Source organism: Aythya ferina (genome assembly GCF_964211825.1).
Source record: "Aythya ferina genome assembly, chromosome: 1".
NCBI classification, from domain to species: Eukaryota; Metazoa; Chordata; class Aves; order Anseriformes; family Anatidae; genus Aythya; species Aythya ferina.
In genome coordinates this window covers 152,134,738-152,383,623 of record NC_140296.1, presented here as the reverse complement: position 1 = coordinate 152,383,623, position 248,886 = coordinate 152,134,738, and the positions used below count along the sequence as shown (strand labels likewise).

General features: G+C 46.7%; 13 protein-coding genes and 2 long non-coding RNA genes across 40 annotated transcripts; 7 read left to right on the top strand and 8 right to left on the bottom strand.

The window, feature by feature from the left end:
• Positions 1–31,652: 31,652 nt before the first annotated feature.
• Positions 31,653–49,087, bottom strand: CYTH4 (cytohesin 4). Its single transcript, XM_084505714.1, has 13 exons — positions 48,937–49,087; positions 43,812–43,894; positions 41,407–41,504; positions 41,091–41,157; positions 38,628–38,746; positions 38,157–38,237; positions 37,424–37,536; positions 36,699–36,847; positions 34,679–34,790; positions 34,133–34,209; positions 33,685–33,756; positions 33,097–33,251; positions 31,653–32,777 (listed from the first exon to the last, which is right to left on the bottom strand). Exons 1-13 carry the CDS (start codon positions 48,953–48,955, stop codon positions 32,705–32,707), a joined length of 1,218 nt encoding a protein of 405 aa, XP_084361840.1. The 5' UTR covers positions 48,956–49,087; the 3' UTR covers positions 31,653–32,704.
• A 9,415-nt stretch (positions 49,088–58,502) lies between these two features.
• Positions 58,503–67,932, top strand: RAC2 (Rac family small GTPase 2). Its single transcript, XM_084505696.1, has 7 exons — positions 58,503–58,770; positions 61,707–61,778; positions 63,386–63,503; positions 64,956–65,018; positions 65,571–65,730; positions 66,831–66,965; positions 67,684–67,932. Exons 1-6 carry the CDS (start codon positions 58,736–58,738, stop codon positions 66,959–66,961), a joined length of 579 nt encoding a protein of 192 aa, XP_084361822.1. The 5' UTR covers positions 58,503–58,735; the 3' UTR covers positions 66,962–66,965; positions 67,684–67,932.
• A 510-nt stretch (positions 67,933–68,442) lies between these two features.
• Positions 68,443–75,664, top strand: SSTR3 (somatostatin receptor 3). Of its 2 annotated transcripts, none has more exons than XM_084505676.1 (4): positions 68,443–68,604; positions 68,712–69,036; positions 72,868–73,072; positions 73,796–75,664. In XM_084505676.1, the coding sequence occupies exon 4, from the start codon at positions 73,851–73,853 to the stop codon at positions 75,054–75,056; it is 1,206 nt and encodes a 401-aa protein (XP_084361802.1). In that variant the 5' UTR covers positions 68,443–68,604; positions 68,712–69,036; positions 72,868–73,072; positions 73,796–73,850; the 3' UTR covers positions 75,057–75,664. The 2 variants fall into 2 exon arrangements, with proteins under 2 accessions (XP_084361802.1, XP_084361801.1); XM_084505675.1 differs by having other exon boundaries at positions 68,712–69,043.
• Positions 71,971–77,722, bottom strand: LOC311429618. The gene is made up of 3 exons (XR_014688298.1): positions 77,466–77,722; positions 76,939–77,018; positions 71,971–72,705 (listed from the first exon to the last, which is right to left on the bottom strand). It is a non-coding gene; the product is annotated as an uncharacterized lncRNA (long non-coding RNA).
• A 3,846-nt stretch (positions 77,723–81,568) lies between these two features.
• On the top strand, positions 81,569–99,967 carry C1QTNF6 (C1q and TNF related 6). 2 transcript variants are annotated; one of them, XM_084505657.1, is made up of 4 exons: positions 81,569–81,645; positions 85,334–85,571; positions 86,686–87,131; positions 99,819–99,967. In XM_084505657.1, the coding sequence occupies exons 2-4, from the start codon at positions 85,340–85,342 to the stop codon at positions 99,834–99,836; spliced, it is 696 nt and encodes a 231-aa protein (XP_084361783.1). In that variant the 5' UTR covers positions 81,569–81,645; positions 85,334–85,339; the 3' UTR covers positions 99,837–99,967. The 2 variants fall into 2 exon arrangements, with proteins under 2 accessions (XP_084361783.1, XP_084361782.1); XM_084505656.1 differs by lacking the exon at positions 99,819–99,967 and having other exon boundaries at positions 86,686–89,784.
• A 2,244-nt stretch (positions 99,968–102,211) lies between these two features.
• IL2RB (interleukin 2 receptor subunit beta) lies at positions 102,212–117,050 on the top strand. 2 transcript variants are annotated; one of them, XM_084505635.1, is made up of 10 exons: positions 102,212–102,508; positions 103,757–103,854; positions 104,182–104,308; positions 105,904–106,009; positions 107,295–107,403; positions 108,399–108,547; positions 108,957–109,128; positions 110,623–110,719; positions 112,488–112,572; positions 114,046–117,050. In XM_084505635.1, the coding sequence occupies exons 2-10, from the start codon at positions 103,773–103,775 to the stop codon at positions 114,871–114,873; spliced, it is 1,755 nt and encodes a 584-aa protein (XP_084361761.1). In that variant the 5' UTR covers positions 102,212–102,508; positions 103,757–103,772; the 3' UTR covers positions 114,874–117,050. The 2 variants fall into 2 exon arrangements, with proteins under 2 accessions (XP_084361761.1, XP_084361760.1); XM_084505634.1 differs by lacking the exon at positions 102,212–102,508 and adding an exon at positions 102,519–102,950.
• Positions 117,051–119,100: 2,050 nt separating this feature from the next.
• TMPRSS6 (transmembrane serine protease 6) lies at positions 119,101–138,079 on the top strand. 3 transcript variants are annotated; one of them, XM_084512806.1, is made up of 19 exons: positions 119,101–119,264; positions 119,356–119,753; positions 121,202–121,367; positions 121,549–121,691; positions 121,885–121,952; positions 123,077–123,261; positions 126,041–126,082; positions 127,048–127,252; positions 127,636–127,772; positions 128,095–128,207; positions 128,705–128,814; positions 130,075–130,220; positions 131,061–131,159; positions 132,390–132,503; positions 132,787–132,903; positions 133,638–133,806; positions 134,512–134,783; positions 135,286–135,422; positions 136,113–138,079. In XM_084512806.1, exons 3-19 carry the CDS (start codon positions 121,202–121,204, stop codon positions 136,269–136,271), a joined length of 2,382 nt encoding a protein of 793 aa, XP_084368932.1. In that variant the 5' UTR covers positions 119,101–119,264; positions 119,356–119,753; the 3' UTR covers positions 136,272–138,079. The 3 variants fall into 3 exon arrangements, with proteins under 3 accessions (XP_084368932.1, XP_084368931.1, XP_084368933.1); XM_084512805.1 differs by having other exon boundaries at positions 119,101–119,753; XM_084512807.1 differs by lacking the exons at positions 119,101–119,264; positions 119,356–119,753 and adding an exon at positions 119,800–119,855.
• On the bottom strand, positions 137,633–145,577 carry KCTD17 (potassium channel tetramerization domain containing 17). 6 transcript variants are annotated; one of them, XM_084512835.1, is made up of 8 exons: positions 145,062–145,519; positions 144,030–144,138; positions 142,173–142,264; positions 141,199–141,294; positions 140,724–140,849; positions 139,857–139,935; positions 139,344–139,611; positions 137,633–138,356 (listed from the first exon to the last, which is right to left on the bottom strand). In XM_084512835.1, exons 1-8 carry the CDS (start codon positions 145,266–145,268, stop codon positions 138,335–138,337), a joined length of 999 nt encoding a protein of 332 aa, XP_084368961.1. In that variant the 5' UTR covers positions 145,269–145,519; the 3' UTR covers positions 137,633–138,334. The 6 variants fall into 6 exon arrangements, 4 of the variants coding, with proteins under 4 accessions (XP_084368961.1, XP_084368960.1, XP_084368963.1 ...); XR_014690829.1 differs by lacking the exon at positions 139,344–139,611 and having other exon boundaries at positions 139,790–139,935; positions 145,062–145,516; XM_084512834.1 differs by lacking the exon at positions 139,857–139,935 and having other exon boundaries at positions 145,062–145,518.
• A 5,800-nt stretch (positions 145,578–151,377) lies between these two features.
• Positions 151,378–155,558, bottom strand: MPST (mercaptopyruvate sulfurtransferase). 3 transcript variants are annotated; one of them, XM_084512773.1, is made up of 4 exons: positions 155,496–155,558; positions 155,158–155,311; positions 152,980–153,632; positions 151,378–152,377 (listed from the first exon to the last, which is right to left on the bottom strand). In XM_084512773.1, exons 3-4 carry the CDS (start codon positions 153,572–153,574, stop codon positions 152,079–152,081), a joined length of 894 nt encoding a protein of 297 aa, XP_084368899.1. In that variant the 5' UTR covers positions 153,575–153,632; positions 155,158–155,311; positions 155,496–155,558; the 3' UTR covers positions 151,378–152,078. The 3 variants fall into 3 exon arrangements, with proteins under 3 accessions (XP_084368899.1, XP_084368897.1, XP_084368898.1); XM_084512771.1 differs by lacking the exons at positions 155,158–155,311; positions 155,496–155,558 and adding an exon at positions 154,079–154,185; XM_084512772.1 differs by lacking the exons at positions 155,158–155,311; positions 155,496–155,558 and adding an exon at positions 153,985–154,085.
• Positions 154,197–161,657, top strand: TST (thiosulfate sulfurtransferase). Its single transcript, XM_084512794.1, has 2 exons — positions 154,197–155,040; positions 161,184–161,657. Exons 1-2 carry the CDS (start codon positions 154,455–154,457, stop codon positions 161,480–161,482), a joined length of 885 nt encoding a protein of 294 aa, XP_084368920.1. The 5' UTR covers positions 154,197–154,454; the 3' UTR covers positions 161,483–161,657.
• Positions 161,658–162,311: 654 nt separating this feature from the next.
• CIMIP4 (ciliary microtubule inner protein 4) lies at positions 162,312–169,781 on the top strand (the record flags this gene model as incomplete). Its single annotated transcript, XM_084503302.1, has 6 exons — positions 162,312–162,320; positions 164,113–164,188; positions 165,309–165,421; positions 165,924–166,071; positions 167,722–167,832; positions 168,045–169,781. 6 exons carry the CDS (start codon positions 162,312–162,314, stop codon positions 168,128–168,130), a joined length of 543 nt encoding a protein of 180 aa, XP_084359428.1. The 3' UTR covers positions 168,131–169,781.
• A 3,177-nt stretch (positions 169,782–172,958) lies between these two features.
• Positions 172,959–187,857, bottom strand: LOC311426081 (cytokine receptor common subunit beta-like; the record flags this gene model as incomplete). The annotated part of the gene is given in 18 exon segments (XM_084502240.1): positions 172,959–173,222; positions 173,225–173,234; positions 173,236–173,295; positions 173,297–173,662; positions 175,164–175,261; positions 177,680–177,809; positions 178,086–178,176; positions 179,031–179,184; positions 179,281–179,414; positions 181,392–181,446; positions 181,578–181,809; positions 181,911–182,049; positions 182,330–182,495; positions 183,047–183,192; positions 184,002–184,174; positions 185,599–185,728; positions 187,053–187,238; positions 187,744–187,857. Coding segments are annotated over 17 exon segments (2,355 nt in total). The 5' UTR covers positions 187,060–187,238; positions 187,744–187,857.
• An 8,562-nt stretch (positions 187,858–196,419) lies between these two features.
• On the bottom strand, positions 196,420–213,470 carry LOC311427287 (cytokine receptor common subunit beta-like). Of its 14 annotated transcripts, none has more exons than XM_084504573.1 (16): positions 213,377–213,470; positions 213,177–213,291; positions 212,563–212,752; positions 212,116–212,211; positions 211,498–211,627; positions 209,331–209,512; positions 208,873–209,018; positions 205,061–205,226; positions 204,177–204,315; positions 203,915–204,075; positions 202,927–203,072; positions 202,652–202,823; positions 201,515–201,605; positions 200,173–200,242; positions 199,053–199,153; positions 196,420–198,799 (listed from the first exon to the last, which is right to left on the bottom strand). In XM_084504573.1, exons 3-16 carry the CDS (start codon positions 212,573–212,575, stop codon positions 197,557–197,559), a joined length of 2,856 nt encoding a protein of 951 aa, XP_084360699.1. In that variant the 5' UTR covers positions 212,576–212,752; positions 213,177–213,291; positions 213,377–213,470; the 3' UTR covers positions 196,420–197,556. The 14 variants fall into 14 exon arrangements, with proteins under 14 accessions (XP_084360699.1, XP_084360712.1, XP_084360706.1 ...); XM_084504586.1 differs by having other exon boundaries at positions 212,116–212,268; positions 213,368–213,430; XM_084504580.1 differs by having other exon boundaries at positions 213,177–213,261; positions 213,368–213,427.
• A 2,653-nt stretch (positions 213,471–216,123) lies between these two features.
• NCF4 (neutrophil cytosolic factor 4) lies at positions 216,124–226,943 on the bottom strand. Its single transcript, XM_084505516.1, has 10 exons — positions 226,187–226,943; positions 224,361–224,445; positions 222,864–223,017; positions 222,505–222,575; positions 221,548–221,675; positions 220,502–220,559; positions 218,794–218,892; positions 217,906–218,036; positions 217,750–217,815; positions 216,124–216,989 (listed from the first exon to the last, which is right to left on the bottom strand). The coding sequence occupies exons 1-10, from the start codon at positions 226,216–226,218 to the stop codon at positions 216,761–216,763; spliced, it is 1,053 nt and encodes a 350-aa protein (XP_084361642.1). The 5' UTR covers positions 226,219–226,943; the 3' UTR covers positions 216,124–216,760.
• Positions 226,944–228,795: 1,852 nt separating this feature from the next.
• LOC311428989 lies at positions 228,796–233,535 on the bottom strand. Its single transcript, XR_014687983.1, has 3 exons — positions 233,172–233,535; positions 230,202–230,278; positions 228,796–228,848 (listed from the first exon to the last, which is right to left on the bottom strand). It is a non-coding gene; the product is annotated as an uncharacterized lncRNA (long non-coding RNA).
• Between the last annotated feature and the right edge of the window lie 15,351 nt (positions 233,536–248,886).

Below are 248,886 nucleotides of genomic sequence, written 5' to 3'. Positions count from 1 at the left end.
CTTCTGAACCAAGATTGGTCTTAAGCCAGGAAAGTTCCTGTGGGATTGATCCTGGGAGATGAAGATCTATGATAGATGTGCTAACGACTTTGCAGTCAGCTTCTCATCCTTTCTTGAGCAGATGGTAGGTGTGCTCTGTACTACTTGCCTATGGGACACAGTGCTGAATATCTGAATAAGCCTCCAGGTGTGTTCTCATGGCTGCCCAAAACCTTAAAGCTGACAAAAATATGCAGAGGTATATAAGTGGCAAAAGGAATGCTTGGGAAAATGTGAGCTGAATGTGGAATGTGCTTTGGTGATAATGGATGTGGAAAAGGCTGAGATACTGAATGCCTTTTTCACCTTAGTCTTTACTAGCAAGACTGGCCTTCAGAAATGCCAGACCCTGGAGACCAGGGGGACAATATGGAGCAAGGAAGACATAACTCTAGTGTAAGAGGATCAGGTTAGAGAATATTGAAGCAAACTGAACACTTATAAGTCCACGGGCCCCAATGGGATGCACACAGGAGAGCAAAAGGAGCTGGCTGATGTAATTTTGAGGTCACTCCTGATAGCCTTTAAACAATCACAGCAACTGAGAGAAGTGCCTAGGGACTGGAAGAAAGCAAACATTACTCCTATCCTCAAGAAGGGCAAAAAGGAGGACCCAGGGAACTACGGGTCAGTCAGCCTGCCCTCAGTCCCTGGGAAGGTGATGGAGCAGCTAATCCCAGGAAGCATTTTCAGGCACATGAGGGACAAGAAGTGCCACTAAGATGAAGAGACAGGAGATTCTTTCCTATTAAGAGAGGCTGAGAGAGCTGGGACTGTTCAGCCTGGAGAAGTGTGTTTAAATTGAAGGGAACTAAGAAAGAGGATGGAGCCAAGCTCTTCTCGGTGGTGTCCAGTGCCAGGACAAGGGGCAATGGGTGCAAACCAGAACATAGGAGGTTCTGTCACTTAGAAAAGCTCTACTGTTAAAATATAAATGCTTATTTTCACAGAGACCTGGCTGTAAAAACAATAACATATCCCTACACTGACTGGTGAGCTGGAAGGAAAAGGAAGCAGATTAAGGAATTGTTTTGATGATCCATTTGCATATGGGTACCCATTGTGATAATCCACACCTGCAATAAGGAGGAAGAGGGTTATCTCTTCTATCAGGTAGCTGAGTTGCAGTTTGACATGGTCTTTCAGAGCTGCTCTTTAGGTTAACCTGGCATTCAGGCTGATGCATATGAACCTGGCACATGTTGTGAGCATTGCTTTCTGGTAGGTAATACAGCCAAACAGACCCGAATCTAAAGCAAAACCCTCATGCACCGGCAAATGAGGGCATGTCTGGTGAATCCTAGGAACTGAGACATGTTTCTTGCTAAGCCATAAGAGTTTGTAAGGGGAGGGAACTGAGCCCTAAACAAATGAACTAGTAGTAATACATCAAAACAAATGGTACAGACTAGCAGGGAGTGAGATACTGTGAACAGAGGGAATAAGACACAGCTTTGTTCCTTCAGACTCCGACCAATGCCAGAAAGAAGATGAGGCAGTAGAAAAAGAGGTGCATGCAAGCATGGGTGTGAGGGAGAAAGACAGCGTGTGTGAGACACTGTGAAGGAGCAGGATCCTATACAATGTGTGAGAGACACATATCCTATATCTTTTGTGTTTGTGTTAGAGCTGCGTGCGTGACAGACAGACTGTGTGAGAGAGCCCAAGACAGCTACAGCATGCATGTGAGGGGGAGCATGAGAGGCAGACAGAAGGAGGGAGGTGAGCTGAAGTGCTGCTTGCAGGAGCTTCCTCTGCAGGGCCAAATGGCCAGCACAGCACAGCCAGGTCCTGCCGCTGGCAGATCCAGCCTTGTTTCACCACAAACTCCTGGTGTTTGGGAGATGGGAGCATCATGTTCCTTCCCAGCACCTGCTGGGCTGGAGCACATCATCTGTCCTGCTCCTGTTGCCTCTGCAGAGATGATTGCCTGCCATCCTTTTGGGTCTGTTCTTTTCCCCAGTCAGATTGCACTGCTGATAAGGATGGGGTTAGGAATTATCGCACGTGGTATTCAAGATGTTGAGGGCCAGTCTTTCAGTGCTAAGCTCAGAAATCTGTCCCACCTTGAAAAATCATCCTTACATTCTCTTTTGCATGAGGCATCCCAGACCCTATGGGACCAGAGCAGGCAGAAAGCAGGGTAGAAGGGGGAAATGAAAGGAAGGAAGAATTGCCCCTAAAGCCTCTGAGCATACCAACTGTCTGCCTTGGACCACCCACTGATGTGGAGGGAGAAAACCTTTTTGGGGAGAAGCCGGAGACAAATGGCAGGCATTTGATTCAGCCTGTGGAGTGAGTTAGTGGTGTGTTGGCAGCTGTGTTCACCTTCCCAGCCCAGTGCTTCCCCAGTGTATATGATGCAAAGATAGAAGTTCTCAAGGACTCAGAGGTGATATAGAGAGTGAAGATGATGGACAGAGGTCACACTCAGGGCATGGCTCTGGTCCTTCTTTCTCTGCCAGTGCTGACAGCTCATGGAGGTTTAAGGATTCAAGTCTGGTGCTCAGGGACTCGTTCATTTTGGTCAGGGCTCAGCAACAGATCCCTCCCAAACCCTGCAAGGGCAAGGGAAACTTAAGTGTGGTGACAAAACAATGGTTTCTGCTGTGCTCATGCACTGGGAAATGCAGCTCAGCTCAGTGCCAGCTGGAGGAACAGCAGCACAAGCCAGGTGGTGGGAGCAACCCTCCACATTTGAGTGGTTGTCCTCAGAAGAGAATTAAAAATGAAGGAAAGGCATCCCAGCAAGGCTCTGTAGATGGCAGACAGCACCTTTGCTGCAAGCCCCAGGGATCTGAAGGGTGAGATTCTGGCTTCCAGGTCCATTTTTAGTGCCCTGCGTTATCTGAAACATTTGCTCAGGACTGGCAAATGCCACACAAGACAAGTGGGAGATATTCTGGAGGAGAAACCGAAGCCAGGTAGGTGACCTTGCACCGAACACCAGTTTAGGGGCCTCTGACTCACTCCTTGACTGACATCATTTCTGCTAACCCTTTAAACCAGGGCCAGCATCAGCACTGCAGATTTGCAGAGGCACCATGTGACATCATCCCCAAAAGCTCTTCAGAGCCTGGCTGATGTCATCACTGCAAAGTCCTGGTGCAGGGCTGACGAGCCCGTTCTTTCCTGGGGACAGAACAGGTCTTTCCAACACTTTTTTTTAGCTGGTCACAAATTCACACGTGTCTTATCACTGCGCAGCAGTAGCACAAGGTGAAAACATCATGTGGCTTTTGGGTCTGGTTGGGAACATGGTTTGTGAGCTGTATCTTTGATTTGAGACCGTGACAACACATGCGAAGGCTCTGATTTGTGCAAGGAGTGTCTCCTGTGTTGCCACATTTCTGTGATATGTCTTAGGCACATGAGCAGGCCATACCCAGCCTATGGGCTTTAGAAAAAAAAATAAATAAAGAGAGGTCATGTGTGCCACCCCGAAAGGGTGGCTGAAAGACAGACCATCAGTGTGAGCTTTCTAAGGAAAAGAAAGACAACATCATACATTCAATCTGCAGTATGAGATTCCAAGAAGCAACTTTTAATAAAAGGCAGCCACATCACCCATGCAAGCCTCCAGAGACGCTGCATGATGTCACTGACTTGCAGTCAATTGCAAGGTCAGAGCTAGAGACCAAAGACTGGTGATCCACTTGAGCGCAGCGTAATGCCCAGCTGACCACTCTGAATAACGATGATGGCACTAATGAACACTTGTTATGATTACTGAATCAGAGCTAGCTGGGGAATTCGAGCTCCTGCCTTCTCGCTGTACTGCAGGGCAAGTGTCTGAATGCAGCTACCAGCAGGAGTGCCTCGGGAGAGAGATATGGTCCTAGATAAATGCCTGATTCTATGCCTTCCAGAAATCATTGATTTATGTAAGATCCACGTCGCTGTACTTCGCACACAGAGAGTCAGATGTCCCTGGGATACACCTCTTCCATCCAAATATGCATGTTGCTGCTGTCCATGGGGTGAAGGAGTCTTTCCTCATCACTGCTGCCACAAGAAAGGAACAGTATCATTACCTGTCAGGCTGGGCTGTGGGTTAATTCAGCTGGGCTGAGATTTTGATTAACTTGTAGGGATATGCAGAAGTGTCCCTGGAGCAAAAGCTGTACCCAAACAAAAAAATCAGGCAAGCTATCCGTATTCAGCTCCACATAGCATGCATGTGAGCACAGAGAGGTAAGGTGCTCCTCTCACTGCCCCCATGCTCTCCCTGGGGTGCTTGCTGCAGTAGCTTGCCCTTTACAGCATCTCCTCTCCTTCAGAGCCAAAACCTGAGTCGTGATCTTGAGTGTTCCCACTGTGCACTCACTCTCTGGTGCCCTGCTCCACTACTTCTCCCTCTGCCCAGTGCCTGCTCCCTGGTCACATTCCCGTGCCCGTGACCTCCGTCGGTATTACCCGTCCATCCCCATCAGCCTCCGAGCACAGAGACAACAAGCTGACAGGCACGAGCCAGCCCTGATGGGAGAGAGAAGATAGTTCCCACCACTCTCTCATCAAGAGGCCCCTCTCAAACCGCCCTAATGAGATTCTCCTTGCGGCCCCTGTCAACTCTGCCTTTCTTTGCTGGCTCCTCTGACAGATGGATGTCAGTTCGGGGAGAGCTGTTTGATGTTCTTCATCTTAATGAAACTGATCCTTGGGCAGGCGCTGTCTCCTCTGCCTCTAGGTACCTGTGGTCTAGCGGTGTCAGGCTACTCCGTGCTTTGTCATACTGGCTCCTAATTAGTGGCTGGCTCCCGCTGCCACTGAAGTCAACAGGGAAAACATCCCTCTGGCTCCAGTGGAGCAGGAGGTGGCAGATAGGAAAGTCGGTGCACAGAGAAATGGCAAGGGTCTGTCTGATCTTCCCATCCCTTCCAAATATTACAGTCATCTCCTTTTTTTCCTCTTTGCTCATCCAAAATACAGGGATGGATACGTAGGCAGCTCTGTGTCTGCTCCCTGGCTGCTGCTGACCTGTTGTGCATACACTGTGCTGCGGGGGAGAAAGAAAGAGCAGGGCTCCCCCCGGCCACTGACCTGGGGCTAGCTAAGAGCAGAGGAGAGATGAAAGTAGGGGATAGACAAACAGAATGGGAAGGAGTGCCGAAGGAGGACAAGGGCAGGTGGAGGACAGACACAAGTACCAAGATGCTGCCTTTATGCTCCAGGAAGGAGTCAGTTCCCTGTCTTTAGAAACCCTTGGGCAGAGCTCGCACTTTGATATTTCTCAGACCCTGCCAGCAGCACAGATTTTTGTTTGGTAAACAATTCCTTGCTGGATTCAGCTGAAATCTTGGTCTGTTATTATTAGTATATGTTGTTACACAAATATGGGGAAATCTAGATGACCCGAGATATACAGGTGGTCAAGATAAATATTGATAAATCATCACTGGCACCAGCAGCTCTCAGTTCCTCGTTGGTTGCACACTTTTTGGATGTATCTGTGTGGCCTGCTGCAGGATAAGATGCCTCCATCCCAGACAGACCCAGCACAATCTGCAATCCCACTGCTGGGAGGTGTGTGGTAAGGTGAGCAGATGTACATTATAGGGTCCCTGCTCTAGACTTACGCCCAGAGACTGTGCTGCTTCTTTTTCAGTGAAGTTGTTGGCTGAAGTTCAAGCTCCTGTACGTTGTTTTCTGCTAAGGAGACAAATTAATTATGGATCTAGAAAGTTCTCTGGGGACAGCCTCTGCTTCCCAAGGAAGTAGAAACTGCTCCTTTGATGAGCCAAAATTTAGGAGTCAATTTCTTTGCTTAGAACTCCAAGTTGATGCTAGCCACTCTGATGCCCCCAAAAAATTTCTTCAGGCTGTTCTTAGTGCCTTTTCACTTGATGTTTTTCTTTTCTTCTTTTTATCAGGCTGCAATTTCCACTGTTTGAATACTTTCTCATTCTCTTCTTTCACATACATCTTTGTTTTGGGCAGTGATGTATGCCTGTGTGTAGGTGATGGCCACCATTGCCTCATAGAGGAGGTTAATAGCATCCTGGAGCTACCTGAAACAACGACAGCATCTAAATCCACATGATTAAAGGACGTTCAATCAGATCGTAGCAGAACTTATTCAAAATCCAGTCAGATCATCCATCTTTATCCATAAGCAAATGCAGGCTCCTTAGCAATCCTTAAACCTGCAACATCATTTTTATTCATCCCTGGCAGGCGTGCACAGCCCTGTCCTGGATTCCACCTGCCTTTCCAGTAGGGATGCACCTTTGTTTGTATACAGGCTTCTTATTGCCAAACTTTTCACAGCCAGTTTTCCTTTTTTTTTGCTTTAGAGAAGCACATATACTTTTAAATATACTTCTCAAGAGCTCAGCATTGTTCCCTCTTCATCTGACACAAGGAATTGGTGCTTTAAAGGAGAGCAGCCATTGAGAGACCTGGAAGCGAAGTATAAAGCTTGGCACAAGCCGTGCAGAAGGGAAGGGTAAAGATTACAAAATAACATCCATAGCTGCTGTTTGGAGAGGTGGAGCAGAGCAGGAGAGGGGAGGCAGAAGGAAATGGTTATGCTTGAAGCTGAGGGCTGCTGGCCCCTCTCAGGAGGGCTCTGCTTGGCTGGGCAGCTTATTAACTGAAATGGAGAGAAAATAGGGAATATTCAGGACAGAGCAGCAGATAGAGGGGCAAAGGAAGGCCTGATTGATGAGGGAAGATTAAACACTAAATATGTTTAGCTCTACTAAGTGATGACTAAGAGGATGTGTGATAACCATCCTTCCCAACTGAGAGACGTGAATAATCATGTGCAAGTGTGTGTATATGTGTGTGTGTGCATGCGAATGCTTAAGGACAGTGATAAGGACAGGGCATTGCTTAAGAGAGAGACTGCACTGGCTACTTTGCCCCTGTGCAGGCTCCAGACAAGCAAAATCACCCCACAGCATGAAAGGAGAGACCAGTCCTGCTGGGAACCAGAGGAGATGGGAGGGGGGGGATTGGGTTAGGTGGGAGATGGGATGGAAAGGAGGATGAAGAAATCTCTTTGTTCTGTCTCCAGCTACAGTGCTCTCCTTTGTCACTCTGCCCCTCTGTTTTTCATGTTGTCTTTTACTCTTTTGGGTTTAGTTGCTCTGCCTCATTTAGTCTCCAAATACCAGTCTCTTTGTCCTGCTACCCACCCTTCCCTGCGTATCTTGTCTTCATTCTTGGTTGCTTTGTTCACGATCTCTTCTCTCTGTTTCATATGTCCCTCTTCTCCTTGCTTTTCCCTTCTCTTGCCTCTCTCTCTCTCTCTCTCTCAGCAGGTAGATCTGCATCTGTGATTGAAGGTTCATTTTCCTTTCATTGTGTGGGTGACAAATTCTGACTTGGATAATCACTTATGAAAAATCAAGAGAGAAACAAACAGCTCCAGTGGCACAGAAACTGGCTGTGATGTGCATGTGTGGAGAGGTGGGAGAGGACAAGGGGTGGGAGGGTACTGGGCAGGGTGGGAAGATGTTTCGGTTCTCAGGATGGGAGGTGGGGGTCAAGGATGCCGAACAGATTTGGGGCAAATAGGAAATCTCTTCCTTGGCAGCTTTGGCCCAAGTAAGCAGAGTGGATTGTGTTTTCTGAGCTCTGGCTTCCCAGAGAAAAACTGGGTTTCAGTCTTCAAAATAAGAGTGAAGTAAGCTAAACTGGTAGAGCTATGTAGAAGTTTGACCACACTGAGGTGCAGGGCTGGCTCTACATGTATTTATCCATATTTCTAGCTCTAACTTGAACCCCACAGAGTGCTTAGGCAAAACCCCACTCTGTGTGCTGCTGTTACACCATGTTACAGCAAGCATTTGGACGGGTCCCTCTCCATCCAAGCTGTGTGACTGTAGGCATGTTAAGGCACAACCAGGCAGGTTCATTCCTTCCCCAGAGCTCCAGCAATCCCTCAGCACTTGTGTGAGTGATTCTGATGTGGACAGTATGTGCCTTGTTCCTGTTCATAGGGCTTTGGCGAGGTTGACTGCCCACAGAGAGCATCTCTATGTAGTAGTATGATCCTTTCTTCTACCTGGCAGGAGCTGAGTCAGTGCTGCTCACACAAAGTGGGAAACCTTCGTGTCTCCTGGCATGGTGGTGCTCAAAAAGGCAGAGTCATGGTGACGGCACAGGCACTCTCTGATGCTCCCCGCTCCCCAGGGACAACTGGTGTCAGACAGAGGATCCAGGCTTGATGGTATGCCACAGGGAGCCTCAGCACTATCAAATGGAAATACTTGCTTCGCTACACACAAAGCTGATGTGGATTCACTGGAAAGCAACACAGTTCTCGGTGTGGATAGACCTGCTGCAATAAAGTGCTCTTGTTTCTCCCACAGTGCCTCCCTTTTGCTTTAAGACTCTGGGATTTTCAAAGTCAGGGTTTCACCATCTTGTTGGTGAGCAAGGACAGTCAGGATTGGGATATTAGGAGACCATGGCAGATCCAGATGAAGAGAGGCCACTAATCCACTCATCTATCTTTCTACACAGTCCTTAGAGACTCCAACCTGCAGGCCCCAATGTCAGGGCAACACCTCTACCCTCAGAACTGATATCTCTGTCTTAGAAGGCATTCCCCCGTGCTCTGAAGGAAACTTTCTTCCTGGAACATTGGGAAATGAGGTGACTGTGGGATGTGGGCTGGTGGGTGTGTGGAGCTGTGTCTGGCCAGGGCACTTGGGCAAGCAGAGAACAGAATTCAACAATATACATGGGCATGAGCAAGGCACAACGGCAAAAAGTTAGGGGAGCTAGAGACCTGCAAGGGAGACTACAGCACCTTTGACTTAAGAGCTCATGCCCTTGAATCCTCTCATTTCATCTCACCTTAACCTTCTTGGCTACAGCTGCTTGACCAGGCATCTCCAGCCCTCTCGGACCAGATGGGTGGAAGGAGCAACTGTGTTATTAAGGGATGCATGTGTGCGTTAGCACCTGGGGCTGTAACAGCCCCATGTTCAATGGGTTCCTCCTCAATGGAGCCCAAGGGAGAAATGCCAATAAACAAACCAGATCCTGTAGGAGGCAGAGGCTGGGGTAGGGGATGGTGGGCAAAGGAGGGCTGTCTGATTGGTGTGTGTAACAGAGATGTCCAGACAGTGATCAGTGAGGAAGAGAGAGTGGGAGAGGATAAAAGGTGAGCGAGAAACTGCAAAACTGGCTGTGTGTCTTTGTTCATTCTCTTTATTGCTTTGTTAGAAACAAACTAATGACTTGGTGCCCCCTCTCCCTACCCACCCCACTGGCTGCCTAGTCCCCAGCTCTAGTGGGACAAAGCTACTGAGGGTGCCCAGGAAGGTGCCAGATGGGCTGCCCTGGCTGTATTGCCTTCTTTCACTCCTCCAGCCTCCCTTTTTCACTCACCAATATGGCATCGATCTGTCTCGGTGAGAATTCCCATTTATATTTCAGCCTTGCCTGCGACACCGTCCCCAGGCCCCTGCAGCTCTGACGCGTGCTTGCCCGCTCTGCTTTGCTCAGCCCCTCCTTCCCCTCCTCCTCCTCCTCCTCAGCCCCTGCCTTGCCTCTCACACAGTCCTCCCCTTCTCCCCCGACTGTCTCTGCATGCCGCCGTCTGCCGTCTGCTCGCTCAGCCACTCCATCTTCCCCTGACGTGGCTCGGCCCCTCTCCCTCTGCTCCCAATTAGCAGGGCTGCCAGGTTTAGCGGGGCCGCTGGCGCTGGGGGCCTTTGAGTTTTGCAAGCCTCTTGCAGGAATGGCAGCTCGTGCAACCTCCTGTTGCAGTGGCTCACCCTCCGCACCCAAAACCATCCTCCAGTGGTGTCTGTCTGTCCTTCCACTCCGTCAGTGAGCTCCTGTTGCGACTGGGGAATGTTGCTCAGGGATTCAAATGAGGCTGGGAAGCAGGTGCTGCCCTCAATGGAAAAGAAAATATAGTACAGAGAGAGAGGGAGGAGAAGATGAAAGGAGCAGGGAGATGGGAGCCAAATGTTCTTGCTGCTGTCAGGGAAAACGATCTTGGTCCTGGAAAGGGCTGGGATCCTCCCATCCTGCCTCTCTCTTCACCGGGATCAGAGCAGTGAATGGAACAGGCAGGCAGAGCCCTGAGATAAAGGAGATAAAGGGGATGTGCCATCTGAGTGCAGGGCTGATGACACACGGCCAAAGGGGAAGGGGTGGCACTGACTGGGAAGGGCGCAGAGATCCCCCAAGCCACAGCACATGGGGAGCAAGGGAAGGCACCTCTGACACACACCGGCTGTCCCTCCCTGGTAGCATTGCCACCCCACAGCACACAGAGAGCCAGCAGCCCTGCCCTGTCCCTTCTCACACCGAGGCACTGCTCCCACCCCTCTCTGCACTGCAGGAGTGAGGAACCATCTGAGGAGCCCCTGGGCAAGGCAGATGATGCATCAGGAGACTGCAGGAGTCCCTTGCTGCCTGCAGAACAGATGGGGCTCTTGCTGGCATAAGGGAGGGTGACAACAGAGCAAAAGGGAGGACACGGGGGCCCAAAACCTTCAGACAGCCTGCAGGAACTATGCATGTCAGTGTCTTCTTTCTGGCTCTGCCTCTACCTGCTGTCCCATCCTCAAAGCAGCCACTGAAGCAGAGGAGATTGGAGGCTGCAGCATTTCTAAGTCACTCTCTCTTTCTCCTGTCCCAAAGCATGATGCTCCCTCCCTCTCCCACGGCCAGGCTCAGCACGGCAGCCCTGCTCATCCGCACAGCCAGCATTTAGAAAATGCCACAGCTGAAATTATCCTGTCCTCGGGTCCCTCCGCGGGAGGGCTGATGTCACTGTGCCTGCCAGCAGCCAAGCAGAGAAGCCAAGCAGCCATCCTCCCCGGGCACTCCTTCCTCCTTCTTCCCTGCTCCAGCCCTCCTCCCTCTGCCATTCACATCTAGCACAGCTCCTTGCTCTATTCAGCCTTCCTGCTGCGAGCTCTCGAGGAGCCTTACAAGTCCCCCGTTGCTGCTATTCTTCCAGATCTCCCTTGAAGCACCTGCAGGACAATTCAACGTTTCCCTCCCTCTCCACCCCACATTAAGACACCCTCATGGCTGCACGCTGGGGGCTGTGCAGGGCAGCAGTTCTGGGAGCTACGTGTTAGAGAGGCTGAACTCTCTAACACAGATGCAGAGTTCACCCTGCATCCTCACCCCAACTCCCTGGCACTTCAGCAAGGAGCGTGTCTGAGAAATGCAGAGAGAATTAGTGAGATTAAAGTTGGAGAGTAGGTGACTGTCATACCTGGTGTCTCATACTGGGGCACTGGATTGGGTAGGATTTCTCCAGCTCAGTCCTCAATTAAAGCTTGCTCTGGCTGCAATCCCTGTGTTCTTGCTGCCTGTCTGGGCTGGGACCCTTTGGGTGCCCCCAAAAGCCTGTATCCCTAACCACCATGGAGGAGGCATACTTAATGCTCTTGGTAATTAATGAGTCCTGCACCTGCAGGAACAGCGATGCAAAGAACAGAAGGGGTTTCCTTGAGGAACATCAAGAGAAGAAGTGCAGTGGGAGCAAACTGGGAAAAATGTAGCAGAGGGATCTGAAAGGGGTGAAAATGTAGGTAAAGAGGAAGGCAGACACTGAGGAGCAGTGGCACAGCAAGGTTCTGGGAGTGAAAGGAGCAGAGGATGAGGCAAGGGGTAAGAGTGGAAGAGAAAGGGCCAAAATAACAACACAAGTGAGGCAACTCCAAGGCCTCACACTTGGTGCTGTGCAGGCACAGGTGACAGAACATAGTCTGCATGCCAAAGTGTCTGATCCCAGAATGGAAGTTAAAAAAAATGGATTTTCATGGTATTGTGGGATGTTCTGCCATCATTTTGCACTTAGATTTGGGGAAGGAAACACCACCAAGCCAGTCAGATACCTCCAGCAACTCTTCTCCCTTAGATCAGTGAACAAGACTGAGAAGGGATGAACACAGGGATTCAAAGAAAGCTTCTGAGAAAGTCTTAGCCTGCTCCCAGCAATTCAACCTCCAGCACTGGGTGGTCCTTTCCCTTCTCTTGTCCTCCCCTGCTTGAAGAGTTTCCAAGCCGAGCGTTGCTGCTTCCAGGTCTCCCCGAGGAGCATCTCTGAATGTTGCAGGCAGTAACCCGGAGAGCAGTTACTTTCTGATTAAAGAGATGAGGCTCCATTAGTGGAGAGAGGGAGCAGAATGTGAACGAGAGAGGGAGCCTGCCATTGGCAGAGTCCCCAGCCAGTGCTTTAGGCTGTCCCCATTTTTGGTGCCATTCATCAATTTAACCCAATAATGTGCTGTGGTTTTAAGTGACTCCAGCACTAGAAACTCTGACAGGCATGAGATTTATGGGGTGATGTGCAACAAAGCTGCTCTCTCTGCCAAGTCACGCATTGTGCTCTTTTCCTGTCTTTCTTTCCCAGCCTTTGTGGAGCTGGCAAGCTGGGGCCTCACCAGCTCCTCCAACTGGAGGAGACAGGAGAAAAGACCAGCATTCCTGCACAGGACTGAAGGAAAAGAAAGATCCTGCATGAAAAATGATCAATATGGGACATAAGGGGGTCAGAAAGACATGAAGCAGACTTAGGATGGTTTTCAGGAGAAATCCAGAGCATTTAGGCTTTCTATCCCTGCTCTCAAGCCCCCCTCCCTGTTACCTCTACCTATCCACAAGAATGGGCTTTACGCTGAGGTATTGTAGCCCCTTTGGATCTCTTCAGTAGGCTCAGATCTATTATTTTCTCCTCCTTTATTCATAATATGAGGCTCACCAGTGCTGTCAGGAGCCTATTGGGAAGCAGAGACCAAGATTTTTTTTATTATTTTTTTTTGTGATAACTGGCAAACTGCCCAGCTCTGGGGCTCCCAGAGTGGCTAAGGCCAGGGGTGCTGAACAAAGTGCAGCAACAGCAGGGGAATTGCTGCAGTCCCTCTCAGATTTCTCAGCCAAGTGGCAACCCAAGGAGCACTCCAAACCATGACAGAGGCTCTCGCTTTGACAGCATCCTGAGTGGGTGCTCAGTGGGGCCATGAGGCTTGTGAAAAGACAAGAGGGATGTGATGGAGGTGGGGAGGAAGAATAGAAGTAATGGAAGGGAAGAAGGGTCCTGGGAAAAGAAGCAAGCATGAGAGGAGTATTTTGTATCAGTAGGGCATGAACCAGAAAGTGTGCACTTCTTGAGTGCTTTGCTTCCCTGATGCTCTTCTACTCATGCACTTTGTGCTTATCCCCTTAGATCCCATTGCTGTTGGATTTAGCAGCGGCCCTATTAGCCTCATGCTAGGTAACCAGTTTGTGGTGAAGATAAGAAGAGAGAAGCCCTCAACCACCTCTGGCAGAGCAGCTGTCACAGTGCATTGGCTTCCAGCCCCTTGCCAGCTGCCCCCAGCACCGTCTGTCCGTGCGAGTTAAGGGCCTTCTCCTGAGCTGCTGAGAACTGCCACAGCTCGCCTGTATCATTCACAGCATCCATGAGCACAGAGCTGCTGTCCGGACATCATATGCCCTGCAGGTCCCTGGGCACTCAGCTGGTACGGAAGAAAAGCAGCGTGTATTTGCACGCACACACACTAAGTGTGCAATGGCAGCCTGGCCCAGCGCCTTGCAGGCACAAACCCAAGCTGCCAGCTGGTTTTCAAGACACTTGCACTGAGGAAATGGGTACACAGGGTGGGTAAACGTGTGCACACACACACACACACACGCTGTACACACACAGGCTGCACACGTGGGCGATGAGGTCTGTATGTGTAGGTGCACGTGGCACAAAGCAGTGTATGCACACACAGTGCACAAGCATGTGTAGGCACATCACAAAGTGTCTCCCTTACCCTTCTTATCCTCAGGCTGGAAATAGAATTTGTTCTCTGTTGTATGACCCTGCATCACCCCACTACCACATCATGGATTTTGTCCCCCATTCACTCAACTTTATGAAATGACTGAAACTGATTTGGTCTTCTCACACCAAAACCTCCTGTCACCTGCACATGGCTTCTCCATTTACCTTATGTTCTCCTCCAACCCTGTCCTCTCGCCCTCAGCTAGGTATAAATCCATGGATGCCAAGGCCCAGCTCCCCAGACCTGTAGTGGGATTGCTCACCCTGTGTCGAACAAGTCTTGCTCCTGAATTCCTCTAAAAGGGCCAGAAATCCTTGTACACTCCACTCCTCCCCAACCAATCTCCCACATTTCTTCATGGGGCCTGGCTGCTTCTCTTTGCTTTGAAGGCATCATTAGCATTACAAGAAGGGCTGTCACTTCACACCAGCCAGGTGAAAAACAAAATCACTGCAATTAGGAATTTATTAGAAAAAGTACCCATAGAGTGATGGGGAAGCAGTGGGATGTCCTTACCACCCTGCCTTCCTTTCCTTCCCTCTCTTCTCCTTCCCTCCCTCTTCTTCTGTTTGTTTCTCTGCCCTCCTTTCATTTCCTTCAAAATCTGTTTGCCTCCCTGCCATGGCACTACCTGCACATTACCTGGGTCCTGTACAGCTCTGTGGATGAATGCTGCTGTCAGATCCAGCCTCCCCCAGCTCCACACACGCAGGCTCCTGCTTCCTCCCCATCCCCTGCTAAACAGAGCTGTCAGGAGACCATTTATCCATAATGGCCCTCTGTGAGAAATAAGGAGAAGGAAACGAAAATGAAGATGGTCCCGATGAGGTAGAAATACCAGCTCTATACCACGGTGGGTGATGGCTGTTGGTTGTAGAGGCATGACAGTAAGAGTGGATGAAACACAGGGAAGGCCCAAGGGTTGATATGCTGTACTAATTCTTGGCTTCCTTTGCCAGGGAATCCTTTTCCCACTCTGGGTTGGTCCAGATGCATTACAGCATGGGGAATCTGTTGCCCCACTGGGATTTCGCAGTTGTTCCTGCACAACAAGCAGTAGCACAACTGCTCACACGATTTCACAGTGGTGATAAAGCTGGCGCTCATGCCCTCCTCCCCTGGAAGGGCCCATTGGGACAAAGGAAACAATCTTTTAGGCTGAATTTGAGCTTTAGTGCTCCAGAACACTTCTGGCAGCAGCTGTGGCTGCTGCTCTGCAATGCAGCCTTGTCCTGTACTGAGCCCACGTGCACTGGGACCACATCATCTGCACCTACCTGATGTGGCAGGGCAGGAAGGCAGAGCCATGGCACGCTACAGACAGGGTTCCCTGGCTTCACAAATACAGGAGGAGAATAGCAGGGTATGCTGCAACCTGTGTTTTATCCCAGTCTGGATGAAGCCTGTGCAGGAGCACAGCTGAGTCTCGCAGAGGAAGAAGCCTGGAGCCTGCAGCAAAGGCTGGTGATGCACGAAGAACATGTTTGCAGATGGAAGGGGTCCTATTCCTGCCTTCACACTAAACCTTTATGTCCTGTAAGCTGGACACACCACAAGTGACTTTATTTAGTGCAAGTGGGGCTGTGAGTATGATCCCCTAAGTATAACTATAACAAAGAGCTAGGCATGACCTAGCAAAATTACGTGGGAGCACAACTTCTCTCTAGGGTTAACAGACCCTCCTTTCTGTCCTTCACACTCCTCAGCCCCCCTTCACCTACCAGCAGAGACCAGCTCTCTTTTCAACATCTCCATCCCTTCCTTGCACAGCTCCCTGCCTTCTCACCCTCCCTGGCTGCCCAGACCATGTTTTTCACATGAAGCAAGCTGTGCTCTGGCACCCTCCCCTCCCTGCTGCCCTGCCCTGGATAGCCATTCATTACAGGCTGAGGACACCGGCCCCCAGAGCACAGGAGTGCTTCCTCCTCCTGAAATATTGACACAACCCTTTGCCTTTCCATGCCCATTAACTCCCCTCTCCCTGCGTCTCCTCATGCTGGCTGTTTGTCAATCCTCTCTTCATCTGGCCTTCCTTTTCAGAAATTCTTTTTCATCTCTCGGAAGCTTTTTATTTTTCCTTTTCTTCCCGGGGAGGGGAGCTGGGCGAGATGGCGTGCAGGGAGGAGGGCACTGCCCCAGCCTCTGCTAGAAATACAAAGGCAGATTGTGCATTGCACGGCTCTTAATTGGCTGCATTCTGGCATTTCAGGGCCCGTCCTTGCTGACAAAACAGAGAAGAGCAGTTCCATTGCAGCAGAAAACATTGCAAGGAAAGAGATTCCTGTTCAGTGAGGGAGAGGCAAGGTTGGACACAATTTGTCCAGAGTGACTCCAACCAAAGTGAGCCCCCCTCTCCTCCTGCTGCACTGGAGCCAGATGTTTGCCTTCCTGGGGCTTTCCCCTCCACCCCGTGCATCTGATGAGGCTCCCAGCAGGCATCGTCATTAAATGTCAATGCAGGATGAAGATGAGAGCTGTTAATTGGCTTGCTTGTTGTATAAACAGCCTGGCGGGGCTGTTTGGGCAGTGCATCTTGAGTGCCCAGCAGTAGATTTTGGGCAAAGGTTTTTGGGGAGCGGGTCTGCGAGGCCCTATGTGAGATACATCACTAGAGGGAGTCAAAGACCTGCCTTGTGCTGCAGCTCGGTGCAACCCAGGAGCCTCCAGTGAGGGACAGGACTGCTCAATTGCTGGTGTAGGGTGCATGGTACCCCCATGGTGGGTACAGAGCTGTGGTGATAAGGCTCCCCTCACTCACATGGATCCCATTTGGTCTGCTATCCCGAATTCCAGCCAGGAATTCACTGTAGGAGAGAAGAAGAGGTGAAATACCTTCAGTTCTTTCACCCTTCCCTTTCACCCTACCTGGTGGGTACTCTATCCATGACCTCAGACCTGGCAGCCCCTCCATCCACCACGCCACTTCCCCAAACGTTTGAGCAAACACTTTTCAAGGAGGTAGGAAACAAAACACTTTTTTTTGAGTCAGCTGAAACAGAAAAATGACCATCGTGAGGTGTGAGGAGTGCTCGCCAGCTGAGGACAAGGAGGAGACACTCTGTGGGGTATGGTCTCCCGAGGAACGTGAAATACGCCAAGGTGGGAGAGGGATTTGTGGGGGTGGAAGGGGATGCCTCAGGAAGAGTTAGCAGTGATCTGTGGAAGAAAAGAAAAAAAAAAAAAGGTTCAAAAAAGCAAGTGGGACTTCACGCCTCGTAGGACCGAGGCTGGGGTGTTTATATCAGCTCAACTCGCCTGGATTTTTATTCCGGCGGTGAACGTGTTCTGAAAACAAACAGAGCATCGAGGAGGAAACTTGTGGAGCGAATGTGACTGCTTTTTTGGTTGCTAAGCCATCTGTTCTGCTCCGGCAGCTCGCGGAGGGCCCTGCCACCCCTTCTGTGTCTGCACGCGCGTGTTTCTGCGTGGGCGCCTGGCGCTGGCTGGCGTGGCGAGAGGGAGTAGCGGGGCGGAGGGGGGGATGGATGGATGTACGCTGGGGAAGCCGGTCGTTTGGAGCAAATTTGCTTGGGGAAGGGAGGAGGGAAGTTGGCTGTGGCAGTGTGTGCAAACAGAAGCGGCGGAGGGCAAGGCTGGGAGGGTGTCTGTGGGGCTGTGCTTTTCTGTGGGGTGTGTGCATGCGTGTTGGGAGCTAGGATTGCAGGATTGGGGTGTGGGTGTGATCAGTGCAAAGCACCACATCCCCACAGCTCTGCAGACGTCTGTCTGTGCACACCAAGGAGGAGTACTGCTGTGGAGAGCTGTCCTCACACCCTTTCATGCCCCAGTCTCATCCGTCCTTGCCAGACGAGGCAGGTTTCCATAGCAGCTGACAACATCCCTGTCTCACCTCTCAGGGGAACAGGCCACAGCAGCTAAAAAAAAAGATAGGTTGTAGGGAAGAAACTACAGGGAACACAGCTGGAATTCGTGTGGTAGCCTTCTGAGGCTGGTGGTGGTCACCTCAGAGCTCAGAGCATCCAGGTACTGTTCAGAGGGAGAGCTGCCAGTGTCATTTTGCTGAACATCATTCCTGTCTACTCAAAGCAGCATAATTTAGGGAACAGACTTGAATGGTACCAGTAAGAGGGATAGTACTACTCTGTGCAACAGCTGGTGTACTCTGACAAAATGGTGGTCCGTTCTGGGGATAATATTACCCTTTTTTTAAGCATCCTTTTCTTAGGACAGGATGTTAGATCCACATCCTTTTCTTAGGTGGATGTTAGATCCACCCCTAAATAATCACAATCCCACCCCCCTTCAGATTTGTGCTACTGGAGGGAAAACACAAATATCTGTAGTGTCTAGTAATGATACATCAGTGCTCAAATCTGGGCTACCATTCACCTCAGTGGTCAGAGATGGAAAAATGTGAGTGAAAACCTTCAGAAGCAAGGTGTTTGGCCAGGAGTCCATGCAGGACAGCAGGCAATTGGGCGCAATCAAAAGCAGCCAGGGTAACAACAGCATCAGGAGCATCTCCCACAACCCTTGTTGCAATGGTCCCTAAGTAAATAATTGGGGACACAAAGGAACTGACCCCAAAGTAAATAACTTGGGGACACAAAGGACTGACCACCAAGTCCTGCTTTCAGCTTGGAGATACCTTTGGACAGCTGCATCACAAACATCTGGGCAGGGAACTGCAGCCCACGTGGCAAACAGAGCTGGCAGTGGGTCAGAGGCGACCCTCATTAGAAAGTTATCAGTGTTTTTCATTTTCATGTATCAGAACGGAGGAAGGAGACCCTTGAGAGAGCATTTGTACCAGCTGTGAGCTGCGTCAGTCTTGGGAATGCAGGCAGAAAAATAGGAGATTGCACAAATCAATACTGTTAATGGGGAGACTTATTGACTTCAGCACCTGAGATAGGGACGTAAAAATAGATTTAGGAGAAAGCAGTGGGAAAAGAAAATAAGTGGGTTCTGCCGAGAAAAAGAGAAGAGAGAAAAGCAAAAGAGGAAGAGTTTGGAAGAAGGAAAGCCATGAGAAATGAAGGGAGGCAAAGCATGTGTGTGTGATGGGTACTTTGTTTAAATGGAAATGTGTAATCTCCCCATGTATAGGCAGTGTTTGAGAGAACCTGATAGGGATTTATTAGAAAATAAAAATGGCCTAATTGAAAGTGAGTGGAGACAATTTGTATTTATAATAAGAGAAATCATCAAATAATAGAATTGTTTAAAATCTATTAGTTTGCTCCACACAGTGAGAAGAAAGTGTTGATTATCTTGCTATAGAACATATTAACAGGAGAGCCCAGCCTGCTGGTCCCCTATGCAGATTAAAGACATAATTTCTTGAAGCAATTTATTTTCCGGTGGGAAGAAGAGGGGAAAAAATGGAAAAATATGATAAAAGGTGCAATCAAGGCTTGGATTCTTAATTTGAAGACCTGCCTCTTATCTGCCTTCCTTCAGTCATTAGAAAAAATTATTCATTCCTTGGTTGGGTTTAAAGGTGCAGGAACAGACAGGGAGGCTGGGGAAAGAGAAGATATCGTAAAGAGTTCTGCTGCTCGTCTCTTGAGGTTTAAGTTATTGACAGCAGTTGCTTCAAATCCGAGGCAAATCAACAACAGGTTGTGAGGGGCAGCAGCAGATAGATCTTGCAGCTCGGCGTGGAGGTGCAGTCTATCTAATCCTTCATGAGGACAAGAGGAACGTGTTGCAAAACTGGAGATTAATTTGGTGCTGAATAATTCATTCATTCATTCAGTTTATGTCTCTGTTAATCTGATCCTTATAAACCACAGCGAGGTGAGAAAGAAATGTCTCTAGTATTCACACTTAGAGTCCCTTACAATCAATGGGAATTTAGACGACTAAATAGAAACTTGGCAATTAACGATATGTTTGGATCTGGAGATGGCCATTGGAATATGATTTCTCTGGCATGCCCACTGAAAAGGTCCTGCAGGTTGGTGTTTATTCCTGTTCTACATTTTTCTCAAAGAAAGGTCTAGATCCCGTCTTGCATATTTTCTGCTGACTTCATTGTGAACCACCTAAATCCATCCGCTATAGTCACAGGGATTTGACAGGGCTCCTCAACACTTCCAGCCTACTCCATCCTCGTGTCATCTGCTTCCACTCTTCTTATTTTTGTAACCAGACATCTCTCACCCCACAGACAAAACTTCGATCTCAAAACTGAACCAGAATTGAGAAACTGAATTAAGGTTACAGAGGAAAGAGAGAACAGAGTTGCAATTGTGGTGGGACTGGCACTGGATGTCCAAAAGAGAGTTACAGCAGCCAAGAGATCCATGCTAAGAGCACTTCTGTGGTCTTGGCCACAGTAGAGGTTCTCCTTCTCAGCCTGTTTTCTGAAGTAGCTTTAGTTTTTGTCTTAAGAGACAGCCTAGATGTGCCACGGAATTGGTTCTGTAATGGGCCTGCCAAAGTATTGTGTGCCTAATTGACACATCTTTGTGAGATAATGACTATTTTTGTATTTCCTTTGGATATATATTTACATAGTAATACCTTTCTAAGAGGCGTTTTCTGATTGTGAATTTTTGTAAATCCTGATGTCCATAATTCAAGCTTTCAGTCAATTTTTTCCTTTTCTGCACCCATGATGTTTTCACTGTTTTTGGCATACCTTTTGTCACTAACACTTGTTGATTTATGTCCTTCCTTTCAGTTTCATTCTTTTACCTTTGCTCAGCATACAGACAATGTGATAAGGTCACTTTGCAGTGAAGAAACTTATTTTTCCTTTCATGATGCTTCAAGGGACATTTTCCTCAATATATCCTTTTATGATCTATCCCAGGCAGAGAGTGTGTCCCCACCTTCTAGAAAACACAAACAGTTCTTTTCCCACTTTATAGCTTAGCCAAAAACCTTCAAAAGTCATAAGTATCTTTCAAATATGGGTCACTCAAGCATATCCATGTGGATCCTACCTCTGATTCATCACCTTTAACTAAGTTTGTTAATGGGACTTGTTGCTATCACAAGCCCTGCTCATGTAGTATTTTATTGCACCCCAATCTGTGAGATTGCTCTTTTTTGGTTCCTGAAAAAATTGCTCTTTTTTTTTTTTTTTTTTTTTTTTTTTTGTGGAACAGTCCTGCTTTTGTTGGTTCCTGACAACTAGCATGCATCTCTTTCCAGCCATTACAAATGCATGTTTGCCACTTTTACCTGTCCAGTGAGGACAGAATCACCTGAAATTGCGAGCATACAAGAGGAAAGAAAACTGCATGACCAGAAACACATTGATACTTGGTTTACTGCAGATGGGTATTTATTAGAAAAACAAACATACATGAGTATGCAACACAGTACTCCCTCCAAATCCTTTTTCCATTATGAAGCACATGCCCACAGACATGTTCCCCAGCACTTCCCCAGCGAGGTGACGTGATGCCTGTAGTGTACTGTGCAGTGGGTGCAGTGCAGCGTACCCCTGACCAGCTCCCTCAAGTACCATCATGGCCCCTCTACCCACCCAGCAGCCCTCACCCCCTCACATCTCACCTCACCTTCCTTCCCTCAAGTGGCACCTGTAGTTTAATAGCCCTTCAACTCTTGTGACTGGGTGCTGCATTTCTTGGCCTTGTTTCCCAAGTTAGAAGTCCTCATGTTGATTAGTGTGACTGACCAGACTTGGTTCCCATCACTGCCTCACTTTCTTACCATCCCTTATTGCATTAGAAAAGGTCCTTGACCAGATACCTTTAAAGCAGCAAACACTCTACTTCTACATACCCTTACACTTCCCTTTTCTCTCAAGCTCTGCAGGTAGGAAGGGAAAAGAAGAGGGAACTTGATAGCAAAACCATATCAAAATGGCTGTGGGCAAAGGCACATGGGTCTGCAGCAGCTTGGCTCCCAGCCTTTGTGATTTCTTGGTTATGTACATGCATTGGTGCTCATGGTTACCCAGACAAAAGGGGAACCCAGACATAATCTTTCCTCCTGCCTCTGATGTTCAACATCATCTCCCCAGAACAAATTGCACTGCTCCCAAAATCGCTCCTTTTTTTTTTTTAAACAGCCCTTTGGGGTTACATCTAACCTCTACACTTCCAGGACAGTCTGGGCACTATTCTCAGACTGTCTACACTGCAATTGCTAGCCCACTCCCCTGCATGGCTGTGGCTTGTGCAAATCAGCAATCTACTACGTGAGGTTCATGCCTAGTTTGAGGGAAAGCCCATGCCAAGGGTCATTTATAAGGCACTTCAGTTCTGCTAGAGGGGAGGAGAGTTTAACCACGTAATCATGAGCTGTTTCAGGGCACTTTGATTCAGCAATAAGCACAGTGAGCCTACAGCACTTTGACCAACACTTAGAGGATCAGCTCCATGTTCTGACCTGGTCACAAACATCCAGAACAAATCCTTCATGCTCTATCTCTGTTCACCCCTTACAGAGGAGCCAACCAACCTGCTTTTGGGTGTTCAGTAGTGCAAACTAGTGGAGAGATGGCAAGGATGGCTTTGACAACACCTCAAGACCAAATCTTGGCAGGGGATTCCACTGACCTCTGCAATGCAGCCAGGAGACAACACCAGAGTGTATTTCCTTTGTTCTTTGCTCCACTTCTTGCTTCACATATGTTTCTTGGAGGCAGAAGAAGGTAAGCCTTGCCCTCTGTCCTTTGCTAGGCACATGTGTGGGTGTGGGGCTGTGTGCGTGGTGTGGACAGACTTTCCTCAAGAGGCAAAAATGCTTGGAAAGGAGCTGAGAGAAAGATGTCAGTGACAGATTTGTTGAGGGGTGGGGGGCTGAAGAAAACCTGAAATAACTGGGAACAGCAGCCAGGCTGGGCTGGGGAGACAGAAGAAGGGATGGTAGGGACTGGGGCTAGGGATCAGGCAGAGAGCAGTCCGTGTATCTCAGTTAATGCTCTCTGGCAGAGTAGCAATGCTAATGGATATTAAAAGTGTCAGCTTCAAGATTTAGCAAAATGGTACCTCTCCTGATGCATCTCATCCTGGCACACAGAGCCCAAAGCAGAGAGGGAATTAGGGCCAGCAGACTGTTCGTGCTGAGTACGGGGCTACTTTCCTCTTGTCAGGGAGCTTGTTCCCATGACTCCACGTCTCACCGTGACAGTCGTGTGCAGTGCTGTGTGCTAACAACATGCCTGTTTCTAGCTGGGAAGCCATGTGCTAACGCTCACGCACATCTGCTCTCCTCCTCTGTGCCCAGTGGTTACCCTTGAGAGGGAAAAAATGGGAGACAGGTCCATCCCTCGAGGGGGAAGAGGAAAGTTGGGTATGGAGCCATCTTCCCATGCCCCATGGAGTGGAGTGAGGTGGAGATGTGGCAGGGGTGGTTGGTTGCTGGCTGGAGCCCTGTGGGTTGGATTTTTCCACCTCAATCTGATCTGCCCTTCCCTTGTGCCTGTGATGTTTTTGGTTTTTTGTTTGTTTGTTTGTTTGTGGTTTTTTTTTGGCACAATAATGGTGACAACTGATTTCTGGTTTGGGTGCTGGGTGACACAACTTGGGTGCCATACCCAGACTTCATGTCAAAGTAAAACCCAACTGAGTTTTGTCCTACTGCTAAGCAGCCACAGCCTGGCTCAACAGAGCTGGACTCCATCTCCCTCTCCAGTTTTTCTTGGCCACGTTATGATTTGATCCATCTTTTCACCGAGTGGCTGGCTGCTTCACTGCCAGCCCTGCAGACGGATGGTCTTGTTACCCAGCCAGCTAGGGAGCACTGCCCCTGGGGCTCTGGCTACTCAAGTTGTCAGCGACCCAAGACATGTGGTTTCCCTTGCAAACTCACTCACAACTGAAGAGCAAACCTTTAAGCACCTCCCTGGCTTTCTCTGGGCTGGAAAGGAGCAGCGTACACAGAAATGCCTTATGCCTTCCTTGTGCTAATGCCCACTGTGCCGGAGGTGCCCACTTAAATTACACTCCAAATTACTAAATTACTGACACTGACAAATATTCCCTTACTTTAACCTGTCTCACTTCCAGTCAGTCTTATATTTTGGGTTGTGGGGTCTGGAGAGGCAGGGAGGCTGGCTCTGACTCTGTGTCAAGGTGAGGTTACGGGGACTTCTGGGGCATGCATCTTGATGTAGATAACCCAGATAATGTGGCAGGATGGTTCCCCAGTGGCAGCCAGCCAGTTCCGTCTCTCCTACGCTCCCTGCCTACCCCCTCATGGTAGTGAAGGGGAAGCAAGGCTGGCCAGGACACAGCCCACCCAGCACAATCCCCCTAGGTATGGAGTAGTCATGGAAAGAGGGAGTGGGCAAAACCTTAAAAGAACGAAAATGCAAGGAAGAAATAGAAAATGTTATTTCCAGTAGCCCCAACAAGAATAACATTGACATTGACGTTGACATTGACGTTGACATCGACATTGACATTGACATTGCATGCAAGTTCTGCGCTGCTACAGCAATAACTTCACCCCAAAAAGCTTCTGGTTCAGTAGATGAGGCAGCCCGTGAAGAACTGAAAGGGTTACTGCAGTATAATATCCCATTTTACAGAGGCAACATAATAAAAATGAAAAGATGAAATAGGTAATATCTGGCAACATTGGAGGCCTGAGGCTCAGCTTCCAGGGAGCAAATTCATCGCCTTAAAATTCAAGATGCAGTCTTGGCCTTCAGGTACTTAAGGGGTAAGGGTATGAAAAATCTTCCTTGTTTTCAAGTGTTTCTGAAGGAGTTCTTGTATGCTAGTTCCTCCTGGGAGTCAAAACCTCTCTTGAAGACAGCCTGGTGTCTTCTTGCCTCTAGTCTATGATCCGATGAGCGGACGATCACTGGTCAGGCTAAAATGATCAGGCAACGAGGGAGCCTACAGCAACATCTCTAAATAAACACGAACACAGACTGCCCTGGTGCATCTCCCTGTGGACCTGCCTGCTTTCTTCTCACTTATTCATTCATTTTTCATTCATTTATCCTCTTCTCCAGTCCTTATTTTGCCTGTGCTCCTTCCTCCTTCCTATCCCGGATTTCCATGTCTAAACAGGTTCCCCAGCCCTTGAACACCTCCCCAGAGGCCACGACAGTGCCTGAGGTGAAGAATCCCTGATCCCAAACACACCAGAGAGTAAGACAAGAACAGATTTACTAATCAGGCTTCTCCCCAGATGCTCAAGCCCTGCCACCACCTCTTGTCTCCCTGATGCATAGGGATGATATGTGCTGGACCTGCTCCTTGCTCAGACAGAAACCTCAGAACTGGTCACCACTGATGGGAGGCTGGCCTCCTGAATAAGGTGAGAGCAAACAGCTTTGCAATGTGAATTGAGGGTTCCTTCTCACATCCATCCCTGTATCTAATCTAGTTTTCTTCTCTCTAGGCATTATAGCCTGAAATGGGGGCGAGATAGGGGCTCTGCAACAGTAGGAAAACAGCTTTGCCAAGTGTCTATCCCCCAAAAGGCATTTGACCTCCTCACCTCCTCCAGGGCAAGAGATTTAGCAAATTGAAGTCTCTCAAATGGTTTGCAGAGGAAAAGCACATCCAGTAGAGCAAATCCCAGCTTTCTGATTACAAACTGGCTTTTTATTTATTTATTTTTTTAGATAACTCTTAATGCACGCGTCCCTTCCAAATGCACCTGCACAGCCCTGCACTGCTCTGACCACAAACTACAAACCCAGTTCAGACCCAGTGCCTGTCTTCTCACAGCCCCAGTCCCTCTGTACCCTCTCTCCCCATATCAGATGCCCATCCACACCCTCCTCATTCTGAACCCTTCCCTTCCCCAAGCCATTCGCAGCTCTTCCCCTCCAGCATCCCTGCTCCCAGTCTTCCTTCACAGCCTTCCTTCACGTTCATTTTCAAATTTTCAAAAAATCTCAAATTTGTCATTTGACTTGTCTCTTCCCAAGCCTTCTACTCACATATTTCTGACCCACCTCCTCAGAAACCCACTTTCTTGTTTCTTCTCCCTCGGGAGCAATTCTGCCCTTTCTCCTCCACTACTGATGTATTGTCACTTATAAATAATGCTTATCACATCCTAAAAGGAGCAGAGGAAGAAGCCAACATATCTACGGGACTTGGTGGCCACAAGGGGAAAGCCCCCCTTTCTATTCTGCTGTAAAATATTTTACCAAAGCCTTATGAGTACCACTACAGGTAGGGGAAGAGCAACTGGAGCAAGAAGGACATACTGAAAGCATGTCTGATGAGGCGAGATGCTGAGCTGGTTTGAGCATTCTGGTCGCAGCAGCATGCAAAATCCCATTATGGCTTTAGTATGGTGAGTTTAATACACTGAACCCTTCATTGCTTCAGCTGCCCCTGCCAGGCATCTCTGAAATTCGTACCAACAGGTTTTCAATCTTTTAGCAATCCCCAGCTCACAGAAGCAGCCTGCCTGCACTGGGGAGGGGAGAGGATATATGCAGCAGCTCCCAAACCTGACTACAGGACAGAGGGTTTGCTAGGGGTTATCTAACCAGGCTGGATGACTTAGAATCTCCTAACAGCATTGTGAACTATTTCTAGCACATTCTGAGTTGTTGGTCTTTTTTTTTTATTTTTTCTTAATTAAAAAGAAAATAAAAGAAAAAATATTTTTCTGTATGTTATTACAAAGGACTGAGCAGAGCTGCAACTGGCACAGAGATATTTTGATCAGGTGCTGGGAACACAGGAGAGCAAGCATTTAAGGGAAGAAAAGTCTAAGAACACACTTTACAACAGGAGTTGAGGCATCTAATGGAAGGATTGCGTGGAAACAATGCAGATTCTCACTGTTTTGCTCTAAGCATCATGATACTTAACATAAAGCCCCATCACCTGGAGCTGGGGGAATCAAATGACATTTTCAATTCTCACATCAAATACAAAAAAAATAAAAATAAAGGAAGGAAAGAAGCAAGTTGCTTTCTCTTCTCCAGAGGGGCAAAATAGCCTCAAAATGTAAAACAAAGCAAGGGTCCCTTGGATATTCAAATGAGTTTGTTTTTTTTTTTTTTTTTTCCAGCCCAGTTTTATGTTTGAAGAGCGTGGTGATATTTTGGTCTAGTTTAGGGTAGAGAAGCCCTTTTCCACTGCCTCCCTTGATCTTCCTCCAGTCCCTTGGTATATGAAGCACACTATCCCCTGCTGAACGCCTTGTGGAGAGGAGGCCAAGCAGTACATTAGCTCCAGGATATTGAAATCACAGCTCCACAGCACAGTCCAGGGCTGCAGCAAGGAAAACAATAGCCAGATACTTGCAGAACAGAGCCCCCTTACAGGATGATAATGGCTTCAGGCTTGCAAGCCCTCCCTTCCGTTCCTCCCCTGATACCTTGCTGTTTATTCTGGGTCTATTATTGGCTCTCATTTTGTATTTTCCCAATCCTGTATAAGCTCAAGCACAATCACATGAAAGGAAAGGGATGTCTCTGGTGCAAATTCAGAGGGTTTTCTCCCACCCTGCTATCAAAATCACAGGATCTTATCCATGCAGAAAGTGCAAACGTGGCCCTCGCTGTGCAGCGCTGCCTCTGTCCTCTCTCTCCTGAGGGCCATTCCTGGGAACCCTGGGGGAATTTGGGATGTTTTTCCCAGTCAGAAGGCAGCAGGCAGCAGACAAATCACTGTTATCTGCGCCTCTTCCTTCTCAGGGAGGGCCGTGTGTCTTTTTCATTTAGGTAATAACAGGCTTTTGGCAGAGCCTCCAGCACAAACCCAAGCTGCAGGTGAGCAGCAGGAGCTGGAGAGCTTGGCTCAGGTTTTAGCAACTGTCTTTGCACGGATAATAGGGGGTTTTCCCCAGAGCTCTGCCAAGGCAGGCTCTGAGCTCCCAGAGCAGAGCCTGGCCAGGAAGCAGGGAGAGCAGGAGGAGCAGCACTGCTGGTCAGGAGAGAGGAAAGGGAGGTTGGTGAAGGTGGGAGAGCAGCGGCACCTTTATGGAGAGGACCCAGCTGAAGGAGGCACCGTGGGGAGAAGTCAGAGGCAGAAGTGAGGTGGAAGGATCAGAGCAGGGAGAAAGTCATTCTGAGGGATGCTGGGAAAGAGCAAAACTGAGAAATATCAAAAATCTGATGATGGCAGAAAGTCCAAAAAGTAGCATTTCCCAAGGACTCAAAATACTGGCTATCTGTATATTTTAGGCCACGGTGGGTGAAGGGTCAAAGACAAGCTCCAGGAATGTCCTGACTGTTATGTGACTTTTCAAACAGGTGCGAAAATTTATATTTTTCTCCTTTTTTATTTTCGCTCCTGTGTTGCATTAGAAAATAAATGAGCACATGTGCACACACCCACACCTACACAGGCAGAACAAGCTCAGGCTCAGTCATAGGTTAAGTTTGCTAATTTATCAGTGAATTTCAAGGTGCCTTTCCCCAGATAGAAAATTTTTACAAAGATATATATATATTTTTTCTTCTTAAAAAAGGTTTGAATAAAATTTTGAAGTGGTTCCTGTGCCTGCTACCCTTGGTTATACCTTTTGGACCTTTTGCATCTGTGAACCCCAAAGTAGGCTTTGATTTAGCTGTGAATGTGACTCTGGTCTGATGGGGTTTTGCTGTCAGTCAAGTCAGGAGCTTGCTGACTAGCAATAAATATTCATAGAACTGATTAGACATTAATTACACAAATCACCACCTCTTCAGCCATCCCCAGGAACCTTGCTTCCACCCACCATGGTTAAAGGAGCAGCAGAAAATGTTTTCCTTGTGTAGGTGCCCTAAGGTCAGCCTAGGAGCTCAGAAGGAAGGACTGCTACATGTCTCACCTTGCAGTGTGGCTTAACACAGCCACCGCAGTCCTTCCCCAAATTCTGCTCCAGGTTGTGTTCCCATCCCCCCATCCCACTGCACACAACCTCCCTGCAGTTAGCCCAACAGCATCAAGCACAAACTGATGTCTGTACACAGGCTCACACACACAGAAATATGATAACCTGGGACAGGCCACATTCATCTTCATCGCAGGGAGGCAGCGGGATTGGAAATGGCACGAAGAGATGAGAGCGCTGCGCACCCCTGTCTCAGGCACTTAGAGGAGAGCCGCTGCAGATGTGATAGCGGTGACAGTCCAAGAAATCTTGGACAGGTCTTGACCCTGATTTGCCTCCAGCCCCCCAGGCTGGCCCCCTGTCAGGAGGGAGGCAGAAATGAGGCAGAGCAAGGCCCAGCGGAAAGGTTGTGGTGCTGTCATCGAGAGCCATGCTGCTCTATGCCTTTGTGCTCTGCACCTTCTGTGTGAAATGCATATTCAAGCAAAGTTTTAGGAGGGAGGAAGAACAGCAGTGTGTTACCTTATTCCTCAGGTAACCAGTGGCATTACCACCACCAATCGTAAAGGATGGGGGACGGGAAGAACTGCTCCTGTTGCCCTCCATAAATCTGACTGCATCATTCAAATACAGCAATGATGTGCCTCTTTCCATACAAATGACTGATCCCAGAGGGTATAAGTCTGGCTGCCATCCCCCTGATGCTCTTGTAAGAGCCTTTTCTTTCTCCAGGTTTGTGGTATGAGCTGGAAGACCTGTCAATCCGTCTTGGTTGCAACCTCTGCATTGCTGCAGCAGGATGAGGTGTGGGGCTCACACGGCGTATCACAGCCACAGAGGGAACTGAAAGGCTGCAGTTCTACTCCAAAGCCCCTTTTTAGCTAGCAGAAAAGAGCCACTGGATTTTTCCCTTCATGTTAAAGGGTGTGTGACACACAGCTGAGCAGCTCCAGGCCAGCCAGGAGTGGTCAGTATGCCAGATGGATGCTCCAGCTCTGCCACTGCCCACCACCCCAGCCACCTCTCCTGCAGACCCTTGCTGTCCAACAGGCCTCTGTTTGCTCGTGAGCTCTTATCAGCAAGGGCAATCATCCCTTGGGAAAAGACAGGTTCGACCCATAAGCTTTGATGTGCTCTCAGTCCTGAATTCAGCCCAGTCTGCCTTCCACACTCCACCTCTGAAATGTTTTCTCTACCCTTTGCTAGATATAAGCAGTGCTGAATGAGTCTGCTGGCTCCCTCACAGCTGCTCCATCTCTGCTGCTTGCAAGCAATTTCTAGAAAGCCTTTTTAAAATGTATTAGCCTTCCAAAAAGGAGCTGATAAACAGGGACGGGAGGAAGGGAAGAAGGGGGAGGAGGCAGGATGCAGTGATGTGGTCTAGTCCACACATCCATGATATTCTCTTCCCAGGCCTTTTGTGAAAACAGACGTTTATTATGAAAACAAATTGGTGTGCACAGGAGTCCTTGGGCACACAGAGAGTAAACACCAGTCTTTCTGCACGCATGTCTGTGTGACCCACATGTGCTGCCTATGAGCAGAAAAAGGAACACATCAACCAGATAGCAATCTGACAGGTTTAGTACCTGAAGGTGTGTGTGTGTGTTTGTGTGTACGCACTTGTGTGTAGTGCCCTCTGAGAAGGAAATCTGTGATGGTGTCCAGCAGCAACTCATTGCCCGGTGGTGCTATTCCAGTTATACAAGTTGTTCCCATCACGGGTTTGCAACAGCTCCAAGCATGGCTGCCAAGGCACACTGATACAAGTGGATTGCCAAATTTTATAGATCTGGCCTGAGGCACCCTGGCCAATTTTTGTCGTTTTGCTCACTCCTCATGCAGACACATTGGTATTCAGCTGGCATGAGGTATGGGAGAGCACTCGGCGAGCGTATATGTTGCATTGCTGGTGGCCAACACCAAGTACCACTGTGTTCACTCAAACTTATGGCCTCTGTTTCTCTACCTCAGCCTCTGAAGAGAGGAAACACGGTCCATTTTCACCTCACCCTTGTGGTTATTTTGATGGGTGGAAGTGACACAACTGACCTCCTCCGTGTTCTGTTTTGCTTCTCACATGTTATCCTCCCTCACCCCATTAAAAATAATTACCCTTTGCAGTGTGGGCATCTGGGGGAAGGAGGGACAGGAAGGGGCACAGGCAACCTGAAGAGAATTGCAGGAATTTGGGAAAAGGAATTGCTTGGGAAGTTTCTGCTGTCAAAGGAACCAGGTAAGCTCTCGGAAGAGCTTAGCCTGGATTCCCTCTCCCAAAACCAGACTGTGGGCAGAAGAGCTACATTTGGGTGCCTTTTGGCACACAGAGCACACAGAGAGCCTGAGAGGCACTAAAATAGACATTTCTCACCCAAATCCTAGGCTCTGGGGCATCCTGTACATTTCTTTTCTACTTGCTGGAGACGTCGCCAGCATGAGGGGCCAGATTCTGACTTCTCCGCCCACCTCTGGATGTGACCTTTCCTCCTGCATTGCACCCAGAGCAAGAGCGGATGTGTGTGTGCAGATGTACTGCATGGCAGTGGGCAAAAAACTCACTCCGTATCACGTCAGTGACAAAGAGATTCAGCGCGGGAGACATTTGCAGGCGCGAGCAGAAGAAAACCTTCACGTTCCTTCTCCAGGGTGCGCGCGTGCTTCAACTCCGAGACACACTCCCTGCCTCCCGAAATTAATTCAACGTTCCTGTGGCTCGGGCAAAAATAACTGGAATGAATAATCAGGCGGTGCAGGCCCTGCTGCGGATTTCCTGGTGGATAGAGCCCTCTGCAGGAAGAGAAAAGGCAGAGACCTGAGGCCCGGCATTTACCAGGAGAGCCCTAAAATATAAGGGATAAAATAGCAGTAGCTTATCGAGGCCTTTAACCCCGCAAGTGTAATTTCCCATAGCGGCTTTCTAGCACTTGCATCCATGCCATTCCCAGCTCGCAGAGTGTTTCCATTCCCCTTTTTCACCTTTCCTCCTGTCCCGTTTATTTCTCCCAAGAGCTGCCCGCCTGTGCCAGCGCTCAGCCCTCCTGCATCTTGGGTGCACTGCAGAGCTGCGGCGGTGCTCGGGCTGCTTTGCTGCACACAGGAACACGACATGTCTTATCTCACATCCTCTGCTTTTATCATGAAAACGATCGCGCTGCCCTGAGGTTTCGGCTTGTTTCAGACACTTTTATTTCTTCACACAAGAGACAAAAGCACCAGGCGCCAGGTGAAACCAGTCTGTGAAGGTGGGAATGCCTCTGTGCGTGCTTGCCTCTGTGTGTGTGGTGTGTACGCACCTCTGATTTGTCATGCCTGCTGGCTGCAGACCTTTCAGATGCACGGTCTGGGCCTCTGGGGTGGTGCCAGGAAGCAAAGTTTGCTGAGAAGCCATCAGCCAGGAGGAGAGCTAGTGTTTGGGGTTCTTCCCTAGGGGGACCCGTGGTGGTCCCTGAGTATTAAAATAGAGAGACAAAGACCCAGAGCTGCTTCCCTGGCCCAGCAGCCTCTGTGCACTCAGTGCACACCTTATCTCCCCATCTAACAACAATTACTTCCTAAAACCTGTGTCTCAGCTGCAGAGCAGGGGCTTTCCAGGATTACAGCCCTCATGGCTATAAAAAGAGGCAAGGAGGGCTCTCTTCTGAACAGAGGGTTTCTTATCTTCCCTTGTCCTCTGATTTCATTCTGGAGTTCCTAACTATCAGTGGCACCTTCACTATAATCACTGCATTTCTGTTCAAGGAAGAGAAACCAATGGAGCTTTTCTACTCTGCAACTGGCTGGACCATGCTTTGCTGGCCTGAGAGCACCCACATGGTTCCTCAGAAAAATAACCAGGCCTCATCTGATAGCTGGAGGGGTTGCCTGTGGGCTGGAGACGTGCTGGAGACATTCTCTTCTCCCCTCAAATCCTGTCCTTCATGCCTGGAGCTATACGGAAGAACCCAAAGGCTAGACACTGTGGAGCCTTTGTGTTATGACATGGGAAATGCTCTGCCCACAGCTCTGACAGTCCTCAGCGGGTTGCACCCAGTGCCTCTGCCTTCAGGCTGGAAAAGGAAGAAGCAAATCTGCAACGTTGTCCTGTCAGTCATCTTCCTACCATGTGGGAGGCAGAGGGAGCCAGTACTTCTGAATTTCTTCACTGGAAGTGCCCCGCATGAGAGGGAGGCTGCCCAACAAATACATTTTCCTGCTGCCAGTGACCAGGTCAGGGCTCAGTTTTTGTTGGCAATCTTCTTCTTTCGGGCAGAGACCAGATCATAGAAAGGATCCTGTGTTATGCTGGTCCTGGAAACAGGAGGAAATGAGAGCAACAGCAAGAGATTTAATGCTGGAGGATAGCACAGGCAACCTACCTGAACCTGGCCAGAGAGCTCACCAAAAAGTAGGACCAGAAATTTGCAAGTAGGGGAGAATTTAGCTACGGTTAGAGATTCTCCATAAGAGGACTCAAAACCCCTCAACATCAAGCAGTTGTTAGGCTGCAAATGTTTCTCCCCACTCTCTTTTTTTAGGCTGAATTCCCTGGTAGCCAAATAAATTGTGTGGCTGTTTGTCCCAGGGCTGGACAAAGACAGGCTCGGGCTTCCACTTCTGGTCTCCTCACCTTATTGCCTCAATCCACTCATCACGTTCTGCTGGTGTGGCTGCTGAGATCTTGTAGGACTGATGCTTGCCTTCAACCACCTTCCCATCTCCATCTGTTTTGCAGGCTTTGATCTTCTGCCCTTTGCAGTTGGGATTGAAGAGCTCGAAGCAGTTCTGTCAGAAAGGGAACAGAATTGCAGGAGAGGACAAGGGGAAGCAAGGAAGCCTTGCTGCTTTCAGCCATGGGTGACAGGGTCAGAGAGCTTTCAAAAGGGACGAGAGCATTCTGTCTTTGAAATGCAATAGTCTCACTTTCCCTGCCCCAAGAATCCCCTTATGTTAGATCTCCAAACCATGCCTCTGAGGTAAACACATGCATCCTATGAAGGGCTGGACACTAAAACAGCTTTCATGGAGAGGTGGAGTATCAACAGAGAAAAATAACAAGCCCCTTCCTGGGCACGTCCCCTTACCCCACAGCACTATCCACCTCCCCAGAGCCAGAGCATGCCCCCAGCCACCTGGCCTTCCCCAGTGCATGCACCCTCTCTTCCCACTGACCACCCAAGAGCCTGCTTTGGCAGAGTACCAAGCAGTGGAGACTTACTGGCTTTTTGGGGTCATCCACCTTCCGGACTGATAGGTTCTCCAGGGGGATAATGCCCAGAGGCTCTTTGTCCTGCAGGCAAGGAAACATGAATTAACACCCAACACGTTCCCCACATCTCTGCCACTATACACAGCCTCTCTGATTCCCCAGACATGTGTGTCTTTGTGGAGGTGACAAGAGCACAGTGTGCCTAGGAAGGCCCCAGGTATTTATGCTATGGGGAGCTTAGTTAACAGGGGATCACAGCAAAGCTTCAGTGTCCAGCCTCTCCCATCATCCAGTCCAGAGCAAACGAAACAGGGTGGGAGAGAAGGGAGGTTTGAGCTCAGTCTGGGAGCATGGGGTTGAAGGGCAGAGTTGCCCCCTACACTCTGCTCTTCCCTGGCCCCTCGGGAGCTTGTAACCACCCAGGACACCATTTCCCAACCCGGAGTTAAGCCTTTACCGTGGTGTATTCAAAGTAGTACAGGCAGTTATCGGTCAGAATGAACCAGCGGCGCTTCCAGGTTTTCACACGTCCTCCTAAAGGCAGTGAGGTTCAAAAGCCATTAGTCCCACGCTTTTCCATCCTCCTCCCAACCCTGCTCTATACACACACACACACACACAGAGGCAGCCTGTCCCAGCTCTCCCCGTAGATCAGCCCCAAGGGGGAAACCATGGTGCCGAGGTGATGCCATATGGAGGATACACATAACAAACAGGGAGCCAATTTTGCTGTGATGGGGCCGGGAAAGGGAAGGGATGAGGGATATCTTTCTGGGTCCACTTTTGGAGCAGAAAGACCCTGTAGGAGAGGGGCTGGGAGGAGAGAGCAGGCTCAGCAGCAGATTTCAACAGCAGGTGTCAGCCTCACCCTACCGCAGCAGTGGAAGGACAGTGGAGATGCTGGGTTTTGGGATGCTGAGTGGGCTCCTGAGGGAGATTTGTGATGGGAGGCACAAGGGCAGGGAACTCAGAGGAGCTACAGGAAGCCTGTCCCGTCCCTTACCTAGTTTCAGGAGCCATCCCTCGCGGCTAGGGTTGAAGAAAGTATGTGTCAGATCATTCCCATCATCTTCTGGTATGGAGAATGGCTCGTTCTTTATGCTCTCAAACAGATTCTGCCCCGGAGCATTGGAGGGAGGGAAAGAGAGAAAGAAAGAAAGACACACTTCTGACAAAGCTTGTACACAACCATCCCAGGCCCATCACTCTACACAGGGGCAGGTGGGTGAAGGGGGAGGAGAGTACTGGGGGACGGTGAGTAATGGGGATACAACAGCCCTCAATGTACACCTCAGAGGGCCTCAAAGGTGATTGCAAATTTTCTGCATCTTGTGTCAAAAAAAAACAAAAAACAAACAAACAAACAAAAAACAAACAAAAAAAAACATAGACCCATTTTGGAAACTAGAAAACCGCGTACCTGTATCAAAAACAGGCTGCAGTGACTGACCTCAGCATGTCATGCGAGGACTGCTGTCGGTGGCAACGAGGTAATACTGAGGAAGTGTAGGGGTGGGAGGTGGGTGACACAGACTGCAGCCCCATTTGGGCTCTGGGTTGGTGGTGCACCATCCAATGATCAAATGCTCTGCCGAGAGCTTATGTGCAGAGACCAACACGCGTATCTGCGTGACCGCAAGGAGACATATTTCGCAGAACCATGGCATTTGGCATTGATGATTACACAAAATGTGACTTTCATAACAGCAGAATGACAGAGAGGCAGGTTGCTAGCTTTCAAAGGGTACAAAGATGTTGCTCACATCGTTGGCATTTGTCATCACTTATTACCCAAGTCATGAAAAAAATTAAAACTACAGCTCCCCCAGATTGCATGAAATAAATGACATCCTGGAGAAAAACCTAAAGCCTTTATCCCACGGGGATGCTACTCAACAAATCTGAAGATGGGGTGTAGGCAGCCTCCCTGATGCAAAGCACAAGTTATTCCGCCCAGGTTGGCTGAGTGAAACCAGACAAATGTCATAAGCCTGCTGAGTTCCACCTTGCCTCAAAGGGCAGGTCCTGTGCCTGCACAGTCCCTGGAAACTGGTAGCTCCAGCTTTTCTAATAGGTGCTTCTCCTGTCTCTGTCTCCCCTTCCGCATCTTCATGCTCTGTGATCAGAAATGCTGTGGACTTGCTAAGAGCTTTATAGATGCTGGAAGAGACCCTGACACTCAGCTGGGGCTTGTTGGTGCTACTTGCACGAAGATATACCCTGCTGTGAGAGAATTCAGGCCCCGACTGGTGGGAATACTGGAGAAAGCTGCAGGTATTCATTTAGGTATGAACAAGGGGAAGGGATACATACTCTGGGCTACTTTAACGTTGCCACACAAGCACACATCCTCAAGAAACAGACAATTCCTAGGAAGCTAGGGCTTTCTAAGCTGGCTAAAGCAGATGGGTGTCCAGCTAGCTCTCAAAAAGGCGGGTGCCCCGTTCAGACAGCCCCAGACCTACACAGCACACAGACACCCGCTGCTCTGCCCCCGACTTCCTCCCACAAAGGTGGTGTTGCACTCCCTGGGCTGCTCACAGACGTCTTTTATAGGTTGTCTTTGTCTCGCACTCCCTGAGCACTTGCCTGCACACCACATGCACTGGGTGTATATTTAGGCCATCTCTTACACACTTGCTCTGTCTTTGTGTGTGTTTCTCTCAGTATGTCCTCCTCTGGCTCACAGTTACAATATCTGTTCCTCTCACACAGACACACTTAAAAACACAAACTTGCTTAAACCCATACTGCTATTCACTGAATGTCTCCAGCCCTGTCTCTTTTGTTCCATGTCCTCACGAACAAGCATGTGTACAGCCTCTCTCCAAAGATGTTTCCATGTTTTCCAGATTTGTTTTTGTACCTATTGCCCTTTTTCCTTGAGCAGCCCTCCCCCTTACAGTGCAGAAGGTCAACAGACCTGCATTACACTGAGACCTCTGGACCTTTGATTCTCAGTGTACCCCAAGCCAGAGAGAAAACAGGACTGATGGAATATGGGAGGCCAGAGCGTTTCTTACCTTTAAGAGATCTTCTGGCAGGTCTGCTCCATTGTCAATGCCTCGGTTGATGGATACAAATCTTTCAAAGGGAGGTTTATCTTTCACATTGGGATTGTGCAGACTAGTGTTAAGCATGATGATAGAGAAGGAGAGTATATAACAGGTATCTGTCAATGAGAAAGGAAAAAGAGGACTGATGGCTTTTATCTTAGATGGCAAATCAATCCCCCCTCTAACAGGTAGCCTGGTTTCCTGTTTCTGGTGAACAGCCTCATCCCCTCAGCTGTAGGAGGAATAGAGAGGTTTCTCCTATGCTAGGAGAAGGACAGAGAGGGCTAGTGGAGAGCTGATCTATGATGGCAAGCTGGATAGATCTGGTCAGGTAACAGCTCTGCTAGCTGGAAAGTTTCTATAGACACGTCTGTATGTGCTATCCTTGTTGTGATGAGGTGCACTTCACATGGGGCTGGGAGCACTCCCAAGCTGCGAGCACTTCTCAAGCCTAATCCCTGTTGGGATGGGATGGAGCACAGTAGCAAAATGAGGACTGAAGACCCTCAGCCTACCGAAAAGCTTCACAGGAACTGGTCTGCCTCCTTTAACTTAAGATAAGAGAATATGAAAGACGGCATCTACACTTCCAAGTGATGCTCTCTGTGCATTGTGAATGCACAGAATGAAGGCTCCTCTCTCTAGGAAACAGTGGATCTCAGCTTTACAAGCCTTCTTCTCCCCATACCTACCTGTGGACTGGAATACTCCTGGGTTACACTTGCAGTACCAGTTGGCAAAGGCCTCCATCATGCGATCAATCTTCTGTGCTTCCCCAGGCAGACGGAAGCTCCATAGGAACTGTCTGTCAGGAGTAGCATGTCAGAGGGTTAGATGGTCTGCAAGGGACTTTTATCCCTTCCCTCAGCCCATGAGACACCACAAAAATACAGGAAGGCATCCCATCACACCACAGAAACAACACAGCACAGGAAGAAGGAGATCTGTTTCTCTCTCTACATATTCCTTGGGTTCACCAGCCTTAAACTCCCTAAAAGGAGGAAGCTGAACTGAACATACTGTAAACATCCTTTTCCCTAGGGAGTGCTCTGCTAGCCTGTAAGAGAATGAGTTGCTCTAAGACAGAATTCCCTTTGTCACTGGCATAATGGTCACTGTGGACTGATATATTTCCTGGTACAAAAAATAATAATCCCCCCATCCATTGAAGCTACAAATGACCCACCTCGCTTTACCCATCTTCTCTGTAAATGGCTAGAACCTTCTACAGGCCATGAAAGAGGTCTTCCAAGGAAAGTTATGTTAACACCTCACAGGGAAACAGGCTTAGAACCAACACACAAAGTAGGGCCTTGGGAAAGCCCCATCTCATCCCAGTGTGGCTTTCATCACCTTCCTGTGTGGTAAGACCCAGTGGGTGAGCAGGTTCCTGCTCCATCTGCTACGTCCTACATGTTCACTCACCTTAGCGCCTGCACCAGGTTGAGGTTGGCAAACTGGTGACATGCCACAAAAGCTTGGAGGATCTGAATGTTTGTGGGGTCCCTGCGAGAGGACAGAGGGAAAAGATTAGAAGAGAGCTTTGGCCTTGCTCAGTTTTGATGCCCTGTGGTGTGACGACATGCACCTGGCTCCCTCCCAGCTTCCCCATCCCCTCTACCCAACAAGGAGCCAAGATGCATGGGCACCAGTCTTGTCTGGGAAGACTGACTCCAGTACAGATGGAAGGACAGGTAGCCCACACAGCCAGCCTTAGCCACACTCCAAAGGACATCCTCCAAGGTGTCCTGGCCACCCAGCTCACTATGGTGTGAGATCACGGTTGGTCTCAGCACCTGCCTGTGGTCTCCCAGGGGTCATCTAAAAGGGTGGCTGAGAGGGGCCAGGCAGGACAGAGCCTCCAATGGACCTCCTCATCTTGGCTGGGTAGCTCACCTCCCACCCAGGTAATCCCCAATGGCTGTCTTGTTCAGGCCTTCACCCTTGTGGAGGAATTTGGCGATCTCCTGCAGGTCTGAGGACAATAGCTGTTGCTCAATCAGGTACTGGATCCCCTGGGGGAGGAGAAGCAAGACAGCAAAGTCAAACAGATTTTTGGGCTGGCACAAAAGTAGGACTTCAATATCCTGATATCAGCCTTCACTAGTTTTGATGATTTTGTCTCCTCTGCTAGTCCCCAGCCCCTCCATGAGAGGCCATCTCCCCACCCTTATTCCATCCATCTTTGTCTACTGCAGTGGGTCAGTCTCACACCCAGCTCATCTATAGACTTGGAGAAATATTTCACTGAATGGGAAACTAAAGCAAACAAAAAAGGGCAGTGTAGGCCAAAAGTCCAAAGAGTCAGGTAGATTTAAGGCACTCAAAACTGTTCATTTTAATATTTTCAATCAAAGTATCTTAGTGTTCTGTCCCTAATTGCCATTTTTTTTCCAAATTAACTTAAAAAAAAAAAAAATGTTTGCTTGAAAATAAGAAGACCTAATCAAAAAAATTATTTAAAGAAAAATGTGGGCTTGAGACTTTTTTTTTCTCTCCATAGTTTTCTTGTAGGCCACAGAACAGAAGTCTGTAATCTCTTAAGCTCCATCTTCCCAAACCAGTAAGGATGGATTGTGTTTTTTTAAAAAAACATACAGAGTCTGAGCTGGGCTGTGCAAACCAGCCAACATTCTATTTTAGAGAGAATTTCATGATTTTCAAAGTTACAGAAAGTTGAGGTTTGGTTCAGATTCATAACAGTATCTAAGAACACTGCAATTCTCCAGACCACACTGCAGCTCTCCTCACAAAATGCAATAAAAGAATGAAAATTGTTTTAGATCCATCAAAATGTTCTACTTCAACAGAATCAATTCACTTTGCCTTGTAATATATAAAAAAAAACTATTTCTATAATGCCCCAAAGAAAAAGCAGTTTCAAAAGAAGAAATTGAAATGTTTGGGAGATTTCTCCACACTATTTTCCTTTCTCTTTCCCCAGATGAAATTTCAGTTAGATCAATTTAATTTTGCAAATTATTGCAGTGACGGTGGAACTCCGTTTTCCAGAAGAAAATATTTCTCCCAGAAGATTTTGTTCAGCCATATTCCTGACGCTTACCTCCCCTAGACTCAGGAACTTGCCCTGAGTGCTTGGAGATAGGAACTCATTTCATCAGCATTGCCTGGATGAAATACAGCCTTGGCAGGAAGGGGCAAAGACAGTTCCCTGCATTGCAAGACTTATCAACCTAAAGTATGTAGAAAAGGGGGAGCAATAAACAGAGATCTGGGTGTGCTTATTCTAAATTAAAAACAATTTGGACACATAGTATAGGAGTTTGACCAGGCTGACCAGCATTGAACTAATAACACTAAAATGGTTTGGAGTCAGAATTAGTTTGGGCATTTCTGCACAGCATGGCACAGTGATATAGAGATGGACACCTCTGGGGCCTCAAACCAAGGTCAGACAGAAAGACAGAAAGGAAGCCTGCTCTCACGTGAGCTGGAAGTACCATTATCAGTCCTTTAAAACAGCTCCTGCTGGCAGAGGGGCGTCCAGGGATTGACATGCACTCCAGCTGCAGTGTGGGCTGGGGAAAGCATCTTGAGGGTCTCAGCAGAGAAGGAGGCATGTAAAGTTGACACTCAGACCAGCAGCTGTCCAAGCTGCTAGCTGTGGTTAGCTGCTGATGAGCGGTTGTTCAGTGCAGTTTGTGGTTTTCTTTACAGAGCTCAAAAACTGGTCCACCAGTGAGGTGGAAGGAAGACAAAACTGTCTTTCTCACATCTTCTCTACTTAGTAATGCTTTGTAGAGCTTTCTGCAGAGGGCTGAAGGCTGTGGGGTCTAGACCCCACTGGTGAGAGTCTCAGAAAGTGGAGGATTTAGACTCACTCAATGGTCCAACTAGCACTAATGAAACCAAAACTAATTCCAAACCAACAGAGGCAGGTTGGCCACTTCTGTTCTGAATGAAACAAGGAACCTGACACATTCTTAAAACTTCCCACCTTCTCCTTACCTCATCATCCTCCATCACATTACGGGCAATTCTTAGCCTTACACAAGGCAAGAAGAGCTGGGCTGAGGAATAGTTAGGTCTCTTGATACACTGACAATGTTAAACCATCCTCCCTTTATTTCTTTTAGCTTTGGTTTGCATCTGATAGGATGCCCTCTGTGGGGAGTGCCCTACATGATGTGGGGAGGCAACACAGCTTGATCTTATCAAAATACTTTATTCAGGGATAGGAAGGAAGGTGCTACTGACTGGAGCCTTAGCAAGGTAGGAAACCAGCCCCACACTCTCTGGACATAGTTCCTTTGATATGGGCAGCTGCAAATGGACCAGCAGCCATGAGGACCTCTTCCTCACAGCTTTCTCCTCATAGCTGGAATGAGCAAATCCTACCTTTTCAGGGTCCATGTTGAATTTCTTCCGACCCAGGGACAGAAGTTTATCCCTCTGTGACAGTTTGCTGCAAACACAAAGAAGGGAAGTCAAACTTAGAATACAGGTGTTTCACTTAGGACCCTCACAAGACAACTCAGATATCTCAAGGTAAGATGTCTAATTGTCCAGAAAGAAAGAGAAATCTCAGAGGAGAATAGCATTCCTGTTATCATTCCTGTCCTTTTTGTGATCCAGATCCCATTGGTGCTTTTGTTTTCTCAACATCAAGAGGGAGACTTTATAAACAAAGGAATACCCATCTTGTTCCACTTGCCTGGTCTGCTCCCCAGCGTTATGGTCTGTCTCTTGCCTCTCTTCATTTTGGAAGCATTCAATCTCTGCAAACACTTGGGCGATCTGTTCCTTCAACTTCTGCAAAAGAAATATCAGGAGAGTGAAGGTGATTGAGGGAAAAGCAACAGATGCAAGGAGCATGTCTTACTTCTTCCCTCAGCTATAGGAGAAGGCCAGGTCAGCTTGTCAGAACCAGGAAAGGATGTCTGTGAAACATGCACAGCTTTGATGTGACCTTGCCCATTCAGAAGGGATTCCAGCTGAAAAAAAAAATAATAATGGGATGGAGGGGCAGAGGGTATTCCCATGTCTGCTGTCATTCGGGGCTGGAAAATCAAGCTTAGCCAGCATGGATCAGTCTGAGAATTCACCCCAGTGCTGACTTCAATTCTTCAAACAATATTTGATGTGACTCCTTACACCATGCACATTTACTTCTAGTTTTTGCTTTGCATAGCCTAATGACACATCCAGGATAGGGGAAGTGGAACCAGTAACTGGGAGGTCAGTGTGGACCAGAAATGGCCACGTTGTGAAACAGAGTTTTTAATGCTTCTATCACTCAATACCAATGAGCTGATACCTGTCTTGAGATGGAGAAAGAAAAGTGGAGGACAAAAAGAAGGAACCACTGCCAAATTTTAAGAGTCAGGTTGCAGAATCCAGTTTCCTTTAGGTTTGTGACAGGCCATAGCCTTCTTGGCTGGATATTCTGTGTTACCAAGGAAACCACGATCACGGCATCTCCTTGTTTCCCTTCTGTAATTTGGGTCCCCCTCAGAGCCACAGTGCATCACAGCTCTCTTCCAGGAATCACTCAAACTATTCTTTTTGCAAAGCAGAATAGACAAGGAAAGAAGGGTTGTTATATGACAAATTTTGCCTCAACTAGGAGTGAGGAGACAGTGGTGGTGTGCACCCAGCAAAGAAACTGAAGTTCTCCAATATCCTATGATTCAAAAGATCTTCTGGACTTCAGTTTTGCTCTGACCCTTCATTTTGTTTTGCTTCGTCAGTCTGCCAGAGCTGGGCGTGTTCCTTAATAAGCATTAGATATTGCACAACTGTCACAAATACGTGATCTTAGCTCATGAATTTCAAATGATTATCAGTGTTGTTATTTTCTTCTCTATCGTCTCTTGGCAGTGTAGCAGGCAAGATCACGCCCATCCTCTTTCCTCCTCTTTCTCCCCCACCAGACAACAAGCTCCCCTCCCCAGTCTTTGTGTTAAAGGGTATTGCTAAATAGATTCTGAAGAAATCCAGATGGGAAAAGATTTCTATTCCTAGGGACCTGTTCACCTGAACTCGTCTTTCTCCACTGGACAATGCACACTGGCTAATGGCTTCAGGATTTAGAATATGGGTCAGTGTAGCCTAGCATCTTTTCTCTGCCCACAGTGGGTAAAAAATGTAGTGTTCCTGCTCAAATATCATGCTTCCTACAGTGCCCATTGCCCATCCTGAAATCCAAAGAGATAAAAAACAAGCACAGGCAAACCACATGCACACATATTCATAGTCTGTTTTGCAAGAGGAGGCAAGACACCATTCTGATTTTGCAGCAGAAATGCTAAGTCTGGAAGCCTGAGAAGTGATAGGTAGTTTGGCTTAACCCTTTACTCTATTCAAAGAAATACTGCACTCATTCTCCAGGTATCCTGACATCTTCATGCTGTGCATGCAAACTCAGTGCAAGATGAGAGCACACATTCCATGGTGATGGAGGCAGAAAAGCAGCAGTTGCACAGCCCAATGCATGACTGTGATGTGGTATTACTGACTGATTTTGAATCTGTCACTTTCAGACTGTTTAGGAGTCAGTGAAGAAATGTTTAGGTCTGCTAAAAGAAAAGAAGAAAAGCAAATTCAACCATGGAAGCTTGTGTGGAAGGTTCTTCCATCACACCTGTCAAAAGAGACTGCGTCCTTCAAGGAGGACTTGTTAAAGGTCCATGAATGGAACAAAAGTTTGAAAAACACAGAGGGATACAGCAGGTAACTCAGACTGATATGTCATTATAAGGTAATCGATAATTTTAAATAATCATAAATGCTGAGCCAAATCTCTGCCAATATGACCTAGTAAAATCACACTAATTTCCTTAACCCTAAGTATGCAATCCCAGTTCATCCCAAACATGTTAATGAACTGATCACTCTTTCTCAAAAAACTCATTATGGTAGCTGACAACAGTATCACAGGTTGGAAGAATGCTGGTGATAAACATGTCAGGGCAGCCCGCAGCTCAGAATTCAGCTTGGATCATGCCAAAGCAAGTGCTCAGGAGCACTTCTTCATGACCTGAACTGTTATGTGTAGAGATTCCTTGGTGAAGAGTTTTGAGAAGGTTAGGCAGACAGGAGGAATAGGATGGTCCTTACCTTAATGTCCTCTAAGAGCTCCTCTCTGTGCTGCTTTATTGTCTCTATTTCAGCCTCTTCAGCCTCGTTCAGGTCAGATGACCCTGAAAGAGCAAACCGTTGCCTGTGAAAATAGTACTGAGGCCAACATAATCACAGGAAAAGCCATCTCAGTTTCTCAGTGCCTATCCTCTCCAAGGGTCATGTCACAGCAGCTCTGATTTCCATGCTCCAGCATGTATGTTCCCTGCTGTTGCAGCCACTGTGCCTGAGCTTTGCCTTGCAAAAGTTTCTCAGTCCAGAGCCAGCAGCACAGCCCCATACACCCCGCCTAGTAGCCAGCATCTCTGCTGGTAGACCTCTAACTCTCCAACAACCCACCCACGCAACCAGTTTTAGTCATTGCAAGCACAATGAAGAGGTCTTACCAAATGCTCTTTGGTGGTTTTTGTGTCAGTCACCCTTATGTACAAGGCCTTTTGGTTCAAGCAACCTATGACCCAAATACTCCATCTAACTCCAAGCCTCCCATGAAGAGACACTTGCTTCATTGATTGATCCACCACAGCGAGAGACAAAAAATGGGTTGAGAAAGAGAATCAAGGTTTTTCAAGTCTGAGGGCAGGATCTGGGGAATGAAAGCCTTACTGAAGAAGAAGCATCTGTGGGAGGCTGTTAATCTGCTTTCCTCCCCACTGTGGACTACAGACAATACAGAAATACGAACAGGCTTCCTTGCAATGTACAGGAAGTCAAACAGATAACAACAGAGCCCACAAAATGATTCATAAAAGACCTAGAAGAATTGGGGTGACAGTACTGCTGCTAAATATAATCCTGCTGAAGCACAGCCTCTCCAGCAAGGAGAAAGACGAGGTGGCAGCGCAGAGAGGCAAAGCAGATGGTAAGCCCCAGGAAAATACAGGGGGCTCACACAAGGCTGAGGGCACTGGAGCTGCTGGGAGCTCACTGCAGAACTTGCAGCCAGAATCCTTGCTGCGTCTGAGCACTGAGAGAGAGATTCCCCAGCAAGTCAGGGCAACTTAATGGATGCCCTGCTCCACTGTTTCATAAGCCAAAATCCCCTGGGCCTCCTGTCTTCCTGGAAAAAGAGGAAGTGGAACCAGCTGCCTTGGAAATTCTCTTAGTGTGGCTCTCACATGCAAAACAACTGCTATAAATATGAGTAGGGAAAAAGGGGAAGGAACCAGCCAAGAGAGACAAAAGGAAAAGAGGACAAAGGCAGTCATCTTGGAGTCCATATCTTTCTTTCCTGCCATGGACACAACAGCTCAGAATGACCTGCCTTGTGATCTTTCCCCCATCCTCCTGGCTGGTTGGGTTTCCATGAGCTAAATCACACAAAAGTGTGCTCTCACCTTTCTCAGGCTGCAGCCTCTCCCAATCCCTCCTGCAGCCGCTTTCAAGCATTGCATTCCCAGGGGAGAGGCTGCGGCACTGCTTGGGCAAGCAGACAGCATGAAACCAGGGGTGGCAAAGGCTCACGTCCCCTCCCAGCTCTGTGGGCAGCTCTCATGAAGAGCTGAAAGAAGCTGTCCGCTGCTGAGGATGGTCAAGAGAGGAGGAAAACCCATGTCACTCGGTAGCTCGCAGCACAGCAGCGGCTTTGCTGCTCATCAGGCACGTCGCTGACTTCCCCTTGAACGCCAGTCCTGCCTGTGAGCAGTGCCTGGGTCTTTCAGTTTACTTTGGGTCTGGAGTCTGCAGGATATGAAGCCAGCCTCTCAGTCTCCTCAGCTTTATTTCCCTCACCCCTGTAGGGTCCGGTAATTATGGAATTATTTGTCACGTTCTCGCTCAGACACTTTGTCACGTATTTCTTTCCAATGAACCACTGCAGCAGGACTTACCTGAGGAACCTCTCCTTCCCCCACCCCGTGCACAAAGTCTGTGGTGTGGCTGGTTGCTTTGCTTCAGTTGTTCCCTGTCTGCTGAAGCAGCCCAAAGCATCTCAAAGAGACCTGAGGCTCCCAGAGGGCACCGTCTCACCCAAACGACCCCCACCGAGACCGTAAATAACTCTGTCCCCCTTCTTCCCGAACCCCTGAAAACCCCAAGGGATTTACCTGTCCGGTGTGTCAAAATGAGAGCCGTGTGGGAAAGGCTGTGCGTGGGGAGGGTGGATGAGAAGAAGCATGTGAGTCACGAAGAAGGGGAGGGAATCAAGAGATAAGACGGGGTGAAATAGGAAGGAAAACGATGCCTGGAGCAAAATTTGAGAGTGATTTACACAGAGTTGCACAGAGGGTGCTTGTAAGGTTTCCTAAACAGCTTAAGTCTCTGATTTCCTCAGAAAATAATTATGAGGTCAGCTCCTGCACGTTACTGTGCTTCCCTAACAGAAGGCCTAATGCTCTGCTGAAGGCTATTTTGAGGCTGTTCATCAACTGTACCATATGCATTGGGGTCTACAATTAGGGGAAGTGAATGCAAAAGGCTCATTTGGGGAACTGTCCACAGAAAGGCACAGAAAGCAGCAGAGGCAGCTGGGCAAGCAGCAGATGAGTGACTAGGAGCAGACTGCCTTGCCTCTCCTTCCTTCTCCACTTTCAGAATGAGCCACATCAGCAGGAGAGGGAGGCTCTGAGTCAACCACTGCCTGGCTTACTCCAGCCCCTTGCAATGGCACAGGGAATTCAGCCCTGCACCTTGGGGGCTGGGGAACGGCTTTCAGAGCTGTCAAAGCCCTCACGACCACCAAGTTCCACTTCCCTCTAGGGCTAGATCAGGACACAGATGAAGCATAGCCCTTGTCAGGCTTCTCTGCACAAGGGAAATTTCACACTGATGAAGAACACCCACAAGTTTCAGGGGAATGCTGCCACCATGAAGTCTGTAAGTCCACGCACAACACGCAAACAATGTTGATGCTGGTTGGCATCCTCTCCAGAGAGGATTTGAAGTTGCTGCTTGGAATTTGTTTTCAGAGAGCGAATGTTGAAAGGAATGCACATGAGCACGGCACTTGTGGGACTTACACCTTGAGGCTGAGGTCTTGAAGACCTGCCAGTTCTTCACGAATTGTGCAGGCTTGTATTCTTGGTGCTGTTTCTCAAAAAAGAGCACAGACTTCAATTCCTGTTGTGGAGACTTATGGCCTCAGCCTCCCCATCTGGAGGGCAGGTTGAAGTTACCCAAAAGTCTGGGTGACCAGCAAAGAGAAGAACAAAGAATTAATTTCCCATAGCCATGGGCTGTGCAGAGCTGCCTACGTGCTAAGCCTCCAGTCCCAGGCAAAAGTATATGAATGGAGAATGTGGGATTTAGAGAATAGTAGTGGGAAGTGAGCACCCAGGAGAGCTGGAAGGATGGACTGCAGAAACAGCAGCAGATGGTTATCAAGAAAGACTGTGTCTGTAGCACCGTTACAGATCATCCATGTGCTACCCACCCACAGCAGAGGTTCAGCTGGCCCATTTGCATGGTAAGGCCCATAAGCACACTCCAAGTGTGGCTGCTGAAGGGTTTGGGAACACCTACCCACAGCAACACACAAGCAGAGCATCCTGGTGGGCACCTCCCGCGTGGGTGAGGCTGTCTGGTGGAAGAATTTCACCTCAATTCTTTATTTATTCACGTATTTATTTTTATTAATACAGCTTCTGTGTCATCTCCTGTGCAGACCACCACCTACACTGGTGCCAGGTCAGTAGCAGGAAGCTCTCCAGCTCCTCAGTCTGCTCCCACCCAATCTGTCTCCCTCTTGCAGCTACTCCACAGTTCTCCACCAGCTGCTGCCAGAAGAAATTCAAAATGGACCTCACAGAGATAGAATTTGCACAGTCCAGGGGGGAGAAGTGTGAAGAAATGCAGAACCCCACTGCACTACTGCAGCATGCAAATTTAAGACAAATAGCTTGGTAATTCACACCTTGGGTGAATGACTGTGGCATCATCTGATCTGAGGGCCTCCGTTTCTGCAGAAAGCACACCCCAAAAGAAGAAGCAAAACATAAGGTATCCCACTTCTTCCTGCCTGGTTTGTCTTGCAGCAACTTTGTCCACCATGGCTTTCAGGTGGTGAGGGCCAGGTGATCCAAAGATCCCTGCTTTCACCGACATGAATAGCCAGATGCTGACAAGAGCTCTGCCAGAAATTGGTCCTACCAATTTCCCTGCCAAGCAAGCCTGGTACACAGTTTGATCATGCTGGTTTTCTTTTGACTAAGGAGCTAAAAGGTGCAGAAGAGTTGTTCAAAGTGGGCACTGCTTTTTTTCCCCTTCATTCTCTGTTCCACTTCCTACACACAAGAGCTGGCTAGGACAGAAGGTCAGGCACATCAAAGCCATTCCGTGGTGATCCCTTTACTTCCTGGCCCTTGTTCAGCCTCTGTCCTTCCCACTCTCAGAATACGGATGCATAGAGCTTCAGGAGGAGGCTGAAAATGTTCAGTCCAGTAGTATCCCTTTCTCTGCTGAATCCCTACCACTTTATCCACCATCTGCCGAACTAGGAAATAAAACCCAAGATCTCTCTCAGTTCCTCAGAGGTGGCTTACCTTCCCCACCCACGCCTGCTTTTTTAGATTATTTCAGGACAAGGCAAGCCCACCTGCAGGTCACTTTCAGGTGTTAGAACCCGAATATAGTCACTAACCTTTGACAAACATAAGCAAGAGAGGCTACCAGTGCCAAAAGACCAGCGAGCTTGTTGCACTGGGACACCCAATTGCATGAGACACTCTGCAAATGCAAGCCAGCCTCTGCAGGCTGTAGGGAAACACCACAAAGGAGCTTGCAAGCCATGCCAAAGTTGCATGGAGAGAAGCCAAAGCTTATAGGTGCTCATCCCAAGTGTTGCATGAACCCTTGATATCCCCGAGTCAGCTCAGCTTAGGATCACCAGCACAGTAGGCACTCTGAGCACAAGAGACATTCGGGTCAGTGGGAACATTTCTCCAGATCTGGAAGGAGTTTCCTCACAAAAGAGCAAGAAAAAGCAAAACCTGCTGCTCCAGGCTGCCAAGCAAGTAACGGTACCACCAGGGATCTTCCACCATCCCTTTCCTCCTGCCACCAGCAGCAGCATTCACTTTCACTGCTGGGATTTCACGGTGTGCTCTGCCCCGTCAAACTGGGTGCACAGCCCTCACAGAAAACAAGACAAAAGGTGGTCAAGGCTTACCAGCAGGAGAAAAGTCCATCCTGAAGAGCCCAACGTGTTTTCCACAAAGGTGTGTTCCTCCTTGCCTTCTGCTTGCTCAGATGCTTCACAGAACTGAAACGACTTGGAGCCAGTGACCAAAATTGCAGCAGCTTTAGGGGGGGCGGGTTGCCCTCTGACTCCTCCCTTCCCCTCCTCGTCCATCCGACCACATCTCATGAGCTTGTATCAGTGAAGGAAGCTGTGTGTGCACATTGCTCTGACCTAGCAGAGGCTCCTTGGCTACTTCTGCAATGCAAATCCACAAATATGCAATGCAAATCCACCCCAGCAGCTTTTGGGGAGAACATCTGAGCCCGCATTTGTGTTTGAAGGAACTGAAATGAGCAGTGACGGTACCTTGGGATTTTGTCTGGGATCCTCCAGCAAGAGAGGAGGATAAAAGGAAGTTCCTGATTCAGAAAACCCATCTGATTCAGGAAGTGGTTTCATTTTAAAGGAAAGATTCTTCCTGCATTAATTCTGCAGCGGGTTGTGGGTGGGTGAATGCTCCAGAACTGGAGGATGGTTGATGGAGGCTGGGGAGAAAAGCATCTTTTTCTTCTTTTCCCTCCCTCACCCCCCACTATGTGATGTGTACTGTAGGTCTTGCTCCTTTCTTCCACTAACAAACTGAACTGAGAAGGAAAGTCCTCTCTCAGGTTTAGTGATACTCCTGCTGATGGAAAAGCTGGGTTAAAATGTTTTTAGAGGGAACCTGTGGTTCTCCTCCTCGGTGAGACAGGAGAGATGCTCCATCCCCCCAGTCCCTCCCACACATACACGTACACACAGTTCCAGAAAGCTGTGATCCCCTCACTTCCCCTTGAGTTAGTTGTATTTGGTTTCCATGTACACTGTCATTCTTGCTTTCTGTGGTAGATCTCTGACACTGGCAATGTGGGGAAAAAAAAAAAAAAAAAAAAAAAAGGGGGAAGTGTGCAACAGAGCGCCGTGCCAGAGCCAGAAGAATTGATGAATAAATAGGTCAAGGTAAAAATCAAACCAGATGTAATGTCCAGGCAGGACTCTTGCTTCCTCTAGCAGGACTGAAGCTGTTGAGGGACAGCTCCTGTCCATGCATGAATATTTACCTCTGAAGGACTCACATCCTTAGCACCCACAGCTGTTGCTGTACTCACAGCAGGCCTTGAGCAGGACGGCAAAGGAAAAGTGCTCTAATGAACCTCCAAACAAAATAGGAGATATCCCAGCCTTGAAGGCATTGTGTCAAGAGGTGGCAGAAATTCAGGATGGCTCCACACAGGCAGCTGGAGGCGAAGCTACAAATAACCTGTGAGTGTTAGGAAGGGTTAGTGGCAAGCATTCACCACTTACTTTCCATGTTCAGGGTGAATAGTTTTAGAGAAGAATCTAGAAGCTAATTTGGGAGGGATAAAAGGAAGAAGAGAGAAAGCTTTATTATGCAAACTGATTTCAAATCATCATACCCACATCTGCCCTGACCATCAGCATGCACAACTTCTGGTCTTAATGTTTATCGGAAGCCTGCCTTTGGGTGACAGCTTGACAAGAGCCCACCCTGGAGATTTGTTATCTGTCTTGGGATTTTGGGCCACATCAAAAGAGAATTCACTAGCACACAGTTCGTGTAGCGGGGATGGATTCAGCATATCACCTCCAATACCATCATCATTGTTTTCCATTAAAAAAAAAAAAAAAAGATGTTTCAGCAGATGTTTCAGCTGACATCAAGCAGACTTACCAGCTTAAGGCACTTCTTTGGAAGACCTGATTTGCCTGCCTGAAGGGTAGATTATATATAGAGAGACAGCTTGATCAGAGCTGTTCCTATACGTGTGTCTCTAGGCAGGTCAAACCACAAACACCCTGCAAACACTAAAATGTATGTCTCTGTACACTGCAGAAATACTCCTAGCCACTCCAACAGAGACCAATGCAAAGCCTGTGCCCGTGTCTCTAATCCATATGTGCTTCATCTCTTAACTCCTTCATGCTTCTTTCTTCCCACATCTTTGCCTGTCTCCTGTTTGCAATCCCTGACTGCCCTATTTTGGGACCTTACCAACTAATTCTGGGCTCCACAATACAAAAAGGTTGTTAAAGTACCCAGAAGAGTCCAGAGGAGGGCAACAAAGCTTGTAAAAGGGCTGGAAGACATGTTCTGTGAGGAAATGCTGAGGGCGCTTGGTTTGTCTGGTTTCGAGAAGAGGAGGCTGAGAGGTGACCTCATTACCCTCTGCAACTTCCTAAAGAGGGAAAATGGAGAGGGAGGTACCCATCTCTTCTGGTCACCAACAACAGAACACAACAGAATGACATAAAGCTGCAGTGGGAGAGGTTCAGACTGGATATTAGGAAAAAAATACTTACCTTGCAGGTGATCAAATGCTAGAACAGGCTTCCTAGCAAGGTGGTTGATGCCCCATGCCTGACAGTGTTCAAGAGGCTTTTGGATAATGCCCTTAATACTATGTTTTAACTTTTGGTTAGCCCTGAAGTGGTCAGGCAGTTGGACTTGGTAATCTTTGAAGGTTCCTTCCAATGGAACTATCCTATCCTATCCTATCCTATCCTATCCTATCCTATCCTATCCTATCCTATCCTATCCTATCCTATCAATTTAGTTCAATGCTGACCTCCACTATTTGCATTTGGCTAATTCTGGTAGTTTTATTTTTAACAGTGGTTGTCTTTGATACACTTTCACTTATATCAGCTAGAGGAGTCTGAATAGAGCATATACCATTATAAAACTACATAATTTTATTCCACGTACTAATGAAACACCTGCAAGATATGTTCCTAATGAGGGAGCACAAGAAGTGAGACAGGATCATGTAACTAAACTAAGCCTAGAGCATCTCCCATTCTTCCCAAAGTACAGGGTAATTATATCTCCCCCTCCATGCCCTTATTCCCTCACCCATTCACATGGCACACAAACCGATATGGTTCCAGGCTTACCCTGCAGCAAACATTCGGCTCTTCTCTTTAGGAATCCAAGACCCAAATGATAAGTTAACAAGCTTGAGCACACCAGACAGACAATATAGATTTGTGGTGAACGCAGGTAGTTAGTAACACTAATGCAGCCAGCAATGCATCTGGAAATGCCCTTAAGTATGTAACACATCTTCTGTGCTCATGGCAAGAAAATACCATGAAAGAGCTACAACACAAGTCTTTCATTATTTCAAGTGAAAAAAGAGTGGGCAGACAAAGGAAAAAACAAAGAGAGAAAGAGCGAGAGAGATGAAGAAGGGAGGAAGGAAGCAAGTAAGTAAACAAACAAGCAAGCAAGCATGTGATAAAACTTAGTTTTACCCCAGGGTTATAGAAACATCAAATGGATCCTAGGGGAGATGAGAGTTAAATGTTTTACTGTGTGGTCAGAGCTATGCCATAGCCAGTGGCTCAGAGCACATGGGTTCTCCCACTGGTGTTGTCAGTTAAGGTCAGCATAGATACAGCCTGGCTCACATACAGACTAAGCAAGGAAAATTTGACATGCAGCAAAAATCAGCTTATGCTGGAAAATACTTATATTCAGGGTATCAGCTCTTACATTGGGCACTGATTCTGGCATATTTCTCCTAGAGAAATCTAGAATGTATGTGGCCTGTACATTTGAAGAAAACCACTACAATGACTACTGCCACATCTGCAAAAAGAGTAGCCCAGATCACATCGAGGGCATGTCTCATTAAGTAATGCACTTCCTGGAAAAACAGGAGACTAGAGGAAGAACCAACGAACATTTTCCAGGCAGCAGAGATTATTTTAATAAGGCAAAGAATAGAGATGGGACTGGTGAGTCCTTGCTCAAAGACAGGCCTGATCCAGAGGTACAAAGTTTTCTTAGCCAAGCAAGAAGAGGTGTCAATGAGGGAACAAGAAGATTGGGAGGCAAGGGTGGTATTGTGGGGCCTAGTTAGTATCAAGGTAAGTTAAGGGGACTGGGACAGGTCAGATATTTCTTGGGTTGGGTTGAGATTTGGCCATTTTTGTCCTCTTTTCACACCTACCAGCCCACATGAGAAGCAGTTCTCCAGAGCTGCTGAGAACAGGAAGAAGAAGAGACAAGTCCCTGGAAATTAGCACTTTTGATAGCAGATTGGGGCTAGATCCAGTAATTGCTACTGCCACTGCACATCCTTTCCAGCCGTGGTTATATCAGACTGGAGCTGTGCAGGCAAGAGGGGAGAGAGTTTGTAATGGGGCATTCCAGCTTGACCAGCAGTTCTCATCTCATTAAGCCTGGTACATTAGGCAGACTATTGATGTAAACTTAAAATAATTATGTAATACAAATAATTCCTACTGCTTTCAAGGAGATAAAAAGAGTGACAATGCCAATGCTGAATATTTTTCTGTGCTGATGATGTCAACTATTACAACAACCATGCACAGATGGGCAAAATACAGGTTTGCACAACTTCAGTAGCCTCTTCCAGAGGTGATCCAAGGTAAAGCAGCACTATAGCAAAGACAAAAACACAGTTTTTCATATACCAAATAGAATAATTGCAAGAAGCAACACAGACTGACAGCCAAAGCAATAACTCAGGGTGGAAATGTGAAGGCAGAAAGTAAAGTTACTGGTGCAGAGTACCTGAAATAGGCTGTTCTCAAATGCTTTTACTAGTTCAACAAACCAGAATTAATTTATTTTTGAGTTAGAAAGATGGTGATTATAAAAGGCCATAGGGGGGGAAAGAAAAGGGAAAAATATGTTATAAAGATTACAGGATGTTTGCTTGGTGTCTGATAAACTTGAGTGATGAGCCAGAAGTATTTTTTTCTTGTATTCAGATATGCAGCAATATTAAGGCTTTATGCCTTTGCAGAAATGTAGAAATCAAGTGGAAGATTTTATTTTGGTAGTTCAGGAAATATTAGTCCTGTTAAAGAATAGCTATAGACCTCCTTAATACTCTGAACAGCTCTTTTCACTTCCCTCATGCAGCCTTCCTAGAAGATACTGCAGCTTACCATGAAAAGACATATTAGATCTGGCTTTACAAAACAGTTTATCTAACAACTGATAAAGCATGAAGACTGCTAGCACGCAAGAGATCTAAGTCAAGCACTTGACACTAAATTAGAATTTACACCTCTACTCTAGTCCCTGTTACCTCCCCACAACAAAAGACAGGTGAAAAATTACGTTGAACCATGTGAGCAACTAGTGAGAAAAGATGCTCGGTCAGATATTGATTTATATTTATCAGCATTAAGTAACAGTGGTATCAGTGATATGGAGGCTGTCACCAGCTGAAAACAAAGTGTCTGTAAGAATGGAAACTGATATCAGAATCACCAGGGACATGCAAAAGTACAGAGAAGGAGATAAGGCCAAGCCATAAAAAATTCAGTGTGATTTAGGAGTTTGTGAACAACTTCTTAAGTGAGGGAAGTGCAAGTACAAATCAGCCCTCAGAAGGACTTTGATCCTCAAAGGTCTTCTGCTTACCCAAACACATAATGGAGAAGAGGTGAAGGAATTGAACCCCTCTCACTGCTCCAGACAAGAGGATGGCAGTGGACCAACTATGTTGCCCCAAACCAATGAAGCTGAAAGTGATCACAGCCAGAAGACAGACCAGCCACCATGATTAAATGTTTGGACCAGTTGTTCCTCAGCTCCAGTAGGGCTGGTCTTCATGAAAGTCCACAAACATGACAGGTCCAAGACTAAATAAACACCATTTTCAAGTTGAGTTACTTCTGAGCTTGAGTTACTTTTGAGTTATGTCCTAAATGTAGGCAGTTTGTGTTCAGTGCGACTGGATTGCAAACTTCATTTTTTTTATTAACTTTTGGTTGACGGGGTAAATTTAGGATAGAGGACCTCTGGTATGGCCATATTAGAAAGAACATTATGGCCTGAGATGCATCGCCCTGTTCCACTTACAATCTCAGCACTGAATTCAGGGCAGGCTCTCAAAGAAGCATGGCAGTTAGTGAGAAACCGCAGCAGTGAGAGGAGAGGGGGGCAGCAAAAGGGAGGGGTGGGAGCTTTGGAGAAGAATAGAAGCAAAGAAAGAACTAAAAGCAGGAGACAGATGGTATGAAGCTGTGTGAATGGGGAAGTGGGAAGAAGCAAAAGGGGAATACAGTAAGAGGGACAGTTTGCAGCTCAGCCAGGCTGAATCAAGCTTATGTCTTCCTTGGTGGAGGCCCAGCACACACAGAAAACATCTCTTGTCCACACAGAATTGCCTGAGCAATAGGTCATATAAAATAATTATATCAGGGCCCAGGGTAATAAGGATACCTTCTGAGGCCATGGCCCTTGTCTGCAAAGAAATGAGACCCATATTCCCCCCAGGAAACGATTTTCCTGCCACTCCTTTTGTGTTGAAGCACAAGCCTCCTGCTTGGCTTCTGCCCTCTTGTGCAGGGTTGTGAAGCTCAAACAGCTCTGAAAGAGGCCCCTGATCCTTGTCGTGTCCTCACCGAGAGAACAGAACACCACAGAAAAAGGGGGAGAGGTGGGGTGACCCAAATTCCTCTTTGCTTTGCATTTTTCTGGGGGTAAAGAGCTAATGTTATGCATCTCCCTTGCCCACCATCCCACATAGGTGCTGTGCAAACCCAGAGCCCTGGAAGTGTCTCAGAGCAGAACCATCCCACTGAGCAATTCTTTGCCATAATGCCTTCCTCAAACTCAGCAAAGGGAACAAGAAACCCCAGAGGGGTGCCTACTTTCCCTCGGCCCCGCTGCACATGCAGAAGGAAACTCATGTCAAGAGCACCTCTTGGTGGTGTGAGAGCACATCAAAGCAGCAGCAGCAGCAGCTCTGTATGTGCTCACTTAAGGGTTACAGGGCTATTTCCTGCAGTTTCCTTCCCTCTCCTTCAGCATACACAATTGAGAGGCTTTAATGTAGCAGGTACTATTTGTTCTCAGAGCTGTTAGAAGGCATATTATTTGAATGTAATAACCCATTTTTAATAATTTAAATATGATAGAAAGAAAACCCTTAAAAACCTTTACATAAAACTCTATTGTTCCTCTATGTAGCTATTGGCAGAGGAGAAATGCATTTAGATTCAGAGCACAGATATCTGACTTGGAAGAAAACTGACTATCCATAGCAGTAACAGGCAATTGTCTTTCAAAAGTAATTTGCTCGGGAAGGGGATGGAGATACAACATTTTACCTGGACTTTCACTGCTCATTTTTGGCCACACAGAACTACAGTGGCCATGAAATGGGGCTCACCTGGATGTGAGTATCAGCAGTCCCTCCTCCTTGACTGCTTTTAACTCTTCTTCTTCTTACCCTCTCCATTGCACACTGCCAGTCCCACAGACCCCTGTGCAGGACTGCAAGGACAAAAGCACACACTGGCAGTTAGCGGGTCATCATCACTCTCACTCTGTCCTTGGTAGCACCCAATATATTTTCCAGCTCTTTCCATCTCTTTTCTTTTTAGCCCCCATCCTTCCCAACCCAACTGTCCACGCTCTGTTCTTCCCACCCTACACCTACCAAGGTACCTTGGGGTTATTTGAAACCTTCAGAGAAAAGCTCAGTTGTAAACAGAAATGTTCTTCTGCATAAGGTGATTCCAAATGCAGTTTCAAAAATGCACAGAAAATAATTCACTTTCTGTCCCAGGCTATCTGCCCAACCTAGAGCTCACTGAATACCTAGGGTCCCCAGCTCCCAGGACCCTCAGGATCCCAGAAACCTCAGTTTTCACCCAGACATCTGCCACAGAGAGCTCCCAGTGTGTCCAGTTGTCTGGGAAGCAAATTGCCATCAGATGTCCCAAAACTTTCTAACTGAGACGTGGCACAGCTTTCCAAACCTTTTTGACAAATGGACTGATGTCAAGCTCAGATTTTTTCTTGGATAACTCTGCCCCTCGTGCCAACAAACTGCCCATGGGTTGCACTTCACATTTTGATGGTTTTGCAGGCTGGCTACAGTCCTCTTTCTACAGCCTGCAGACCTACCTTGACACTTGCTGGGCAAGGATGTGGGGTTAGGATGGGAAACACTACTAGCTCTACTAGCAGTGCTTGATTTGAGAATTCCTGTTCCAATTCCAGCTGTAAATATTGGGTATTTTTTTCATCCACCAGTATCATTCTTTATAACCAGGTGTACCTGCCTTCTAATCTGACAGAGTCCCTATCTCCTGGCCCACTATATTTCTTCACCTGCCTGCTCTTTCCAGCTCTTACTGTTAGTTTCCTGACAGCAACCTTTGTGACTCTCTTCTGTCCTTCTCTGACCTGTATTCCCCTCATTTCCACAGCCTGTTCTTGCTCTTGCAAAGGAGTCAGTGGGTTTCCTTTCCCCCCCTTCCCTACCACCCACAGAGGGAACACCTAGTACAGCTGGTAGTTTTGTGCTTCTGAAATAGCCGCAAGACCTGGAAACTTTCCACGGTTGAATGTTTTTGGGTAGCGGCCAGCACTGTGTGACGGATGGGAGAGCTGTCCTCCTGAGCGGGTCAGTTCCAACAGCCTCCCGTGGCTGCTGCAGCACAGAGGTCACCAACCTTTGAAAAAGCACTTTCCCTCGGCATCCCTTCCTTCGGGAACATCCCAACTTAATGCCCCCTGTTCTTGGTCTAACTGACCTCCTGACAAAATTGGAAATTCTAATTAATTCTGTGTCACCACATCCCTTCTTCCCTAAAGTGCATCTCCTGCCCATCCACTCATCAGTTTGTGGGGCACAGAGACGTATAGACACGTGCTCTTTTCCAGGCTTAGCATTGCAAGGCAGAAGGAAGGAGAAGCTCACAGACCCTCATTTTGAGGGGCAAAAGGAAGGAGTAGAGCCTCCTAGAATGCTCAGAGCCACCTTTCTGCTCCATGTCTCTTCTTTCTTCAGGCTTTGCCTCTCCTTATTGCTTAGCTTTAAACTCTTTTACCTTCTGAGCACAAGATGAAGGAGGTCTAGCAGCAGTTTTCATTGGCTACTTTTGCACGGAGGTTGCAGGAAGGGTGGGTAGGGAGAAATTGGCTTGCATGAACTTCTCTGTTCCACCAGTCTTGGCTTTTATAGTAGCAGCAGAAGAGAGAATATTCAGTTCATCCTCTGATGTGTTTGCTCCACTTCATGGTAAACACGTAGACAGAGCCAATACTTCTTTGTACTAGCAATCTGGGGGCAGGTGGGGAGGTGCGACAGGACCTTATTGCCACCAGTGTGGTGGGACAGGGCAGCTGTGGGGTGGCTGCTGCTTCATAGAGGCCACTTCAGTTCCTTGTTCAGCTTTTGCAGAAAATATTATTCCTTGTGACGTTTTGTCGTTGACACGGATTCTGGGAAGACATGAAAAATCTTCATTGCCCCAGCTCTTCATTCCTCCCCAGGTCCCACTGAAGACATCCTTGCCTGTTTACACCTCCTCCAAAGTTTGGATGATGAAGGAGGGAGGGGGAAGTCCACCCTCCAGCCTCTCACCCCTCTCTAAGCTTTGTTCATCTCCCGTATAAAAGCAGTTTGGTGCCCCCAGCCGTCCGCTGGGATGGGGCAGGAAGGGAGTGGGTTGAGACACACGGGGTGAAAAAAAAGACAGCAATAATCTCCCAAACCACAAAGTCAAGCACGCCCCGCCTTCAGCTAACGGCCTGGGCTCAGGGCGGCGGTGGGAGGGGAGGAGGGACCAGAGGGCGATTGAGTAAAGTTCCCTCTTCCATTTCCTCCCTCCCTGCAACCTGCCACTCGCCTCAGCTCAAGGTCTGATAACTCACATTTGCCCGCTGTTTGCCTTGGCCTGACTTTCCTTTGCCCCAGGCACTGTCCTCCGCCACGGGCCCAGGGACATGCAAGCCATCAAGTGTGTCGTGGTGGGAGATGGGTACGTACCCCCTTCTTTTTCTGTGGGTGCGGGGAGGGAGGGGTGGTGGCAAGGGGTGAGGAAGAAGGTCACTGCTTGGGGAGACTTCCCCAGGCTTGCTGCTGACCTCTGGCAGCCTCGCGTTGCCTTTCTCGCTCTCTGTGTCTTCACCAGGGTGAGGAACTTACCTCTGGGGAGGCTGGGGGAGGGTGGAGGAGAGGGCATTTTGAAGGGCATCTGCAAACAGGCATGGAAAGTGGGGCTGTCCTTCACCGGCTTGGCAGATCTGGCCCGCACACAGGAGGTGGTGGCGTCGCTGCCAGGCTCAACCTGTAGGCAGGAGTCAGGTTGAAAACCCGAGAGGTGCAAGTGCCCTCCTGCAGGGAAATGGCTCCTTGAAAGCCATCTGCTCACTGGGGCTGAGAGAGGACAGGGCACTGCGGTCCTGATCCTGGTGTATGCATGTTCAGACACCTTGTCTCCGCCTCAGGGTGTCGGGGAGAACATTTGCAAGGGGTTTCTGTGGGCACCAGGAGGAGGAGGTGCTCGCACTGAGGTGGGCACAGGTATGTACCCCTTTGGGAGGGGGAGGCAGCCTGGCCTGGCCTTCGCAGCACTTTGGCAGCTCTGCCCACATCCTGTGTGCTTTGGAAATGGCTCGATCTAGGGGGACGAAAAGGGAGGTGTGGGGGACCACGTCTACGGTCCCCCTGCCCTGTGGGATGAGGGGGTGAGGGGAGCAGAGCCCAGCAGGTGGGCAGGACGTTTGGCACGGAGTCGGTTAATTCATTTCCCAGCTAGGAGCTGGCCGGACTGTTATCTGGGGCAGCTATCAGGTAACAGATGAAAAGACATTTGCAGCAGCCCTGCTCCCCACAGTCACTTCCTCCTTCAAAACTACCCTGGGGAGGAAGAAGTCTTTAAACATAACAATAAATGTCAGACATATTTTCAGGGGCTGGGGGAAGGGAGAAGGAAGGAGACAGCCCCTCAGAAACATCGTTACCTCTCAGCAAAGTCCCCTGAAAGCTGCAAGCTAGAGCTGGATGAATAACGCCACCAGGCATTTAACCATTGCCTTGTTAACCCCCAGCTTCCTCTTCACCCATTGCCACAACGCTTGTAACCACCCCTCAAGGCACCGTTCCCTCATAACAAGGCTAACCCCACTACGTGTCCTGCTCTCAGACCCTCTCACTTCAACCCCTCCTAAATCTGTCATCTGCCCCATCATTTTGTTTATCTGCATGCTGCACCTCTCCACCCTCCATCTTGCGACACAGAAGTCCAGACATCCCCCTTCACTCTGAGGTCTCATTTCACCTCCCTTCACCTCCCTCCCAGCCACCTCCCTGTCACCCTGCCATAGACCAACCTTACTGACTACAGGACCTTAACTAAAACCCCTCATGTTCTCCCATGGGTGTTCTGGCCCCATAGGCCTCTCCATCACATACCATCGACCTCCTAGTGCTCCATGAATTCAGTCCCAGGAACCTGCAGGTGTCCAGATCACTAACCCCACATGTCTCTTTGCCATAACCTTCACCCTTTCACTGACTTCATATTCCTCTCAGTTGAATCAGACTAATTCAGAACTGTTCACCCTTCCATCACTAACTCATACCCCACAACCCCATAGATCTCCTGAGCCATTCCCCACACACTTTCAGGAGGCCTCCATGGCACTCCTTCAATAACAAGAGGGAAGCAGGGGAGCTGGGGAAAGAGGGAACTCGGAGAGGAGGAGCTCAGAAAGGGAGGTGGCAGAGGGAGGAAAAAAGAGTCAGAGCATGCTGAAGAGCTCGGTTTCCTCCTCAGCTGCTCCACAGTGCAGCGACTGGGGCAGGTGCCTTGTGACCAGGGTGAAGATGCCAAGTGTGCATGTCAAGGGCACAGTAAAATGCAGGGCCACAGCTCTGCAATGGGAGACCTCACAGTTACAGCTGAGGAGGCTGGAGCATGGGTCCATGGCCAGCAGGAGTGCCTCCACCAGAAGGACTTGGGCTCTTCCCCCAGAAAAGGCATCTCCTTGATCCTGCAACTGTGGTTGTAGGCTGAGGACAGAGGTTGCTCTTCCCACTTCTACTTTGCACATGCTGAAACTGAAGCCTGGCCAGGCTTTCCCAGGCCACACAGACCTGAGAAATGATAGCTGAGCAGAAAAAGGATTCTCTGTCCCATACCTGCCCTGGCTGCTTTATCTTCTTGGAATTTCTCTCTACTTTTTTTTTTTTTTTTTTTGCCTCACCACAGGCTTCGCCTTGCCCATGACACCTCCTCCCCTTGCCTGACTGCCCGTTTCCCTTCTCTGTCACATCAGTGCTCTCACCCAGCCTTGGGTTATGCTGCTACCCCATCTTATTTGCTCTCCACCCTGCTGCAGCATGTGGGTGGGGGAGGCTGAGGAGAGAGGAAGCACGAGCTACTTGCGCAGAAACACCACAGGCAGCCTCAGGCAGCCACAAGGAGAGGCACCTTGCTGGCTGCTGGCGGCTTCTGGTGTCGGTGATGTTGCAGCTTGCAGCAGCCCGCGGATGGTACAGATGGGCAAGGCTGCAGACAGACGGACAGCTTAGCTCTGACACTCCTGCACCAAGTCACTACGTGTATATCCTGGCTGTGAGTGTGCAGCACCGTGCACGCACCAGAAAATGGGCTCACCCCCAGCTCGGAGTGGATGCATTTTGGCTGAGTGATCTCTGTACCAAACCATAAAAACAAGCCTTCGTGCTCAAAGACAACAAACAGCTCTGGGTGACATCCTGTCTTCTTTTCTACCAGTTGTCTGTCCTATGGCTACACGTTGTCTGGTTCTGTGAATGTGTTTCTCCTTCCAGGGGTTTCCTAACAGGGCTAACTTTGAGGCATGGAAGGATTTCCCCATCCTCATGTCACCCTAGCAAGACTGATGGCACTACCATTATTCCCTGCTATGTTTTTTCTTTCTCTTCCAGAGCTGTGGGGAAAACCTGCCTCCTTATCAGCTACACCACCAATGCCTTCCCAGGAGAATACATCCCCACTGTGTGAGTGACACATCCACAGTCATGGGGTGGGTGGGAGGTGGGAAAGTGGGATGCAGAAAGCCCGGTTCTGCACTCTGAAGGCAGGGTTGCAGTCTCCAGGCCAGCAGAGGAAGAGCTGCCAAACCAACGAAGGTGCCTCTGCACTGCTGGTCTGTCATTCACAGCACAATGGCCTTATAAAACCCTAGTATAATTGGGGTATTTGGGAAACATAAACCAACTCTACCTGCCTGCTAAGTTTACAAGTAGCAGGTGGAGTCTTGCAAGGCGAACCAGTCAGGCAAGGGGCTACAAAAATGGGACCAGACCCAGGAGAAGATGACTGTCTGGACAGGGGTCTACAAACCTTCCTTGTTTGAGGTAATGTCATTGGAGCAGGCCCTGATAACCCTGGTGGTAAGAGTGCAGGATTCAGATAAATGGCAGAGCAGAAGCACTATGCAATTCAGCGGATGTGTGGATTAGGTAGCAAGCTTAGAGCTGCCTTTGGCTGAGTGGTCAGGTGTATTTGTCTCCCCCCATTACGTGGGGTATGTTTGGAGACACACACCATGCATACTCGTACCATACCACTGGGGTGTGGAGTATGACTACACGCTCCCTGAGGAGGGAGAAAGAGTGTGTCACACTGCCAGTTCAGGTGCAGGAAAACCTCAGAGCCTCACTTTTTTTTCCCAGACCAATTTGTATCAGAAGCTGCAATAATAACTGTGGCAACAAGAACCCATCTCACCTCAATCTGGTTTTTGCAAGGACATCATCCCTTCCTGGCAGGTGGCCATGAAGCGGACGTGTGTTTTGTGGGCCACAGACCATTTATCTTTATGCCTGAGATTTGTGGCTGGAGATGGGGAACAGAGGCCATTTTATGCCCCTAGGCAGTATGGCTTATCTTACAAAGGCAGTGTGTGCCATGAGCACATTCAAAAGGTCTTTGCATTGGTTCCTTCCCATCTGTTTTTCTTTATGAAGCTTATGAAAAGATACACCAAAATGAACAGGAAAGAAAATTTTCTGAGAACCCAGGGCAGAACACCTCTATGGATGTAAAAGCCATTCTTGACAATATGTCTTTGTTCCCAAGCATGCAATCCTGACAGCTGTTCTCAAATATTTCATTTTATGCTTTCAAAGAGGAAGGGAGCACACCTGGGTATATTGACCTCTGCTCCAGCAGAGATGTTGAGGAGTGCAGGGCTTTGGGACAGTTACAGAGACATGTGTTGTTCTTCCCCACTCTCAAGGATAAATCTGTGGTTTAGAGCACAAATGAAAAGCATGGGGACTTGACTAGAGTAGGAATGGTTGTGGGAAGGACATTGAGGAGATAAGCAGGAGAATCACACATTTATTGATCTGCATGCAAGACAAAGAAGGTGAAGCTGCAGCCAGGCACCTGTTGAGGACAGCTGGGTGATGGGGAGGATGTTGATGTTGAGTGGAAATTCTGTCAGATAGAGGTTCACAGGAAACCAGCATCAGCCACGTGAGCTGAGAAGAGGAATCACTACGCTTTGCCCTGGGGTACACACAGTGAATTTTCTGCCCCACTGGAAGAGCTCCCTCTTCTATTTTTTTGAGCCATGGTTTATGCCTCTGCATTTCAGGTTCGATAACTATTCCGCCAATGTGATGGTTGACAGCAAGCCTGTAAATCTGGGGCTATGGGATACTGCTGGACAAGAGGATTATGACAGGCTGAGGCCTCTTTCTTACCCGCAGACGGTGGGTCACATTCCATGCTCCTCCTCCCTTGTTCCTCTTTCAGATATGTTTCCTTTCCCTGCTGAAAAATCAGCATTTGCCATACAGCAGTGACGGGATTGTTCCCTTCTCTCTCTGACCTTTTCTGACAATATTTATGTTGATACACAGTGCCTGGATACCCTAAAGGTAAAAGGCATTTATAGGAGTTTTGAAGCCCTCATCTAAATGTCATTACTGGGTTAACTCAGCAAGAAAACAGATCCTCAAAGATACTTTTGAGTCCACCTGACACCGATTTCAAGGTGGGGTTAGATGCCTTACACACCTCTGGTGTAAAAATGCCCTTCTTATGAAACCCAAGTGTCTCAGGGAATTTTGGAGCTGAGGCAGGAGCTTTCCACATTCCTATGAACCCCTATGCTGGCCTCTGACCTTTACAAGAAATCAGGTGTGTGGACACGTATTTGATCCACTGGAGCCTCAACTAAGCCCAAGCCTCTAACAGAACAAATGGATGGTTCTTATCAGATACCGTGTTCACCGGTTTTTCACCACACTGTCAGAGTGATTTTAGGATTTCAAGGTCACCTCCCCTGAAGTTGTTCCAAGCAGTCTCTTGGCAAGTGCAGAAAGACCCTCCTGCCTCAGGCATTGGTCTGAAGGTTGCCATTGCAACCAAAAGGACTAGGAATTGAGGGCACAGTTTGTTTCAGCTAGGTTCAACCACCTGAAAGTCAGATGCCTGATAGGAGCTGCTTGCCTAGGCTCCTTCTGCAGTCAGTGCATATTTCTCAACATGCATATTTCTCAACAACTTGCTTGCACCCACTATGGGACATGTGCCAAGCACAGGTAGGGTAAAGTCTTCTGAGCCCCTGGTGGCTATAGAAGTATGACAATGTTGGGCCTGACACTCCTGTTTAAGATAGCTGAAGTTGGATAGAAAAAATATAACCCTGAAGGGTTTGCCTTTGGGGTTTGGCTTTGTTTTGTTTTTAATGGAAGTCTAACTTCTGCCATGCACAGGAAAAGTGCTTATGTGGATAACATCCTCTGCCTTATTTGCCTCCTGAATGTGCACTTTTGGAGTTCAATGCAGTTTTTTTCTCAGCAGCAGGCAAAATTATTCTGTCCTGAAAACTATCCGACGTTCTATGAGAAATGAACAGGGCACTGTCAGACCGTTTCCCATGAGGATGAGTGTGCCTACCACAAAAACCCCATCCTTGTAGTTAACATTTTGGCTCTTCTGATAGTGGTGGCTATGGTTACCATGAGTCAGGGGAGCAAATATTCGTCTCTCCTCTAGAGACAATCAGCAGAAGCCTGGACTGTGTCAGATAGTGAGAGATAGCTTTCCCCAACATGACCCTTCTTGGTGCCCACTCAGTTTTGCTGTCCCTTCCCTGCCTTCTGTATAGCAATCCCGTGTGCTCATCCTAACTCTGCATCTTGGTTGTATGCCTACAGGACGTTTTCCTGATCTGCTTTTCCCTTGTCAGCCCAGCATCTTATGAAAACGTCCGTGCTAAGGTGAGATGGTGTATCCTGGTCCTTCAAGGGTTGTGGAGGGTGAGCTTGGTGTTGGTCTTGCAAAAAGAGTGACTGTGGGTGGAAACTGCTAATGAGATGTCTAGACCCAGAGAGGTAATGTCCTTTTTTTTTGTGTCAGCCAGAAAGAATTAAAACATAGTATTTCCTTCCTACAACTTTCAAGTTTCTCCTTGGGTTTCAGGGAGCCATGATTGATGGCAAACAGCTTGTGCTTTTGCCTAGTAGACTATGCTCAGCACCGCCTCTCCTTTCACCCCTCACTATTCCCCTGCTCTGATGTTTCAGTGCCTGAGGGACTCAATTCATGCTTTGAGCTCCATGTGAAAGATTATGCCTGTGGACCTGGAAACAGGCTGGTCTGGGCCAGGGTATAGTGCCCAACACTGGGTGGAAGGGCAGTGGGGAAGAACTAGTGGGGAAGAATCAGCTATCTTGATGGATTTTTTTTTTCAGGCGTGCCTCTTCGTTTCCCCTTGAATGTCTATATGTGTAGTTATCTCTCTCATCTTTGGCATTTTGCTCCCCCGCTAGTGGTTCCCCGAGGTGCGGCACCACTGCCCTAGCACGCCCATTATCCTTGTGGGCACAAAGCTGGATCTTCGTGATGACAAGGACACCATTGAGAAGCTGAAGGAGAAGAAGCTATCCCCCATTACGTATCCTCAGGGTCTTGCCCTGGCCAAGGAAATCGGTATGTGCTTGCAGGCAACATCTTGGGCCTACTGAAAGGAGAGAGGCAAAAGATAAAGGCTTCCCCTTGGCCTAATGTGGCTTCCTTAGAAGTATTTCTGAGGAACATAGGGTGACACATGAAGGGCAAAATGAACTTTGGGAGGCTCAGGAAGGAGGTGGGCTCCTTGACGAAACCTCAAGACCTCAAGCCTCTGTCTTCTGCCCCTCTCTGGATGCCACCCTCCACACACATATAGTACACATACACAAGTGCCTACATACACACTTGCATGCCCTGCTCTCCTTTTACTCTGCTGTTTCTATCTGGGCCAATACTTTTCTGTGAAAGCCGCAGCTGCTCTGTGGGCAGAGGCCTTCCGGAAATAGGCGGAAGACTGAGTTTTCTAACATCTCTCAGGAAGAGCTGCAACTGCAGCTTCCTGTTCCTGCCTCTGATAAGCAGGGTTTATGCATGCAACCCCACACACTACATGTATCTCACCCCATCTCTGGACACCAGCCCCCTTCTGTGTTCTGGGACATGCACCAATGCCTGTGCCTGGTAACCCCTCAGATGCAGCAGGCAGAGAGAGCAGAGAGGGGGAGAAACCCAGCTTAAGGGAGTGTTCAACTGGGAGTTTAGAGGAGAGGGTGGCCAACCAGGATATCATAGCCAGACTCATGCAATGGCTCTGCTTCGACTAGTGGGGAAAAGGCAAGCCCTGGTCTTGTACAGCTGTAAAGCTTTGCCCTGAAGTCACTACTGCTTGAGTGAGTGAAGTGTGTCCTGCCAATGTTTAATGGATTTGGTCACACAAGCCCTGTCTACTCAGTTTGGGCAAGAGCCAAGTGCCTTGCATGAGATCTCTGACAATTCTGGAGCCCAGAGTCCCAAAAAGGAGGTGCTAGGTGGTTTAAGATGCCACTGAGGGTGCTTGATGCCAGGCAGACTGAGTGACACTTGCAGCCTGCGGATGCTTGAGGCCTCATCTCAGTGATCTGTGGTATTCCTCCTCCTCCTGCACGGGTTCTCTTCTGAGTCAGGACACTTCACAGCAAGCTCCCAGACACCCCCAATCTTCTTCCTCCTCATGACAGCACCTGCTTTCCTCCCAACAGACTCCGTGAAATACCTCGAATGCTCGGCATTGACGCAGCGCGGCCTCAAGACGGTGTTTGACGAGGCCATCCGAGCAGTCCTCTGTCCACAGCCCACCCGGACAAAGAAACGAGCATGCAGCCTCCTCTAGGAGAGTAAGTGTGAGAGGGATCTCTGGGGAAGATACCAGTGGCCCTTTGTGTCTCCTGCACCCAAATGGTTAGGACCTGCTGCGTCTGGTGGGATGGGTCACCCTCAGAGAACAAGAGGGAGACAGCAGTCATGCTTTGGGAGAGGACAGGACGTGGTGGAATGGAGAACATGGGCCCCTTATCCACTTCTCCCTTTCTGCCCATGTGCAGGTTTGCCACCATCTCTGGGTGCAGGGAGGCACAGGATTTCCTACCCCTGCCCTCACAGAAAAGGACGGTCTGTCACTTTCTGCCACTGAGGGAACAGCATCCAAACCGCCCTGGGCATGGCCAGCTGTGAGCTATGCAAAGCTACAGCCTTTGCCTATAAATAAGGCAAAAAAAAAAAAAAAAGGCTGTTCCTTATTCATGGGAAATTGCCTAAATGGCCCTTCCTCTTACCAGAGCCTGCTCACCTCAGGGGATGTTCTGTGTGGCTGTGCATTAGCAAGCAGCAGCTGCACCCCCAGGACTCCTTTATTCCTCATATTGTCCCTTCCTGCCCTTCCCCTTCAACTCAAGGAGACAAAACTTTGGCCAGAGCCTGAGGAGAGAGAAGAGTGAGAGCTTTCCAACCAGGGCCTGTCCCTCTTCCTTCTCCTACCACCGCCGGGGCCAAGGGAGGGAGAGCAGGAGAACAGCCGAGCGGGTCTCACAAGGCCTGTCCTTGTATTGTCTGCAGATCCCAGCCCCATCCTGACGCCAGGCTGTGCCTGACACGCAGGAAAGCGATGACTCCACCATCCCGGAGCTGAGTACCTTCCAGCAGTCACTGCGCTTCTCACTTCTGCTGGCTTGAAAGACTGTTGTGGGTCTGTAGCACTGGTTCGACCTTTTGCACAACTGCCCCACGCCCCGGCTGCCCCTTCCCTTCCTCATCCTGAAGTCACAACATAGTGAGTAGGACCCAATAAAAAGACCGTACGTCCTTGCCGTGCCTCTGGTGTGTCACAGCTCAGGGGACAGAGGGACAGCAGTGAGCAACATTTGGAGGCACCCGTTAGCCATAACCCTCCTTTGGAAGGGGATACCCAGGTGGGACCACTCTGAGCTTGGTTCTGGGGAGCCCAGAAATTGCAAACACGGTGTCAGCAGGGTGATCACACCTTGGCTTTTGCCCTTCTCAGGCTCCGCATGTCCACTTGAAAAAGTTTCCTCCTCCCCTAGCAAAGCGTTGCCTCTTCTGCAAGCTTTGGGAGGGAACACCCTTACTCGGACTGCTCTCTGCAGTGGCTGTCCCTGCAGGGTGCTGGGGAAACCCTTCCACCAAAACATTTCTGCACGAACGCTCCTCAGCTGGCGTCATAGGCGGTCATATCGGTACCCACACTTGCTCACGCCGCCAGGCACAGGCAGAGCGAGAACAGGAAGGGGGAGGGAAGGGAAAAAAAAAAAAAAAAAAAAAAAAGAAAAAGAGAGCGCGAGAGAGGAATGAGTCACCAGTCCAGACAAATTGCCTCCGAGTCACTAAAATTAAGCCGGAGAGAGTGGTCCCAGCGGTACGATGGATCTGGCAGCTGTGAGCACCTGCCTTTGCTGATGCATTGCAGGGACTCGAGAGTCAGAAGTGCTACAGGGTGGCTGCCACCGCCACCGCTTGCAGGTGGGAGGAGGGCTCCGGGTGAAATGATTGGCACTGCAAAATCCTGCAGTCCTGGGAGGGCACGGGGAAGCCGTGGAGTTGAGCCAGCTCTCCTCTCCTCGCTGCAGCGCTGCCGCTGAGCTTCCCAGGCTGCGTCCTGCACCGAGGGTTGGTGTGGGTTGTGTCGGCATCAACCTGCCACAGCACAGCCCCCGAAGTACCCTGCTGCTGGGGAAACTTGTGCGAGTGCAATTCATGGCTGGATCTGCCTACAGCAGTTCAGTGATAGGAGACACTATCTGCTGGTACCTGCAAAGCCATCCTGGAGGACATCCTGTGGCAGCGAGTTCCACAAATGACTGCATTGCATGTGAGCTGACAGACGAATTGCCCAAGCCCCACACAGGGGTAATGCAGATTGTGCCAGCATTGCTCCAAAGGAGCACAAATTAAGTCTTGGGTGCAGGCATGTGCCTGTGGGTGGGCAAGGGACAAAAAGCCCTTGAGACTGGGACCCATCCTCCCTAAAACATTGCAAACATCACCCAAACCACTGAATTCCCAGCAAGTTGTTACTCTGCCTCCAGTTTCAAAGCTTTTACCTCTTCAGTGTGTTCAATGCTCTGTCTTCTATCCCATGCATCAATGCAGAGGGAGGAGAGGCTTTCCATATGCATGAAGCAAAATTGGTTAATCTGTGGAGGGGCACGAGCTGAGCTCCCCTTCCAACACAGCTCGAGCAGCTTGCACAACCACCGGTGGAGCTGCCTGAGGCTGAGAACGGGGCAGGACTCCAGGCATTGAGGAAGCAAGCTGGAGAAATAGAAGTTGTGGTCCTGTGACTGTGCGTATGCTAACACGTCCTGCAAAGGTTAGCTGGCATGGGCAGGCCTCTGCTGTTGCGTGGCTGTTTCAAGACACGAGCCCTTGGGCTCTCCGTGTGGTGCGTGGACACGGCCCTGCCATGACAAAGACAACCACTGGGTGCTGCCCATGCCATTTCTTCCCCAGTGAGAGCTCATCTCTGCTGTGGCTCCATAGAGCATGTGGCCAAGACCTCAGCAGAGGTGTCCTGACAGTTTTCTAACCTGCATTCACCTGTTCACCTTCGAGCAACACTGGCTGGACATAAAATCACACCAGCAGTTATGGAAGCCCAGGTTTTAGCCCATGGCTATGTTCTTCTAACAGAGATACTCCCTGCTTGTGCTGAGGCTGGAATTGGCTCTAGGAGCTCAAATGCTCGTAAGAGCAGTGCCAAATGCCAAGAGCTGTGTGACTGCACAGTACAGGGAGTCATCGCTGTAGGCTGCAGGGCAGGGAGGGAGTGAGGAGTATAGGGAAGCACTCAGAGCAGGGAATGGGATGGGGAAATCCTAATTTCCTTCCTGGAGAAGTCCAGTTACAAATGAGCTGAATTTCTTGCCCTGCCCCATTTCTTCTGGGTCCACCCTTTGCAGCACAGATTAAAACAGATGGGAGAGTTTGGGGCTAATTAGTTTTGTGTGTGTGTTTTGTTGTTTTTTTTTTCTTCCCCAAAGGAGGTGTAAAAGACATGAGATTCTGCAGGGAGCCAGGGGAGGGAGAAAGCTGAGACAGACAGCCCCCTATTTGCTCATCTGCCCCCCGCCGGAGATGCTCGAGGGGCAGAGCAGAGGGCAGCAGGATCTGTGTGCTCAACACCACCCCTGCCTCTGAGCATCTTGCCAGCCAGAGGGCTTTGCTGTCAGCCTGCAGCTCCGCGCAGCACCGGTCCCTGCCTGCAAGATGCTGGCAGCAGGGAGCTCCCGGGGAGGGGGGCATTTCCACAGCGCTTTGCACCACCATCACCCCTCACAGAGGAGGTCCTGGCGGAGCTGAATCCCCCCCGCCACGCCACTCTCCCACCACACAGCTGCTCTCTGCATCCCTTTCTTCCCTCATCTCCCCTCCACTCCCCCCGGCTCCCTCCTCCTTCCACCCCGCTCCTCCATCGCTGCCTCCCACCCCCTTCCCTGCGCTCTCCCCTCTCTCCTCTCTTTCCCCTGGTCTCTCTCTCCCCCTTTCCCCTCTCCATCCCGGTCGCTCCCCTCCCTTTCTCCCTCTTCCCATGCCCTATCGCTCATCCTTTCATTCCCATTCTCCTGCTGCTGCTCCTGCGCCTGGCGCCCATTGGTCGCCAGGATCCGTCCCCCAGCAGCTGCCACCCCTCTCCATCTGCCACCCCCAGCCTCCGGGCCCCCTTCTCCTGCAGATGGACAAGGGACCGGGGTCCGCTGAGCCACCAACGTGGGGATGAGGAGTCTGGCATCCCTTCACGGCCACGTCCCCCCCATGAGTGGGTCCTGGGGCTGAGGAGGCGAAGTCCAAGCAGCAGGCAGAGAGGGGCGATGGGCAGGCCCAGGGAGGAGGACGTGCCTCTCTGCTGATGGGACATTTTAGGACTCGCTCCCTCCTGGGACTGCTGTGCTCAGTTGCTTTTAAGAAAGCAAGGGGAAGGGGAAAACTATGACACGGATTCTCCCGGTGGAGCAGAGGAAAGCATGCGTCCCAACGACACGTAAGTACCCGGCGGGCACCCGCTCTTCCCGGCTGTCTCCCACGGGCATGAGTCCACGCAGAAGTTAGCTCCGAGTCCCAAAGAAGCCTGCTGACCCCCCTGCTCTGCCAGCACAGCCTGGCCCACACCGTTTTGCTCAGCCCTGCAGGGAGGCAGCGGCCGTCCTGAGCCGGGATGGGACCACGGGAAACAAGGTGGGCAGGAGGGGAGGGTGGCAAGGGGCTTGCAAGTTGCTGGGCTCAGCGGTCTCTCCCAGCTTTTTGTCCTGTTTTGCAACCAGGTTTTACCATCCCCTGCCTCCTCCCAAACAGTGCAGAAATATAGAAAAAAAAAGATTATTATTTTTTTTTCCCTAAAAATAGCAGTGGCACTAATTCCCTGCCCCTCCTTACCTCTCTGCCCACCCCTGTTCTCCAGCTGTATGGGCCAGGAGCATTACAGCAGCAGCTGTTAGGAGACCCCAAGCCTCTTGCAACAGGTGCTGTTCACATCTCTAGGGACAGACCCCAAGCAGATGCACGCTTTCGGTCTGAAGCCAATTTTCCTCACCACTTTCTACCTACGTGGGTGCTGCCAAAGCAGCCAGCAGCGTGGATCCGACCCAAATGAGGCACTGATGTCCTGTGGTTGTTCTTTAAAACCAGCCAGAATATCTGCTGTGGAGCTTGGGTTGGTAGATGGTACTCGAAAAAGTTAGAGGGGCGCAGACAGACCACGCCTGCTAAAAGACAAAGTTTCTCTACCATAGCTGTTTGAGCAGGAGAATGAGTTTATAGCAAATCTGTGTTTTGTGATGTATGCTTTTGCATTTTTGGTAGGGCTTTTGGACCTCTGAAACTGGCTTTAACGTACTGCTAAACAGCCTGAGCCACCAGCTTTGAGGTCTAGACCCCAGACACTTCCCCACATGCTTTTCACCCCAGCATGAGCGTCCTTATCCGTATTTGACATCCATGGGGCTCTTCTCCAAATGTCTTTACGGAAATTCATGTGCACGAAGGAGGAACATCCACAGGAGTTCCTAATGATGTCCTCACATTTTAGAGGATCATCTTTTTTATGAACACATTGTTCTGGTTTCTGCCACCTTTCACAGGGCTCTTTCTCCCTAGAGCAGCCACTGCCCTCCCCTTTCCAGCAAGAGCTAATGGGCACATGCGTCACTGGAACAGCAGTGGAAAAAACATCAGAGGAAAGATCCTGGAGCTTAGAAACTGAGTATCAAATCATTTCCTACTCTGCTTATTTATTGCATCCACTCATGGTGTGTGGGTCAACCCAGTACTGCAGGACCCCAAGAGATGGTCTTCCATCAAGACAGTGCTTCACAGCCCAAGGCACATGTAAAAAATCCTAAACAATTCCAGTCCTTCAAAGCCCATTGAAGTATAGCATAAAATGTTTATGCAATAGCCAATAGGAATGGGCTTAAGATAGAGTTGCCCAGTTGTCTTTTAGTAGGACATATCAGACGAGGTTATTTCAGCATAAGATTTGGTACATTTGTGGAGTCTGATGGGTTTGCCTATCTGATATTCAAGGGATCCATCCAAAACGCAGGTCTCCCCTGAGGTTCCCAGAAGCTGAATGACATCAACAAAAAAGACAAAAAGCTGTACTATCAAGACATGTGTGAACAATGTTGGGATGCTTTGTAAAATCCTGTCTTTGAGAAAAGTTTCTGGAGTGTTTCTGGCCACCTAAAGGTTGTTAATATTGGGAGTCCTTTCCTTTGAGATCCCCAGGTTTCCTTTCAAGAACAAAGGAGCTTCAGGGCCCTAAGAGATCTGTCGGGATGTGTAAAGGTGAGCCTCAGGGTCCCTGTACTCTTCCACCAAGTCATCATCATTCCCAAGGAGCTGGTGCATCAAGACGGTGACCCTGCCAGTCCAGAAAATTCCGCCAGAGCTGGAGTGATTGGGAAAGCATCACACATCTCCCCTGCATAAGGTATGTCAGGGTGTCTCTGGTCTGGAGTATATGCTGGGCACTGTTACTTGTCTGGAGCCCTGACTATAGACAAAAGGCACGTCCTTCCCTTATCTGTCTCTTCTCTCCCTGCAACTTCTCACCCAGTGTCAGCAGAGAGCTGGTGGAGAGCTGAGAGCTTGTTTGCTCAAAGCTCTCCCTGAGTGAGCTGAGAGTGCTGTTTCCATGCCAAACCCTGATGTGACGGGCAATTGGGCAACCCACATTAGGAGGGCTGGGACACGGCTTTGGTGTTGTGAACAGCTGGGGCAGGCAGAGCCCCTTCCATTAGCAGTGTGTTGCAGGGTGCAGAAGGAGAGAGAGAAAATGACAGAAAGACGAGAGAGAGAAATGGGTTGATCCCTCTTGGAGTACCCAAAATAATCTAGCTCTTTCCTTTACTTTCAAACTAGCATGACACAAAAGAGCGACTCTCCCTGTTCCAAACCTATTGCATGGTTCTTTCCCTGAGGATCTTCCCCTGGAGGAGAAGACCTACTGGCCACTCATGTCCCTGTTTATCTCTCCATGCCCACTGTGCCTCCCAGGTCTGGATGGGATCGTTTTTGTCCCACGTGTTCCCGTGGCTGCCAGCATCCACAAACCCACCTTGACTCCCCACACCCGTTCACATTCAGACTGTTAATTGTTCAGCTGTCGTATCCCCAGTGTAAATACCCTTTCTTCTCCTCTTCTCACCTGCAGGTTGCTGACTGATTCTGCAGGGAGACCTCCCCTTGCCCTCTGCCCTGCCTCTGCTATGGACACTTCTACTTTCAGCCTCCCCACACCGGCAGTGTCAGAGGAGGGGAATGCCTCTGGTAGCTGGGCAGGCTTCACCACCGCCAACAGCTCCACCACCGCCAGCCCCGGTGTGGTTTTCAGCGGTGTCCTCATCCCCTTGGTCTACCTCATTGTCTGCGTGGTGGGGCTGGTCGGGAACTCCCTGGTCATTTACGTGGTCTTGCGGCACTCGGTGAGCGAGTCGGTGACCAACGTCTACATCCTCAACCTGGCCCTAGCCGATGAGCTCTTCATGCTGGGCCTGCCGTTCCTGGCCGCACAAAATGCCCTGTCCTACTGGCCGTTTGGGTCCTTCATGTGCCGCCTGGTGATGGCCGTGGATGCTATCAACCAGTTCACCAGCATCTTCTGCCTGACGGTGATGAGCGTTGACCGCTACCTGGCCGTGGTCCACCCGGGGAAGTCCTCCAAATGGCGGACAGCACGGGTAGCCAAGGCCGTGAGCGCGACCGTGTGGATGCTGTCATCCGTAGTGGTGCTACCCGTGGTGGTCTTCTCAGACGTCCCCTTAGGCATGAGCACATGTCACATCCAGTGGCCAGAACCTGCCTCGGTGTGGAGAGCTGGCTTCATCGTCTATACTGCCACCCTGGGCTTCTTCGGGCCGCTGCTGGTGATTTGTCTCTGCTATCTCCTCATCGTCGTGAAGGTCCGCTCCTCCGGCAGGCGGGTGAGGGCTCTGTCCTCCAAGCACAAGCTTTCAGAGCGCAGAGTGACTCGCATGGTGGTGGCCGTCGTGGCCGTCTTCGTCCTCTGCTGGCTTCCCTTCTACGTCCTCAACATAATCAATGTCGTTTGCCCACTGCCAGAGGAGCCATCCCTCTTCGGTGTCTACTTCCTCGTGGTGGTGCTGCCGTACGCCAACAGCTGTGCCAACCCTATCATCTACGGCTTCCTCTCCTACCGCTTCAAGCAGGGCTTCCGAAGGGCCATCTTCAGGCCATCCCGCCGAGTCCAGAGCCAAGAAGTACCGGCAGGTCCACCAGAGAAGACGGATGATGAAGGGGAAGAGGGGGAGATCAGCAAGATTGCCCAGAACGGCAATGACAGGCAGGAACGCCCGCTATGCAGCGGGGCAGGAGAGAGCAATGAGCAAAAACCACTCCCTGAGCAGCCTGTGGGCTCTGAGAAGAGCAACAAGCTGCACGTCAGTTATTTATGATGAAAGGGACGGTGCAGGGGAAAGAGACATTGAGAGGTGGGATCCCCTTCACCCTCTGTGCTGTTCCACCTCAAATGCAATGGGCAAGGTCAATACAAGGGAATATTAAAGGTCAAGATTATGCTTAAGGATGAAGAGGACTCCATGAGCTTGTGGAAAAAGCTTATGAACACGAGAAGCAGTTTGCCCTGAAGGAAGAACAGGAAGGAAAACTCTCTGCAGCTAAGACCTGCCAGCCATTTGCATGAATGGCTGACCCTTCTCTAGCTCTCCAGCAAGTCTTAGGGACAGCTCCTGCACTGCTCCTGGCTGGAGACCACGCTGACTGCTCAAATCCTGCTCTTTCTTTCCAGGGTTCTCATGGACTCTGGGCAGGCTGATGAGAATTACCTGGGACAGCAAATGGGATGTTTCTTTCCTGAACTCTGCAAACTTCAGGTTTTCCTGGTGACTCTGCACCCTGGTGGATGATGTAAGAAGGGTAGAAAAGAACTTGGCAAGGCATGGGTTGGAAGCAAGGTTTATTACAAACTGAAACACCCTTTCCCTTTTCCTCTTCCTCCGCCTGACTGTAAATAAACAAAAAATCCTTTGGACTTAAAGGCCAACTGAGCAAAGCCACTCTGTGTGTTAAGAGGAGGGGGGAATGCTATAGATTTGGCTCTCCTGGGAATACACAGTGCCTCTGATCTCTGTACGGAGCAATGTTTGACTGGTACAGGAGATCAAAGCATGTATCAGCAGAAAAAGGGAGCAGAGGGGGCTTGGGAGATCTCCAGTGTGTGAGATTTATGGATGCAGAAGTCTGGGAAATACTACAAAGTGATGGTTCTTGTGGGAAATGAGAGCGTATTTGGCTCTGGATGGGGAAGAAATGATGTGTCTGCATGTGCACGAAGGTGGCTGTGTGTGAAAGTATGCAAGTACATATGGCAATGTGAGTGTGTGTGAGTGTGTGACTAGTTGTGTAAGAGTGTGAGAGGACGTGTGTCACTGTGAGTGCTGGGGGAGAGCTTGCTTCTGTGTGTGATGTTGGAGGAAAGCTGTTGGTGGCTCTGAGTGCGCAGGCTGGAGGAGCAGCAACGTACAAAGGTAGGATGAAGGTCTCTCCATTCACTTTGGCTTCACTCCTGCAGGCTCTGCTAAGTGTCTGTCCCAGCACCTTGAACTTCTCCATGAATGTTGTTGCTAAGCTACATTCTCATACCAGTGCCCTTGGTCATGGGCACATCCCTCCACAAATAATTTAGAGGAATGGAAGGGAGGGACCCATCAGGAGGAGACATGCCTCCCTTAGCTCAGGAGATGCTGGAGGAGGCAGTCTGTGGAGGGTCAGTGACAAGAGCTGGCTGGGTGATCAAAAAAGTCTCACAGGTCACTTGAGAGAAGTCATGAGGTGTGAAGGGATGGCTTGGGGCATGGGTGCTGGCTCAGAGGACAAAGCTCTGAACTGGGAAGCAGAACAAGCTGCAGTAGCTGAGGATGGAGTGAACAGAATGACTTTGTGAGGAAGCACGAGACAAGGTCACCCAAAGATTGTGTGGGGAGAAGCGAAGGTCTGGCAGAGGTCAGGGGAACAGAGTGCAGGACACCTGAGTTTGGGAAAGGACTGTAGCAGGGCTTCAGGTGAGGAGGCATGCCTCAGCCAGGCCAGAGAGCAGAGGAAGGGTGGGAAGGGATGGCAAAAATAACCAAGATGAAGACATTTAGCTAAGCCCTCCACCACTGGTACAGCCACCACCTCCCTGACCGACAACACTTGTCCCTGTGACTCCTCCACCCTCTTGTTTCCTCTCTGAGCCCGGGACCCTGGTGCCAAGCCATCCACGCCTGCAGGCTCAGCCTCAGAAGCCAACGCTGAGCCACCAGTGACACCACCCACCTTCTGCTTAGCTCCTCTGGCAAAGTGTGCTTGCTCCCCTAAGTGTGGGCAGTCATATGCTGAGGAGTGTGGCTCAGCTCCTGGGGAAAAAAAAAATAATAATAAAATAAAAGTGCTTGGTAGCCATTTTCTATCCTCTGCTGCATCTTCACATCTCCTCCTCCTTCCATCCATGCACCAGCTCCCCACGCTGTGGGCCCCGGTGAGAAAAGCAGCCAAATTATTCATGGCCGTGGGATACACAATCTGTTGCACTAAAAAGGCCTCGTTTTATTTTTTATTGTTTGGCTTGGGAAGCTCCTGCAGCATCCACTGGATGAAGAGCAATAAATCCTAGCAGAATGAAGACGAGCTGCAGAAGCTCTTGTCTTTATAAGAAGCAACAAAGAGTAGAAAGTCAGAAATGTCTGGCTACCAGGTGGCCAGATAAAAGGACAACACAACACTTTAAGTGGGGGCCTGTGCTCTGCCTCTTGCAGAGAGGAGTAAGGCAAGGGGAATGAGGGGCACAACCAGCACAGAAATACCTGTAGGATAGAAGAGAAATGCTGTCAGCTGGGGAGCACGGCGGTGGTTGATGAGCAGGCACCGAGGAAGGTGTGAAACACGGGATGAGGACCTCACAGGAGGCAGCTGAGCGGGATGGGGGGCAGATATGGGAAGGGTTTCTTTCTCTGGAGCGGCTGCACAGCTGCCTGGGGAGGTGGGGGGAGCTCCCCGGCTGCCAACACTTAGCAGAGATGCTCTCCTTCCCCACCGAACCGAGCTGAGGCTTCGTTTCGCACGCCTTTGCAGGTCCATCTGCTGCAAGTCACCAGTTGAGAAACTCCGCCGACTGCTTGGCTTCTTAAAACACCTACATATCCAGAGAGCTCAAGCACTGCAATGCCTGCACTGATGGGGTATGCCACCGGGACCCCTTTTTGGCACAGGGGATGTGAGCCCACCAGAAAGGCAGCTCTGCAGGGGAGCCAGCTGAGGAAGGGAAAATTGGGGGTCTTTAGTTTGAACAGGAGTTCAAATGAAAAAAAAGATCACAGGTATCATATCATTCTGTCTTTGGTTTCCTTCTCCCCCCTACACCACAGCTTATATTTCAGTGACAAACCGGGGGGGTGGGAAGAGGTGAAATGAGGTAAACCAAGAAGATTAGGGGGAAAAAAGAAAAAAAAAAAAGGTATTTTTGCCTGAAATTCATGAAGAGAAAATGAGCGCTACAAAACTCTGCAAAGTATCGCCATCGATTAAAAGGCATTTGGGAATGATGAAGGTTACCTCCCTGTCTCCCCACACTGCCCTCTCTCCTCGGCTCTTTCTCCCTCCTGGCATGTCCCTGGCTCTTCCTGTGACAATGACACTAAGCCGGGTGCCCTTGTGGTTCTCCTGAGGACAGCACGGCTGGCTCTGGGCAACCCAAAGGCCACAGGGACCATGCGCAGCGGCTCAGTGAAATTCTGGCCGTGTGTCGGGGGGGGATTTGTTCCAGTCAGATGTGGAAATGGATTTTTCTATTCTGGGTGCGGAGGCACGGAGATAAGGGCTCCGGCCCTGCGCCACACAAAGGGTTTTATTCTCATCACGTAGAGATGGGAGCTGCAAGACTAGAAAAGGCCGCAGTGATTTCAGCAGTGTTGTGCAATGTCTCTTCCCAGCGAGTGTTTGATCGCAGGCAGGGTGTGAGAGATGCGGGGAGCCCATCCTGCTGGCTGCCGAGAGCTCGTACGCACATGTCAGAGTGCAGAGGAGCAGATACAGAGAGGCGTATGCACGCGATGCATATGCATAGATGTAAATGAGTGTTTATGTGACGGCGTGGATATGTGCGACCATGTGAATGTGTGTGTGTATATATATATATCCACGTCTGTGGGTGCTTTTAATTCACGCATATCTGCGAGTGCAGGAGAGCATACGTGGCCACCACGAGGATGCACGCACGCCTAGACATGCGTGTAACTCCTGCACGCCTCAGCCCAAGCGTGTACGTGAGAAGACAGCACATCCACACCCCCACAGCCCAGGCAGAGCCTAAAACTGGGCGCTGACAACGTGATGGTGCAAATGAACCCCCCTCACACACACACACACACACCCAAGCACATTTCTGCCATCCCAATATCTGCACAGGGCAGCTTTGGACCCCCTCTGTTTGACCCCTTCTTCTGGAGAGAAGCTGGAAGGGCAGGGAACAGCGGTAGGGGAGGGGGTCCTGCAGCGAGGGGATGTTTTCAGGCTGTTCGTAACGCAGCCCACACTTTAATGTCATTTGAAGCTGTTGTTAGGGAGCCGGTGTATTTGTAATCAGCAGGGTAATGCAGTGGCTCAGCACAGACAAATGCAAAACTGTCCTGGCTGCTTTCTGCGTCACTTGCTGCACAGGACTTGGAAAAACGGGTTGTGGGGAGGGGGATGAAGCAGTTAACCCATTGTCAAAATAGGAGAGCTAGTAGTTAAAAGAGGCAGGGAGATCAAAAAAGGGAAGCCCCCCCCCCCCCGAAAAGAAGATGCTCCTGGCTCTCCTGAGGATGCAACAGAGAACTGAAATGCTTTATCTGCTCGAACGAGTGGAAAATATGCAAATATTTGCTCATGAAAACTTGGTGTTCTTTGCCTTCCCAAGCATAAAATATGCAAACGCCACGCAGCGCACAGCCGGCTCGCTCAGATCTCACACTCAGCACGTCATGCACACACACACACACACATGGCATGTCCATGCAGCCAGCTGTGGCACGTCCCTCTGCACACCACAGACAGGGATGTGTGGGAAAGAGATCTCTGTGCCTTGACTCACTTGCAGCACTGCTGTTTCGTCTCTTCCCTGCAGTGGTCTTTAAGCTAAGCTGGCAGAGGGGACAGGGGGATGTGTGTCAGCACCCAGCCTGCTGCCACCCACCGGGATGCCATCCCCAACCACCTCCTGCTGCACAAAGCACGGTGCTTTGCTGCACAAGTATCCAAAAACACCTGGTGTGGTGGACCAAATGCCTGCAGAATGTGGCAAGAATCTGTTTGACCAGGCTTAGGACCCGCTTCAGGATGGTGGGATCTCTTTGTTTCAGCCCCCCTGGTGCCAGGATGGTTGCAACTGGAAATATCACAAACCCAGGAGTTTCTGTGAGCTCTTAAACAGCAGCTTCCCACCTCTTGACACACAGTGCTTGTTTCTCTGGTGAGAAAGCTCATGGGCACCTCTGGAGAAAATCTTCTTGACCTAACCCACTGTTCACCTTCCAAAGCACTCCTTGTGAAAGATTAGATGCCCCCAGGAGCTAGCTACTGTTAATAGCTGCTCGCTGTCGCCAGGAGAGGGCTAGGAGTGTGTGTAGGACGATGGTTCAACACAAGAGTAGAAGCTCCTGGGTCTAGATCAGAGTGGATGGGGAAAAGAGGAGCCATTGAGGTGGCAAGAGGGGCTCTAAGAAAGGGTCACCTGTGGGGAGAGGGCAGCCTGGATGACATGCATTGAGCTGCAGCACATCTCCAGCTGATGCAGGGTGCCAGCAGGTCCCAGATATCCCGTTCAGATGTGCCTGGCAGGCGTGGCACTGAGATGAGCTGTGGGGGACGAGCACAAGCATCCATCGTTCATGCTCAGTGCTGGAGACTGCCAGCTTCAGCAAGGGTTTTGCTCTAGCTGCAAGCACAGGTGAATGGCTCTTCCAGCTGCTCCACGTGGCGTTTAAGCAGTGCACAGTAAAGAGGAAAAAAAAAAAAAAAGGAAAAAAAAAAAAAAAGGAACTAAAAAAAAAAAAAAAGTAGTAGGTTTGCCAGGCTTTGTTCCATGTGAGAAAAGCCAGGCTGCCACGCTGACAGAGCAGGCCACAGAAGAAATCGCTGCTGGCAGAAGTGCCCTCAAACGCTGCCGCAGGAGGCTGCGTAAAGCCAAGGAACGTGTCATTCCTCGCTGATCCAGGCCCCGCTCGGGCAGCAGCTATGAGTGAAATGCAGCCACGCAGCTGACTCGTAGCAAGCCTGCACATCCTCAGCTGTCCCCCCGCCAGCGGCTTCAAGCAGCGTTGGTGCTCCTGGGTAGCAGGGACTGGCTGCTGCACAAGTCCGCGGGCTGGGAAAGATTTCCCTTCCCACCCCTCTCTGCACTCCAGCCTGGGACGATCAGCCATCCCCAAAAAACAGAGCTGGGATGTGCCAGAGGGCCTGCTGGCACACGGGGTGACTTGGGGCACCCCAAAAGTCACCGCCACCTTTCCATACCCTGTGTGTCCTCCTCCCCATCTGCAGGCGCTGAGGAAGAGCGAGGCCACGAGTGAGGCCAGGGCTGAGCAGTGATGAAGAGGAGAGCCCCAGCCCCGGCTCCTTGGGGCACGTGTGACCTCCCTCCCCGAGGGTGGCGGAGGCAGCAGCCAGGAGCGTGAGCTCTGCTTCCAGAAGGAATCAGCTGAGCAAAGCGCGGGGCGGGTGGAAGGAAGGAGGCAGGGAGCGCGAGCCAAGCCCGACACGGGGCAGCGCGGGGGGGGGGAGGCACTCACCAAGGCCTCTGAGGCGGGATGGAGAGGACGGTAATTACATAAGAGCACTTGGCGAGCATCTGGCTGGAGTCAGCTGGGCCCCGCCAGCCCTCCCTCCCCTCTCCTTCCCTCCCTCCCTTCATCCCTCCCTCCCTCCCTCCCTCCCCAGCACTGCTAACCAGGAGCAGCTGAGGATAACACCAAACCCAGCACAGGACCCCTCCAGAGGGGTGCGGAGGTAAGAGCTCCTCTGCTTCCCCTTCCTGCTTTGCGCTGCTCTGGGAGAGTGGGGGGAGAGGGCTGGGGAAGGGGAAAAGCGCCCTGGTCCAGGAGAAGCAGCCAGGAAGGGGAAGGGAAGGGGCTGCTCCTCTGCCTCGTGGTGTGGACGGATGGACGGTGCCTTCGCAGCAGAGGGAAAGCTTGGGTTTTGCCACACGGGTGGGTTTGTGGTGGATTCCTGCCCGGGTAGCAGGGCAGGGGGTCCACGTGTGCGGGAGGAGCTGAGCTGCACACAGGGGGGTGGGAAGATTGGGGAGACACCAAGGGATTTCCTTCCTTCTGTACCTGGCAGACAGGGTTAATAGGATGCAGGGAGTCGCTGGGGGAGAGCCAGGCTTTATCCCCTCCGCTCTCCTTTGAGGGGAGGGCTTCAGGAGAAGGAAGGAAACGCAGGAGGAGGAAGCAGCTGCTTTTCAGCAGGGATTGCTGTTGTCCAATCTGGCCAGAGCTTCCCTGGGCTGCCTCCAAGGCAGTGTGCAACAAGGGAGAGGGAGGCTTGTTGAGCACGCAGGGTGCCTCCAGGCTTGGGTTACACTTGGAAGTGTGGCTGGCACGGGGACAGCGGATAGAGCTCTCGAAACCCGTCATATGAGCACGCAGCCATGCGAGCCAAGACCTCCTGTAAAAGTGGCTGCACTGGCAAAACGCTGCTGGTACAGCCCATTCCCTTCAGGGATCAGGGTGATATTTCTCTGGGGATGGTGTCTTGGCTGGCACAAGTTGCTGCCCAGCAGGGCAATGCCACCAGAGCAAGTCTTTGTCTGCTCCCGGCTCCCCGAGTGCCCTTGTTAGGCTTGGACAAGACGTGGGGTGCAAGGTCCTGCTCACCACCCACTGCTGCTCTTCCAGAGAGATGAGAAAAAGGCAAAAGCCCAGCCAGCGAGGTCCTCCACGGAGAATATTTGCTCGGTTGTGAGCAGCACCTCACGTGTGTGGATGGAGAGGCAGGAGGGAAATGAGGGCAACTGCTTTCGTGCTGCCTGTTCCCCTAAAAAGGTGGAGGAGGTCAGATACAAGGCAGAGAGCTGCAAGGAGAGGTAATGTCATGCTTGGGAATAAGACCTGGGAGAGTGAGGCACTGCAAGCTTTGATGAACAAGGAGGAAGACTGCCTTCAGTGTCAGAGTCTCCAAGTTTTCTTGCACATGAGAAAATGTGTTGGCTAGCAGCAGTAGTACTGCCAGCTGCGGAAATCCCCAGCAGCAGCGGGCAGAAAATACAACTCATCACACAGCGAGCTGCTCCCGTAAGCTGGCGAGGCTCTATCAGCAAGCAGCATCCCTCTGCCCCTTCCCCTCTCCCCAGCTCTCATTTTCCAGAGGGGGAAACCGAGGCACAGGCAGAGGTGGGAGGCTCGGTGCTGGGAGCTTGCAAGCACGGCAGTGAATTTCTCAGGCCTCCTGCGGCCGCGGCTGGAGGCATGCTGGCTCCGTGTTCATTGAGCTGCAGGCTGACAGGCAGCCCGAGAATATCTCCAGCCCTCCCAGCCCCCTCCCTCCCTTCCCCCCAGCTTGCAGCACATATTTTCCCAGACTTTTCCGCTTGCTTCTCCAGTGGTGCTGGGGTCCTGCCAAGCGCCAGCCACTCTCTGGGAAGCAGGGCCTCCCGTTCCCGAACCGAGCAACTGGGAGAAGGAAAACAAAAACATGAAAAAAAAAATAAAATAAAATAAAAATCCAAGCATGCTTAGGCATGCACAAAACCCTTTTCCACTCAGAAGCCTAGAAGTCTTCTCCAGCTTCCCTTGGAAACTGTGCAGTGCTGACTTGGCACTTCTGGCCCTATTGCTCACCCTCCCTTCTGCCTTCCAAGGATGCACATGTGCACCCGCACGGGGTGTAGGTTCCCAAATCCAGTTTTGCCACAGAACCCCTAAAATCTCCTTCCTCCCCCCAAACGGCCCTCACCCCAGCTCCCAGCGCAGCTCACCCCAAGGGCACAAGAGGATCAGCTCGGCACCAGGCTGGGGGCAAAGACCCTCACCAGGGTTTGCTGCAGAGCCTCAGGTTTGGCTGGTGGCAGCGGGGCTGAGCTTTGGGCCAGCACAGCTCTCCTGTGTGAACTTCTCTGCCCGGGACATGACCGGGGCTTGACACGCGCCCGAGCGCAAGGCTTGGGGCTCTGCCCGGGGAAGGAGGATGACCAGAGAGGGAAAAAGCCAGTGCCTCTCCCATTTGGCAGATAAACCTGCTGGAAATAGAGTGAGAGGCCACGGTGACACCCAGAAAGAAACAGTACAGGAGAGAGTGGAAGATGAAAGGGAAGTCTGGGGATGATGAGTGGGAGAGAGCATGGGCAGCCAGGTGAAGGGCTGGTTCATAGGGCAAGGGGCTAACCCAGGGGGCTGGCAGAGGGGGGATTCCTGCACCATCCCACCACAAGATGCTCAGGATGACACAGTGCCCTGCTGCCTTCCCACCCTTTCCATAAGGCGCAACGCATTCATTCTGCCTGCAACTCACTGACCAGGCTTGGCTCTTTGGAAGAAAAAAAAAAAAAAAAAAAAAAAGCAGAGAGAATTAAAAGCGAAAAGAAACCACCTAGGAAAGAGTTAAGAAGCACTGAAACCTCCTAAGCTGGTTTGCAATGGAGGGCGCCCAGAGCCAGGGAGGAGAAGGGAGGGAGAAGAGAGGGGGGGGAGCAGGTCCAAGCCTGGGCTGTGCACCCTGCCAGTGCTGAGCAGAGCCGCTGCCAAGCCGGCTCCTGGAGCCATGAGCCCTGGGGCCAGCGCTGTGCGGAGAAAAGGCAGCGAGCAAGGGGCTGGGGAGCACAGTGGGGAGCCCTCAGCCTCCAGGGTGAGTGGTGCTGGGGGGCAGAGGCTGGGAGAGGGGGTTTCTGAGCATGTTTGCATGTCTGTCTTTTGCACACTCGCTTCTCTGCAGGCTGCCTGCTCTGCTTTCTGCTGCCTTCCTCCTCTGCAGGGGAGCAGTAGCTCCTCTCTGGACCTGCTGCGAAGGCCTGCGGCTCTGAGGAGTCGGCCAGCCCTTTGGGCAAGGCGCTGGGCTTCAGCTCTCCTCCTGTGATGGAAAGGAAGCGGGGAGCTTGGTGGAGGGCCCTAGGAACACAAAGGGATGGGATTTGGTGGGGATGGGGTTTTGGTGGGGAAGGGAGGGGGCTGGGGTTTAGTTCCCAGCCCACCAGTGAAGGGGTCTCACTGCAGGGACACGTGGATCTGGCTCCAGCTGGGGCACTGGGTTATAACTCCTGTGAATGGCTGATACCTGGCGGCTGGAGGTCTGGAGAGCTTCTTCGCAGCCTTCCCCACAGATTCAGCACCCTACTAAGCCTTTTTCTGAAGGAGCTACGTGGTTTGCCATGTCTCCTTCCTCTATCCCTGCCTGCCTATTGAGTCTTTGAGTGGCTCCAGTGGTTTGCCTTGAGACAGGCTTTGAGGGTGAAACCTTCTTCCACTCTCCATCGGTCTGGGTTGAAAGGCGTGGGGCATCCTCTTGGGCCATGTGGTTGCGACCCAGATTGCAGCCTTGAACCTCCAGGGACATCAAGCATGTAACACCCTCCACGAGACAGTGCCTGTTTGTCCTTCCACTGGCCCCAGCCACCAATATCACCTTCCTGGTGATATCTGCTCCATCCCCCGTGTCCTCCCTTTCTTATGCCTCACTCCAGCCCTTCCTCATGTCTTCCCAGGTCACCATGGACATAATTTACCTGCGCACACCCCTGGCCTTCCTTCTCCTCCCTCTTGTTGTCCTTGGGGCGCCCACTGATGAACCCAGCCTCACAGAACCTGCCCCTGGTGCTTGCAGGCGCTGCTGTGACCCCCTGGACTCTTCCACGGATGCCTCCCCTCACCCTCACAGCCACCGCCACCTGCCCTACCCAATGCCAGAGGTGCGTCCCTATATCAACATCACCATACTGAAGGGTAAGTGCCCATCTTGGTCCCCGGGGTGCCAAGGCCTGCGTGGGGCCAGCTTGTTCCACCCTGCTGTGGCTGGCTTGGCTAGGGGTAAAAGATTTAGAAAAGATTTAGATGTTTTAGATCAGCTCCACCCTCCAGAGCCTTTGCTGTGGGCAAAAGCCTGTTCCCAGCTGGATCCTGCTCCGGTCATTGTTGCTCTGCGGTTCCCCTGGACAGGCTGGGCAGATGTTCTCCCTTCCCTGCCCAGCCTGGAAATAGCTGCAGCCCATCAAAGCTCACAAGAGCGTCCAGGGGCAGATAAAGGCTTGGATTAGAGTGGGGTGTTGCAGCGAAATCTGTGCACCAGCAATTTTGCAAAACCGCATGGAGGAGGGACAGGAGAAAGGGAACAAGGCACAAATTTAGGATGCTGGCACTTTTGGTGGAGGCTGCTCTGACCTCTGTCTTCTCTTTACACACAAAGTAAGTTCTGGTGCCATTCTCTCTACGTATTAATGCCTGCCCAAGCTTGTGACAGGCCATGCATGAACCCCATTACACAGGATGCCCAGATGTTGCTAGTATCCTCGCAGTACCAGTCCTCTAAACTTTACTGTGCCACCCACCAAGATCAGCTTGGATCTTTTCCTTCTAGTCCCACTTCTTGCCCCTCTCTAGTCATACTCTCTGACACATCAATTTATTCTCCTTGTCCAGCCTGCAGCAAAAACAGTGTTCACACTACACAGATAACTGGGTCCTGGGAGATGTGTGTAGGAGGGGCAGTGACTGTCGCATGGGTAAAAGAGTGTGGAGGATGAAGATGAGGTGAAGAGCCCCAGCAGTACTTTGAGCTGTTGTGCTCCATCTTGGGCTGGAGACTCCTAGGGACAGATCCTAATGCCTCCAGCAAGGCCGTATCAGGTGGTTAGTAAGAAAAGAGACCCCAGTCACACCCACAGCTCTGCTGGCTCATTTTCCATAAAGCACAATGATACGGTGACCCTCAGGAGCATTCCTTCTTCTGGCATTGCCCCATCCTTCAGCAGTCCTGTTTCCTCATTGTTTTTTCTCACCGCCACTTCCACCTCTCCCTCTGGTATCACACAGGGGTTGTGTTCTCTGCTTCCTCTTGTAGGAGAGAAAGGAGACCGGGGAGAGCCTGGGATGCCAGGGAAATGGGGCAAAGAAGGGCCCCGAGGAGAGCGAGGTGCCCAGGGCCAGAAAGGCAGCAAAGGACAGATGGGCACAGCAGGGGACTCCTGCAAGCACCAGTACGCTGCGTTCTCCGTTGGTCGCAAGAAAGCCCTGCACAGCAGCGAGGGCTTCCAGGTCTTGATCTTTGACACTGTCTTCGTCAACCTCTACAGCCACTTTGACATGTTCAACGGCAAGTTCTACTGCTCTGTAGCTGGCCTGTACTATTTCAGCCTCAACGTCCACACCTGGAACTTCAAGGAGACCTACATGCACATCATGCACAATGAAGAAGAGGCAGTCATCTTGTATGCCCAACCCAGTGACCGCAGCATCATGCAGAGCCAGAGCCTCATGCTGGAGCTTCAGGAAAACGATGAGGTCTGGGTGAGGCTCTACAAGCGGGAGCGGGAGAATGCCATTTACAGTGACGATGTCGATGTCTACATCACCTTCAATGGGTACCTGGTCAAGCCCAGCCTTGACTAATTGCCTCTCCTCCTTCCCAAGGCCTCTCCGGCCTTCTTCTTCTTCCTCTCTCTCTCTTTACTGCCCGCAACCACTGCAAATCACTTGGAAATGGGCCTGTCAAGTCTCAGGCATCGAGTGTGAAACTTGCCACACTGTCTCCCACCTCACGCTCTCTCGCAGCCAGGCCTGTATCTGTGCATTTAGAGCATGACACTACCATCTCTCACCCCTCACCTTATGACCCCAGCTTAAGTTATTGGCTTGTTCTAAATCTGCCAGTGGGATGTGGCTGGCATTTAGGGTCCTAGAGTTAAAGCTAGGATGGTGCTCCTGGGAACGTGTCCCTCCTTGGGGCTTCCTACCCAAAAAAAAAAACTCCTGTAGAAAGGGCTATAAAGTTCCCACTGCCCAGGTGCACCCTGGCTTCTCTCTGTCCTGACTAGACATGCCAGTTCTGCAGCCTGAAACATGGCCCTAATGTCAGTGCTCACACCTGTAGTGTGTTGAGTAGATTGGGGTCTGCTGGTCTCCTGTAGCACAAGGAAGATATAGGAGTGGTGAGAGAAGATACTGTCTTTCCAAAAAGAAGTCTGTTGGCCTTCCAAAGTATGTCATTGACTTTCTGTAGACGCAGTTTTGGGTCACAGAGCCCTCAGGTTATGGCCCTAGCCTCAGGGCCCTGTGGCCCTTCCCCCATGTAGGCTGGCTGTAAAATGGTGGCCTGGTGGGACAGTCCTCTGCTGTGTCAGCCTTGCTCTTTGAAGAGACAGGGGCCAGACACATCCAGATGCTTCAGAGTCATCTGCCATTGAATCAGGAGAGCCCACAACTCTGTTCCCACTGGGGATCACAAGCACAGAATGAGAGAGAGAGAGAGCCCTCCCAAAACTCCCTCTCAAACCCCTGCTTGGTCTCAGTTCTCCAGCTCTGGGAAGCCAAGCCCAGTCCAGACGGGGTTTTCCCTTCCCAGGTGCAGACTGAGCCCGATTCTGCTCACTTCTGCAGCAGGGGTGCTCCCTTGGCCCTGGCTCCTGCATGTCATTATGTCAGTCCTCCTGAAGGTGGTTCTCTCACATTAGGCGTTGAGGGACTGCCGTTTCAGGGCCTGAGCTGCAGGCTGCAAGACCAACTGCAGTTAAACCATGGTTCCAAACCTGGGTGGGTTGGGACCTCTTTGCCTCTCTGTTGGAAAAGAACTAGAGGCAAAGCAGCGGCGTGAAAGGAGGCGAGACTTCAGCAGCTCATCCCAGTATTAAAAGCCTCCCTGCCACATGTTCTGTGCCCTTTTCTGGCAATCTCATTAGAGCAACTGAGAAAAACATGTGGCTAAAACAAACCCTCACTTGTCAGGTTGGAGCTGTTGCAGTGGGAAAGGATGCCAGCAGTAGGATTTTCTACTACCATTTGTTCTGGCCTCACTCACATCCCGCTGGGGGTGTGATGTTTTTTTTTGGCGGGGGGAGATTGGGTGACGCTGACTCAGCACTTTGGGAAAATCACTTCCATGAGTTTTGATGCTGCCACAAATAGCAGTGCCAAGAGTTGTCTTTTTATTATTATTATTATTTTTTTAGTCTCAGGACAGGACAAGCAGGAGGAATTGTATTTCTCCTCTGCCCATTGCTGATAATGAAGTCTTCTGACTTACGCTTCCATGGCCTTATGGTTAGCCATGGTCTCAGCCTATGGCACCTGTGACTACCAGAGCTCTCCGTTAGGAGATACAAAACAAATTATTATATTAGGACTCAGTCAGGTACACTCAGCCCAGGATGGCAAAGGTACAGGGTCACAGGCTAAATATTAAAAATTAACTTGAGAGAATTGCAGGACATTTTCTCTCTTGCCCTGCTTACTCTACCCTCCCTGCTTTGCTAGGGAAGCTGTGCAGACTGGAATGAGTTTTAGGCACTTTCTGCCCCTGATCCTCCCCACTGCTGTCACTGAGGCAATGTGTATAAAAATGTGGTTTCACTGAGGCAAAGCCAGGTCTTTCCCAGGGAACCACGTGATGACAGGATCATGGGAACGGAAGGAAACCGAGTTTCTTCCTTTCCCTTAGCAGGTCAGTGTGTGAAACTGCTCAGAGACAGGATTCCAGGCAGTGGCGAGGAAGCAACATGCTGGAGGTGATGCTCAGGACTGAATCCCTTTCTCTCTTCCTAAGCCACAGGCTGCAAGCCCAGATATTGTGTATTTAGTGTCCCATGTCTCCCTGAAGAGAAGCCTCTCTAACACTCAATATCTCCAGAAACAAGCTTCTTTCTTCCTCCTTTTCTGTATTTTTTTGTTTGTTTTTGTTTTTTATTTACAGTGATAGGTCTCACGTGCTACCCATGAGCATCCAGATGGTGCCTATAATGCATGTGGTAGAGGAGGGCAGGGGGACCAAAGGGTATGTTTTAACAGGCTTCTTGGTGCTAAACAAGATGGCAATCCCTTGGTGCTAAATCAGATTTCAGGAGTCTTGGGTGCTTTCTGGAAGGTGTAGTAGGCTGAGTTGTAATGTACTGTGGAATTAATGGTGCTTTATGTTACAAAAACAAACTCCAAGAACTTTTTTTTTTTGTGCGTGTATATATATATATATAAATATATATATAAATTCTGTGGTATTAAACTTTTTTCCCTGGTTGTTTTGCACTTAGACCTATTTTTCCTTCCCAGCCTGTTCCTTCTAGCTCTGTGTACGGCTGAATAGTGCAATGAAAAAGATAATAACCTGTAACAAACAGGTACAACCACTAACTCAGCTCTGAAACTTCCCTTGGAAATCCACAGCAATCCCTATCTGTTTACTTAAAGACTTTTGCTACATTGATACTTTCAATTATGACACCTCTCTTCCCTCTCCTGGTAAACTTTTAAGCAAATTCAGGGAAGAATGCTTTGGAAGTTACCAAAAAAAAAAAAAGAAGGCAGCACAAAGTCAGATTGATCTTCAAGTACTTAACCAATTCTGTCGAGGAAGGCTGGGCTAAGGCCAGACTTCTCCTTAGGGGGATCAGGTCCTTTAGATTGTGAAATTTTTGGCAAATCCTTCTATCAAGTACTTAGTAAGCATAAGTGAGTTTTCCCTGTGGTGTTTCTGTTTTCTATGCCAAGAGGTAAAAGCCAGGAAGTGCAGACACGAGGGACATTAAATTGTTGCCTAGGCACTTGTGCTTGCTAAAAACAGGGCAGAGGTAGTTCCAGATTCAAGCTGTGTACATGTTTTGGAAGACCTGGGTGAGACGGCAAGGGCTTGAGGTTCATGTCAGGAATGCAAAGACAAGTGACAATTACACATAAACTTGGGGAAAATGGTGAGCATTGAGGGTCGGTGGGAGTGAAGACTTCAAGGCCTGAGTGGAAGATCTGTGAGGGTTAGAGTCCCAAGAGCAGGGAGGATGCTTATTGGAGGTCTCCATGCAGGTGGAAGAGGTAAGTGGGGTTTTGTTCAGGGTCCTTGGGGTTTGGACTAAGGGGATGAGCACTTGTAATGAGGTGGAGGAATGGACAAGAAAACAAAAGCAGATGCCCATATAGGACCTTTTGTTTTGAGTCTCATTCATCTTCGAATAGCTTCTCCTGTGGTTTGACATGTACCAGACGGTTCATTTGGCAAGGGGTGGAAAACATAACCATGTGCATCCTTACAGGCCTCTTTAGCCCTCTGTCAGGCCCAGAGCTAGGGCTATATATATCTTAGTAAATGCGGTGATCTGTTCTATCTGAGACCAGCCCTCTTCAGGTTTTTTATTTGCTTCTGAGGAAGCAGTTAGAAATATGTCCTCAGGAAGTTCCGGGGCTGTATTTGTGCATGTTTCTGGCCCCTTGAGGTGAGATGCTGGTAGATTGGAGGTGCCTCTGTCACACTTACGAAAGCTGAGGAGTGAAGGAGGAGGGAGGAGCGGAAATGTGTAGCCGTACCTTCTAGAAACGTTTTCTATGGTTTGGTCCTTCAGCCTGTCCACTTGGAGAGGAACGTGCTACCTGATGCCTAGTCTGTTCGGCCCACTCCCTTGGGGCTAAGATGCATGCATCACTGGCAGGGACTTCAGCCAGTGCCACCCATAGCACCATAGATGTCTGGGTGGGGAGCTACCATGGGTGAGGCTCAGCTCAGGCAATGTGGACCCTGCAGTGCTGTTAAACGAAGAGCCCTAGAGCTGGAGACAGCTCTGCTGCCCGGTCAATGTGTACAGCTCACCGTGGAGACCTCCAGTCACCTCATTCACCCCATCACGTGTTTTCTCAAGTTCCTTCAAGGTACGGAATTGAATGATAGACTCTCAGAATTGCTTGGGTTGGAAGGGAACCTGATCACTTTCCCTGATCAGGTTCGACCAGGTTGCTCCAAGTCCCATACATCCTGGCCTTGAACACTTCCAGGAAGGAGGCATGCACGGCTTCTCTGGACAGCCTGCTCCAGTGCCTCACCACCCTCATGGTAAAGAGCGTCTTCCATATATCAAACTTGAGGTGAGGGCTCATGTGAACCTCATGAAGGTATCTGCCAACGGATTGGCCCTTTAAACTGGTTTCCTGCGGGTTTGTGGTCTTGCAGGTACGAAGGGGGAGGGAGGGAGAGAAGGTAAAGTGCAGGAGATAGTGCTATCTCTGGGAGAGGAAGTGTGTGTCAGCGCCAGCTTAGGAGAAACTGGAGGCCCTGTGAGAGTTCCGTGCCCTGTGATAGCTGTGGGAAAGGAGAAGCAGGGCAAGAAAAGGGGTATGAAAGGCTGGGAGGGTGGAATAGGGTTTGTACCGGGGTGGGAGGACAAGAAGGAGACCTTCAGCTTTGCAGCAGGTGCTCACACGGACACAAGTGTGCGTGCCTGCACCCAAAGCACCATGGAGCAGCCATGGAGGAGGTCTCAGGCAGCCCCTCGAGCTTCACCTCAGCTTCCAACCACATGCAGGACCTGCCCCACTTCAGGGCTTTCTCCTCCATTCAGAAGGCTGGGTAACGTGGCAGGTTCCCCCTCCGCTCCAGCCTCCCGAAGCCCCCAGACAACCTGCTTCGTTTGCACCTCAGCCGTGTGGGTGGATTTTCCATGGTGGTAAAATAGGCATCTGCTGGGCCTGGCTAGGCTTCAGAGGCCATCTCGGCGCTGCGCTCTGCTGTCACACCCACACACGTCTACACGCGCACACACCAGCCCCACATGGACATCTCTCGCCTTCCTGCCAGCGGAAACCGTTGCCCTTTGCACGCCTGGCTCGCTCTGAAGATGTTATCAGGAGGTGGGTACGGGGGGCCGAGGTGCCAGGCCTCTTCTGTACAAGCGCAGCTCCTTCGCTTGATGACTTGCCTTCCCCCGCTCTCCCTCTGTGATCTCTCTCCCACAGTTATACCACGGTGAGTGGCAGGCAGAAGGTCCCAGTCAAAGGCTTCTGACAGCTTCTCAACCCACAAACCAGTCCCGTCTCTTGAGCTTGCATTAGTTAACTCACAAATGGCCAGGAAATTATTGCAGAAGAAGCTCATACTTTTCCAAGCCTGTTGGCAATGGCTAAGAATGGCCCTTGGGTCTGAGAATTTAAGGAGCAGAGGGCTCCCCATCTGCCCTGCAAGGCTGGAAATCCAGCCCCGGGTGAGCAGGAGGTAGGGCTTGATTCGCACTAACCTACTTGCACCCATGCCTTCGAGCAGTGATGCTTATCTGCATCAACCTCAAATCTGTTAATGTGCCTCAACCACCAGGGAGCCCAAAACAATGCAAATTGCAGCTCACCTCTGAGGTGTTAGAAGTGACCAAGCCCCACTGGTTGCCACTGGGGACAGCTGCAGTGCTTCAAAGAACACAAGGGAAGGGAGTGCCCAGCAAAAGGAGGGAGGACAACGGGTCTCCTGACCCACTGCCACCCATCCTGCAGGCATCATTTTCACTGACCTGGTCCCCTGCTCTGAAGTTCTGGCCACACACCAGGTGTTTAACAGAGCAGTGTCCTACTGCAAGACTTGGGCAAAGCATCCCAGAAGGAACAGGATGAGAACTTTCTGTTGTTCTGCCCTTTTCCACCTTCCTTTACACATGATCTAACACGGTGATGGGAGGACAAAGAGAAAGAAAATGAGTCATTGGACATACGTAGAAAAATGGGTGCGTGCTTCGTGGGGTGCCTGATGCTCACTGCATTCTCCTGCTGGCCCCACACATGCTTTTATGGGCTCACGGCATTCTCCCATACACACATTTTGTTTTCCACGTGTCCTTGATCCTTCCCCTGAAGTAATGGAATGGAGCAGATCACTAGAAAGGGCTCCCAGGTAACACAGCTCTGTTCCTCCAGCAATTCAGCACATCCTTTGAGACAAGGACCCACAAGATTACCATTCCACACACAGTCCAAAACTCCTCCCAAACCCTTGCTTCACCCCGACTCCCACTTCTCTCCATCTGCTGTGTCGGAGGTGTTGTTTGACTCTTTAGAACATTTATGCAGACTTTGCAGTTGCACCAAGCTTTCAAGGTTATTCCCCTTTTTTCTTTCTTTCTTTCTTTTTTTCTTTCTTTTTTTTTTTTTTTTTCTTTTTTTTCTTTCCAGAATTTCGATTTGTTCATACTTCAGTCTGAAGCACTCCCCTGACCCCAGGACAGGTTTACTCCTCCCCCCCTCTCCGTAAGGTTGCCAGCTGCAGAGGGATAACTGCTGTGCCTTCATTGCAAAGGCTGCACCAGGCAGGGACAGCGGTGTGCTGGGTCAGCACACAGTCTTGACCTGGAGAGTGGCAACATGAACTCTGTGGAAATGCAGAGATGATCACTGCAAAGCCCTCTGTTTGCTGCAGTGTTTGTTGTTTTTTTTTTTTTTTTTTCCACTTTCCTCCCCTCTTTAAGCTCCTGTGCCTGCTCTAATCACCACTGCAAAGAGCTGTGCAGAGAGATTTCTGAGCGCAAAGTGCAGGGGAAGCGGTGGGAGGGTCAGGTGAGGACTGAGAAGGGCAAGAGGAAAAGGTCAGTGACGCAAGCCCAGAGCGATGGCTGTCCCTCAGCTGAGCTGCTCTGCTGTTTGTCCGTGGTGCGCTATTTCTTCTCGGCAACAATTCACACATCTGGGGACCACAGCTCCTTCCACCGCCCACGCTCTTCCTCCCCCCTCACGGGGGCCGAGCAGGGGAGGGGGGGAAGGAGGGAGAGAGCTGCTGCACCAGGCTGCCGGCATCGTTTCCAAGACGGAAGGGGGAAAAAAAACCTCAGAGCGGTCCTTTTTGACCACCAGCTTCCCTCTGGGCATAGAGGATGTCTGATAAAGGAACCTGCACCTTGCAAAGGGGAGCAAGAGAAAGAAAGAGGGGATCCTTTCTGTTGGGGTGCAAGGGAGGGAGGTCAGCAGTGAGGAAATGCACTAACACCCTTCTCCTTCAAATGCAGAAGCAATGGTGCAAGTTTCCCTTGGAATTAAGGTGTCAACCGTGGACACATGAGTAAGGGATGGGACTCTGGTGCCTGTGGACACACGTTGTCCTTGGGCTGTTTCCAGGGTAAGCATTCGAGTGGAGCCAAGAGCTTGGCCCTCTCCGTGTTTCCCACCTTAGCTGCAGCTGTGTACGTGCATTTGTGTGTGTGAATGTGTGCACAGGTGCAGACAGAGGGCATTCCCCCCGAGACCTTCTCCACAGCCCGCTCCCAACTGTGTGGCTCAGCACCCTGACAAAAACAGCCCTCCTAGCCCAGTGCGGGCTGCGAGGGCTGTAATTGCTCTCTCGAGCTGCAGGGAGAGGAAGAATGAAACTACAAACTGCTGCAGTGCTCTGGGCCCTTTTCTGCTTCTTTTGCACAAGGTGCTGGAGCAATGCTCAAAAAGGCCTTTTCCAAAAGAGGAGGAAAGTGACATTCTGGTCTTGCCTTTCTTTCAAGGGACCAAGCCCCAGTTCCCCTGAGGCCTCTATATCCCATTTCCAAATACAGGTGCAGTCAGTGGGATTAATGTGATGACAAGTGGCTCGGGCTTCATGTTTATAGCACTGAATCTGAAGTTTCACACAGAAAGTGCTCTGTGTCACATCTCTCAAGGAACAATTCCAGGCTCCTCAGAAGCCCCAGTGGAAAAAAAAAATAGCCATTTCCACACTGCTTGGCTTTTCTCCAAGTGGTGGTCCCGAAGTGTTCACCAGGATTAGGTTAGCAGTTTTAGTAACCAGACCTTCCTACTCCAGGTCCTTGAGCTAGAAAATGGACTCCATACCCTAAATGTGTGCCTCCATATCCTAAAGCCTTGTCTAGCTGCAGAGTTGCTCTGTTACAGATAGTCCATCCCAGAGGAGGAATCCCTGGGAGGAAAAGTCTTCAGAGAACCAGGGCCAGAGCTAAAACCATGACAGAGGTGGGGTCTCATGAGGGACGAGGAGCTCTTTGTGTTGACCTATTCCACAAAGCAGAACATCCCTAGGGGGAGTGAAGTGCCCTCAAGTCCTTGGGTCAGCTCATGGACATGGATTTCACCTTCCCATTTTATTCTTTCCATTCAGGGACACTGGCTGTGGCAGTTGCCTTTCTTATCACATCTTTTGCCTCCTGAGGTAGAGAATAATGAGGAGAGCGCTCTGGAGCAAAGAAGGTGGAGGAGCAAAATAGGGGTCTGAACTTGGTAAGCCACAGAGCAGGGGGAAAAATGTCTCTCCTGATAAAGCCCAGGGGAGAGACAGGAATGCAATTCAATGTGCAGAACAGTAAGGAGACAAGAAGCTGCCAACAAACAAGTAATTTCTGTTCAGGTGTTTTAATAACATGAAAAATAGTAATTGCCATAGTCACAAGTCAGCAACCTCCAGAAGGGCTTAAAGAGGGGGGGTGAGAGTGTTGGCCTTTGGATGAGTATGACATCATCAAGCATATTTTAAAACAAAATTCAACAATCTAATAAATCCCTTTCCAACAACTGCTCAGATAGAGATGAAGAAAACAAAGAAGCAAGGAGAGCTCTGAGCAGAATGAAGCAGAATGGAGGTGGTTATTGTAATGAATTTTACTATGGAGGAGGAAGTGGAATGTGATTAAATTGAGAGGAGGCCTTGCTAATCAGAGCACCTGAGGGTTTATTCCCTAGAATCTCCTTGCAGTGTCATGTCTTAACTTCAAACAATTTTGACTGTACAATAAATTTCTGAATTCTTCTCAGTGTATTAGGTCTGGAAGATATCATTGCTTAAATAGAGAGAGGTATAACACCTTGACAAGCTGCAAAATAAAGCAGGGCTTTATATTTCCAAGACTGCCCAGGTAACAAGGTAATAATCTTACCCAAGGACAAGAGCAGTCCCTAGTGCTGAATAGTAAACTGGCTAAGGTAGTACTTGTTGATAATCTTGCTTGGGTATAGATTTGGTATTAGGCTGGTTTCTGAATCCAGTGCTACCTTCATAGATCATATAACTTGCACAGATATCCTCTCTTCAATACTGGTCTGTGAGCAAGTTCACAAGGTGCTCTGGCCATGTGTTCTCCGCTTTCAATGCAAGGGGAACCTTCAAGGACTCACACAGGCACATTTTACTACTAGAAGCTAACAATGTCCCTGCAAACCTGGTCAGTGGACACCTGTTTGTGATGCAGGACCTTGTCCTTGCTCTGAGACTCTCAGTTCTTGAAGAAGATGGGAAAATGTCCCTCACATTTCTTTTTCTGATGTGGAAATTGAGACTCAGACAGGATGTGAGAACCGTGTAAATACGTCGGTAATCCCACGGGTATGTCACCTTCCTTCCAGCTTGCGCTGATGAGCTTTCTATCACAGATGTGTCAGTCTAAGAGCATCTGCACATGCAGATACCACAGTTCAGCTACCACTTGTCACACCGCTCTGCTCCAAACACGTGCTCTATTTCCCACACTAAGTCCTTATGCTCAGAAAAGGGCGTAGATACAGGCGTTCTTTCAGGTTCCTCAGCCCAAGAGTACTGAGAGACATGGAGTGCCAGGCCCAGGGTGAGAACCCAGGTCTTAAGTGTGTGTCTCTCTAGGGAGTGACTGTGTGTCCGAGTTGCCTTTGTGGCACCACAGGCAATGGCTCTGCAAATGTGACAGCTAAGCCTGCTCCACACGCACCCATCAGGGAGGCAGGCACACACACCTAAAAGCTCTCTTTGGTCTGCCGCTTGGGTTCCAACCCTTCAGACCAAGGTCCTGACACTGCCTAGCTCCACACCAACCTAGCAAGGAGTCAGGGCTCAGCTCCTGACTGAGAGCATCTCATGATTGCCCTATGTTCACGTTCATGAGTTTGAAGACGTGTGTTGACAGCCAGGCAAGCTAGGAGTGAAAGTGCTTGAAAGTAACATGCTTCCCCTCCCACCCTTGTTTCTCCACCTCTCTGGGCCTGTGACCATCACTGACAGGGAGGGAAAGTGAACACCTCCTCCATCCTCTCCCACCTACAGCCCCAGACTTGTCATGGGTCAGCACTCCTGCAAATATCTCGTCTTCCTACTACTTTTATCTATGTTCTTACACAGCCTGCAGGGCACGAAAATCCCTGCTCCTGAACATTTTGTTCATCTCTGTATATATTTGATGTCTTCTGCTTTTATCAGGCAGATTTATCAGGTTACTCTCTGTGGGACAGAAGTTGGAAGGGGAAGAAACACTGGAATATTGTCTGCTGTGTAGGTGGCCTTAACACTTTCTGGCCAGCACGGTGACCCCGTTGTGGACTGTGATCCCAAAACTTAAATTCTGTTGCTTAAGTGCCTCTCCTCTTTAACACAGTTACAGAGATTAACCTGAGGGCAGCATTTAGCCTATAGCAACAGCATCCCTAGGGATGCTGGAGAAGGAGGAACAAAAAGAGCTCGATGCTTTAATGTCAGCCCAAAGTTGCCATTTTGATACAAAGCAAAGCCTCTTATAGACTGGTAATGTGAAAAAATTCAATAAAGAGATCGCTGATACAATAAACAGCAGTTCCCCGCAGAGCCATTTTAACAGACGTTTTTCGGAGTAGAACCACAATTTAAGGGGAAGATAACGGCAGATGTAATACAATGTTGTAGTTTTGAGAAGCACATGTATATGTATGGCAGGAAATTCAAAGTAAAGGTTATAGTTAAAAGAACATTATTTGGAAAGTACCAAAAATAACCTTAAAAGCGTCTAGAGATGTTCATAATGTATCCTGGCAGAAAGCAAACTTTGGCAGCCATCAGGGCCATCTCTGCCCTCATCTCCTCACCTCCTGCTGGCTCTCAACCCTTCCCACTGCTCAACTCCAGAGGGCCACGGGGACAGGACACTGAGATGGGTCTCCTGAGCCCTCCACTGAGCTCATCCCTGGTGAGTCGGATGGTTTGTAAACCACAGGCAAGGCATCCCAGTTAGCCTGGGACTCCAGCCCCAGCAGAGAGTTGGCAAAGGGAAGGGATTTGTTTAACCTGAACGCAGCTAATGAGTTGATAAATCATGGGATAATTCAATGCCACAACATACTTTTGCCCTTCACAGTTCTTCACTCTGTCTGTACTTAGTGAAAGTGTTCCCCTGTTCACCTTTGCCATCCTGAAGAGACTCTCAGTGGACATGCAACTGAAAATGAGAAGTTTCAGCAGCACCACTCTGCTCTAATGAAAGCAAGAGGGAAGGAAAAAGATCAGCCTGCCCCAGCCTTGAGGGCTAAAAAAAAAAAAATTTACATTACTTCTGACACACTGATCTAACCCAAACAACACCTTTAACCAAACCTCCAACTCCGCACTTTTACCTGCCACTTTAACACTGCGCAGTAGAGTTCACGGGTGAGTTTGCATGCCTCAGTCACCATTATGAGGACAGGAAGGTAATCACAAGAACACCTCGCATGTGTCGCTGACAATGTGGTTTTGCTTGGCTTTTTAACTTAAAAATGGTACCATTCCTGACAATGTCGATGTAAAGGAGATAAAAAGTGCCAAGTTCTCAGTTGCACAATGTCCTGGGCAGTCAAGTCTAAAAAACAGTGTTTTAAAAGCAAGTGTTTTTATGTTTATTAGATGGGGTCTGGATACATATGTGTTACCTTACCCATATGCGAAACCCTGTCTTACTCTACGTAGTTGTTGCTTTAGTATATTCTCAGTGTGTTTCTGACAGAAATTGAACATACTAAAGGCAGTCTGTGTGTTTATGCATGGGTGTTTGACTGTCTGTTAGCTGATCTGTCAGACCATTCCTCCTTCCCCCACAATTTTGAAAAAAATCAATCAATTCCAGTTGCACTTGTCAAAGAGGTATATCCCCTACTGCCGTTAAGAAAAGCTGGCTGGATAGAGGAGAGCTGGCTCTCTTGTATATTGCTCATTGAGAAAGTCTTCAGTGTGTCATTAGTCCTTACTAGATACCCCCAAAATCTGACTAAGAATTGATTGCAGAGATCCAGATTTAGAAAAACATAGCCTTCGATGATTTGGCTGACCAGATCCATACTTGTTTTCACATGTAGCATCTGCCCATCTTCACTACTGACCTGGCACAAGTTAAATTTTACTATTCCACTATTTCAGGTACCATAGTGCACAAACAGCCTCATCTGATTCTTAAACATTAAAATGGGGGAGGAAGAGGCAGGGGGTGGGGGGAGAAGATCGGTGGGATTTTCTTTTCTTGATTAGCTGAGCAATAAAGGGGTGCTTTGTGCTTTCTTTCCCAGAGAGATCACTTATCTTAAGGAAGGTGCAGATTTCTCCATCTGAAGGACAAACGGGAAAAATGATGGTTAATACAAATACTGCATTGCAGCTGCAGAGCTGGCGATACCAAGAAGTTACTCACAGAGCACTTCATTGCTTCATCGGACAATTTCTGCACCAGAGGAAGTTGTGCTCATTTTAAGAGTTCCTGGGAACTGCAGCCTGTGGCCTGGTGATACACCCCAGGAGCTTCTTGTACCAGGATTGGTGTAGAAAAGCCCTTGAAGCCAGGAAACAGTTTCAGGATAAGCCAAGAGCAGGTGCCACACACAAAGTTATAATGCAGTGCTCCTATCAGTGCTCCTACTACTACTATCAACAGAGCCTGTCCTGTCTCCCACTTTCAGCCCAAGCCCCACACACAGACCTCTGCAACAAGTCCCCTTCACCCAACCTTCACAGCTCCCACCAAGAATATATCCATGCCCACAGGGCCCAACAGCTGTCTCCAACACCCTGAGGACATGCAGGGCCATAGGCCATTTCTCTGGGACTGGCAAATATGATCTAAACAGGTGCTGGCAGAAATGCTAAGAGAAGCTCAAGGCCTCAAGACCTCGAGACCCATTTCTTGGCCCTTCTTCAACTCATGGGCCATTACAGCTCCACCCTGGTGGGAACTTCCAAGGTGCAACTGGTACATTGTGATGACCAGGGCAGGTGAACGTACAGCTCATCTTCACCCTTGCTCCTGTTCGACAGGGGCTGGCTGGTCAGATTCCCCATGTTTCCCTCACAGAGGGTGGCCATAACTTGCCGGCCTTCAGATAGCTAGCAAGAACATCCATACAATGCCTCTGAGACTCCTAAACCATGCCAACCATGGTGAGGGGAAAGGTGTTGTGCTCCAGGCCTCTGCCTTTCTAAGTGAGTGCTTGATGCTGGGCTGGAACCTGAACTGCAAGGCTCTGCAAGGAATGGCCTTGACCAGCATTGCACCCTCCTTCAGAGTGGCTCCACACATGGTTTCAAATCACTGTTTTTCTTCGACACCCTCTCTTTTTGAGGTCTGATATCTTCTGAAATCCACTTTCTGGTTTGGACTGCCTGTGACTAAAAGCTCATCCTCCTCCCACACCCTTTTTCCACCACATGAAACCAAGATCCCCTAGCTGTTACAGGAGGCCCCATCCTCTTGCTCTTACAGTCCTCAAAAAGAAACAGCCTGGGGGCTGACATTAGCCCCTTGCAGCTTTTGGTCAACAAGACCTGCTACTGGACCTGAACTTTGGCCTTGAGCTGCTTGCTGTAGGAGAGAAAGGTGAGCAGTACGGAGCATGGTGACCACAATATATAAAAAAGGAGATTCGCCTCTTCCTGCCCCACACCAGTGGCCATCTTTGTACAGCCCAGACCAAACAGGAAATGCAATGTGCTGCTTTTCAGAGCTTTTTGTGTGTATGGAAAAAGAGAGGTGTGTGGGGAGATATGTGTGTGTGCACGCCTGCTTGTGAAATAGGCAACCAGCAGGCTGGGGACTTGAATTTGTGTGTGGGGGTTGCCTGGGGAGGGGAGGGCAAAGGGTGTGGGGGAAGATGCTTGTTGTGAAAGGATCTTCTAATATCAAATGTTACATGGAGAACTGTGAGGAATTGTGTCTGTGAAGGTGAGGGCACACTGACCCTCAGAAGAAGGTGGACATATTTTTTGCACCTTTTCTGGCCTGCTGAACAGACAAACCACGTAAAGCAGGTACTGCAGCTGCTGCAGGGCCGCGCTGCCTGGCCGAACTAGCCGAGATGGTCAGGTCAGAGGGAAGGCTTCTTTCTTCTGTGGGGTGAGCACGGTGTTTGGCCGGGTAAGCACGCTGCGGGACAGCTGTCCCTGTGGTGTCACACCATCTGCAAGTGTGAGGGCTGTGCCTCCAGCTTGCTCAGCCGCAGCGCTGGCCTCTTTCCACTCAAGCTCTGACCCAGGATGGATCCTCTGAAACTGGGGCACCGGTGGGGAGGCTGGTTTCATTCTGGTGTTGCTTAGGTCAATGACTCGAGCTGTTTTTCACAAAGTGGTCCACAGCGTTTCTACTGCGGAGTGACTCCTACTCCAGTTTCAAATTGGTCTGTGCACGTGTGCAGCCCCTGAGAGTGAGCCTGGCTGTCTGAGTATCTGAAAGAGGAAGCTATGGGTCTCTCGACAGTGTCTGGAGAGGACAGGTCCTTCTCTCTCTCTCTCCTTTGCTTCCCAGCAATAGTTACAGACTGGTCCCTAGTATATCTGAGCACTGCAAGCTAACACCTGATCCCTCCACCCTTGTTTCTGCACCTATTGCTTTACCAGCAGGAAGTAGGACGTGGTTTGGGGCTTTTTATTCTCGGCCTTGCTAGCCTTTTCGATACTTCAGGGCTTCGTCTCAGTCTGACAAGGCAAGCAAGCAGCAGCTTCCTGTGCAAAGGTGAGAGGGAGAAGACAGAGAGGTCGAGCACAGACAGGAGGAACAGCCCCACAGAAGACCTGCCCCTCTCCTCTCCTCTCCTGCCAGAACTGCTGGCTGGCGGCTGGACATGCACTGAGCGAAGATCCCCCCCAGCCGCTCTCCCTTATTCCCATTCCCCTCCCGGTTTGGCAGCCAGCACCTTCATCCATCATCGATCCCATTGCCCTGTCCCCGTGGACCCCTTCGCCTGGAGCGCCGGGTGCCTGGAGCTAGAAGGTAAAGGGGGTGATGCCAGCCCTGTCCCGCACGGGGGTGGCTGATCTGAGAAGCGTCTTGGAAGGAGTTTCGGTCTGACAAACTGATTCTTGCCGTTGGGGAGGGCTGAGCATATATTTATCTCTCTGTCTTTCCACAGTCCTCTCAAATCAAACCCCACATCTCACAACCACGTTGGCGCTTTCTCTCTCTTTCTCTCCCCTTTTCTCTATGAATGCGCTGTCGTCCTGTTTTTCTTCCTCTGAACCTAATCTTTTATCACAACGGGAATCAATATCATGCCTCATGCCAGCCCTTTAAAAACCCTCCACTCTCGCTCCCCCGGCAGTCCTCAGCGGGGTTCAGCGGCTCTCTACCTTGGTCTCCCCAGCTCTGCCTGTGCTGCAGGCTCCCTGAGAGGTGAGGATGGTCCCTTCTCCTGCGGGCAGAGGCAGACCTCGAGGTACAGGTGTCCAGGTGGATGGGGAGAGGGGGAGGCTCACTTGAGAAGCCCATAAGCCCTGTGTGTGTAGTACAGCACACAGCTGTATGGGCTTTGTAAGACAAGGGGTTTCTCTGGATGCCAGAGGGGAATGAGGGATGCTGTAGCTACCTAATTGCAAAGCCTGAGTTTTCTGCTATACCTGAAAGCACATGTCCATCCAAGGCAGTGCGGGGTCTACTTGGCAAGGATGGTGTGTGATTTGTGCATTATTTTAATGTTTCATGATATGGTAAAGCTTTGCCTTTCCAGAACTTGGTAAACTTCCCCCTAATTTAATTTTTTTCCCCAGTCCCAAACAAGCCATTGAAAATCTACCTCCTAAACTGACTTTTCTGATAGTTGAAGCCAGAAAGCCCTCTTACACAGCAAGCACCTAGTGATTTCAGCCCTAGGGCTTACCAAAAAAAGCAGCTCTTCGCAACGCCAGCCTCGTGCAGCCACGATAGCACTCTCTACCTGAGTCAGCAAGCAGCCTGAAACAATACACGCGGAGGGCTGTGCACTCACACACATTTCCAGAAGACATTACCTCTGCAAACAGCCTGTCTGTTGCACTGTGGATGGTTTCAGTGCTGAGCAAAGCACCCCAAGGCAGGAGAGCAATGAGGTGCTGAGGGAAAGGCAGAGGAGAAGGAATATGAGTTTCTGAGCTTGGAAGATTGACACCAGTTTTGAGCCCTGGGACACTGGATACCTTGTATGGGATGACAACTTCTTAACTTTCATTGCTGAGCTGTGTTGCGGGGGGGTCTTCTCTCTTTCAGTGTGTCCTCAGTACAGATGAATCCCTACTTGCTGCTCCTGTGCCACCTCTGGCTGCTCAGCCTCACACCTCTCTTGCTGGCATCGGTCTCTACGCAAGGTAAGAAGTGATGCTCTTCACCTGGATAAGCAGAGGGGTATCAGATGGAGTGCCTGGGCTGTGGCGTGTTGTTGTGCAATGTCTGTGTTGTAACATACAACTGGAGGAGGCTGCAATAATTAAAGATCTTTTACAAGCACACCAACCTCCAAGGACATAGAGCAGTTGAAGAAGTGAGCGGTTCTGCCTTTCTTACTTGGAGACAGCTATCCAGATGAGGACTCTGTCTGTAGTTTGGGATGTGGCAGAATTGTCTGGGGTGATTGTTAATGCCAAAAGTCATTGCTAATTCAGCCACGTTGCTGTCCATCTCTTCTCTGCTGGCAGGTACCTCCAGTCTTGCTTGTTGGTATGACTCACGGGCAGCAATCTTTTGCGACTGGACCCCAGGCAGGGACCTTGCCGATGCACCATGCCAGCTGGAGATTTTATCGAAGCTACCATTTTTTGAAAGGTGGGTGACCAGAAAGGTTGAGGAAAGATGATACTTTGAATTAAAAGTGTCCTGGAAAATTTAGCGCTTCACATCAGTGTAGGCTCTCCCTCCCCAGGCCCAGTGTGGTGGAATCACACAGATGAGGGCTTTCCATTTGAAGTCTGTCTGACCCCAGGTGTATGCAGATGCTGGCCACTGCTCAGTGTTTGCCATCTGAGGGTCCCAAACTGCCTAGCACTGCTCATCTTCCAGGTCTGTAGCATTGTCTGTGCTTCATTTTCCAAAAATCCTTCTTCCCTGGTAGCTACCCTCTGGACTGGAGGGTATTTTCATCTGAAAAGGAGGGTGTGTAGAGACAGGGGCAGAGGGAGGTGGGATTGGAATCATACAGAGGCCATCTGCCCATTGCCAGGGTGGACTGGATGTAACAGGAAAGTCGCACGCTGAACGACAGTACATGAAGGAATATATCGTTCCCTTTACCGTAGCCTACCCTAGCCCTTCCACCTCTCCCACTCTGTGATGTTTTCCCCTCCCAAGTATCTCCCAGAGGAGCGGTAGGTGTGTGGCCAGAACCACAGTGGATGCTGGCTGATTCTCTCTGGTCTCGATGTGTGACATCTTGAGTCAAGAGTTACTGGTCTACCCAGGGCGTCCCCGGGTACCTGGTGTAAGAAGAGGCCCAGAGTGGTTCTAGCAGTGGGTGGGTTGCTCCTGACCATCAGCAGAGACGTCACGGGGTAAGATTGGCAGATGTGCTCTGGGGTCTGCTACACGGACCTTGACAGCCAAATATTTCTCTGCCCTATGGGATTGAGTCAAAAAGTTTGGATCTGGAATTTGGGCCGGCTCTGGAACTGTGCCGTTGGTTGACCAGGGCTCTAGGACATCTAGGGTTTGTGTGACCAGTTTATTTTGCTTCCCATTGAAGTAAACCACTCAATGGGAGAACGAATTTTCTTGGTTCCCCCAGAACTCTTTCAACTGTCCCCTAAAGAGGGTAGGGTTACAGCCGTCTTCTCTAGGAACGCTTGAGGCAAAGACACCAGTAAGTCTGGCCTGACCCTGTTGCTGGAGCAGCCAGCTTAATCTGCTGTCCCCTCAGTTCCAACCACATGGACGCTCTCCCACCTCTCAGCTTAGCCTGTCCAGCCACACTTGTCAGAGCAGAAGAGGGGTCATGGCACAGCACTGCCAAGTGTGGGGTACAGTCCTGTCCGGCTGGGATGTGACCTGGTTCAAGAGATACAACTCATTCGGCATCTGCGATGCTACAGGGCTGTCAGTGGCTTGAAAGAGATGTGTAAAACCCTAGAAACAGGCATCTGTCTCCCATATCAACAGGAAGCAGAGGAGGTAGCCAGAGGTTTGGAAACCTCCTATCATCTCTGGCATTGAAAAGCTGGGATGCATTAACTCTCCATGTGCTGGCACATAAAACTTGTCTGAGTGATGTAGTAGGGAGGGAAAGTGGGATTACATCCTAGCTGTAACCTGCTCAGCAAGTAAGGTAGGATGCAGTGTTCTTTGAAAGGCCTTTAGAGTTAGATAAAATCTGACTACATATAAAACAGACTTCCCAGCTCACTGGTGTTCTCCTGCTTAAAATCCAGGTCAGTTTTCTTACCAGAAAAATTCAAGGAACATTGTGAATTACTTAAGGCAGAACACACAACAGAACTGAGGAGATGCATCAAGACCTTCAGCAAAAACAGTAACGTGAGTAATTCATCTATTCATCTAGGATGTCCTGGCTAATGACAAGGTTGGTTTCTCAGTTTGAGGCATATAAAGAATGTGACACCCAAGAGTATTATAAAAAGCCTAGACCTGATCCTTGACTCCAGTTCTGGGCTTGGATTTATTGCATGTTGTCCTGCACTGGGGACTGGCTTCATTGTGAGTGGGGCCGTGTTGTCCTGACACATGCAGAAGAGGTGCAGGACGGACAGATGCGGTGTCCCCCATCACCGTTATCTGAGTTTGGCCATAATCCCTTCCTCTGTGGAAGGATGGCCACGATCATCATCTCTGAGGTCACCTCTGGACCTCATTTTTCCTTGAAGAGGTCATTACCATTTTCCAAATTATTAATTACTGAGGAACCCTGTTAATCGCATCAAACACAAGACGCAAAACAGCACACCAATGAAGCCAATGGTGTTGCAAATCCCCTACTTATTATTCTTTATTTAAATCAAACTTTTTTTTTTTCCAGGCTTATTGGGTACGTCCCTCAGTCATATTCAGGAATTACTGTAGTTCCTGTATTTTCAGGGGGAAAAAAAGAAAAAGAAAAAGAAAAAAGCTAATTCTCCTTATTGGGATAGTCATACCCAGTTCTAACAACAGCCAGGTTTTCTTAGTTTTGTATATTATGTGCAAAGACAAATTGCAGGATTCATAAACAGATTCAAAAACTACGCTGTCAAACTCCTTTCTTTCCAATCAAGCTAATTGACCTATTTCTTATTTAATACTTTGTGATGTACATGGCCCTTTAGAATCATTGTGGAACCATGTTATATCGACTCATTGTAACTCCACTGCATTTCATGAGTAATATTTATATTAATATAATATATATATATATATATTGATAATATAATATATATAGATATTGAGTAATATATCAATATTATCGCAACCTTACAAATGAACATGAAATATTTTAGTCAAAATATTTTGTCTCAATAGATGTCACTTACTGAAAGTACCGTCTTTCCTGCTTAATCAGCACATGCAGGAATCCTATTAAAATAGCATACCAAAATATTTTGTGCCCTGCTTTCCAGTGAACAACAACAAAAAAAAAAACTCCAACCACATCAAGCATAAATCTTTGGTTCCTCTACTCACCACTGAGGCTTATGCCTTTCAACCACAAGTGTCATCCATATTTATTGTCAAGTATTCCTAAACCACTTATGTGCAGGCAATACTTAGAAATATGAATGGTGATTGATGAGGCTTCAGTGTCACTAATGCTAAATTTTCCTTGCAGTCTCAATCCTTCACTACTGCAGACCGTCTTAACATGTCTGTACATTGCCGGCTTGGAGAGAATGGGTCTACACCTGCACGACTGGAAGACTTCAGTCCACTTGCAAACAGTGAGTTATCTTCTGTCTTGAAGTCCCTGAAGCTCCCCCACAAAGTGACACCCAGTTTCTTCTCCCCATCCACAACCATGCAACACCCGTAGCAGATTTCAATCTTACCTCTTTTTGTTGTCCCCTGCTATAATTAGCACGGACGGACCACATTGACTTCTGCGCCATGCACCTCTAATGTGCAGTGTCATGCCAGCCACTTCCTATGCCATCCTGTATCTGGGACACAGCTGAGTGACAGTGCTTTGTCCTAGGAGTTCAGGCTTCAAGCAGGCTACGTCAACTCAGCTGACCTTCTGAAAACTATGTGCTGCAGGAGGAAGGGAAAGTCTTGCTGCTCCATCCCTCCTATGAACTACATGGTTCCTCCCTCCTTTAAGCCAGCTTTGGCAAGCAGTAGTCTGCTGAATTGATTCAACTCACTAATCCAATGGAAAAAAAAATATATATATATATATATATCTGCTTGGGTTATTCTTCTGCTGGATGTTTACCTGGCTTAAGGAGAAATCCAAGGAGCTGCTGGAATGTGAGGCATAAGAAGGCCTGTCTGGAGTCAAGGGTTGAGAAGGTTCACCCCAGACAGTCTATGTAACTCCAGCCCTTGTGGCTGTAGCTTTCTGAAAGTGCAGCTGGGAAGAAGTTGTCACCCAAACCATGATCCTTTCCTGTCCATACACTTGCCTTGCGGATCACCCCTACAAGATAAGATAAGATGTATGGCCAGGTGGGATTGCACTGACTGCTGTGGCCACTCTCACTGGAAGCTCACCAGACAAGCTGCCTTTAATGCAGTCCCAGGCCTTTTGTCACCAGTGACAGTGGGTAGGAAGGAAGAACGGAGAGGGGGAACTCTCTAAGCATCTCACTTGGCCATGGATGGCTGGAGTCTGTGAGCTCAGCCAAGGCCCCAACCCTACCGACATGGGTTTTTCCAGTGGAGCCTTGTTACAGGCAGTGCACTGGTGTCATTCCTGCTCTCTTTCTCTTTCCAGTAAAACTGAGACCTCCAGGAAATCTTCAACTGGTTAACAAAGCTAAAAACAGCTACAACTTATCATGGAGCCTGAATATTTCCTCTCACTACTTGAATGGGGAGCGGCAATACCAAGTGCGGTACCGAACCACAAGTCAGTCCTGGGAGGTGAGTACAGAGTGAGGGCACTGGGATGTGTCACCATTTGAATCCTGGTCTTCCTTATAGAAATCTCCCCTCAGAATGAAAAAAGTTTTAGTGAATCTGGAGAGGGGATTACTTCCTCACCCCTTTTTGTCTGCAGAACCTGCTGCCAGCATTTGGTGATGACATGGAGGCAAACAGGAACCCTGTTTTATTTAGTGCTGTCACAAAAGAAATCTAGACAGCTCCAGGGTAGACCTGAAAGGGATGAGAAGTACAAAATTAAGAAGATTTATCCCTCAGTGTGACAAAACAATGCACAAAATGGAGGGATCTGAGACAGGTCCACTCGGAGAGCTTGGGAAAGATTGATACATGATTCTGTGAGCCACGGCAGGATGTTGATAATGCTCTATTTTTGCCCTTCTTCCAGAAAGCCAAGACCCTCTGCATTAAGCAGGACCAGATGTGGGTGGTATTTGAGGGACTGTCCCCCAACCTGAAATATGAGGCAGCTGTCCGTGCAAAGCCAAGTAACTCAAGTGCCTACAAAGGTGTGTGGAGTGACTGGAGCAAGACAATACTGTGGAAGACAGATGCTGATGGTAAGGATCAGAGTCAGGCAGTCTGACATAGAGGGAAAAGAGGGAACTCAGAGAAAACAAAGCAGAAGGACCAAAGCAGGCTGGGAAGCTGGAGGAAGATGGGTAGGGAGGATTGTGTTAACCGAAGAGCAATAAAAAATAAAAATAAAAATGAAGTCCCTCCTAATCTGTTCGCTCAGGCTGGCTCAACAGGGCTTAAGGACGAAGACCCCCTGACTCCAACAGAGTAAAGGGCAGCAGCCCCTCTGACTTCCAGAGGCCAGGCAAAATCCACAAGGTGTAAATCAGGGCCAGTTCAGTGCGGCCATTGATCAGTGAAATGGAATGAAACCAGAGCCTAGGAAGGAAAGCCTCGGGGAGAATGAAAGAGACTTATATGTGTGTAAGTCACTTCCAAAAAGGACTGATGATATATGCACCAGTCATTACCATGAGCCAGAGCATGGAGGGTACCTGCATCCTTGAAATAATAGTGACCTGAGCGAGTCTCTTCTGTGAATTACGGGCTGTGTGCTCCGTCACATCTTTTCCAGAAAATAAGCAGCTAGAGGTTATTCCCCTTGCATCACCCCCACTCTGCCCCTGCCCGGTCCCTCCCTGTTGTGCCTAGCACTGGTATAAACAGAGGAGCTATGTTTAGAAAGGGCACTGTGTTGCTGTGGCGATCAAATTCTGACAGTGTGTGATGTCAACGAACAGGATACAGCCGCAGCCGGTTGTCACAGCAACCAAGACCCAAAGATAACCAGGGTACCAGAGCCAGAGGAGACAAAGTGATCTTGGTAGCATCCCAAGGACAGGCAAAGACAGGACTCTCTACAACTGTCTCCTTTATCTCTTTCTGCTCCCTTACCCTGCAGGCCCAGACCAAGGGGCACTAGGGATGAAGGGAAATGGGGGTGGCACGCAGAGATGGGCACCAGAACAGCAAGACTAAGCAAAGGTGCCCTGGGGAGATGTGTGAAAGAGACAGATTAACAAAAGTTTAAGATGATTCCAGAAAAGGTTGAAGAGTGCTGGCAGAGCTTTCAGTGAGGAAATTCAGTCTCTTTCTCCTAACTCTACAACCCAAGTACCAAAATCAGCATATGGCAGAAAGCTGTAAACCTCCCTAGCCTCCTAAAACTTTCCTCCACCCGTCCTAATAAAGAGGCTAGTCACTCGACCCCTAACCTTCTCCATCCTTGGCCCTGCTACCCTCTAACCCACCCCATGAACCCCATGACTCTACCTCCCCACTGACTTACGATGCTACTCCAATTCCCCAAGCCCAATTAAGCTGATTTTAGGACTCCCTTTCTTGGCATCCTACACAACAGAGATGAACTCCTTTATCTGTCCTGTGTATCATATTATATTAATTATATTATTATAATTAACAGCATATTATAATAACATGATCAGTTTGAACAGACATGGAAAAGTTGCAGATCCTACCTCCAAAATCCCGGCTAATTTTTCATAGCAACTCCCTCTCTCTCTCTCATCTTGCAGAAACATCCCGTCCAGTTCTGCCAGCTCTTATAGTGAGCACATGTATCTTCGTGATCATTGGGACTGCCTTCCTTATTAACTTACGGACCCTGAAATGGTAAATGAGTGTCAAGTTTTCCTCTTTGTTGCTCTCCTGTATATTGTGCATCTTCTCATAACCTGGTTTATTTTTTATTTGGCATTACTCAGCATACAGAGGGACTCAAATATACAGTTCATAACCCAAGCTTTCAAAGCTGACATTTGTCTGAGTAGATACATCACCACCCAAGATGATGTTAACACTATCATCATATTGTGCCATACTCCTGAGACCCAGTGCCATGGTCTGGCTGGCTTTGAAATAGATGCCTCTGTACTTCTATTGCCCATGGGTTACAGTGGTTTTCCCTGGCAGGGATGCACCAAAATCACCTCTCAAAAAATAGGTTACTGATCTGGGCACTCTCTCAGAGGGGAGGACGAAGCAAGCCTAGGTACCATGACATTCTTAAATACTCCAGCAAGAGCTCAGTGAGGATGGGTAGTATTTGGTGAGGATGGGTAGTATTTGATCTACAGGAAAACTCCTGAGTGAGGAGTACAGTTCTTCTCCTGAAGTGTTTCATCACATGCTGGTAAACATCTATGTGATGCTTTAAAGATCTCTTCTTTTTGACAGCAAACACAGCTTCTAGTCAGGACTGAAAGTATCTCACAAGGTTACCCAGTGCAGTAATACAGAGAGTGACCTGTCAGCATGGTGAGGTTAGAAATGGCTTCAGGTTTTCTCATCTCAGGACAGGGACAGAGAAGCAGGTCACTGGTGTTGGTGGCAGAAGTGTTCTCAGGGAAGAAGGCAGCAGAGGCTGGGATGGCTTCTTTGGAAGGAAAGAAGGAGAAGCATATTAACAGGAGATGGATACTGAGAAAGTCACTGTTTTACCTTGAGTCATAACACAAAGGTGAGGAAGTGCTAGCTACATGGCAAACAGAGAGATAAAAAGGCCTCCTTTCTCCACAGAGGGTAGTTAACCTGTGAGATTGGATGGAAGATAATGCTGAGGTAAGACCCAAGGAAGGATTAGACATGCACGAATAAAAATAGCATCTGCAGCGATGTAAAATAGTTTATATGCAAGAACTAGCAAATTCTTATGCTTCAGGGAGTACACTGATTGCCTCCAGAGGTCAGGAGGGTCTCTCCTCAGAGCATCCCACAGCAAAGCTTCAGCAAAGAGCTGACGGGATCAGCCGACCTCTCTGAGGGACTGAGGAGCAGATGAGATCACTTCATGCTGCCTCAGGATGACAACACACTGGTTCCAGTAAAGCGGAGGTCACTGGGCTGGTGCGTGACATGCTCAGATAGGTTTGCATGTCCAGTAAGTACTAGCTGTACCGCAGAGTATCCTGCTAACAGGAGAGACAGAGGTGACACAGCTTTTCCAGTGGTGGTCCTGATCACACCACGGGGTCCTCTGAGTCTTTGTGGGGGCAGCAAAACCAAAAGGGGGCAGCTCACAGTAGCTGGACCTGGGAAATGAGGGAGAGCTGCCCAGATCTATCATGGAGCAGGGGGAAATGGAGAAAGCTAAGGTGACCACCAAGGTAGGGAAGGTTGTAAACTGTTGGTTGTGCTTCCCCAGGAAAAAGGCTGATTGGAGTGTGTTTTCCAAAATCAGGTTTATCTGGCTTATCTCTGTCGCTCATCTCTTAGCTGCTGCATTTCAGGCCACTCATGCACAAGGAGGGTCCTCAGGCTTGTTTTTACTTTACCTTTCTCCTGCTCCCATGAGCTGCAATGCTCTCTCTTATTCCCATCACAATCCCAGAGTGGTCAGGATCAGGCCCTGCTTCATTTCTCAATCTCCTCTCTTCTCAAGGTTTAAGAAGATTCTGAGGATCCACATCCCAGACCCCAAGAAATTCTTTCCCCCACTCGTCTCTGTTCATGGAGGTGACATTCAGGTATGGGACTGGGGATGGATCCAAGTGGTTATTAGGGAGAAATGAGGGAAAGGAGGGTCCAGCTGTACATGCCTGGGGCAGGCACCAGGTCCTCAGACCTACGTGTGCGCAAGCAACTCATGTGCCTGTAGCACCAGCTGCTGGGTTCTCTGCTCAAGTTTTATTTTTTGACCTAAAACCTGACACTCGGCTGATACATCTCTAATTTCAGAACCGAGAAACGGCAAACCACGCAAACCTCAGCAAACTGCTCCCCTGACAGGAGAACTTGAGCGAATATAAAGGACCTGTGGGAGGGAGCTTGGCCTCTCAGATCCCCTTCCACCCTGTTTCTGTCCCTCCCCACCTGCCCTAGGCTGCCCAGATTTCCTGCTGTGGTCCCCTTCTTCTGGCTGTGAGCCCTACCTCCTCTCCTATTGCTAATTACCATCACTTTGGGTGGCACTTAGCTATTTTCTGTGTTCTTCTTTCTTTTTCCCTTCCTTCTCCACCCCCTCTTTCTCCCTTCCCCAATCTCTCTTTGAGTATGGGCAGCTGCAAGAAGACAATTACCATTCTGTGCAGTATTAAAGGGAGCATCAGATGCAAGACGTGGGAGGTGATCCCAAGGGATATTTTGCTTCGAGAAGGGTGGAGACAAGCTGCAGAGAGTCCAGAGGACAGCAAAGCTTTGGAAAAGCCTTAGTGCAAAAAGCCTTTGAAAGCTAAACCTACAGGGGAAGAGTGTGGGGGAGGAAGGTGCAGTGGGCACCGGAGACACTTCCCTAGTGTAGAAAGAACTACAAAAAAAATGCTTTACTGGCCATAAATGAAAATAAGTAGGATATTATCAAAATCGGTGTATTTTTAAGGATAATGATATGCTGCAGGCTGTAACTTGTGTGGAAATCCAGGCACGAGGGGCTTAGAAGAACAGTTCAGACAAGAAAGCTGCATGCAGTCATGTAGGTGTATTAGACACTGCTTTAGCATGTAGGAATAGATTGCATGAGACCTACCTTTTTCCTTTTCCTTTTCTCTTTTTATTTCCTTTTCCTCTTCATTTTCCTTTTCCGTTTCCTCTTTTTCTTCTTTTCTCTTTTTCTTTCTTCCCTTTCCCCTTCCCCTTTCTTTTCCTTTTCCATTTCCCTTTCCCTTTCCTTTTCTCTTTTGTTTTTTTTTTTTCCTTTTCCTTTTCCTTTTCCTTTTCTTTCAGTTTAATCCTCCATCCTCCATTCCCCACCCAGAAGTCTCATAACATAGTTTTGCAATATCTTCTCTTAATTTTAAAGTGACAGAAGGATATACTCCCTCCGAAACCCTGCAGATGAGACATCATGGATGTGAATCTCCCTCCCACACCTCCTGCAACTCTTGTTTGACCAAAGAAATGGCCACTTAATTGGTGTGGGTGCTCAAGGGGGAGGCCTTTTGTTCCTCACTGTATTATACTTTGGGCATAACAGTCTCTCTCCTATGTTTTTTCCCCATCAGAAATGGCTCTCCTCCCCATTCTCCTCATCTTCGTACTGCGTGAACAGCATAACCCCAGAAATTTCTGTGCTGGAGGTGATGCAGAAGAATGACCAGGAAGCCCAGCTTTTGCTTTCCAAGGGACCCCTGACTCCTGATCCTCCCGCAGAAACCAGTGGGCACTCTGTGTCCAGCTGCTTCACCAACCAAGGCTACTTCTTCTTCCACCTCCCCAACTCCTTTGAGATTGAGCCCTGTCAGGTCTACTTCACGTACGAGCCTTTCACCCAGGAGGGCAGTGGCAGCGAGGACAGCGAGTCTTACCACGCTCTCCCCTCCCCAGACCTCTGCACGCTGGCAGAGGACATGCCCATGTTGTCCCACAACTTCCTTCACTGCTTCAAGGGGATCCAGGGCTTCCAAAACAGTTCCTTTGTGACAGAGACACAAGGTGAAGCCCAGCGGCCCGTGGCTATTTCAGCAGCTTTCCCGTCAAGTGAAAGCACCCCACCGAAACCAGTTCTGAGGCAGGATGAGAAGGTGGTTGACAAAGTTCCTTTACAACCTGCTGAGGCCCTGTGCCAGCTGGACAAAGACTTTCCTGACCCACCAGGCCATCATGACAGCAATACCGCCAGCGTGATGGAGGGGAGTGGGAAGGCAGGCCTTCCAACTGATCCCGCTGCTCCAGCAGCACATGTTACCCCTGCCCTTCCTCAGCCTACATCTCTAAGGCAAGCACAGGATGAGAATCCCTGCAGAACTGCCTTCCCCAACCAGATCCCAAACACCGGTGCCTATCTTTCTCTGAGGGACCTCCAAAGCCAATACAACCATTGCTCTGTCTAGGATCTGCCTGGGGGAAATCTACAGATGGGAAAGGCCTTCTCGGCGTGGAAGGCTAAATGGACATTTTTCCATTCAGAGCATGAATGTAGCTTTCAGTATCAAAGACATTACGACTGTTCTTTGATGAGGCTGAAGAAAAGGATACTGAAGAGGGATGCAAAACCAGAAAAGGAATAGGCCAGACAAGGCATAAATTCATGGATGACTACCATGGTATCACTCGTCCCAAGGATAAAACATCAGTGAAACAGACCACTGCAAATGAGAGGACATTTTGCATGGAAAACTGGGCTAGTGATTAGTAAAGCAATGCATGGAGAATAATAAAGACACCTTAAAGTTGTTAAGTGGCTACCACCTAACAGAGACAAAGAAATGGGATTCTTAGGCATACAGAACAACAAGGACTCACCTTCACCACTGAATCTGTTTCTCTGCTATTACTGGATCTGGTAGCATAGAAGCCCTTTCCCACACTGCTTAGGTGCCATCCCAAATCTCAGTAGCTTTTTTTTTTTTTTTTTTTTTTTTTTTTCTCCCCAGCTCCCTGTAAGAGGCTGTGCTGGCACTTCCATGCTCTGCACCTTGGTGTGATAACAGCACCCAACTTTGAAGCTGAGCGGCCACATATTCCATTTCCCTTGTTCCAGCCTACGAAAGTCTCATGGGCGGGAGAAATGCTCAAAGAGGTGGATATGGGATTTCGTTCAGGCCAGTGAGTGCTGGGGCTGATGACAAAATGAAGACATCTCCTCCTGCCTGACCAAAGGTGTCTTTTTTTTTTTTTTTTTTTTTTTTTTCCTCTATGTCCCCATTTGGGGTTTTAATCAGAGTACATTCTGAACCGCTTGGACCAGCTTTAGACTCAGATCTCTAAGGTTAGCTCAGAGCCAGAACTGTGTCAGCTGTCTAAGCAGTGCAGTGTAAAAAGAAATCCCCATTATTGGGTTAAAAATACTGGGGAAATCCCCTTCCCCCTCCCCTCCCCCCCACTTTTCCCCCTAGGTCTGATGATGGCAGTAAAAAGAATGCACACAATTTCCCATTCTTGCTGCAATATTTTTCATGAAATCGAAAGCCTCTCTGCCCTGCTGGCAAAATACAGTTATTTGACTGTGATAAGCTGATTGCAGAAGAGTTCATCCCACATCCTGTATTAGTGGAAAACATTGCAATGGTGCTGCCCATTCCTTCCATTGCTCAAGGGAAACCATTGCCTATTTAGCGGCAAAGATGTGGTAAATGAGCCTAGAAAAGTAACTCACAAATCAGCACCTTTGCTGAAAAGAAAACTTCAATCCACTCACAAAAAAATAAGGATTGCAAAGACTACTTTTTTTTTTTTTTTTTCTTCTGCATTTGCTGATCTGGGTTCAGAAACAGCAAAACACCACAGAAGAAAAGTAGTAAGACAAAGCAAGGCATGCTGTTCTGCTTCCATCCATTCCTGCATTCAACGTCTGCACTGTCCGTCTGTTCTCTTGCTATATTTCTGGACTATTCAGAAGTGGGAAAATACCAATCCTGTGCTAAAGATCTTTCTTCTAAGAGTTTTTACATCAAAAAAAAACAAGGATATCAAACTTGTTGGTACTTTTGTCATTTCTTTGAGTATCACCCGGAGCTAATTCTTCCTTACCTCTGCCTGTAGAAATGTGGATCTTCTGCTTTCTCCCAGTCCCACTCTGTTACCTGACCTTGCATTGTGCAGCTTGAATGTCATTAGAAATCTCAGCTACGGGGGCACCCACTGCCTTGGATTTCACCTCAAAAGAGTTGCTCAAAGGACTTGAGCTTGCCTGCAGCTGAGAGGGCTGGGGCAGCTATAACCCTCTTCTCATCAGCTTCTTCACCTGCCTCAAGACATCAGCTGCTCCGTTGTCTTCAGAAGACAGCAGGCAAAGAAAGCCTCACAGTGTCCCAAATAAGCAAGCACAAGGCTTGCCCAGCTATTTGCTGTGCTTTGAGACTCTTTGCAGATGAACTTCAAAAAGAGACAATGAATCCCTTGCCCTGATGGGCAAATTGCTATCTTACATAGGCCATGGATCCTAGTTGCACTGATGGCTCTCCTGTCCCTATGTAGATCTCCATAAGCTTCTTAATTATTCTTGCTGCTAAGATGAATATGAATAAAAATAAAACCACCCCTTTTTCCTCTTGGAAAATAAAAGAAATACTACGGAATCTATGGTGTTTTATTGCCCTTTGGGGTGGGGGGAAAGGATCAACAGCTCTTCTAAACAGAGGACTAGGCAAAGCTTTGTTGGGACCAATATACCTTTAGTCCCACTCCGACTCCCTTCCCCAAGGCACTCAGGCACCTAAAAGAGGGGGTAGCTCACTTCCAAGGCTGTCAAGTGCCAGGAAGCAGCCCAGAACAGACGGAGCACCGTGTAGGCAGGTATATTGAGGCCAGGGCACAGAAAGGGGTTGTTTGTAAAAAGATTTGCCTGGAGAACTCCACAGTGAGTATACCACCAGGAGCCTTTTGTAGTGAATGACACATATCCCACTAACTTCAGCAGGTTTGGGGGGCAGCTCCAAAATTCAGGCAAGGAGGACTAAGCTCAAACTGAGGTTTCAGGGGGAGATGGTGGATAGATCCACTGCACAGATGGCTGGGCACTTACACAGCCACGTCCATGTTTAAGAAAGGAGGAAAGATGTGTTAGCTACATAATAAGCACAGCAGGCTTGGGGAAGGGGGGGAGCAGATGGTCTAAAGAGGTGAATCCTTCAGCTGCTGCCATGAGAAGAAGAGAGTTTTGCAGAGATGTGCCGCAGAAATGTCTTTATCATGTTCTGCTCTGCCTGATCCCCAGGAAACAGAATTGGAAGTGATCCTGCTGCAAGCCCCTGAGGACCATCCTGCTGGCTGGGTATTTTTTTCCCCCCCCTGTGAAAAATGCTGACAGCTTTCGAAGTGGCAAGCTGTTAGCACTGCATTAGCAGCCCCGGAGGGTGTGAATGTGTGACACAGAGCGGCAGGAAGCGCTCAACATAAGATGTGGTGATAACCGGACCATTCTTCCAGGAAGACAAGGTCATGTGGTCTCATACGTGAGTAACCCAGGTTATGAATACCCAAGGCATAACACTCAGTGATATGGGGCCCTTTCTCTGCTGGGCACCCCAGGGCTCTTCAGAAATGTCACACAGGGGCGCGTTCCCCTCCACGGCTGATGTGAACACAGTGCTGAGATAAACCACAGAGAGATGACAGTGTCCAGCAGTACCAGAGTCATACCGAAGCTAAACTCGAGTGCTGTGTGGAAGATATTCGAGCTAACCGCCTCATACATGAATCCTCTCCTTATCTTAAGCTGTATACAGCAAATATAGCGGTCACGTATCTCATCTGCCTCTTTCCAAGATGCCTCGTTTACAAATAGGCAACATCATTCTCACCTTCCTTCTTTTCACTATGGGAGGTAAAAAGGGTATTTGCAGCAAAGGAATTCCTCTGAAGTGAGATCTGATCAAGATTTTGGGTCCTTGGTTGATTCAAAAGGCTGCGGTGATAGATGTGGTATGCTTGCTGAGATAGATCAGATTGAAATACTATATATTTTGTTCTGCTGAAAACACCAGGGAAGGAACTTGCCGCTTTCCAGTAAGGATGGATACAAAAAGGTAAAATCTCTGGGAAATACCCTCCGCTGGGTACTGACCCACTGTGGCAAGCCCTCGTAGTGTAAGTCCAGGAAAGCCATATAAGTATACACATATGCCTAAAGATGAAGCTAGTCCTCGGTTATCTAGGGAAATTCTGGCTCAAAGCCATTTCTGAAAATGAAATTTAGTCCCTTCAGTCTCTTAGGCAGTTCTGAAAGCATTTCTTATTGTCACTGCATGCCTCAATTTCTTACATGTACAGCAGTGAGTTAGTCAGTATAACCACATCGACACGTTCCCAGTCAAACGCTGAAGCTTTTCATCTACATTTAACATTTTTCTACTAGAATCCTACTCAAGGTAACTGCAGCAATAACTTTTGGTCTTCTTAGAGTCCCAGATTAAACCTGAAATGGTGATGGAGCTGGGAGCAGCTACTCCCTGCCCAGCTGCCAAAATGAGCCCAAATGAGCTTGTCCCCAGACCAACCCCACTGGCTGGAGCTCAGCCCCAGGTCAAAAGTAGTCCGTGTGTCCTCTCCCCCTGCTTTATTGACAGGATAGCTCTATTTACTTTGTCCTGGCTGGAGCACGGCTGCTTTCTGTGAAAACCAAGGGGCAGTGAGCAGAAGGCAGTGCAGCAAGGCAGGTGGGGAGGACCCGGGGACAGAAGACAGCAGACGCTGCAGGAAGGTGGCACAACCGAGTGTGGGGAGCCCCATGTCAGGAGGGTGAGCAGTGAGGAGCCCAAGAAGACCAGAGGGAGCGTTGCAGGTCAGGACTGACAGACACCGTGATTTGCTTTCATCTGTGTGACCGCTGCTGGATCTGGACCCGCTGTCTAGCTCCATCTTCCCTCCTTCAGGACATCTACGCCTGTCAGCCAGGGGCTGCTCCATCCCTGTGCTGAGGATCTCTGCCTGCTGACACCCAATGGGACCAAGGAGGGTGGCTAAGACATACAACAGTCGCTCAGCAACTCCTCGTCCCCTGGGGAGGACAACATAAGCTGCCTGCGCCAGCCTCCTGGGTTGTTCTCACTACAGCTGGAGGTGCTCCTAGCCTGACTTTTTCCAGGCTCCCCCCTTGCAGATCTTCTCCCCCTGCAAGCCTTCAAAATCTCCATTTCAGGAAAAAAAAAAAAAAAAAGCCAGCCATTGTACGGGGTGTGCTGACCCACCACGGCAGACCGGTGTGGGACAAAGGCCAAGCTGAAGAGACATGGCATCAAATTATTGATCGCTGAGGAGACCTTGAGCTTGGGTAAATAGATATCCTCCTCTCTCTCTCTCTCCCCATGCATGTGTAAGCGGGCTTGCGTGGGGGGTGTGGGCCCGGCCTCACAGGCGGCAGCAGGTTTCAAAGGTAGGTCTGCAGCTCTGGGGGAAACCCCAGTGCCTACAATTAAATCTTCAAAAAAAAAAAGAGGTTCTTCTATTGTTGTTTCCTGCCCTCCTTCCCCCCGCCCCTCGGTTTGCGGTTCTTTGCTTACGCCTGCTGTTTCTGAAAGGATCCTATGGTAGTGGAGAGGTGCTCCTGCCTCTCTGGAAGGGTGCACCAGAGGAAGCAGATGTGACGCCGTTTGTAGGAGTGTTGATGTTCACCGAGCTGTGTTTGATTTTCTGGAGCGAGTCGCTTGGTGCTTATGTTCTGTGAGCACATTGCGGTGCCGCAAGCCAGCCTGGAAGGTTTGGGGCTCAGTAAAAGGTGGGAGAGTAAGGAGGCTGAACAACCCCTGTCCTGTGAATGTCCCAGGGCACCCACGCAGGCTAAAAGGGGTGTGAGGCCAAGCATCTCCTCCTACCTCCACAGCACGTCCCCCAGGCACCACAGGCATGTAGGCAGGGGGCAGGCATTCCCCAGGAGCTCCGTGCCCTCCCACGTGGATGTGCTCACATCCCGTTCCCTCTCCAGCCACACACACAAAGCTTTTGAGGACAGTGGGTGAGATAAGATGGCTCTTTGGGCGATGGCACTTCTTCCTTATCTTCAGCATCTGGGGCTGGCAGAAGGGGCGCAGCCAGAAGAAAGCAAAACAGGCAGCCCGAGGGAGAAGAAAGGTGAGGGAAAACAGAAGATGTCCCCTGGAACAGAGGCGGGTGGAGGGCTGGTTGTGGTTTGCGAGCTCCCCCTGCACTTGCACAGCTGCTGAGTCAGGGTCAGTGTGGGCTTCATCCTGGGACAGGCAATCTGGTGGGAACAGCAGGAGTTTGTTTGCTTTGAGGGGCCGATAGCAAAGTGGCACAGCAGGCAAAGTACAACTGCAGACTCCCAGGCCGGGGCTGCTGCGTGCAACTTCTGTGTGCATTTGAGGGCACTGATTTTATTTTGCATTGATCTCCAGGTCAATAAAATACCAGTTTTAAAAAACATTCCCCAACTGAGAAAACAACAGCATTATCTATGGAGAATTTTCTTATTGTACTCACTTGTGTTTTGGGCAGAAGCAAACGAAACCTGGGGATTGTCTTTGAAAATCTGGAGATGCCCTGGAGGCATAGACAGATAGGACAGCGTCCTGGAAGCCTGTTTTCTACTGAAATAGGATTTTAACTCGCATTTCTACTGAGCAAAGTCTTTGATGGTTAGCCCACAGACCTCTTAGGGCTATAGATCTGGGGAGAGGATCACAGAGCTGACAGCACGCCTCCAGAGATGGATGTAAAAGGCTGCATGAAACCCAGCCTGACCGTGGTGTGCTGTGTCACTAGATGCCCCAGATGGAGGCCGAGGAACAGGAGGAAGATGCCAACTCCCTCTCAAAAGATGGATCAGAGACTAACTCAACTACCTCACGTGACTGCCGCCGCTATGTGCCTCTTGGAATAGTCTTTGTTTTGCTGGCTGGAACTGCTGCAGCAACATGGTATTTCCTAGGTAAAAAATCAACACATTTTTCCCTGTGTAGGAGGTGGATGGGGTAAAGTAAAGGCAATGTCCAGCCCAATGAGTATTTGTGTCTTTGGGCAACATTTACAGATCAAATCTGGGCAAATCTGGGCAAATCCCTCTCTCCTACGTATCAGCAAGGTAATCCATTAGTGTCTTCTGTTGGCAGACTACAGACCATGGCACCTGGAACCATCTGTCCTGCAGTTTTACTCCGGCAGCCTCCAGGTCCTCAATCGCCAATACTTCCCAGACCTTGGGGAAGTGGAGTCCAGAGCCTTCTGGTTGGAGTCAGCTAAACTCCAGAATATGGTGAGGGCAATTCCACGACCAGAGCTGGCCCTGAGGCAGTTCAGTGAGTAGCAGAGCAAGGGGTCAGGTACCCTCATCCAAATGACAGACGTGGTGGGTCTGTACAGCAGGAGGGATGAAGGGTAGGGCTGGCTGTAGGTTCTTTGTCACTGTAACGTTGCACGATAGTTACCAGACAACACTCTTGTTGCAGCTGAAGGATCTCATTCGTGCCACAGAGCTGGGTCGATATTACAACTCGAGCACAGTTTATGCCTTCGGGTGAGTAGCACCCACAGCATTTCTGCTTGTCTGTACGTGAAAGTTTCCAGTCCACGGTACTTTCGTTTCACTGAAATTTGGTCACAACAAACAGCTGCACACCCAACCATGAGCTCTAGGCTAGGCTGGGCAATACGCTTCCAGAACGGCTCCGGTATGACAAAGCTGTGGATATTTTCACATTCAAATTCATCTGAGGTCAACACAAAACCCCCAAACTGAGATTTTTTTCACAGAGACAAAAGTTCAAGCAAGGAAAGAAAAACGATTGGGAAGAACTGAAAAAAAAAAAAAAAAAAAATCTGGCCTTGGCATTCTCAGTAGAAACTAAGCAGCTGGAAATTAATTTCTCTAATTCAAGGAAGTCATTTGTATGGCCTGATTCTAGGCACCAGAAGGCAGAGGCCAGAATGCACCATGCATAAGGTATTTCAGCCAAGAAGCGTGGTCCACCTGGGAACAGGATGAGAGTGGAGTGGGACAGATATGGGACTCAGCTTTGCAGGTCATCACAGTAGTCTGAGAAATCAGGAATAACTTCCAAACTGATGTATACATTTGTTTATTTTTTTTTTCCATGAAAAACTACACCCCTAAATTTGACCTTTCGCTAAGGAAAATTCCATTTTTGCTGTAACTCCATTTTCTACCCGGGAAAGAAAAGTTTCACTTGCAATTCTTCCTCTATTTTTTTACCGAGCAAAGTTTTGCTTCAACACCTCTTCCCCCTCCCCCAGCCATTTTTCTCTGCCAGCTGGTTGAACAGAGCTTTCCCAGCCACAGCCCCCCGCCACTTGAGCCTGCGCAGCATTAATGGCTTGTGGTAAGGTACTGAGTCATAAATCAACCCCTTGTCACCACTGGGAGGTGATACAAAAAAAAGTCTTGAGAGTTTCATCTCAGCCTCTGGTCAGTAGTAACCAAAGGTCACTTCTACCTGAAATGAGACTACTCATTAGGCCAGTCTTGATTAATTATCACACTAGTTTGACCACGTATAATCATCACTGGAGAGTCCACACAGATGTATCTGACTTGTGGCTAAACAACGGGGGATTAATCTGTGGGGTTTGACACTCCTTGTAGAGGAAGACAGGATATTTAATGTGCTATTTCTCTGCTAGGGAGGGGGCTCTGACCTTCTTCTTCTGGTTTACCCTCCAAATCCCTGAGAGTAAGCAGAAGGAGATGACGGCTGAGAGAGTGAACACAATGCTCCACCAAGAGCTCTCCGCCAGCTTCAACATCTCAGGCAGCCTGTCCTACCAGGCAGAGTACAGGGTCAACCCAGACTCGCTGGTTCTGCTGGGTAAGTACCCTCTGCTCAGCTGTGGCCTGAGCCATCAGACGTGGCCCCAGGTTTACAGGGTGCCAAACAAAGATTATGAGAAGTGGCTAGAAGTCATTGCTGAAGGGGATAGGAGAAATCTGAAGAGGACAGGGAAGAAATGAGGATCAAGACGGGCAATTACATGTGTTGCTTCCTCGCAGAGAACAGAAGTTTCAAAAATAGCATCATTCCTTTGAAGGATTAAAGATTCTCGGAGATACAGCTGACTATGACCAACTAGTTAACAACTTCCCATTTCTTCTCCTTCTGCCCTCAGCCTTGGCTTGTGTTAATAACTTACACAGGTCATGGCTTTGACCAGCTCAGCTCAAAATCAGCAAGCAGTTAGGCTTCTTGCTTTCCTTTGGGAGCTTATTCCAGTCTACTCAATTCAGAGAAGAACAAAGTCAACATACTTAAGTCACTGCTAGCCTTACTCCAAAACAAAGCATTGTTGCCACTTCAGTTTTCCTAACATATGATTTTAAGCATTATTTATCAGTTCCCAAAGTAAAGATAACAGCCTGTTTAAAAAGAAGCCCCCATAGAACTGCTCTAAAATAGGTGTTAGATAAAGGACGTGGGGATGTGTCTATATTCAGTGCATCAAAATCCAGTGGAATTTGCATTTAGTCCTTATAATGAAACAGCTTCTCAGCCTGATCTGATCCCTCCTTCAGAGCCGCAAACCACAGAGGTTTTAAACTATGTTGCCTTTACTCTCTCCTGCTAGGACTCACATTTCCAAGTTTCTTCTTCCCGTGAAATGCCACATCTCCAAGTTTTTTCCCCAGACGTTATCTTGCATTTTTCAAAGATGAAACTTATTTTAACATATCCCACCCATATTTTCGTTAACCTTTCCCTGCACGTCACAACTGTTTTGAGTTGGAGGTAATTTTTTTTGGTGTCTCCAAACAAAATCTGATTTCCTTAAAATGATTTCACAGATCATTTTGTGGATATGATCCAGATCTTTGTGTTAAGATCCAGTATGAACCTGCATTAGCACCCCATGAAGAGCTCTCCTCCTGCATTTACCATTAGTCACTTACTTCTGCTTATAATTTGTTTCCAGTGTACTAGACCTTATGTTCAGCCAAATTAAATCAACTTTCTTAAGAAAAATGTCATAACACAATATGCTAAATGCTTCAAAGTCAGCCCATCTTGCATTTTCCATTTATTTATTCACTTCCTAATGTGATCCATAAAAAAATAAAAAATGATGTTACCATTCTTTTAGCTGTTCCCAGTACCCTCTTATTCCCTTTGCATCTGTTTCACTGTTTTATTCATTTCAGGTAGATTTGCATGAGCAGAACATGCTTCTTTCTATTTCGGAGTTAACACACCAGTTGTAGTTTCTCTGGCTCCTTCTGCTTTCTCTCATCCTTCCTGCCTCCTTCTCCAACCAGAAGCAGTCTAGCAGCTGTGGCATAAAAAAAAATTTAAAAATTAAAAAAAAAAAAAAACTATACTTCTGGGCCAGGATGAGCTCACGCCAGTGGCTTAACCTCTGGCTTCATTTGCTCTGTAATAGTGGAGTGAAAAAAATTGCCAGCTAATAGCAAGTCATTAGCACTTCATTGCCTTCTGACAGACTCACTGGCTGACCCGCTGAGCTCTAAATATGAATTATCTCTCTGCAGTCTTCTGTAATGCATGGAGCTGCAGACCACTGGCTAATTCAGGAAGATTTTTCCACCCCCTGGTGCTTTATTTTTACTAACAGGTACACTCACCCCAGGGTACTAGATTCCCATTTTCCCCTGAAGACTTTTAGGATTTCCTTCCTTCTTATTGAAGGAACTCAGTTTTGTTACCTTCACACAAAAGAGAAGTAACCTCAGTTCAGCATACCCCATGTCCTTCCCTACAGCAAAGGAGCTTCTCCAGCTTTGTTCTGGCAGGATCCTCCTTTCCACAACATCTGTTTTTACCATGACAAAGCTGCAGAGCTGTCCCTGCAGAATTGCACGCTCTGCTTCGGGGCCACAACAGAGCAAAGGCCTGCCCTAGGCAAGCCCCCAGCAGCAGCTCTCACACCCAGCTGACCTCACGGCGCCTTTAGTTTTGGCAATTATTCCCAGTAGCACCTCATCTTTGGCTGCTCCCAGTTCAGCTGGGAGGCTGGAGCAAGGCCCAGCTCCTAAAAGCACTGTCCATGGGCTCTACTGTGTGCAGATTTGTAGCCCTTGCTGGTGGCTCTCTCTGCATCTGCCTTACCCAAAGGTGGACTCTGTAGGCTATTTAGTAGCTATCAACCAATTGTCATCAAAGGAGGCCTCCTTTCCCACCTTGATAAGCTCCCATGCTTTTCAGTGAAGGGTTATTTGAACTCAAAGAGCAAGGTGAAGACTCTGGGTTAGGTCTGTGCCCTGTGGTGTGGCTGCCAGGGAAGGGGAATGGCGTCCTGAGGCAATGTCCAGCCCTGGTGGGAAGGGGAAGGTGCCCTTGAGGAGCATTGGGTAATGGGCAAAGGAGAAGATGCAGAGAAGCCTGTGTTGGTCTGGAAGGAATGAATTGAGGCTGTTGGATTTGAAACTGAGGCCAGAGAGGTTTCCCTGTGGGATGGGATGAGAAAAGCATGACTGAAACAGGCCCCTGAGACCAGAAAGATAAGTGCCTGGAGAGTGCCCCACACCAAGATTTTAAGGGGGTCACCTACATAGGAAGGGCGTCGTCACCTGCCATGCTAGCAGTCAGTTACCACCACTTTTTGTTTATCTTCCTTTATATATTTCCTTTCTAACAGAATCCAGTGTGAAAGACATAGTAGTGCTGAAATCCACTCTGGGTAGGCCATCTTTTCTTTTCCTTTTGAGTTTATTACTTTGTGGGAGGGATTTTCACCGGGGACAGGTTTTGTTTGGCTTCCTGGAGCTGCAAATCCTGGGAAGGGGAGAAGAAAGCCATAGCAAGGGAGCAACAACACCACTGCTTAGCAAAAATGCCCATGGCCACATCCAAACTGCGTGAAGCCACTACATGGTGGAGTGCTCTGAGCAGCTCTGGTAGCATACAACTATGCAGAAATACCAGCTCCCAAGAGCAATGCAGCCACCTTTGTAAAGTCTTGGTGTAGTGATGCCACAGTGCCAATTCTGGGCCCCAGAAAACCTATTGAGAGAGGCTGAGGGTTTCCCTCCATCGCTCTGCACTGGATGCGGTATAAGCCATTGTAAGTGTATTATCCTAGTGATGTTTGAAGGTGTTTTTAATAATTTTGGGCAGTGCTGCAAGTGCTGTAGCAATAGATATGCTATTAGAAAGTCACCTTTAAGTTGATTTTTACTCAAAAACCGTGGGCTAGACAGCTGCTGAAGGCTGGAAACCATACAAGGGGGATATAAGGCTGGGAAGAATATGGTGGTGAGAGGAGAAAGAAATTAAAAAGAAAATGAAGCCGATGGAATATAACTGTGTTGTGCTGATGTTTAACTCCTGAGACAGTATGGGCTTAACCAAGAGAGAGAGACCAGTTATTACAGAGATATGGAGGGGGTTTCTTCCACGTGCACCATGTACTTTCACATGAATCTCAGTGACACCAGTAAGACATGACTGGTATCACTGAGATGCGTGTGAAAGTAGACTGAGATCACTGGGATGATTCAGCCTAACCCTGAAATAGGGCTTACACTGGTATCCCAACTGGCAATCCCATATCTTAATTTCCCTTACAGCCACCCCTAAGCCCCATTTTCCCTCAGTTTACATCACCCTGAGGTTTAAATCCTCCTATCTTTCCCCTGCGTTCAGGTTGCTACAGATACAGCTACGTCCAGGAGGACGACATCCTAACGCTGGAGGGCCCTGACTACCTGGCTTCCAGTTGTCTTTGGCACCTCCACGGCCTCAAGGGCTACATGATCAAGCTACACTTGGAGTGGACTCTCCCGGACTGCAGGGACCGCCTGGCTATGTATGATGCAGCTGGGCCCCTGGAGAAACACCTCATCACCTCGTAGGTAGCTCCTGAGCAGGGCGATCACAGTGGGGAACCCAGGCAGGATGGCACACCACCACAGCAGGGGAAGGTGTTAGACTACATCAGAGGAAATTCTCTTTGATGCAAAACCTGCCTCTCACTGATGAGCTGAAGTCACTGATGTGGGATATCACACAGCCAGCCCTGCAGTCTGATAGATTACAGCAGCACGAGCTGTGTCTCTGGTGGCTCTTTATTTGGTTCAGTTGGTGTCTCACAACAGGAATGTTCTTTGGATAACGCAATCCTCCACTGCTTTTTTTATTATTATTTTTTTTTTTTTCTCTTTTTTCATTCCTCTCTTTCATTTGTTTGTGGCTTGCTTCACTCCCACTCCTTTGTTCTCTCTTTCCCCTCAGGATCTACGGCTGCAGCCGGCAGGAGCCTGTGGTGGAAGTCCTTTCATCAGGCCCCGTCATGTCCATCGTGTGGAAGAAAGCCATGTACAGCTACTATGACCCCTTCATCCTCACAGCACAGGCGGTGCCCCTCAAAGGTGAGGAAGGCTGGATTGGGGCAGCCATAAGTACAGGATGGACACAGGTTATCTCCTACAACATCACTGCTAGAGGTCAATTCGGTATAAGATAAAGCAGCAAAATACATTACCATCACCCTTCTGTGGACAAGAAGAGGAAGCTAAAAGTCTTGCCAGGTAGAAATGGTCCCTTGAAGGGGAATGGTGGAACATCCCAGTGACCATTAGCATTAGGTCTTAGAGCCCCTTTTATCCCCTGCTACAACGGGATAAGTACACGGTATCCCCAGGCTGAGGTTGAGCTGAAAGGTGTCGGGGCTTTGAATGTCTGTATTTACAGCCTGCGAAGTGAACATAACCCTGCGGGAAGGCCTGGAGCTGCAGGGGAAGATCAGCACCCCACACTACCCCAGTTACTACTCGCCCAACACGCAGTGCACCTGGCACATGATGGTAAGAGCCAGCTCCCACCGAAGCATCCACCTCCTCCCTGAAGTGCCACCCCTCCCTGGGTGGCACTCCCCGCATTAACGCGGGGCACAGCGCTCGGCCAGCACTCTCAATCAGATCATCATGAGAAGCAAAGAGAGGGTAGAAGCCTGCCTAGCCTCCATTTAATGGGTCTTTCTAAAGCCAAAGCAGTCTCATACTACATGCCAGAGCAGAGATGCCATAACTGAGGCAGAATCTGAAGTCTTGGCTCCAGAGGAGTTCTTCAAAGCAGAACCAGTTTACTTGAAATTACCGTGTTTTAAGACAAGTGGCAGAGCCACCCTGTTTTAAAGCATGGGCCCAGTTTAGATAGTCCTTCCTTCTGGCCTGAAATATGTGAATTAGTACCTCTCCCCTTCACATCTACCCTGTTCATTTCTGTTGCATGGGGTGAGCTGCAGCACTCACCCACTCTGTGGATGCCATCTCCACTCTGCTCTGGACCCCCTCTCCTGCAGGTCCCCTCCCTTGGCTATGGGGTCACCCTGTGGTTCGACGCCTACGCGCTCAGCAGACAGAAGCAAGACCTGCCCTGTACCCAAGGCCAGTGGATAATTCAGAACAGAAGGTGGGTATTGCTGGGGTCCTGGTTTCTGTCTCTCAATTCCCATTCCTGAACTGGGATAAAACCTCTGCATATCCCCTGCTCCGTTTAGCCACCACGTCCGAAGAGGGAAATCCCACTGCCCTACTTAGTGGTCACTGTCAGGGCTGGCACCTCTTGCTTGTCTACTTCTTTTTTAGCCTCTCTCATTCACAGGCTCCCTAGGGAGCACATTTCTTATAAATTTGCTCCGAGATACCAGCCTGCCTTCTCTGTCTTGCTGTTTGCATCAGGCTTCCTAATTTTCTCCTGTGTGTGTAACCTTGGTGTCCTCCCACGTCTCTTGTGTTTGCAAATCTGCCTGTCACCACCTCTGCAATAATATCTGCGTGTGCCGTTGCCTCGCATCCACCTCCGTACAGATCCTCCGCCAAGCTCCAGATCCTCCTGCTTTGACTAGAGCCACTTCCCCCTGCGGGACTTCCCAAAATCAGCCTCCATACATTGCTGGGGCTGCTGCCCACCACCGTCTAGGTGCAGAGGAGACGCAGCTGCCACACTTTTATCTCCTCAAAGCAGGCTCTGAGTTAAGATGGACCCTTTTTTTTCCTCAGAGTTACTGCAAACTTGCTCCCTTCTCTCCAAAACCTCCCCCAGCACATCTCATTAACTTCCTATCCACTGCTCCTGCAGTGGTAATTTATTTTCTTCTGAAAGATCTGAACGAGAAGCTACTGAAAATTATCTTCCCCTGGCTTAGGATTTTCACCTTTTCTCTCCTTACCTTCCTCTCTTGAACTGTCAGAGCCACAGTTTCTACAACATGATTTCTTATGAAAGATAAGAACTGAGTTGTTTTGCATGGCCTGAATTCAGCATTTGCCCTAAAATGGGAAATGTCCAAAGATAGTAGGGTCGCTCTGGAGTAATGAGGGCAGAAATGGGTGAAAATATGTATAGACTGTTTCCATCTCATTCGTAAAGCCTAATTATGCCCTGTTGTCCCCAGTTATTTGGTTTCCCCTCTCTCTGTATCAATTCCCATCACAGCATTCATGTAGACTGGACGTGGGTTAACATCACAGCTTTTTCCCATTGCTCCTGTGTAATCTTATGCCACACTGAAGGCATCTTGCTGTACTGGCTACCCCCTCAACACCCCTCCATACCCAGTCTTTGTGGTCTCTTTCCCACCTTCTCCAGCCCCACAGAATCCCCCTGCCCCACTTTGCTGTCTTCTTCTCCCTCGCCGCCCAGGACATCCCACCTCTGTTTGCTCCTCAGGTTGTGTGGTCTGCGGACCCTGCAAGCCTATGCCGAGAGGATCCCAGTCACGTCCTCTGCCGATATCACCATCACCTTCACCTCGCAGATCTCCTTAACGGGCCCTGGCGTGCAGGCAGCTTACAGCCTGTACAACCTATCTGACCGTACGTCCAGGCCTCCTCCCTGCTCTTTGGTGGGGTGTGGGGGGGTCCCAGATGCCTACCTGCGGCCTCCTGTGTGCTAGGATTGTGTTAGGAGAAACACCAGGCACATCCCATGAGCCTGAGGTGCCAACTGCCCTTCAGACACATGCTTGGACACAACACCACACACACCACTCATATCCCCAAAAGAAGAGGTATTTACATCCAAAGCTGCTTCTGCACAAGTGTTCCTGCCTCCTAGAGCACCCTTGTGCCAAGGCCCAGCTTCAGAAAACTGCCTACAGGCTCACCCCTCAGCACGGACTGGCCTTGGGATTTCAATGGGAGACTATTTCTGACTTGAAGTGACTCTTGTTTCAATCACAAAAGCTCACAGAGAGAGCTGTTTCCTGCTCACCTTGGAACCTGTGCAAGTGAGAGACAGAACCACACACAAATACGCGTATGCACATATGTAAATACGGAGAAACCTTCCCAAGGTTTCTCCAGCTCCCTCCTGCGTGGGTGCTGTAACCCACACTTGTCCCTGAATACGTGCACCTGGCAACACGTTACAACAGCCCCTCCACGGCCCTGACCACGTTTTAATCCCCAAGAACCTACTTCTGTTTCGCTGCAGCGCTCAGGAGTCACAAAACAGAGCTAGGGCAGAGGCAGAGCGTGCCAGGCAGGTGGGTGATCTGGCAAACTTTGGGGACTTTACTGAGTGCCTCCTGCGAACTGCTGCGGCTCGTGTGCGGTCAGGAAGGTGTGCAGCTCCATGCTCCACTTTCAAGCTGCGGTGCTGTGCTGCAAGGTTTCCAGTCACCGGGGACTAACTACGATCTGGTGGTTTCACAGCCTGTCCCGGCGAGTTCCTGTGTTCGGTGAATGGCTTGTGCGTCCCGGCCTGTGACGGGATCAAAGATTGCCCCAATGGGCTGGATGAGAGAAATTGCGGTGAGTGATCTGTTCTCCCCACCGGTCCCTGGTCCTGGCAGGACGCGGCTCCTTGCTCTTCCAAAGGTAGGGAGAGATTGGGGAGGATCCACGTGGCCCCTGCCTCCCCCTCAGGGAGATTAAATCTCTGAATCACAAACGCCTCTTCTCGCTGCCAAGTGGCTTCAGCCTGCTCTGGAAGAGGAGCAGCACTTCTTCCTCTTGTGCACAGTGCAGTCTTCCCTCAAGAACCCCCAAATATCCCTGCACCAAGAGCTCCGGACAGCCTGAAAGAATCCCCTGCCCCAAGAGCTCCGGACAGCCTGAAAGAATCCCCTGCCCATGCTGTCCAAAACCTTGCTTTCCCACCACCCTGCCCTGCCAACCAACCTCAGCCCTGGCCTACAGCCCCCTCTGCTGTCAGAGCACTGTGTCCCCCTCCCTGCCTCCCAGAGCTCCTACAAAACCCCATTCTCGTCGGAAGACCTATCTAGGCTCAGACAAGACATCTGATTCTCCTCTTGTTCAACATCCATCCCCCAGCACCTCCAGCCCCTTTTCTGTAAAGCTGCCTCCCAGCTGGGCAGCCCCCAGCCTGTTCCTGTGCGTGGGGTTGTTCCTTCTCAGGTGCAGGGCTCAGCACTTCCCTTTGCTGAACTTCAGAAAGTTTCAGTCAGCCCATTTCCCCTGCCTGTCCTGCTCACATTGCCTCAGACTTTCATGTGGCTTTAATCATCTGGACGCCTCGCACTAATTACCAAAGCAATTATAGTCATTGCAGTAAGAAAATGCCTGGTCCATCATGTTTGGACACAAACACAGAGCGAAGGGACAGTTCCTGCTATGAAAATGTATAATCAGAAATCAAACTAAGATGGGCAGGCACCTTAGGCTTGTCCCTGTCTTGGGCAGCTACCAGCGATCGTAGACATCAAGGAATCCATCAGGGTTCAGGACTCAGCTATCAGAGCAAGAGAAGCTGCTCTGTAGGGGAAGGTGACCCCTGAGCTGAGGGTGAGAGCAAGGCAGGAGGAACTCTAGCCAGGATGCAATCCTGTAGGATGTAAGCAGGGTAAGCAGAATAGGGTTTGGTGAGGGTAACCAGGGTCAGCACAGAGTCCGGGGAGCACAAGGCAAGTCCATAGTGCTGAGGCAGATCTGAGGTGAAGCTGGCAATTCAAGGCAAGGCAAGGCAGTCACAGCATCCTGTGCATCTAAGTGCTGGCTGCTTCCCCCCACCCCTCCTTGCAGTGTGCCCTGCAAAGTTCCAGTGCCGAGAGGACAGCACCTGCATTGAGTTCAGCCGGGTCTGCAACCAGCAGCGGGACTGTGCCAACGGGACCGATGAGGAGCAGTGCAGTGAAGGTAGGGAGGGTTTGGGGGGGGCTGACAAATGCCTTGCTCTGCTCTCAAACCACGTCTGCTGGTAGCGTGCCTCCCTCCGGTGAGATAAGGGCACCAGCTGGGAGCTGGCCTTCCAGGCCTGCCCACAGCATTTGCTCATTTTGTGCCTTATTCAGGAAATTCTGTCGTGTTTTATGTAGTTCCCCCAAGCTCTGCGTTGCTTTCTTCCCTCTCTCAAAAGACTTCAGGCCGTACCTACAACCTGGCGCCTTTCCTCAGCCCCAGCTTCCCTTCGTCTTCACAGGGGTCCCCTGTGGTCCTTTCACCCACCGCTGTGATGACGGGACCTGCGTGAAGAAACCCAACCCCCGGTGTGACACCATGGCGGACTGCAGGGACCTGTCGGACGAGGAGCGCTGCGGTGAGGAAATGCTCGCTCACCCCTCAGCCAGGCAGGTTCAGGGTGCCACCTAGCTCCAGGTTGTTCTCACCCCTGCCACCCCAATATAAGCATCCTCCCTCCCTCGGCCCACCTTGTCCTGCTCCCCCCAGTGCCATTGCTCCGTCCTGCTCTCCTGGCTGAGCTGTGAAGAGGAGCTGCCTGCTCCCTGACCAGATGCTCCCCGTCTCCTTCAGGCAGAGGCATCAGGCCAGGCAGACACGTCTCACAGGCCAGGTCCTACCCACAGGCTGCCCTTTGGACTGCTGTGCTGGCTTACGTGAAGTGATGCCATCCTACAAAGCTCCAGCCAGGGAAACCACCCGTGGTACTAGCAGGGAAACCACCCGTGGTACTGGCAGGGAGACAATATGTGTTTTGATTGCCCTGCTTGATGTTTCTGGAGTTTCCACGGGCAGCAAAAGGCTGGGGAGGTTTCCCCTGACTGGATGGTAGCTAGCACAGACAGGGCACTGCCCCAAAGGCATCCCCAGGAGGAAGGGCATGGCTGTGCAGGCATCAGTGAGGGAATATGTGCTTGGAGAGGTGCTCCCTAGACCTGTCCTGGAGAATACGTACAGCATCTGGGGAGGGCAAAGGTTTGAGGGAGTAGAGGTCAAACTCTTCAGCCAGTGAAGCAGGAAAGGAAGGGCAGGCACAACATGTTCCCTTCCCCTACTGAAGCACCTGCTGTGTCTCCTCCTCCTCCTCCTCAGACTGCGGGCTGCAAGCCCCTCTCAGCAGGATCGTGGGTGGTGCTAACTCTGTGGAAGGGGAATGGCCCTGGCAGGCCAGCCTGCAGGTTCGGGGGCGCCACATCTGTGGGGGAACGCTCATTGCGGACCGCTGGGTGGTCTCAGCCGCACACTGCTTCCAGGATGAGAGGTAAGTGGAGAGCGGAGCGGGATGGACAGGAGTAAGGAAAGTAAACCAGGGAGCTTTTTGCAGCCAGAGAGGCAATCTCGGGGAAAACAACATGCGTAATGTATGAGGTGGTCAGGACTCTGAGCCTAAAAACATCCTTCTTCTTGCTTCCTCCTCCTCTGGTCCAGGCGGAGGCCCTTTGCCCCTTCCCTTCTGGAGAAAGGGTCTACGCTGGCTGTTCTTTTCTCCTGTGTCACCTCACTAGGCTGTCTCCAGCTTTAAATCCTGCTTCTGTAAAAGGCTGTCATGCTCTCTTAGTTTCTCAGATCTAGGTACCCTTCCCCAAGTCTCCTTCTTGCAGCTCTGCTTCTCCAGTTCAGTCCTTGCTCTCTGCTCTGTCGTAGTCATTTGCACATGTCCAGCTCCACTTATATGTCTAAACTACGCATACCTTTTAGCTTTTCTAAGGAAAATAAAGATAGAAGATCAAGTTGCCTATGTGTATGAGTGCCTGCCCAAAGCTGATCCCCCTGTAAAGGCATGTCAAGGCATCAAAGAAATATCCCAACCAACTTCTTGAAATTAGTAACCAAACCAAAAAAAAACCTTCAAAGGGAGATGATTGTCCATCACGACACCCCTTAAAAGAGCATGACAAAAGCAGCAAGGCTCTTCCCATCCTTCCCTGTTCATGTGATGAGTTATCTTCTCTGCTGCATCCTACAGACTGGCTTCCCCCTCCATCTGGACTGTTTACTTGGGCAAATATTTCCAGAACACCAGCAGCCACACAGAGGTGTCCTTCAAGGTGATCCGTCTCTTCCTCCACCCCTACTACGAGGAGGACAGCCATGATTATGATGTGGCCCTGCTCCAGCTGGACCATCCCGTCATCACCTCGCCCTTCATCCAGCCCATCTGCTTGCCTGCCCCTTCCCACCTCTTTGAGCCCGGCCTTCACTGCTGGATCACTGGCTGGGGAGCCCTTAAGGAAGGAGGTAGGTGCAACATCTTTGCTGGTGTCCCACTGGAGCAGAGCCAAGGTGGAAATAGAGATTCTGGTGTGGGGTAGGTAGAATAGGGTTTTGTTGACTGCAAAGGATCAAGTCTCCTTCACCTCCTTTGTTTTTTGGGCATAGTGTCCAAACCCTGGACACTCCAGGGTTTGCATAGTTTGCCAGATGAGCTTAACCTCTATTTTGATGAGATGCGAATCCAAATGCTGACATTCCAGAAGCTGGAGAATCCTCCTCTTCCTAAAGGCTGAAGTGCCTACCACACATCCTGAAAGGGAAAGGGACTGCAGGGTAACGTTGCTCCTGTCATGCAGGTGAAGCACTTTGATGAAAGTCAGACTGTGATGCCAGCAGACAGCAGAATAGGGATTCAGGTGGCAGCTTTCAGCATGCAGTGAGATGGGCATGGGCTGGGGGATCAGGGTAAACACTGGGAAGTTCCACCATTGCTCACCGGCGCTGCTCTTGGTGCTCTACCCCCCAGGGCACATCAGCAATGTCCTGCAGAAGGTGGACGTGCAGATCATCCAGCAGGACATCTGCAGCGAGGCCTACCACTACATGATTTCTCCAAGGATGCTCTGTGCTGGGTACCACAAGGGCAAGAAAGACGCCTGCCAGGTGACAGAGGGGTTGTGGGAGCAGGGTGGGCTACCACGGGTGTCCCAGGCCTCCCGAATGCACTCCGTAGCCTGAAATAAGGGTGAAAAGACCATAAAATACCTGACTCCTCGATCCTTCCTCTGATCTAAATGGCAAAAACAGCTCCCAGGGCAAATTCTTCACGGCATCTTTGCCTCAGACGGGGTACAAATACACATAAACTTCTCATTCCAGCCCATTCTCCACTCCTTACCTCCCACTCCCAAGTCACATGCCTACATCAGTCTCTTCCCCCCTCGTTCTCATTAGCATCTGTCAAGCACAGTAACCACTCTGTTCCTTCATTACAGTCAATCAATCTCCAGCAATTCCTCTATCTCCCATCCCTCAGGATATCCACTTAAATTCCACCAGCTTCCTTGCTCTCCGTGTATCTGCAAATGCCTCCTGGAGCAGAAGGAGGTAATAGAGCTGCCAGCTTCCTGGGAGTTGCTAAAGGAGAGGAATTGGCGTGATGAAGGAATGCAGCAATGGGTCAGATGTTTGCACAGGAGACAGTTTTTGACATCTGCCTAAGGTTTAAGTGCAGATGTCCCAGACATGAGTTGAGGGGATACATGAATCTGTGTACTCCAGAAGCCAGTGAAAACACCCAGCAGGGTACGCTGGTGGATCACCATCACCCCATTTTTCCTTCCCTTTCTCTAGGGTGATTCTGGAGGTCCACTGGCCTGCGAGGAGCCCAGCGGCAGGTGGTTCCTGGCTGGTTTGGTCAGCTGGGGAATGGGGTGCGCACGTCCAAATTCCTACGGAGTGTACACCAGGATCACCCAAGTGCTGGGCTGGATGAACCAAACCATGAGCTGAGAAAAGTGCATCTCTGCCCTCTGCCCATCAGACCTACGCGCACAACGGCACTCGTTCCTGACCTTGCTCGCTTGCCTCGCAGAGAAAAGAGTTTCTGTGTGGGATGTTGTCAGACCCAGGATGCTCTTCTGAGCAGGGTAAAAAAATAAAAAATTTGACGGTGGGAACTGTAGAGGAAAGCAGGCAGACCCTCTTCCCCCTTCAGCGCTTCCCGAGGGAACATCCCAAGGTGGTTTTGGGCCATCTATCCAAAATTCTTGGGGGGAGGGTCCCAAGCTGATGGTTTCTAAGTGCAGGAATGAGGGGAGCTGAACTTTCCATGAACCATGTGACTCAGCCACAGTCTTATGCTGCAACGAAAATGTGACTGATGTAGTTAGAGATTCCAGTAACTGTGAAATCAATCAGCCTCCCTCTTCCTTCTTACTGCTCATCCTCCTTCCCCCCCTCCCCTCCCATCACTCCTCCTCTTCCATCTCCCTAATTGCTTCTTTTCTTAGCCGGCATGTGCTGCTCAGCTCAGCCAGGCAACTCTTCATGTCTCACTGCCTCCCAGGCACGAGCCCAGCATCACGCCCCGAGCACCAGGAGCACCAAGCTCTGCTGCTGCTCCTGGACCCCTCAGAAGACCCCGGCCCCTCAGTAAAAAACATTAAAGCAGCCTCCTGGCCCCTTCCCTCAGCCCTTCTGAATGCCTGTAATATGAGGGATTGTTCATCTGCTTCCATCTCCTGAAGTAATAAGCCATGAGATGAAGGAGAAGGCGTAAGGGCACAGTGCTTTAGATAGTAACTGCTAGGGGTTTTGTTTTTTGTTTTTTGTTTTTTGTTTTTTTACCAAAGATATGCATATATATATGTGTGTGTGTGCATAAGTATGTATACATATGTGCATATATATAAAAAGTCACTTGGAATTAGAAATACAATTATTTTGGATTTTTTTTTTTTTTTGCTCTAGTTTGCCTTATTCTGTTACAAATTCTTCTGGGGTTTGGATCTTTTTGACCAAACATCAATCCTGGCACTGGCAACTGGTAAAAGTTCCCACAGCCCTGCTCTCCTTCTCAGCTGTGTCCCAGGTACAGGAGGGTCAACCTGCCAGCTAGATAAGTCATCCTCACTTATTGTTGAGATTCAGGGGTGCAGATACCAATAAGTAAACCTACTCTACAGCCCCATCTGCACACAGTGGGGATGCAGCACAGATGCAGCAGGAGATATCTCCGACGCCCAGAAGGCAGGCCCAGCACAAGAAGCTTCTGGTGGCTCCGGTTGATGAATCCGAGCTCCTCTTCTCCATTCCCTACCCCCCTTTCTACCAGCATCAAATTTCTACCACTTGAAATGAGAGGCGGCAAGGAGGAAGAAAGTGTGAGTTTTATTTAGGAGCTACAACCCAGCGTCCTCAGAGACAGCGGTGAAACGAGCACCCTGCTCCTTGAGGCAGGGATGTCCTCATCCTAGAAGACCCTACATCAGGTGCCAGCATGTTCCCCACGGGTACCCGGACACTATGCCTGTCTCCTCTCACCCCTCTGGCACAGGGCTGCTTTGGGGGACAGGGAGCAAGGCACCAGCGAGGTGACACCCAGCACAGGGACAACCCCACAAGCAGTGCAGGTGGCCCAGAAAAAGGCAGTGGCTCCGTATTCACCCTCTGGGCACAAGCCCAGACCAGCTGCCCGCAGCAGGGAATGGGCAAGGAGCGGTCCTGCTGCAGATGCCACCACATCTGGGCCCCAGCCCCAGCCAGGTGTTGTTTGGGAAGGGGAGCAAAGTTCTGCAGTGGCTGATCACTGCTGTCCCCAGCAGGGGCCACTGTGACATTAAGGAAAGACAGTCTGCCAGGCGTGCGAGGGGGCTCCAGCCCCTGCAGCAGCCCAGGCTCTCCTTGGAGCATCTGCCCTACTACAAGGCAGAGGTGAGTTTGTAAAAATCGATGGCTGCATCTGGAGAGTGCAGGGGGGATGGGGGTGCAAGGGGCTGTCGTACAGTACCGTACAAAAATAAAAATATAAACCAGAAATTAAAAGGCTGGAGTGGAGTGTCGGGATCACATCCTCAGGCCTCTGGCTTGTAACAGCTAGGGAATGAGAAAGAGAAACACCAGATCAAAGGCAGAAAAAAGCAATTGAGCATGGAGGGGAGAGCAAGAATGAGGAAAATGGAAAGGGCACATGACAGAGGAAATGAAAACAGAGGGGAAAAAAAGAAATAAGAGGAGTGAAGGTGAGGGGAAAAAGAAGAAGGAAGGAAATTCTCTGTGATTAACATAGACCAACTTTTAAGAGAGTAACACTCAGATCCCACAGCCATGGACAAGGAGGCTCTTGAGCAGAGGGAGTGAGAAATGGCACCCAGCTAACCAGTGCCCTCCATCAGGATGGAAAACGGCACCGAGCACCAGCAGTTCAACAAGAGAGCCAAGTTTATCAGCTAGAGAGAGGACTCCTTTGAAAAGCTCTCTGTGCCCAGGCTCACACACTGCTGGGGAAGCCTGCCTCAGCAGGAGGCAGAGCACAGAGGTGCCTCTCACACACAGCTGCAGGAACATCTGGAGGGGGGACCCACAGCACCCGCTCTGCTTTCACCACCCTCTGTCACTGCGCTGTCACCCTGGCAGAGGCAGTGGGGGAAAAGCCCAGGGAAGTGCCAGGAGGGGAATATCGCAGCCTGCCTCCTGCAAACCGCTCTCTCTCTGGCAAAGGAGCTGCAGGACGGCAGGCAGGAGAAGCGATCTGGCATGCGTGGCAGGCAGCCACATGGCAGGCATCCCCCTGTGGCACCCCTGCCTGCTTTGCATTCGTTCCCAGCCCTCTTGGCTTCTCCCAGCTGCATCCTCCCTCCCTCCTGCTGCCAGAGCCTCCAGTCCAGAGCTGTACAGTCTGCTCGGCCGGTGACGACACGTGAGAATTGGAAAAGCCACCTTAGGAATGATTCAACCTCCCCCTGCTTCTCCTCCTTCCCAAGCTCTACAACCTGGGGCTGTACCCACACGAGGGGAGGGTGTGAGTCACTCATGCAGAGCTCAGACGGGCAGGGTGTGAGAATGCAGATAGGTTTAACGTACCTGCAGAGGAGGAAAAGTGAGGAGTGGAGAAAGACAGGCCCTGAGCAGGGAGTACACAGGCCCTCAGGTTTGGGAGGGGAGGCGGGGAACCTGGGCTGCTGGGGAGAGGCTGTGAGGGGTGAAGAGAGCAGAGGGAGGGATGCTGGAGGCTGGGGAGTGGGGTATGGTGTCCCAGGCAGGTGACAGTGCAGAGATGGGCACGGAGGGGAGCAGGAGGGAGGATCCGGAGGAAGAAAGAGTTTAGTGGACTCCCGAATACATGGACGGTCTGCAAATAAAAATATAACCATGAATAAACCAAACAGTTACAAACACGAAGCAGCAGCCAAGGGAACGGCTCTCCCCTGTGGGCTTTATCTCCAGAGAGACTCCTGCTCCCTGGGAGGACTTCCCCTCCACCCCACACCTGCCCTAGTCCTTCCCTGCTGCTAGCTGCGAGTTCTCACCAGACAGGTGGACGAGTCTACGCTTGGGGGGGTTATTTCTATCATTGTCCTCAAGGATTTGCTGCACCTTTCTCCTCTGCTTCTCCTTCTGCCTCTGCCTCCTCCTCCACCTCCTGCTCTTCCTCCTCCAGGTCCTCCTCTGTGCTCTGCGGCCCAGCATGCAGGACAAAGGGAAGAAAGAGTGGAGACACTTGCAAGATGAGCCGTGGCAGTTCTGACACACAAGGGCATAGAGCTATGGTCACAGTTCTGGGATAAAAAGGGACCATTCCCCACAGACAGGATAGCTCTGGGTCAGGAAGAAAAAAAAAAAAAAAGATTTGTTTTCCTCTGGAGCATTATGTCAGGGCTATCTAACACCCTTATAAATGCTACAGTCCCGCTGCCCAGCAGCTGCCACCAGCCACTAGCACTCCTTCCCACATCCTAGGTGTCTGCAGGATGCCATGCACTGCCACACGTTCCTGTCCTTCCCTCAAAAGCAGAGCAGGCGAACTCCTCAGGCCCTTAGGCTGGGACTCAGCAAAAAGAATAATAAATAAATAAATAAATAAATAAATAAATAAATAAATAAATAAATAAATAAATAAAAGAGAATGCTGTGAAACCTTTCAGGAAATCACAGCCTAATGGCAGCGACACGCAGAGCATGGGCATGAGGAGGCATGAGGGGGATGTCAAAGTAGCATGAGAAATGCCAGGGTCATTTGGTAAAGCCATTTGCCACACGCATCCAGACGCCACCACTCACAGCACACACATTCCTTCTTTTGGGCCACACGCGTAATCCCGTGGTGCTGAACACCGGGAGAAGCCCCTGCACTTCACCACTGAGGTGCCCCACGCTCATGGTGGAGAGAGGAAGGAAGAGGGAGTGAACCAGGGCAAATGGTCTCATAGGGAACAGGAGCAAGGCCCCAGCGAATGGTCTCACCTTGGCTTTGTGGCTAGGCTCGGAGCTCAGGCCGTTGGGGGAGTTGTACAGCTCCTTGGAGACCACACACAGGAACTCGGACTGATCCTCATTGCCATAGCTGTAGGATGAGCCAATGTTCACAAGCTAGAGAAGACGAGAGCAATGATAACAAGCACATGTTGCTGCAAGCTTCCACTTCAGCTGGGGAGCAAGGGAGAAAACCCACCATGCAGCACAGACCATACCCCCAGTAGAAAGGCCTCATAACTGAGGCAGCACAGAGAATAAGGAGTGGAGTCAGACAGGACGCAAAACAGCTTAACCTCACACAGCATCCCCTAAGCTTCTACAGAAGAGGTGAGACAGAAATTGTGACAGCACCATCAGCAACTGACCCAATATTCTCAGACAGAGAAGTCTGCAGACTGCATGGTATCTGTGGTCCTTACTCCAGAAGATAACTGCTTGCCCCTCTCCTCTGCCCTCTCCATACCTGTTCAAAGCGCCATCCATCTGACATAGTGGAAACCATCTGAGTGAGCTCCTCTTCCTGGCACTGCAGCACACGGTAGACATGTTTAGGAGGCACCTGACAGCAAAATCACGGAGAAGCATGTTGAGAGAGGATAAATGCTAAAGGCTGCTGCCCACCTGCAGAAGGAAGTGGAAGCAACCCTCTTTTACAGAGCTGTCCTCCTCCTCACATCCCAGGTTAAAGAGGGAGCTGGAAACCACCGCGATGTGCTATGCTGTACTACACTGTTTTGGGAAGCAAGAATAATGGTATCACTTTTGGAGAAGAGGGACTGAGCTGAGAGTTTCCTGCAGTGTCCTCAGAAGATACTGGGCTCGTTCTGACAGGGAGGTTGCATTTGTCATTACACATGCCACAAATGCCTATGGGGCTTTGCGAGCACAAAGCGATTGCGTTGCTGGAGGCTCACAACCTGAGGCGGACACGATGAATAGTGAGACGTCAGTCAACACTCCCAGAAGACAGTTTTAAAAAGGCTATTGGCCAAGACAGGGTATGATTGCGCCACAGGATTGATTCCTTCTGCCTCGTTTTCTGTGTTTAACTCTTCCACAGACATCCCTCCACCTCCTCCCTCAGATTTTGTAAGTATCCTCACACTCTTCACTGCGATTACACTCTCAGGACTCCCTGCAACTAGCTGGCTTCTTCCAGGAGCTAGAGGAGCTAATTTAGTTTCAGGGACCACACCCAGCTTTACCTCTGGAGCTGTAAAACAAGCCTGTAACTTGTTTATTGCGACTAAATTGGTGTTAGCCAGTCCCCAAGCAAGGTTTTGCTATGCAGAGATTAGCACATAAACTCTTAATTAGTTGCTTCTTTCCTTGCTGCCTCTCCCTAGCCTGCTCTCCCGTTTAACTTGCTTTTCCCTTTCAGCATCTCCCCCTTCACCTACTATCCATTCACCTACTACTTGCCAATTCCTGCTGTACCTGAGTCACTGTGTAGTCCTTCTCCTCCAGTCGATCCTTAATTATTCGGATTAAAGGGCCAATGTTATAGAACTCTGCTTCTTCGAGCACCCCTAAGAAAGAGCGATAGAGAAACAAATAAGAAATCTAACAGCCAGTCTTTTTGGCTGGCTAAAGATCAACTCTTGGGACGCTTCCCAAGGTCATGTCCCTTGAAAGAATTGACACTCCAGCCTCACTCAGGAGTTCAACAAGCTCCTGTTGATTGAAACCTTTACTGCAGAGAATTGAGCGCTGTCTCTCTGCATTGTGCTCCTGCTGCTCACCCCAATTTCTTTGCACTGTCTGCTACGACAGAAACAGGCATTGCCAATGAGGGTTGGTGCCAAGGCCTGGTAATACATTTCCAGGAAAGGAAAGGCTTTCCCTGGGAGTCTGAGATTACTGGCCAAGAATAACTGTAGACTCCAACTTCTTTCAATGACCACTAGTTATCACCTTGTTTAGGCCCTCTTTGGAAGGCAGAGAAACACAGAGACCTTATCAGCAAAAGATCCTAGAAAATCCCATCTTTCCACCCCCCAACCAGTTAGAGTTGCACCCACCTTGCAGCTCCATAAGACTTCAGACAATCTTTGGCTCTCTCACCTGTGCTTCATCTTAAAGCAGGTAAACAGAGAATTGTTTTGTTTTGTTTTCTGCACAGTGCCTGCAGCCATCAGCTCTCCCGAGACTCTCCTGTTTGCTAACAAGCCGTCAGAGAAAGGGAGGTGGGGTCCCAGTGGGTCATTGAGGAGAAGGAGGCTAGGAACCAACATTTACATGACTCCAAACCAATATGCAGACAATGCAGGTGGAGGGATTGATCCTTCTCTGAGCACTGAGACCCTTCAGAGTTACCTCATTCAGCCATGAACCCTCTAATGGGTTAGTTTTATGCCAGTCTGCCTGAGCAGGAACAAAAGGCAACGTTAAGCTGTGAACAGGACTCCTGTTAACACTTCAGATCTGGTGCTAAAAGCTGTGGCTGAACTCTGTCTGACCTGAGGATTACAAGCAGGAAACATCTCTGAATCACGTTGATTACAATTCTGTACCATTGCTTATAAATATTTTCTTTTTGAATTATAACTCATGAAATGATTCTGAAGAAAACATTCCTTGGTAAAAATATGTAAGAGAGAGGGACAAGAAGGCTAATGAACCTGCAGAAACTGTGGTTGGCAAGGGATGGACAGCACAGCCTGCCTTTGAAATTGGCTGCTTGTTAGACCCAAACATCCAAAAAAATAACGAGGCATTGGGGATCATTGGCTCGTAACACCATGACGATGTTACTGAGTTATCCTATTCGACTCCCTGTCAACATTACATGAGGGATTGGTTTGTCTGGCTTGCTCCGCTGGAATTGCTGCAGTCCACAACCCAACAGAGCACTAGCAGCATGCATCACATATCGCTGATGAATGATGGTTTTTATTAGTCAGTAGAAGAGACAAGCCTGGTCTGTTTGGTCTTCTGGGTTTTCGATCCAAATTAGAAACAGGCATTAACAGAAAGCTCAGTCACAAAGCCTGATCAGGAAAGTCTACAAGGAATAGGCAATAAAACAGTTTATTGATGCTGGTAAACCTTGCCTACTTCTGTCTCAGTGACACCTCTCCTCAACTAACAGTCACAAAGCTGCAACACGTGCAGGATGCTCCAAACCCCTTTAGTCAAGGAATTACTGGTATGTTTTCCAAGAGCTGCAGTGAAGACCCGCTTAAGTGCCCCACACCAACCTTCAGAAGGACAACGAGAGAGAAGAAGGCCAAGTCCAGTGCTCTGGCTGCCTCCGCCACATTAAGTGGGAAGTTTCTGAGCTCCAAGACTCACCCTCTTCTGCCATATCTTTATCCAGGACCAGCTTCCCATGACGGAGGAAATTCAGGATGGGTCCAAAGTAAGTGGGGTCCCGGTCTATTAGGTATGCACCAGTCTCATCCTAGCAACAGAGATAGACCATGCGGTGAAAAAATGGATGGTAAATGTGTCACCAACCCTCTAATGCTCCAGACTAGAATTAAATACACAGCCAAGTAAAAATGTTAACTTTTATAAAACTCCTTGGAAACCATGGGCCCTCACTTTAGCTCCTCTCTGGTATGATCAGTTAGAGAGTGCACATAGCAAAGTTCTCCAGCTGAAGCAGACACCACCCCCTTGTGAGATGATCCAAAGCATATGGATCCCAAAGCACATGCACACAGAAGCATTTGCATAGGACAACAGCCAGGCACCGTGCAAAGCCACAGCCGGGCAGGGGGACATCCTGTCCTGCACCCACAGGTGAGGGGGAGAGCAAGTTCACCACAGCACCACAGGGTTTGGGGTAATGAGCCACAGATTTTTAAGTTTTGGTGGATCTCTGACTTTCTAAAGGTTTTATCCCCGTGGAATGAACACCTGCAATTCACTCTCCTGAGATATACAATGGAGAGACCATAGTCACGTCAGCCCTGCTTGGACCTTAACTCCTGCATTATGCTGCCCAGCATATTTATTTCAACATGGACCAACCCAGCTGAGAATGCCAAAAAACCAGACCTCAGGCTCCTCCTGTAGCTGTGTGTGAGGCCTAGTGTGAGGCCTTACAGGGCGCAAGGCTGAGTCAGGCAGGTGCAGCTGGGAGGTAAACCCAGAGGATTGGGGTGATAGAGCAGCAGGGGAGCAGGGCTGGAGCAGAGATGGCCTCGCTTTTTGCCAGGCAGGGAAATGGGGTGCTGTGCTACGGGTAAGGCATTTGGAAAGGGTTACTCCTGCTGCTGTCGGGGTCTGGCTCCATCCCTGCATCCATCCAGCCAGCCCTCCTGCCCTCCCCGTGCTCAGTGCAGGGGCACGGTGCAGGAGGCGACCCAGCTGCCTTACCCGGTCCGACTGCAGCTCCTCGCCCTGGCACAAGCGACAGAGGAAAGATTTCTGCTCCCGGCACAGGGTCTGCCTGGTGGTGAGGAAGACGGTGCCCCCCACATTGAGCCTCACCCACTTGGCCTGGGTGCCAGCTGGGGCTGGGATGTCCCAGCTGCAGCGCAGCCCCACGGCGCCCTGCATTTCTTCCCCGCCTTCCATCCTCATCCTCAACCCCCTCCAGGCACGCAGGGACTGCTGCAGGTACTGCCTGCCGGGGGATGCTGGGATCTGTAGTTTGGCTGCCTCTCCTTCCACTGCAGCCGTGGTTCCCTAGGGGCCAGGATCCTCCCTGGGACCACCAAACAGGGTCCAGAAGGGAGGAAGGATCCTCGGTGCAGGAGGATTTGGCTGCAGCTACTAGAGGTGAGCAAAAGCACAGCCCCGATGCTCCCTGGTTTCCCCCTCTTCCTGGTTTCACCGAGAGGCACGGAGCATTATGCAAAATTCCTCGGCATGTATTTCCATGTCCACCCTCTCCAGCTCGTGAAAAAGGTTCTGGGACCTGTAGTTCACAAGGACGTGCACAAAAGGGTGCTGGGAACTGTAGTTTTCCCAGCCCGCCCTCCCTGCATGAGAGGATGTTGGAAGGAAGGGGGCTGCCATACGTGGCCCCCGCCTTGCAGCCAGCAGTTTGCCTGCCTCCAGCCCTGGGTCTTGCAGGGAAGCTTCCCTGGAGTCGGAGAGAAGAACCTGCCCTCTGGCAGGCAGCAGATTAAGCCCGTCAGCACTGTACTCCACGGCTTTCCCTCCAGGAGATATATTACCCCAGGCTCGCAGCTCGGCGCTGCATCAGTCGCCACACTATTCTTGCTGCAAAATGTGCAGACAGCTGCCTGCTTGCTAACATATGTAGCGACACTTCTGGGAACTCTGTCTTGGATCTGCATGAAGTGCTGGCAGGGGGCAGGAATAATTTTTCTTCTGGCTTGGAGGAGCCGCTGATTCAGCAGATGTCCCCCCACGCTGTCCTAGCAGCACGAACCACACCAGGCAGAGCCCCCTGTCTCCTTCCCCTGTGCTCCCGCCACCCAAAATGCTGTTTGGGCAGCAGAGAGCTTCGGTTTTTACTCAGTTCTGCACAGTTTTACCTCTGCCCCAGGCACGTGTCACCTGCTGAGGCCAGTCCCTCCTCGAGGAGTCCATTCTTGCCTCGGTCACCCCTCCTGCCAGACCGAGCCTGGAGCTCGGCAGCTCATACCCACGGGACTCTGTTCAAATGCAGTCCCTGGCATGGACACAACCTGAGCGAGAGCTCTCTCCAGCAGCTCTGCTTTTCCCACTCCCACCTAAAGACCGCCGGGCTTGCCAGCAGCTCAAGCAAATTGGGGATGGAAAGGAAAGGCTGATGTTTCGCCTGAACGTGGCCCAAAGTCTTCCTTCACCTAAAGCTGCTCTGTGGCTCTTCCTTGCCAGGGCAATGCAGCACTGCAGAGAGACTGTGGTGCCTTATTGACACGTTCTTGCACCTAGATCCTGGGTCTTTTGAGTTGGGACTTTACTAGGGAAGAGAAAGATGACATTTTACTCACATTCCTTCCTTGTCTTTTCTTCCTTCCCTCTTTCCTTTTGCTTAAAAATCACTCACATTTATCCTCATGGCACACGAAAGCAGTGTTACCCTTCCCCCAAACCACGCAGGACCTTCCTGACAAAGACAGTATAACTGTGTGTGTACTTTGCTCCTTGCATGGAGGAGTGCAAAGGGGAGGAAGGGAAGAGAGGGCAACACGGAAAAGGTTTTGAGATTGCTGACCTCCAGCTAATTTAAGCACGGGAACAATTTAGCTGCTGCAGGGTGTAAATTCAAATAACTCTGGATCTCCTTTAATTTATATCAGAAGCTTGGCAGCACTGTAGTGACCATTAATAGGGAAGAGGATGAAAAACTATTTTTTCTCCTACCTGTATGAAGCGTTAAATTAGTCCTGCATTATTAAATTAGTCCCCAGCCCTGAGACCACTCTCCACTGAGCAGAGGACATCAAGGATGCTCAGACTAACACTGGCCTGAGCTGAAGCATCACACAGAGCAGCACACTGTGGGACTGCTGCCTTTCTACTTCTGGCTCTGAGTCAAGCCATGGCACATTCGAGAGCTCTGCCCTGCACCCTAGTGTGTAAGGGGTGCAGGACCCTGCCACTGCTGGCTACAGCTCCAGCAGAGACACAGAGGGAGGACTGTGGCTCCCTGATATGAATGCAGCAGTTGAAGGTGGCAGCCTATAGCCCCTTATCTTCCCCTCCAAGAAATCTGCCCTGCCTTTGTTTTCTCTCTTCTTCTATCAAGGGTTCAACTTGCCTCCCTTTCCTTCAACCCTGTTTCACAGCCCCTCAGCCTCTCTCTCCATTTTAGGTCCAGCCTCTTGGTTTTGATGCCTTCTTCCCTCACCTCCTCCATGCCAATACTGCTTACAGTTCAGGGGCAGCCTGTATTCAGGGCGCACCTTATTTCATCAACTCCAGTCTCCACCCGTGGCCAGCTCTTCAAGGCTTGCTCACCCCAGGAAAATGGGATTAAAGGCAAGTTGGCAAATCTGAAGAAATATCCTGCAAGTAAGAAAAGAGGTCAAAGTACACCACTCCCACTCCCCAGAGACTTGTTTTTTTTTGCAACATACAGCACCAGCTTTACTGGAACCCCCCCAGGTCAGGGAGTTTCCCATAGTAAGTAAAAATCCTCTTTAGGAAGAAGCCAGTCCAAGGTGAGTTACCATCCTGCTTAGCTGGGCTAAATAAGAGCCTGATTTGCACCTCGTCACCAGACGTAGCTCTGAGATGCCCTTGTTAAGGACCATTAAAATTACGCAATCGAACAGGGGAGAAATAAATTTCAATAATAAATGCCTGTTCTTCCTGCTTTGATGATAACTATATATAAAACACTCGCACAGAAACAGCGAGAGAGCAGCAAGCAAGAGCTGCCACAGGACAGCGTGACTGTGTATTGCCACACAGCCCCAGCGATTACCCGGCTGATTAAAGGGACGGGGCTAATTGCACGCACAGACCAGGGCTTGGAAAGCTGGGCAGCCACCTGGTAGATAGGTGGTGGGGCTGAACAAAGGCGGAGGAAATATGGGGAGGGGTAAAGGGCGAGCTCTTTGTTCAGCAGCCAGCAGGCCTGCTGCGTAAAGCTGCAGAAAGCTGCAGACACTGCAGCATTCGGCACGTACATCGCAGCCTGAAGAGCCCAGCTGGGTACACGGCGTGCAGCGTGCCACTGACGTTGCGGAGCTGCTCTTAGGGAGCTGCTGAATTTTGGAGCATCAGTGGGAGCAGGAGTGACCATGTGTTGGCAATGTCACCGCTCCGGCAGGCTGGGAACACATGCCTGTGTGGTCATTTAGTTAATGAACATACAGTGACATGGGGCACTGGAGAAGAAACTGGCTCCTCTCTCTTTTCTACAAGAAGGGAAGGACAAGGTAATGCTCTGATATTTGCCACTAAGCCCACAGTGAACTGGGCAAAGAAAACTCCCTAGATGGGACACGGTGTTGGCAGTAGGACGGCTCCTGTGTAGCCAACCACCACCACACCCCTGCAGGCTGAGGGATGCTCACACTCTTAAAGCTGAGCTGTGCTCTGAAAGAGGAACAGAGTTACCTTACCCGTTGACCAGACTGCTTTCATAAAGCCCCAAACTGCTTTTACTATCTCTAAAATGTAAGTACCAACAAAGCAACGAAGAGTTTACGTGTTGACTCAGGACTCTCAAATTTATATAGAGCTGGAAAAGCTCCAGTCTCAGTTTAGCCACAGGTCAATATGACCTTCCCACATCCGGACTGTTTTTTAGGCTACTTCTCATCCACCATGAGACCTACCCCACTCAAGATGCTATTTCCTAGTGGCAAATTCTCCACAGGAGAGTCGTGAACATCAGCGATTTGCACGCACATCCACTTCTCCCCTTCCTCGTTTGCAGTTCCCATAGGAAACCCACCCACTGAGTCAGAGACATACAGATCTGCAGACCATTTATAGTCCTGGTGCAAGTCCCCTCAGCTGTTCCATATGTCCAGTAGCATCTGTTGTGGCTCAAAATAGGCTTTTGCAGTCTTCAGGCTTTGAAAACATTGTCTCAGTCCCCTCAGTGTTCCCAGTGCTTTGCCTGCAGCGTGTGAACAGATCTCAGCTGAAGGGAAGTAGAACATCAGAAGGCTCTCTCTCGGACAGATTTTTGATACATAACAGGGCATACACCACAAAGACAAAACACCTTGGCATGGGGAAATCAAGGCAAAGCTAAGTGCCTTGTAAAAGACTTGCTGAAAGCTGGGAAACCAAAGAACTGCTGGGAAGATTCTGTGATTCAAAAGGCAGCAGGGAAAAGGGTAGTTGAGTACCGCCAGCCTTAGCACACACAGCACAGAAGGGAAGGGCCCTGCTGGATGCTGTCGAGTCACACAGTAAAAAAAAAAAAAAAAAAACAGAGGGAGAAGGAAGTCTTTTTATTTTGCCATTCCCAGGTGGCTTGCTGGGCTGCACCAGATACCTTCCCCTGACACACGTGACAAAGGAAAGCAGCTCAGCCTCGACAAGAAGCAGAGAGATTCCTACTAACCCCAAGGACTGCTCTGTCCTAAAAAGAAGCAGTGCTTAGGCAGCACTGCAGTGTGCCAGATTCTCTGGGAGGATGAAAGCCCACGCCAGCCCTCCTGCATCCACTGGAAATGATGAATGAAGTCTGAAAGAATGTGTCCATTTTCACTAATAGCTCAATCTTCCTGGAGAAACAGGGCAGGCGCAGCATTCCTATTTGTCCATTTGTAAATATTGACAAAATCTGCCTCACCTCCCCACCACACCCAGGGTGTTAAGCCTCAGCGACCTACCACACATAAGCCTCTCAGCTTGCGTGATGGTGGGAGAAGCGAGAAATCCTGAACTGAAAAGATGTCACAGGTCAGATCCTGTTATAGGATCCCACACCAGCCAACACTGTCTGTACAAATATCTTTAAAGTGTCTTAAAAAGCAAGGCCCTGGTTGCTCACATTGGGAGTCCCCTCCACAGAGGGTTTAGAACCAGCTGCTGATCCCCACCTGGGCTTATCCTTTTATTTTCACACCACCAAACTTCAGCTAAAGAAGCATTTTTTAAGTGCCTTCAGTCACAGACCTCAATCAGATGTCCTACGTGAAACGTCGACTAGTTTCTCCCTTTCTACTGCAGGAAAGGCTTGTTAAAAAATCATCCCACTTGGAATAAAGCAAGATGTTGCTACCAGTCTTTACAACACAGCGATTAGATGGGTGGGGAAAAGTCATAAAGCACGGGACTAGAAAATCTTTCCCTAGCCGGAAGAATAAAATCAATTAAACAGCCAATTACATCAGAAGCTGATCCAGGACGGAAAGCCTCCACAATTTGCAGGGTGTGATACCACCTGTGAAAAGAAGAGCTTTGGGGAAGTTTAATCCCAAAGAGCTAAATGGAAGCTGGCAAAGATAAAGCGTTGTTATTTTACCCAGATCTGTGTCCTGCACTGTCTACTAAAGGGTCACTCAGTTCAGACCCCTGTGCACTTCTGTATGCCAGAATCACAGATGCAGGGAATAAACCCTCTCCAATGGGATAAGATCCAGCCCTTATAGGGGAACCTACGAATCTCTGATAGTAAGCATCCCCTAGAAAGGATGACTGCATCACCCCCTGATGTCCACAGGTACGTGTTGCTGCATGCCCAAGAGCAAAAGCTGTCTCATTAACTTTCTAAGTTACCAGTGAGCCAAAATAGGTGCAGGCATTCTTTTTTTTCCAAAGGAGAAAATCCTGGAGAAAACAAACAGTTGAACATCGGCAGGGATACCTAGGGAGATTTCAGCTCTGAAATAGAGGATGATGGTCTCAGGGAAAAAAATCTTGCCATTTTGGGCTACTCCTCTTTATGTCTCAGTTCCCCTGCTTTTATTTTAAGGTTAAAGGGTAAGTCTCAAGGACAGAATGGGAACACCCATGCAGTCCAATTTTCACCATGTGAACTGACATCCGCTCTTTGAAGAACAGAGCTGACACTGCCTAACACGGAGTTTTAAACCAATAAGCAAACAGGCAAGGACTAAAAGTAGGAACACAGTGAAAAGTCCCAAGAGAGAGGCATGCCATTGTCTTTCGTCAGCTGAAGAGCTCGTTGAAGGTAAGAGAAGTAGTTCTGCTCATGAAAGAAGACTTCTCATTTGAATCATCTAGACAAATTGATCCCATAAAAATCGATTTCCTGGAAAGGACTCGCCCAAGCAACATTCACATAATCTCCATTCAGCAGAAAGACCTTGAAACAAACGTTTATTTAATTCTTTTTACTTCCAGAATCTTTTTGTTTTTGTTTTAAGGGGGGATTTGGTGCCATGGGGGTACAAAATTGGCTAGGCACACATTGCAGTTAAGAGTCCAAGTGCAAGAAGAAATGCAAACTAAATCTCTAAACCCACAAAGTGCCAACCTCAAAGCCATATCTCCTTCATTAAGTGCTATATTTTTTCCTTGGGTTTTGCACCCAAAATAGCCCTAGTGTGCATGGCTGGCTTCTAGGATAGAGGCAGAGTAAGACCATGAGGCACAGTTATACAAGTATGACCATCCTGTGACTAAACATGGTGGAATGTCCTGAGTCATAAGCCTGGCTTGACTCAGTTAACATCTCCACAGTGCCACCAGCACTCTCCCTTCCATCTGACACTGTAAAATGGTCACAGAATCACAGAACAGTTGAAGTTGGAAGGGAACTCTGGAGGTCATCTGTTCCAACCCACCTGCTCATGCATGGTCACCTAGAGCAGGCTGCCCAGGTCGTCTTTATGCTCCTAAGCAGCAGGGGTTGAGGAAGGAGAAGGTGCTGAAGCACCATGTGCCCATACTTGTTACCCAGCACCTTCACCTCATGATACTTGCCCAGGAACATTAAACCCATCTTTTCCAAACTCTGTTTCAAGGCAAATTATCTGTACGACTGGAAGATGAAGCAGCTCATTACATAGTCTTCCCCTTTCCATCAGAAACAATATTTTCAGGATCTGCCCGCATGTACCATTCCACCCAGGCCCCATCATACACGGCGACGTCTGGTTTGCCACAGAGGTATGCCCCCAGAGCCACGTGGCAGGCAGTGACCCCAGAGCCACACGTAGCTACCAGAGGCTTTGAGAGGTCCACTTTCTTCTCTTGGAACAGACTTTTGATCTGCTCAGGGGTCTTCTCTAAGCCAGACTCTGTGAGGAAACTGGTGAAGGGAATGTTCACGGAGCCAGGGATATGACCAGGCTCAATTCCTGAAAGAAAAGCAGTACAGATAGGAATTAACCTCTACTGTCCAGGACGAATCCATCACAAAACCCGTTATCTGTTTCTCTAGGAGGGGTATTTACTGTTTAGCGTATTTTGTTAAAACATATGCATTTATTTCTGTTAAAGCTTGCTTTACTAGATTACTGATTACTCAGGAAGGATGGCTGTAGCCTTCAGGCTATTACATGCACAGAAAATCCTGTTATTAAGTTCTATTCTTCCTCCCAGCTCCCTCCACCAGAGCAACCCACTCTGCAGAGTTGCTCATTGAAGCATTTCCACGGGTTCTTCTGATGGAAGAGAAGCCAGTACATGGAGAGATTAATACACATCTTTGAGGTGTATGAAAGCTACTTACCTCACCCCAGCCCTTCATAAGAAAAAAATACACAGTTTTCCCACCCCTGAGTTTTCAAACAAGCACTAGGCAGTCAGTGGGAGAGGAGAACAGGTGGATATATTGTATTAAGTTCCATCCCATAAAGGGCAACAATATATCCCATCACTACTTCCACAGGAGTCAAACTTACAGACAGGTTACATGTAAGCCCTTGTAACTACCCCAATATCTCAGCAGGCACATTACCATCTCGGGGCTCTGGCTCTATACCCTGGAACCGTCCTGCAGCACGCGCATCCACTACTTGGAAGCGGTGGGAATCCAGGTTATCTAAGATGTCCTCATAGGTTTTCACCATGCCCTTGTCCAAGGTGGCGTGGAACTCAGAGTGAGCTACTGGGTTTTTCCCAGAGCTCAGCGGAAGTCCCTCTCGCAGCCAGTTCTTCAGGCCACCATCTAGTAGGGAAACTGCTTCATGTCCAAAGATCCTGAACATCCACCAAACTCGAGGTGCTGAGAAGAGGCCTTGGTCGCTGCCATCGTATACCACAACATGGGAATCATTCCCTACACCCAGCTTCCCCACATACTCAGCAAAGTCACTGGCTTTAGGCAGCATATGATCGTAAGGTGAAGTACGATCGCTGCACTGGTCAATATCGAAGAAAACAGCACCGGGGATGTGGCGTTCCTCAAATTCCTGCTTTGGGTCACGCTTCATCTTCGGCAAATACCAAGATGCGTCCACGACTTTCAAGGCCTGTCCAGCTTGCTGGGACTTGATGGCTTCTGAAAGCCATTTGGCAGACACTAGAGCACGGTAGAGGAGCTGTTGCGACATCGCTCCTGAATCCTGGCCAAGATTACCTGATCTCCGGGGTTTGCTTCAATCCACCTGTCTGCAAAAGGGAAGAAAGTCAGGAATTAGAGACCAGCCTCACAATAAGTGACCAGACAAAGATGTGTTTTGGAATCAGAGCACTGTACCCACACTGAAATGAGAACTTAAAGCCTCGAGTGAGGGGTTTGCAGTGCTACAGCCCTGAGAATAGGGATTTCATGGAGCTCAGCCTAAACCCTGCACAGAGAGGGGCAGCTATGGCAGAGCTCCACCCTACACCCAGCCACCACAGCCCACCAGCCCTTCCACACCCAGCACTGACAGCAACTCGAGGACAGCAGGACAGCCTTGGGACCCCAAAAAATGAGGATTTGAGCACCGTGCCGCTCCCACACCCCCCTCCAGCCCACCTCCAGCCGAGGCCGCACCCGGCCACCACCGCACGCCCCAGACACCCCCCACCCCATGCAGGGGAAGGGAGGGGAAAGCCAGGGGGCCCCGTACCTCAGTGCCGAGCAGCACCAAGCCTCGGTCCCTTCCAGCCGGGCCCTACACCGCCTCCGGGGCCCTCCCAGCGGGCCGGTCCCGGGCGGTGCCGCCCGCCCCCGCGCCGCCCCTCGCCACCCCGGATCCCCCTTGCTGCGGCGCGGGGCCGCCATTTTGTGTGTGTGTACAGGGTATCGGGGGGGGGGGGGGGCCAGCCCATTTTCGGCTGTCCTTCGGCTTCCCCTCGCTATCAAGGGGGGATTTGGGGATCTCAGCCCCTTCCCCTCCGCCCAGCTCGGCAGCCTGAGGGGCTGGCACCGGCCTGCCCCGCCCGTACGGGCTGATTGGCCGTGTCCCGGCTCCGCCACCGCCTCGGGTCTCTCTGGTTTCCGAGATGGCGGCGCAGGTGCTGGGCAAGGCGCTGGTGTCCTCCAAATGGCTGGCCGAGGCCGTGAAAGCCGGGCGGGTCGGGGCCGGCTTGCGGGTGCTCGACGCCTCCTGGTACCCTCCGCAGGAGCGAAATGCCCGGCAGGAGTTCAGGGAGAGCCACATCCCCGGGGCGTCTTTCTTCGACATCGAGGAGTGCCGGGACAAGTCGTCCCCGTACGACTTCATGCTGCCCAGCGAGGCTGGCTTCGCCGACTACGTGGGGCAGCTGGGGATCGGCAACGACACCCACGTCGTGGTGTATGACGGGGACAAGCTGGGCACTTTCTACGCCCCCCGCGCCTGGTGGATGTTTCGGGTCTTCGGGCACCGCCAGGTGTCGGTGCTCAATGGTGGCTTCAAGAACTGGGTGAAGGAGGGCCACCCCGTGACGGCGGAGGTCAGCCAGCCCACGCCGGCGGTCTTTAAGGCCAAGCTGGACAAGAGCCTGCTGAAGACCTTCGAGGAGATGATGGAGAATGTGGGGTCCAAGCGGTTCCAGGTGGTGGATTCCCGCCCCGAGGGCCGGTTTCGGGGGACTGAGCTGGACCAAGGTAAAGAAGGGGGAACAGCACCCGACCCCTGCGCTGGAGTAGGATGAGTGTTGATAGTCCGAGCATAATAACACCTCGCAGCCAGTGGGCATGCATCAGCCTAACTCATGGATTTACCTTAAGGCATATGCAGCTGAGCAGTCGGATCCCAGCACCCTCATGGGATGCTTTTCGTGTAATTCGTTGTAAAGCTGCAGGAGAAAATAGCAGACAAAGGAGCAGGAACACCTGGAGGTCTGCAGTCTGGCTCCAGGATCCTCTATCCCACATCCTGCAGAATTTAATCAAACAATGCAAACATGGGAGATGAGAGCTTCCAGGGGGTTCTTTAGGGCCCAGTCTAATAGTAACAGGCACATACAAGCAGTATTAGTACAGGCACCTCTCACAGAAGTGAACACACCAGCAAAAGCCGAGGTTGTTTTGCATAGTGCCGTAACCCAAGAAACATTTACCTTTTTGCTCTGGTTCCCAACAAACAGAGAACTTGCTGGTCCTGATCAAAGGTCATTTGCTCTCTGCCGTAAATCTAACAGGCTTAAATAAGGAAAGCCCCAAACCTTTCCCAAACGTTTGTGCTGTCACCCTGTCTCTTCTTGAGAGTAAAAGGAATAAAAATTGATTTAGTTACCTCAGTCCCGTGCTGGATATGCAAGCAACAGAGGTGGGAGAAATACACATGCAGTGGGGACAGCTGGTACGGGAATGTGATTCAAATGAAATTCAAGTTGGTTGCTAAAGGAGGCCCATAGTGTGTAATTTAAGCCTTGGTATATTGCAGAATGTCTTCCCCTCCAAATCAGTATCAGAAATGGCTTTAAAAATCTGGACATTTAAAAACAATATGAAAAACTCAGTAACAGGCTTGTCTTGAGTTATGATCCGCTCCATCAGAGTGGGTGTGCAGCAGGTTTCTGTGGTCCTGGGGCTGTGCTGTGCCTCTGTGTTGCAGGTGCGCTGTTACTCTGCCCTGAACATTTCATTATGTGCGTGCTGCTTCACAGCCATCAAGTGGGACACTGCGCCTCAAGCTCTGAGAAATCAATCCTGAAATAAATTCCCCCTGACAAACCTCAGGACTGTTTGGCTGTAATGGCTTTGTGCACGTGGTTTGCCTATGTGTCTGTGGTGCACCCTAAACACTTGACCTGTGCTTGATGCTGCAGAAGGTGGGAGTGGATGGGAGTGATAGCAGATATTGTTGCAGGGAGAGAGCGGAGTTAGGCTTATCACTCATTCTGTTTCTTCCCCTATTGCAGCCCATCAAAGTGAAGGTGGAATTTTAATCTTAAGACGTGAATAAAGCCCTCCTTGCTGATAGAGCTGATGGATTTCACGTTCTCTTTTCCAAAGTGGAGTTGTCACCGGGTGACAAATACCGCAGCCCCTGACATCATCTTGAAAACAGATTTCTCCTTTGAAATGAGTCAGCATGGAACAGTTTATTTGTGGTGGTCCAGTTTTGCTTCCCACAGCAGATCCAGCAGGGTAAGCACTCCAGCTGCAGCTGCTCGTTCTGCAAGAGCTCGACAGCTTTCTGAGCCAGGCCAGCCAATAGCTGTGCTACAGCCAGTGGTGGGTAAAAGGCAGTGCTTACACCTAAAAGAACAATTTGAAATCAATGCTGATTAATTACAGGGGTCATTCCATCAGGGAGGAGAAACATAGCCTGCAATTTAGAAAAGAAGAATGGTCTTGAGGTTAAGGAACTTAATGTGTTCTCAGGTGATTTCAGTTTAATTATTGCCTCAGCTCTTGACTTCTTAATTAAGTCCATTAATCTCTCCAGTTCCATGAACTCCATCACCAGAAGAGGCTAATTTCAGCTGATGCTTTTGTCTGCTTAGTTTTTCAGCTCCTTATGGTAGGAATTAGCTGCCCCTGCTTTATTTTTATGCAGCAGTCACCTTGGTGGTGACTTAGATCTTGTAATGTTTAATACAAGTCACGATACATACTTCATTTTCAGTTGCTGGTAGATATCTACACACATTGACAGGGTGGAGAAAGGTAGATGTGGTGTCTTCACGCTGGGTCTCAGAGGTCTTAAATACAGGTATGGCTTTGGATGAAAAAGAAGCTCTGATGGTAGTTCTTGGTGTGCATCCCTGACCTGTGCACAGAGTGGGTAAAGTTATCCCTCCAGAGTGCTGTGTCCCTGGAGGAGCTGGCAGCTCAGAACTAGCTTGGCTCATGAGCTGTTTTCAGCAGCAGCCAAACCAGCATATTCACACAGGTGCTGCTGGGTGCAGATCCAGGGAACCAGCCTGAACAGAGGCCATCCAGGGACAGACGATTAAAATAATTGCAAGGTGGTTACCAGTGCTGATTCTCTCTATTTTTCACAAAAAGAAATGAGGAACAGGAATTGTGACTGAACAGAAGTATATAAAAAGAAGAGAAACTTGCCAGACAACAAAATCTGTTCTCTAAAAAAGAAAGTAAACCCTAAACTGCTTAATGAACATCCAGCCATTTTTATTTCTCATTCTCAGACCTTGGGTAGTCCCTGTCTCCCTTACTCCCATCTTCTGAGCTCTTATTTTGACCAGCTCCACACAAAAAGCTTTTGCTCAGCTTGAATGATCAGTAGCAGCGGGAGGGAGAATGAAATGTCGCTGCTCCTTCCTCTAAGTGGAGTCTGCAGCTTGGAGCAGACTGTCTGTATGTTGTCCGTGAAGTAATTCTCAAGGCACAACATAGAGAGTGTGACTTTCAAAGTCTGTTTCATCCCTCAGGAGCTTACAGTCAGAGCTGTCCATCTTTGTGACAAGGTTGACAAACAGAAGATGCCAGGCTGGAGGTCGTGCCAGTTCTTAGAGTTGACTCTTCTGGCCACATACACACGCAGTATTTTGACATTGGTGGCAAAGGCTTATTGATCTGAAAATGAAGATCTGTCAGGCCTGGACGGAGCTTAAAGTGTTCTTCCAATGAGTTCGCAGTAGGTCAGATGAGATCTTTAATGGTCTGCTTGAAGACATACAGTTTTAATGAAAGAGAGAGGGAAAAAAGGCAACAGAGGAGGATTTGGGAGAGAACAGCTATTTGCAGTCAGCAAACTCCAAGACCACAGGGAGTTAAATGTGAACAAGGCACATCTTTTATCTTTTTGCCCTTAAGAAATTCCATTTGGAGCTTTTGTCACAAAGGGAAAGGCTGGAGAAAAGAAACTGTAGTCTTAGCTAGACAAATAGCCAATGAAAAAAAAAAAAAAAAGAGATGTTTAAGCAGAGAACCTAACAGATGTGGGAAAGGGGATTAAACAGTGAAGAAGATAACATATTACAGGTTACAGAGTGTGAGGGAGGATTGCCAGAAGCCCAGCTGAGTGAGACTTGGCAAAGGAAATTAAAACAAATAACAAAAACTGCTGGAGCAAAGTGTAAAAAGCGAACAAGGAGAGCAGGAGTGAATAAGGTCGCTATGCAGTTAGCAGGGGTTCTGGATGAAAGATCGTGTGCAGCCTCCGAATTGCAGCGAGTCAGTGCTGCTGGCTTTTTGTTTTTTCCTGAGGATAAAGTCTTACAGAGTGAGGGGTAGCAACAGGAAGGGGAAAGAGGAGGAAATGATCGTTTCTAAACAGGGAGTGTAACCAAAAGCTATCCATGTGCTCAGATCTGTGAGGCAGAAGATCTCTATCCCAAATACGTGTCAAAAATCAGTCGTGACATTGCAACTCCATGAAGCAAGACATTTACGAAGTAGATCACATCAGAGCATGATTTTATAGGACCGAGACACTAGCAAAGCTTGTGTTTTTAATTTAGGATAGGAGGTACAACATAACCCATGTGGCTTTTGATCTATTAGCATAACATCAATAGATTGGAAGGCTTTCCAAAGACTTCTCAAGAAAAAGTATTTGAATTGAGGGCGATATTGAATTAAATACCTTGATAAACTTGCGCTGCAACTAAGGACTCTGTTTCTTTGACAACAGAATTGATTTGCCAGATAAGAAGAAAGGGAACATTCATGCCTGGATGTTGTGTCTGTTTACTTCCTTCCAGCTATTGGAAGCAGCCACAAAGTAGATTTAATCCATTTGAACTTTGACCCACACTCAGAAGCAACAGAAGAGGATGGCAAGAACCTCAGATGGCAAGATGGCAAGAACTTGACAACAGCAGTTATTAACCTCCTGTTTATCAGTCGAGATGCTAGGAAATGACACTGTTATCTAGTAGACAAGGGAACCTATAAAGCGATTCTTGTAGTAGCTGGGAGTCAAGCTCTGTGATCCTAGGGTCCCTTCCTTGAGTTACAAGGGTGACCGCATGATTCTGGTGTGGAGTATGGCTTTGTGTCATCTGAGGCTCAAGTGGATGTATCTTCTCTTCTTCAGATCCTGCTCTGTCCAGCCTTGCCTTCTAGTGCTGATAAAACTTCCTCAGCCACTCCAGAGCACTTCGTAGGCAGTCCAAGGAGCTGTGGTTGTGCAGTGTCAGCTAGTTCTTTCCGCTCAACACCCACATACATGAGTAAATGCTGTTTCTACAGAATTCACTGTCTTGAGCCCTGGTCTCTCTGACAAACTTCAGAATGTCTGGAGCAAGGAAATCTTGCTCTAGATGAAAGCCAAAATACTCAAATGAGACTGTTCTTTTCCGAGGCTGTTCTCCTAACTAAAGATTCATTTAAGGGTGGTAAGTGTAGAACATGGAGGGATACAAAGCTGTGTATTGTGGACAATCATGACCATGGGGCCTGGAACAGCTAAGAATTGAATCAGCGACCTGGCAAGTTCTTCGAGCAAGAGCTGGCTCCTCTTGTTCAGCCCCCAGGACTTCTTGACCTCAGCAGACTTCCCCAGTGTCCCCCTCCACTCAGGATGAATTAAGAGACAAAGATAATCCATCTCAGACAGAGAGGGATTTTGTGAAGCAGACTAGGGGCAGCTTTGCATGTCACTTTTGCCCAGTTGAGCAAAAATCCCCTCCTTGGCACCCCTCTGACATCCTGTTTTCCCCTCGTGGCATGTCTCATCACGTCATGACATCACTCGGCATGAGCGATGACATTGCAGTATCATCACGACGATGCCAATCTCTGACCAAGTGTTACTTTAATCATTTGGCCCTGACAAAGGCTCCCTGCCCTGATCTTTCCCCATCTCTTGGGATCAGCTACCTTGATGACTGAGGGAATTGGAAAGCTATAAATGAAACATTACCATTTCTGTAACTTTCCCAGGGCTGACTTGTTAGAAATTCAAACCTAGCAAAGAGCCGTTCCCTGAAATGCATTTTCAATGTAATATTTAATATTTCCTGCTCCGATGGGGCTCGATCTAAAGCCTCTCAAAGTCAGTGGAAAAACTCCAGTTGAGTGTAATGGATTTCAATTAAGCCTGTAGTGACAGAGATTGAATTTCAAGGATGTGATGAAAGTCTCATTCATCGTATCTTTATATCTGCTTCTCTCTAGAGACCTTGTTCGTGAGATGTAACTTTCAACTTAGCTGAAGTGGTCAGCTGTACCGGTAGAAAAACAGGACCCATGCTGAGTTTATCCCTGGAGTGGATAAGAAGTGTTACAGAATCTAAATTCTCACTTCCCTGACCCTATTGCCCTGGTGTGGCTGCCTCAGCAGTAATGCGCATGACGTTAAGATCGCTGTACTTTCCCGAAGCGTGATTTTAATGTGGCACAGGAATGAGCTGTGAACAGAAAGCTACTTTCACAAATTTCACCTACAAGCCACAGCTCTTGCTTATGAAAGCTGTCACTACACACTGCTGGCATAGGTGGGTAAGGTCAGAAACACACTGCTATATTTCTCTTCAGACAGATCCCCTTAATGCCTTTGCTAGGATCCGTCCTGTGGTGGCTCTTTGATTCTTGTCACATCCAGGGCTGCCAAAGCCTTCAGACTCCTACCTCCTATTGCTTTCGGGGCGGTAATAGCTTGCTAAAAATCCTGGAAGTTTTGACTTTAGCAAAGTTGAATAATCGTTGTCCTCCTCTTTTTAGCCCCCTGTTGCTTTGCATCATTGTCGTATCCTGAAACAAATGAGTATCCTGGAGAGACTGGGAGTGTCTGCGGCGATGTCTCTGCAGTGTCTCTTTTTGTGGGTATCTTTTATCACCTTAATTAACGTCTCCCTGCTAAAACTTTCTTTTCTTGTTCCCTCTTGCAGGGCTGGAATCTGGTCACATCCCCGGTGCTGTGAACATACCCTTCCAATCATTCCTAACAGAAACTGGCCACGAGAAGAGTGTCGAGGAGATTCAACAGATGTTCCGTGAGAAGAAAGTGGATCTCTCAAAGCCGCTGACGATCACGTGCCGTAAAGGCGTCACGGCGTGTCACATTGCCTTGGCTGCCTACCTGTGCGGCAAGCCTGACGTGTCCATTTATGATGGTTCTTGGTCGGAGTGGTTCCACCGTGCCCCACCTGAGTACAAGGTCTCTGAGATGAAGCGCAACAAGGCCTAGAGGGAGCCTTGTTTCTTGGGCAGCGAGACCCAGCAGCAATCTCCAGCCCAGGCGAGGGGGGAAAGTGGAAATAAAGAAAAATCATGCCGATTTGTATTTTGCCAATTTTTCTAAGAATAATTTTTATCACTTCTTACACTTTCTCACAATGAAATAAAATTTACTTCAAAGATGATGTGTTTATGAACACCTCTAATTATTCTCGGCTTCCTGTGACCTCTTTGTACTGGGTGGGGAAAACAGTTTTGCAGGATGAGGGAGAGTTGCACGCTTCCCTTGGTGAGAGCTCAGGTCCATGGTACGGTGCAACAGATGAGAAGTCTGGAGCTAAAACACAGCACTGGGTGCTGAACACAGGAGGGCCAGGCTTTGGTTCAGCATGAGACCCTCTGCCAGCCAGCCGTCTCCATTTTCTGTTATGGAAAATGGGTGCACCTCTGATGGGGGGTCAATGAGAGAATGTGAAACATTTGCAGATGCTAGAAGATCCCATTCTGCTGAAATACAATCTTGTTGATTATCATTGTGTTATGGAAGTGTCCGAGAACTCATACACATGTGATGAGGACTTACGGGCACAGGCACTTCATGAGATGTGGGCCTTTTACTCTCTTTCCTGTTTCATTTTTTTTTTTTTTCCTTTTTTTGATGAAGGATGACCCTGATCTCTGCCATGTTTCTTCTGGTTCCCATGGTGACTACAGCTCATAGAGGGAGGGATGTTCCCTAGCAACTGTCCCTGCCGTTCAGCCTTCACACCACCTCCGTACCTGGACTTCAGCAGGACCTGTCTGCTTGTAAGAATCACTGTGGCATCGCGTCAGGGGCCATGGAGCAGGTGAGAGAGGTGGTTATGGAAGAGGCTTTGCCCCACGCTAAATCCTGGATCTTTTCTATATGAAAGAAAAAAAAGAGAAAATTTCATTTTAACCCAATTCATTTCATTTTAACCCAAAGGGGCTTCTCAGATCTGGAAAGTCATTAAAATATTCATATATTTTGGAGGTCCGATCAGATGTGGAAGGCATATGAGACCATTACTGATCGCATCTGGTCATACTAATCCGTATACCCATCTCTCCTCCATGGCTGGTTGTCAGGAAAGTCAAGAGTGCTAGGGCTGTAGAAACACTTTGTTGGTGCTGTTTTTCAGAAAGAGGTATCAAGTTTAATCGTTTTTAGCTGTTTGATCAAGATAATGTCATTTCTGGTATGTCATGTGTTGTCCCTTACAGAATTGGCTTAACAAAGGAGTAAGTAGGCATTGTTCTACAGCGTTTGTTACCCAGGAGGATGGTACAAAGATCTTTGAGTCCTTCTTTGTATTAAGATTCAGGCATCTCAGGGTGGAACTTTGGCTGGCTGAAAAGTGAAATGAGCAATAAGCACTAGCAATAACATCAAATCCAATTACAACCTAGAAAGTAGGGACAGTGGCAGGACTTCAGCGTCATTTTGTCCAGCGTGAATTGGGGAAATGAAGGTTGTCATTGAATGGGATTTGGGAAATGAGCACTTTGCCTCTGTACGCAGAAATTCTGCTACAATGAGAGATGGGCATTGAGATGGGAAGGGAGGAGTCCAACAGCGGACTGGAAAGATGGTGTAAAACAAGCTGCTGGCTTAAATCAGCCCTGTTGGTTCTCACGAGCTAACTTTGAAGCTGTAGGCTCCCTGCCCCCTCGGCTGATGTCTGTATTCAATAACCAGCCTTCAGAGCAGAACCTAAGCACATAAATCATAGGCTGAGCTAATGTGACAAATGTAGACGTATTTCTCTATCTGATCCAGATCACATTTGCGTTGCTGCTGGTGCCAGCGGGCTCACAAGTAACACATTCACCAGCACGTGTCGTGGCTTCAGCTGGAACCTGTCACAGGTTTCACTTGGGCTCAGCCTGCAGGGCCGCTTGAGGATGAGGAACAGACCAGCAGCGTGCCCAGCTGAGGGTTACACAGTCCTTCCCTGTGCAGGAAAGGCATGAGCTCCCTCCTAGTGGAGGAGGCAGGTTTCAGAGGCTGTGTATCAGATCACCTCATCAGCCGGAATAGCAAAGTAAACCATGGAAGAGTCTGGGCCAGAATGAGGGAAGAAACCCCTTCCTCAGCCCATCTCCTTCTGCAGAGCTATCTTTGCACGGGTGTTTTCTGGCCTTCCTTTAACACACCGAGGGAAGGAGCTATTGTAATTGCACAGTACATGACAGATCTGACATCTCTGGATGCTTCAGAATAAATTACGATGTTTTCACTGTGGTGTTGTTGGTTTCTTTTTTTTTTTTTTTTTTTCTTTTTTTTCTTCCATTTTGGCTTCTGTCTGCACCACTGCCTGTGAAAACTCTTGCATCTCAGTATTGTCCAGAGGCGCTGGCTGGCCATGTCCTAGTCGGGCTGCCCCATGTGAGCAGTTAGTGTGAAATCCTGCAGGATTTCCGTGCTTTTTTAATCTCAGAAGATCATGAGTTGTAGGACCGACCATCCAGTCAAGCATGGAAAGCTCTGTCACGATCTGGGGAGGTTTATTTGCTTGAGAAAAGTCTATGTCAATAGAAAGATGAGCAGGTGAGCAAGGCCACTGTCCCCTTCATTTGCTTCTCTGGGCCTGACACAGCATTTGTTTCTCTTCCAAGGGGGTGCTAGAGGTCCCACCATCCCCTACACCTGATGTGGCAGAAAGTGACCCTGTGCTGGCCAGCAATACATCAGGTAAGCAGGATGGCAGAGAAGCTGTCCCTCCTTCAGAGCTTGCTTTGCAGTACAGCTTGTGATGCAGTGGGTGGTTCCCTCCCTCCTTCCTGAGAGAGCCGATGGGTTAAAATCCCCTCGGGTGTGTTTTCCCCCCACTGGAGCACCTGTCTCACCACCTCGCTGCACAACTGCAGGGAGCCACCACCAATTCTGTAAACTCACCAGCAAATAGCAGCGAGCCACAGAGGCTCTAAGTGCATCTTCATGAGTGTGACGGTGCTCAGGGGTTGGAGGGGCCACCCACACATAGGAAAACACAGACCTTTGTGTGCATGTTTGACCACAAAATTTTTACTTGCACATTTCTGTGCCTGTTCATGTGGCAGAGGCATGTAAGACTGCTTAGGAACTTTCATCTGGTCCTACAGGAAGCTTGGCATAAAGCTACAGGGTTGTTGTTCTTTACTGCTTTCTTTCCCACTTTGAGACTTTAATTCTTCTTTTGTTGTCTGCCAACAACACAGTGACCTATCAGGTTGTTTCCAGCTCCATTGAAGGTACCACCTATCAATCATCCAGACAGTATCGAAATCATTGAGCTGTTCTTTTTGTCTTTAAGTGAAACCTGAGGAAGAAAAAAAGGAGCATCTTCCAGCAGGCTTATGTCCCAGCAGACAGAGAACATCCCAAAGGAGCTCCAGCAGAGCCTCTTGGAAGACCTGCAAGAGCCCAGCAGCTCAGGGAACAGCAAAGACCTCCACATCTATTAAATGCCGGGCATCCCTTTCTGCAAAGTGTATTCAGATGAAAAGACAGAGCAAACAGAATCTCCATGCCAAAACTCCCCCCGCTCAGTGCCATCATTCAAGAAAACTTGAAGAGGAAAGAGAAGATGGCTCTGCCACCAAAGACCCCAAAGCAGGGCATGAGCCAGCAAGGAGGAACAGCACTAACTGCCTGTGTGCAACACCCAGGCAGAGGGAGTCGGAGGACACCAAACCTATTTCAAGTGCCAAAGAACCAGTAGCAAGCCAGCACCAAATGCCTGGATCTCCCCAGAAGACCACCAAAGCTAGCTGTGAAAAAGCCAGGGAGACCTCCAGCAGATTAAGTGCCAAAGGGTCCTTATCATCACTAGGGCCAGATATGAAAGCAGAGTGGAAGCTGCTTCTGCAGAAGAGAAACAGCTTGATCCATGAAAACAGCAAATATAAATTTTCCAGTGCAGATGAACTTGCCAGCAGTGAAGAGGTATTGGAGGAAGCTGTTTCATGTCTCCTTTGTGGCAGATTGAAGGATATTTTCATGGTGTAGCGGGGGGCTGAATGGGTGGGATATTAGCGGTTTCTAGAAGGCACGTAGAGGGATGGATTTGGGCTTCACAGTACGAGGCAGTGACACATTCCACAGACAGCCTTTCCCATCTCTTTTCAGTTTGATTTTCCATCCCCCTTCCTTTTGTAAGGTTCCTGTAGCTAGGCAGAGTCTAGCTCAGCGAGGCAAAATGTGCAACCTGGACCTAATCCAGGGCACGACACCATCGTCCCTTTCTGATTTGCACCCTTTTTTACCAGTCCCAGTTGTTCTACACAATAGTAATGACTACAGGACCTCCTGGGGGAGACTCAAGGACAGTCCCAGTCCCCAGGGGTTAGTCGTAGCTCAAAGGTCTGTGCAGGGATGGAAATACCAGCAGTTTGCTGCACTTGGAGAGCACTGAATGAGAGTGGTTCCTTCTTGTTCATGTTTTCAGGAACGGCGAGCTCTGTGCAAGGCAGCGCTAATCATAGGACAGAAAAGACTCAGCGACCGCACCGAGATGCTAAAAAACCCCCTGGAGTCTTCGACATTTGCTGATTACAATGAGCTGGGTTTTAACCTGAGGTCAAACATCTTCCAAGGTGAGGGGATGCACGTGCCTGTACCTGACCTTCAAGCTGGTTCTATCTGCGCTGTGCCTGGGCACACAGCAGCCACCTTAGTTTGGATAGAGGTCTGACTGTGGGTTACCCTCACTTCTCTTCTTACTCCTCCATCCACAGTCGCTCCCAGGCTGTGGTGTTCGAGGAGATGAAAGCCAGAGCCTCCCTTCCTACACGTGCTATCCCTTTCTCTTCTCTTCTTTCACTATTTTTTCTGAAACATGAAAAGCAAAGGTGTATCGTGACCCCTATCCTCCATGTGCAGAGCTGTCTAAATAGACACCATTTGGAATTCAGTGTCCCCTGTCATAGCCAGTCCCAAATTACCCCCAGGACCAATACTGGCATTAGAATCATAGAATCATAGAATCATAGAATATCCTGAGTTGGAAGGGACCCTTAAGGATCATCAAGTCCAACTCTCGACACCGCACAGGTCTACCCAAAAGTTCAGACCATGTGCCTAAGTTCACAGTCCAATCTCTTCTTAAATTCAGACAGGCTCGGTGCAGTGACCACTTCCCTGGGGAGCCTGTTCCAGTGTGCAACCACCCTCTCTGTGAAGAACCCCCTCCTGACGTCCAGCCTAAATTTCCCCTGCCTCAGCTTAACCCCGTTCCCGCGGGTCCTGTCACTAGTGTTAATGGAGAAAAGGTCTCCTGCCTCTTGACAACCCCTTACAAGGAAGTTGTAGACTGCGATGAGGTCTCCCCTCAGCCTCCTCTTCTCCAGGCTGAACAGGCCCAGTGACCTCAGCCGTTCCTCGTACGTCTTCCCCTCCAGGCCTTTCACCATCTTCGTAGCCCTCCTCTGGACACTTTCCAACAGTTTCATGTCCTTTTTATACTGTGGTGCCCAGAACTGCACACAGTACTCGAGGTGAGGCCGCACCAGCGCAGAGTAGAGCATTATTTCTCGTTAGAGAACATTAGTAGAGCATTATTTCTCGTTAAGCCATTTAGAGATGCGGGCCTCTCAAATTTCTTCCCAAACCTCTATCAGGCATTGAAGATTGCATTGTCCTGGTCTTTGTCACACAGAAAAGAGGGACATCTTAACCCAGGGAGCTCAAAATCATTATTATCAAGGAGAAGGTACAATAAAAAGGAAGGTGAGGAGAAAAGGATGAGAGATGAAAATAAAGCCCCCCCCAGAATGGCTAGAAGTCAAGAGGGAATAAACAGAAAAGTCCCAGCTGGGAGCTAATTGTAAGTATCATGGCAGAGAAGGAGCTCAAGAAGGCCTGGAGTGGTAAGATGGTGCTTCTTGTGGAGCCGTACTGTTGAGTAGGAGGTTACTCACATGGATGAGGAGATTCAAGGGGGCATCAAGTGAGCACATGAATAAAGGAAGGGCTCTGGGATACAAATAAAGGTGATACCCTTGCTGTACCCTTTACGTATGTCTCATGCTTGGGGATGAAAAGCAGATAAATTGGCAAACGAGCTCCCTCCTGGGTGATGATGAAGCTATTATTCAGCACCTAGCCACACACCTGATCAAAGGTATTGCGGTCAACGCATGACTTTTCCTGTGCCCTTGAAATTGCTGGTGGTGCTCCCTACTTCAGTTCCAGGACTGCAGTAGGGTGTTTTCTGCATGCATTTTCTCATTCCCTCTTCCTTTCAGGTGGCCCACTGGAGACCAGGAGCTTGATGAAAGATTCCTACACCCCCGATGTAATTCAGAAGGCGATCAGGGATCCCAAAAATTGGCATGGAAGGAGGACTGATGAGCTAGGTATGGCATCTGCTGGGAAAAGTATATTGCTGAATTCCTGAGAAAGATGCTGCTTCTGCCAAGGATAACGGATGAATCTGGACAAAGCGGGGGGAGGAGGAGGTGCTACAACTTGGCGTTTTCACAGGAGAGGAGCTCTACAGCTAGAAAAATCCCTGAGGGATAATAGTTTTAGAAGTGAGGCTGATGATTTTCTATGAACTTCTTTACAGGGAAATGGCATCAGAAAAATGCCCTAAATCTCAACTTGCAGAAAGCGTTGGAGGAGAAGTATGGGAAGAAAAAAGGCAAGCTTTAGAAGATGAAGGATAGGAATTGGAGTGCATTCAGCAGGGGATCTTCTTCCTCCGCCATCTAATAAACCTCCGTATAGAGCACCAGCTCATTGCTGTTGTCAACAACAGATTTGTTGCTGGTGCGCTGTTCCCTGCTCAATTAGGGTATCTTTGGGGAGAGCAATGCAAGATAAATCTGAATGCAAGAAAAGAAAAATCACTCTGTTGGTCACTGGTAAGATGGGCCTGCCTGGGGTGTGGAGCACACACCCTTGCTGAGGGTAGAAAGTCATGGTGGTGAGAGGAGGCCATATAAGCACATAACGGGATTCCTGATGTGTTTTTCTCACTGTATATAATGGTCCCTATTGCAGGATCCTGCCTTCCAGCTCCATGAAGTGTACCAGTTTGGTGCAGCAACCATAAAGTACGTGTCTGGGAGCAGCAATGCCCTGAACCTTCCCCCCTGGTCCCAAGCTTTCATAGTTTTAAAAGACTGATGCTTTTCTCAGTGATATGAAGTGTTTGGAGGCAGAATTAGGATTGTTACTCCACCCTTCATTGGTTGGGGGTTAGGTAACAATATGCTGACTTCATAAAAGCAGTGAAGGATGTTAAAATATAACTGGCAGTAATCAAGTGATTATTTTCCACCAGCAATAATTAACCATTCGGAATTCAGATATTGCCAGGCACACGCTCAAGTCTTTCAGCTATGGAGAATGGCCAAATGGCAGCTTGTAGAAATCTCCCTGTAGGTTTTTTCCTTGTGCATCAGTACCAAGAGGCTCCTGCCTGAGCACACACTACTCAACTGCAGCTGAACAGCACGGCCCTGCAGGAACACCCTGTTCTGTTGCTGCTTCCAGCACTGATGACAAACATGTCTCCAGGTACATAATAAGTGCTGTCTTCTGAAACTGTGGCAAATCCTAATCCAGAAAACACGGAGATGAACAAAAATCTACTGATACTGTTTGGCATACTGAAAGCAGGCAGTTCAGGGCACAGTTAGCTAATATATACACCACATAACGTGGGCTGAATCAGCATCAGATTCACGGGTCTCTTTCTAATGTCTGGGCAGACAGACTGCAGAATTATGGTAAAGCTTGAAGCAAATGCCCTTTGCTACCCATGAGAGGCTAATGAAGAGACTAGATCAGAAGGGAAACAAACAGACTGTCAGGTCTTGCACCACTACATCCTGCCACAAACCATGATGTTTTTGCCTTCTGCAGTGAAGAGCTGTAAGGTCATTTTGCACATTTTTTACAAATTAAAATGCTTATAAGCACTTAAATAATACATAGCAGATTGAATTGTATAATAGCCTCAAATGAGTGACAGCCCATTGATGACAAATGAACACATACATGTGCAATCCCCCTTCATCTTCCTTTCTGCTATGCCAAATGACAGAGCACAGCCAGGGGCAAACGCTTTCTGATGGGTGATACATTGAAAGCTGCAGAAATAACTGAGATAGCTTTCAAGGAGATAGCTCAGCTTCTGGAACTGATCAATACCTGAAGTCTCTGAGTGCTGAACAAACTAATTTAGACAGAACCTTGGCTAGGAACACCAACAAGTGGCACTCCATGATGACTTTGAGTATCCAAACATGCATATTTAAAGCCAGCTTTGAAATCTCCAAATAGCATGTCAGATACAGGTAGGCAAGAACTGGGCTGAAATGAGCACAAAATGCAGCTGGAAGTCTCCCTTCTGCTCATTCTTCTCCTCTCAGCTGTTTTTCGCTCCTGTTTGCTTACTTACCTGCCCACACTGAAATGATTCAACTTGATAAATCAGCAGAAATTCAATAAAGAAGAAAAAAGCAAAGTTAACAGGTTAACAAATGTCATTTGTTAAGTAAAAGACCTTGCTACAGGCAAGGCAATGAGTGGTTGGCCCTGCAGATGTTGGGGAAGGGGACTACAAAAGGAGTGAAGAGGAAAATATCCTTTCACTGCTTTTTTCTTTTTTTATGCAGCGAGAAATTAGTTGCTCTCTTCTAAATAGTCTCACTGAACTCAGCACTTCGCAATGAAGGTAGTCTGTATTTAAGTGATTTTGCCTGTTCTTATCATTGGGTGGCAGCTCTGAGCCAATGTTTTATCTAGCACACAAGAATTCAGAAAAGGAAAAAAAAATAGGTTCTTCTCTGGCTTAGATAAATCGTTCACTAAAATAGCTATTTAAGAGCTGTTTCAGTCCTCTATAAACAGGTAATGTGCTTGAAATATAGATAATCGTATGTGGTGGTTTTACCTAGCTGGGCAGCTGAGCTCCACCGCAACTGCTCTCTCACTCCCCCTCCTCAAAGGGAAAAAGGGAGAAAATATGATGAAAACGCCTCAGGGGTTGAGGTGAGGACAGGGAGATCACTCAGCAATTATTGTCACAGGCAAAACAGACTCAGCATAAGGAGATTAATGAAATTTGTTACCTATTACTAACAGGTTAGAGCAGCGAGAAACAGAAGCAAACCAAAAACACCTTCCCCCCATGCACAGTCTTCTATGTCCTCCCCCTGAGCATTGCAGGGGAACAGGGAATGAGGGCTGTGGTCAGTCCTAACACTTTGTCTCCGCTGCTCCCTCACGGTCCCTCTCTGCCCCTGCTCCCCGTGGATTGGCGTGGAATCCCCCTCCCACGGGATTCTGGCACCCCCAGACCCCTGCTCCTGCATGGGCTCCTCTCCACGGGCTGCAGCTCCAGCCCAGGGCCTGCTCCTGTGGGGGCTCTCCATGGGCCGCAGCCTCCTCCAGGCCACATCCACCTGCTCCACCGGGGGCTCCTCCACAGGCTGCAGCGTGGAGATCTGCTCCGTGTGGGACACATGGGCTGCAGGGGGACAGCCTGTTCCACCAGGGGCCTCTCCACAGGCCGCAGGGGAACTGCTGCTGCGTGTCTGGAGCACCTCCTGCCCTCCCGCTGCATGACCTTGGGGACTGCAGGGCTGCTTCTCACTCTACACTATGCTATGGTTCTCACTATACACCATACTATAGCAATTCAATACAGAAGAGACCAATTGCGTCTAAGTTTCTAAAACCCTCTCCTCCTATCTTTTAGTTTTTCCTGCAGTGAAGGATATTTCCTGGATTAGGTTTATGCATCCCTGTAATTGAGAAACAGATTATTGTGCAGGGTATCACTGTTAAGAAAGATTTCCTGTTCTCCAGCCAACCTGTTTTTCTTTTCATTTAGCCCTCTGACTTCTGCCTATTTTGTGCTATCCTGAATGATTCCAATCTCTGATATCTCCACTGCAAGCGATTTTGAACGGCTCACTAAAGAAATGGTAACTGTAAGAACAGGAGATATTGCAAAAACTCTTATCAAAGTCTTCAGCCTGCTATTAAATTCATTCCTTTATGCAGTAAAGCTTGCACTACAATAAAAGTTAAATTCAGAGCTACATCTATCCTGAGGTAAGCCCAAAATTCCTGAAAGAATGGAGTACTTATTGCTGATCCTGCTTATAATGGGATAAAAGGGAAATCCAGCGCTGTTTGAAGTGACTTGAGATCACAACAAAGAGGGTGCAAGCACAGTGACTTCAGTGGATTTCAGTCTTTTGCACTGAGACTGAAATGCAATTGTGTCTGAAAGGTATTTAAAACACTAGTATCCAGTAGGAGAGAATGGTCTTTTGAGCATTAGGAGTTGCCTGTGTTGTTGATACTGGTAGAACAAAAGAGCTATGAAGTAAGAAATTAAAAAAAAATAATAAAATTAAAAAAAAAATAAAAAAATAAAGGTATTTTTCTCAGGGTTGTCTTTGGGGTTTGTTTGCAACTGGCTCCTTTCTGAGTATTTGAAATGCTGAGGTGGCAGTGTGGGGACTGCAGGCAGAACCAAGGTTTCTTGGGCTAAAGCTGCTAAAAGCAGTGACCCAGCATCAGAGGTGGAAGCACAGCACTTGGGAACAGTGAAGAGAGGTTTGAGAGCAACATTTTCCAATGTTTCCTTACACATCAACAATGGACACTCAAATCCATGTAAAATGTGGGAGTGGGCTACATCACCATGACTTTTTCAGGTTATATAGCTGACTTTAGTAAATAGGCCTCCCAGTGCTTATTCTGAGTTGCCATTTCATCCCTTTTAATAACATTCCTTTTCTTTTAAACACTTGAGTTCATTGCTCTTGAGCAGGAAAACTGATTATCCATGCTTATTATGAGCCCAAGCAAAATCACTTTCTTTTCCTATATCCTGAGACGCTTGAGCTGAAATTGATTACCTATTTTTAGAAAGGAGCCCTAGCTAAATCTGGCTTCTTGCCCTGCCAATCATATCTATCAGTGGAATGTGAAGCAAGCCTATATAAATGCAGGTACATGAGAATCATGGCCTGCCCCTTTTACCAAAAGCAGTAATGTAACTAAGAAAGGGGTAGGCTCACCTGGGATCTTTCACCATGTTGGACTATAAGCTGCAGAGAAGTAACATTTGTGGAAAGAAAATGGGATTAAACAATATAATTTTTGAAAACTTTGTCTTAGTTGTCAAATACCCTGCAACTCCAGCAGGCTCTTCTGAATCTCAAAGCTGGCTGCTTTCATTTCTGTAACACCTTCAGTTTTCTGAAGATCTGGATGACCTCGATACTCTGTACATTTTAGTCCTTGCCGCTGATGGATCCTCCACCATGTATAAATTATCTGATACTTAAAATGAATTTCTAACACTTATTTACTACGGGATCTTTCTGACTCATTTGCACCTTCTCGTTAGATTTTAGGCAGGGAACAAGGCAGCAGTTTCCCACAGTGGAAGAAAACTGTCATGGTAGTGCCAAGATTCAGCATGATTGTGTTGTTCTCCAACACAGGCTCTTCAGAAAAATTGGTTCCTTTTCAAGAAATAAGTAAGGACACTTTTGTGGGTTCTTTTGTGGATGGCAAGTGGCAGATGTGTGGAGTCATTGGCTGATGGCAGTAAGAGGCTGTCTGTGGCGATATACTCTGAGGGGCACTGCTGAAGGGATGTGGCACGGGCAAGAGCCTTTGGAGATTTCTGCTTTTCTGGTTTCACATTCGTGCCTTGCCCACCAGCTGGGGGGAGTGTTGAGACTTCTTTCTCATTGTTGAGGTGCTGCATAATTTCCTACTAATCTGGGAGCAGGAAAGGCTGCTGAGGACCTGCTCTTCTTGCCTCCATGGTGTCTGGGAGCAGACTCATGCCCCTGAAGGGACACTGATTTCTCTTGGTTTCCCACCAGGTCCACTTGAAGAATTTGATGCATCTCAGGCTGGGAGGACATCACTGGGCTGTACAAGTATGGACCATTGAAAGCGAAGGAAGTGGTTGCTGTCTGGGAAGCAGTACTTGCATCAGCAGCACTCTTGCACGGAAGCCTGGCCAACAGGCCGGACACTGCTGCACTCTGATTCAGTGGGCTGACAAGGGCAGCTGTTAGAAGTGAGGTTTTATGTGGCACTTCAGAAGTCTGACAGATTTGCGGATCCAGTGTACCATGGGAAATGTTCTCTGTTGCAGACTTAGCTCCATGAAGCTCTGGTGAACTGTTCTTAATCATCCTGTTTTGGTGAAAAGCACAGGATTTAGTTGCTACTGACAGCTGTCTAAATGACAGCTCTCTAATGTGATCTCTGCATACAAACAGGAGCTGCTGTACGGGGGTGCACTGTATTCCAGGAAGGTAGTAGGAATCTTTGGCCACATCTCTTGTATCTTCCTCAGAAGATGCAAGCCTCAGCCTTTCCTGTGCCACAGCAAGACACCAACTATCTGCTGCCAGCTCCAGCTCAATTACAAGTCATGCAAGCAGCAATTAGCTATTGAGAAAGGCTGTGCTTTTAATGTAAGTAAAACAGAGCCAAGGACCATTCTTTGGCCCTCAGGTTAAATGATGTAGGCTGGCTGCATCCACACTGTACAGCCCTGGTTGTCTTGCAGGTCTCCCCCAGTGTCCCTGCAGTCTAAAACACAGCTAAGTTTTGTTGTTGTTGTTGTTTGTTTGTTTGTTTTTTCATTTCAGTGTACACAATGTAATGTGAGTGCTGTGTTACAGCTGTATTCATAGTATGAAACTGAGGATTCATAGTATGAAACTGCAGGGCCTGGGTGCAAAACTTGCTAGAATACTGTTGAGGGACACTGAACCTCATACAGGCATTTCTGTGTTGCCCACTGGGAATGATTACTGCCCTGTGCTATTGCAAACTGTGCCAGGATGTTGCCTTGGAGAGCACTAGTTGGCACAGGCCAAACCATAGCCAGGAGAGTGCTGACAACAAAGCAGTGTGAGCAGTTACAAGACAGAGCTCGATAGTACATCTTGGCCCTGATTTATTTAGCAGTATAGACTCAGGCAGAGTGACTGCTAGCATCAGCATTTATGCAGCTCTAGACCTCTCAGTGATATTTTACAGTTACTTCTTCAAAATAAGGGGCCTCTGTCTCAAGGATCTTACAAGCACTGAATGGGAAGTTAGATTTAGGGAGAAGGCAAGGTAAGATTTCAAAGAAGTAACAAACATAAGCCATCTTCCCCTAACATGACTCACAAAAGTATTTATTAGAAAAAGCTGACCCTCTCTTCTAAGAAGCAGATAGTTACAAAACCCAAGAGCCTGTTTAATTTTTGTCAGCTTCCCCCCGACTTCTGTGAAACCTAGGATAATTCCTTGAACAGAGCACTATGGTCACCTCTCCATCTTTGAAGACCTGGCACAAATTTGTATGGACAATTTGGAGCTATTTCCGATCAGCCTCACACAGGCCAGGACCACTGTAAACAGCTTTTTGTTAATCCTTCACTTTCAAAGTCAGACTTTGCTTCAAGGAGAAGCAAATACGTCATTTCTAGAGGATGAAGAGGTAAGAGAATATGCATATCTGCATATTTCATTGCAATTTCTGTAGATGTTTGGAAGGTGTATGCCAACTTGCAAAATATATAGGTGAAAATTCTTTGTTCTCTCTTTCTCAGCAAGTGAATCTATGCACAGTCTGCTCTTCCCCAAGATTAGTAAGGGACCTTTCAAGAAAGGAGTCAGGAGTGGGCTGCTTACTTACCCATCCAGCATTTGAAGGCAGTTAATCTCCTCCACCCCCTCAGAAGTGTTCTGCCCACTGAAGCCCACCTGGCTGGCTGGCAGTTGGCTGACAGCTTCCTGGGAAAAGCAAAAAAAGAACATGAAAATTTTAACACTTCTGAGGAAAAAGAGATCACTCTAAGGCTGGGAAGAGACAGGCACCATGGGCACAAGCATGCTAGTAGCACATCTGTGATGGACATTTATGATAAGAATGAGTTTCCAGGCACTTATCCCATATAATTAGTTTTAACAGTTTATCAACCCATACCTCAAAAGTAGCCTTTTCAAACTTTTGATGAAACGACCTTGGTGTTCTCATTTTAAGGGCTGTGCTGTTTCCCCATCTAAACAGAGCAGTAACATTGCTACAGGCCATCTGTAATAGATTGACACAGGCTTAAAAGCTGCCAGTCTGAATGTATTCCTGGCACCTTCGTACCTCCTCAATTCGTTTTAACATTTTCTATCAGCTTTTCCCTCCTTCGTTCTTGCTCCAATCTGCAGATCCTCTTCACATTTCAACTTTCATTCTCTAGTCAAAACAAGCTGAGATCTGTTTGTCTCTGATCTTCAAGTCACAAAAGATGGTAATGCAGAAGCAGTCCCACTGCTGTGGTTACAAAGTATGTTCTGTCCTCCAGAAGACTGTTCCTTTACTTCCATGTTGTCTACTCCTGAGCTGTCTTTATGTAGCATAACAGTCAGGGGCTGCTGCACCTACAGGTTCAGAATAACCACAAAGCTGCTGTTTTATGCAGTGCCTACTCTGAATCAGCACCATAAGAGGACACTCTGGGCAGTATCTCACCTGTAGGACTAAAATGACAGTCCTTCTCTGCTGGCTGGCCAGAGAAACAGAATTGCGGGGATGCTTACAAAATTTAAGATAAGGTAATTCACTACAGGGATGGAAACTCTCAAAACCATGAGACAAAGAGCAGATAGCACTTGTGGATGGACAGCTGGGTATGAAATGCATAACAAAGCTACTGTGATGCCCTTTAGCACGTGGGATGGCCTTGTACCAGTGATGATTATTGTGTGGACAGGAAAAGAATTTGATTAAGTCTGCCAATAGCCAAATTAATCAAAAGGAACTTTAGAATGATAAATGATCTGCAAGGGGGGATTTATCAGGGCCTGCAAAACATGCAGCTGTGCATCATGTGAAGAAGTCTGGCCTACCACACTTCCCCTGTATCAGCCGCTGACTGGATGAATGCCTGAGATACACTGCTTGATGACTGAATAAGGGGCAGAGAATGACTGAGTGCCAAAGAGTTAGCTGAAGGCCATGACAGCCCACCATGTGGTCTCAAAAGCAATGCCAAGACCAAGCATTGCACTGAAGGAGAAACTATAAAGTGGGACAGAAGGACTTGAAAGATAGGGGGTGAGACTGATAGAGATGATAGGGGTAGAAAGTAAAAATGTTGTGATTGGAGAGGTAAACGAGAAGTTAATCTTTGTAAAGACCGCTCTTCCCTGGAGATCTGCATCACTGACTTACACTGCAGGGAGTCAGAGATGAGGTAGAAGTCAATTAGCTTAAGCAGAAGATAATACAAAGTGGCAAAAATAGCACGAGCTCTGTCTGTAGAACGGAGATTAGCAGCATTGCCTTGGGGAGATAGAGACATTACAGATGTGAGATCAAATACAAATCCAACGGTTTCAGGGGAGACTCACAGATAGATAAGGCTGTGGAATTGTGATAGTGGGAAACTGAAACATGCAAGAGTCAGCTCCAGGAAGGAACCCAGTCACTATTTTCGTAAAACTTGAAGTGTGTTTCATGCCATGCCTCTTTTGGTGATATCCACCTACTGGGATATCACTTGTTTGGATCACAAGATTTGCATAGGCTTCTCAGATGAAATCAAGAAATGGGCGAGGGAGAGAGATGGAGGAAAATGAAGCCATTTACTTTTAAAAGTGCTCCAAAGATAAGACTGTGTCAACTGCACACTTCTCTTTGCCCTCTCCTTTCCCACATGGAAGAAAATGTCCATGTCCAGGAAGAGTACGATGTGGGAGGAAATACATCTCTCACAGTATGAAGTCAACTTGCAGCAACTGCAGGAGAGTATAGAGGGAGGTAGTCATGCAGTGACTATAGAAGAGGGGCAGGCAACACTGAAAAGAGTCAGGAGACAACCTAACTAGTAACAGAGAAAGGCCAAGTCAATTTAGAGACAACAGATTTCATGTATGAGGAATATGGGAGGCATTTTGGAGGCAGGTGATGATAAGCCTTACCAGATGCATCAGAGGGGAGAGATGGCTTTACTTGTCAATTCTCACACCTTGGCTACCAAAGTGGGAAAATAGGCACAAGATCAAAGGCTGTAGTGAAGGCTTTCATGAGGCTCACCCAGACCCTGTACTCCTCCTGAACAGGATAGCAGCCTGTTCAGTGACAGCCTGGACCCTGGTCTGAAAGCTCCCCCTCAATAAGTTATCCCACTACATCCTTCCCTTCTTTCTACTCACCTTAGAATACCTCCATGTTGTACTTGCAGAGGCACCCTGCAAGGTACAGGTCCCTCTTGCCCCCAGGTAGCTCTGGACCAGCAGACTCTTTCCAGGATTTGGAATCTTTTCCTCCCACAATTTTTTCTGCCTGTAACAACGACAACACAGAGTTTTCAAGATTTGCCTCGCAGCGTGGCTGCAAGAGGAAGGAACTGTGAGCCATACAGCATGCTGCTGTGCTCAGCAAGGCACTGCCAAGGCAGTGCCCACCCAACTCTCATCTGCACACAGACACTCACCAGGCTGCCCATTGCACATCAAGGCTCATCTCTCACAGACCACTTGCACAAGCAATGCCTCACAACCTTATTCCACTCACATGGCTAACACGCTGCTGAATCTTCTCCTCATGATACAAACCTACCTGAGGAAATACTTATAGCTGTAATATGCAACTATTAGCAAAATGACGGTGAGAGCTGTCAGCATCACTGGTAGAAGCGCTGGTGATTGAACTGAAAGAGAAAAAAGAGAAATCGGGAGGCATCAACAAAGGGGCTGCTTCCCATAACAGGTTTTGCGTTTCAGACTCTCTCCATGCAAGCACATCAGGGAAATGCAAGCAGCACAGCACAGGATGTGAACATGAGGCCTTCTAACTGCTGGGATCCCCTACCAAGTGGGAGAGACCAAATGTGGCCTGAATATCATACTTATATCTTTCCCTCAGTAATTCCTTTTTTTTTTTTTTTTTTTTTTTTCCTGCTACAACAGTTTCCTCTCCAACAGAGCTTAGTCTGCTAGAGTTCCTGAGTACATGCATAAACACCCCTACCTCTGATCTGATCCACAAGCTTATCTGACTTCACACTGGCCCCCTTTTCATCCTCATAGCGTTTAAGATTCAGTATACCTTGTGCTTGAGATACCCAGATCATGTATGCGCACGTATGTGCATGTGTACACATTTCTGTGTGCCCAGGAAGATTAAAACCAAATGACCCACCACATATTTTTTCTAAATCTTGAAGCCAAAACTATTATCAGACATTTTGAAAGTGAAATATCTTTTTATTTCTAATCCAGCCTGTGATAGCTCCTCTATCATCAGCTTTCTCACACACTCCCAGGTCCTGATCCTAACACTGATCTAATGAAGCTTTGCTTTCTGTCTTCCCATGGTTTTGAGAACATAAGACCAGACACAGCCAACAAGAAGACTAAGAGGAAACCTGGCTTCGTTGTGCCTATGAATACTTTGTCTTGCACTTCACCCCCACCTGACAGGACTCTTTTCCTAAGCATCAGATTGCTTTTCCTGCCACTCCCTTACAATCTTGCACAGGAGGGAATACAAACTGAACTGTACCACTGTCAGTTTTCCAGGTGAACTCCTCACTCCATTCACTCCAAAGCCCTTCAAATCTTTGCACCTTTGCACGCATTTTTATGGTGTAAGATGTGGATGGCTCCAGCTTCTGCAGTAGGACGTAAGGATCATCATTGATAGTCATTCTGGTAACCTGAGAAATACAAAGAAGAAAACATGGAAGAAGCAATAACTTTCCCATCCATACTGCCCACAGGATGCCCCTGGTCCCATGTGTTACATCACCTACCGTTTCCATTTGGCTGGTTTTCCAGTACTCCAGTTCATAACACTGTTCCATACGTGTATCCTTTATCCATCTCAGCTCATACTTTCCATCTTTATTCATTGTCACTGTTAAATTTGTTGGGGGTAGCACCTTGACTGGAAGAAACAGTTTTGATATCAGGCATCACCTTCTTGAATACTCCTTTCCTTCCTATGGATCTTTTTCCTTTTCCTACACTAGGTTGTTCAGTAATCTCTAAAATTCAAAAGATGCAGGTGTGCTTCAATTAGTACCTCACAGAATGTTTTTTTCCTGACATTAGTTTGCTAAGCAAGCATAATAGCCAGCTTCACTGAGCTCTTGAGAAAGCTACCCTTTTTCATATCTGCTATCCTCAGCCAAATCTAACAACCCTGCAACATAACTGAAGTATTAGCACTATTTTAGATATCTTAAAAATATACTAACAAGTACAAGAAAGGATTTATGAACTGGGGACAGTCCTGGAGGAGCGCACAAAGATGTTCAGAAGGGGATGGACCACATGACATATGAGGAGAGGCAGAGGGAACTGGGATAGTTTAGCCCAATAAAGGAAACACACTAAGGAATATCTGCTTAATTTCAACTAACTAATAGTAGAATTGTAGAGAAGAATAGTAGAATTGGTAGAGGTGATGGAGCCAGGCTCCTCTCAGAGGTACTTAGTGAAGGACTGGAGACAATGGATATAAGTAGCAACTCAAGATAATAGGGGGGAAAATATTACCATGGGAGTGGTCAAACACTGATACAGAGACCCAGGGAGGGAGTGAAATCCCTGTCCTTGGAGGTACTCAAAACTTAACTGAACAAGGCTGTGAGCAACCCAGTCTAAATGATCTGCTTTGAGCATGTGCCTGGACTAAATGTTCTCTGTTCTGTGGATGCCTGATTTATGAGTCTGTGAAAAAAGCTGTGAAAAAGCCATATATAATCCATGTCCTCGGAACTTCTTTAAGGTATCACCATCTCTCTACACAGACTGCAGCCCTCTCCTGGATCATTTTAGTGTGACTTCTGTACGGATGCTGACTTCTTCATTACCTGTGGCGTATGCGAGGAAGGACATACTGCATGGCTTTCAAGTATCTGGGTGGGTTTTTCTGTTGTTTTGTTTTGTTTTGTTTTGTTTCAGCAGTAGTTGCTTGACAGTTTCCTCCAGACTCCACATTAATTTATGTTTTTTTACAAAAACTTTGTCAGCATGCATGCTTGATGCCTTTACTTCTAGGCATGTGCTTGGTCATATTGTACCATCACAGTCTTTCAAAAAGAAGCCATAGGCATGAGATCATCAATGGAAGGATCAGTAAAACTGCTATAGGGAAACAATTACAGTGTCTTTTAACATAGAAAGCATTAGAAAGGTTACTCTGTATGAGTGAAACACATAAGAGGCAAGACTGGTGGGTGCTAAATAGTCCTGTGCCATGAGGGCTAAGTGCTTCTGAGAGACTTTTTAATCTGGCAACAAATACGGTCTTCACAGTGTGGATGTGATTTGCCTGAGAACTTGTTGGCCATGAGCAGTGAAGGCATAGTCACTTCACCACCAGTTGTTACAAATTTCCAAGAACTTCTTTCCAAGATCTGGAGTTTAAAAACTGATTTGTTCATCTTTTGATATTCATCTGTTGCTTCCGAAAAGTTGCTGAAGTATGGTGTTACGGTCACTGTCTTTGTTCAACATCTATATAACCTACTCAGGCATGTAAATTCCACTAATTCTCTAGATGCTTTTTCAGATCTTATGCATACTTTTGGTAAGTTTCCTACAACGTGATCATTTCCAAGGGCATGTATGTGGTCTTAAGTGCACAATGTTTTCTGTTTCAAATTTCTACTCTTGTTGCACTATAGAAAGTCTGCAGGCACACTTTCAGAGCACTACTCAGACTCCCTCAACTTTGAGATACAGAAGTGTCTTCTGTATTTTTTGTTTGTTTGTTTGTTTGTTTTCATTACAGAACTTCATACATGATCAGCTTCCTGTGCTATGCTTCTTCGTAAGCATAACTGACTGAAAAGGTTCCTATTTTATATTACTCTAACAGGTTTCAATAACTGCTTTGAAAAATCCAAGATGGTACCATGTACTAAACTGAATCCATGAAATCCACAGTAGTTTCCACTACTGCCACCATCCTGAGAGCAGCAAGAAACACTGAGAAACTGCACACCTGCAAGCCACATCTCCCAGACCTTTGCCCTGTCACAGCATCCAAACTCTCTCTTCACCAGCTCAGCTCTTCTCCTTCCCACCTGCTTTTTCTCACCACCACTTGCCCACACAGACACCCCTCCCAGAAAACTCCCAGCAGAAGCGAGACACAACACAGCAGCTCACTGTTCTTGTAGGTTTCAATCAGTTTCTCCTCCGTCTTGGTCCGGACAGACACATGGTACCGGCTCTGACTGCTGATGTTGCTAACAGGGATCGCACAGCTCTGCACCACATACGGGATGTGGGGCAAGGCCTTCTCATACACGGGAGAGCACTCCTCTTCCCTGGGGGGAGAAAGGAGGCTGTGCTGAGATCAGTGGGAACGGGACAGAGCAGAAGCTCAATGGGAGAGGCATGGGCACTCTGCCACTGGCAGATCACATACGCGGATGCTGGAGTGGCCCTGAAGAACAAGCCAAAGATGACAGAGGTGGTGATCACTTTCTTCACTTCCCAACTGCACATCAGAAGATTTGCACCACTGAAAATACAGCGAAGGTTCCTGGGCTGAATGGGTTCCTGGCCTACACAGAAGATCAGAGTAAGCTAAGTGACAGGACAAGTGCAGTGACAGCCTTTGTCTGAGTCTGCGTGAACAAGGTCTGTCCAATGGGATGGAAATGCCAAACACTCTGGAAGAGGCAACATGGAGTATCCCAGTTCTGGGGCTTTCCAAGAGACAGCAATGACTAGAAACGGCCACCCCATGATGCTCTTCCATCATCATGCCAAACTACATTCCCCAGCCCTGGCTTCTCCGCCAGCCCTCCCATCCCTGCACGGCCCCACTCCAACCCGCGCTACCTTCAGGGGTCTCCCAGGACACATCCGTGCTCCACTCGCTGAATGGCCCAAAGAAGCCTTTGGCCTGCTGCACTCTGGCTCGCACACGGGCAACGTATCGGCTCCCTGGCACAAGGTGGCTGAGGTGGCAACGTGTGGTGTTGGAGAGCAAGCGCAATGCATCCTTCTGTTAGCAGGGAGGACAAATGGGGAACAGAGAAGAGGTGGAGGGAAGGCAGGGAAAGAGCATGGGGCAGCTCCAGCCCAGGAGATGGACCAGCTCCTGCAGCTTGCAGAGCTTTGACTGACTCCAGCGCCAGCTGCACAAGAGTCACAGCACTGCCCAGTTCAGAACTGTGTGGAATCTGCCCAAGACACTTGTCATGGTTTCAAATGTATTTTGCCTTTCTCCCACATGAGCCCTCCCATGGACTACGCATGAAACGTGCTTTACTTTCATTTGAGAGGGGTTCAGGGTAAAATAAATTCCAACTCAAAACCCAAGTGCAGTGCTTTTTTCAGTGGAGTGCAGATTTTTGCATTGAAGTCAGGACGAATGGTATTTCACCAGGAAGGTCACTTGCAAACAGAAACGGGGTCCCTTCCACCTGACCTGAAACAGCATTTGTTGTGTTTCTTTCGAGTACCTGAGCACGGAAAGGCCACTCGTTTGCACAGCTTTTACCACAAGCCCTCAACTGCCCAAAGTTGGAGTCAGCCCAGCTTGTCCACTCTTACCTCCCAGGACTCCCACTCCCGCTTGTAAGTGACTTCATATTCCAGTGCATTGCCCAGCCCTTGGCTTCCTTCAGCTGCCGTCCAGGTCAGGAAGAAGTCTCCTGAACTATTTTGAACTTCGAGGTTTTGTGGCGGAAGGGGCTGAACTAGAAGTTGAAGGTGCAACACATGAGATAGTGAGTGCAGGAACATGAATAGGGGAAGAAAACAACTAGCTGACCTCTGAATGATAGGATCTGGACATTTGACAATTTTCTTTCAGCTCTGCAAATAATCCATGACTAGTTTTCAGCACAAAAGGGAAATGGTACTAGACCCGGGTAGTATATTCCTGAACAGAATAGGAAAGTAGGAAAAGCAGTGTTCCTGTGCAGCTCCATAACAGCTTTTTGTGGGAGGATACTTTAGAGAGCATAGTGCTAAAACTGAAGGCTTTTTTGATATCTCCCCCCTGCCCTGATTAAGACATTGGTAAGCTGAAAGGTCTAGCCCCGTTTTTCTATTGTAGCCAGGTGCAGTCATTTCTGTCTACCCAAAATGCACAGAATCCAGTACTTACTCTAGTTAAACTTCATGCAGTTGGTGGTTGCTCAGCCTTCTAGTTTGACCAAGACCTCTCCACAAGGCCTCTCTACCTTCAAGGGAGTCAACAGCTCCTCCTAATTTAATATCATCTGCAAACTTAGTAGGCATTTGAGTCCTGTGTCCATATTACTTATTAAAACATTGAAGAGAAGTGGTGCCAAAATGGAACCCTAGGGAACCCCACCAGTGACTGGTCACCAGCTTTATGTAACCCCATTAATTACAACCATTTGAGCCTTACCCATTAGCTGATTATTCACCCATACATAGTATTATGTTCTTGTATCTTTTTAGGATTAGATATTCAAAACATAAATGACATTTTTTAAATACTCAGGAATAGAGACAAGACATAGAGGCTCATGCTTACCATTCTGAAACAAGTAGACATTTAGCTCTGCCTGCAGGTTCAGGTCAGGTTTAAACTTGTACCTTTCTATATTACTTGCTCTCAGATGGCTTTGACACACCCAGTGCATTGTGAAGTTCTGGCACTTAGCGTGGTTTTCCCCTTTGTGGAATGTGCAGGTCATTTCTTTGTTCCTGGTTACACAGAATAAAAAGCATGAGTATTTTAATAGGATGCTGATAGATGGTCTAAATTATGGGTTTCTTCTCTAATATCAAGCACATCTAGTTTGTTCTCCCTTCCTTTCCTAAGGGGAAGATACATTCACAATAACTGTCTTGGGTTGGTAGCTGTCTGAGCCCTGAGCACATTTTTCCCCTCCAGGGATTTGGTTCCGTATGGTCAAGACCAGCTTTGATGCTAAATTGGAATTGGACTGACTGAGGACTTCCCCACTTTCACTCAGAAGCTGCTTTTAAGCTCCTCAGGCCCCTGCCTGAGTTATGACACAGTCATATCTGTGCCTGATGATATATGCTGCTGATTATGAGCTTGGCTCCTGGCTATGGACTTCCCTGGAGATATGGACGTCTGAACCCGGTCACTGTCAGTGTTTTTACTTAAACTAGAGAAATCAAAGAAAGTAAGGCAAAGACATGCAGCTAGCAGTTGGAACAGAATATTTGAGAGGTTTATGGGACTTAGTCATCCTACAAAAATAAATAAATAAATAAATAAAATTTCCAGGCAGACTTCTGGAGTCTACTGGAACACTTCTGAGGTTTGTAGATTTCAATGCAGAGAAAATTGCTCAAATATTCAATGGGATTCAATACTCTATAGACTGTAAGGGAACTATGTCCACTGGCTTCGCCAAATTTTGGGTCAATTCATGAATAAATCCAACAGCTCTTTCTCAAAAATAAAACCAAGACAACTTCTCCTCGTTCTCATTTCATATGTTTTCTTAACACCCTCCAATCTGTCTGCTGTTGACCCTCCATCCCTGCTTCTGTTGTCTATTCTTTTTCTTTTTCCCCTATATCTTCCTCTTTCTGTGGCCCTTCCTCTCCCTCATAATCTCATGTTCGATGGTTCTGTCTGTTCTTGAAAGGAAGCAGAAGCAGTAAAAAGATAATGACAGACGCAACCCAGTATCTCTGAGAGGAAACCCAGTGAAATAAACACATAGAACTTTTGTTTTTGTCACAGCTCGTTCTGCAGAAATTATTTCAAAGTAACTATTTCTTACCAACATAAGGAGAAGGAGCCTTTTATGGCATACTAACTAGGTGTTATCACCATTGCATCTAGTGTTACCTTCACTCAGGTGCAATAATTAACATGTCTTGCACATGTAGTCTCACAGCAAAAGCAGGGGAGAATGATTGAAAAGATCATGAAAACAACTCGATTACCATGCTTTGCTTCCTTCCTGTTCTTCCTTATCCTGTACAGATCCAACTTTCTCCCCAGCCTGGACATAACACTGGTGTCTGCATGCTGGATACTACACTGGCTGCAAGCTCAGACCATTGCCCAATTGCCCTGCTCCATCTCTTAGTTTCAGCAGCCAAGTCCCTTTGAACTCTTCAGAGAACACCAGCCAGTCACTTACTTTTCATGGCTGTGGTTAAAGTTCAAAGTCATATTCAGGAACTGATGAGCCTCTGAGCATTCCATCCATGTGCAAGTTGTAAGAGAGTTGTAGTCAGGATAGCAGTGTAGAGTCTGCATTGGGATGCTCTCTGAAAAGAGAAAACAGATGAAGCATAAAGAAGGCAGTAGGAAATGGTAAAATGAACACAAATTCTGCTACTGTGCTTCAGAAGGCAGAGAAGTGAAAATATTTCATACGTAGTTCAGCTCACACTGCACAGATTTCACAAATAAAATTTAGTCCTTCATAGGACAGCCCGAATGCAAGAAGTCTCCAACAGCAGCTGCTGTTCTGAGAGTAGGGCTGACTTGTATTACATTGCCATTTATCTGAATTTTATTGTGAGTCTTAGGACTGAGAAAGTCTCGAATTTTTGACTCTGCCTGTCGCCTGCAAATCAAAATGGTTATGCAATAAAAATAAGAATTTGATCTACAAGCTCTGAAGAAAAGATGGAGTTTTTTTGTAGCTAGTAAAATTAATTTTACCAGCAATTACCAGGCAAGAGATGGCAAGGAATGATTTTGCCATTTCTAGCAGGCCTGGGGCAGCTGATGCCTGGTCTTGCAAGAAAGGCCTGTGGCCAAGCCAGGCCACTTTCACACCCAAATTGTGGAACATGATTAAAAGAAAAAGTTGTTTCAGTCTTCATGGAGACAAAGCTTAGAGAGCAGAGAGCCCATGGTATTTAGTACTGCGAATTACATGTATGGCAAGACAGCATAATTCTCCCAAGTACCAGATATGTGTCTCTCTGTGGAAAGATAGGTGTGCAAAAGGTATGTTTTTCAAGATCTTTTATTTAATTCAATCTCAGGACGTCTAACACTTGGAGTAATGAATGAATAATTTCTTCACTTAACAGGTGTGCTGTGGGACAGCCTCTGCTCTACCAGCTGTGCTACCAACAGGCTCTCAGTTCCCTGTCCCTTAGGGTGCAGCCAGCCCTCACTGTAACTCTAAAGGAGAGTATCACCTGGAGGCAGGACAAGTCAATAGACATAACAAAGAGCCATTGGGGAAAAATGGCAGGTTGGAAAAGAATCTTTCTGGTATAAACAAAAAAGGTATCTAATTATGGGACAGGCAAAGTCACAGTTCATGAAGGTAATAGTCAGGCCTAGTCAAATGTTAAACTTCATGACTATTCAATTTAAATAATATTAATAGACTTTGAACATCATTTGACCCATGCAGTTTGGAGTCTTGCCTAAATACCATTCACAACTTTGCCATTGATATACAGCTGGAGTATTTGTTATAGTTCTGGTAACCATGTGTGTACACTCATAAAGTCTCCTCTTCCTGTCACCAACATGAAAGCAAAAAATAAAGGGAGGGTGGAGAAATGTCAGACTAAAAGAAAAAGAAAGAAGGAAAAAAAAAATAAAAGGAAAGATTCTGAAACTCACCTTGCATTGTTCCAGCTCCCCAGACCAAACATGGAGCCAGAAGAAGACTGATGAACTCTGGCATCTTCACACCTTTGCACACAAGCATGATCCTATGTCAAGCAACAGCTCCCTGTATCACTGGCTGTTCTTCCTCAAATACATGCTTAACAGCTACTGTACTTCTTTCTTTGTCATCTGTTATAGCTGGAAGCAAAACTCATTAGCTGGAAAAGTCTTGGGCCTTCTCTTGGCCACAAACTACCTCTTTATCAACACTGAAGTGATCTTTCAGAGTAGCTTGATATGGGGATAATTTATTAAGGATAAAAGTTTCCACCTCTCCACCAGAGAACAAAGACAAAGGTTGTTGTTTGGAAATAATGACAAGATTTTCAACCTCCTTCCTTCACCTCAAAAGAAACAATCCCTGTGTTATGAGAAGGAATTAATTATCCATGTTGATTCACCCTTCTAATCCATTCAAAGCACACCCTCTGTTCCATTGAATAATTAAGGTAACATAAAGGAAGTACTTCCTTATCTTTCTTATTACTCCCACTAACAACAATATACTTCTGGTGATCTGAGAGATCCAGTCCCTCTATTTCTTCACTTTACAACTTTATTCACAGGGATTTTAATCCTTTGTTTGTTTGAGGGGAGAGGTTTCATTGCCAATTCCTTCTCTGCAGTAATACACTTGCCTTACCTGAATACTGAGTAGTCTTAAAGGCAGGTACTTCAGAGAAATCGGATTTTTCATTTATCACTCACAGGAAGCTGGTGCAAATACAACTGCTAGTGGGACACCCACAGTCTTAGCCCTCCAAATAAGCCTGTACGCTGTTTTTCTCACAGTTGTGTTGTTACAATCTTTAGTGTGAGAGGCACGTGTGTGATGTGCTATCTGTAACTTTCCCATTTATAGCATAAGTTAAACAACTAGGTGCCGGATCAGACATCATGCAGTTAAGAGGAAGAGGGAAGGAAGTACTTTTCATTGTTACATTTTGCTTAAACACTTTCCAAGAAAGAGACCAATTTTTCAGCAAATAAGATATGATGATCTCTTCAACAGATTCTGAACTTTGCTGTTTGTTCTGTCTTCTGCTGAGCTGTACTCAAAACCTCTCCTTTAAATCATCATTCTCGAGGAAAGGCAAGGAAAATTCATTGCCATCAAATCAAACAGTAATTAAATAGTTTACATTGTGAATATAGTCTTAATGATGCATTGCTGCTGCTAAGCCTGACCTGCGTAAAGCTTTCTCCATCCAAATAATAGCATGAGAAATGTGAATTATATTTAAATGAAAACCACAGTTAAGGAATTAAAATTCAAGCCATGCTGTAATTTAAGTGATAATATCATACTGCATCGGTAGAAGTGAAGAAAATACACTCTTATGGAGACAATGTAGTTTAACATATATTTAGATCTTTTTGATCTTATGAAGAAGAGTTGTAGCATCTAAAGAAGTGGAAGGAAGGGAAGATTTTTATTGCTTTCTCTTAGCTAGATTGTGCAGTCTCTGGGAAGGGAAAGTTTTTCACATTACCTTTATCCACTGAAAGTATCAGAGTTCAGGCAATTTTAGATTATGTACTCAGCATCATATACAATTTCTTATGAATCAGTGACAGCTGAAAGCATCTTAAAATACAAAAATAAAAAAAGATAGGGAAAAACCAACACAAGCAAAGAAACAAAACAAAACAAACAAACAAAAAAAAAAAAAAACACAAAACAAAACAGAGTAAGCCAACGAGAAGCAGAAACTACATGGCAGTAATTTTCAGGGTATGCTGAAAAGGTGAACATTGCACACAGTCTATATGCATGAACTTGAGGCTGGAGATGTTTTATCTTTGCAGTCCTACATGTACTCTACTTCCCTTTATGGTCTTTTTACAGATGAAAAAGAGATGTAAGCTTATCCCTTCATGTTTTTTTCTTAGTGGGTAGAAGAATTATCCCACTTATGTGCAGAAACTTCAGTGGAGAAAAATAAGGATTGGTAATGAATGCCCATGGACTATGTATCTTGATGTTCTGGTCATTCACAAGTAATTGCTTTTTTTATTATTTTCATGCTTTTTATTCACACTGTGTGTGATTCCAAGCAATACTTCATTATTCCTCTCACTTAATTTACTCCAAATTAGATTTTGGCCTCCCTAGGCATGAAGGATCTCCCCATCAAATGGATGCCTATCATGGCTTCTGCAATGCTTGGTGAAGTTGAGAATGAAAGAAAATATTATAATTAATTCTTTCAGAAAACGCAAGACCATGAACTATTAAGACACCAAAAGGACATTTGCTAGTCAGTTAAAATCTTTTAACCCAAAATATGATACACCTTGACTTGATTGCATAGCCAAGTCAAGGCCTTTCAGCTCCAAGTCAGGACATGGGAAAGAAACCAGATCATCCTTTAGATACCGCATGGGTCTTGTCATATCTCTGTAGGTCCTCCATAGCTTACCTTGCACTCAAGGGAAGTTCTGTCTGGCATGTGATATCACAGGCAGGGCAGTAGCCAGATATCCCTGGGTGCACAGAGTGAACCTAACCCAGTGGAACTGGTCTTCACCTGCAGGAAACAGGTCTCTATCAAAAAGTGATTCTGTTGGATATGAGTGCTAGCCACCGGTTACCCAATAGGTATCATGGTGCAGAGGTTGATGGGTGTCTTTACTTAGAAGGGCTCCCTTCCATGGGATAAAAAGGAAAATATCTCCTTCATTGCTAACAAATTTAAACAGGATCATGACAGTAAATTAAAAACGTGAACAAACAATTTACTTAGGAAAAAGTCTACACAGTTGAAAAGATGGCACTTGTCATGAGGAATTTAGACATTTTCTGTGCTGAGAAAAAAAGCAATGGTTATGGCCCAAATCCACTCTAGCAACAGAGGATGAGCAGGTGAGAGGTCCTGAAAGTAAAGCTTAAATCAAGAGTCTAAAAATGCAGACCTACAAAGGAGCATTTTTCAAAACGGTCCTAGTCACATAGACTGTGTCAGACAGCAGGGGCTCAGTGCATGATTGATTAAACTGTGTAGGGAAAAGGGGATTATATTTACTAGTATCTGGTAGATTTTTGAAATAGATTGAGCTTATAGAAGATGGGTTCCATCCAATCAAGATAGAATCAGTGCTGCTGACATTTAAGATTAAAAATGCTAGGAGAAAATTTTAAACTGAGAACCAAGAAAAACATGGTAGATGTGAAAAGTAAATTGTTCAGATGAACAAAACAGAGTGTAATGGGTAAAAAACACACGTACACACACACAAAATAAAACAGCTAATATTCCAGGTAAGCAGAGCATATAAAAACAAGCAACCAGATCAAGACAAATGTCCAAATACCTTCATACAGATGTTTCAATTTTAAAGTATGTTTTAAATGGCAGAACCATTGGGGAATACCCATTTTTTGTTTTAAAACAAAACTTTGATTGTGGAAGTTTGATAGACGGAAGACATTCAATCAAACATTAATACAAGAAAATACACTTTGTACAAGAAGACTCATTTTAATTTACACACAAATGCTAAAGAAAACACTGTGTCTAATAGAATATATGTCTACAGTTGTGTGTTCTACTGCAGAACTTCAATGTCTGTGGAATTTCATTCCACATTAAAAGGAACAGTATGCTATCAATCACCTGACCAAAATGAGATGAGTGAAATGCCAAAGACAAAGAGCTTGAAGGACAGACCAGCAATAGCAATGGACAACGCAATCATACAAGACTAGGTAAATATCATAGTGCACCATGGCACAGGCTTTGTCTGCACTGGTTGACTAAGCCTGGTCAAGGCAAAGGCTTGAGCTCTGGAATGAGATCACAGGCTCCACTCAGTTGTCAAACCCTTTAGTACCTCTTTTATTCATGTCAGTGAGCAAGTCAAGGATAGTTTTCACACATGGTGTGAAAAAGGTCACCTCCTACTACAAGAGAAAAGAGGCTGTATACATTGATGTTCCATGACTACTCCATGTCATTTGCCCTTATGACCAGAAATCAGCCTTGGCACAGTTTATTTCCCAGAATGGATGTAGGCACAGATCAGCCACTATAAATGATTGCTTCCTGAACAATATACAAGACCTAGTACAAGTTGAAACAAAAAATGACATAAGTTTACTACAATAATATTTTGAGGGCATACGTGAGAATAATGAAACTGGCAAAAAATAGGCCCAAGAAGCTGTAAAACAGGTCAAATGTTTGCAGTGACAAAGGATCTGTTAAAAGAATCATTTAAAAACTCAAAAATGAACTTAGGCCTTTTGAAAATCAAGCTACACTATAAAGGAAGGGTTACTGTAGCCTCAATCTTCTGGAAAGGTAAATGAGGCAAGACAGGTAAAGAAAAATGATAACTTCATGATTATTTCCAACTAAATCTATTGGTTTAATAAGACATAATTACTTTCTTTACAAGCCTTGCATAACCTACAGTCTTACCAATTTGCTTTCTTATAATAAAATCTATAAGGAAATTTAAAATGCAATTGCTGAACAAGTAATTGCAGCAAAAAATCAAAGGCTTTAGTAGCGTAATGGGTTTACATGTTAAGCTTTTGGTAGTGGGGGGCTGTAGAGCTGGCCTCTATGAGAAGAGTCCAGCAGCTGCCCCTTACTAGATAAGGGCCCGTTTCAGCCAGCTCCAAAGGGACTACCACTGGCCAGAGCTGAGCCAGTGAGCGATGGTGTTTGCACCTCTGGGAGAGCAGACTTAAGAAATGGAAAAAAAACTGCTGTGCAACAGCAGCTGGGAGAGTGAGAAACTGCCATGAAGGTCAAGTGGAGTAGGGGCAGAGAGTGACCATGAAAGAGTGGCAGAGTTGAAGAGTCAGGGACTGACTGCAGCCCCGATTCCCCTGAGCCGCTCGGGGGGAGGACGTAGAAGAGGGTGGATGGTGGGAAGGTGTTTTCGGTTTCCTTTTTATTTCTCCCTGCTCTAGCCTGTTAGTAATAGGTAATAAATTACAGTAATCTCCTTATGCTGAGTCTGTTTTGCCCATGGCAATAATTGTTGAGTGATCTCCCTGTCCTTATCTCATCCCTTGAGGCATTTTCATCATATTTTCTTCCCCTTTCCCTTTGAGGAGGGGAAAAAAGAGATCAGTTGTGGTGGAGCTCAACTACCAAGCTGAGTAAAACCTCCAGAAGTAGGTCTCAGTATCAGAGAAAAAGAAGCACCAAATGAAACTTTTTGAGAAGCACTCAGAGGTGAATCCAGGGAACTACTGACCAATCTGTCTAGATTTTGTACTGGATACCTGATATAAGCCATGATATAAAATAGAAATAGTAGACAGAAATCATCTGGGAGGAGTTAACATGGCTTTTGTAGAGATGTTTCACAAAACTAGAAGAGCTCTTGGAAGAACTCCAGGAGCAAACAAACACAAGGTTATGCAGTTAGTATATTAGATTTCTAAAAAGCATCACAAAGGCCCTCAAAAATGTTGTTGCAAGAAACTAAGGGATAAAAGAAAGGCTCCCGTGTGGATTAAAGTCAAACAAAGACAAAAAACAAGTGAGAGAAATTAATGGTTAGTTTTCATTTTGGAGAAAAGCTTTAAGTGAGTTCTTCCAGGAATTTATAATCTTCAGCATAATTATAAATGATCTGTACGACAGGGTTACTGAAAGGTTTACTGAAAGCTTTATCTAGGGTACTCAAATCTAATGATGATAGAGAAACTGAGTTACTAGGTATAAAAAGGGTATGAAATTCAGTGTTAATAAATGCATAGTAATTAATGTGACAGAAAAATAATTCTAACTTTACAACAAGATCAAAGAATGTGTAAGAGCAGAGTAATAATAGTAATGAGAGAGTCCAATTATCATTGACTGGTTAAATAACATGTTTTTTGAATACCATACTCAGTTCTTGTCATCTCATCTCTGACAGAATATTGTAAAATACTCTGTAGAAACAGAAAAGGTGCAGAAGGGCAAGTAGCGTTATCAGGAATATGGGTTTAATATGAAGAAAGAATTAATCTGCAATTCTTCAGCTTGGAAAAAGAAAAAAGTGAGAGGTGATAAGACAGAAGGTTATAGCATCACAAACAGGAGCGAGATAGTAAATAAGGAATGATCATTCACTGATTCTTATAGAACAAGAACAAAGGAACAATTTACCATGCAACTGGCACAAAATGAATCAAAAAGAAAAAAGAAAAAAAAAAAAAAAAAAGAGGTGGTTGTTTTGTTTGTTTAAGTGTTTTTATTTATAAAGAAATTGATGAAAGCTTTATGAATAGACATTATGAAGCCAAAAATTAAGCGGTTTTACAAAGCTCAATCTCTAAAGGCCAGAGCCATAAGTACATACTATCTTCAACAGCTTAGATGTAACCTCCATCTCAAGAAGGTTCTGGGCCAGACAACAGGCAAAGATATCATTTAAGGATTTAATGATTTTCTGTATACTTTTCTGTGGCTACTATACCCTTGTGTTAAGCATCCACTGTAAACTATTGGCAAAGACAGACTACAGCAAGATGTAATGCATGTTTAGACCCAGTGTGTTCATCATTTGTTCCTATACTACAACCTTTGCTCCATGTAGAAGGGAAGAACCAAGTGTCTTTAGATGCTGAAACAGCATCATGAATCCATCATGAATCTCCAATGAGTCTTGGCCCTGGGCAAACTGATCTAGTGGGTGGCATCCCTGCCTATGGCAGGGGGGTTGGAACTAGGTGATCCTTAAGGTCCTCTCCAACCTGAGCCATTCTCTGATTCTATGATTCTGTGAATGAAATAAATTTGAAAATTTATTGATGTTCATCAACATCCAATGGACCTCTGAATGCAGAAGAAAGACAAACAGGTTAGAAGTACACTGCAGCAGATGCAGAAAGTACTCAGCTCAAAAAGTGCACATTGCGGACATAGAGCTGGAACATTTTTAAAAAGAACAATAGGAAGTAGTCAGCCAATTATTTCAGATAGTTTTACACCTACTTTTTTAAACAAAAAAATGTAGCCTTCAACAATGGGGACTGTACATTCCTCTATCAAAAAACTGTAAAGGACACAAAGCTTTTGACCTAAACATGTCTCATGGGTAGCAAGTTTGCAGAGTTTGGGTCCACCCACTTAACCCCACGGTGAAGCATCCACAGTGTGATATGAGGAGAAGTTATGATTGAGATTGGAGAATACCAAATCCTGCCAGCAACTAAGAAGGAGGTAAAAAGGGCCAAAAACATCACTGAAATCATTGTGCTAGATATTCTCCAGTTACAGAACGTGACTCTGAAGATTTCTTTTCATGGAAATTTCCACTCTGTAGTGAGAACAGAGGGAGCATGTGGTGAGTGAGGAGAAGAGGAAGAGTGCTCATTGGAATTGTATAGGAATAAGACTGTGTGTACAAATGTGTTTGACAGTGTATGAATAAGAAACTATACAAGGATTGGTGGGATGGGTTGGATTTGTTTCCCATTACCCTGTAGAAATACAGGTTTCTCAGAAATTCTCCAGCTATTGTTCTTTGAGGCCATGAAGGGCTTTCCAGTGTAGTTTCCTTTTCTAGTAAACCATTCACCTTCATTTTCCTTCCTTACATAAAAGGCAACACCCAGACTAGCAGAAACAGAACAGACTAGTTCAGCATGGACCTTAGTTAGAACTATTGAGGTCACAATATACTTACTACCCTAATCTCATGCAAATACATGAGATTTGTAATACATTTCCAAGTAATATATGTAATACATTTCCAGTTGACAAAGATTCTGAAAAAAAGGAATAATAAACTAATTACTTGAAAGCAACAAAGAGAAAATTGCCTGCTGTTAAAACACAGGAAGAATCTTTGATGCTTGAGCATACAGTAAGGAAAGGATGGCAATGATTTTGTGACTATATATTCAGTGTAAATAGTCAAAGAGTTGTAAAAGGTGATTTACAGTATTAATTGAGATGCTTACCTCTCCTTCTTTGGCTATATAAGAAACATAAGTGAATTGCCTCTCAGATATACAGGGTGAGGAACCCCTCTGGAACTTCTTACTGGGAAACCCTGAACAGAGAAGCATGTTGTAATTGGCTCCTGAGTCATCAGAATGATGATTCCTCTCCCTCATATCAGTACCTAGCATCACAGAAGGCAGCAGCAGCTTCCCTTTGCACAGTAACTTTGTGGCTTCAGCTACTGATCAGGAAGTTTAAGACTGAGGACTCGCAACAGCTCCTAAACCACCAGGCTGCAGGATTGCAAAATGCTTTTTATCACTCTCACTGCAGCTAGGCCTTGTGCAGAAAGGAATGTAAGATTCATATGATCAACAGCTAAAGTTTATGGAAGCTTTAATTCTGTAACCCAGTAATAAATGAACTCCCCTAGCACAGGGTAGCCATAGGTTCTGCTTCTGTTGTCTGTTACATATTTAATTTAATGGTGCTTAGGTGGATATTGCACGAAGAGTTCCTAATGCAGAAATCCATTCTGTTCTAAATTAATCTTTATAGTTGCTGATGAAAAACACTGTTCAGCTCCCCTAGCCTGAAAATGGCATGTTACTCTACAAGTTCCAAGCTCCTGTAGTAATCTTCAGATCATAAATGTTGCTCTGTGGGGTCATGTTCTTGAATCTATAAATGTCCTTGTGTTTATAAATCCTGCCTCCAAGAGCAGCCTCTGGAAATGCCCAATGAAGTGCATAAGGACAGAAAGAACAGATAGCATTCAGAGTACTGATCACAATGTAACTGAACTTCATCCAAAAGGCCTGAGCAGAGCAGAAGTTCTCCCACTGTCTATTGTTCTTGGTTATTAAAACCACAGCCATTCAAGGCCCAGCAAGGGGATGCATATCTGAGATTTGAATCCAGATACTAAACCTGCATAGAACATCTCTTTTTAGTACCCTCCTATATAAAGCACAGTCATACGGCTTAGAAGAAATTGGTTTTGCTACTCATAAAAGGCCAAAGAGACTACCAAAAAAAATAAAAATCCCTTAGGGTGCTCCTCAGTATTCTCTATCAGAGGCTGCAACTGTCTGCCTTCTGCCGTTAAGAATATCAAATTGAATTTGTGCATCTTTCAGATTTAGAATATTATTTGTAAAGGTTTAAATTATGAAAAAATAATGCATTTCTCTGCAATTTCTGATCAGCATTGATCCATTAAACCAGCAGGAGGAATCAGCTGGCACAAAGAACCACCTCTCATTAGCTCTGTCAAATAACATAGCAAAGTCAGGAGGAAAACATCCTACCTCACAGGGGACATATCTGAACCAACAGAATTTTTGAAGGCCTGTTCAGATGAGCTAATAGTAATGATATTGTAAGCACAACATTCTTAATGTATGAAAGGAAAAAAGTAGTAGGAAGTAATACAATTTTTTATTAGTTCAAGTTATATATTTGAAAAACAGACATATTTTTTTGAATGCAAGCCCACATTAGTTCTGAAACCAAAGCCTTTTACCTATCACAGAGTGGTAATTCTGTGCCCCTATTGTGCAACACTTACTGGACCAAAAAAAAAAAAAAAAAATCTCTTTCTCAGTACGGTTTATTAGAAAAAAAAAAAAAAGACATCACATAGTTAAGATTAATTATATCATGCATAAACAACAAATGAACTTAAAAGAAAATAATACATGTATAGTACTTTAACATTTAAAAATTAAAAAGCTGAATCAGACTCAAGCTTACAACTTTTCTCCACTGTCATTCTCTGTTATTGACTCACTCCCTTCCTTTCATTGTATTGCAGCGTCCTTGGGTTTTTCTCACGTAATATATCTTCCCCATGATTCTCTAGAGCAAATTTAATGTATCTCAGTAATGTCTCCTTCTTATTCTTAGAATACACTGCAATACATCGCACCTTAGCTTTAAGATAGTTTTCCTGGACTTCAACAATTTTTTCTCATTTTTGACTTACACTTCTATTACTGCCCGTTGTTTTTTCATCTTGGATAATACTTATTCCATGCCACCAGTGGAAAGGTAGAGATAATGAAAGCTACTTGATGAATTTTATATCTATTTCACACAAAAGATAACAACATTGCTCGAAAGAATGTAAGTTTTCTTTACAAAGTTTCCAGACCAATCTTAAGCTGATAGCATTTTATGCTGTAAAGGCTGCATTTCTTGCCATGAGTTTTGCTCCAGGCAATCTGGTATTATGGTAAAATGATTGTGACCTGTCACAGGACCAGGAGGAGGCTAATGTATTCATTGCGTATAAGCCAAAAAGTTCAAAAAACACCAACTATCTCAAAACGCAAATATCTGGGTTGTTTTTCATGCCAAAACTGTGATGGACATTGAGAATGAGATCAAGCTGAAATTCGCTGAAATGAATGAAAGTCATTTCCAACACATTGGATTGGAGGCTGGAAGAAATAATTGCTGTGTATTTGCTCCTAGCTTGGAGGGTTCCTTTTTATCAGATAGTTGCAATCTCTTTTAGTTGCATGTAGCCTTGGTATTTATTGATATTTGCTCCTTTAACAGATTTCTCTGATCCTCAGAGATTGTTGCCAGGAAAAGTAATCATCTGATTTCAGGCTTTTGAAAAGCTGAATAGCCTGCATTTTTGATACATCTTCCTTCTTGCCAGCGTTGGATTCATCATCAGATAGAGGTTTCCCAGGTGCTGTCCTGGCTTCATCCGTTTTCTTCACTTGGGGGTCTTCCTGGCTCATATGCACCTTCTCACTGGATTTCAGGCTGTGGAAGCAATAGTCACCAACCTGGCAAAGGAAAACTGGCTCAGTGCTGTCAGGGTTTAACACCACCAAATTACCCTCCGACAAAGGCAGCTCATTAGGAAGAGCGCTTCCCTTCTGTAGGACAGGCAAAGAAATCTTTGTGGGTTCTGCAGATCCATGGGGACCTGAAGGGACAACAAGGTAGTCCCCAAATGCATTCAGGTGAGATTCAGGAAAAAAGACTGGGGCTTGACCTGAAACTGGGACCGTGACACCAGATTTCCCAGGAGCAAACTCATGGCAAGAGCGGTCACTGGGGAGCTGGGGCTCCTGTGGGTCACAAGGCAACTCCCCAGCAGTGGCAAGTGGCAGGTGTGTGGAGTCACTGGCTGATGGCAGTAAGAGGCTGTCTGTGGTGATATACTCTGAGGGGCACTGCTGAAGGGATGTGGCACAGGCAAGAGCCTTTGGAGCTTTCTTCTCTTCTGGTTTCACATTTGTGCCTTGCCCACTGGCTGGGGGGAGTGGCGAGACTTCTTTCTTATCGTTGAGGTGCTGCATTGTTTCCTTCTGATCTGGGAGCTGGAAAGGCTGCTGAGGACCTGCTCCTGGTTGCTCTTGTCTTCGTAGAGCCTGGGGACAGACTTCATTTGGGAGGGTCACATACTGTAGTGACACTGATTTCTCTTGGTTTCCCACTGGATTCAGGGTCACATTCAGGGGCCGATGAATCTCAGGCTGGGAGGACATCACTGGGCTGTACAAGTATGGACCATTGAAAGCGAAGGAAGTGACTGCTGCCTGGGAAGCAGTACTTGCATCAGCACTGTTTCTCCTTGAAACAGAAAAGGAACGACCAGCAGCCCGACTTAGGCAGACAACTGGGGCACGCTCTGTCACATTTAAAGCATGGTATTGGTTCTGTACGTCCAGTGCAGTAGGTGAAACTTCTGTCTTTCCAGCCTGCCCCTCAGGAGACTCTGCCGAAGTCTTCATCTGCCTGAATGGGAGAGTTAACAGTTTCTCATGAGAGATATTCCTGTGGTAAACATTAAATATAAACACAAGCTTAGTCAAAATTTTAAGTAGCTACACATATGGTTAGAATAATCTTTCTTGGTTGACTTGGCTTCTATCTTGACTAAACTAGATAGCAAAAAATGGTATCCCAAGCTCAAAAGCAACTGGCACCGGCTTTTTGATGACAGAACACTTAATTATATCCTCCCACGAATTAGGGAGCTCTTTGAGAATCTTATTCGCAGTGTCACTATAATGTGCTGTTCATTCACCTGTCCACAACTTGAAGGAAGCTAGGCTGATCCATCTTCTCTGCAAGGTTGTATTTGAAGTCCAGCTGGCTGTTTGTCACCCAGTTTCCTAGATTCACTTTCTGAAAAAAAAAAAAAAAAAAAAAGAGAAAGCAGACATGAGGAAAAAGAAGTGTCTCACCAGCAGCTGAGTCAAGAAACATACAGTTCTCATGGACAACAAAAACAAGTAAGAGAACCTACAGCATCTGGCAAAATGCTGTAATACGACTAGCAGGTGCTTTCTGTTTTCCAGAAGAATGTTGCTTAAAACCCACTTTGAAGTGAGTTTTGAAGTGGGTTTTGAAGTGGGTTTTAACTGACTTAACTTTACATAGCTTAGGGGTATGAAGCTGTTCCCTTAAAGAACTCATAGAATGTTGCAGGTTCTCTCCACAATAAACATCAAAGCTATTGTTTTGCCTAGTGTCTGCTCTATAGCATCATATGTGACACTCTGGGCAATATTTCACCTATAGGGGTTTAGTGTCTGTCATCTGTACTAGCTGACCAGAGAAATAGAATAATTGAGATGTTTACAAAATTTAGGATAAGGTGATTCAGTGCAGGGATGAAAAGTTTCAAAACCGTGAAACTAAGGCAGTGAGTGCTTGTGGATCAAGAAACAGGTAAGGAATAGAAAACAAAACTATTAAGGTGCTTCTTAGAGTGGGGAAAAAAATCCATTTTTACTGAAATATCAGGCAAAAGAAATTGACACAAGACTTTAGTATAAACATATCCATTTTATCTGGATATATAAAAAGCATACACAGAAGCATCCACGTCTAGTTTTTTCCCATCTATTTGAAAATGATGTGTTGAACCATTACAATGCAATGATGTGTTAGACCACTGCAATGTCTAATTCCATTTTATAGCAAAATAACAAATGTGCAATGTTTAACAAACACATATCTACTACTACAAATGTATGATTACACATGTTAAATAGGATCTGAACTTCTCCTAAATAATGAAGAGACTAATCAAAGTATTTGTTCATTATAGGTGAGGAGACAAATAAGAGCTCTTGAGATTATTGGAAGTCATGAATAAAAGAGAGAAAAAGTGAACTTTTAAAGGTACAGGTCCCTCTTACCTCCAAGTAGCTCTGGATCAGCAGACTCTTGCTGGGGTTTGGAATCTTTTCCTCCCACAGTTTCTTCTGCCTGCAAGAAAAACAACAACACATCGATGATCTTGAGGTCTCTTCCAACCTAGAAATTCTGTGATTCTGTGATTCTGTGTGATTTTCTCAATGTGACTGCAAAGGGAAGAAACTGTGCCCCGTACAGCATGCTGCTCTGCTCAGCAAGACACCATCAAGGCCCTGTGTATCGGGTCTGCATGGCAAGGTTTTGGCAGTGGGGGGCTGCAGGGCTGGCCTCTCAGAGCAGAGTGGAGTGAGAAGCAGCCCTGCAGTCCCCATGGTCAGTGCAGCAGGAGGGCAGGAGGTGCTCCAGACACGCAGCAGCAGTTCCCCTGCAGCCTGTGGAGAGGCCCCTGGTGGAGCAGGCTGTCCCCCTGCAGCCCATGGGTCCCCCATGGAGCAGATCTCCACGCTGCAGCCCCCCCATGGGTGGAGGAGCCCCCGGTTGAGCAGGTGGATGTGGCCTGGAGGAGGCTGCGGCCCATGGAGAGCCCCCACAGGAGCAGGGCCCGGGCCAGAGCTGCAGCCCGTGGAGAGGAGCCCACGCAGGAGCAGGGGTCTGGGGGGAGCTGCCACCCACCCGTGGGAGACCTGTGCTGGAGCAGTTTGCTCCTGGGGGATGGATGGACCCTGTGGTACGGAGCCGTGTGAGAGCAGTGCTTGAAGAGCTGCTGCCTGTGGGCAGCCCCCGCAGGCTCAGTTAGGACAGCATCCCGTGGGAGGGACCCCATGGGGAACAGGGGCAGAGAGGGACCATGAAGAAGCAGCAGAGACAGTGTCAGGGACTGACCGAAGCCCTCAATCCCTATTCCCCTGCAACCCTCAGTGGGGAGGAGATGGAAAAGGGTAAATGGGGGGAAGGTGGTTTTAGTTATATATATTTTTTTCAGTTTCTCACTGCTCTTGTTTGTTAGCAATAGGTAATAAATTTCATTAATCTCATTGTGCTGAGTCTGTTTTGCTCATGACGACAATTGTTGAGCAATCTCCCTGTCCTTATCTCAACCGTTGACGCATTTTCATCATATTTTCTCCCCCTTTCCCTTCGAGGAGGGGGAGTGAGAGAGTGGTTGTGGTGGAGCTCAGCTGCCCAGCTGGGTAAAACCACCACACTCTGGCAGGCCACCACCCAACTCTCACCTGCACACAGACACTCATCAGGCTGCCCATTGCACACCAAGGCTCACCTCCACACAAACCACTCTCATGTTGCACAAGCAGTGCCTCACAACTTTATTCCACTCACATGGCCAACACACTGCTAAATCTCCTCCTCACAATGCAAACCTACCTGAGGAAATACTTATAGCTGAAAGAAGCAATGATTACCAAAATGATGATGAGAACTGGCAGCATCACTGGTAGAAGCAGTGGTGACAGAACTGAAAGAGAGAAAAGAGAAATAGGGAGCCACCAACAGAGGGGTGCATAACAGGTTTTGCATTTTGGTCAGTCTCCACACAAACACATCAGAGAAATGCAAGTGGCACAGCACAGGATGCAAACAGGCCTTTTAACTGTTGGGATCCCCTCCCAGGTGGGAGAGACCAAATGTGGCCTGAACACCTTACTGATGACCACAGAAGTTCATTGTTTCCTTATTGATTCTATTTTATTTGTTACTGACATCTGAGAAAACAATTTATGCTAATAAAAAGCTAGTTAGGTACCTTACTGCACTATGAACAGTAGATGGATCTTCAGACATCTTAGGTCTGCCCTATTGTGTTCAGTGCTGGAGAGATGGGAGTCTCAGAGATTCTCCTGAGCTTCCTCTGCTAATAGCTATAGCTGAACATCAACAAGACACCAATTTCTTCAAAAGTAGTAGACTTTGCCCCAGCTGCTTTCTTATTACTTCAAGCTTCATCAGGACAAAATACATAAGATCCTATAACTTGGGCACAAGACCATTCTGATAGCAGACATTCTGCTTTTAAGTTGACAAACTACAAAAAACATGTTAAGGTCTGTATCTCCAGCACACTGTACTAGGTGTTTTACACAACCCCATATTCACTCTATAAATAGAAAAGGCTGATGATTTTCATCCCTCTGTCTTCTTGCAATTGCAGGCTCTTCAGTCCCTGATAGCAGAATGGACTATTGCAATCAAGAATCAAGCATGATCTTTTGTGCAGGATCTTTATTTGATTCTCAATATGGAAAACTTTACAGCTGGCAGTATTGGTCTTGTGAAGAGAAGTAGGAAAGATGATTACAAGGTTAATTCTGCTCACTGCGTTTATTAGCATTACTGCTGTTTTGTAAGGCTGCACACAGGAAAGCTATCTCGTTTAGCAAGCATACCTATTTCATGGCTGGGTCTAACTTCAACATCCACTGAGAGAATCATATATTTCTATAGAGACATTTCATCCACTAAGAGGCCAGAAAACCTTACAAAATCAGGCCATATGAAAAGTACCATTCTCAGTTTCCCAGCTGAACTCCTCACTCCATTCACTCCAGCTGCTCTGGTAGTCTACACTATTCACCATTGCACGCATTTTTCCCCTATATTTTGTAGATGGTGACAGCATCTGCAGGGTGAAGATGAAGGGAGGTTCATCATTGTTGATATCTAATGTCCGCAAGCTCTGGGGAGAAGAAAGAAACACAAATGACAGAGGTGAGAGGAACTGTCATTCCCATTCACCCAGCAAGGAGAAATCCAGGACTACTGCACTTCCTGTGACTTACCTCATTATACTGGTTGTGTATCCAGTACTCGACTTGGTATTTCTGTTTTATGAACTTGTACTGAAAAGTGTGTTTTTTCCACCTTAGTTCATACTCTTGGTCCTCTGTTGCTTTCACAGACACATTTGCAGGTGGTAAGACCTTAACTGTAACACAGAAGAGATCTTAGAATACAAATCAACATCCAGATCCTGCACTCCCTTTCACCACTGTGAGTAGTATGCGGAGACTGAAAACCAGGTTGTGTCGTGGAATGCAATAAGTCTCAGCTTTCTAACACTTCTTAATTCCCCATATCTCCATTTTTAAGCCAAATATCATAAACCAGTGCATCCATTAAATAACAGAAGATCCATATCCATTAATGCTGACAGTAATTTCTAAATGTAGAAAAGCAGTGAAATGATATTTCAAAAGTCCGTACTCATCCACCATGTTCCCAGAGATTTTCAGCTCTCTTGGAGCTATTAAATGGTATCTTCAAACACTGCAGGGGCTCCCCCCAGTTCTGGTCTGTAAAGAACAGCACTGGTACCTCCAGATGCATGCAGGCAGAGATGATCACCTGGCGCACCTCACTCAGCAGAGCAGCCCTACCTCATCCTGTGCTCCAGGGGACACTGCACCCCAGGATCTCCACCAGCTTCTTGCAAAATTACACAGTGACACACTTCCACAAAACACCTCTCACTACAGCTCCCTCATACCTGGGACAATGGCAAAGGACAATGACATTCTGATTACAGAGAACTCAGTGTGGTGACGATTGTTCCCAGAAGAGCTCTGGGATTTCTGCACAGCAGTTTCTACTACTGCCACCATCCTGAAAGCAGCAAGAGACACTGAGAAACTGCACACCTGCAAGCCACCTTGTCCAGACCATCTCTTCACCAGCTCAGCTCTTCTCCTTTCCTCACCACCACTTCCCCACACAGCCACCCCTCCCAGAAAACTCCCAGCAGAAGCGAGACACAACACAGCAGCTCACTGTTCTTGTAGGCTTCAATCAGTTTCTCCTCCGTCTTGGTCCGGACAGACACTTGGTACCGGCTCTGACTGCTGATGTTGCTAACAGGGATTGCACAGCTCTGCACCACATAGGGGATGTGAGGAAAGGTCTTCTCGTACACAGGAGAGCACTCCTCTTCCCTGGGGGGAGAAAGGAGGCTGTGCTGAGATCAGTGGGAACGGGACAGAGCAGAAGCTCAATGGGAGACGCATGGGCACTCTGCCATTAACAGATCACATACGCGGATGCTGGAGTGGCCCTGAAGAACAAGCCAAAGATGACAGAGGTGGTGATCACTTTCTTCACTTCCCAACTGCACGTCAGAAGATTTACACCGTTGAAGAGGCAGCGAAGGTTCCTGGGCTGAATGGGTTCCTGGCCTACACAGAAGATCAGAGTAAGCTAAGTGACAGGACAAGTGCAGTGACAGCCTTTGTCTGGGTCTGCGTGAACAAGGTCTGTCCAATGGGATGGAAATGCCAAACACTCTGGAAGAGGCAAGATGGAGACTCGCTTTTATTTCCTTTTCAAACTTCTCCACAGTCTTCTGGAATAATATACATGTCCATCCAAGTGGAAACAAGACTGACACAACAGAAGACTATCAGGGGATATCTCCACAAGCCACATCCCAAAACACAATCAGTCCCCATAGAGAGCACTAGACCCATGGAGGGGCACAGCCATTTCATTATCGCTAGGCAGAACCCATTGAAACAAATTTTGAGGCTTCCTGAAAGAAAGCAATGACTAGAAGGGGCTACCCCCGTGACATCTGGTGCCATTCCTATTCCTTCTAAGTAAGGTTAAACAAAGAACAGTCACAGAATGACAGAATGCTCCAAGTTTGAAGGGACCCACAAGGATCACAAGGCCCAACAAAAAGTCTCCTTTGATGCTTACATGAATCATTTTACTGTTGCCAAGCTGAGTTGAAGTGAACAAATTAAATGGTCTGTAATGGGGGAAAAGATAAAACAAAGTACCATCTGCATCCTTCTCAGCAGATGCCTCAGTTCTCCTGGGCCCATACGCTCTTCCAGCATCGTGCCAAACTATGTTCCCCAGCCCTGGCTTCTCCGCCAGCCCTCCCATCCTTGCACGGCCCCACTCCAACCACGCTACCTTCAGGGGTCTCCCAGGACACATCCGTGCTCCACTCGCTGAATGGCCCAGAGAAGCCTTTGGCCTGCTGTGCTCTGGCTCGCACACGGGCAATGTATCGGCTCCCTGGCACAAGGTGGCTGAGGTGGCAACGTGTGGTGTTGGAGAGCAAGCGCGATGCATCCTTCTGTTAGCAGGGAGGACAAATGGGGAACAGAGAAAAGGTGGAGGGAAGGCAGGGAAAGAGCAAGGAGGTGATTGTCAGGATGCACCTCCAAGCAGTCCCGTACACGTGATGGCGACACACATGCTGCCACATAGTGCTCCTCTCTCCCATTGCACAGGGGTTCTGCCTGCATGCTGCCATCATGACATTGGAAGGGCAAGGCAGAGGCATGGCCAGCTCCAACCCAGCCCAGCAGATGGACCAGCTCCTGAAGATTGCAGAGCTTTGACTGACTCCAGCACCAGCTACACGAGAGTCACGGCACTGCCCAGCTCAGAACTGTGTGGAATCTGCCCAAGACACTTGTTGTGGTTTCAAATGTATTTTGCCTTTCTCCCACATGAGCCCTTCCATGGGCTACGCATGAAACACGCTTTACTTTCATTTGGGAGGGGTTCACAGAATCACAGAATTTCTAGGTTGGAAGAGACCTCAAGGTCATCGAGTCCAACCTCCAACCTAACGCTAACAGCCCTCCACTAAACCATATCCCTAAGCTCTACATCTAAGCGTCTTTTGAAGACTTCCAGGGATGGTGACTCCACCACTTCCCTGGGCAGCCTGTTCCAATGCCTCACAACCCTTTCAGTGAAGAAGTTCTTCCTAACATCTAACCTAAAACTCCCCTGGCTCAACTTAAGCCCATTCCCCCTCGTCCTGTCACCAGGCACGTGGGAGAACAGGCCAACCCCCACCTCGCTACAGCCTCCCTTGAGGTACCTAAAAAGAGCGATAAGGTCACCCCTGAGCCTCCTCTTCTCCAGGCTGAACAAGCCCAGCTCCCTCAGCCGCTCCTCGTAGGACTTGTTCTCCAGGCCCCTCACCAGCTTTGTCGCCCTTCTCTGCACCCGCTCAAGCACCTCCATGTCCTTCTTGTAGCGAGGGGCCCAAAACTGAACACAGTACTCGAGGTGCGGCCTCACCAGAGCCGAGTACAGGGGGACGATCACCTCCCTAGCCCTGCTGGTCACGCTGTTCCTGATACAAGCCAGGATGCCGTTGGCCTTCTTGGCCACCTGAGCACACTGCTGGCTCATATTCAGCCGACTATCCACCATCACTCCCAGGTCCTTCTCTGCCTGGCAGCTTTCCAGCCACTCATCTCCCAGCCTGTAGCTCTGCTTGGGGTTATTGCGCCCCAGGTGCAGGACCCGGCACTTGGCCTTGTTGAACTTCATGCAGTTGACCTCAGCCCATCGGTGCAGCCTATCCAGATCCTCCTGCAGAACCTTCCTACCCTCAAGCAGATCGACACACGCACCTAACTTGGTGTCATCTGCAAACTTACTGAGGGTGCACTCGATGCCCTCGTCCAGATCATCGATGAAGATATTAAAGAGGACCGGCCCCAGCACCGAGCCCTGGGGGACGCCACTAGTGACTGGCCTCCAACTGGACTTGGCTCCATTCACCACGACTCTTTGGGCCCGGCTATCCAGCCAGTTTCTAACCCAACGAAGCGTGCGCCAGTCCAAGCCAAGAGCAGCCAGTTTCTTGAGGAGAATGCTGTGGGAGACAGTGTCAAAAGCCTTGCTGAAGTCAAGGTAGACCACATCCACAGCCTTTCCCTCATCCACCCAGCGCGTCACTCTGTCATAGAAGGAGATCAGGTTCGTCAGGCATGACCTGCCTTTCATAAAGCCATGCTGACTGGGCCTGATCGCCTGCTTCCCCTGCAATTGCTGCATGATGACTCTCAGGAGGATCTGCTCCATGAGCTTTCCTGGCACTGAGGTCAAACTGACAGGCCTGTAGTTTCCCAGGTCTGCCCTCCGGCCCTTCTTGTAGATGGGCGTCACGTTTGCTAGCCGCCAGTCGATTGGGACCTCCCCTGATAGCCAGGACTGTTGATAAATGATGGACAGTGGCTTGGCCAGCTCCTCTGCCAGTTCCCTCAGTACCCTTGGGTGGATCCCATCCGGCCCCATCGACTTGTGCACATCTAAGTGCCGTAGCAGGTCACCAACCAGTTCTTCATGGATAATGAGGGCCACTTCCTGCTCCCCATCCCGTTCCACCAGCTCAGGGTACTGAGTATCCAGAGAACATCCGGTATTGCCGCTAATTGCTGCATGAAGTTTAACAAGGCCAAGTGCCGGGTCCTGCACCTGGGGCGCAATAACCCCCAAGCAGAGCTACAGGCTGGGAGAGGAATGGTTGGAAAGCTGCCAGGCAGAGATGGACCTGGGAGTGATGGTGGACAGTCGGCTGAATATGAGCCAGCAGTGTGCTCAGGTGGCCAAGAAGGCCAACGGCATCCTGGCTTGTATTAGGAACAGCGTGACCAGCAGGGCTAGGGAGGTGATCGTCCCCCTGTACTCAGCTCTGGTGAGGCCGCACCTCGAGTACTGTGTTCAGTTTTGGGCCCCTCGCTACAAGAAGGACATCGAGGTGCTTGAGCGGGTGCAGAGAAGGGCGACGAAGCTGGTGAGGGGCCTGGAGAACAAGTCCTACGAGGAGCGGCTGAGGGAGCTGGGCTTGTTCAGCCTGGAGAAGAGGAGGCTCAGGGGCGACCTTATTGCTCTTTACAGATACCTTAAAGGAGGCTGTAGAGAGGTGGGGGTTGGCCTGTTCTCCCACGTGCCTGGTGACAGGACGAGGGGGAATGGGCTTAAGTTGAGCCAGGGGAGTTTTAGGTTAGATGTTAGGAAGAACTTCTTTACAGAAAGGGTTGTGAGGCATTGGAACAGGCTGCCCAGGGAAGTGGTGGAGTCACCATCCCTGGAAGTCTTCAAAAGACGCTTAGATGTAGAGCTTAGGGATATGGTTTAGTGGAGGGCTGTTAGCGTTAGGTTGGAGGTTGGACTCGATGACCTTGAGGTCTCTTCCAACCTAGAAAATTCTGTGATTCTGTGATTCTGTAAAGACTGAGGCAAAGAAGTCATTGAGCATCTCCGCCTTTTCCTCATCTCTTGTAACTAAGTTTCCCCCCGCATCCAGTAAAGGATGGAGATTCTCCTTAGTCCTCCTTTTTGTGTTGATGTATTTATAGAAACGTTTTTTGTTATCTTTAACGGCAGTAGCCAGATCGAGCTCCAGATGAGCTTTGGCCTTCCTAATTTTGTCCCTGCACAGCCTCGCTACTTCTTTAAAGTCCTCCTTAGTGGCCTGCCCACTTTTCCAAAGCTTATAAACCCTCTTTTTCCTCCTAAGATCAAGCCACAATTCTCTGTTGAGCCAGGCCGGTCTTCTTCCCTGCCAGCTCGTCTTTGGGCACGTGGGGACAGACCGTTCCTGCGCCATTAAGACTTCCCTCTTGAAGAGCACCCAGCCTTCCTGGACCCCTCTGCCCTTCAGAACCGCCTCCCAAGGGACTCCACCAACTAGTGTCCTGAGCAGCTCAAAGTCAGCCCTCCGAAAGTCCAATACAGCGGTTTTACTGGTCCCCTTCCTGGCCTCGCCAAGAATAGTGAACTCCACCATTGCGTGGTCACTCTGCCCAAGACAGCTCCCGATGATCACGTCCTCCACCAGTCCTTCTCTGTTTGTGAAGAGAAGGTCTAGCGGGGCACCAATTCCAACTCATTTGCACAGCTTTTACCACAAGCCCTCAACTGCCCCAAAGGGTGCCACCCAAGTCAGGACAGCCCAGCTCATCTGCTCTTACCTCCCAGGACTCCCACTCCCGCTTGTAAGTGACTTCATATTCCAGTGCATTGCCCAGCCATTGGCTTCCTTCAGCTGCCGTCCAGGTCAGGAAGAAGTCTCCTGAACTCTCTTGAACTTCAAGGTTTTGCGGTGGAAGGGGCTGAACTGGAAGGTGAAGGTGTAACATGTGAATTGAGACAGGGACATGAAGGGAGGAAGAAAACATCTAGATAAGCTTCCCCATTTCCACAGTATCTTATCGTATTTTACAGCAAGTAGTTGCTTGTTGAGAGCCCCTTCCATGTCTTGCTGCTCCCAGAGTCTTGCCCTTTCCCCTCCCTGCCACATCCTCTCAATGTAGAACTGTTTGGTCGTTTTCACAGTCTAATTGCAATTCACTTCCTGACTGATCTGCAAAAACATTCTCAAAGATCTCAAATATTCATTGGAAAATAGAACTTGGCATTAATTCCTTACCATTTTGGAAAAGATGAACATTTAGTTGTTTTTCAAGACTCTTGTTAGGTTTGAAGCTGTAAATATGCTTTATCCCTATTCCAAAATATTCTATATTTTTCCGACAAACCCAGGAGATGTAGGGGTCTGAAGTCTCAGGTGAGGCACTTTCTGGATCACGTACACAAAGCATCTTGCTCTCGCTGTGTAAAGAGGAAGTGATCTATAAAGATCTGATTTGGAAACATATTATTCATGCAAAATTAAATGTCTGAAACCAATTCCATCCCATTCTGTTGTTCTAATTTACTTAGACTCTTATATCCTCATTATCACTGTATCTATTATTCTTGTTTTGCATCAATTAATATGACTAACATTTTTAACACCAGGATTTTTCTCAAATGCCTTCACATTTCAAAATATGTAGTAAAATCTTATATTTTGGTATGGGTCTACTTTTGTGGGGTTTTTAGCCTAACTCTTAATAATCTCATATTTTTACGTGAGAAATAATATGGTGAAAAATAGTATCATGAAAATGCATTTTTACTTAGAGTGAAATGTAATAAAGTTTCCAAAGATCCTTAGCTTCTTGAAGAAATTCATTTTGCAGTCCCGGAAAGACACATAATTTTTTTTCTACAACCAAAATGTACTTCTATATCCTGTTCAGTTCTGTCAAGGGACCTTATGCATTCGTTACAGATTTCATCACGAATATTAGGTGTCAATTTAGATAGCCTTTTTTCAGGCCAAGGAACATCATAAAGATTAAAAACAATACTTTAAACTAGTCAGAAGAGGATAAGCTTTGTGTGCTTGCAGTAAGCTGAGCTGCTGGAGAGATGTGTTGCTTCTCTTCATACCCTCTGGATTTTTGCTTGAGCCTATGGCTTCACATGCAGTATATTACATTGTTCCCCTTCAAATGAGAAATATTGTGTATAACTGAGCTCAAATACTGTCTTGAAGGATAGGATGGAATCTCCTAGCCAACCATATGCCAACAAGGATTATCCAACAGTATTGATATCTTGAAAAGTTGGGTATTGGCAAGGAAACCAGGGATATTCCTGAAGTATGGATGGGATCAACCATACATGTCTGTGCCCTTAAACAAGAAAGTCAGCCCAATGGATGTGAAGCCTTGATGATATTTCTATCTGCCCATCAGCACCAGCTTATAGTTTGGGATTTAGTCAACTACTGTTCATCTGTGAGTTGACCATTGGCCATTTTGATTTCAGCTGTCCACAATTAATAGCTGCTTATCTGATTAGTTCACTTCAGTCATGTTTCCTGTATGATCCACACAAAACATTCTATCATATAAGCATTACAGAGCATTTCCCAAAGGTACAAGAATGTTATATCATCTTTTTTTTTTTTTTTTTTTTCAGAAATATTAGCTTCAAGGTCCTGTTCCAAAGCCTTCAACTGATTTCAGCTCTTTTAGGTATATGAATTCTCTCTTACTTACAACAAAATCAAGAGTTCTTTCCTTCCCCTTTCCTTCCTGTATCTGCAGATGATAATTTGTTTTCTTCTCAGCTTTCCATCTTTATCTTCCTCTCTTCCTCGACTATTCCTCCCTCTCTGTCCTTTCTTATCCTCACAATTGATTGAGTCTGGTGATTCAGTTCCCTTTTCATAAGGAAACAGATGTAGTAGAGAGATACTGATATAAACAGACCAGTATCTCTGGGAGGAAGATTGATAGCACAGATGAACTTATCAGTTTTTGCTGTCTCACAAACACAGTCTATTCAAGTTCTTCAGAACTGATCAAAAATATACTCGGTGATGCTCCTAAGTAGGCAAAGCAACTGGGGAAATGTCTCTTCCCTGCTAGTTTCATGAACAACCCTCAAGCCCACTCTTGTTCTGACACAACCTTCCCCATGCCATGAATAGCAACATATACACCCCATCATATTTTCTATCCATGTTCCACAACAAAATCATGGAGAAATAATTGAAAATATGATAAAAATTGCTCCCCTATCACAACCTAATAATTTCTTCTCTTTTAGAAGACAATAGCAAGCATGACTTTTACTTCAACTCAATGACAGGAAGAGGTGAGGCCACTTTCCAAAAATCTGACTGCCAACCCCTGGGATTCCAAGTTGTGTCTGAGTTCTCACTGGACTTTTATCCAGCACAGTACATTTCATGTACTTACTTCTGAATGCTATCATTTTGGTAAAGAGTTATACGAAGGAGGTCATGAGCCTCTTTATGCTCTTTCCATTTGCACGTCACGTGTGTGCTGTAGTCATTGTAGCAGCTCAAGCTCTTCATTGAGACACTACCTGAGAAAGGAATCCAGGAAAAAAAAATACCACTGATTACAAATAGAAATAGTGAGAGAAAGCAGGAAGTACCAGCAGTTCCACAGGAAGATCCAGTCTTTAGGATGTTGCTGTTGGTAGCCCATGCACCCACACCCTGTTCCTGCCCACTTGTGTCTATTCTCATACTCTACCATCTGAACTATGTACCCTTATGTCACGGTCTAGTCCTCCTTCTTATTCACTCATTAAGCAACAAACTTGTTCATTTCCTCTGTTTGTTCAGCGTTTCACCTGTTCATATCTCCAGCCACAATATAACCTATATATTATATAACCTAACAATCTGCAGACTGTCTGCATTTGAGCAAGACACCTGTTCTCCTACAGCACACAAGACGGTAGCAGAAGCAAGTAGAAAATGAGGAACACTATCAGCTGAAAGGAGACAGATATAAAAAGAGAGGGAATAAAAGCAGAATAAAAGAAAATATAAATTTGAAACTCACCATTAATGGCTTGGTCACTGAAGACCAAAGACAGATTCAGCAAAATGATGAAAATCTCTTTCATGTTCATAATGTTCTTTGCACATAAGTTTGATCCTAATTCAGAATATAAATGATTTAATTACAAACTCTCTTCTTCAGCTTATTGTGGAGCTTCTCGTTTTCATTTCATGTGAAGAGAAGTAAAACTGAATTAGGGAACTTTAGTAATTACGCTGTGCTGAAGTGACATTCAGAAAGAACTCCTACAACACAGTTATTGTGAAAAAAAAATCAGAAGGAGCTTTTATAAAGTCTTTACTTTAGGACAAAAACCTTGTCTTATTTTGTGAACCTGAAAAATGACCAGAGAATGAAAAGGTAAATGTGCATTTCCAAGGAAGTGCAGGGATTCTTTCAGCTAAGACTATTAGCCAGAAACAGTCCTAATCTGTGAAAAGAACTCACCCTTCAAATTCATTCATCCTGCTCTTCATGCTTAGAGCCTTCATAATGAACCCCAATGTTGCTCTGCTTTCTTACTTTTCTTTTCAAAAAAAACATTTTCCAACCGCATACCACGGAGTTGAAATTCCATATTAATTCACTTTCAGGTTTCTCTTCAATATGCTACTGTTTCAGCTACTCCCCAAACAAGCTGCAAATTGTACAAATACATCAAAATAAGCTATTTCTCTTGCTTTGGTGATTGCCAAGATCCAGAGTAGGTTGAGTGGTTGAAAGACCATGGACCACATTCTTTAATACTGAAATTTGAGCACTTTTGGCTGTCTCTCATTGCTTTTTCAAAAGTATAATCAGCTCGCAAAGCTGACACTCTTGTACTCAGGGAACATGCAGTCCCTAGCTCTTTTCTACTTTAGGGAAGCGTGGAGAGAGCTCCTTTTAAATTCTTACACTGACTTTCAGATTCCTGAATGCTGCTTTTTGACACCAGAAACAGGTGGCTGAGCCCTTAAAGAATCATCACAGTTAAGAGACCCCTTAACATCTTCCAAGTCTTTGAATGAGAGCAGACCCTTCTATTTTGCTTTCCCCAGAAAGAAGTATAATTCCTTTACCTGGATCCGGAGCTGTCTGTTAGGCGATGATAAAACTTAATGGTAAGTCTTCCTGTCCAGCTTTCCCCAACAGCATCAGAATCTTCTGATGAAGAAATCAGCAAAAACACGCTTCCTTAGAATTGGAGACAGAAGCTATAAACAATTACAGGATTTTCCTGGTGAATAAATCTTTAAAATAAGTGTTGTACCTTCTATACCTTCAAATGTCAGTTTTATAGAAGTAGACCACACCCTTTCAAGGAAAGGAGTTGCGTATGTAATTGCATAGCCTGTACTTCCTATTTTAAACCCACTCAGATAGGATGTTTAACTGGGAAGAAAGGGGAAGGAAGTATGCCATTGGTAATCTGCATGTTAACGATTAGCTGATCATGGTGCTAGTATATTTTCAGAAAAAAGGAGCTGGAAATGGGAAGATTGACTGAAACAGAAAGGAGAAATAATAGCAAATATTTCCCTGTTTTTTATTCTAGTGTTGTTTCTTGTTTTATTGTGGTCTAGACAATCTTCAAGGCTGGGATCATTTTGTACTTTTTGTTTGTATGCATATGTATAATTAGAGAGGGAGAGAATACCTTTATCTCTGTAATCTCCTAATTTGAGTAATATTTTAAAACCCTTTAGGTTTTTACTGATTTCAACAATCAATACTTGATTATAATTTTATAGTACATAGAGGAAACAAAAGAAAACTCATGAGAAGAGTTGATCTGAAGCTATCCTATATCCAAAGCAGCTACACTGTTTTAAAACCAGCTTCAAAGCTTAAACCAGTAGCCTTTAAGTTCTATATGAAAATTAGGTAGCCCTAAGGGAAAGTCCTGCACCTGGGGATAAACAGCCTGAGGAACCAGTACATGCTGGGGGCCACTCAACTGGAAAGCAGCTCTGCAGAAAAAGAGCTGGGGATCTTGGTAGACACCAAGTTGAACGTGACCCTGCAACATGCCCTTGCAGCTAAGAAGGCTTATGGTACTCTTGGCTGCATTAGGCAAAATATCACCAGCAAGTCAAAAGAGGTGATCCTCTGCTCTGCTCAGCATTGTTGAAGCCACACCTGGTATATGCATCCAGTTTGGGGCTCCCTAGAACAAGAGAGACTGCTACTAGAACTTCTCTAAATCCCCATACTACAACTTCTCTAAATCCTTATATTACTGACCAAAACCATAGTTAGCACAGTTAGTCTCTCACAAAAGCTACATCGATATAAAAAGGAAAGAAAAAAAAATATTTTGTGAATAAGGAAAGCATTTATGGAGCAAGAAGGAGGATCTGGGAGTACCTGAGGAAACTATGTGTCTTTGGTACTATCAGGAGGTGTGCAAATAAAACCTGTAAACAAGGGGGTAAATACGTGAATTTACTGCATGAGCAGAATTTACTTTTCATTACAGAATAAGGGCAGACAAGAATTCTCCTGCTCGGACTTTAAAAGGCTAGTAAGTTTATATTTATTCTTCCTCCTGTTTTCCCAGCAAACATTTTCATTCCCTTTCCTTCTTCACCCAAACAGCTCCTCCACCTTACAAGAGACTTGCTAAGCTGCTGGTTCCATCGGAGGATCTAGCTGTCAGTGAAAATCTTCAGATTGCTCTGTTGAACTCCAGGAAGAAGTACCAGGCAATCCTGTACACCAGAAGCTTTGCGTGCATATGTGCCAATTAGTTTTCGGATGTACAGTGAGGTCTCCTGCATATCACATGATACAAGATTACTAACATTATTATTGTATTATTATCACATTGTTATCGTATGTATAGACATATCATATGTGTATCAATATATCATTCTATCTCCATCCTAAAACATATTGCTAAAATGCTTTTAAAATGGGAAGTTACATTTTATAACATTTAAGTAAAATAATGTCCACTAGAGCCTTCCATCATTGGAAAAAGGAAGACAACCTATGTCTCTCGTGAGTATACGTTATCTAGCTTTTAAATTTAATATATGTGGATTCTTCAGGTGGAACCTTTGTACCTGGAAAACAGATGTGTCCTGCAGCATGCTACAACTCTTTGAAGAAGGAGCATTTTCTTATTCAAGTCTGTGCAGTATTGGTATACTGCTAGAACTCTGCACTTAATGAAGTGTCAAGTCAGAAATGATTTATGGATCCTGGTATAGTAAATTATATGCTTATTTGTAAATATAAATTACTTCCATTATTACTAACACAAATATATGCATGAATACAGGACTACAGGTAATAGAATATTAAAGATTATGTATAATAAATAAGTTTATGCATATATATCAGGAAGAATAATAAAAAGAAAGGGGAAAAAAAAAAAAAGAACAAGCTTAAGGGATAAGTCACCTTAAATATTTCTGTTATCGTTGAAGATTTTGTTACCTGACAGCATTAAAGGTAACATCTAAGAAAAGGAGAAAACATAATTTTGACAGTTTTTGGAGGGGTAGGTTGCTTATTCATATATGGTTAGGTAACTGTTCACCAGTACTTCCGGATAATTACCAGTCTTACCTTTTGTCTGTACAAATTATAAGAGCAGTTCAAGGTCAAACATTTCTTTTAGAAATGCAATGTAATACCACAGAAAAATATTTGAAAACCCTTTTTACTTCTTACTTTTTACTGATTATATCTATACAGGATGATATCCTTTTATACCATGACTGCATGGTGTTTTTAAAATAGAGTATTTTAGGTTTCATACAATTTACATAAAATGTACATTATTTGTAATTCTAACAAGCAGAGGTAAATTTGTTCAAAAAAAAAAAAAAAAAGTTAATTGCATGACCATTAAAGAAAAGGTGGAAAGACTTTCTTTTTTTATTTCAGTAATGAACCCCTGCTTAAGAAAATCTGAGTAAGTAACATTTCAACTCTTCCGAATTCTCTCTCTTTCAAAAAAAAAAAAAAAGAATTATTTCACATACACCCCCAAAAAAACACTCTAACGAAAACTGATAAAATAAACACATACGCAACTTTATTTGTTGAAGAATTCAACACAGCAATTTCTTGTTCATTCTGTTTTGCAGTGAGGTGTTAGAAAGCAGAAGAAGAGAGACAGAGAATAAATTACTGTTTGGATAGGCATCACAGAAATTATCGCAAAATATGGAAGCAAATAGACTGTACAATTACAAGAAGTCTGAGAAGTCTGTAAGTAGCACTGAAAATGTACTAGATTTGATTCACAGAATTCAAAATATTGGCCAGTGGAAAGAAGAAAGCAAAAGTGGGCTGTAATTTCTTCACTGAAATTAAAAACAAGCTTTCTTGATGCCTCCAAAACAAACTCTCTCTGTCCAGTCAGACTCTCATGAGACAGAAATAATTACTGCATTCATTAGCAATGGCACACAAATATTCATACCAGCAAGTGAAAAGAAAGTGATGGTGGTCTGAAGGAAAAAAAAAAAAAAAGCTTATGAAGACATTCTAGGCAAGGAATTGGCTGGGAACAAGGATGGCTGAAAGATAATATACTACTGTCACTCTTTTCAAGCTCACTTCAAAGTCTTGCTAAAGGAAACTGTCTGCTGAGAAGAATTACTGAAGGACAACATAGCTACCTGAAGGAACTTCTACTCTACATAAGTCATGTTGCTCTAACTGTGTAAATAGCACCCATTTCTGGACTTGTGTTGTAGACACTGAAGTCATCTTTGTGAGTGATGTGCAACTTCCAAGGGAACATATGCTTCTCAGAGGGCTTGCTCCTGCTCTGAGACACCATGAGCTCAATGTCCTGATCAGAGAGCAGCCGGATCAGATCGCCATCAAGGTCCCGGTAATTCAGAACAATGTCATCTTGGTCAAACTCCCGCCTGGTAGAAGAAAAATTGATTGATCCCAAAATCAAGGAATGCCTGGGAGGTGATCTCTGATGAACAATATACTAGCAATCTAATTAATTCTGCTAAAAGTCACATTAAGCCTTGGGTGTTTTGGCATTCTTGATACAGCTAGTACTAGAAATCATACAGCTGCATTCATGCTGTGTTGTATTTAAGCTAAGAAGCCTGTCAGAACCATCTTCAGTAACTCCATACACATAGAGTAATTACTCTGTATGATAAAATCCCCATGTATACAAGTTCACTATAGTTGCTCCCCAGTTTTGCCTACTTATGGTTGCCTTTTTTGAGGGGAGCGTAGGTTAAGAAATGGAAAAATACTGACACAGGTGTTCTATTACTACTATTTGATGTTCTAACGTTTTGATGTTCAACACTAGCTCAATCTAATTCAACACTAGTTTAACAGGTGTTATAAGATGCTGTCCTGCATCCTGAAGAAGTGTATTAGACAAAAGATCCTTGCTTGGGAGCATGGTTCTGATCTTAGAACAAGAAATAGAAATTTCTATGCAGCACAACTGAGTTTGAAGTATATAGCATACAGTACTTGCTGACAATCCCAGACGGCTCTTGGCCAAGACAAATTACAAATTCTTTAGAACACTTCAAAAGTGTTTCACATTCAAAACAGGGTGATGGCCAAGTAGAATGTACAAAAGCTAGGACTGAAAGGAACTTGAAAAATGTTTAAATGATATTAAATGTACAACTACCTGCTTGCACTTACCTTATCAATTCCATGAGATCATTGAATAATGGAATGCTGCTCAGGTCCTCTTCCACTGAGATATCCCTGTAACAAGAACAAATCTAATCATTGCATATCATGAATAGAGAACTATTGGCATGTCTTCAGCAGTAACCTGGAAGACTATTTTATTACCTGATAGTGCTTACTGTCTCATCATGGTAATAACAGCGTACTTTATTCACTGTGTCTTCCTGCTGTGGTAAATCTTTAATGATTTTCACAAAGGCACATGGGAAAATCCCAGTGGTATCATTAACTGTTCCCTGGAAAGACAGGAAGGGTTGGTATGAAGAATGCCACACCATTTTGGCCACAAATTATACGTTCTGGAATTCAATTAATTTCCATGGAAACAACAGTATTTTTATTTATTTATTTTTGTTGTATGCAAGAATATAAAGACTATGGAAGTGACCTGATGTCACCTCCATAGAAAGATTATACAATTGTGTAGCCAAATAAATACAAGGCATAGGAGTGAAACTGTGTGTAAAAAATTAAAGTCAGATGGTTACTAAGAAAGGCTGTGGTGTGTGAGCAAGCAGAGATATCATATCAGCAAATACACAGTATGTTTTCCTCATCCTTTTTCAGAACACTGCTGCATTTCCTATGCTCTCTGTAATCAGGCTGACGTGTGTTGTGGTATGAAGCATGAAGTATGCAGCAACTCACCCTGAGGCAAGAAACCAATTAATCACTGAAATGGAGTTTCCATCTCCTTTCTGAGGTTTTTTTTTTTGTGTGTTCTAATCACTTCTAAAGAATTCAGAAACATTCCAGTGCAAGCAAATGCAAAAGAAAACTGAAGTCTAACAGGCAGGAAGTTTGTAAGCTAAAACCATCATGGAATGAAACAACTTCAAGTTTGGAGTCAAATATTTATTCCTGACAGTGACACCTGATTGTGATACAGTCTCCTCTTGAAAGAAGGAGAAAGGTCTCAAGGACTAGGATAGCCCTTCCTTTTCATGTATTTCAAGGTATGTAAATAATTCAGTACCACTATCACAGTCTTACCTCCAACCAGTCTTTGTTTACTCTGCTGAGAAGATAGATCAAGTCTCCCTTCTTAAAGCTGAGCTCTAGTTTATTGGTTCCAGAAAAATCAAATAGTGCCTATGGAGAGCAGCAACACAAATTATTAATTCATAGAATTATAAATGTGAATCTTTCTTTCTATTCTGTTCTTGAGATGCACAGAGTATAAACCAGCAAGATAATATGCACTTTGTCATCACAGATTTATTTCTGGGGTAAGGTCATATATATGACTGGAGTCTACAGTTCTCACAATTTCTTCTCCTACTCAGCACAAACAAAATTGCTTTGTGGTAGTAGTGAAAGCAGTAGGATAAGTATGGCTCTGAAAGGGCTACACCTAGCAGTGGCAAGACATAGAGCACCAGAGAAATAAAGACGTTGAAAACATGTAAGAACAAGTAAGCCAAGAGAGCTGAAGACAACTGGCAACTTGAAAACATGACAACTTGAACTCCTGAGAATCGAAAAAATGTGTATTATTTCTGGTTGCAGTGTTACAGCTTTCTGATTTGCTGCAAAATGCCACAAAGAGCCGCAAGTCTAACTGCTCTTTTTACATCTAGCGTTCAGGCCCGTGTGCTGAACTGAGCACTTTGGGGAAGTCTGGGAAACTCGTGCGTAGTTAAAATGGAACTTAGGTGCCCCCTTCAGGAAAATAAATAAATAAATAAATAAATATTAATAATAATGAAATGGAGGTAAGCACATACAACCACCTTAACAAGATGTTCTTGAAAAATTAAAATTGCTGAGTTATCAAAAACATTCCCCCCATTGTCCATCAGGAACACCGCAACCATTTGAATGCTCTTATAAAAGCAAAAATGAAAAGCTGTTCCTTATCATTCTGTGTTGCGATGGCTCTTTTGGTCTTGTCAATGCCAAATTTCAGAGCCTAGTAGGGCTCTCTTTACTACATTCCTAGTTAAAAAAAAAAAAAAAAAAAAAAAGCTATCAAGCTAGTAGTTCATATGTCTATTTAATAGCCCTTTCAAAAACCTTTCTTTCATCTACAGAAAAGTTTTGGTGGGTAGATTAAATATTAACAAAAGAATACATAAAACCCAAGAGATATGCCTGATCCAAGAGCTGCTATCATCAGTGTAAAAACAAAACAACATCAAGGCAAATGCATGTTGTTTATTAACTTTACATGAAAATGTCACGTGCTCCAGAAAGTGAGTCTCTGCTCAGACAAGTGTAGTGGTTACAAGGCAGTTCCACATGCTTAATAGAAATACAATTTACAGCAAAAGACACTTATAGGCACTTTTCAGTAGAACCCTTATGTTACAGAAATTACTAAGATGCCTCACCTGCAGAGCTTTAATACATGTGCTAAAGTCAATGAGACTGAAGCTTCTGCTTGCTTTAAATTTACTTTATGGGTATCACTATGTATATGTGGACCATTTGGCAGTGAGTTGTACATGTCTTTCAATTTTGAACCTCCTGTCATTCTGACTTCACAATGACTCCTTCTTATTCATTTAAGGAGAAACAGAACGCTTCTTTCCATCCCTTATTTCATTCCCTATTGTGAAAGACAATTGGTTTCCTGTGCTGATTTCACTTTCCCTTTCTTCCCCAAGCTCTAATTAGGAAAGACATCTTGATCAAAGAGATGCCAGAGCAAAACAGAATTTTCTCTCCTATCCTGTGACAGGTTGTGCAGAGTACTCACCTCAGCCCGAGGAGTTGCCATCCGGTCCAAAACAGGCAGTTCGGGTAAAATGCTTTTACTAAAGACAAAGGAGACAGCAGGGAGGTATATTTGTCTTTCTAGTCATCAGAAATACTACATGATCAGTACAGCATTCACGTTTTCATTATATACAAGGCAGGCAAGCCTCAGATCGCTGGAGGATCACTGCATGAGTGTGTGCAGCATTGAAGTAAATAGATATGGATGCAACAGCATTGCCCTAGTTCTCTGTTTCAGTGCAGAGCAGCAGCAATCTGATGATGTCTGCTGCTGAGAACAGATGCAATTTTCAATACAGCCAGTATGCCTCTTCCACAGCATTGCTCAGTCCCTTTACTCTACTTTCTGGGCATTTCTGTTTCTAGCATTTATGGCACTCTGTTCAAAATCTGCCATTATATATACACCCAGGAATGCATGCACACATGCAGGTTTTGCACAGCTTGTGATAAGTAAAAAGGAATCATGTCCATCTTTGATGTGCTGAAAGGAGAATTAATTTCTCTGAAGGGTAATGAAGTAAAACGTCTACTTAGCAAAGAGGTACCAGTGCTGGTATGTAGGATAGGCCCTTGTTTAGACAAAGGACAGGAACAAATTAAATATTCAGTTTCATTTAGTGTCTGAACCAGATCTCATTGATTCAGTGCCAAAACTCATGTTGACTTTAGTGGTGCAAGCCTGTGTCCTTAAGTTTGGCTTGTATATTCTTCAGATTATAACAGATATTACCATTCAAGGATTATCAACAGATAGAGTTAAAGAGCATTTTTTTAAAAAAAGCAGGCCATAATTCCTCAATTTGGAATTTTCCTTTTGATGCAAATACCAGCTATGCTTTAAAAATTTTAGATTTTTGTAAGCAAGAAATAGCATGTTTTCACTCTCCCCCAGAGATGCTCATATTAGGATTTCATGGATTCACTCGGGAAACACAGTAGTGATTGTCAGCTCTCTTTTCTCACAAAACTGGACAGCATCTCTTACATCAAGCAATGCTGAAAAAAAACATGTCAATCGCTTACACTCGGCGTGTCCGTGGGCGAAGCCGTCTCAATCTTCTAGGCACCTGTTCACTATCAAAATCTGAGTGGTAGAAGAACAGCCGTACCTCTTCATCCATCAACACCCAAGCGGGTAGGCAGAGTAGGTTCTGTGCCAAGAGCAAGTAGGAAACAGAGTAATAACAGTGGGAAAGATCAATTCTCTATTTATTTACAAGTACCAAATATGCATCTTTGACCTACAGGATCATGAAGGATATTCATTACTGCCAGAAATCTCCCTCCTCTCCCTTCTCACTCAGCAGGACAAGGCTGAACAGCTGACAGTTTCTCCTGTTTACTCTTGGAGTTGGCCAATGTATCGCTTCACTCTTTGTGCGCCTGATTTACTGCAGGAGTAAATTATTCCTGGCGTTTCCCTTCAGAACATGAATGACTGTGGAAAGAGGGCAATCTTAAGTACTGGAAGACTTGACCTGTGCTTCAGACCATTACGGATTTAACATCAGGGTTTCAGTTGACCCCTGCACACAAATAATTTCTCTCCTTGATGTTGCTGGCTGTCTTCACTGTGGAGCAGGTAAATTCAGAAGTCCATCCTGCTTTGCTAGTCTCTTAGGTGCACTTTCCAAACTCCATATTCCACACTTACTTAACTCCTTATTCACACAACACTCTAAGATTCACCATTTTCTCACACATCTTGGTTTTGTTTGTTTGTAAGGCTATCTATCCAAACACGAAGGCAGGGAGTCAGCCTTTGTGAACGCTGTACTCCAGCAGATCCCTACAGTCTGAACAATCTGGCGACTAGGACTGCAGATTGTCCCACAGTGTGGACACTGTGTCTTCCAGAAAAATGGTACAGAGAGAAGCATGTACCTAGGGCTACGTCAGTAATGTCTCTCTCAGCTGATTGCAAGGGGTGATTTTCTACAGTGCTCAGTGCAATCTCTACCCCCAGGAAGGAAGCTTTACCTTCATGTAGACATTTAGGATAGGAATCCTGCTCTCTGCAATTTCTTTTTTGGCCCCAACATAAACCTTCCCTAGAAAACATTAAACAAGTGAAAGTTATTAAAGAAAAAATAACGGAGGCTGTCACAGAAATGAGGCAATCAAGAGAAAGTAGGATCTCCAAGAAAATAGGTATTATCTAAAGGATTTTAGCTTTCTAAATGAATTTTACCACACGTGGAGCTTGATTTCTCCAGCTTCCACTGCTGAGAACTAATTCCTGTCACAGCTAGAAATCCTGTGTACTTCCATACAATGCACTCCTCTTAAGGACAGCCTGGGACTGACAAAGCTACTAATCACACAGATTTGGTACTTACCTGGCAATATGGGGAGTGTGCAGGTAAAAGGGCTGCTTTTGCTCTCTGCCCCATATCTCTCCTCTAGTTTGGTGTGCAGGGCATAGAACTGACGATAGCGTCGGAAAATCAGGTATCTGCCACCACTTTTAATCTTTACTTCGATGACAAACAACTGAAACAGAGAAGGGGGACTCAGGCTGACATTCAGACTTATAAATACTTACAAGACAAATATGAGGCATACAGTAGGCACTGCTCCAGTGGTGGGAATGTTGTTTTAGGGGCAAAGTGAAAAGCAATGCTTCAGTTAAGCATCTGCACAGTCAAGTACTAGAAAATAACAAGTTAGCACCGGACAGTGTGGCATATGTATGGGTCCAGCTTTCCCATGGATCATGTCCCTGTGGCTGCTTTCTATTACCTGATCTTAAAAGAAAACCTGGACGGACTAGATGTTACTTTGTGCTTACATACCTTCCCTCAGAGAGGGGCAAAAGATATTAAGGAGGTAAATATAAATATTGCCATTTGAAATAGAATGAAGACACTAAAGAATCAAAGCCAATATTTTGTATAGTAAGATGCTTTGAATGTCCAAATCTATTGACAGAAGTCTAAATGTCTTTTTTTTCAGATTTTCAGATGAGAAAGCATTCATACTTCTCTTTGACTTTTAAGCACACAATTTCAGAAATTATGGTAAACGTAATCTGACCAAAAGTAAAACCATATTAATAATAATAATAAACATAGTCCTTTTGCTTCTTATGATCTCCCTCCAACCCTGATAGTATTTGTTATCTCTCACCAAAATTGCTTGGCGCTAAAGTAGCCCCTGAGTTCCAGGCACTGAACTCTGAGTCATGTTGCAGCCACATCCTTTAGAAACATACAGGCAGAGTAACAAAACTTCACTACATTCCAAAGTAAAACCTGCATACTTCAGTGGGAAACTTTTATGAGCAAAGTCTCCATCAAAAGAAGCATAGTCTGTAGAAGTCGGACTGAGCTGGGCTCATCCAAAACCCCTCTTCAGAAAATCTTATATTGCTTTTCCCTTCTATTCCCTTCCTGTGTGCTTTTCAATAACTCATTGTAAGATCTAAATATGGTATCAAAGACACACTACCTTTTGTAGAAATGGCAACATCCTAACTTGACAGTACCATAGAAAAATTAAGCCAAGACCCTGCCCTTCTACCCTCTTTGAATTAATTTACCCACTCTCTTCACCAAGCTTATAGCTCTCTAACAGGAAATAAATCAGAAGTTAGTTAAGAATTTAGAAACCGAGCAATATTAGAGGACACCTCTGTCAGGTTTCACCAAGTAAAATAAACGTTTATACTAAGTTTGTGATAGATTAACCTCCATTTCAGACAAGTTAAGCACTCAGAAGCTTTCAGCATGGAACTACTCATTACAAAAAGCAGCTGCACCAGTTTAACTGCATCTTGCTTCCCACAACCAAACCAGTTGAGAGCATATAAAGACAAGATAAGTCTCCTTTCTTACATAATAATTAGTAAAGCCTTTCTTTTCTTCTATATCTGCAATGTTAGCTGAAACAGGTACATCATCTGGAAGCTGGTCAAAATCACTGTGAAGCAAAAACAAAAGATTTAAGTTACTCATACTGTTAGCCTTTGGAGGTATCTATGCCATACATAACAAAGATTAGGTGGCAACATCACATTATCTAGTGTCAAAACCAAGAGAAACCCATGGTGTCCTTCTCTTCCTTTGCAGGACGCTGAGTTCTGTAACTTCAGCCCAAGTCAGCAACCTTCGTGGGAACTCAATGAGCCTGAAAAACAGCCCTACTGCTGCTGGGCTTGCTCGAGTAGCAGGACTACAAAACAAAAGTTTGAGCTGGTAAGCCTTTCCTGTTATATGTGATCAACCATTTATGCATTCTTAATCCTTCCTACAGCATTTAGTAGGCTTACAATTACAATTCAGCAGTACTGTTTTTTATTCTTAAGATTTTTATATACCGTGAGTTACGCTGTTACTATTACTGCATTACATTAGGGAATAGAAAACAGATCTGAGAAAAGAGTTTGTTATGTTACATGCTGTAGAAACTGTCAGGATAAAGGCAATTCGTAAAAACGTTATATTATATGTGTAAAATGCATACAATATAGTTTGTAAATATAAAATAAGAAACAACAGAAGGATAAGCACAAACAGAAAAAAGCAAAGAAACAAAGATATAATACTGTTCTACATCATAACTAATGGTTCCTGCACCAGCTGTCAAAATGTTGCCAAGTTTTCTTGTAAACTTCATGGTAAGGTAGACCTTAAAGTTGTTTTGGAAAAAGAAGGAATAGCCTAGCAAATATTTAAAAGTAGACCTTCCAGCCACAGTAGATAACCTGAAAAAAGCACAAAGATACAAGTTTGGAAACTTCAAAAGTGCATGGAGGAACACATGAAAGTGAGCAGGATTAGAATGAGCTTTTCAGATTCTTAAAAGTGAATATGAACAGATTGCATCTGAAGGAAAAGAGAAGGGAGGATCCCTGAAGGAACACCGAAAGAGTAGCCATATCACCAGGCTCTCACGTTTCTTGTCCATATCGTCCATGCAATAAAACAGCACGGATTGGCAGATGCTGTTTCCTCTGGGACCTCCTCCTTGGCACAATATCTTTGACAAACAGAAGACATTCACCTTTGCTTCAATCTTATGTCATGTTAGAGTGCTACTTAGATTAACATTTAAGTAAAAAGGATTAAGAATGAGATAGAGAGAAAAAGAAACTGCAAAAAGGATCCCCTAAGGAATGCCAAGATGAAGTAATATTACATTTTTATGATCCTACAAAAAAAATGCAGCAGTTGGCTTAATATATTCTGCTATAAGAATATCCCAAGCAGGGGTTTCCACAAAGTGTAGCCTATCAGAAGGGCTGATGTAATGATGTAAAGTCTTGCAATCACTTGCTCTAGGAGGAGAATAGCATGAATCAGCACCACCCACAATACCCTAAATACCACCACTTACTGTGAAGAGGGATGTGGTTATGGAGATCAAGAAATACAACTAGTCATATCACAAACACTCCTAGCAGCAACAAAAAAAAACAGCGAGAGGGAATCTGTTGGCAGCTATAAAGAGGACAACGACTCATTATTGTCCTAGGTAGTGAATATTGCCCAGAAAAGATGAAAGAAAATCCACTCCAACTTAACAAATGTTCTGCTCCACACTAAGAAAGTTAATAGTCTGGAAGCTATGATAAGAAGCAGCCTGTTAGAACCATCAAAATTAAATGCACAGATCGTAGCAGTTACATGGAGGCTTGTGGGAGGAGGGACAGACATATTACCTCTTTTCTCGCAGCTGTCGGGGAAGAGACATGCTTTTCAGCTTCCTAAATCCAGATGGCTAAGCTCTGTTCCTCTGCTTCTTAGGCAGTTCTTGACTGAATGGGATGAGCCTGGTCAAAGAATTTCTCCCTGTGTGAATCAAAACTCCTCTGCAAGGCCTCAGAGATCTTTTTTTCCGATCTTTCAGTGAGTTTCTTCTGTACTTCCCCTCCCCCAAGAAATTGAGGAAGTACTAAAGAAAAAAGTCATAGAGAAAGGCTGTTTTGTGATGTCTGTCATGTATCGGAACTGCCACAGTTGAGAAACCAAAAGTCCAACAAAAAGCAGAAACTGTGAGCCATTGTCTTCCCCTGCAGAGAAACACTTGCCTCTGGAAAGCCAGTATGAGTGGACTCAACAAATTCTGTTTTGTCGCAGCTTTAATGACTCCAAGGACACATCTACACTAACAGTGCTTGTAAGCTAGGATGAATACCTCTGATGCCTTCTTAAGCCTTTGTGATTCCCAAGGATCCTCCCTTCCATGGACCAAGAGCGAGGAGGTGGAGCTAAAGAATAAATTTTCATTAGGGAACAGAAAGGATGGTCAGGAAATTCAACCTTGTCAGTCACATGGGTACCAGGAAATCATGTACAAGAGGTTAAGAAGTGAGTTCTGAAGGATGTAACAATACAAGTAAAACATGAGTCCTTCAAAGAGCAGAGATCTTCTCAGTTTCATATGCTCCAAACAATCCACATTTGCCATTCACAAAGACAAGGTAATGGTTCACCCAAGGAGAATCCTAACTGCTCTGCCCTGTACTCAAAGGGTAGTGATATAGCACTTGTGTAACATCAGTTGAAAATCTTTCAAGAAGAATATAAAAGGGATAAAGTGACAAGAAAACCTTCATTTCCTAACACTGCGGATAAGCTGCAGCATATCTCATCCGCTTTAGTCAAAAAGCTGTCATGTGCAGTATCTTTGTCTCCACGTTTCCGTCTTTAACTCTCTTCCATTTTCATGTTTGGTACAGGTTTCATTCCTTCTCATCCTTCTGCTGTCAAGCACCAAAAATAAAAATCTTATCTGAATGAAGCAAAAGTCAACTAGCATCCTTCACCATTTCTATTGACAACTGTAATAATCAAACTTAAGAGTAAACTTCATTTTACTGCATTTTAATGAAGTAAATTCTTCACCTATCTTGTTCCTATGGAGAATGGAAGGCATTACAGAATTTGAGAGGGAGTATAGTGTCTCTTGATCAGAGGGAACAGAAGTCACAAATTTCTGTACTGTATATTCTGAGTGATCTACTACCCTTTGCTATCCATGAAGATTTAGCAGAGTAGTTTCAAGATGGTGATGTTGGATATAAGTATCTCCCTAGATCTTCACACTCCACTGTGTTTTTCATTTTCTTGATGAGGCCTGCTAAATGGGCAGTTCTCATGTAACCAGAAGGCAGACTCATTATTCTCTTTCCTTTGCCTTGAATGAGTGTGACCATAACAAAGTTTTCTAACTGCAATCTTCTTGCTTTCTTTTGACATTTGGAAAGAAATAATACAAGATTATAAAAGATTCACCAGAACTCTTAATCACAAGATCAATATATATGTACTCATGAAAATTCAGAGGGGCCCTCCTGGTGTGCAAAAAGATTGTGAAGGTACAAGAAACAGGTAAACTTTAACAGAAGAGAAAGGTGGGATTGATGCTTTTAAGATCACTATTTATATTAGATGGATATTGTCGTTTTGATAAGAAAATCATAAAAAGGATATCCTAATCTTTTCAAATCTCTTGGAAGATAACCTAGATATGATGCAGATACATCTTTTAAGAGACAGTGCAAAAATACTTTCCCAGTGTTTATTTCTCTTTCCAAGACATGGTTTTCAAATAGGTATCTATGAGGTTGATAAACAACCTCATAGATAAATTGTCTATGCAACTGCTTTGCCGTAGGCTGAGTAAAAGAAAAATTGATTGAAGTTCTTCCATCACACTTCTGTTTACTAGAGACTGTAACCAGTAATAACACTGATCTGACAGAATAATGATAAACTTGCTATGAAAGTTCCTGATTTTGCAAATATTTTCTTGTTTTGAACTAAAACAAGTCAAAGACCTTGTTTTCTGAATAAAGGCAGATTACCACCTCAGGAGACTGGATAGCTGATTTATCCATGTGTAAGAGGATATAGGTGCAAGAAATACTAATTAATTAATTAATTATGGGAGACTACTAAGAAAATCTTCAGATGACTGAATTACAAGCTTATGCTGACATCATTACATATTTTTTCCCCAGTTCAGCACCTACTATACTATTTCGGCTGTGCATGTCTGTGAACTGTGGAATTGTGGTCTTCTGTCTGATGTACATGTTGTTAGAATATAATTCTGTAAGGATACATAAACACCTTGGAAGTCCAAGATTATCACCCATAACCAAGCACCCAGAACAAGCATGGAATATGGGGAGGTAGTTTCAAATCACTGAAGATATGTGAACCACTAATCAAAGGAACATAATAAAATTCCTCAGCTGAATTAATTCTGATGACAGCACTACATACCACGTCTATTAGAGCAGCAGCTACTGTATAATTTTGACTGTGCACACCAGTAAGCTCTAGAAAAATAACTTCTGTCTGATGTTCCCATTCCTAGAAAAGTACTGCATAATTACATTCAATCACTAGTCATAGAGTGAATTTGTTAAGTAACTGAATAAAATGAACAAGAATAATATTGCTAAAAGATGTCTAGTCTCATCACGTAACAATCTGTAAAGGAAAGTATATTGCACCAAACACTGCAAGGGAGCTGAACATCAAACAGAAACACAAGCAGCAGAGTTGGCTTGCACAACACTTTCATTAAACCTACTATTTTCAGAGAATATGTGGAATATTTGTTTCTATAGTACACGCAGCATTAGCTGTTGAATGCCTTTTCTTCTATGGTTGATTGATGCTGGGCTGTAACTGATCACGCTGATTTGGGAAAAAGTGATTTGGAGTTATATTCCATTTTCCATTCATATTACACACCTGTACAGATTTTGCTTTTATGGCTACCATCAGCTGTACAGAAGGCTTTGATACACATTTACTACATTTTCAAATAGAGTCATGCTTAAACTCCGTATCATGATAGCACATTAATATTGAATTATGCCTCTACAAAACTTTTTTGTAAAAGTTACATAAAATAAGCTACTCGTGTCTGCCTTGTAATCTCGGTTGCTCTTTTGCAGGTATTGCTCAATACATACCGGCTGAGTGCACAGCTACTCTTCCTGTCACACTTTGAGTTGAGAGGGGAAAAAAAGCACAGGATTATGGATAAGTAAAACTTTGAAAATTTTCCTTGATTTAAAGCTGGATTTAGTTTCTGTGACTACTTGTTAAGGATGAAAAGTAACTGGTAGGAATTTGCAAAAAAAAAAAGGACTATGATTGTGTGCTGCTGACATAAACATGACTACACAATCTATCCTGAACTGGAAAAAAATTTAAAGGTCAGCATCTACCACTCTTCCCTGGCAGTGAACATAATCATGTCATTTATATAATAAATTAGTACTCAACATGAATAGGTTTTACAGAGCCAAAAATTAAGGAAACAGTAGCCTTCTTTTTAAATTGATTTTTTCTTGGAATATCAAATTAAATCCTATAATTAAATCTGTTCTTTGCACCTTAATTGCTTGAGTAAAACCACTCATGAAGGAATGAATATTGAAAGACAAAAAAAAACCCCCCCAAAATGAGTTTTTTGCTTAGTCTTTCTCAGCTAATTGTACTCAACAGTATCATTCTGTGTGTTGTTAGTTCAGGGTGCTATAGCCAGATCTTCACAGCTTTTCTTATGCAGAGCAGTATCACATGTTATATTATGGTCTTCCTCTCTATGGAAAACAATTATGCCTTTACTATAAATATTTAAAAAGATGCAAGATTTCTCCTGGATATAGCATGATCACTTGAGATAAAAAGAAATTGACTAAGTCTTACCATAACAATAGTAACTTCTTCGTGAGCAATGGTTTTTTTTGCTCTTGCAGGGCTCAGGTGGATACTCATGCCCAAGACTAGGACAAGTGAGAGAAATGGAAGCTCAGAAACAGCAACAGAACATTTCTTTAACCAGCTAGCATATGATTTCCAGGATAAAAGAGGCAAAGAAGGAAGAAAGAGGGCAGACACTGTCACTACTACTGTGTATGACAGTTGTGGGCTGGAGGTGGACCAATATGGAATAGTTAACTACCAACGTCAAAGCCTGGTAACCAGCTATTGCAGACACAGAAGCAGAATGGCTCCATTCGAGAAGCTCTGAAAGAATTATATGCCTACAACCATTCCTCCAAAACCTTCAAACATAGTTCTAAGTGCACAGCAGCAGTGACCCTTTGTGGCAGGAGATTCTCTGTGTTTTAGACTCCTAATCTCTAGATAGTCAGAAATCTGTCAGTCACAGTTATTGCTATTCAAGGCAAAGAAATTTCTGCTTCATCTGTTTCACAAGTTCAAAGACCTGTCAAAATTACTCAAAAATTTTTTTCACTGAACTTTCCCAAATCTCAAAACAGGGTTAGGATTTGCTAAAATTTGTGCAGAGCTACATTCAAACCATCCTACACTGTTCCTAATAATTTCCCCATCCATTTGATGAAATCCTGTGACCAAATCTCTCTGACTTAATTTAGAAACCTCAGATAAGTGTTTTTAGTTAAGTGGATGTTCTCTGAATAGACAATGAAGAGAGACTGGCACCTCTGGTCAGTAAATCAGGCCTCAAGTGGGCCAACTCCACCTCTAAAGGTTGTATCTGTCTCCTTGGACTATACGTGAATTATAAAGTAGCTACATTCCTGATTTGGTCACCTCAGGTTCCTAAGGCTAGGAATATAAATCTGTGCCTTGCTGTGGACCTAGTTATTACTGGTATAGAGGTGCCTTCCCATTAGGGACTCAGTTATATTTGGATATGCACTTTTACACTGGTATAATTGTCTTTACCCTAGGGGAGTTGTACTACTTTAGCAACACTGATATAGTCAAAGAAGCACAATTTTCTGGTGCAGACATATCCAGTTTGCTTATTACAGAGAGCTTAAGGCTCATTTACTAATAATTCATAAACTGGGACAATATCCCTTAATAAAACTGGGGGGCAAGGGGATTAGAGATTAAGATAGAAAGGTGAGTGGAAAACATAGAGGAAATAAACATCAAAATGCTGTGAATTTCAAAGTTCTGCTCTGCCAGTATTCCTCCTAGTGTACACTTACAGCCTGCCTCACCTGCTGCCATTAACTCAGCCTTTATTCCTTGAAAGATAAACCCGCAGACTGAGCCCAACTGTACAAATAAGTAATCTGATCGCAAACCACCTGCCAGTCTGTCCATTTCTAGTGTGGAGTTTGTGTGTCTCACACTTCAACAGGCAGAAAGCTGCCTTGTAACATAAAGCTGGGTCTAAATAACAGAGCTCTCAATTAACTGTGTTCAGTTCAGCCACTGGCTTGCTATGTGATTCCTTGATTCCTCAGCATTGCCATCTGCAAAATGGGGCTGACAATAATACTTTTTTTTTTTAGCATAGGGAGATAGTGAGGAAGAAAAAGGCTTAATAGAGCGATAACTCTTTGGGAAAGTCAGGTGAAAAGTGATAAATTACATCTATCATCCTTAGCAACCCACCTGCACTCAAAACTGCCTACAGTTCAAATTGAAAATATAAGAACATAAAAACATGCCAGTAATGTATGCTCTGATGCCAGGCGTTAGAACTTATTCCCAATCCATTCCAAAATAATATAGTTGCTAAACTATCACATATCTTAAACAGCAGAAGCCAATGGGCCTGCTCTACTACTGAAAAGGAGAACAAGAACATTAAATTAAGAATAGTTTTCTGCCCAAGAATGCTATCTAATCAGGGAATGCATCACCCTGGTTGTGGATTGCTTCAATAATCTGAGCCCAACAAAAGCAATGGGGGACTTCGAAGTTGTGATCACACAGTGATGTATCTTAGGATATTCCCTGTCCACACATAATCCCACTCTTTCCTGCACCACAGGAAGGCACACATGAGGCTGTGCTGCAAAATACATCAGCTGACTGATCCAGCTGTTAAAACTCTTTTTAAACCACAGAACGATTTCCCAGCCCAGCTCACAGTACAGACATCAATATAGAGGAAAAAATGGGGAAGAATGCATCAAACCAGCATTGCTGCCAGATAACTCTGTCTTATGAAAACACACTCTGACTACAGAGTGAATGTGTATGTGTATATGTACATCTCCAAACAATCAGGCAAGTGTACGCTTATGTCTCTTGGCAATTCATCTCTTCATACAGATGGCAATGCAGTCTCCAACACATGTGCTTCAGGGCAACCTAGGACTGGCACAGCAAGGATTTTCCTGGTTTTATGATGTAAGGAAGGAGCCAAAACACACCCTTAGCTGTGACCTTTTCTGTAATAGTTTTTCTGAATGACATATCTGCTACTAAGTTAGTATCTGAAGAATCCAGTCCTTGAATAGCTGTCTCTCTGCTTCAGTCCCTTTGCCCTGTCTGCCAGCCCTTTACTTAATTTTCCAGACTTCACTACAAACAGCTTGTGGAATCCACTATAAAATTTGAATGTAATGCCACCACAGTGTGTTTCTCACTGGGAATCAGACAACAGAAGCGTGGAAAGGAGGGCAGAAAACTTTATGTCAATAGCACTTCCTCATGAGTAAAGGGGGATTTCCTTGTGAAAAGACACAAGGAAGACATTTTCAGATAAAAGGAGAAAGAGCAAGTGAAAGGGGGGAAAGGATGAGAAAAAAATAATAATAAAAAAATAAAAGAAAGAAAAAAAAAAACTATCTTATTACTAAGACATAAAATACATTTCCTATCTAAACAACTTTATTCCAAGCTAGCTGGTTAGGACACCCTCAAGAAATATCTGCTGCAAACCAGTCAGAAGTGGAGGGGGATTGATGTCCTGTTCCAGTTCGTTCCGTTCCAACTCTCGCCTCTGAGTTCTGCTGAATGTGACATTTTTCCCTGGCGCCTAATACACAGAACTCTGCTGCTAATTTTATGCACAGAGCTCTCATGCTGTGTAATTTGAGGCCAGAGTCTCCTCCAACAGCCTGCCAGCCAGAGTACGCACCCTCCAACATTGCTTCTGCTGCAGAGAAATGGGGAAAGGCAGGTGGAAACGAGCCAAACAAGCAACAAGCTCCTAAACTTCTCAGAGGTGTTTAGCTGATTTTTGGCTCCCAGGTCTACCAGGGATATTTCTTCAGCTCTCCCTGTGCTGTTCGTCAACAGCCTAGTCCAGTGGATCTGACAGCAGTTACAAAGATTCACTGAACTCAAGGCTCTCACTTCTCCCTTTTTTTCCCATATTAGATTCTGTCTGGCTGCTGTAATACTACATTAGGCTGCTGGCCACAAGGCTTATTTAATACTACAATGATACAGAAGAAGAAGCGATTACTGTAAGATCGTAATAAAGATTTTAAAAGTGAAGCTGGTATCTCTTTTTCTGCACCTTATTTGATATCTCTGCATCTCAAAGACAAATTCTCTACTATACAAGATTCTAACAAAATGAGAATGGTCAAATAACCTTTAAAACCTGGCCTGATCATACTCAAAAGGGGATTGTACTGGATGTGTTCCTGTTAACAGACTAGAAAATCTTCTGTGCCAGATACCCCTTCATGCTTCCAGCTAACTGGAGCAACTTTTGCTGGAGCTATTTAGTGGAATCATCACCTCCCACAGCAGAGAAAGTATTGAATTAGACACATTTTCAATACTACTTACTTCTACCCTGGTGCTGATAGTGCCAGAAGGAGAATACCCCATACCACTGTCTTCTCCCAGCTCCATTTTTTCTTTCTCTTGACTGTATCAACCAATAGACATAAAAGGGAACTACAGGTTAGAAAGAACAAAGAAACTAAAAAGCTAAACTAAAAAAAAAAAAAAAAAAAAAAAAAAAAGCCACCTTTGATAACAGTTATATCAATAACTTCACTGAAAACACTTTTTGCCAGAACAAAATTAATTCCATTGTCTAAAGGCTTCTTTGGATGGCATGATATCATCTTCACTAATGTTTCTTCTGGTATAATTACACTGAACAACAGTATTAACTACAGACCTGGTTTTAAGAAGAAAAAAAAAATCTCAGACCTGTACAGCAGATCTGCACAGCAAGTGCTATTATAGCCCAGAGATCTAGCTCTAGCTGAGACAAAATAAAATCTTTCTTGAAAATTTTAGAAGAATTGAGATATTTACTGGTGTTCAGCTGCAATAGAACATAATGAGCTTTGATGTCCAGACAATTTTCTTTGCACTTCCTCTCAGCATGAAATATGTACCTACGTAGAGAGAACAAAGGAGGAAAGACCAGGAAGAGAAACATAATCCTTTATTCCGTATCTAGGATGTGAGATAAACAAAAGATAAGGCAAAGAAGTAATCTAATTCCTTATATTATTCTAGTATAGTTGTCACGCTCACTGAAGAAAAAGAGGAAAGATACAGGCAATGGAAAGTGGGCAGAAAGAGGAACATAAATTAGTAAAGGGAACAAATTGGGATGTGTAAGAACAACCAAAGGTAAGGAAGGATTGGGAAGAATCCATCCATCCTCTGAAGACATGCATTGCATTTCCAAACTTGACCCACATGTGTCTGACTATCTAATTTATGAGAGACATGAAGCTGACCAGCCAGCAGGCTGGCCATAAATTACTTCTCTTAGATAAGACAGGATGATTTACATTAGGAGAGAGGAAGAGAAAACTAAGGAATAAGAACCATGCCCCTTGCCCTCTCTGTTTGGCCACCGCCTGAGATATACTCTGTTGGCCTCTAAAAATCTTCAGGTATCCTGAGGTGATTATACTTCTTGCCAAGACCTGTCTGTTATAAAAACTAATAGATCAGAGCCTTTTTCTACTGCCTGACAGCATGGATGCATGGAGCAACTACACTTTCAGCTCCATGTTACCAGTAATTTTGCTGACCAGGCTTTGCTCAAGTCCTTTAATTTTCCTCTTCTTTCATATACCTTTCTTGCTTATCTTATTTCTCTCCATACATGCACTTTTTTTTTTCTTGTTTTATTTTATTATTCTCTGTATAGAGGTTGTATTGAGAGACCTAACAGGCATCAGAACTCCAATCTGCATGGTCTGCTGCAAATACAGTGCAAGACCATCCCTGCCCCAAAGAGAGAGTCTAAAAACAGTTTTGAATTATGTTCTCATTCTGTTGCTTTTGATCCGCTTGTTGCCATTCTTCTTACTGTTCTCCATTTTGATTTCTCACATGTTCTTTATATACTTTACTGGAGAAAGACTATTTTAAGAGGAGTACTGTTAGAGAAAAAGAATCATTATGAGGGCATTTGGCTAGCTGACAAAAAAAAAGATTTGCCAGAACCAGGGGATGTTAAAGGCAGCCACATGGACTGTACCTGTAGGAAATACCTGCACTTGTGTTTGTTGGGTTTAGCATTTTCCTGAGGTATTAAGATCTATATCTTGTTTCTTACCTGACTTTTGATTAAAGCACTTTTTTTTTGCAGTATCCACTTGATATACTGGAGGGCAGGGCTGCCACTCAAAAGGCCCTTGGCAAGCTAGAGAAATAGGCCAACAGTAAAATCATGAAATTCAGCAAATGTAAAGTTCTGCACCTAGGTTAGACGGAGTGTGGGGTTGGGTTGGCTAAGTAGCCAAAATAGGACCTGGAACATCCTGGTGGAGAACAAACTGAACATGAGTAGGTCATGAGAAATTAATTTTCTTCTCTAGTAAATGCTTATAGTGCTCTCCTGAAATATTATTGCTAGTTTTCAAGCCCCCAAAACAACAGAAATATTGACAACCTGAACAGAAAGCTGCTTGAAACTGGAGGAGGAGGGGAAGATAGCCACCATGAAAATGAATAGTGACTAAACTTATGCACTACACAAGCACTAGACCTGCACTAGCTTTATTAGCAATAAATGTAGTTCTTCAGTTATTCTTTTGTCTTAGAAGTTTGGTTCCCATTTCTTTATTCTTGTTAGTGTAGAACTTAAGATACTTACTGTAAAAAATAAAATAATTTATATAAACTTAGTATGCCTGTTTATATATCTGGCATGATGAAAAAAAAAAAAAAGGATAAAGAAAAATTTATACAACTAGAAATTGAACTCTTACAGCCATTGACTAGCAACCAAGCAGAAAGGCTGCAGAGTTTTACACATATAACTTGTTCAGACAACAAGAATCAGATAAGGTTAACACTTTCACCATATAACTAAATACATCTAATTACTATTTCAGAGACATCATTTGAAACTTGGGTATAGTTTTGTTCTCAGTGGCAGAACCCTCTGTTCACACGTTTGAATGGCAGACATAATACTTACCAGTCCACCTATGTCACGATGTAACTATACTAAGAATTTATGAACATCAGAAAATTTTACACAGAAAAATATTTAGTTTCTCCCACTCTTGAATTCCTCTCTTGATTCCTCAAAGCAGACCTGTAATCCTGCTCTGAATACTTTCTTTCCAATAGTTCCTTAATTCATATGTTGTAGAAAAAAAATGAATTCAGAATGCATTTGCCTGCTTTGGCAATATAGTTCACATACTTACTCCTTCTGATGATTGTCTTATGCTTCAAAGCCTACCAGATTTAGTGAGGCTAACACCAGATACTCTACTTTTACATATAATCCTTTTTCAAATCTCAATAAACTCTTTGTTGAAATAATAGCCATCCAGCTGCTAAACCCACAAGATAATTAAACATTGTGTGAAGGGACATTTATTTTTTTTCAGCAGATTTAATTTTTATCAAATGATTACTCCATCTTAATTTAAATAATAATTATTCAAATACTTTTTTTTAACCTCTTCTCACCTAAGTCCTTTCCTGGGCCCTAGGACAATGGAACAACTTGAAATGTAACTGATATAGCAAAAAAAGGGGGAAAAGGCAAGAAATGGTTACTGAAGATTCTCATTTAGGCCATAGATCTGGCTTCAGAGGGACTATTCATAGTTGAAAAGTAAAACATATGCATAAGGCTGTGAAAGATCACAGTGTCTTTGGCACAAGAGTTATTTCTTGATATGAGATATGTAAGTGCAATACTTACGAAAGGCCCTAGTTACAGCTGAATCTACAAAAAATGATGTAGTGTAAAAACAAATGAGAAAGAAGTATCTAGGAAAAGAAACTTCTGGTCTTTTATAATAAATCTATTCTTCAAATAAATATCTGACTGAGTTTTCTTGGATTGATTTAGTCTGAGTCTGCATTTTTGACTGTACATGTAAAATTCTGGTCAAAACATCTACTTTACTATCCACGGACTGTGTTAAGAAGATGAGGTAGTCATGGTTAAGAATTCATGTTTGAATTAATGCTGCCACACAAGTGCAAAGACCTTATCTTAAACATGACAGTCCACACAAAAGATGTAACAGGCAAAAGAAGTTAACAACAGATATTTTTTTCCCACTTTTTTTTTCTTTTTTTTTTTTTTCCTGGAGTAGCAAATTATCTAGAACTACAGAAGAATATTTGCTACATGATATTGATCCAATCAGGATATCCCTTGGCTTTTCAAAACAAACAACTCTCTTAGATATTTACACCTTTGGATTTCTTCCTCCAAGCATCTGTCCCTTCTCTCCTTAAAATGAACTACTTATTTCTGTAAGCTGTTACTGTATGGTGTGCCACCATTTTAAGGGAGACTCTTAGCAGATGTTTTTGTTTTGCTTTCTCATTCTCAGGCTCCTTTTAAGGAGCTATTAGACTTTTGGGTTCCCTAATCCCGCAACTAAATTTATCAGCAGTTGATTGCAGCCAAGAGTTAAGCTAAATTAAACTTTGAAATCTCTGTACAATGTATCAGATGCACTTCTGGTAGGGGAGGTGGAACAGAAAGCTCCGAATGTTCTCCTTACGAAGAGACATGAGAACCATGTTTTTCTCTCATCATTTCTCGAAGCTTCCTCAGATTTTTCAAGATCACCACAATTTCCCTGATTTTATAAAAGCGAGAAATGAATTACTGAAACAACTTGTCATTTACCTCTGTATCAGGTGTGTGCATGTAACACGTGCCTAAATTTTTGCAGATGTACACATTTTCCTCTACAAGTGTGTACTTCATATATCAAAAAGGTATGTGTGCGCGCTTAGGTTAAGGCTGCATGCATGCTTGAGACATTTGTTACAACCTTTACATGTGGTGAATATGTATTTATCTGTGTGTGAGTTTATGTGTCTGTTTCCAGTCCTTGTCCTCACCCAATCAATCATTCCCTTGCTTGTTCTCCTACTCACACTCTGAAGTATTTATCAGAACCGATACCCCACCTGCTCTCTTTCCTGCTCTTATGATGAATAGTAAAATACAGTCTTAAATAATTTGCATGTCAACATCAATACTTGGTTAGTTTTCATGACAAGACATCACATTCCCCTATTATTGCAGAACTTTTTGCTTCTATGGTACTTCCAGCAGAAGTGGGACTATTAAGTATCCTTGCGAGAACAAAATCCAACAAAACATAGAAAGGGACAAAAGGACTTACTCTTTCTAAGAAAATAAAAAAGTATATAAAAAAAATTTGAATGCTTAAGAGGAATTAGCATAAGACAGTGATTTTTCATCTGTAAGACTAATTGTGATCTAAACTGCCAGTAATTTTCATAAGTCACCAATATGTAACAAGAGATCAGTACCAACATAGACTGACAGTCTCAATCAAATTCATAACAAAGTGTTCCTCTCTCCATAAAGTAATTATTCAGTGCTACTAATTAATCCCTAACTCACTGCAATTTCTGTAAAAATCTCTAGAAGTCTAGAAGAGAGGCCTGGTCAAGTCTCCACTAAAAACACCATAAAGAGTTCCAGTGACAACTATGGAAGACGGCTCAAGTCCAAAAAAGACACTTGAATAGATACTACAGCTCTTTAGATGTAAAAGCAATTCTTGCACACCAGGTAATAGTATACTGATGCAATAAAGACAAACTTCATATCTAAAAACTTCATAGCATTTACTCTGAGGACACATCAAAGATTTGTTTCCAAAATCATTTGTCTATCATTTTCATCAGCTTTTTTTTTCAGCAGAGAAAGTGTGTGTGAGAAGTGTGATTTCTGCTGTCTGTATCCCCATAGCTACTAGAAACAGCTAGAAAGGGAATTGGGCACATCACAGCATACAAAATGTCAGGTTAACAAATTCCATCACAACAGCTCAGAAACAGACGCTAGCTTTCTCCCACCTTCGTCCTCCCATATCACTAAAAGAACGAAAAAAAGAGAAGTCAACAACAGAAAACTAGCCAAAGCCACGTAAGGGGACCAAATATGTCCTTCAGAAATATAAACCCCTCTAAAAATAGAGAACAGCTATGCAAGTCACTTGTTTTTACTCATAGCAGTAATAAAAGGTCCTTGTAAGGGATTCACACAAGCTCTGTGCTGTTACAGTAGCATCTGGTCTCCCCATTGCTGGAGAGAAATGGTGAAGAGGATTTAGAGCGTGTGTAACCTGAGAGAGAAATCATCTGTCATTCCCTTACAGGGCATTAGCAAACTTTCTCTCTCCTGAGATAAAGAAGAGCCACTTTCCTTCCCCTGCTTCTTGAGATTACAGCTTTAAGCTTTTTTATACCATACATGCTTATGACTAATGTTAATAGTTAGAAAAAAAAAATCCAGCTCTATTAAGAAAAGGCAAGGGAAGCCCCATTGAAAATAAACCATATTCTGTGTGGTACGCAGGGTGAACTTGGTAGCAGAGAAGAAGCTGAGTAGCAAACAGATCCTCTCTGTGAAGGAGGATACCCTTCATCCACCCAAGTGAAACTTGATGGGCTGTACTTTTCATGATAAAGAGCCAAAGCAACAAAGAAAGTAAAGGATGCTTCATTATTGAAGATACGGTCTCAATAAAGGATGCAACATGCTATACTGTGTGGTTTCATGCAATCAAATAATCTGTTGGAGTTTCTGTTTTCTGCCTTTTAACAGGAGAAAGTGATAGAAAAATAAATCCAAGACAGTCAAACAACAGTAAAGGAGGATATGGAGGTACACTAGCTCAGAGATCAGTGGGGTTTTCAGTATGACCTGCTACTTCCTTTTTTCCTTCCCAGAGTAGGGGGGAGAAATGTCAACAGAAGTGCAGAAAAATAGCAGAGATGATACATTTCAAAGAGGCAAAATGCTGCCAAACAGCACATCACTTTTATCTTGCAAGCCTCTGCTTGATCCAAAAGCAAGATATTAATGATCCCTTTACTGAAAATATATCACTCTTCTTCGAGACAACAGCTTCTGTGTCCCACTGAGATCAAAACTCAAAGGGCCTAGGAGCTACGGCCTGTTACAAATGGCTGTGAAAACACCACAACACAAGCTAAAAGCTCTGTTGCATATCAGTCAAGTCTGTACCGCATGCTACATTTGATGCTCCATTTCTAGATTACATTTTTTTTGTACCTAAACATGGAAGACTAACATTGTTGTGAAAGGTGAGCTGCAAAAAGGCCTAGCAATAGTTTACATAAGTGATGGCCACCATGAACCACTTTTGGAAAAAAAAAAATACTAACATCAAAGAACAAAATATGTGCCCATAATGAGCATCAATTCAGATGTGGAGAATACCAAAAAAAGGCAATGTGAGTTTTTATAACATAGTTTAGTCCAGTAATTTTTTTTCAAATACTATTATAAATCAAGGAGATAAACTTTTTTGCATCACCTAGGAAAAAAATGAAATCCCCCTACATAAGATTATGAACAAGGTGATGAGATTATTAGCAAAAGAAATGTCTAAAAAGGAATTGTAAGAAGTTGTGGTGCACTGGTAATGGCAGGGAAGATGCCATTAACCTCTAGGAATATGCTGGTGAGCCTTTCTTTGATAAATTTTCTTCCGAGAAGACAGAGGACATTACAAAAGATAAACTCAAATTTTCAGTTTGAAATATAACCAAGGGAATCCCAGATTCAGCAGAAGAGAATGCTGCTGGATCAGTAACACCGGTGCAGGTCCATTCATGTGAGAAGTTTAGGACAGGTAGTAAAACCAGAGATTTTCTTCCTGCAGTCTTCCCTTTACGCAACCTAAAGAGATAGAGAAAGTACAGAAGAATTCAGTGTCTGAGTCTGATTCAATCTGCAAACTACATGGAGATATTTCTTCAGTGCCAGTAAGTTTGTTTTGTGTGCATCTGTATATTAACAACTGAAGTGGGATTGCTGAATTCATTTCATCGGGGTGACTAAAACAATATTACAGAATAATTACTTTTATTTACTGATATTCTCCTTGGCTGGATTGAAATCATGACCTAAAGCTGAGAAGATATCCCATTTACCAATTCTGTAAATGGAAGAATTGTTTTTCTAATGAAATATTGACAATAAACAAACAGCTGACTCAACTGTGCTCCTTTTCTGATGTTAGTTATAGACTTTCTTAGCCAGCACTTTCCACTTGAGAGGTTGGCAGGGAAAGCCCAAACTTGCCATTTAAGCATCACTGCTATGGAATTATTTCTACTCAGTTTACCCAGAAATATATGGGTATAAATTTCTGACTTTACAAATTTCTGACTTTTAAATACATCTCACTGTGCACTAATAACTCTGAAACAAATTATAAAAGCATAAGAGAAAAACAAAAACAAACACCAACAAAAACCAGCAGATTCATTAGAAAATAACTAACAAAATTTGGCTTACCACAGGATTCCAATTGCTAAAACTGAAGTCATATTTCCCCAAAAGCCGTTTACCCTGATATAATTGCTTTGACTGCTCTCCTACCAGCAGTCTATTATAAATGGGAATAAGTAATGAAGCCATCTTTCTGCTGTGCTACTTTTCCTAGAATATAACCCCTGTGGTAATAATTACATGGGCTTATCCATCCCAGTGTGAACAACACCAGTGTCAATTATGACAAATGTCTGATACCCACGAGTGTCTTGTAAAGAAAACCAACTGTTTCCATTCTCTTAACCTGGGGTCAGGGTTTCCCACTGGGACTAACAGCTTTTTTTCCTGCTGTAAATATCCATTTGGGAGTTGCTAGAAGGTGTTAGGATGCACAGACCTGCTCTTTCAGCACCAGCTTTTTCTTGTTTGGTAATCCTAGCCTAGCTCTCATTGGGGGTTAACATAGAAACACCTATCACTGGTTTTTATTTGTATTATCTCCTTTGGGTGATACAGCTCATGACATCTCACTTTCTTTTCCACATCATTTGCAGTACAAGCTATGGATTTCCCAAAACTCAATGGTGGCATGGACTATTAGTGACCTACTTCTAGCCTCTGGGGTGTCTATTGTAGCCATTTGCTATTTTCAGCTTTTGAGCCAATTATCAGAGGAGTCATGTAAAAACAGAACCACTAAACCTGAATCCTAGGAGTACAAACTTCTATCAGGCAAACCAAAGAACAGTCCATTGCAAGGACTATTAAGAAGTAATAGAAGCTAAAAAAGCCTGAAGCACTCTGATATACTACATCTGGCAGGACAAAGTGATAATTAGTATACAAAACAATTGCCATTTTCAATCACAGAGTAGTATCATAAAATATATGTGTACCTGAACAGGTATGCTCATATGCAGCCTAAAGAACACGGATAAGAAGCAAAAAGCAGCACATAAGCAAAAAGTCACAGTAAAAAAGGACTGAAGTTTCCTGGTTTTTTGTTAGGAAGCAAACATTTTTGTCCTATGGATACTGTCATTCTTTTATCTGATGTATTTCTCACATACATACTTTCCATCTGATCCTTCCACTTTTCACACATGTGGTTATCATAAACTACACCAAGAAAAATAAGTTACGAACGAAGGGAAGGGAAGGGAAGGGAAGGGAAGGGAAGGGAAGGGAAGGGAAGGGAAGGGAAGGGAAGGGAAGGGAAGGGAAGGGAAGGGAAGGGAAGGGAAGGGAAGGGAAGGGAAGGGAAGGGAAGGGAAGGGATTCCTCTAGCCCAGAATTGTGTCCCTAACCATGAACATATACAAAAGCCTTTGGAACAATGTAAGCAAAAGGCAAACACATTATGAAACTTTTCCCTAATTCTACTCCAAATCCCAACCACATTTGCTCAGGAGCTTCCCAGGCTGGATGTGGCCTATATAAATTTGGTAACCTTCACTGGAGCTCTCTTCCACAAATCTGACTATTCCCCTCTTCAACACATTAAAGCTCTCAGCACCACAAAATCCTTGGCAAACAGTTTGCCAGAATACATTTAATAGGTGCTGCATCCTTTACTGTGTATATGCATCCTTTGAAAAAGTTGCAAGTTGTACTCACCAATATGAAAGGTTTAGTGTTCCTTTTTCCAGGAGAGGTTTGCCTTAAAATTCTGGACAACTTCTAATAACTCCCAGTTATGTTATATTAATTAAAACTGATATTCACTCCCACTTCTCCAAAAGACTTTTGGTATAGCATTTCTAGAATCCAGAACCCCAATACTGTATAGTCTGTGGTTATATGGAGCAGCTAAAGCATCTCATTTCAGTTAAGAAAAACAGCACTGTGACACTTCTTCCTTCCTTTATTTAGAAAATGAAAGAGGACTATATACCAGGGATACTGTAAGAAGGAGCAAGTCTAACAGCAAGAGCAGGAGGAAAAAGCATCCACTTACATCTTAATGTACAAGGAAAACACCAAAGAAAATAATGCCAGTGTAAGGATTCCTATGCTTCCTCTAAACATAGGTGAGGTTTGCTGAGTTTTGCTATAGAGGAAGGTGAAGGGGTTCCCATATAATGAATGATGACTACAAATGCTTCAAGATGTTCTTTAACCAAAATATACAGCAGGCATGCAATATTTGTTTATTTATTTATTTTAAGATTTTAAATGGTTGTGGGAATTGTTTTCCAAATCTAAATACAATGTGGATGGGCATGTATGTGTCTTGGACTGCAGCAAATTCAACCAGATTTATCATTCTTGGCTTATATCCTAGGAACAGGTTAGAGACTATAACAGATATTTTAGAATATTTTACAAGCTCAGACAGCAAAGTAACTCTGTATTATGCTGGGCACCACACTACCACAAAAATGTCAGCAGAACTGTGAGAATACCAAAAGGAAACAGGAAAAAAAATATTACAGGTTTAGAGAGACTGATTCATGAGGAAAGATGTAAAACAGATAATTCTGTATAGAGGGCATAGCCTACCCAACCCAAGGACCGGAGGATATTAAAACTGTAAAATCAAATGGAAGGCATGAACAGTGAAAAGGTCAGTACAAAAAGAAGACTAATACAGAAATGTATATGAAAGACTGGTAAGCTAAAAATGTAGGAGAAATGTTAACTGGCAACCAAGACCTGTTATTTATCAATGAAACCTCTGAATTTTAGAAAATGCTTTCAAATAAGCGATGTCATATGGCTTACATATACTAGACACAGAAGATGGAAGCAGGATATGCTTCCTTTTTAAAGTGCTAGTAATGCACCATGATGCTAACATCAAAACTTTCACGTACATTGTCTGATATGAACTTGAAGCACCTTATTCCTCAGATTACAGTTGTTTATGTGTGGCAGAAGTGAAAAAAAAATAAGTGAAAATGGATGAGAGTCCAATTAGCTCTGCAGTATATAAGTATCTCAAAGGGGAAGCACAGTTCTGTTTTTGTTTTTTTTTTTTCCTGAATGAACCTGACTGAGATGATGACTGCTGTAAGACAAACATCCTCCCTAAACTCTATCACTTCACATAGGTGAACTCTCAGTGATCAGATGCCCTGTTGCCACGATGCTCTGTCTTTCAGCTTCAGCCAAATTTGCACTAATAACCTAGAAGGATCAGATTTTGATTGTATTTTTCTCACCAAAAATAATAATAATAATAATAAAATAAAATAATTAATGAGTTACTTGACATATAACACAGACCTCACTATCTGCCTGAGGAGGTCATAAGTCTGCTTCTCTCTTTGTAAATAAGCATTAGCGGGAACTAAGTAAATGGATAAGAAAGCTAAAGAAAGCTATCCTGATTAGTGGAAATCCTTTCTCACAGCTGAATTACACAGAGGAATCATGCTAGCTCTGCACTTGCTCTCCTTTCACCAGTGGACAAATGCACTAATTCCAGTGGATCAGACAGAAATGGAAGTCACACTCCGGTGGACAAAAAGACAGTCCTACAATCCATATCCCCTCTAAGCTGCCAAAAGAAGATAAGAGGGAAACATTGCTATGCCTGTTACCACATGGAAATGCAGCATCCTGCTAATAACCACGAGACGCTGGTATCTCGAAACCAGAATCTAATCGTGGTACTACATCAAAGGTGTATAATGTGTGAAAGTGTAATGCAAACTCCACATCACTGAACATAGCAAACAGCGCACTATGAATCATACTGCTCCAAAGGCAGCACACCGTTTGTGGAACCACAAGAGTCAGGGATTTCTCAAGGTAATTAAATACTAAGTCTCACCTGCTGTAAGCTAGGGCACAGAGACAGTGTTTGTCAAAGTGAGGAAGAAAGGAGGCTACCTGAAATGTAATATCGTTTTCCCCACTAACTGTAGCACAAGCAAAAATCGAAGACCACTAAAGGAAATGTAATACAAATATACGGGAGAGAGAATATTAAGCTGATTAAATTAACCTTTGTCATATTTGATTCAATAAAGCTTCCTTCTTTTGAAATTATCTAAAGCTCCTGGAGAATTTCCAATTTTTCACAGAACTCGGCATCAAAATGATGCTGGCATTAGCAAAATACTTGTAAATATTCTTATCCCATACTTACCTCAATTGTATTTCCTCCCTTCTAGGATCAATTAATCAAGATAGAAAAGTCAAATCTCAGTTTTTCAGCACCTGCCTTTCCTGCAAGATAATTTCAGTTGTATCACAGTAGCCCTGGTCACTTTTTAACCTACCAGCTGTTGGGTTTGCATCCTGCAACTGAAAAGATATTTTGTTACTTAAGAATATACTCCAGATAAATATGATTCACAGTCCTTTGTAAAACGTTTCCCCTTGCCAGAAAAAAAGACATTAAAGATCAAGAAAAGTGTCCCCAGGTGGATTACAGAGCGGCGAATAGGTCTCAATGGCATTTTTATTGTTGTTATCATTGCTTAATAGAGTAGAAAATAGAAGCATCTTCAAAGGTATGTTTCCCCCAAATAAGCAATTCGGCATAAAGAGAATTCATATGCTGAAAAGGTCGCAGTAAACTTATTATGCCTGTATAGATTGTGACTCTTCATCTACAACCCTCGGCCTGTCCTAGGTAAGCTCAGGTTGTAAATTTTTTTTAGATTTCTTGTCCAATAAGGCCCAGATCAGAGATTTTGGATGCCCCTGGGAGGATGAACAACCAGCACTACCCAAACGGAGCTTGCTGCTGCCTGCAGGAAGCATCTCCCTGAACACCTTGTGGTAAAGACGACCACATCTTGACTGTGGCCTGTACAAGAAAAAATAAATAAATAAATAAATACAATTAAAAATAAAAGTATTCCTGCCTTCTGCCAAGGCCAGGAGGGAGAGCTGAATGTTGCAGCCTTAGGTGCGGAGGCAGCTTTGGGCTGTTTCTTCTTGTTTTGAGCAGTGTCTGCCAGAGCTGGGGGGTTGGGGGGGGGGGGGAAAGGACAAAGTCCTGAATGTCTTTGCTTTTCTTTTCTTTGATCGTGTGGTTGCATCTTCCTGGCCCCTTCCTTCTGAGCAGAGTCCCGTCTCCCAAACTGAACCTGATTGAACGCGATGGGTCCCTCCGAAGAAGCCTTCATCTGATGGGAGCTCAAGGGCCCTCCTGCCTCTCCCCTTATCAATAAAGTTCCCTCGTCGGTTTGCCGAGGTAACAGGTTTTCACAGCCAGGGGAAGGTGAGTGCCAAGGATTATTAATAGTGTTCTTTCATTACTTAAGGGAAAGATAAATGTGACACCGTCACCAAAATCCCTGAATACCTGATACCACTGAGGAGTGGGTATCACCTGCCGAAAATAGAAGGAGCGAGAGAGGTTATATAAGGGGGGTTCCTACCCCGAGTTTCACCTCTTTTTGACCACCTCCATATCTAACAACCTGTTCAAGCCTCCTTGGGAGAGATCTGAAAGGTAAGTAGCAAGAAAACGTTCAGACTTCCATAGCCAACGTGGATTCGCCCGCTCCCGGCAGGAGCCCAGGACCTTTGTCTCCATCCCTCCGGCCCCTAGAGCCCTTCCCACAACCAAAACCCGAGAGACAAAGAGGTGCAAATCTTCCAAACAAAGAGGAGTGGCTTCCCGCAGAGAAGACTCCAACCGAGAAGAAAGGGCTATTAGGAGGGGGAAATGGGTGACCGAGTGGAGGGGGAGCGAGGAGAAAGAGCAGGGAGAAAGTGAGAAAACGGAAATAACAACAGAGGAAAAGGAGGGGAGAAAGTGAACGAGAACTCGAGGGCTCGTTGAACGGGATTTATTGAAATGCTCATACTGTCATACACCACAGGTAAAAAAGACAAAAAAAAAAAAAAAAAAAAAAGCTCCAAAACACGTGGCGGAAAGGAAGTGGCTCTTTGCCGTAAGCGATGGGGTGGATTTGCTCTCCTTGATGAGGGAGATTAGGAAGATTATAGAGATGTGCCACCCTCTTTGCAAAGAACTCCCGGCTTTCTGCTTGTCTGCAGCTTGAACTTTGGCGTGGGGGCTTCTTGCCGTTCATTTAACTCTCCCTGACTCGCTTGCTTTGGACGAGGGGGGGTTGATTTCTACTTCATTTCCATGATGGCTTACTTGGTATGAGTACCAGCGTTCTGGCTCTAGTGGAAGGGGAAGCTGAGCTACATGAAAGCTTCTGTGCAGTCAACTTGGGAATCCACGGTGTCGATTTTGCAAATAGCTCCGGCAGCAAAATTGGCAAAACCTCAGCAAGAAAGAAAAACGCGTCACTCATCTCGGAGGGATGACGGAAAAAAAGGCGAAGGGTCGGCCGTGAAGCTGCCGATTCGTGAAACGCCTTTTCTATCTGAATAACATACCAGCCTTGACTAAAGCTTGGAGGTTCAGAGCTTCTAGAAGGCTGCTGGCTGTCCTCAAAGCGGGTTTCGGTTTTTTTGGCACCTCTCACTCGTTTCTTTCCACGCTCAGGCCCCTTGCGCGCAGGAGGAGTCTGCTACGGGCTTGTGTTGCTGGCGGGGGCAGCCCTCCAAAATCGATGCGTGGTCAGCACAGCGGGGCTGACACCGAAATACGACTCGCCCGGCGGATGGGCAGCAGCCACCCCTGGTTGTAGGGACCTGAAACGAGGCGCTGGGGCTCCAAGGGAGAGGGAACATCAGCGAGGGGCTTGCAAGAGGGTCGTAGGAAAGCGAAGAAGGCGTGGAGAGGGAAGCCCGGCTCCTCTGCAGATCGCACCGATGCTGAGCCTGGCAAAGGGAGGTGGATGAGGACGTCGGGTCAGGCTGGAGGCGTCTCCACTGGAAACAAGAAGGGGCTTTTCTCTCTTCCATCAGTTAAGTAGAAATAAAGAGACGCCAGTTGCAGAAGATCGCACAACCAGCACGTTGTTGTCTCTCATGAAGAGTTGTGCATTGATGGGACCGCGTTTGACCCGTGTAAAACAG

Coding starts and splice junctions, on each gene's coding strand:
- TMPRSS6 (XM_084512806.1), top strand. CDS start 121,202: ATGCCCCAGATGGAGGCCGAGGAACAGGAGGAAGATGCCAACTCCCTC. Junction 127,773..128,094: donor ACAGGCGGTGCCCCTCAAAG/GTGAGGAAGGCT, acceptor CTGTATTTACAG/CCTGCGAAGTGAACATAACC. Junction 128,815..130,074: donor TGGATAATTCAGAACAGAAG/GTGGGTATTGCT, acceptor TTTGCTCCTCAG/GTTGTGTGGTCTGCGGACCC.
- MPST (XM_084512773.1), bottom strand. CDS start 153,574: ATGTCGCAACAGCTCCTCTACCGTGCTCTAGTGTCTGCCAAATGGCTT. Junction 152,378..152,979: donor AGAGCCAGAGCCCCGAGATG/GTAATGTGCCTG, acceptor CTTTTCTTTCAG/GAATTGAGCCTGGTCATATC.
- TST (XM_084512794.1), top strand. CDS start 154,455: ATGGCGGCGCAGGTGCTGGGCAAGGCGCTGGTGTCCTCCAAATGGCTG. Junction 155,041..161,183: donor GGGGACTGAGCTGGACCAAG/GTAAAGAAGGGG, acceptor TCCCTCTTGCAG/GGCTGGAATCTGGTCACATC.
- RAC2 (XM_084505696.1), top strand. CDS start 58,736: ATGCAAGCCATCAAGTGTGTCGTGGTGGGAGATGG. Junction 58,771..61,706: donor TGTGTCGTGGTGGGAGATGG/GTACGTACCCCC, acceptor TTTCTCTTCCAG/AGCTGTGGGGAAAACCTGCC. Junction 65,731..66,830: donor TGCCCTGGCCAAGGAAATCG/GTATGTGCTTGC, acceptor TCCTCCCAACAG/ACTCCGTGAAATACCTCGAA.
- C1QTNF6 (XM_084505656.1), top strand. CDS start 85,340: ATGGACATAATTTACCTGCGCACACCCCTGGCCTTCCTTCTCCTCCCT. Junction 85,572..86,685: donor CAACATCACCATACTGAAGG/GTAAGTGCCCAT, acceptor TTCCTCTTGTAG/GAGAGAAAGGAGACCGGGGA.
- LOC311427287 (XM_084504573.1), bottom strand. Junction 211,628..212,115: donor CAGTGACCAAGCCATTAATG/GTGAGTTTCAAA, acceptor TTCCTTTCTCAG/GTAGTGTCTCAATGAAGAGC. Junction 200,243..201,514: donor AGCTATAAGTATTTCCTCAG/GTAGGTTTGCAT, acceptor TTTTTCTTGCAG/GCAGAAGAAACTGTGGGAGG.
- NCF4 (XM_084505516.1), bottom strand. CDS start 226,218: ATGTCTCTTCCCCGACAGCTGCGAGAAAAGAG. Junction 224,446..226,186: donor CGACAGCTGCGAGAAAAGAG/GTAATATGTCTG, acceptor TTTGCTTCACAG/TGATTTTGACCAGCTTCCAG. Junction 218,037..218,793: donor TAAACAAAGACTGGTTGGAG/GTAAGACTGTGA, acceptor CTGTCTTTCCAG/GGAACAGTTAATGATACCAC.
- CYTH4 (XM_084505714.1), bottom strand. Junction 37,537..38,156: donor AACCTGGTGCAGGCGCTAAG/GTGAGTGAACAT, acceptor TACTCCTGACAG/ACAGTTCCTATGGAGCTTCC. Junction 32,778..33,096: donor GAGTGGATTGAGGCAATAAG/GTGAGGAGACCA, acceptor TCCTGTTTCCAG/GACCAGCATAACACAGGATC.
- KCTD17 (XM_084512834.1), bottom strand. CDS start 145,268: ATGAGGATGGAAGGCGGGGAAGAAATGCAGGGCGCCGTGGGGCTGCGC. Junction 144,139..145,061: donor AGGAGCTGCAGTCGGACCGG/GTAAGGCAGCTG, acceptor CTCTGTTGCTAG/GATGAGACTGGTGCATACCT. Junction 141,295..142,172: donor AGGACTACACAGTGACTCAG/GTACAGCAGGAA, acceptor TTTTGCTGTCAG/GTGCCTCCTAAACATGTCTA.
- IL2RB (XM_084505634.1), top strand. CDS start 102,787: ATGCCTCATGCCAGCCCTTTAAAAACCCTCCACTCTCGCTCCCCCGGC. Junction 102,951..103,756: donor GGGCAGAGGCAGACCTCGAG/GTACAGGTGTCC, acceptor TCTCTCTTTCAG/TGTGTCCTCAGTACAGATGA. Junction 108,548..108,956: donor CCACAAGTCAGTCCTGGGAG/GTGAGTACAGAG, acceptor CCCTTCTTCCAG/AAAGCCAAGACCCTCTGCAT.
- SSTR3 (XM_084505676.1), top strand. CDS start 73,851: ATGGACACTTCTACTTTCAGCCTCCCCACACCGGCAGTGTCAGAGGAG.